Genomic DNA, 288,358 nt, shown 5'->3' on the forward strand with positions numbered 1-288,358 from the left:
TAATAAATTTTATTTGTAATGTTTATTTGTATAAAACTTTTTTACAAATTTTATTTTATTTATAAATTTTATAATATTTTATTAAATATTTTATTTATTTATTCATGAGAGAGAGAGAGAGAGAGGCAGAGACACAGGCAGAGGGAGAAGCAGGCTCCATGCAGAGAGCCTGACATGGGACTCCATCCTGGGTCTCCAGGATCAGGCCCTGGGCCGAAGGTGGCGTTAAACCACTGAGCCACTTGGGCTGCCCTCCATGTCATGTTCTAATAAAAATAGCTCATAGCATTTTATGGCTGAGTGGTGTTTAGTTGTATGCATTTACCACAATTTATTCATCCCATTCAACTGCCAATGCACATTTTCGTTGTTGGTATTTCTTTGCTATTGCATGTAAAGATGCCATGAACATTTGTGTATATGCTTTGTTTGGAAATAAGCTTTTATTTCTTTTGGGTAAATACTTGAGAGTGGATACCTTCTTCACATGTAGATGTGTGTTTAACTTGAAAAAGTTGTTAAACTTATTTTCCAAAGTAGTTGTACCACTTTCCATCCATAGCAGCAGTATATGAACATTCCAGTTGCTTCACATCCTTGCCAACACTTGACATGGTCAGTTTAAAAAAAATTAGATATTTTAATAGATGTATCTTGTTATCTCATTGTGTTTTTAATCTCCATGTCTCTAATGAACAGTAGTGTTGAGAATCTATTTATACTATCTGTATACCTTATTTGGTGAAAGGTCTGTTTAAATACCTTTTTAAAAAAGATTTATTTATTCATGAGAGACACACAGAGAAAGAGGCAGAGGGAGAAGCAGGCTCTATGCAGGGAGCCCCATGTGGGACTCAATCCCAGGTCTCCAGGATCATGCCCTGGGCCCAAGGCAGGTGCTAAACTGCTGAGCCACCAGGGGTCCCTAAATACTTTGTATTTTAATTGGGTTATTTATATTCTTATCATTGAGTTTTTAGAGTTGTTAATATGTGGAGACCAATCCTTTATGTGGTTTGCAAATATTTTCTTCTAGTCTGTGGCATGTCTTTTCATTCTATCAAGAGGATCTTTCAAAGAATAGACGTTTTAAATTTTGATAATTTGTTCTATGTATTGTACATTTGTTCTATGTATTGTACATTTGGTATCATATATTAATAAGCTATTGTCTAACTTAAAGTCACAAAAGCTTTATCCTACATGTTTTTCTAACAGATTTATAGTTTTATGTTTTATATTTAGGTCTGTGATCCATTTTGAGTTAATTTTTTGTGTATGATGCAAAAATAAGATTTAAAGTTTATTCCTTTTTTTGCATATGGATATCCAGTTGTTCCTGTACCCTTTGGTAAAAGACTGTCCTTTCTTTACTAAATTGTTTTTTCAGCTTTGTCAAAAATCAATTGACTATATTTGTGTGTGCATCTATTTCTGGACTCTATTTGTTCCTTGATCTATTTGTCTATCTTTTGAAAAAATTTTTTATTTCCTTTTTTTTTCATAGAAAGAGAGAGTGGACTGGGGAGGGAGAAGTAGAGAGAGAGAGAGAGAATCTTAAGCAGGCTCCATATCCAGCATGGAGCCCAACATGGGGTTCCATCTCTCGACCCTGAGTTTGTGATCTGGACTAAAATCAAGGGTCCCGTGCCCAACCAGCTGAGCCTTCCCGGTGCCCATGATCTATTTGTTTATCTTAGTGTCAATATAATACTATCTTGATTATTGCAGCTTTAAATAAGATCTGCAGTCTGGTAGTGTAAGTCTTCTAATTTCGTACTTCTTTCACAGAATAGTTTTGTTTATTCTAAATCTTTTGGTTGTCATGACTCTTCATGATCCTTATACAAACTTATTGACTATCTGTATTTTCTCCTCTAATATGCATCCCATTTTCTGATAATTCAAGTTTACATGTGTGAGATCTGTTTATGACTTATTATTATTCCATTAGCCTATTTATTTAGCAATGCACCAAGTCAGTTTTAGTTACCATAGCTTTATAATAAGTTTTATTTTCAAGTAGAATGGGTCTATGTATCATGTTCATCTTATTCAAAAGTGAATTGGCTATTTTTGGCCCATTTCTCTGTCATATAACTTTTAGAATCATATTGTCAAGTAACTAAAAAACCCCCAAACACTGGTAATTTTTAGAAAGGTATTAATTCTTCAGATCAATTTAGTGATATCTACCATCTTTATCATACTGAGTCTTCTGAATCATTTAGTATATCTTTCCATTAATTTAGATATTTCCTGCATTTCAATAAAGATTTATTTATTTTTTTCTCTAATGGGCTGGCTTTTTTTTTGGTTATATTTATTCCAAGGTGCTTGATATCTTTGTTGAAATTAGTAAGATCTTTTCCCAATTTTAATTTTTCAACTTATACACAGTAAATTTTAATTTTTTTGGTGCATAGTTACATGAATTTTAACATATGCATAGATTCGTATAACCATCACCACAATCATGATACAAAATTATATCCCTCACCTAAAAGCTTCCTTCATGCTGCCGTTTATAGTCAAACTATTCTTGTATTCCTGAGTCCTAATTGGTCTTCCTCCCCTATAATTTTGCCTTTCCTAGAATGTCATATAAATGCAATTATAGTATGTAACCTTTTGAGACTGGCTCTTTTCACCAGCATAATGCATTTGAGGTATATCTGTGTCATTGTCTGTGTCAATAGTGTGTTCCTTTTTATTACTAAGAATTAGTTCATTGTATAGATGTACCACAGTTTGTTTATGCCTTCATTCCTTGAGAGATATAACCTCCAAATGCCCTAAGCATTTGCGTACAGGTTTTAATCTAAACATAAGTTTTTATTTCATTAGTATATATATATATATATATATATATATATATATATATATATGTAGAAGTGAGATTGTTGGGTCACAATGTGTGTATTACTTTATAAGAAGTTGCCTAACTGTAGTATTTTGTATTCCCAGCTGCAGTGCATGAGTTTCAGGTGCTTCACATTCTCATCAACACATGGTATGGTCAATTTTTTAAAAATTAGCCAATACATAAGTGGTGAATAATATCTTTTTAAAACTATATTTTCTATAGTAGCTGGTGCATATGAATAGAATTCAATTTTTAAATTGTTTATTTATTTATTTTATTTTTTTAAAGGGAGTGATGTGTTACTTTTTAAAAGATTTTATTTATTTATTCATGGGAGACACAGAGAAAGAGAGACAGGTAGAGACACAGGCAGAGACAGGTAGAGAAGCAGGCTCCATGCAAGGAGCCCGATGTGGGACTGGATCCCAGGACCCTAGGATCATGCCCTGGGCCAAAGGCAGGCGCTAAACTGTTGAGTCATCCAGGGATCCCCATAATTTTTTTTTAATTTAAGAAATTTCTTAAGGATTTTATTCATTTATTTTAGAGAGAGAGAGCAGAGAAGAGGGAGAGAGGAAGAGAGAGAGAGAATCTCAAGCAGACTCCACCCTGAGCATGGAGTCTGATGTGGAGCTCAGTCTCACAACTGTGAGATCATGACCTAAGAAGAAACCAAGAGTTGGATGCTTACCTGATTGAGCTACGCAGTTGCTCCTTATAATTTTTTAAGATTCTTCAAAAGATTTTATGTTGTTAAAAACCTTTAAAGTATAGCATATATACCAAATATGTATGTATTATGACAACTTCATGAATTAAATACATCCAGTAATCAGCAACTACTGATCAAGAAAAGAACATTACAAGAAAAAGAACATTATAAGAAACAGAATCCTCTTCTATGCCCCCTTCCATTTTTTGCCATCCTTCTGAACCAGATTCTGACTTCTAATAGTGTAGATTAATTTTGCCTTTTTGTACATCATGTAAACGGAATCTCACCATATGTGATCTTGAGCCCTCTGGTATGTTTTCTTACCCTTTTTGGAACATCAAACAGAAGGAAACAACCCAGGAGAGTGAAAACATTATGACAGATCACAATTGATAGCATATTCATTGAAAACATTTATTAGTAGTAATTGAGTACACACACTGTTTGCATATTATACACGTTCATTAGGATAATGACAGATGGGGCAGCCCGGGTGGCTCAGCGGTTTAGTGCTGCCTTCAGCCCAGGGCGTGATCCTGGAGATCCAGGATCAGTCCCACATCAGACTCCCTGCATGGAGCCTGCTTCTCCCTCTGCTTGTGTTTCTGCCTCTCTTTCTCTCTCTCTGTGTGAGTGTCTCTCATGAATAAATAATAAAATCTTTAAAAAAAAAGATAATGATAGATGTATTACTGAAATGCCAAGAAAGAAAGCAGATTATTTGGACTCAGTATTGCTAAGGTTTTCTTTTTTATCTTAATTCCTTCAATCATGATTTTATTTTCACAGTTATGAACAGTGACCATGGTTTATGTTTCATAGTTTATTTGGTTGATTGTGTGCTTTTTACATGCTTTTCCCAGTAGAAAAGTTTTTCCACTTTTGGAAATGGTGGAATGGAGATGCATAACCTCTGTCATCACCAACTGAATTTTCATTACTTCTGTCATTCATGGTCTCCAATCATCAGCAGAGGAGTCATTACCCACCATGGAGGTGGTAAAGAGAGATTAGGCAGCTCTTCAATTATCTTGTAGAGTTTTCCCTCAAGGGACTACAATCATTCTCGTTCTTTCATATCACTATGGTCCTTTGCCATAATGTCAGAAGCGCATGTTTGCTGTTGCATAGTCAGTTTGTCACATGTTTTTACTTAATCTAAATTAGATAGATCTTAGGAACTTATCTTATTAAGTACATACAAACTTATCAGTCTACATAGATATCTAAAACCTTACTGTCTATTGTTTTCTTCAGGAATTGTTGATAAGAGGTCACAGCTTTAGCTGACTTCTACTATCTTTAGTAGTTCACATTTATGTACCCCACACACATACACAAGCATATCTTTAATACTTAAAGGCATATCTAGCTTACCATTCACATAATTTTCTTCCTTCACTTATTCCATATTTTATGATAGCCTTGGTCAGAGCAACTGGTAATTACATTTTAAGAAACCAATACTCATATTTTTAACAGCTGAATCTGCCAATGGTTTCTTTGTGGGATTGGGGTAATTATACAGCATTCATTTCTATATATCTTGACACAAAACACAAAATATTGATATATCAGAATGACTTATTTATTTTATTTTTATTATTTTTTAAAGATTTTATTTTTAGTAATCTCTACACACTACATGGGGGCTAGAACCTACAATCACGAGACCAAGAATCACATGTGCTACCAACTGAGCCATCCAGGCACCCCATCAGAATTACTTTTAAATCCCAGAAATCAGACCATGTAATTTAAACACTAGAGAAAATATTATAAAGGTAGAGGAGCTAGGGGTTATGTACATAATTCTCTATGTACATATAGGGGGCAGGGATTAATTTTAACCTTCAAAATACTTCACAAAAAAAGTGTTTCTAAGAAGACATGACATTCTGCACTAATAGAATCATTACCACCTGCTAGGTTAGCCAGCGATGGAGGCTTTCCCCTCTGGATCAGGAGAAATGTTGAAATCTGTACCAGCAGGATTGCAAAGTGCTTCAACAAGTGGGGTCTGAGCCACATGGCCTGGGTTTGAATCCCATCTACACTGCTTGACCACTGGCTTTGTGGTCACTGGGCTTTTGTTTTTTCATTTATGAAATTGGAGTAGTAATGGTACCTATCTCATGGGGATACTGGAAAGATTAAAAGTGTTTACATACATGAAGTGTTAGAAAAGTTCTTGGTTCAATAAATATCATTATTATTGAATAAATGAACTAAAATATAAAATGAGCATAAAGCAAATCATCTTCTGGATCTCATTTTTGCTATTAACCTGATAATTCACAGTGTTTTACAACTAAAAAGGGCTTCAGGAATTATCTATTCCAACCATCTCAGTTAAACATAGGAAAGTAAAATTGAGGAAGGCAAAATCATTTGTGCTAAATCGTCTAGCTCACTAGTAATAAGCTAGGATGTTATCAAATTCTCTTAGTCTGTATTGTGTAAGGGGAATCGAATAGTCTAATTATAACTAGGCTTAAAATAAAAATACAAATTAAAGTAGGAAGTCAGGGGTGCCTGGGTGGGTCAATTGGTTAAGCATCTGCCTTCAGCTCAGGTCATGATCCTGAGATCCTGGGATTGAGTCCTGCATTGGGTTCCCTGCTCAGCGGGGAGCCTGCTTCTCCTTCTCCCTCTGCCTACTGCTCCCCGTGCTTATGCTCTCTCTCTCTCTCTGTCAAATCAATCAACCAATCAATCAATCTATCTATCTATCTTAAAAAAAAGTAGGAGGTCAAAGCCTGAAGGGTAATTCATGTTCCATTACATAGAACTTTCTCTGTTTCCTGTTTTCTCTATTACTCAGGGCATCATATTTGTTATGCATTTTGGTGTTTGGGGTGCTTTGAAATATTTAGTTTCTTCTTGTATAATTTTAATTTTTTATTAATACTGTTAGTGCTCAGAAGAATAGGTATCAAAGCCTATTTAAGGGAACTCTGTGTTTCTTAGGTCATCTGAGATACCATCTAAATAGTTCCTCAGGTTCTTTTTCTTCTTTCAGCAAAGATACATGCTAGCCAAAGACATTCTGATCAGATAAGTCCATAGGGCACAAAGTGAACTGAAATATTTTATCTAATGTGATCAAAGTAGACAAGCTGGCTGTTTTAGACTTCAAAATATGAATTCATTTGTGCCCATTGAACTTATGGCTAAACTATTGATAGCATATCTTTAATCTTGTTCTAAGAACGTTACCATCAAAGGCGAAGCAGCAGTTCTCAAAAATGACCAAGAAAGAGAAAGAGAAAAAAAACAAGAAATGGTGTGCTGCATTGTCTTCTGAAAAAAGTCTTGATTGTGTGTGTGTGTGTGTATGAGAGAGAAAGAGAGAAAGAGAGAGAGACCAAGTCCCATTTTCTGGAAAAATAAATGAAGTGCTAAAAATTCAATAAACGTTTATTACTAGTTTAAGTGTCGACCCTTTGCTAGGCATTCACCATATAGCAGTGACTAAGACAACATGTCACATAGCCAGTAAGTTCAAGACAAGATTCCGCTCAGCTCAGCTAACTCTATCATGATCTCTCTTAATGACTACTTCTTAAAAATCTTATTTACACAAAACCGTATTTACTGTTTTCTTATTAATAGTGAGTGAAAAAAAATGTGTCATTGCTTCCATACCAACGTTTGGCATAAAAGTAATAAGCATTAGTATGTTGAAGTTGCATCTTCAGTTCAACAAAACATCTCAATGAATTCTTTTTTTTAATTAAAGATTTTATTTATTTATTCATGAGAGACACAAAGAGAGGGGCGGAGACATAGGCAGAGGGAGAAGCAGGCTCCTTGCAGGGAGCCCAGTGTGGGATTCCATCCCAGGACCCCCAGATCACGCCCTGAGCTGAAGGCAGATGCTCAACTACTGAGCCACCCAGGTGCCCCTATTTCAGTGAAATTCTAAAACAATGTTAACATGTGAATTTTTCTAGTATGTTGTTCTTTGGTTGTGTTTCAGTTCCCATACTATCTTTCTGATGGGCAACTCAATATACTTATTTTTCATTTTTACAGTATTAGGTAAATCTTTCTTAGCACTTATTGGGGAAGTACTTAGCCATTCTTAACCCCAGCTGGGTCAGCTGCTTCCTATTGGAGAAGGTAGAACCAACTGCTTAAGAATATGGTGCTGCCCTGTTCACAACCAGTTGTACAATAGAAATACTAGACACTGTTTTCTTCCCTGTGTGTGAAGTAGCAAATCATTGATTATGTGACTTGTTATGTATTTTTATAAGCACTAAAGAATTGAACATTCCCTCCTTTACAAAAAAATTAAAAGTATGTGCTGTGATGCAGCCCTAGGTCCAACTCCTAATTCTGGCATTTAGCTGTCTCATCTTTGACAAATGACTTAATTTATGTGATGCTTTGAGTTTTTTCATCTGTAGAAGATTACATATACATAAAAGAAGATATCATTTACCTCAGATTATTATTTGCCTTATATGTAAAGACTATACTATAAAGTACTGTTTATCTCAAGCCTGTCATTAGATCTCATTCTTCAGTGTCACATAGTGTTTCAGTTAAAATGAAAGGGTTAAGCCTGGAGGTTTCTAGCTCTAACGTTGCAGGATTTGTGGCCTCAGAGACCATAAGGCTTTTCTCTGGTGGCATCTACAGGGTATTCCACTCTTTTAGGACTTTTTATGACTTCGATTGGAATTTCCTGAATAGTGCTACCGAGCAGCAATCTTCCTGGCTGGATTAGGACTGTCATTCTTCCACTTTTAAACATGGTCTTCACATTGCAGTTAATGAAAATAAAAACCCTCTGAGATTAAGTATAAAATATCGTTTCCCTAAGATAATTATCAAGGTAGTCATAGTTCTGATTACTAACCACTCACTCAGTACTCTTCCTGGCACACTGTATTACTTCTTTATAAAAAGGTCTAGTGAGAACAAGCCATTGCTTTAGTACACTAGAAACATTTATGGGAGAGGCTCCCATAAATCTCTTTAGTGAGTAACAATGGGATCATAAAACTCAGGGATTTGGAACTCACTTTGGTTCTCATCTTCTTTCCAGACCTTTGTGATTTAGAAAGTCCATATGTTAAAATCTCAGAGAGGCTGATTCAGAGAGACCTCTTTTAATTTGGAGGCTGCTAGTGACCTCTTATTTATTTGTTTCCTCTTATTTTTTTTCCAAACTAAGATTTTTTTCACAGGACTTGGTATAATTTTTCCAGCTTTTCTGGTATAAACCATCTGTGGTCATTTTGCAGAGTCTCTTTAGGTCATGGGAAAGTTCTGTCTTTCCTGCATAGCACATATATGAGTCCTGCTCACCACAGCGACTTTTTAGGAGCAGATAGTTGCATTTGTCCCTAAGGAATTTGATGTAGTTGCAATGCCAAACTTGTTGCCAATCTATATTTGTGAAAAAATTTGAGTGCTCCTACTTTTAAATAACTCATTCGTCAGTTCTGAAGGTGAGCTTTGCCCCTTTCTTGAAGAGTCAATTATAGGATCTCTGTTAGAAAATGAAAGTTCTCAAATGCTGTGTTTGATATGCTAGTAGGATATTTATGATGGTTTTCTAGATGCCTTACAGCTTTAAAATAACCATTGAAAGGATGGAGAATATGAAATATATTGTCACAGCTAGTCCTGACTGTCCCTTTTCAAGTATGAATCACTTATCTTTTCTCATTAGACAAATTCCTGTCTTCTTCTGAGACCCACCTCATGTACTTCCTTACCTTTCTACTGCCCAGTGCCTCCGAATTTCAGAAGACAAATTATTCCCTATTTTGATATTTGAATATATCCTGTCATACATATTTAATTTTACCCTGAAATATGTATTTGAGTTTTCTTTTACGTATGAGCTGTATGGAGTGAAACTATATGTTCCTTGAAGACACAGACTATCTCCAAGAATTCTAGTAAAGTCCAAACATCATATGCCTGGTGGCCACAGATACATGTTACTTCAGCTAATAATTTTTTTAAATGGCGATACATACCCCTTGTGGATATTCTGGGCAATACTGAGATAACAAATCTGAAGTAGTCAAAAAAATTGCAAGAAAGGTATTCTATTTCTCCTGGGATCTTTTCCTTTGAAAACTTGTGTGTGTGCGCACATGTGTGAACAAATTCTGATCATATTTTATACGGTTTTGATGCTTGTTTTTTTAAAATAACCCATCATGATATTTTTGCTATGAAATCTTATTCAAATGCACCATTTGTCAGCCATCATTTACTCAACTATTTACTTACTGTTGGACATTTAGATTGTTTTTGTTTTGATTTTATTTTAAAAAAATATTTTGATAAATATCTGTGTCTTTCTTCCAGGAAACTTACTAACTTATAATTCCAATAATCTATCATAATGCCCTTTCACTTTTTGCAGCTGTCAGTATTTTTGTAGAGTATATTTTAATTTTAGAGACAAATTTTTATTACTTTGAAATACATTCTTTGGGCAACCCGGGTGGCTCAGCGGTATAGTACTGCCTTCAGCTCAGGGTGTGATCCTGGAGACCCGGGATCGAGTCGCATGTTGGGCTCCCTGCATGGAGTCTGCTTCTCCCTCTGCCTGTGTCTCTGCCTCTCTCTTTCTCTCTGTGTGTCTCATGAGTAAATAAAAATAAAATCTTAAAAAAAAATGAAGTATATTCTTTGCTTATCAGAGACATTATCTATTTCCTATATTTGATAGGCATTCAAATGTTTTCTTTTGTGCACTGTCCATTTGTGATTCTTTCTCAATTTTATATGTGATGTGTTACTCTTAGGTTCATAAGAACTCATTATATATTAAGAACAGCATGTCCATATTTGTTGGATTCATATTTATTTTTCCATTTTAGTGTTTACCTTTCTTTTTTAAAGATTTTATTTATTCATGAGACACACAGAGAGAGAGGCAGAGACATAGGCAGAGGGAGAAGCAGGCTTCCTGCATGGAACCTGATGCAAGACTTAATCCCAGGACCCCGGGTCATGCCCCGAGCAGAAGGCAGATGCTCAACCACTGAGCCACCCAGCTGTTCCTAGTGTTTGCCTTTTAATTCTTGGTAGTTTTTGCAAAAAAATTGAATTTAACAATTTTTCTTTGTTTTTCCATATAAAGCATTGAAAGTATTTATTTATATTTTTTCCACACAGATTTTCTGCCTTGAAGTTTTAATGTTTAACTTTATAATATACTTAGAATTACTCATTTTTTTTCACTCAAATAGTTGATCAGTTTCCCAGAATCATTTATTGAATATTTTTTCCTACTTATTATACTTATTATATTTTCTTATATACTGTATATTTTAATGTATATTATGTATTTTCTTTTTTTAAAAAAGATTTTATTTATTTATTCATGAGAGACACAGAGAGCGAGAGGCAGAGACACAGGCAGAGGGAGAAGCAGGCTCCATGCAGGAGCCTGATGCGGGACTCGATCCAGGATCACGCCCTGGGCTGAAGGCAGGCGCCCAACCACTGAGCCACCCAGGTGTCCCTATTATGTATTTCCTTACTGATCACATATGTGTCATATGCCAGTTTCTTATAACTGTGTATTTTGGAGCTCTTTATTCTGTTTCATTGATCTGTTCTTTCTTGTTCTAGCTCCACAGTGTTGATTATTATAGCTTTATACTAAAGTTTAACATCTGGTAATAATTCCTCGTGTTACTATCTCCTTTTTTTTTTAGAGGGGAAGAAGAGAGAGAGGAGAGGGGCAGAGGCAGAGAGAGAATTCCAAGCAAGCTCCACACTCAGTGCACAGCCTGATTTGAGGCTCAATTTCACAACCCTGAGATTATGACTTGAGTCAAAAATCAAGAGTTGGACACTTAATTAATTGAGCCACCCAGGCATCCCCCTCATTTTACTATTTTTATCTTTATAAATACAATGTTTTTTCTTGCCTGTTTGTTCTTACAGAAATTTAAAATTATTTGTCAAGTTAAAAGTATTCGGGATTTTTAAAAAAAGATTTTATTTATTTATTCATGAGAGATACAGACAGAAAGGCAGAGACATAGGCAAAAGGAAAAGCAGGCTCCCTGCGGGGACCTTGATGTGGGACTTGATTCCAGGACCCCTGGATCTTGTCCTGAGCCAAGGCAGATGCTTAACCACTGAGCCACCCAGGCGTCCTATTTGGGATTTTTTGCATAGAATTGCACAAGGCCTTATTATTTGAGATACACCCACAAAAAACATTATAACATTTGGTATGTTCTTTCTTTCAAGTCAGACTAACACTCCTTTCTTGTTGGAAGAGAATTAACTGCCAGGCTGCCCCGTAGTCCAAGTGTGCAAGAAGTAGTGTTAACTTGTGGTAACTTATGTCTGCAAAGAACATTTTATGATGAGACTCTGAAGCAGCTCTCACAACTACTTTACATATCTGCTACTTTTCCTTAGAACACAAACATGAATTTTCTCTCAGCAATACATCTCCAGAAGAAATTTTAATCCAGAGACTTTTTGACACACAAGGGTTTCCTATCAAGCTTAGGTTTATTAAAGTATTGAGGTAAATACCTTGAACAACTTTCACATTTGAATGAAGTTTAAAAATTTGCCCCTGGAAAATTGCCCTAAAATCTGGTTGTGACACCATAATATAAACAACAAAAAATAGTTTGCACTCATCTAAACCTTCTTATCTGTCTATTGTTTTTGGGTTTCATTCAGTTTTTCGTTGTCTCAAATGCATGTGTCCTTGTTTCTGGTGGGAATTCTTGCTAAGTGATATGTGTCTTTCTCTTCCTTTGGGATTTGAACTATCCCAGAACCATCTTTTCTCTTTTTTTTTCCCATAAATTCTGCTCCTTGGATGACGGTGTCTGTGTTTGGTTTCACAAACATCTGAGTAAAATGTGTTTATTTTCCTTTAGAAATATGCATTGTACACTGTGTGTACTTTTGCTTTTAGGAAAGTACAAGGTGATAATTCAAGGCCTAGATAGACAGAGAAATTTTATGTTAAGAGTAAAGGCAAGAAGAGTGGTCTTATTTTCCAAAGCTTTCTGTGCTGAACAGCATCTTGAGATGAGAAAGACATTTATTTAGTTAGTTTGGATAATTTTATCTGTTTAGTTACTTGGCTTTTGATCAACAATTTTGAAGCAAAGACTGCCCATCATCATGGAGGAGGATTTTTCTTAATTCTTACTTTATGTTATCAGAACAACAATAATCTGGTAGCAAATAAAAGATCTCTAACTAGTGGTGGCAGCAGAGTGGTGCTTGGGGGGTGTGCAGTGCAGAAGCATTTAGTGTTTTGAAAATTTCCTGCATTTTCTATGACAATTAGGAAAATAAGAAATGTTGACATCTTTCTAGAACAACTGCTGTTAGGTATACCAGGAGGATGCTTTTAAAGACATAAGTTAGAACACATGAAAGATCAAATAACTTCAGGAAAGGACTTTTTACTTTAGTTTCAGGACAAGCTATAAAATCGAAAATTTTGTGAGAGAGAAAAACAAAACTTTGAGTAAATTATAGGCACTGGTACTTTAGTCTGAACATGTGTTTAGAAGCAATCACCACCATCAAACAGTGACCACGGACACATGCAGTAAGATGGATTGCTGAGAATCATATGCTTTTCTCTACTATTTGAGAGTTTCATGGCAGTGGGGCTCTGATGGTATTTGGAGCAATCTGCCACGAAAACATCTCTAGAAGGATCCATGCAGATTCCCAGGTGTTATGCGTGTGCCTTGCCTGAGCCCATGCACATCTTTTGTGGTTTGTGAGACTGGAAGTAATGACCATTTTCTTTATTTAGAGGGAAACATTTTTTTTAAAGGGTTGCTATTGTAAATATTTAATTTTTAAAAAGATTCATTTATTTTAGTGGAGTGGGGTAGCAGGAGGGACAGAGGAACAGGGAGAGACAGTGCCAAGCAGACTCTGCACTGAGTGAGGAGACTGACTCGGGGCTCAATCTCACCACCCCAAGATCATGACCTGAGCTGAAACCAAAGAGTCAGATGCTTAACAGACTGAGCCACCTGGGCACCCCTGGAAATATTTAATTCTAATTTTACCTTATTTTAAATCATTAAAGATAGATTAGGTTATTATCCAATTTGATTGCGATTCAATTCAATTTTTGATTTTTAAGAAAATGCAATTCAAAGATGCCAAACAGTAATAATAATGCTCCTTACCACAAAACATGCAGAGAATTGATTTTATATTTTTATAAAGAAACTCTACCAATGACCATGAGCTGGATTTTCCTTTTTTCAACAATATACTTCTGTGGCAGAAACTGCTGAAATTCTTACCCAAACATGGACAATTACCTCTTGAATGATGAACAATATTGTCATTTGGTATCGGTCAACCCATGGGCAGAGTATCACAGAAACAGAAACAGTTACACAAAGAGATATAGATTTATATAACATTCCATATTTATTTAAAAATGTTAATTGACCATCTACTAAAATTAAATATTGAACATTAAACAGAAAAATCTTTGCCAACGAGGAATTTACATTCTAGAGGGTGAATTTAGGAAAGAAACGGGTACTGTAGAGTGCAGATGTTGAGAGATTATCAATCAATGACCAAATATGGCCCACCACCTATTTGTGTAAATGTTGTTTTATTAAATGTCCCTCCCTTTGCATGTTAGCTATGGCTACTTTAGCACTACAATGGCAGAGATAAGTAGTTGTGACAGAGACTTTCAGCTCCCATAGCCTAAAATATTCACTATCTGGCCCTTCACATAAAAATTTAGTTGACTTCTGCTATAATGTGTTGGTGGTAACAAGTGATTTTATTTTCTTTATTTAAGATTTATTTATTTATTTTAGAGAAGGGGGATGGGAAGGGGCAGAGAGAGAGAGAATCACAAACAGACTCCCTACTGAGCATGGAGCCTGACATGGGGCTGGATCCCACCACCCTGAGATCATGACCTGAGCTGAAACCAAGAGTTGGACTCTGAACCAACTGTACCACTCAGGTTCCCTGGCAATACGTGATTTTAAAAGGTAGGGTGAGTTTTTGTAGAGTGAGCAAGGAAGTGCTTTCTGAGAAGGTAACATATGAATAAACTTGAAGAAGGTAAGGGAGAAAGCCCTGCAGATTTGACAGAAAAGAATCCAGAGGAAGAGAACAGAAAGAACAAATGAACAGGAGTGCGCTGATCATGTTTGAGTAACTGCAAGCTCACTTGGAATGCTATTTGCAACAGCCCGCCCAGGTGAGTGACAATGGTGGCTTGGACCAGGGTAGTGTGGTAAAGGCCGGAATAATTACTTGGACTTAAGACACATATTTAGAGTTGCCAACAGGATTTGCTGACAGACTGGATATGATGAGAGAAAGACAGTCACAAGTGACTCTAAGGTTTTTGTTCCAAGTGAGTGAAAGAAATAAGGTGTAATTTACTGAGATGGGATCCACTAGAGAAATAGCAGGTTGTGTTGGAAGGAATAAAAAATGAGTTATCAATTTTTTTCCTTTCCTTTTCCTTTCTTTCCTTTCCTTTTTGTTCCTCTCCTCTCCTCACCTCTGTCTCTTCCCCCTCCCCCCTTCATTTCCATTCCCTTCCCATCCCTTCCCTTTTCTTTGTTTTCTTTCCTTCCCTCATCTCTCCCTTCTTTCTTTGTTTCTGTCTTTTCAGACCTTTTATTTTTAGGTCAACAAATCAGAAATAGAGGTTTTCAAAAACAAAAGAAAGAAAAGAAACTTCTTTCAATAAACAGTGTGAAGACATTGGAAGCAGTTCCTAGGAGCAGCAGGTGATGATGAACTCATATCTCACTCTATGGCTTCTAATCAGCTTCAAGACACATTACCTGCCTCCTCTTTCTTCTCTTTCCTTTCAACCTAAAGCATCTCTTTCTTCTGCCCCTTCTCTTTGTGAGTCCAGGTCCAGCAAGATAGGACACATACCCACAGCTGCTAAGGGTCTGTTTTTGAACACACAAATTTTGAGATGGTGGTTAGTGTCCAAGTGATCATGTCTAGTAGGGAGGTCAATGTCTGAGATGAGTTCAGAGAGGTAGTCCAGGTTGAAGAAAAATATTGGGGAATCATTTGCGCATAGAGATCACAAGTCATGAGACTGATTGAGATGCCCTGAGAGTAAGTGTAAAAGGGGGAAAAAAAAAGATGTAAAAATCCAAAGATTCCCAAGTTTCGTGTTTAGGGTGATGAGAAAGAATTGATAAAGAGACTGAGAAGATGCAACTCGACAGGTAGGAGGGAGCTAAAACAATGTGGCGTCCTAGGAGCAAAGTGAAGAATTTGATTGAAGGTGCAAGGAGTGATGGAAGATTGAAGACAGAAGGAGTGATGGATGCATTGTCTCAAAGGCTGCTGAGATCAAGATGAGGAATTGACCTTCTCATTTGGAAGTGTGGGAGTGATGTAAGACCATGTAAAAAGTTGTTTCAATATAGGGTAGTATTCAGTATGGCTCAGTTGGAGTGGGCTCAAGAGAAAAAGAGGATATCCAGGGAAATGATGTGTCTGTGGAGCAAATGGGGAGAGACAGTTGAAATGTTATGAAATAGTTATGAGAGGGAGTTAAGGAGTCAAGAGAGGATTATTTTTCTTTAACCAGGAAGTATTCTAGTATGTTTGCATATTAATGGAAAGGATCTCTAAAAATGAATGTAGCCTGAATGAGATCTTTAAGCAAGAGCAGTAGAATTCAGTGTGTAAGTGGAAGAAGTGGCCTAACACAAGGGAACAGAAGGTTCAGCCTTGTCTGAATGAAGCTAGAAGACAAGTGATGACCTCTTTCCTCTCTCTCATTTCCAGAAACACATTTTATAATCCTTCTCCAAAGCAAGGGAGGGAAGATCAAGTACAGAAGCATCCATAAAAGATGACATGATAGGTTTTGTTGTAGACCGAAGTGGACGTTCTCTTGTAATCTGATTCATACTTTTCAACAGAATAAGAATCTAGGTCATCAATTCAGAGTGAAGAGTTAGGAAAATGGTAAGTGAATGAATTAGGGAAATGAGTAGAATTGCCTGGCAGCACTAAGGGCCTACTTGAAGTTAATGATCATTGTTTTAAAGTGAGACCAGTCAGCATGGTTGAATGCTTTCCTGCCGTCATCCCCCACCCCCGCCCCCAGCCCCCAGCTCTGTTCTCCTTTGGTGCATATGAAAACTAGATATAGGGTGGTGTTCAACCAGATCTGGAGTTTTGCCACAGGACTTCTATGGAGAGAAAAAAGGGTGAGATAGAGTGTGGAAGGGAGTAATAATACTTAAATTCTAGAATTTAAGCTGGATAGGAAGGAAGCGAGAATATGAGATGGGTAGGGGATAGTGAAGAGGTAGTAGAAAAATTGGCGGTCCAAAGACAGGTGCAAACAAAGTTGAGTACCTAATTGTTGGACTCAAGGGGAAAAGTAAATGATCTTAAAAGATAGGATGTGGTGACTGGAGAGAGGTGCACTTGAAATTGAATTTGGGGAACGGTGCAGTGATCGGTAAAGCATATAGAGGGTATGACTGTGCCAGGGTGAGCTAGGCAGAGTTAAGGACAATCACAATTCAAAGGAGGCAAGAATCTGAAAGGACAAAATAATGGAGGGATTATATCTGGATAGGAAAACCACCAAGAATTATGGCAAAAGTCCTTTTGGACTGGCCATTGCTAATATCTTCAAGGAAGAAGGGAAGGGTTCTGGAGATCCACAAATAACTGGAATGAAGAGGGAATAAAATTGTCCAATGGCATGACCTGAGATTTTCAGGGATCAGCCCAAGAAAAGACTAAAAAATGCATAGAATGAGGTTCCCAAATTTTGCTGCATATTAGAATCACCTGGGGAGCCTTAGGACACCTGGATTCCTACATCATAGCCCATACTAATTAAATCAGAATGTCTGGGGATAGGAATACCATGAGCATGTCTTTCCAGATTCCTAGGTGATTTTGATGTCAGCCAAGTTTGGTGACCATTGCTAGAGTGGACCCTATATTATATCATTTGGTGAGAATCAAAGTAGGACAAATTGATCTTGGCTGAAAGGCAGATTTTTTCTGAAAATATCTCTATGTAAATGGAGAGCAGGAAATGAAAACAGCTTCAAGAACAATAACAAAAACAGCTGTTGGAAATCAGCCTGAAATGGTGAGGTTATTACGATAAGAAAGTTGACAGTTTGAGAATTGGAGGGGGTGCTTTCATTTAGATAATTAGCTTTAATATCCATGTGGCCATGTGCCATGTACTTAACTTCCAACTCAGCCCCCTCATTTGTACAGTGGAATCAAAAAATATACCTTTCAACTATTGACAGAACATGAATATCCTAGCAGAATTCCCTTATTAAATTCCTCCATTGAGAACATTTTTGTGTCTTCTCCATAAATGCTTGTGTAATATTTCTTTGTTACAGAAAATTTTGTGTACTTTTTAAGGTGTATATATAATTTATATGTTACATATAATTTGTAATCCATGTGTATGTGTGTATGTATGTATCTATCTATCAAGTAAGATCACAAGACCAAAAGCACTATGCCCAGTGTGTGCAAGAATTTTGCCTGCATGAAGCCAGGTTCAGTTCTCTGTAAGTCATTGTATGATAAAATATGAGTGTATCAAGCTCCTCATCTTCTCTTGCTTTGAGGAAGGATTGTAAGTTGCGTTTCTGGAAATGAGAGGGAGGAAAGAGGTCATCACTTATCTTCTAGCTTCACTCAGATAAAGCTGTACTGTCAATGGTTAAAATCACAGTGTAGAGTGAGTCAGGTATGGGACTACATTTTGGTTATATTACTTTTTACTTAACCTCTCTGAATATTCTTTTAGGGCTGTTGAGATAATGCTCATGCCAATTGCATAAATTAGTAACTGGCCTGTAGTGAAGGTGAGTATATGTTTAATAAATGATTACTATCACTATTTAAAATTTTTAGCCACTTTAATCAAGGCCATTTACTCAATGTTACTATTAGAATAATACAATGTGTGAAAAATACAAAAATTCCTGATGTTAGAAAAATTGGCATTGTGTGGGTTTTGACAATTTTCCAGACACTTTGTTTACACAGAAGATCAAGATTGCAAGGACAGGTATCTAATTTCCTCTGATACAGAGGCTGGCAGGAAGTTGAAAAGAATTGACCAGATGGATTTCTCCATAAGGGCTTGACATTACTTAAGACATGAACACCACCAGGATAGACACCTATCTAGGGAAATGGGGGGAGGGGTATTTTTGTTTTTTGTTTTGTTTTGTGAGCAATGACCTATTGTCCCTTATTACAATTTGCTGAATGTGATCTTTGCTCAAGTTAATCACAGAGAGCCAATTTTGCAGGGTTCCAACATCAACCTTCCAGTGGTGAAGAGCCAATGGCAACATACTGCAATACTCGCAGGAAATCTACTGCTTTATGGGTGAAACTGGCTCTCCAAAAGAATCTTTAATAGCATGGTGTTGTTTCATATGAAGCTATTAAACTGTCTACATGAGAACGAGACCTTCACTCCAAAGGTCTCTCTGGTCCCTTTCACTTTGATTTTTCTGGCTCTTATAAACATGTATAAATTCAGTTTGAAATTTTCAAATCTTGTAAAAAGCCCAGAAAAATTCAGATCAGTTAACAAAAACCCAGTTAAGCAGTCTCTTGGCACAAAACTCTAATACTTAACACATTTCTCTGGGCCATAAATTAAACAGGGCCTCATGGGCGTTTAAATAGCTTGGGGGGGTGTGTGGGTGGTGGTCTTTGACAAAAGGAGCCAAATAAGTGATATACTGATCTAAAAAAAGATATGATTTAATGTCTTCTTTTATTTTCTTCTTCAATTACCCAAACCTTGTATTCCACAAAATTACTTGATATGTTCCAATAGTAGCAGCTTTTGGTAGATCAGAAAGTGATAATGCTTGACTACAAAGGTCTTGTTCTGTTGAGTATATAAGTCACAAAGAGCAAAAAGGGGTTCTTTTTTTCTCTGCAGCTAACTGAGAGCTGGTAGGAGCTTCCAACATGGCTTTGAAAGGCAAACTTGGCAACTCTGGTCTCCACTTTAATCAGAGAGTATGAATCTTTTAAATCTTGTATTAAAGAGTCATGCAGAGAGTAGAAATTTAAGTAAATTTTTTGTCTCTATTTTTAAGAGCTAAAAACTTATATCCACATATCCAAGTCCTCTCGTTTCTAACTAACTTGTTAATGGTGTGATATTTGGCAAACTACCTTAACTCTTGAGTATGTTAGCCTTTCTGGCTAACCATAATGGTGGAATGAAATAATGTGGATAAAATACCTACAAATTAATAGTTGCTCAATAAATGTTTACTCCTCTTCACTAAGGTGGGCTTTATGGGATTTACCATGACTAGGAAAGTACAGGCACCTTCTAGAATCAGTTTGCTCTGTTTATATAACATATGGTCTCTGCATCTCATTTCTCTTCTCAAAAAGCTAAAATGAAGTTAGGAAGCTGAGATCTTGTCTTACTGTCGATGGGCTTTCCCTCTATATTCCTACTCATTTAATGGTGGGAATCTTTTCTAATCCATTATGTGTGTTGTAGGTTGATGTGCCTGAGAAATAAACTCTAAGATGGAGATCAGCATGCAGGAGGGCTTTTCCAGAGTGCTGTTAGGGTCAAGGCTTGTAAAAGAGAAGGTGAGGAAGCAAGACTGGGTAAAGGAAAAAGTCAAGCTTTTAGGGAGGCTCAGCAAAAGACTCAGCCAACATAATGGGAAGTTCTGAAGGAGATGTCACAGCTTCCCTGAGTGGAGATTTGGCATAGTTCAAAACAAGAGGACCAAGGTTGATTGGCTAGAGGATGACCTTCTGTAGATTTAAATCATAAAAGAAGGGAAGCAATACAGAGATACTTGGTGAAGCACTTTGATCATAAGATTTTAAGGCATGGATCTGGGTATTATAGACCAAGTAAGGTACAGAGAAGGTGGTATAGGCAGTTTTGTTCACTCTACATACACGACATGAAGTAGGAAGTGCTGGAGGTTGAGATTTGGAGAAGGGGTTGTTTCAATAATGACATAAAATAATTAAATTAGCTGGGGTTGGGGTAATAATAGTGAACGAAACAGAAGTTATAGGCAGGAATAATTTAAAGCACAGTCGAATTTTTTTTACTTGGAAAATTATGTATACAAGGCTTCAATTCATTTGTTATATTCAGTTAGAATATCATTATGAAGATTGAGTTTTGAAGACATGTATTCTTTTTTCCCTAATGACACCAGGATAAAAAACTGCAGATTTGGAAAGAGCTCTAGAGATTATTTATTTCAGCTCTTCCATTTTACAAGTGAGAATAGCAAGGTACAACAAAATTAACGACTCGTGCATTGCAGTAGTGGAGTAGTACAAGTGAGGGGCTCTGATTCCCAGGAGACTTTCTTATCTACAATTCCAGACTGTGGTACTACATTTATAAAAGGATATTAAAAAATCAAATGGATAAAAATATTTCATACTAACTAATGCCATTATAATATATACTGGAGCTCCACTCTGGGTTCCAATCAGAACCATCTGATGGGCTTTTAAAAATATATAGATTTCAAAGTATATATTTTTAAGTTCTACAACTGGTTTTGTCCCTGCAAAGAAAGGTTTAAAATATAAATATCCTAACAAAACAAAAAGCAAAAGTAATAAATCAAAGATATTGCACCCACAGGAAAAATTGTATTATGCATGTGAAAACCAAGTGGAATATGTTTTATATGTATATTTGTGCATTCTCTGAAATCCTTTGCTTGCATGAAGTTATTGGCAGCAATTCTGGCTCTACCAAAGCATTTTACAGACAGATACAGATTGGCTCAGTGCTCTCTGCACTGTGTCTTTAGGAGATGAGGGACAGTGAAAATTTTATAACTCCAGCAATGTAAAATATCATACTTAGGAAATATTTAAAATAGCATATTTATGCAAAAATACCACCTACCGAGAACAACCCAGTTGTTGGTGAATATTTAAAGATATGTAAGGTTTTCCAATATTTTTATGTTTGGCAGTTATATGAATCATGTCCCAGTGGTAGACAGATGGTACACTCAGATCAGAATCATTTGAGGATGGTTTAAAAATGGGCCCATTGACATGGGTGTGGGCAGGGTGTGGAGGAACCACAGAGTAAAGTGCAGCCAGCCAAGCTAGGGTCAGCAGAATTACTACTATTCTTTATCTCAAAGGATTGAGTGGGAAGATGTTACTAGAATGGGGAAGAGCATAGAGGAGGCCATCTTGAAAGGAGTAGTGACCTCAGGTCAAGGAACACAGTCAGTTCAAGGTGACCCCACAGGGAAGGAGGTAGCAGGGGAATAGGTACTCTAAACTCACTGTCTTCTCTGCTTCCAGTCTCCTGTTGCAGCTCTAGGCTAGACAAACCCAGTGAGAAGTCAGAGTGCAAGGGAGTAGAGGTGATGGAGAGTGGATTTGGCAGGCAAAGGGAAGGTCTCCAGCACAAGGGGGGGAAGCCAAGGCCTTGGAAAGGTTAGTATCTATTGATGACATCATTATTTTGTTCAACACACATGTACTGAGTATTTACTATGTGCTGGGCACTGTTACATGTCATTGGGACACAAAGGTTAATAACACCCTGGAATAAAAAAGCTCGTAGGTTTGATGGAGAGAATCGCAAATCAATGTAAGAGTACAAATTACATGTAAGTGGAAGGTCAGAGTCTCAAAGTGGAAGAATTGCAGCAACTCCTTTTGAAAGGATATTTTCCTCCAAAGATTCCTTAAAGACAACAGGAAATCCACTGCCAGGAAGAACCTTGAATCTCATGGGTGATCTGAGAGAAAAAACAATTATCAGGATATTACATCAAGGCCCGAGAGCAAGGAGTGAAGTTGATAAAAGTACAATTAAAGAAGTTCTGAAACAATATGGATATTCTTCTAAGTGTGTATGGGGTGGTGGTGCACTTGTACAGGGGGTGACAGGATAGGACAGGAGCAGACAAGTATTTACAAGAAACTTAGATTCTGTGTCAAATAGAACTAATGGAGAACTAATTTAGGGAGATTCCTTATGTAGTTCAGACACCAATGGGCCCTTCCCTGTCCCCCTTGTGCGCGTGTGTGTGGTTTGTTTTTTTTTTTAAGATTTACTTATTTATTTGAGAGAGAGAGAGAGAGCTTGACGATGAGTGGGGGAAGGGGCAGAGGGAGAGAATCTCCAGCAGACTCCCCGCTGAGCTTGGAGCCAGATGCTGGGCTCTATGTCAGGATCCATGGGATCACAGCCTGAGCCAAAACCAAAAGCCAGTTGCTTCAACGACTGAGTCACCCAGGCACCACCCCTGACCCTTCTGTTTGATTGCACGATGTCTCTTTTCCTCCTGTGTTAAACTGTACCCAGAACTCAATGCCTTCACCAGTTTCTATACACACAGAGGATTTTGCAGGATAATTATGAAAAGCACCCCACAGGGATCCCTGGGTGGCGCAGTGGTTTGGCGCCTGCCTTTGGCCCAGGGCGCGATCCTGGAGACCCGGGATGGAATCCCACGTCGGGCTCCCGGTGCATGGAGACTGCTTCTCCCTCTGCCTGTGTCTCTGCCTCTCTCTCTCTCTCTCTCTCTCTCTCTCTCTGTGACTATCATAAATAAATAAAAATTAAAAAAAAGAAAAGCACCCCACAATTGAACATCATGCTTGCCTTCTTTTCCCTTCTCTCTCCTTCATTTCTTGTCTTTCTTCTTCCAGATGCTTCCCAGGCACTTCGATTATTTCCTTCTATCATTATTAATCTAGTAAAAAGCAGTAGTTCCCAGACTTTAGCATTATCACAGTCACCTAGAGGGCTTGTTTAAACAGAGATTTCTGGGATTTGAGAATTTTGATTTCTACCAAGTCCCAGGTAATGCTGCTGATATGGGGACCAAACTTTGGGTACCATGGCTTTAAGTTATAACACCACACATTTCTGACACCATTTTATTTATTTTTTTTAAGATTTATTTATTTATTTATTTATTTATTTATTTATTTATGAGAGACACACAGAGAGAGGCAGAGACATAGGCAGAGGGAGAAGCAGGCTCCATGCAGGAAGCCCGATATGGGACTTGATTCTGGGACTCCAGAATCACAACCTGAGCCAAAGACAGACGCTCAACCATTGAGCCACCCAGGCATCCCTCTGACAACCATTTTAATCTTCAGATGATTTCATGTCTCTATTGATGTCACAAGGACAGGCATACATTGATGGTTTCAGAAAGACAGCCCTGGTAACTTTGGGAAACAATGTCTCTTTTCACTAAAATGAACGGAGTCTTCTACCCTTGCTATCCTAAAAATACCACATTAGATTATGGTTCTTTAGTTGGGACTTCCATAAAAGCCAAATTAGAACACATTTCTTGATTTGGTTAGTTACATGAGAATCAAGGGCAGATAGAGATAGGCTGGAGATCATCATGTGATTTATTTATTTATTTATTTTTTAGATTTTATTTATTTATTTGAGAAAGAGAGCACGAGAGAGCACAAGCAGGGGGAGGGGCCGCGGGAGAGGGAGGGCAGACTCTCTGGTCAGAGCTGGGAGCCCAATACTGGGGGCTCGATCCCAGGATCCCAGGATCATGACCTGAGCTGAAGGCAGATGCTTAACCAACTGAGCCACCCAGGTGTCCCCATCATATGATTTTAACATTAGTTTGTCACTTGATAATACCAATATTCGATATAACTCTTGAGTATTCTGTTATTGTTAAACACAGACCACTTGAAAGTAAGTGGTGAGCATAGAAAGAGAGCAAAATCATGTCTCAGTGTTCAAGTTACCCTTTGATTGACTGTATTTTATGTAACAAGGATTTATCAGTTCCCGGTATATGCAGGGTGCTTCCCTGTCCTGGAAGGAATATGAAATTGAGTGGAGGAAACAAGCATATACACAGAAAACAAAAGAGAATGAACAAATGATAGAAAGGAAACACATTGCATTACATAAAATAAGGAAATGGCTGACCTCAAAGTAACTAGCTGGGCCTCGATTCTGTAACTTGTGAACATTTAAATCCTTGCTTGATGGTTAAGTGTTTGGGCTACAAGAATAGACTATTGCCCCAGGAAGAAGCTGGGCTTCAGGGGCCTATGTCAGCTACCAGTGTCTCTCTACAGATAATGCAGGACTTGGGCAACAGTAGTGTAAATAAATAAGGATTTATTTCTTTTTCATAACAAGTTGTCTGGGAATAGGTAGTCTGACGTGGGTTCAGGAGTTCAATTTCATTGCCAAGATTTGTTTTGTTTTGTTTTGTTTTGTTTTGGAGTTTCCCCCATGGCTTTAAAGTAGAAGCTGCACGTTCCACTATCCTCTCATTCACATTTGAGGCAGGAAGAAAGGAGGAAGGAAGATTCGGGTCAAGCTTGTCCCTTGTTTCCTTCTGGGAAAGGTTAGAAACACAAGCTTTCCCAGAACCGCCCCACAAAATTGAATTTACATATCATGGGCCATGCGTCATGTGGCTGCAAAGAAAGATGAAAAAATATTTCACTAGGTATATCCCAAACCAAACAAACAAAACCAGGCTTCCATTATGAGAGGAAAGCGAGACAAATAATAATGTCTATCCCTGGGAGGTTTCTTGGGAAGTTGTGTGTAAGGGTCAGGCTGATACTAGCTGCCCCCTGCTTGATCCTGCTCTCCTATCAGGATTAACACTTTGGGATGTGGAGAATATAGTTAATATCTCCAGCTCTAGCATCCTATAGCTCTATGGTTTAATCCCAGGTTAGACACTAATAGGCTGTGTGACCTTGGGCAAGTTACTTGCCTTATCTGAGTTTAAATTGTCATAGCTGTAAAATAGGAAGACTAATATTAGTACTTTTCTTCCCCAGGGTATCGGTGATTTTAAATAGCACCCTTCCTTTAGAGCCTGGCACATAGTGAGTGCTCAGTTATTAGAGACTTAAGAGTTTTAGTTGCTACGATCTGTCTTAGAGAAGTGAAGCATGAATGTCTCCAGGATGGCTGCAAGAAAGGATCATGGTAGGATGCAAGAATAAATGATAGGCTAACCCATAGCTCATTACAGTCTCTCAAATTATTATAGTTGTAATATATAAACAAATTCTTTCCAGTCTACTTTTAGCCTGACACTGTTCACACTACTAAATTTTACAGACTTGAGTGTTTATGTGAGCCAATGAAAATGAACTGTAACTCAGGATATGTAACTAGAAGAAGTTTAGTACACCATTGCAACGTGCACGCAGTTAAGCTGTTGGATTTTTCTGAGAATTGTGCTCTCTTCCTTGTGAAATACAGAAGGTGAGTTTTTAGGTTGTCATAAACAACTTGCTCTTCCTGATTCAATTCACTGACCTGACTATAGAATCTGCTTTCTATTTTTGCTCGGTATTATGAAAAAAAAAAGTGCTGCATTTATCCCAGTAGTATAGAAGACTGCTTTATGCCAACTACCATGATAAAATAGCATTGCCATTTGTGTGGACTCTGTAGAACGGTCACGTGGAGTGAGTAAACAGGGTGAGGTCCCTGTGGCTGGGATTGGAACTAAGGACTGACAGGAATGCAGTGCGTCACAGCCCCGGCCCTCAGAGCTGCTGGGATGTGACCAGTCCCGGAGTTCTTCGTGAGGGGAAGAGTGTGGTCCTGAAGAGGATGAAGTTAAAGCCATGCCGAGTGGGCAGGACAAGCCTGATGGTTCAGGGCATCCATCCTAGGTAAATGGCACAGTGGCACCAGGTGCTACCCAGTCACGTAAGCCCCACAGCAGAGGCATCTGCTCCTCTGTTGCAGGTCCACACTGCCAGAAGGAAAAACAAATGGCTCTCCTTCCTGTGTCACCTCCTTAAACTCATCTGCATCAGTCCAACCCACTTTTGCTTTTTTGTTGAATCCATATTGTTGAACCCTCGCAGTGTGCCAGACTCTGCTCTAGGCAATTTGAACTCAATGTTTCCTCTTTCTAGAATTCCTGCTCTTCAGCTATCCACATGCCTTGCTACTCTAAATCTTTCCCTCTTCAAGTCTTTTATTCCAATATACATTCGCAGGGAGGCCTTCCGTGGGCCTAGATCTTTAAAATCGGATTCCTCCCTTTTCCCTTCTCGATTTTATATTTCATGGCACATGCAAAGGTGCTAGGAGATTTGCTTATTTGTGTTGTTTGTTTTTTTGGGGGGGGGGGAGTGGTTCTCTGAATAGAAGGTAAGAATCAAAAAGGTTTTTGTTTGCCCTATTTGTTTAAAATCGGTTCTGCTATTGTGGCATCCCATTGCCTAGAACAAGGCTTGCCATGTAGTAAATTCCCAATAAGTACTTGTCAAATGAGATAATGAAATACACTCAGGACAAATCCTTTGGCAATCAGTGTTAAGCGGTCTGTGCAGATATTATTTTGTGCATTTCAACTGTGTATGCTCTACTTCGACCCTGGTCTCCTTTTTAAAGATTTTATTTATTCATGAGAGACACACACAGAGAGGCAGAGACATACAGAGAAAAGCAGGCTCCTTGCAGGGTGCCCACTGTGGGACCCGATCCCCAGATCCGGGATCATGCTGAGCTGAGGGCAGATGCTCAGCCGCTGAGCCAACCAGGTGTCCCTTGACCCTGGTGTTGATACTGGGTACTTTGATGGATAGAACCAGGTAAGCAGCATCTTTTATAGAAGATGATCTTAACGGGATTTTATTCTAATGGTGTGTATATGTCCATGCTACATCCTCTGGACATACAGATGGGCCTTGTTAATTCCTGCAGTTTCCAACACAAGTGAGATTTTGTTAATTGGCTTCCACAACTCCTTTTCAAAGCATTAGCCTTTACCCTTATTTCTTATTTCTACTCTCCACTGTTGGAAGGATCTGAAGTTCACCTTATCTCATAGCAGGGGCAGATCCACAACGAAGCTAATGAAGTTTAAGTTTCTGTGATTCTCAGCAAAGGAAGCAGTCAACAAAACTAAAAGACAACTCAAAGTATGGGAGAAGATATTTGTAAATGTCTTATCAAACAAAGGGCTAGTATCCAAAATCTATAAAGAACTTAACAAACTCAATACCCAAAGAATAATCCAATCAAGAAATGGGCAGAAGACATGAACACACATTTCTTTGAAGAAGACATATGAATCGCCAACAGACACATGAGAAAATGCTCAACATCACTTGGCATCAGGGAAATAAAAATCAAATCTACAATGAGCTAGCACCTCACACCAGTCAGAATGGCTTAAACTAACAAGATGGGAAACAACGAATGTTGGTGAGGATGCAGAGAAAGGGGAACCCTCTGACACGGTTGGTGGGAATGCAAGTGGGTAGCTACCCTGGAAAACAGTATGAATGTTCCTCAAAAAGTTGAAAATAGACCTCCCCTATGACCTAGCAATTGCACTATTAGGGATTTACCCCAAAGATACAAATGTTGTGATCTGAAGGGGCACCTGCACCCCAATGTTTATAGCAGCAATGTCCACAATAGCCCAACTATGGAAAGAGCCCAGATGTCCATCAACAGATGAATGGATAAAGAAGATGTGGTATATAAACAATGGAATACTACCCAACGATCAAAAAATGAAGTCTTGCCATTTGCAATGACATAGATGGAACTAGGGAGTATTATCACAAAGATAGAAAGGTAGTGATCTGAAGGGGCACCTGCACCTCAGTTTTTATAGTGACAATGTCCATAATAGTCAAACTATTGAAAGAGCCCAGATGTCCATCAACAGAAGAATGGATAAAAAAAGATGTGGTATATATACACAATGGAGTATTACTCACCCATCAAAAAATGAAATCTTGCCATTTGCAATGACATGGATGGAACTAGAGGGTATTACACTAAGTGAAATAAGTCAATCGGAGAAAGACAGCTATCATATAGCTTCACTTATATGTGGAATTTAAGAAACAAAACAGCAGATCATAGGGGAAGGGAGGGAAAAGTAAGACAAAATCAGACAGGAAAACAAATCAACTATAAGAGACTCTTAATCGTAGGAAACAAACTGAAGGTTGCTGGAGGGGCGGGGGTGAGGAGATAGGGTAACTGGGTGATGTACATTAAGGAGGGCATGTGATGTAATGAGCAATGGGTATTGTATAAGACTGATGGGGACTCCTGGGTGGCTCAGTGGTTGAGTGTCTGCCTTCGGCTCAGGGCATGAACCTGGAGTCCCACATTGGGTTCCCCACAGGAACCCACTGCCTATACCTCTGCATCTTTCTCTGTGTCTCTCATAAATAAATAAAATCTTTAAAAAAAGAAGACTGATGAATCACTGACCTCTACATCTGAAATTAGTAGTACACTATATGTTAATTAATTGAATTACATTAAAAAAATAAATAAAATGGGGAGAACAAAAAAAGTAAGTTTCTGTGATCCTTATGTACATGGATCCCATCTACATGGAAGTACTTAACTGTGTGTTAAACATATATTTATGTATTATATTATGGTAATATATATAATAATTATATATATCATCTTAAAGAGAACCTCAAACTGTATAAGCTTCAAGACCCACAAAATTTATATCCATTCCCATTTAATAGTCATGCCCTTTTTATTGAGGGACTTGTAAATGAAATAATTACCTCTCATGGGGTTCCCTCTAATTCTCATGCTTTATTTCCTCCCAAACATAAAACAAATGCCTTAATTTCCTTGGGGTTTCATTGTAGGCAATTTAAAAACATATCTGTCAGCTCTATTTTTCATTACATTTTTCTAGCATGATTAACTTGGACAATGTGGAATCTCCATGATTATTATATTATTTAAATAAATATGGCATTAGATAATAAGACTCACTGTTATTGTATACTGAAGATCTCCTATTTTTGCATTTTGCATGTATTAACTGATTTAATTCTCATGAGAACTGGGCATTACCCCCATTTAACAGAGGAGGAGACAAAGATCCAGAGATATTTTATGTTGGTCAAAGCCTAAATACCACCCGATTTCCACAGTAGGGTAAAGAGAGAAAGAACATTTGTGAACTGTATGTGAGTGTAGGTTTCTAATCACAAAGCTATTTGCCAAGCTTTTAACATCCTTTGGAAAACTAACAAGAAAAATATTTGAGGATTTTGGTTTTCTGGTTTCTTGAGCTGGGGTGACATTTATATCCATATGATTGCATATACAAGTTTACTCTAAAAGGAAAAAGACAAGGAAAAATTAATCTTACTGGCTCACTGTTCCTGTGCATCAGACAAAGCCAGTGCTCATGAAGGCAAAAAGGAATGGAAAGTGGAAATTAGTAAATTTATGCACACAAAGAATTATGCTTAAGAATTATGCTGAGCATAATTTGCTTTTCATAATATCATGCGATAAAATGTTCTATAAATACTACTGCTAAAAGTATGCATTCCCATGATTGTTAAATGTCAAAAATCTGCTTTCCAAATCAGGCAGGTGGCTAATTCTGGGATTTGACTAATAATATGCATTGACAATCTTTATGATGATTATTTCTGATATCTCTTAGTTTTTTATTGCTTTGAAAGTAAATCGTTAAAATTCACACTTGTCAAATGTATACCATTTTCTTAGCTGTTGTGATTTATGATTTGGCTGTTTGTGTGTCTGGCCTAAAGTGTGAGTTCAATGACTGGGATCCTATTCTCTGGATGCCTTGCCTAATGCTAAGCATAATGTTGGCTCTCAGTAATAATAAATTATTTCAGTCATAACCCTTCACATTCTTGTCTAGACAGTCTTCCATGTGGTGTGCTTGTTCTTATTTCCATATTTTCATCAATAATAGTCAAATGAATTTTGAGATTTATATGCAGATTTTTAAAAATCACAGCTTATCAAAATAACCAAGTGTGAACCATTCTGGTTTATCATATTATATAACAAGGAACATTTTAGAAAAACTCTTTAATTTGGAGGGTTTCAAGAGTCATTTTTGTATCAAGTAGGTTTTAACAAATAAAGTATTTATGATATAGACATCTGGGGATAAGTAGTTGCTATCTTTCCCTATTGATTCTGTTTAATGATTAATGCCTTGGTCACCTCCACATAATGAAACTTCTGTTGTTTAAACAAGAGTTGAGTTTCATTAAAGGTCAGGTCAATTAGCTTTTTTTAAAAAAAGATTTTATTTATTTATTTAGAGAGAGTGAATGGGGGGAGGGGCTGAAGGAGAGGGAGAGAGAGAATCTCAACCAGATTTGAGAGAGAGAATGCATACTCATGAGCAGGAGGTGGGGTGCAAGGGGAGAGGGAGCAGACTCCCCGTTGAGCAGGGAGATAGACCCAGGCTTATTCCAGGGCTCTAAGATCATGACCTCATTGGAAATCAAGAATCAGACATCCAACCCACTGAGCCACCCAGGCACCCTCAGGCCCATTAATTTTATGTAGTCTTTGGAATTCAGAATTATTGATTCATATTTCTAAAGGCATAAAGCTCTGCTCCTAATAGCTTCTTTATTCTTCCTATATGGTGAAGTATATTTAAGAACAGTGAACTATAAAGATATCATTCATTAAAACACAACTATAATTTATATTTGTGACTGTCAAACCAGACGTGTCAACTTTAAAAATAACTTTAGGGGATACCTGGGTGGCTCAGCGGTTAAGCGCCTGCCTTCAGCCCAGAGCATGATCCTGGAGTCCTGGGATCGAGTCCCGCGTTGGGCTCCCTGCTTGGAGCCTGCTTCTCCCTCTGCCTGTGTCTCTGCCTCTCTCTCTCTCTGTGTCTCTCATGAATAAATAAAGTTTTTAAAATAAATTAAAAAAATAAAAATGACTTTAAAAATAACATATAGGGGATCCGTGGGTGGCTCAGGGGTTTGACGCCTGCCTTTGGCCCAGGGCCTGATCCTGGAGTCCCGGGATCGAGTCCCACGTTGGGCTCCCTGCATGGAGCCTGCTTATCCCTCTGCCTGCATCTCTGCCTCTCTCTCTCTCTCTCTCTCTATCTTTCTATGTCTATCATAAATAAAAACATAAATAAAAATCAAAAAAATAAAAAATAAAAATAACATATAGCGTATGTTGCCAAACACTTAAAGATCCAGAAAATATCCCAGAAGAAACCAAAATGTTTGTGATGCTCCATGCTCATTTGGCTCTGGAAGCTAATTCCTTTAATGCGCTTAGTAAATTATCCTCCTATTTGAACATGAAAGTCTTGACTTGAACTTCAGCAGAGGGCAAAAAAGATAAACAGCCAAGATAGGTCATGTGAGGATAGTAAACTTGGCTAAATACTCTCTCCTCTTCTGGAGTCTGATCAATATCTGTAGGTGAAAATAACTCTTATTAGGTCATTAAAATGTTTATGAGCTAGTTTCAAGTTTTCTGTTTTCCCAATTCCTGGCATTGTAAATGTTCAGTAATTATTTAATAGTGTTTTTTTTAAATCCTATACGGATTTACAAAAAAAAAAAAAAGACTTATTTGGGCACCACATAAACCCTGGAACTTTCATGATCTTTATCTTCACATGCATATAAACAAATATTGATCCCATACCACAGTCATTTAAAGACTATTGAATTTCAGTCATACGTTTGGCTTGCTGGTTTCCTCCCACATTCCTTTCTTGATGCCAAAAACCCCACTTGGCTCCAGGAATTCCAAATTATTCCAGCAACTTCTTAAGATTGATAAATATTATACTCAAAAACTATAAAGGCTAAGAGGGAGAATAATTAATAAATTACAACTCATTATTAAGAGTGCTATATGAGTAAAAGCTATTAGTTACAGGGAGTTATGTTTTTTTAACTTAACATTTTAAAGACTGATTATTGCATAAAATAAAGGAATTTTGGGGATTTTTAGCTTCTAGTGAATAAAAGAAGTTAGACTTATCACTAAAATAAAACACTTGAGATCATAATTTCTAGAGCATGTCTATATATTACCACATTTGTTCTTACAACAATCCCATGAAGTGATATGATTTCAATTCTACACATAGTGTATATAGATAGATGATATTTTTTAAAGAATGTTTATTGTTTTATTTATTTTTTAAAGATTTATTTATTTATTTTAGGGAAAGAGTGTGCAAGTGAGGGAGGGGCAGAGAGAAGAAAGAGAGAATCTCAAGCAGGCTCCCTACTGAGCCCAGAGCCTATTGATAGGAGCTTAAATCCCAGGACCCTGAGATTATGACCTGAGCTGAAATCAAGAGTCAGATGCTTAACAGACTGAGCCACCCAGGCACTCCTAGAAGTATGTTTACATTTTGCAAATTCATCCTTGGAAATTTGGGTAATTAATTCTCTGGCTGAATTTGTAAGGGATTCCACAGTCTGGTTTTATTGATTTTTAGACCTTTTCAGCCATTCTCTCTTCAGATATTGCTTTTGACCATTGCTGTTCTCTTTCTCCTCTTTCTGGGATTCCAAATACAAGTATTGTTATTGTGAGACTCTCACTCTATCCTTTATGCCTTTAACCTTCTCTTTTAGGGTTTCCACTCATTTGCCTCTGGTTTCATTATGGATTTATGGTTGTTATCTTCTGATCTCCTTTTCAGTTCAGTAATTCTCTCCTCTTTCTTACCTGCTGCCATACTGTTCAATTGTGATACTGAGTTCTTCTAATCTGCTATTATATATGTCGATTTCCAATTCACTGCAAAAATGTTTAGTCTCACCATTTCCTTGAACCTAATGAGTACTTTTGTTTTAAAGTACTTCTCTAGTAACTCCAATACTAGAGCTTTTTGGGTCTACTTCAATTATCTGTTGCTCCTGGTTTATTCATGTCATCCTGTCTCCTTGTGTGTCATCATTTTATCTTCACCTGCTTAGAATTAGTGAATTCGTCCAGGAGAAAAGTAGCCTTAAATTCTAGCTCATCTTCCAAGCTTCCAATCCATCTTTTCATGGATTTCATCTCATAATTTTTTTTACTAACTTATTAGCTCTCTGATGCTTTTAAGCAGAATTTAAAAAAATATTTTGCCAATTTTTTATTGTCCTCAGAGAATAGTTTTAATTATTCAGTCTGTGATTACTCAGAAGCAGAATACTTGGGGATCCCTGGGTGGCTCAGTGGTTTAGCGCCGCCTTCAGCCCAGGGCCTGATCCTGGAGACCCTGGGATCCAGTCCCACATCAGGCTCCCTACATGGAGCCTGCTTCTCCCTCTGCCTGTGTCTCTGCTTCTCTCATTAATAAATAAATAAAAAATTTTTAAAAAGAAGCATAATACTTTAGTCATTTCTTTACATATGTTTGCCATATTTAATTTATAGGACAATTTGGGAAAGAATATGTTTTTTAATATACAGTTAGTCTTAGGTGCACAGATCAGTCTTACTTCAGAAAATATTTGTGAGTTGGCTATTTGAATTGAAATGCATTTTTTTCTATTAAAAACATATATGCTAATTAGGTTCTTAGGCCTAGTCATAAAAAAATCTATTTCCCCTACATCCTGGATTTGGTTCCCTAAAAAGCAGAGCTAATCCTGAGATTCTTTTGCAGGTTATTGAGGAAGTTCTCTCAGATGGAAAACCTATAAAAAACTGAGAAAATCAGGATTGGGCAGGGGTAAAGCTAAGCAAAGATCTTCAGCTAAAGCCTCACTTCACCAATTCCATGGAGAGCTCTAGACTTTAAAATGTGCCACAATATTGTGCCAAATTGAGGTAAGGGTCTGGGATTTTACACTCCTAAATTAGTCAGTTATTGGCCACAGGCTACCCCTAAAGAGGGAGGTTATAACTTTCCAGGTATTTCCATATAGCGTAGTTCCTGTCAGACCATGGCGATTCTGGGAGGAAGGTGTAGTGGTGAGCTCTTAGGAACCAGCTCACAACAGATGAAGGATGGATATCCTCTTCCAAAGATCTGGGCAGGATCAATAGCCATCTTCTACATCTCGTAAGCTACCTAAAGTATAAGGGAGTATTTTCAATGTTATGGAGTTTAATTTCTAAGAATAATAGTGTTTGAGAATATGCATTTAGATTTTTAATTTTGAATATCTGCCAGACTTTTCTCTCTCTGCTGGGGCTTGAGCAACTTTCTCCACACTTCCCAACTTCCAAACAAATAAATCAGGATTCTTTAACTACTAGCCATGATGGTGGCTCCAGTATCCTGGCACAGAGTGTCCTGGAAGGAAGATAATAGAAAGGTGAGAATCTTTATGGGGCCAGATAGCAATAAATTTTGGGTGCTAGTGAAGAGCTAGAGAATGAGAACTATTCTTAGACTTTCTAATTACTTAGTTACCTTCTGTTATTACACCCCCCCTCCCCCGCCCTCGATTGCCTTTTCTGCTTTTCTTACCTCTATCTGTTGCTTCCTCACATGACTTTTTTGGTATACTGCTTAATCTTTTGCTGAGATTCAGGCATTTGAAAAAACTTCCTCTCCTAGTTTTTGCATATTGTCTTCCTGAAGAAGACAGAAAGCCTGGTTAGGGGTTCCAGGATTTTTCAAACATTTTTTGAGCTCCTATTTCCCATGACATATGCATGTGGAACTGTGATCTAATGTGGCAGATATAAGCCTGTTTCCAGCAGCTTCCAAATTACACCACCAGTCCAGTCAGCATTTGGAGTCAGGATAGACAGAAATCAGTCTGTTAGGCAGACCCCAAACTACAGGACTTTGGATGCATGATCTACTCCTTTGTTTTGTCCAGATGGAAAAGCCCTGTTATGGGGAATTCCTTCCCAGTTGCCCTGCACTAGCATTTGGCCACATAGAGAGGAAGGTATGGGCTGCCATGCAAAACTTCTAAAATTACCTACTCATTTTCCTGGTATCCCTTCTTGGTTTTACATTGGCCTGGGTGCTGTACCTTCTCAATGGGTCTCTGGAGTTCTCACAGAATTATTGTCTGTATGTATTTGTTAACTCAGTTTCTCTGTGAAGGAAGGAGAGCCTGGCTCTTTCTCATCTGCCATTTTGCTGATGTCACTATGTCGGATTGTCTTTCATAACATGATTGATCACCCCAAATTCATTTGTTTCATAAATCCTTATTTTCATGAGTTAATTTTTCTTAAGCTTGAGTATACCACCATGAGAGTCATTGCCTCCTGTTCTTTGTGTCTCTCTGAGGAACCTACACCCATCCTAATAGTATTAACTTAGCATAGAATCTCCCCAGGGCTGTTATCTGCTCTCTTATATATTGTAAACTACAAGTGAAGCTGTTAGCCAATGTCTTCCATGTCAAGCTACACAGTCTAAGCATTTGGAGGAGCCTTTTCCGTGTTAAAGCCGTAACTACAAAATATGTCTTTAAAAACTGCTCAAGTGCAAACTCTTTTTTTATTGAGCTTTTGGTTTTTCAGAGTTATGAAACTTGAAATAAAGATGGTCTGTTGTCTTCTGCTATTCCTTTATAAGTGGATACAATCTTGGCTGATGCAGTAGATGCCTGGTTCAGTCTGTGCCAAAACTTATATGACATCTCAGCTATCGTATCAGTCATTGAATCATAAGGCATTCAATGCATTGCCAGACCCTGAAAGAATTTGGGTAGGTCACCAAAGAAGCTATTTTTTACATAAAATATTGCTTATTTATGCCTTAACATTAATAAACATTGAATGCTGTGAATATAGAACATGAAATAGGACAATACTTACTTTTGAAAATCTGTTTTAGCAAGAAAACTCCACCTGCTTGTCAGCTTACCCAATGTAGTTGGACAGGTGCTTACTTTTTGTATGGGTAAATCTCTCCATTTTAAAAATTATTATTAGAAGATGGGACTTATACTTATTCTTTCCCCACCTTATTATTCTAGACAGAGTGTCTTGAGCAAATTTTCCAAGAGAATTGAGCACTGGAAGATTCCTTTCCTATTTAGATCTGGGGTGTCTATTTGTTTGTTCAGAGTCTGTTTCTGGAATGTCTGAAGAGTGATTAGAGAGGCCAATCTAGGAATCTGGGCATGGAGCTTTAGGTGGTTGCCCTTTCATCCTCTATCCTCCCTTTTCTACTTCTGCCTAAAGGTGACACCAGCAGAAGCAGCAGGGCTGCCCTGGCATCCCTGACAGATTCTCTCTTGCCCAGGGTGTCATCTCTCAGCTGAGGCTGCTTTACAGGTGCCCACGCTGAGTGTCTAGGGTTTTTCACCAGGGTGCCGGTTCCCATGCTCCCAGACAAGATTCTGCAGTCTTTTTTTTTTTTTTTAACTAGGCTCCATGTCCAGGATGGAGCCCAACATGGGGCTCAAACTCATGACCCTAAGATCAAGAGTCGGACGTTTAACGGACTGAGCCATCGAGCATCCCCAAACTGTTGCACTCTTAATGTATCTCTGGTAAGCGTACTGGTCAGCATGAATTTTGCATAACCTCAGATGGCAGACAGGACTATTTTCCAGTTAGCAGTGGAAGATTTGCTCCAGAAAAGGAGTGATGATTATTTACAATGCATGAATTCAATAGCTTGGTGAGTGTGCCCCAGGTAAGACAGCTACCTAATCTAATTTTGTTTTCACTATTTTCTTATCTATCCTTCTCCCTGTTTTCTCATCTTGTCTTTCCTTTTCCCTTCCCCACTCTCCAGACACAGGATTTCTGGGGATGGTGAGATCATGGCCACATCCATATTTTTATAACTCTCCTCCAAAGTCTTTTGAGAAGATTAAGTCAGATGCTCCAAAATTATCCCTAGAAAGCTACAAAGCTCCTTTTCTGCAGCTTTCTTTCTTTCCTCAACTCAGAGTCTAAGAAAAAGCAAAAAAATTAACTGATCCAGAGATTTGTGTCAATGACTAAAATAGTATAAGATGTTTACCACCAAAGATGTATTTACAAATGAGAAAAGTGTGCAGGAGAAGCCTGCTTCTAACCAAAGGCTTGCATTGCAAATGCCTGCTTGGTTGTTAGTGTGCCGAGCAGGGAGACAAGAAGGATGTCCCAGAGGGATAAAAGGGTGCACATTTATAGAAGAGCAATCCATACTTGCCTTCTTCTCATCCCAGATGCCCACAATGTTGCAGTAGGTTTACCTCTCACGTTGTTTCACACTAGCCCAGGATCCATAGACTCACCTGAGCTTCCTTTTGCTCTAAGGGGGTTGTGACCTCGATCATCTGTGGTGCCCTGAAAGTAAAAGGGAAGGCAGTAATGTAGGTCAGGAGTTCCCAACTGAGATTTTAGACTGGTGGCAGGTGATGGGGAGGGGGGGGGGGGTGGGGGGAGAACGGGTTAAAATGTTTTGATCTTCCTACTTTTATTTTAAAAAATAAAATACATCTACTTCAGTGAATGATCTGATGCTAGCTGAGTATAGGCTGTCACTGTTGTCTTTCCAGAAATGTTCTAGAATAAGATTCCACAGTGTAAGAAGCTTCCCTTGGGCCTGAGATGAAAACAAGGTCATTTTCCCAGGGGAGTAACCCATCGAGCAAGCGTTTAAAATAAACAAACTGCCTGGCTCTGGCTTGAAATGAGCTGTAGTTATCAAGATTTATTGCAACTGACTTTGGACCTCATCCATATGCTGAATTAATACAAACTTCTTATTAACTAAAATGGAGTCTCCTTTTTGGCAGATGGATTAGAAAAGTTCCTTTTCCCAGATTCTGGAAGGTTCAATTGCCCTTCCACCCCCAACATGGGTCACCAAACATCGCAACAGGAGAAGCAAGTACTTTTGGTAAGCATTCTAATTAGTGGTCGGATTTCAATGCTCATAAAACAAAGTAGCACAATTCACTTATAATATGCAAAATTAGGACCATTTTTCAAGTAGGCTTAAAAAATAGCAATTCAGTTAAAATCATGTCATATATAAGGTGTACCTTAAATAGTTCAATCTATGTGATACATATCATTTTGATAACTATGGTGCAATTTTAGCATTTCTGCTTTTTCCCCCCACAACTATTTTATACCGTGGAAATGGCAGAATGAATACTGAAAGCCAGGCAAGTTGGTTTGACCCTTTCCTAAATGACTTGACCTTTAGGATGTTCATCTACAGAATGAAGAGAGTTGCCTTACATAACCTCAGAGTTTCCATTTAATCTTAACATTCAAAGAATCTAGAATTCCTCATTCTTCTCTGGAAAGTGAGAAAGAACTTAGCATTTCTAAGGATGCCTCTTGTGCCTGCCCTGCTAGCAGGCACTTAAATATAAGAATGCAAAAATAGAGAGTGATCCAGGCTCAGAGCATAGTGTCATTGTCTTATCTTAGGGGAACAAATAGACATAAGACAGAGAGAGAATGACTGGGGATGCAAAGCCTGAATTAAAACAATAGCAAAGTGACCACTTAAAAAAAAACTGGACTGGGATGCCTGGGTGGTTCAGTGGCTGAGTGTCTGCCTTTGACTCAGGTCGTGATCCTGGGATCCTGGGATCAAGTCCCACATAGGGCTCCCTGCAGGGAGCCTGCTTCTCCCTCTGTCTATGTCTCTGCCTCTCTCTCTCTCTCTCTCTCTCTGTCTCTCATGAATAAATAAATAAGTATTTTAAAAAATGTGAACTAAAGACAGAGTGTGGTAGGGTACAGATGAAATGGAACCAGTACTTAGACAGCTATAAGGGTCCTGGATTATAGGTTGATGACGTGGGCAAGGCCACAGGAAATGGCCACCTAAAGTTCTTCTGGGTCTTGCATGTGTAAGATGATGATTAGAGAGACTTTCTCTTTTCCCAGAATTGGCAACTGAGGCTCAACAGTGGGGTCACAGAGTGCTATGTACCCCCATGTCCTACTGAGTGATGGGAAGCCCTAAACCTCTTTACCTCCCACCCTGCCTCATAGACAAAAATGTCCGTGGCAAGTTGACTCTAAAATGGCCCCCAATGATCTCAGCCTCCTAACATTCACACCCTGTGACTGTCTTCTAACCAACAGAACATGGCAAAGGTGATGGAATGTCACTTTCATGATTTTGTTACTAAGGTTGTAATTTATGTTTTGCTGACTCTCTCCATAGCTTTATTGACTTGCATGCTTTGAGGAAGCACACAACCACATGACAAGGAACTGAGAGTGGCTACTGGCCAGCGATTAGCTAGCAATTGAGGCCCTCAATCCAGTAAGTCACAAGGATCTGAATACTACCCACAACCTTGTGAGCTCAGAAGAAAATCCCTTTCCAGTCAAGTGATTCACATGAGACTTGCTTGAGCCTAATTAGCAACCTGGAAGCAGAGAACCTAATGAAGCCATCCCTGGATTTCTGAGCCTCAGAAACTGTGAGATAATAAATGTATGTTGTTTTAAACTATTAAGTTAGACAACAATAGATCACTAATATGGAGACAGTGAAGGCATAGGACAAATGAAGAGTGGGAAACCCCTCACTGAAAGGGGTACTCTGTTATGCAGTTGTGAAGCTAAAATCACCCAAAGAAAAGTACACACACATCATGTTGATAGAGATCATGGCATTGGTGGAGGCCACTAGCAAAACATAGTGGCACCAGTTACATATTTTTCTACTATATCTCTTACTCCCTCTTGTCTCCCCAATATCCATGATGCCAAAAAGAAAAGAAGGAGGACATGCCCTAGTGATAGGCCATTTCTCCAAAGTAGGGGAGAGAATTAAAAGAGCAGACCACATCCACTCATTTATTTCAAGTCCCCTGGGCCACAAGCCATTCCAGTAACAGGAGAGTAAAAGTTATTCTTCTAATACACGATTGGAATTTTTAAGTAGACAAAATTTTGGAAGTCATACAAAAATTTATTACGAGATTTTCTACCCAACCAGAAAGGGAAGCTTGACGTGGTATACATAAGACAGTGTTTGGAGAAAATGTAATCTGTTTCTTGTATATACTCCCACCACATTTAGACTCCATGAAATGGGGAACCCTTTAGTACAGCCAAGAAGCCATCTGAAACTCTGAGGACTGGAAGAAAGGGGTTGTAGGCTCTGAACTGTGAAAAAACACTTCAACATTTGAGAAGCACCAAGATATCTTTGTCTACTAATATGGAACTAATTGACTTCTCATGGAAATTCCCAAGAGTTTGACAGCAGTTCGCCAATGCCTGTGTGTAGCTTCTGACGAACCTCCTGAGTCATATAGATCTGAGTCAAATCAGGATATTGAATCACCTTGAAATATGATTTGTAAATGACCATAAGGACTCAAAGAGATTTATTTTCTAACTTTCTCTGTCGCTTCAGTATTATTACTTATTCTCATCCTTTGGGGAGTTCTCCTATTTTAGGGCTTTGGTGACACATTTCCCAGGTTTTTCTCTTGCCTTTCTTATACTTCTCTATCTTCTTTACAGACTTTTCCCTCTTCCTATCTCTCTAAAGTTTGGCATATTTTTTTCCTGGCTCAAGTTAACATTTTCTCTCTTCTCTTCCCTGGCAGGAATATCCACTTCTGTGGTCTCATCTGAGTTGACTATGCAGATGTCTTCCAAATACACACACACACACACACACACACACACACACACACACACACACACGCTGCTCCTCACCCTGGATCCTCTGAATGATGAAAAAACCCCAACATAAATCATACTTACTCTTCTTTGATTCCTTGCCCCTTGTCTTCTCCTCAATAAATCAATTTCAAAAGTTCAGTTTTCCTCCCCCACAATGTCCTGTGTGTCTGACTCTTTTTATTCTCTTCCTACTCTCATTCTAGTTCAGACCCTTATTATCTGTTGTCTAGGCTACTGCAATTACTTTCACTCTTACCTTCCTGATTCTCTTTTCTCTGAACCATCCAATAAATTGTTAAGGACATGGTTTTCCTAAAGTATGAACCACAATCCTGTCCTTTGTTTAAAAAGCTCAGAGACTTTCTCTTTCCTTTAAAATGAATTTCATACTCCCCATCCTAGCACTCAAAGCCTTCTGTAATATAGCCCTACTCTACTTTCTGAATTCATCCTTCTTCCTCTCATTTATTTCTCTTATAACACTCCATCTTACCCCTTCTTACTGTTCCCTGGAAAGCCCCTTTATATACCACTTTGCTCACAGCCACCAGAATAAGCTTTATGTATGTATGCGTATGGGTATGGGTGTCTGTGTGAGATTGTGATAATCATTGACTAAATGTTTTCAATGCCTCCCCATTGCTTCTAGAGTATTGTGGAAGCCTTTTGTGTTCTGACTCTCCCAAAGCTCTTCCCCTCAGGCACATGGCTTTTGTTCTATCCTCTGAACAAGATCTGCCTCTGGCTTTTGTACTTCTTATTGGCTTCCCCTGGCAACTTCTTGTCCAGGCCTCAGTAGAAATTGAACTTTTTTTAGTGTCTTTCCTACATGGTCCCACCTAAAGGAGATTGCCCTTGCCCCACCCAATCAATTATATCACCCTGTATGTTTGTTTCATTATTTTTTTGGTTTGTTTTTAAACATTTATTTATTTTTTTAGAGAGATAGTATGAGCATGAGTAGGGGGAGGAGAAGAAGGAGAGAGATTCCTTGCTGAGCATAGAGCCCAGCATAGGGCTTGATCCCAGGACCTCAGATCATGACCTGAGCTGAAGCCAAGAGTCGGGTGCTTAACCCACTGAGCTACTTAGGTGCCCCTCCTTCATCCTGTTTTATATCCCACTGAAATTATCTTATGTCTTAAAAAATATACATATTCGTGTAATATTTTATAACACGAATATGTATATATACATTTTACCCTTTTTTGTTGCTTGTCCCCTTCACAACATTATAAACTCCGTGCAGTCAGGGATTTTGTCTCTCTTGCTCATGGCTGTGTTCCTTCCATGTTTAACACAATGTCATTCCTTGTTTAATAAATATATGTTAAATGAATTAATGAATCAATGTCACTTATTCTGAATTGATTATACTCCTTGCCATCTCTACCTGTTGAAATAGTGCCCATTATTGAGGACCTATTTTGAAGTCTTCCTCTCCTTTGATCTTGGTATCTCAATGTTATTCCCACCCTCAAATTTTTAGCCTTTTTTTTTTCACAACTTTTATGGCCCTTGTCAGGTTCTGATTGTTATTTTAAATCCATCATCTGATCATTAGACTACAATTTTCTTTAGCAATGACATTTTGTTATATTCATCTTTACATTTAATTATTGTGCCAAAACAATTATAGTTATATACATAGTTGATATCTTGAATTAAAAGGCAAGAAATACTAGAAGAAACAATGGTAAGGTTTCACAACTGATTTCATAGTCCTGTCGGTTTTATTTCTTATTTATTTATTTTAAATTTTATTTTATTTTATTTTGGATTTTATTTATTTATTCATGAGAGACCATAGAAAGAGAGAGAGGCAGAGACACAGGCAGAGGGAGAAGCAGGCTCCATGCAAGGAGCCCGATGTGGGACTGGATCCCGGGTCTCCAGGATCCTGCCCTGGGCTGAAGGCGACGCTAAACCGCTGAGCCACCCCGGCTGCCCTGATGAGTCTTAACCGCTTATAGTCTCTTGGTGGACTGACATTCTATACCTGTTTAATATTCTAATCTCCATGTTGCTACCTTGTAGTGTTATCAAATATATAAAAACTTCTCTGTCCAATTTATTTATTTATTTATTTATTTATTTATTTATTTATTTATTTGAGAGTGAACGGGGGAGGGGCCAGGGGAGAGAGAGCCGACTTCCCTCTGAGCAGGGAGCCCAACTCAGGTTCATCCCAGGACTCTGAGATCTTGACCTAAGCCAAAATCAAGGGTTGCCCACTGAACCAACTGAGCCACTCAGGCTCCCCTGCCAGTTTTTATTTCTGATTGCCACTGCAGATAAGCATTACCTTATCCCTGTGGTGATACTAATTTTGGAGCATGCTGATGACATGAAGAGATTGTCATTGGTTTTGTTTTGGGTTTGATAATTGTAGAGATTCTGTATCTTTTTAGATATGTAGTAAAATATTTAGAGATAAAAATATATGATGCTGAGAGTCATATACTCCCCCTACTCTTCAATGAGAGAAGGAAAGGAGGAACCCTAAGGAGGTAACAGAGGAAAAAAGATTGGTCATAAGTTGATCATTGTTGTGGTGGCTGATGGATATGGGGAGTTCATTATATTGTTCTCTCCACTTTTGTGTATGTTTGAAATTTTCTCTAATGAAAGGTTAAAGGAGTAAAGAGTCACATTTTCCCCCTAATGAAATACAATTGACTTCAGTGGTGATTCGCAAAAGGAAATCTGGGACAGAATAATTTTATTTTGAATAAGCACACAGCAAATATTTTATTCAAATACCAGAAAGCTTATTTAAATTTGATAAATTCAGTGTTAACTGAACACTTGTTCCTTGTTATATTTATGATATGTGCCATTCCAGCATTCCAGATTAAGCTCTCTATATGTGTTTCTCTGTACATTGCTTCTACAGTGATGCACATTTCCATGGCTACTGCAATGTCCTGGACAACCTTGTTTTAGTCTTGAAATCATCTCACTCTGTCTCCAGAATGCAGGATAACACCAATCAACTGCAAAGAGCAAAGATACACCAGAAATCCTCTCCGCCTAATGTAGTTCCACCTAAAATGGAAATATAGTTAAGTTGAATTATGTTCCTGGGTGATTGTTTAAAAAGATTTAATGTCTATGTCAAATTTAGGCCCCTTAGAGAATGCCAACATTGTAATCTGTCAAAAAGTGTATCAACATACATAATCTTTAAACATAAACTGTGATCAAATGTTAGGAAACTTCAAAAGGCATTGAATAAGCCTTTTAATCCTTGGATTAAAAAGATCTTCTTCTTTCTCTCTGTATCACTTGTGATGGCCCAAGTTATCTGCAGCCCAAAGCCCCAGTGGCTTCACTAGAAACCTCAGGTAGCAGATCCCTGGTAACTTACGGTCCCAGTTATTGTCTGCAGAGAAGCACACATCCACACAGCCCTGCACCATCCCCAGATCACTGTATCTTTTCTTCCCAGACCCAGCTCTCTCTGAACTTTGGCTATTTCCCCACCTTTGTTGTAAAACTACTTTTTAAGCTACTCTTTACCTTCTCTTGGGTGAATCTGGGTAATATGGCTCAGCTCCTGATTGGTTTTCCTGGCAACTCTTTTTCATCTTCTTTATGTTTTCCAGAGATTCCTCAGGGTTTTTTTTTTCCCCCACTGATGAAAATATTTCTTATTTATGGGACCGTAACAAATTACTTCTGATTTATTTTTTTTAATGTCTGTGACAAGACCAGCTAAAAGCATAGCTTATACTTTGAGCTAAAAACCCTACTCATACTCAATTTTTTAATGGTTCTCTCTAATCCTAAGCCACGTAACCTCTGCATTTGCCTATTACCTCTGATACAAAGGAGATTAATATGAAAAGAGTTCTGATAGACTCTCTTTTTATTTCCTTCTTTGGCTTTAAACGCTCAGGTCTAAGATATGTATTTTTGTGAAATTAGATACACAACTTGGGGAGGAAGAGGGATGTTAGATGCTGATGGCCTAGTAACCACTTCCAGTGTCTTTGGTAGAAGATGGAGCACACCTTCATCGTCTTCCTGTGCAGTCACAGTGGCGATTTTAGGAGCCTTGGGATGATCTAGAATAAATCCTGTGTTCTTCCCTTTTCATGGTTTCTTATTCCTTTTTCTGCTAGAGATTCTCTTTCTCTTCTGCCCTTTGGTTTATACTCCTCTGGGAACACCACTGGGCTATTCCTGCTGCTGCCAAAATAATAGTAATTATAATGATATGCTTAAGGTTCACTGCAGATGTTAACTGGGCTGAACACAGATTCTTTCTAAATCCTCAATATAACCCTATATGAAAATTATGCTGTAGAAAATAAACAATTGATATATTGTAATTATATATAATTGTATCTATGATATATATATACTATATGTAACTATATACCCTATATAACATATAAGACATATACATTATAAGTCTCATATGTTGTCATATGTATTCTATATGTTAAATATAATTATATATTAGGTATACATATAATCTATGTATTATATATGTAATATGTGTATAGTATGTGTGTGTGTGTATATATATATATATACGCACACAATAATATAGCAATAATATAATTAAACATAATCTGTTAGACTATAGGCACCTTGCAATGACTTGGTTATCATTTCCCACAATTTAATGCAGTGTCTGGCACAGAGTAGTTGGTAAATAAATAATAGTTAATGAATGATTGAATAATAGTTAATGAATAATAGTTAAATGAATGATTGTATTCAGGCTCCAGCATGAGCTGTAAATCTAATAGATTGTGAAACTAATAAAGATAAGTTGTTTTTCTTTTTTTAAGATTTATTTATCTTTTTGAGAAAGAATGAGAGAGCGTGAGAGCCAGCACAAGTGGAGGGGAGGGGCCGAGGTCAAAAATCTCAAACAGACTCCCTGCCTGTGGAGCCTGGCCTGGGGCTCCATCCAATGGATCACGACTAGAGCTGAAATCAAGAGGTGGCCGCTCAAATCAACTGAGACCCAGGGCACTTCAGATAAGTGCTTTTTTTTTTTTTTTAAAGATTTTATTTATTTATTCATGAGAGACACAGGGAGAGAGGCAGAGACACAGGCAGAGGGAGAAGAAGGCTCCATGCAGGGAACCCAATGTGGGACTTAATTCCGGGACTCCCACATCACTCCGTGGCTGAAGGCTCAACTGCTGAGCCACCCAGGTGTCCCTATAGGGTCTTTTTTTTTTTTTTTTCCTATAGGGTCTTTTGATAGTCAATTAATCTAAAAAAATTCAGTGCATTTACCACATAATGAGAAAAGTAGAATTCTATCCATACTGATTAGTTTTAAGAGATTTTTTTTTTTGTTTTACCTTTCATTCGTGTTCTCTTTAATGAATTTTGAGTGCTTAATTTTTAAAAAAATTTTATTGATTGAAACTGTGGGTATTAAAAAGTGCACAAGTTATGATGTACAACTCAGTGAATGACTTCCCAAGATTAATACACCTAATTAATTAGCACACAGTTCAAAAAACAAAACAGAACCCAGAAGCCCCATCATGCTGTCTTCCAGGCACTATCTTTTGCCCTTCAAAGGTAAATGACATCCTGACCTGTAAACACCACAGAGTTGTGTTGGCTGTTTTATCTCTTGTGATTTGCTCAACAGTGCGTTTATGACATAGCTATCAATGTGAGTAGTTGTAAATTATTTATTCTCATTGCGCTATAGCTATCATATAACTGTACTACAATTTATATATCCATCTTATTATAGATGAACATTTGGGTTGTTTCCAATTTGGGGCTCTGATAATGATACTAGAAACATTCTTACAGAAGCCTTTTAAGTCTATACCCAAAGTGGAGTTGCTGAATCATAGTTTGTCATATTTAGTTTTCAAAGATCCTATCAAACAGTCCTTTAAGGTGCTAATGACAAAATACCCTTCCACTAATAGCATATTCAAATTCTTCATCTTCTTCAATACTTGTGTTTTGTTTTAATATATATTTACTAGTTTTTATATAATAAAGGATATGACAAAGGATATAGACAAGCAGCTAGGGGAATGGATACATAGGATGAGGACCTAAGGATCCTGCACACAGGAGCTTCTGTCCCTGTGGAGTTGGGGTATACATCTCTCCCAGCAGTGGATGTGTTCATCAACTTGTAAACTCTCCAGCCCTGAGCCCCATTCTATTAGAATATTTTTGGAATGTCATATATCACTCATTTAAATACTTCATCCAGAAATAATTGACATAGATTATCGTCTACATTTAAGGCATATAGCATGATGGTTTGATTTACATATATTGTGACATAATTATCACAATAGGTTTAGCTAAACATCTTTTCATACAGATACAATGAAAAGAAGAAATTTTTCTTTGTGATGGGAACTCCTAGGATTTACTCTCTTAATAACTTTCCTGTATATCATACAGCAGTATTAACTACAGTCATTATGTTATACATGACATCTCTAATACTTATCCTAAAATTGGAAGTTTGTACCTTTTGACCACCTTCCTTCAATTTCCCCTTCCTCTGCCCCCCATCCCCACCTCTGGTAAGCACAAGTCTGATCTCTTTCTATAAATTTGTTTGTCTTTGGTCTTGGTTTTTTTTTTTTTAAGATTCCATATATAAAAAGAACATACAGTGTCTATCTTTCTCTGACTTTTTCACTTAGCATAATGCCTTCAAGGTCCATCTGTGTTGTCACAAATGGTAGCATTTTCTTTCTTATGGCTGAATACTGTTCTATGGACTACATATACCACAACTTCTTTATCCATTCCTCAATTGACATTTAGCCTTTGTCCATGTCTTGGCTATTGTAAATAATGCTCTCTGAACACAGAGGTGCAGAGATCTTTTTGAGTTAGTATTTTCATCATCTATGGATACATTTCCAGAAGTGGAATTCCTGGATCACATGGTAGTTCTATTTGAGGATCCTTCTTATGTCTTCCATAAATGTACCAATTTACAATCCTACTGACAGTGCACAAGGGTTCCCTTGCTCTATGTCTATTCCAGCACTTGTTATCTCTTGTCTTTTTGATGATGGCCATTCTAACAGGTATTTCATTGTGATTTTAATTTGTATTTCTGTAATGACTAGTGACGTTGAGCATCTTTTCATGTACCTGTTGATTTTTTGTATATCTTCTTTGGAGAAACATCTCTTCAGGTCTTTTGTTCAATTTTTTATTGGTTTACTTGTTTGTTTTTAATTAAGTTGAAATGGGTTCTTCATATATTTTGAATATAACCCTTTATCAGATATTCGATTTACATATATTTTGTAGGTTGTCTTCTCACTTTGTTGATAGTTTCTTTTCCTGTGCAAAGGCTTTTTAGTTTGATGTAGCCCTACTTGCTTATTTTTTATTTTGTTGCTTGTGGTTTATGTGTCATATCCAAAATAATCATTACAAAAACCCACGTCAAGGAACTTTGTTCCTATGTTCTATGAGTTTCATGATTTTAGGTCTTAAATTCAAGTCTTTAACATATTTTGCATTAATTTTTGTGTGTTATGTAAGATATGAGTCCAGTTTCATTCTTTTTCATGTGACTCTCCAATCATATCAGAATCATTTATTAAAGAGACTGTCCTTTCTCCATGGAGGATTTTTGCGTCCTTGTCAAATATTAGTTGACTGAGTTTATTATTGGGTTTACTTCTGGGTTCTTGATTCTGTTCTATTTGTCTGTTGTTAGGCCAGTATAATACTGTTTTGATGACTATAACTTTATAGTATAGCTTGAAATCAGGAAGTCTGATACCTCCTGCTTTGTTCTTTATTTTTTTTTTTCTTTTAGGATTTCTTTGGCTGTTCAGGATCTTTTGTGGTTCCATAGTAATTTTAGGACATTTTTTTCTACTTCTGTAAAAAATTCCATTGGAATCTTGATACAGAATGCATTGAATCTGTATATGATTTTCTGTAATATTGACATTTGAACAATATATTTTTAAAAGATGTTATTTATTTATTCATGAACCACAAAAAGAAGGAGGCAGAGACACAGGCAGAGGGAGAAACAGGCTCCCCAGAGGGAGCCTGATGCAGGACTTGATCCCAGAAGTTTGGGATCATGCCCTGAGCCAAAGGCAGAAGCAAACCAGGTATCCCAATATTAATTCTTCTGATCCATGAACACAGGATATCTTTTCCTTTATTTGTACTTCTTTGATTTTTTTCATCAATATCTTGTAGTTTTCAGCATAAATTCTCACTGCCTTAGTTAAGTTTGTTCCTAAGTATTTTGTTTCTTTTTTTTTTTTTTAAGATTTTATTTATTTATTCGAGAGAGAGAGAGAAAGGCAGAGACAGGCAGAGGGAGAAGCAAGCTCCATGTGAGGGGCCCAATGTGGGACTTGATCCCAGAACTCCAGGATCATGCCCTGGGCCGAAGGCAGGCGCCAAACCACTGAGCCTCCCAGGGATCCCTATTTTATTGTTTCTGATGCTATTGTAAATTGATTCAAGTTCTTTATTTCTTTTTCAGAAATTTTGTTGTTAGTGTATAGAAATGCCACTGATTTTTGTATGTTAATTTTGAATCCTACAACTTTACTGAATTCATGGCTACATCTAACAGGTTTTTTTGGGTTGAGATTTAAAATTTTTTATATATAAAGATTTTACTTATATGTAAAAATATTTTAAGATTTTCTGTATATAAAATCATTTCCCCTTCTAATAGTGACAATTTTACTTCTTTTCCAATTTTGATCCATTTTATTTCTTTTTCTTGCCTGATTGACCTAGGTCAATCCAGTACTATGTTGAGTAGGAATGGTAAGACTGGGTACCCTCATCTTGTCCCTGATCTTAGAAGAAAAGCTTTCATTTTTTCACTGTTGAGTATGGTGTTAGCTTTGGGCTTGTCACATATGGCCTTTATTATGTTGAGATATATTCCTTATATGCCTAATTTGTTGAGTTTTTATCATGAATGGATGTTGATTTTTTTCAAATGCTTTTTCTCTGTTTATTGAGATGGTCATATGATTCTTTTCTTTCATTCTATTAATTTGACATATCACATTGATTGATTTGTGTATGTTGAACCATTCTTGCATTCCAGTGGAAAAGTCCTACTTTATCATGGTGAATGATCTTTATAATGTGCTGCTGAATTCAGTTTGCTTATATTTTATTGATAACTTTAGAAAGGATATTGGCCTGTGGTTGTCTCTTCTAGTAATGTCCTTTTCTGTTTTTAGTATCAGGATAATTCTGGCCTTGGAAAATGAATTTGAGAGTGTTCACTCCTCTTTAATTCTCTGGAAAAGTTTGAGAAGGGGTGATGTTAATTTTTTTAGTATTTGCTAAAATTCAGTGAAACCATTTGGTCCTGGTTTTTTTTGTTGAGAGATTTTTGATTCTTGATTCGATCTCTTTACTAGCAATTTGTATTCATATTCTTTATTACTTCTCAATTTAGTCTTAATAAATGGTATATTTCTAAGACTTTTCCTATTACTTCCAGGTTCTTCAATTTGTTGGCATATAATTGTTCATAGTGGCTTCTTCTGATCCTTTGAATTTCTGTAGTATTAGTTGTAATGTCTTTTTTAAATTTATAATTTCTGTCCTTTCTCTTTTTCCTGGTTAGTCTGACTATGTGTTTGTCAATTTTGTTCATCATTTCAAAGAACCAACTCTTAGTTTGATTAATCTTTTCTATTGCTTTTCTACTCTCCATTTTTATTTATTTCACCTCTAGTTTTTATTATTTTTTTTCTTCTGCTTACTTTGGGCTCAATTTGTTCTTTTCCTAGTTCTGTAAGGGGTATAGTTAAGTTGTTTACATGGGATTTTCTTGCTTCTTAATGTAGTTGTTTATTGCTATGAACTTCTTTCTTATAACCGCTTTTGTTGTATCCCATAATCTCTGGTCTATGTGTTTCCATTTTCATTTGTCTTAAGAAATTTTTATTTATTTATTTTTTTAAGATTTATTTATTCATGAGAGACACACACACACACACAGAGGCAGAGACACAGGCAGAGGGGAACCTGATGCAAGACTCGATCCTGGATCCCATGAGAGACATTTGACTGCTCAGCCACCCAGGTGTCCTAAGAAATTTTTATTTCTTATTTAGTTTCTTATTTGATCCATTGGTTGTTTAGGGGAGTGTTGTTTAATTTCCATGTGTGTGTAAATTTTCCAGTGATCCTCTTGTTATTTCTATTTTCATGCTACTGTGAACAGAAAAGGTAGTTGATATAATTTTAATCTTCTTAAATTTGCTAAGACTTGTTTTTGGGGCCTGTTATACAGCCTATTCTAGAAAATTTTTGATGTATGCTTGAGAAGAATGTGTATTCTCCTGTGGTTGAACTGAATGTTCTGTATATGTCTTAGGTCATTGTGTCCAAATCTGCTGTTTCCTTATTAGTTCTCTTCCTGGATGATCTATCCATTGTTGAGAGTGGGCTATTAAAATTTCCAACTATTGGGGCTCCTGGGTAGTTCAGTCAGTTAAATGTTTGACTTTTGATTTTGGCCCAGGTCATGATATCAGGGTCATGGGATCAAGCCCTGTGTAGGGCTATGCACTGAGCATGGAGCCTGCTTGGGATTCTTTCTCTCCCTTTCCCAGTGTCCCCCCCCCCCAACTCTCTCTCTCTCTCAAATAAATAAATCTTTTTTAAAAAGTTTCTAACTATTATTGCATTATTGTGTATTTCTCCTTTTAGCTCTTGTTAGTTGTTGTTATGTATTTTATTTATTTGAGAGAGACAGAGATAGTGACAGAGAGCATGAGTAGGGAGGAGAGAGAGAAGCAAACTATCCTTTAAGCAGGGAGCCTGATGTGGGGCTTGATCCTGGGACCCTGGGATCATGACCTGAGCCGAAGGCAGACGCTCAACCCACTGAGCTACTCAGGTGCTCCTGCTTTATATATTATATATTAATATTATTTTATATATCTTAAACTTATATAAACAATGATAAGCACATGCATTTTTATAATTGTTATATCTTCTTGATGTTTTGACCCCTTTGTCATTGTATTATGACCATTTTTGTCTCTAACACTTACTTTTATCTTTTTCAGATTAATCGTTCTGGTGGTATGAAATGGTATTGCATTGTGGTTATCATTTGCATTGTTGGATACTATATATATATATATATAGTATATATTATATTATATATATATATAGGAATTTTGGATTCTTTCTTTTGTAATAGGCTTTTTCATTTTGTTTTCCAATTATCTGTATTTGGCTGTGTGTATTTTTCTTATTGATTTATAAGAGTTTTATGTAAATTATTTATGAGTTTTTTGTAGCATATGAGGATGGCAAATATTTTCTGCCATTCTGTGGATTGCAAGTCCATTTGATATAATTTTGCATGTATTGTTTAGGATAAAGACTAAGCTTGAGTATAGTAACAAAATATACAAACAAATTTTGAAAAACTAAAAAGAAAAAAACCACTAAAATAAAATATGTATTTCTTTCTTTCTCATGTAACCATGTAGGGGTAGATAGTCCAGGCTAGTGTGATTCTATTCCACAAAATCATTTAGTGTCACAAACTTTTTCCATATTTTTGCTTCTTCGGTTTTGTCATTATTAGCCTGGTGAAGGCTGGGGTCTACCACATATGTGCCTGCCCATGGGAAGAAAAATGAAGATGGAGAAATATAAGCTCAGGATTTTAAAAATCAAGAACAGAAAGAGGTCCATTTGGTTTCTGTCCATGGGCTGTTGACCCTAGATTAAGCACGTGGCCACAACTAACTGTAACAGTCTGGAGAAGGTAGTATCACAGTTGAACAACTCTGTTACTGTGAAAGAAAGGACTGTGGTAAGTAGTTTGGGAAAAACAGACTTTTAATCTAATGAGGAAAGGTGAATATGATATCAAAACATTATATAATACCAATTATTATGAAATAATGAATATACAGAGGTACACATGATGGAATGGAACAAGTGAAGTAGATGGAAGATTTGAAAAGGCTTTGTAAAAGCTATAGTTTTGGTAGACAGAAAAAGCACAAATTTCTACCTCAGAGATTTGCAGTTTGTGTGAGAGACTGAATGAAGCATTCAGTGAACTTGAAGCAATCTAAGGTGTTGAGGACAGAGGGCAGGGGCAGGATTGAGGAGGAAGGCTGGGAGATGAGGCTGGAAACATGTGTTGGAATCAGACCACAGAGAGCCTTGAATATCATGCTTAAAGAATGTGGGCTTTTTTTCAAGAGTCTGTGATAAATAATTGAAGCCCCTTTTTCAAAAAAAATCTATTTTAACTTCGCTTTTACAGATAACTATTTTATCCTCCACTGTTTCAATATTTATTCAATACAAACCAAAGTAATCCCATAGTACGGAGAGATCCAGCCTTAATATTTTTGTTTTCTCAAGTGATTAAAGTAAACATTGTGCAAAGTAATAGTTTCATTTAAATGACCCCAGAGAGTATTAGAGTCAGGGGAAGGGTGTCATACAATACTGCCAAGAAAATCTTCATGAGAACTCGGACAACAATAAAAAAAAAGAGTACTAATGAAGATGTGAATGATCTGGCATGAAATTAGGCTCTAATGTGATATTTTGATCTGAAATTAAAGACTGATTAAGATTTTCATGAACTTAAACGTGAATAGTGCAGCAAGTTATCAAGGGGTGTAATTAGAGTCACTTCCTTCCTAGGTCTGTGGGGAAATTCCCATCACCATTGATGAGAATTGTGCATAAAGATCATGGGAAGAGCATGGCCCTTGGGTTTCCTCTTAAACAGCCTGTAGGATTTGTTATGGTTATTTTAATGTACTGGTCCTCAGAGACACTAATTTCAGTTCTGCCTCTACCTTCAACATCCTGAAAATGACAAAAGCTGGGAGTGGGAACCCCAAGAGATGTAGATATCTTTTCATTCTTTCTTCTTTATCTATAATTAAATCATTTTCAAAGAGGAAACTTCTTGCTCCTTAAATGCCAAATTATTAAACAATAACAACAAAAATGATTCCTATCAATGGAGGGGAAAGAATACTCCCCCATTTGACTACATGGCTAACAACTTCTCTGGGAGTTAGATTTTGGGAACTGAGGTCATTTCTTTAAGTCACTGCTGGTTCTGAGATACTTATGTGCCAAAACACTTGGCCAGGGTATTTAGAAATGTCTGTGGTCTGGGAAACAGGATTTTTACTCACAAAAAGTCTTGAGCCAAGTGACAAATGATGAGGAATTGTAGAAGAAAACTGTGATATTGGGATAAGGTAAAACGGGGAAAAATAATTTTTCAGGATGAACAGTGTTCTAGTTTCTTCCCTCACTCTCAGCAAAGCTATCTGTGCAACAGATCTGGATCTTCCATTGTCTTCCCTTGCCTGCTCAGTAACTAGGCGTAGGTCTCAATTTTTGATTTTGAGATCGACGTGTCTATTCTGTAATTCTGGTAATCAGTCAGTGTTTCTTTCCTCATACTTTCCGTCTCAGATTACTTTAGAGCAGAATCAGCACCTACCTTGTCTATAAATTTTTGGTTCTTCTAAAAAAAAAAAAAAGAAACACATCTAGTTATTTTTGCCAGATGGTAAATACCAGACATTCACTATATATTACTGGATGAATAAATAAATGATAGACATGTAAAACCAGAAATATCTTCTGTATGTAAAATGTTTCCTTTTACACATTATAGTATTTTGCACGTTATGGTATTTGATAATATGCGAGTGGCAGGAATCAAAGAATCAGGAAAAGTCACTGGGAGTGGGGAAATGTAAGGTCTCTGCTGTAGATTTAAGAGATCAGATTTACATTGCAAAGATCTTTTGTCTCTGTCCTACAGAAGAAATGTAATGCATTGAATTAGTCGTTTGCTAAGAATGTAATCTTTTAAAATTACTTATTTATTTATTTGAGAGGAAGAGTGCGAGTGGGGAGATGGAGACTCCCCACTGAGCAGGGAGCCAAACATGGGGCTCAATCCCAGGACTCTGGGATCATGACCTGAGCTGAAGGCAGACACTTAACTGACTGAGTTACCCATGCACCCTATTAAGAATGTAATTAATTTCAAGACAGTATTTCATTTCAAGCTTTTGTTCTGGGCAAATGAATTAAACTCTTTTAAGCCTTTCATAGTGTTAATTCACTTACTCCTTATAACAACTTAGGAAGTAGATACTATAATCATTCTGATTTTATGCATGGGGAAAGTGAGGCAAAGGAAATTAATTTGTCAAGACCTCACAGATAATAAGTATTGGAGTTTAAACCAAGAGACTTTGGCTGCAGAGTCTGTTTCCTCAACCATAATACTATATTGTCTCATGTGATGGTACTCTAGTCACTAAATAATGATAGCAGAGACCCAGGAGGCTTTTTGGGGAAAATGTTCCATGTAGAAGCAAACCCATGATATGAAAGTATGTATGGCTCCTTTCCAAAGAGCAACAAAGCCTGTGTGGTATAAAGTGGAAATGGTTGAGGACACAAGTGATAATAATGAAATATAGTGGCTTATGAACCATGGGAAAGATTTTGGTCCTTATTTTTAGAAAAACAGAAAACCATAGGAGGGTGTTAAGTGGAAGTGTGATGTAGCATTATTTAAAAGAATATTGTCAGGGTACCGGGGTGGCTTAGTTGGTTAAGAATCAGCCTTCAGGGGGATCCCTGAGTGGCGCAGCGGTTTGGCGCCTGCCTTTGGCCCAGGGCGCGATCCTGGAGACTCAGGATCCAACCCCACGTCGGGCTCCCGGTGCATGGAGCCTGCTCCTCCCTCTGCCTGTGTCTCTGCCTCTCTCTCTCTCTCTGTGTGACTATCATGAATAAATAAAAGAAAAAAAAAAAAAGAATCAGCCTTCAGCTCAGGTCATGATCTCAGGGTCCTGAGGAATCAAGCCCCTCATCTGGATCCCTGCTCAGCTGGAAGTCTGGTTCTCTCTCTGCTCCCTGCCCCTGCTTCATACTCTCTCTTTTTCTCAAATAAATAAATAGAATCTTACAAAAAATAGAAACTTAAAAAAATATTGCATGTATGAAGACTAGGGTGGAAGCAGACTCTAAATATTTAATATAATACTTAAATTCAATACATAAATCAAAATAACACACACAGAATCTTCTTGTTTCCTAAAACTAAATTAAAAGGTTCCTGAAAATTTTTGGCCAGCGAAATGTATTTTAGCAAAAATAGGTTTTCAAATCATTGTAATACTCTAAAACATTTGTATTTTAAGGAATTATTGATGTGATCTTCTCTTCAATGTGGCTGACACCAGCTAAATGATGTCCCTGCCTAAGCCATGACTTGACATAGGCGGCTCCATCAAACGCATTGATTGACTTCCTCATTGACTTGATGGTCATTAGGTTGTTGGTGCCTAGCATTCAGTTGCAGCTGGAAGGGGGCTGAGGGACTTGGTCATGCTTCATATCTAGATTTGCCCCTGGGTGCAAGGGCATTCTGTATCAGACTCGGAAATCCTGTATTTTAATCCCACTGACCATGCCCCAGCATTACCTGCCCTGCAGCCTCTGTCCATCCCATTGACATTGACTTGTCAGTGGGCAGCAGGCAGGCATTATACATATCCTTATTGTTGGAGTGGAAGCTGCCTTCTGGCTCTGCTCAGCTGTCCTGGAGTGAGAGTGGGGGACCTGCATCTGTGTCAGAACTGCTAGGAAGTCTGATATCCCTCCCTGAAGCCTCTGTTGAGCTAAGTCTTATTGAAGATAGATTTTTTTTTGCATCCTATTAAAAAAATGTTGTAATATTCTGAAAATTGGTGTAGGTACTTCCATACACACTGGGTAATGAGTACCCAGCTTGGACTCTGGGGAAGTGGTAGAGGTAGAGAGAATTGGTCATACTCTGGATATAGTTTGACAGCAGACCTAATAGATTTTTGTGGAAAGATGGCATGTGAGATATAGAAGAGAGGTGTCAAGTATGACTCCAAGGTTTTGGCTTGATTGGAAGAAAGATGGGGGGTAGAGGGTAGGTTTTGTTAGTGGAAATGGAGTATTTGGTTTAGGCAGGTTTTAAATGCATATTGGGTATCTAGGTGGAGCTTCAAGTACCTGCTTGATACATGAGTCTGGAGTTCAAAGGAGTGGTTAGAACTGTTCAGAAATGATTAACTTAGTAACCCAAGAAACAATTTCCATTCATCTGGTTAGAATCATGAGTCATTTGTTTAAGATAAGATTTGAATATATTAATGATTACCTGCCTATTTCAAATGTTCATAAATGAACTAAAATGAATACAACCCCCCAAACCTGTGTAAAAGGCCATATAAGAGCTCAGTTTTCTGATGTTCAACTATGTGAAACAGAAGAATAAACCCAGTCTCTCAACTTAGTGCTTCTTTTTGCGTCATCCCTTCTTTGAAGAAAGAAGAGCTAAGGATGATTAAATCAAGTTTTGATAGAAAAATCTCAGTTTAGCAAGTGCTATCATGCTAAAGCTATATATGCCAGGCCTGAATTCTGGAAGAGCATATAGCTTTAAGATAGGAGGTTGGAGATTTAAAGAAAAACGGTTATGTGATTTCCATGATACATCAGGCTCAGATAGAAGAGCTAGGAAAACATTTCAAACCTTGGAAGGAAATACAATCAAAATGAAAAAAATGTAGTTCCCTTGGAATAACCAATTTCAAGGACAGGAATGTCTGAGAGGTGTTATCACTGTATATCTCTTTCACATGCCTCTAAAATTTTTTTTTTTCTTTTCTTGAGCTTTGAATAGGGATGATTTCGTGAAAGAGAAATCACAAAACTACAGTGAGTACGAAGAAAATATTTTAATAAAATACTCAATACAGTATTTCCCTGTAGGGGCTTTTGAGAAGTGAGAAGCCAAAGGAAATAATTGTCATTTTTGGGAATCCAGTCCTAAGTGAGACAGGAATGTTCTTAGCCTTTCTCCAAAGCTCTTTGCCCAGTTCCGCCAACAGGCTGCCATTAGGAGGACGAGGAAACCTGCAAAGGTCACTGTGAAGAAGTAAGTGACTGAACACAATCTGTTTAGAAGCAGCCAGAGATAAGCAGTTTTTACCTTGGGCTTCTTACCAGATGTAGTATCTGGAAAAAAAGAGAGGGCTACATACTGGCTGATACAAAAGGTGTTAACAGCACACTTTTAGGGTTCCCCCTCATCCTACCTGCATTCCTAGAGGGACCAATGGAAACAGAGAGATCTGTGGTTTCAACCACTAAGCATTTCACACAGAGTCATTCCTTGGCCAGCTTTTGTACTCAAGGTCTATTCCTATTACTGTAATCCTTGGGTTTCAAATTGAGAGAAACAAGAGCATACTATTTCCTATACACAATAGAAGCATATCACTGCAAATACTGCACGTATGAAACAAGTGTCAGCCATGAATCCTCCATGTTGTGTGTTACTGTTTATTGACACAGAAAGTGCTGTTGCTTGAATATGAGCATCTGGTGATAGAAGGATAAATTACTGTGTTCCCGCTCTAGTACAGTCTGGCAGTGCTTTGCATAAACCACCAGGTTTGTCTTGCTGTCATGATTCTGATGTGTTCTGATTTCCTTCTGGAGTCATAAATTGCACCTTTGGCACCATGAGGGATGAGTTGTTCCTTCGGATGGAGTTGTTTCTCCTCATAGAATTGTTTCTCCTCATGGAATTGCGCTTCCTCAGAGAATTTTGATGGGACAGCTCACTCTTCTGGAGGGTCTGAATCAGGATGGAAGGCTTCTCGTCCAGCTCTCGGGCACTGCACCTGGGAGCAGCTACTTTCACAGTGTTGCCAAATTTAGAGTAATCCACAGAATACACTCCTTCCTCCTCAGTTACAATAGACACAAAGCGATGGCCCCATTGGATCTCTTCAGCGATATAGGAGGTTCTCGCTTGTGTGGTGATGCCGGTAGTTTCGACCACTCCTTCCAGAATCACTATGACCTCTAGGTCTTGGTTGGCGAGGTCAGTTGCTGAGATGTCGTACAAGGGGCTGCGCTTGTCAATCACATGGCAGATGATCAGAGGGGCCACCAGAAAAATGTTGTTACTCTCAATTGGGTTATCAACAGGAATGTCCAGCTGGTGAATGGGCACCACCTCCCCTTCGGGGGTAGTTGTCTTCTTGACCACCTGGATGCGCACTGAGGCACTGATGATCATGCTCTTCCTTAGGTCCCCCACACGGAACATGAAGCACAGTTTGCCATTTCGGACAGCAATCACAGCATGGCGGCTGAAAATCAAGGTCTCTGCCCTTCTGTGAGCCTGAGCTGTTTTCATGAAAATGCAGCCCAACATGACTGCATTGATTATCAAACCCACAATGTTCTGGAGAATCAAAACTGTGATGGCCAGAGGACATTCCTCTGTCATCATTCTCCCTCCAAATCCGATGGTCACTTGAACTTCGATGGAGAAGAGAAAAGCAGAGGTGAATGATCTGCAAGGAAGGACATCAAAAAATTGTGCCATCAGATCAAATTTTGAACAATGAAATAACATGCCAAGCTGAATTTTCCATTTTCTCCCTCCAAAGGCTATTAAATGCTTTTGGAGAGACTTGGCCACTTAACTTGTCAAATGTCTGATTCTAAACACAAGCACTTTCTCTCTCTCTCTCTCTCTCTCTCATTGGAATGCGTCTACTTCCAGACTTCTGGGATACGGTTCTATTGTTTTCTATGTCATGTAACGATGGACCTACTTATAGGAAAGCATTAAAATAATAAGTTAAAATAATAAACCCATACTTGTATTTACAGACATATTTTGTGAAATACTTTCACAAAGGCATAGTTTACTTGGTGAAACTTCCTACCAGGTAGATACTTATTATTCATTGCATATCTGAGTGTAAGTGACTGGAGTCATATGGGAAGGTCCTGAATAATAAGTGAACTTTTTATTATTTACAACCCTGAAAGTCATATTCATTGGCTAACACTTATTGTGTATCTTATACAAAGAAAGCATAGTGCTAAAAGGTGGTATAAAACACACCATGTAAAAGTACTAGTATTTTTCATAAAAAAGAATGTTTTGCCATTTGGAAAGAAAACTTTTGTTTTCTTGTATCATTTTGTTCTAGAATTCTCGAGAATAACTTGGGATATTAAAGGAAAAAATTGAGGCAGAGACTAGTAAGTGACTGTCTCAAGATCAAATAATTAATGAGAACTTGAATCTTCTCAGTTCTGGCTTGGTGCTCTGAAAGAGGGAAAGGGAAAGAGAGTAAGTGTCAGTATTTTCTTGGGAAGCTTTTTCAAATTGCACATCTCTTCCATATTTCAATGCAAACACTGATTTGGTAGGTCCAAGGTCGACCTAGGTAAGACTTACCTGGAAAAGCTCTCAGGTAAGTCTGATTTATCCTTTTGCTTAAGATGCACAACATTTGGTTATTCTTAAGATTAATGTATTCACTTAACTACATATCCTATACTGTTGTGACTTCTTAACAAAAACAGGGTTAGTTCTGTGTTTGCCCCCAGTGCCAATTTCAAACTTCTTTAATTTTACAGAAAGTTAACTACATACAGGCTATCTGTGTTACCTATCCATGTCCTTTTGTGCAACACAGTGAGGGGGAAGCAGAAATAATTCTTTTGATTAGCCTTTAAGTGGAATGTGAAAATTTATTTTTTAAGCCCTTTTGTTGCCAAAAAGATTCATGGAAAACCACAATAACTGCTTTTTGCACTAGCTACACAGATGTCGTATGATCCAAAAACTCGGCGAAGAATAAGCATGGACCCCAGAGGAAAGGCTTGGACCCAACGCTGCTTTCTAATAACATCTATATACTTCATGGGGCAGCCTGACGATGAATATCCCCAAATGTCTCGCTTTAACCAATTGAGGGATTAGTCATGTGTCATATTTTACATATTGTTTATTTTATGAACAATTTTAATTCTAAACATTATATAGTGCAAGACCCAGCCTTTTATGGACACCTATCATGCTAAACACCCTTAAAAGATGAAAGTGTGCAGTTGTTCATTTGTTCTGCTACAGAGGGAGTTAAGCTGAATAAGAAGAAAAATGCTGGTTTATTTTCTGACTCATGTTGGAAAGTCATTCACATGAAAGGGAAAGTAAGCCACTCTAAAATGAGAATGATAAAATTTATTTGGACATACTGGTGAGTAACCATCACAATAAGTTGTTTTTAATTTCAATGAAATGCTGGGACACTGAACTTCTGAAAGGAAATATAAAGAATGAGAACATTATTAGGCATCTTTTATATCCCCTTTGAGAGAGAATAGAGATTTACTGTTTCTATATTTTTGGTGAAAAAGATTGTATTATGTACAGCTGGTTATGAGTAAGCTGCATGCTGAGATTAAACTATAAATAGTACCATAATATTGAAATATAATTAGTAGGATTTTAACCTTAAAATATGTCAAGTAACTTTTTTTTTTTTAGGTAAGAAGTGCAATTAAAAATTGTCATTCTGATAAAATCAGCTCTGTCTCATTGTATTTGCGACACCATTTCTCACAATAAACTGATTGTTCCCACCAGCATCGGGGGAATGAACCTGCTTCGGAACACATCTTGGTGGAAAATAAGAGCTAGCACTAAAACAGCTTTGAACAACCAGTGTACTCCGTAAATTCTTTCAAAAAAAAAAAAAAAGCATTGAAAGGATGTCACTTTTGATGATACATCTTTAACAAACTGCCTGGTGACTTCTTTTTCACAGGAAAAGCCAATATACTTGTCTTATAATTAAAATCCATCATTTGTTTTCGAGGCTTATCATTTTTGTTTATCTCTTTTTATGACTGTCTACTGCATGTTTATTAAAAATTTATCTCGATATGAAAGTGACTTACCAACATCCATGCCCATAAATTTCTTAAAGAGAAATATTACAAATAATGATATTTGACCCTACAGATGCCTGTTACAGTGTTTTAATTGTTTCCTTTGGATCTGCTATGCTGGTGATCACCCACATTTTTCATCTTTATTTTCTTTGTGACAAAAGTCTATGAAAAGTTCAAGACAAGAAAATAATATCTACTTGTTGACAAAGGATCAATCCAATATATTTTTCTCTCCTCAAAATCCAAGCTGAAATCAGTGACGTGTGATTTCTGCACACAAATGCTACATCCCTCCCTGATATGTTGGCACTGCTGTCACTTAGGAAATGTGCAAGGACGGACAAGGTCACGGGCTGGGCTTCTGCTTCTTGCAGTGGTATGCTAAGTTCAGAAGATTTCAGGGTCAATAAAGATCTCATTCTTTACAGTTGCCTGGCAGATTGGTGCTTGTTCAAGTTGTTTTGCTTTGTATACTATGTAGATTTGGAATATTACTCAGAAAATGTCTTGGCAAAGTTTCCAGTATTATTACCATTGTTTCGCTTCAGAGTGAATATTTTTGCAATTGATATAAATGATTTCTTTCTGTCTTCCAACAAAACAAAAGACAGATCATCCCAACTAAGTGTTCTTAGGCCATGTGAAAATATGAGGAGAATTGCTGAAATCAAATTCATTTTACTTACTTTTGAAACACAATCTAAGAGAAAGAGCCAACATTAGGCTACCTGAGGATTATCTTGTCCCTATTCTATTAAAGCTTGTAAAGAAAACTCCAACATTTAGTCAATTCTCTATAATCTCTTCCAGGCAAAACTTGGCGCAATTTCCATTAAAAACTACTTTTTTCTAGTTCTGCGTCTCAATATAACTTTTAATTTTGGAATCCAATGCAAGCAGCCAGATATTTAAGATAATCTTGATAAAGAAGGGCTTACTTATATCTACTTATTTCATTTTTTAGTGGATCTTGAATCTCGGATACCTCTCCACCAGTGTTTTCCCATTTCCCTTACAATTTCTGAAAATGTCATGAGTAGGAGAAGTCAGGGAAAAATATTACTCGCATTTGCACAGTATTTTTTGTCGATCAAGAGATATTTCCTTGAGGATGGGGGAACGACGGACATCAGCTTTTTCATACTGAAAACTGAATGTGTGCTTTTTCTGAGTAAGGCACTCTGTGGACTCCTTTGAACCACAACCATTCTTTAAATAACCAATACAGTATTTTTAAAGCTAACCGGAGGGATCAAAGCTGGCGTTTTCAGAGTCTCCTCATCCATAAGGCTGCATTTAAAAAGATTCTTAATGCGTTAGATTAGGGGTTTTCCCACTCCTTTGTGCCTGAAGGCACTAAAGCAAATGCTTTATTTCACTTTCAACAAATTAACCGTGATAGGAGAGAAAGGCAGTTTAATTCTTTTCTCTATACTGTTGTCAATCCCTGCCTCATCCCACTGCATTCTTACCTGACATTAGTCACACAAACAGTGGACTCCAAACCACTCTTCTCCATTCCACTTTTCTCCATGTAGGCGTAGATGTCCCCGTGGGCAAAGGCCACCAGCCACCACATGATGGCGAAGAGCAGCCAGCTGCAGAGGAACGACATGGTAAAGATGACCAGCGTGTGGCGCCACTTCAGGTCCACCAAGGTGGTGAAGATGTCCTGCAGGAATCGTCCTTGCTCACGGATGTTCTTGTGCGCCAGGTTGCATGCCCCGCTCTTGGCGATGAAGCGGGCTTTGGGGAGGCGGTCCCGGACGCGCGGCTTGCGCAGGTTCTCCGCCGCGATGCGCGCCAGCACATACTCCTCGGGGATGATGCTCTTTCTGGCCAACATCGTCCTGTCACCATAGCCAGCCTATTCACCTGTCTCTGACCTGCCTCTCCTTCCCTCGGGGCGTCCTCCTGCACAAGGGAAACGACGTTTTACAACTTTCTCCTCCCCCACGTCCTCCCCTCTCCACTTCTTGCATTCGGGGACATGTCTATACGTCCCAGGTGCCATGCAAAGCTAAGGTGTGCTTTTAGTGATCCCAACACGAATCTAGTTTTGTGCTTGAGTTCTGGGACCGCGGAGAAATTATTTGGTCTGGATCGGAACTGTTTCAATTTTCCTTATCGTTCTCAACACATATGGGCACAGCCTTAGACAAAACCGGGAGGCTTCCTGCAAACAGAGGGCTCAACGATAATTCTGAGATTAGCCGCGTCTGTAGATCAGGGCAAGGATACAAACACGCGGCGTCTATGATGAAAGTGAAAGCCAGCTGGGCATCACGATCCAGTTGTTACCTAGACGTTATAGCAGTATTAAAAGTAGAGAGAGGAAATTCTTCCTCCGTTATTTTTAGAAGGAGGCAAGGAAAAGGCCGTGGCCTCTTGCGCAGTATAAATAACGTGTTTAGTGCAATTTGACAGAATAATAATGAGCGGTGTGCTACGTAACTTGAAAATGAGGAAGTATCTAAGGTTTTAAAGAAGTTCGGATTGCATTTAAAAAAGAAAAAAAAAATCCCATCGGAATTCATAACATAAATGGAAAACTTTACAGCGAAGGGACCAAACGTAGAAGCTGCAGGAAAAACCCGGACGGCTGCAGACAGAGTGAAGAGAGCGTGCCCCGAAAAGCGCATCCAACACCGTCAACCTCTGCTGTGTTTGGCATTTTAAGTCATTTGCGGGGATGCGAACAGCCTCCCCCCTCCCCGGGAGGAGCGCTGGACTTACAGACTCCGGGCCGCGGGCGCGGCGGCTGCGCCTCCCTCCACCCGCCGGCCGACCGCGGGCGGCTCCCGCGCTCTCCCATCCCCGCGCGCGGGTGCAGGGACCGCGAACGCCGCAGGCACGGATCCGGGGGCCGCGCGTCCTAGGGAGAAGAGTTAAAATAATAAAAGGTGCAATTGAATCTGAACGCGGGAGGGCTCGAGGAAGGGGGATGGGTGTGGATCTTCCCCTCCCCCTGCCCGGCTCTGCTCCCCCGGCCGTGGCTCCGGGCGCAGGAGGGGCTGGGGGGAGAGGACCTTGGGGGTGATGCTCCACAAACCAGCCTCCCAGTTCCGGCTTTGACGCGCGCCAGACCTCGGAGGCCGCGGGAGCCGGCGAGGTGGAGGCGGGAGGGGCGGGGGGAGGCGCATCCCGCCGAGGTGGGGAGCCGGCCCGAGGGAGGGGCAGAGGGAGGGCGCGGGGGGCGGGACCCGGGGAGCCGCTCTGCCCCAGTAGCCGCGACCCCCGGCCGCCAGCTTGCCCCCTCGCCTTTAAAAGGCTCCCCGCTCCGAGGAGAGCACTTGCGAGGCCAAGTTCACTGACGTAAAGGGAATTTATTATTATTATTATTTTTGATTCTTATTTTGTAATCTGGGTAGATAAGTGGGCCACTTCAGAGCGAATAAAACCGGATGTAGAGATCAGAAAGACAGTTTTCCGAGGTGTGCAAGCTGTGGGCACACATTCACATCACACTGAATTTGCATCTAGCGGGGATGATGCAGGTGGAAGAGGTTTGGAACCCACTACGGTCAAGCGTTTTTCACCGGCCAAAGCTGGTTCTCAGGGAATCAAACGCGCGCGCGTGCACACACACACACACACACGCACACACACACATACACAATAACCCCTCTGCCTGCCCCCCCCAGAAGAAAAACATCAGTTGAGGTCTCCCCCAATGAAAAAGTTTACCCCCCAAAAAAGGGATCGCTGTCAACACTTGAGAACCCAAATGGCTGTTCTTCAGTACTTGGTTACTTTCTGAAATGTTGCGGCTTCTTGATCTCGTCTAGATGGTCTCAAGGATAAAACAGAGCAGTTGCGCACAAGATTATATAGTAAATATCTTTCTATAGCTTTTGGAATAGGAGCCAGCAAAGACAAATGTACTTTCTCCCACAGGTCAGGCCTCCTGATTTGGCACTTGTGTTAATGGAAACTTTAATTCTTGGAAATTTCACGTATTTTCCAAGACTCAGGGCAGAAAGCGTATGGAGCATAAACAGTGTGCTCATTTAATTACCAAAAGACCTAAAATTAGTCTTTAATAAAGGCAATGAAGAGCTTTTTCCCATTGTGGGTAAGTCTGCTTAACCCCTTTCAGCCCGGGGTTGCTAGTCCATTAGTGGCAGCTCTCATCTCTCCCGATGTTAATTTTTACAGTAATTTATGTAGCAGATTTACTATACGTGTGTTAATCCCCTCATTGTTGTATTTTACAATGGAGTTTGGTGTACAACGTATTCCCTATTATTTTAACTCAGAGAACATTCACCAAGCACTTTCTCACCCTTTTCTGAAGGGTTTGGGGTTTTTTTAGGCTTGTGTGTATAAAATCACACCGCGATCAGTTGCTGTTCTGAAGAGGCAGACAGATATAGTAAGAGAAACAAGACTCCAATACAAGCAAGGATGTGATTAGAATGAGAAAAGGAAATACAACCATTGCCATAGGAATTCAGATGAGAGATATTAAGACATAGACAATTTAGGAAAGCTTCATGGATTAATTGACATCTGACCCAGGCTTCAGACCAGATATATTTGGGGTGCAAAAAAGCACAGAAAGGAGATTCTGCAGAGAGGAATCATCAGGAACAAAATTGTAGAGTGACTGACAAGAGTAGACCACGTTTTACTAACAGAACTAAATAAATTAGCATCGATGAAGTGAGATCAACAAGATAGCAGGATTGGACGCTTGAGTCCGAGGTTGCCTGGGGAGCCTCTGTCACCACTCTTCTCAACAATATGGGTTTTTCATGTACTTGTCCCTTATGAGACTGAAGGCTGCTGGAGGACAGGGCTGGGGCTTCTCTATCTTGTGTCCTAAGCCTCTGGCCTATCACAGCTTAAATGACAGAGGTATTGAAAAACTACTTTGGAATCCATGCACAGAAAAGATAAGGCTGCATACCACATCAGGGATTTGAAAATAAATGCATAGATGGCCTTAAATGCTCAACAAAGGAGTCGGGACAGTTTTCAGTAGGTAGGGATAAGCCATGGAAAGATTTTTGATTAGAAAACAACCCAGTGAATCTGATTTAGTAGAATTGATCAGGAAGCAGGGGCTATGATGACTTTGGGAGTTGCATTTCTGAGTAGAGTCCCTTGAGCTCCAAAACTGTGATTGGCAGAAAGGGATACTGGAAACTATTATATCAATTAGAGAAGGAATGAGGTCTGGGCCTAATAAGCAAATATATACAAAAGGAATGTTATACAAAATCAGTAGTGAGAGAGGGAAAAATCAGAGCTGACTGTGGTATTTACTGTGGTGACAGAGAAATAACAATTGACCCTTGAACAACATGGGTTTCAACTGCGCCGGTCCACTTCTAGGAGGAGTCTTTTTGATAAATACAGTATAGTCCTGTAAATGTATTTTCTCTTCCTTGTGATTTTCATAATAATGTTTTCTTTTCTCTAGTTTACCATATTGTAAGAGTACAGTATGTAATGCATATAACATATGTGTCAGTGGACTCGTTTATGTTATCCATGAGGCTTCCAGTCAAAGTTAAGTGATTAGTAAGTATTTTTTTTTGGGGGGGCGGATAGTCAAAAGTTATACACGAATTTTCAACTGCATGTGGGGTCGGCACTCCTAATCCTCAAGTCATTCAAGGGTTAATGGTATTTATTATTGATTGATATCTAGCTTCTCTCCCTTTTGATCTTCTTCTCATATTATGGCCCGAGTATGAACGTCTAAATTTCCCTTGAGAAATTTGTTAAGGAAAGCAATTAATTTTTTAAGACCACGTTTACTACTTAAGGCTTATTTTATTGGACTACTTATTTAATCACTATTTTGCTGCCATCCACTAAAAGTTACACGTATTTTCTTGACTGTTCCATAATTTTCCTCTTTCTTCTTTCGAGAGTGAAGACCAATTTGTGCACCCCTCTTGAGGAGGTCAGTAATAAGTTTAGAACAAAGCTAGCTTTTAAAATCTTATGATTTTCTTGACTTTAAGATGAAGAATTCTGTTAGAATCTGTTCATGTTGCGTACCAGAGAAATTTATGCAACTGGGAAGCAATTCAAGGATATCTGTCCACTTTTAAGTAAACATCTGTTAGGTTCCTTTTGGACCCTATAGGCATTTTATTTGTGAATAAAGAAGATTCTACAATTCCTATTCTCCTAGAAACAAAGTTTGTCAGGTGCCTTCAAACAAGTGGAGGAAGTATTAGGGTGATGTTTTGCCCAGTTGTCTGCTGCTTTAATTATCAAATACCAATCAGTGAAGTTCTTGAAAGTACTCTCCAGATAAAGGGTTAAGTCCTTGCATTTAATGACCTTGCCTTTGATTAGACTTGTGAATTTCGAACTCTTGGACTTGATGAGCCGTATTAGATGTAAGAATTTGGAAAGTCTTCAAAATGACAATGGAAACGATTCATGTTAGGAGCCCAAATAATGGTTGGTCTATTTGCTTGGTATGCTGCTTTATTGGTGTCCTCATATAAACCACTTTGGAACATATTGCTTGGGAATCAGCTTAATAAAACTGTTACATAAACTAGTAATCAAAACAGCATGTTATAAACTCACTTTTTTTGAGTTATCATGAAATGGAAATGACAATATAACTCTTCTTGCTTATCTGTTCCAGTGAGTTTAGAGAACATTTCTTTTTGATACATAATTCTATTTATATACAAAAAAACCTCACTGTCCATGAAATTAGGTCACCCCATTTCTTTAAGGGTATCCATCAGCACCATTCGTGGAAAAGAATCTATTCAGTTTGCATGCTCAACTCCTTGAACCTATGCCATCTCACAGGTGTGGATCAGCAGGTCAGGAAGGGAAGCATTAATAACAATCGCTACCTTTTCATACACACCTAGGTGAACAAAACAAAGCCCCTGCACCGAGGCATTCTGAGGGAGGAAGCTGTTAGCAAACAAGTAAACTGAGTAACACATTATGTAGTTATCAATGGTGTCAAGAGTTAGAAGGAGAATAAAGCAGCGTGGTAAGTATTGAAAGTAACTGGAGCCAGAAATTGGCCATTTTACATACAGTTCAGAAAAATCCTCTTTAAGAAGGTGGGATTTGAACAAAGGATTAATCAGGTAATCAACAGGGCTTCAGGAAGCTCAAGAACAAGTATAAAGGAAATGATTTGGTGTGTTCAACGAACAGGAACAAGATCAATATATTGAATGGAGAAGAGAAAAAGCAGACAAGTTGGGAAAAGTGACGAGGGTACTCACTGATCCATTCATCTCTGCATTTACCCAAAGAATATAGATAGAGAGAATCTGCCTATACTAGGCTTTGAAAAACATTGACCTAATCCTTGATACAGCTATGCTGGGTTGTTTCCATCCTTCTATATATGAGTCTGTTAAAGTACAGCTAAATGAATTAGCCAAAATCAAATACTTAGTAGATGAAATGTTACAACAAACTCAAAACATCTGATCCCAAATCCTGTGCTTTTCTCCCTGGACAGCATCTCAAAGGGATGGTTGTTATTCCATCATTCAGCTACATGAGAAACACCTGGTAACATGATTTTATGCCCCTCCAGATTTTATTGAGCAAGGATAGAATAAGATATAAAATCCTTGACCTCAAAGTGAAAATATCTTTAAATGAGAAGGTTTAAATACTTCTAATAAAATAAAGCCCACTTAAAAGCTCCCCTGGAGATTCTCTTGCCCACTCAGGTATAAGAAACTCATAGAATTGTCATGAGGACAAGGTGCCACAGTCCCTCTAAAGTGCTCAGGAGACTGACTGGCCTGTAGTAAGTACTTAATAAATGTTGGTTCTTTTTATTATTACTTAAAGTCAATTTAAATAACACAGTGTGTTACTAGCTTCAGAGGTAGAATTCAGTGGTTCATCAGTTGTCGGTTCTTATTAATATAGTGGGCTGGTTTCGGTTGGGTGATGGTCAAAAATAACTCAGAGCTGGGTTTGGAGGTGGGAAGGGAGAAGGTACAAACCCACAGATTCCTTTGACTCTTAGTTAACTATCTTTCCTAACCTCAGACTAAGAAGAAATGACAATACCATTTTCATTTTATAGACTTGAGGATTATTTTTGAGACCTCACTCACCTTCAGATTGCTAACTATCCAAACACTTGCACTGGTATCTCTTCAACTTTTGAATTTAATCAAGACACGGAGGGCTGAAAAGAAGCCAGCCAAGACCCCGGTAATACAATAAGGACCCAGGAAGTCAACCTGGCTGTTTTACTATAATAGCGTCTCCGAGGGCAAAGTGGTTCCTTCAATCAAGTAGAAAGTATCTGTGGCAATTATTTTCGGCCGGCAGGGCAAAAAATGCTGGTACTAAATAAAGCTGGTGAGGTCTCTTCCAAGAGAGGATGAGGAAGAGTGGCTGGAACTGTTCGTTTTTCTAGGCCTTGAAATTATGCTTTTATATTCTTGTGCCAAAGAAAGACAAGTTCACATGAGCCTGGGATCTGTCTTGCCATAGGAATTCTTCACAAGTTTTTCTGAAGCTCTTAGTGAAAGAGCAATTCCCAACAATGTCCTGATCTATTGCTAAGCTTTCACGTCACAATGTTTTGAAAAATCAGTGACTCATATGGTGCTTGGAAAGAGAAATCTGACATTTTCCAGAACTCCCTGTAGGGTGATTCCTTCTTGCCACCTTTAAAAATGCCAGTTGCAGAAGGGATTATAGAGGTTGAAAGTTTTAAAGTGATATTTAGACTCCATGATCAGTTGCCAGGATTTTCTTCCCCCGCTATTAAGTGACCTGGATTTTCCTTTAGGTAAAAATTATCAGTGCCAGAAAAGCTTTCACAAAGTCATTTTTTCTAAACAGGTTCATATTAGAATTAAATATTTGATATTTGTTACTAATTTAAAATGCCAAATTACCTCACTTATTGTTAGAATAAATAGGGTAATAATATGATCTTTCTGTAAACCTACAGAAGTTTATTATGCAGTTGGGTCAATCATTTTTTTTTTTTAAATTGAGGAAATGGGGAAGATGTATGAAATATGCTTAACCCTTTGTTTAAGTTCACAGAGTTTGGAGTCTGAAAGATGTGGGATCGGTTGCCAGTTCTGCCCCTTATCTTAGTTGGTGGCTTTGAGCGACATACTTCATCACTCTGAGCCTGTTTCCTCTTCTGTAAAACGGACACATTAACATCTACCTCTCAGAGTTGTATAGATTAAATGACGTGGGTATGTAAAGGATGTAGCACAGGCCAATGCACTTAAAACATAGTATCTTCTTTAAAAATTAGAACTTTGCTACAACCTCCTGAATTAGTATTTAATTAACTTATCACTTACTATTTCAATATTTTCCTTTCCTGCATTTGTAAATATTTTCGGGCCAGTAGTCCATAATGATGGTGATAGCAGGCATGCTTTTCTCCTTAGTGATTTTGAGAAAATGCTTCCAGAATATGTAATTTACATAGTTATCATTTTAACGTAGTGTGCTCTTTCTACTTTTCTAGGTTTTTTAAAATTAATAATGGATGGTGAATTACGTAAAATACTTTTAGCATATATCAAAGTTATCTTTTTGTTGCTTCTTTGGCCAAATAATATGGTAAATTAAAGCACTGGATTAAAAAAAAACATTGAATTATTTTTACATTCCTGAGATAGATTGTATGTGGTCATGGTGAATTATTATTTTAATATAAGGCTGAATTTTAAAAAATATTTTATTTATTTATTCATGAGAGACACACAAAGAGAGAGAGAGAGAGGAGAGAGAGAGAGAGAAAGAGAGAGAGAGAGGCAGAGACGCAGGCAGAGGGAGAAGCAAGCTCCTTGCAGGGAGCCCGACATGGGACTCGATCCCAGGTCTCCAGGATCAGGCCCCAGGCTGAAGGCGGCGCTAAACCGCAGAGCCCCCCGGGCTGCCCTGAATTGCTTTTATTTAGGATTTTTGCATCAATATTTATTAGTTAGATTGGTCTGTATTAGTCTGTCTGTGTTCTCTCTGCCTGGTTTTGGATGAAGGTTATGAATCTTTTAAATTTTAATTATATATTTATTTTTTAAAAAGATTTGAGGGATAAAGAGAGATAGCTAAAGCAAGCATGCGGTGGGGGTGAGGGGATGGGAGATGCAGAGGGAGAGAGAATCCTCAAGCAGACTCCCTGCTGAGTGTAGAGTCCTGGGCTCCATTCAAGGACCCTGAGATCATGACCTGAGCCAAAATCTAGAGCCAACAGTTTAACTGATTGAGCCACCCAGGTGTCCCCCCTCCTTCCTTTTTTTTTTTTTTTTAAGAGAAAACCAGTATGCAGGGCCGGAGCAGGGTTGGGGGGGTGGGGTGCAGTACAGGAGCAGAGGGAGAGGGAGACAGAGAATCTTAAGCAGGATCCACATCAGTGTGGAGCCCAGTGTGGGGCTCCATCCTATGATCCTGAAATCCTGACCTGAGCTGAAATCAGGAGTCAGAGGCTAAACCAACTGACCCACCCAGGCACCCCAGGTTATGAATCTTTATAAAAAGAATTGATGCAGATTCTTTCTCTATGGATTTGAATAGTTTAAATAAGATACCGATTAGCTCCTCCTCGAAAACGCAATAATTTTGAAATCATCTGAGTCTGAAATTTTTTTAGGAGTAGTTCTTGGCTCTTTGGGTTTTGTTTTTTTTTCCCCCCTGACACCTCTGTTTCAGACCTTTTAATGCTGTCCTTCATATCTTCTCATTATGCTTCCTATTTTCTATCAGCTTTTTCTGTACTGCTGGGTACATTCTAGATGTTTCCAATGGAAAGAAGTGTCTGATCATCTAAGCTTAATTGATGTTTTAACTTGTCCATTAAGTTTTTAATTTTAATGTTTTTTTTTTACCTTACTAGTTCTATTTGTTTGTTCTAAAGTAATCTACTTTTCCTCACCTTTTAAAAACCTCTACACAGCCACATGACTGGCACGTGGATCACAGTTATGTGGTCATAAAATATGACTATCACCCTAGATTTCCTCCTGCCCCTTTGCAGACTGTAGCTGCGCCCTCCCAGAGCTAACTCTATAAGGACTTGTTTCATCATCCATTCATTTTATTTGTCGATGAATTGTGTGTGTATGGGCTCCTATAGTAGGTACTCTTCAGTACCTGACTTCCTGTACTCCACATATTTGTGAGATTTGGCTACGTTGTTTTATAGGTATTTCATTGGGTGAAGAAACCACCAAATGGTAGTTATTTATCCATTCTCTTGCTGATAGGCATTTGGGCTCTTTTGGGGGCTTTTTGGCTATTATGAATAAAGCTGCTATGAACATTGCTGTACAAGTCTTTTTGTGGACATAAACACTCATTTCCCTTGGATACATGCTTAGGAGGGAAACTGTTGAGTACTGGTATAGGCACATATTTAGCCTTAGAGAAACTGCCTATTTTCCATATGGGTTGTGCCTTTTTCATTCCCTTCAGTGATATATGGGAGTTCCAGTTTCACCAGAGCTTGCTATGGTCAATCTTTGTAGTTTTATTTATCATCAGTCTTTATAGTTTCAGCTATTTTTATTTGCATTCCTGGTAAGGAATGATGTTGAGCACATTTTTACACCCTTATTGGCAAACAGACATATTTTTAAACCTCTTATAGATTGTTTTAATGTTTCTAGTTCTTGTACTAATCTTCCTATTTGTTGTGTCTTTTGTTTCTCATCATGGTGGTTCATTTTCTCATGTGGTTCTAATTTTGAATGTGAATTAATTTTGTTGTTTTTTTTTTCTCCTTTCCAGGAGACCTAGGTTATACCCTAACAGACTGATTTTGCATTTGCCCTTTCTAGAACCCCAAGGATTTCAATATTTTAAAGCCATTTTTATATAATATCTCAGCTTGAATATATCATCTCACCATTGTAACATTGGAATCATGTCAATTTTTAGGAGAGGAAAAAGCTTATTCTGTGACTTAAGAAATAATCCCATATAATACTATTAAGATGTGGTATATGTAGTGGATTCTCAATATCAATATTTCATGTCAGAATGTGCTTTTCAAATAATAAAATCCTTTCATCACCATTTAATTAGAGAATCACAAAAACTCAATGAAGCTGACAGAGTAGTTATCATGCCTTTTTGTTTTCCTTTTTGCAAATGAGGAAATGGAAATTCAGGTGTTAAATGATTAATCCAAGGCTACACATCCAATATGTGATAGAGCCAAGACTAGAACTTCTAATTCCTGGTCCAGTTCCTTTTTCAAAATATTCTCCACAGGCATAATTATTCTTTATTATATATCATAGATAGTGTAAATCAGTTATTTCCAAGAGAACTTAATGGATTCATGAATTGAATCATCAGTCTAGCATAGCACATGGTCAGGCATATGGGCCTTCAGTTCAGACTGCCTGAATCTCTGCTCCACGAAACCTTGGGCAAATTAGCCAATCTGAATCCCAATTATAAAATGGTGATAATGTTCACCTCATAGAATTTTTGTCAAGATTAAATGAGATTATACTTATAAGGCTCATATCATATCTCCTCAATATGTGTTAGTTAGTTGTAATTATTCTTTCATCAAATTTTTTAATGAGACAGTTTATACAATATGCCTTCTACTGGTATCTCAATTGATTTCACATTGTTCTTCTCTTCTTTCCCCCAGGGGTTTTGCTTCTCTCATGTTGTTTGATACAAGATGGTACTAGACATTACAGAGATTATATGATATTTAAATCATAAGTCATTATGTCATCTCTCTGCTTTACTGGCACACATAGCTAAGCTTTATTAAAATATTGTTTAAGCCAAGAATTTCTCATGAAATATTAGGCTTGCTAATTTTTTCCCTAAGTTTTTTGGCCAAAAGCCTAGATGCCTTGTGTTTCCAATATAATATTTTACTGAATTTAATATATGCTAGAAGTTCAGACAAATGGGAACAAAGAAAAGAAACTTTTTTTTTTCAGGTGAAATCTTGTACCCCAAATCGCAGCCTTTTGCCACTTCTCTTTTCCATTCTGCCAATGACACAGCAAATTCAGTGCCTTGGCCAAGTGCTTGGCACATGTAAGTGTCTGAGAGTGACAGGTTCTTGGGAGAAACTGGTGCCTTTATCTGAAGTATGCCTGTAATTGTCCTATGTGTTAGGGATCCTAAAATGGGTGAGAGAGTGCAATTCTAGATGGGTGTTGCTGCTTGTTTTGAACGGGTGGTTGTGAGAGTGTCTTGTAGGCTGTGAGTTATGCAGTCATTCCCACAGGGAAATAAAACTTGGGCTTACAAGTCAATATTTGGAGGTGACTACTTATGGCAGAAGATTTTGATTTGTTTTCTTGTTTAAAAGAAAATTACATCCTTCTTTGGACTTTCCCTCTCTCTGGAGCAAAGTTAGGGTATGGGACCGTGTAAAGAATGTCCAAAGGGTTTAGTCAACCAGCTCACTCTAATGCTCATGTGATAGAAGAATGGTTCTCCCTCCCTTCTTCTTTTTTTTTTTTTTCCAAAGGAAAATAATCAGTAGCCAGCTTGGTATCATCACTCTTTTTCTGAAACTACTGGTTGTGATTTTGGTTTGTATTCTTGCTTTCATGTCACTCTCCAGGCTATGTTAAGTTTTCCACAGCATAGGATATTGCTTCCAATTGGCATATACTATCAGGCCACAGCTTTTTAGGCCAGAGGTCAATCCCTGACCCAAAGTGAAGTAGTGAAAAGTTGTTCAGTCATGCATAAGATACAAAGATGAGCTGCACAAAGTAGATTCTTTGTTTAATACCTTGAAATGGACAATCTGAGAAGTGGAGATAGTTGTGGGCCCTGGTGCTAGAAAATTTCACATGATATAGGAGTGATTGATAAATGTCACATGCAAGGCAGATGGAAGGATAGAATGGCACAGAAGGGTAAAAGGAAGCTCAGAAGCTTGAGACAGAAAGATGGAATGGAGGAGTGGACTGCCCTACTCAGTTTAGACCTGGCCCAGCCACATTTGTCCTCAGACCGGATAATTCTGCTTTCCCTAGATTCCAAGGCAGATGTGTCCTTTCAATAGCACCCCCATATCCACACTCCAATCCCCTGAGGGGTTAAGTGCCATCTCTGGAGACAGATCAGTGATATGGAGGTAATTAATATAAATTCTAATCTCAGTTCTTTCCCTATAAAAGAAGTACAATAAAGATGGTTATTTCAAAAGATATCATACTATTTTTAATACACTAGTAAGCTCTGTACTATCTTGATGGATAATCTCCTCAAATCACACCTGATTTACTCAAAGGTGAACACATCGAAGATATTCATAGAATTATTAATCAAGATGAAAAACCCAAATTCATTTTCCGATGGCTTCCCTTAGTAAGGAGACAACCACCTTTCTTTCACAGATATGCAGCCCGGGTTCATTACCTTTATGACAACCATTATCCTCTTCTTGTTGAACTAAAAAGAGCCTGCTCACTATAACCCAGCAATATGTTACCACGGTTATCTTAAAAAAATAATAGAAAAAATCCTTTGATTCTCTTATTACTGGAAACACATTCTATGATCTATCTAGAAGTGAAATGTCTTCCTAAAGTGGCATTAGAGCTAGAAGATACACTTATAATTATGATTATAAGAATTTCTCTTTATGCCATCCATTGTAGGCATCTGTATTTGACTTAACTATGCATTGTATTAATATGTGATGAAAAGATTCATGTAGGTTTATTCTTCTATAAGACAACAAGATAAAATGTGAACAGATATGTGCATGTAGGGGGGTGGCATGCACAGGTTGTGAGGTGTTGGAGGATACATTGTAACCTGTGAAAGATGGTTAACAGTACACTTTAAGGGATTTAAACAGTGGAGAATTCTGTTTATGTCTACATTCGAAGGCATGATGAACATGTAGGGTATCTGAACGAGATTAATTTTTTTTAATTCGCTCTACTTAACTAGTGTTGGAACAAAACCCCAACTACTGTGAGTCAAAGAGCAAATACCTAGATATGGAAGAGCTGGTCTAAATCCACTTGACTCTGATAATATTAAAGGTCAATAGTCTTTCACTTAACAATTACTGATAATGTGTATAAATAGTGCATATTGTAGCTCTAAAAGAAAAATGGGAATGAAGTGGCATTAAGCAGTATTGTGCTGTTGTTATTTATGAACACATTACTTATTTTATGCAGTGGGCAGATTAAATGATAAAAATAATAGAAAAAGAAGCTCTTTGTCTCTAGTATGAAGTGTATAATTGCAGATGATGTGTGATGGTTAGTGGCACGAAGGTCACAGAGGGCATTCTTCTTAGAGCCAATTAACTGGCAGGTAAGACTTTCTTGATCAATTTAGAAAGAGGGCATTGGTCACCATAGTGTGAATGGCTAAGGGCAATTTGTTACTACCCATAGAAAAAGATATTATTTATTTAAAAAAGATTTTATTTATTTGAGAAAGAGGGAAGGAGAGCATAAGCTGAGGGAGGGGCAGAGGGAGAGGAAGAGGAACATGCAGACTCCAAGCGGACCAGGGAGCCCGACATAAGGCTCGATCTCACAACCCGGGGTGAAATCAGAAGTCAGACGGTTGAACCACCCAGGCACCTCAAAGAGAAAAAAGTCCTATGTAGTAGATATACAGAATGAATATATTGACCTTCACATATCAGTGATGATGACAACACCTGTAGAAAAAAAGATGAAGGTGGAAAGGGGAATAACTATGACAGATAACTTACCTGCTTTCCATATTGTGAGGCATCAATAATGAAGCCTACCCAAAGTTCTCACACTTATGGACCGTGAACATTTGGAAATATGACTCTAAATTCAGCAAAATAATGTACAGATGATTCAATAGCAAATTCAGATGTGGGGGAAAAAGACTTTGCATCTTTGTGAAGACATTTTCCCCTTAGATTCTACATTGCTGATTAAATAAAAGAAAATAGCATTCAGAACCCCAGTTGATATCTTCTCAGGTAAAGATTCTTCTCAGGTAAGATTCAGTTCATTTAACTCAACGTTTCCTTCATGATGGAACTAAGGGGTTCACTCAGTGACACCAAGAGGCTCATTTCGGTCATCTGGAAGACGGTAATGTCAGGAAAGAGAGGGAGCATGTGAAAATCACCTTCATCTTCTCTGGCTCCATGTGATCATAACAAAAGAGACTATGTGATGACTGAGGTAAACAAGTGATTCCCAAACTTGGCTAGTTATGACTCCTATCTGGAGAAATTTGCTAGAAATACATATACAAGCCCCTTCATTGGAAAGTTTGAGTGGGGTGAACCTTACTAGTGCTGGAGAAAAACCGTTGGGAATGATGTGTAGTTGCTCAAGAAAAAAATAAACCTGAGTTCCAGAACACATCCTTTTGACTACTATTACTTATGCTAAAATGAAAAGACTGTATTTTTTATTCTTTCGCTTTTTAAATTTAAATTCAATTAATTAAAATGTAATTTATTATTCGTTTTAGAAGTAGAGGTCAGTGATTCATCAGTTTTATATAATACCCAGTGCTCATTTTATTATGTGCCCTTCTTAATGTCCATCACCCAGTTACCCCATCCCCCAATCCCTCATCCTGTGTCCCCTCCAGTGACCCTTAGTTTGCTTCCTTTTTTTTTTTTTCTTAGTTTGCTTCCTGGTTAAGAGTCTCCTATGGTTTGTCTCCCTCTCTGATTTCATCTTGTTTTATTTTTTCCTCTCTTCCCCTATGATCCTCTGTTTTGTTTCTTAAATTCCACATGAGTTAAATCATATAATTCTCTTTCTCTGATTGACTTATTTCACTTAGCATAATACCCTCTAGTTCCATCCAAGTAATTGTAAATGGTTAAGATTTCATTTCTTTTGATGCCTGAGTAGTATTCCACTGAGTATATATATCTTCCTTATCTGTTCATCTGCCAATGGACATCTGGGCACTTTCCACAGCTGGGCTATTGTGGACATTGCTGCTGTAAACATGGGGGTGCCCCTTCGTATTACTACCTACAGTACCTACCTACTGTCTTTGGGGTAAATCCCTAGTAGTGCAATTGCTGAGTTGTAGGGTAGCTCAGTTTTCAGCTTCTTGAGGAACCTTCATACTGTTTTCTAGAGTGGCCACACCAGCTTGCATTCCCACCAACAGTGTCAGAGGGTTCCCCTTTCTTTGCATCCTCGCCAACATTCGTTGTTTCCTGTCTTGTTAATTTTAGCCATTCTGGCTGGTGTGAGGTGCTAGCTCATTGTAGTTTTGAGCTGCATTTCCCTGATGCCCAGTGATGTTGAACATTTTTTCATGTGTCTGTTGGCGATTTGTAGGTCTTCTTTGAAGAAATGTGTGTTCATGTTTTCTGCCCATTTCTTGATTGGATTATTTGTTCTTTGGCTGTTGAGTTTGCTAAGTTCTCTATAGATTTTGGACCCTAGCCCTTTATCTGATAAGACATTTGCAAATATCTTCTCCCATTCTGTCAGTTGTCTTTTGGTTTTGTTAACTGTTTTGTTTGCTATTCAAAAACTTTTTATTTTGACGAAGTCCCAATAGTTCATTTTTGCCTTTGTTTCCCTTGCCTTTGGAGACCTGTCTAGTAATAAGCTGCTGTGGCTGAGGTCACAAATGTTGCTGCCTGTCTTTTCCTTTAGGATTTTGATGGATTCCATCTCCCATTTATGCCTTTCATCCATTTTGAGTCTATTTTTTGTGTGTCATGTGAGGAAAGGGTCCAGTTTCATTCTTCTGCATGTGGCTGTCCAATTTTCTCAACCCCATTTGTTGAAAATATTGTCTTTTTTACCATTGAGTATTCTTTCCTGCATTGTCAAAGATCAGTTGACCATAGAGTTGAGGGTGTATTTTCGGAATCTCTATTCTGTTCCATTATTTTTGTGCTCATACCGTACTGTTTTGATGCTTACAGGTTTGTAATAGAGCTTGAAGTCCAGAGTTGTGATGCCACCAGTTTTGGTGGTCTTTTTCAACATTCTTTTGGCTACTCAGGGTCTTTTCTGGTTCCATACAAATTCTAGGATTATTTATTCCAGCTGTGTGAAATAAATTGATGGTATTTTGATAGGGATTGCACTGAATGTACAGATTGCTCTAGACAGCATAGACATTTTAACAACACTTGTTCTTCCAATCCATGAGCATGGAACGTTTTTCCATTTCTTTGTGTCTTCTTCAATCACTTTCATGAGTGCTCTATAGTTTTCTGAGATCAGATCTGTTGCCTCTTTGATTAGGTTTACTCCAAGGTATCTTATGGTTTTGGGTGCAATTGTAAATGGGATCAACTCCTTAATTTCTCCTCTGTCTCATGTTTGTGTATAGAAACGCACCTGATTTCTGTGCATTGGTTTTATATCCTGCCGCTTTGCTGAATTCTTGTGTGAGTTCTAGCCATTTTGGGGTGGAGTCTTTTGGGTTTTCCACAGAGTATCATGTCATCTGCCAAGAGTGAGAGTTTGACTTCTTCTATGCCAATTTGGGTGCCTTTTCTTTCTTTTTGTTGTCTGATGACTGAGGCTAGGATTGCTAGTACTCTGTTGAACAACTGGTGAGAGTGGACATCCCTGGTGTGCTCCTGACCTTAGGAGAAAAGCTCTCATTTTTTCCTCATTGAGAATGATATTCATGGTCAGAATTTCATAAATGGCTTTTATCATATTGAAGTGTGTTCTCTCTATCTGTGAGGGATTTTTATCAAGAAAGGATAATGTACTTTGTCAAATGCTTTTTCTGCATCTGTTGAGAGGATCATATGGTCCTTGTTCTTCCTTTTATTAATGTAGTGTATCACATTGATTGATCTGCAGATGTTGAACCAACCTTGTAGCCCAGGAAAAAATTACATTTGGTTGTGATGAATACTCCTCTTAATGTACTGTTGGATCCTATTGGCTAGTGTCTTAGGGAGAATTTTTCCATCCATGTTCATCAGGGATATTGGTTTGTAATTCTCCTTTTTGGTGGGGTTGCATTTAACTGTAGATAATAGGTCAATAAGGGAATTGTCACAGAACTCCAAAGAATGCAGTACAGAATAAGTGATGAAAGATACATTGGAAGATAACTATAAAAATTGATCAGTAAACCTTAGGGAAAAGTCCGGACATCCAGCTATTTAATTAAAGATGTTATAAAATTTATTGATATAGCTGTTTCACTTAATGGAAACTTCCACATAGAATCTATATATAAAAGTAATGAAGTGCATGACAAGTGGCAAATACGAAATAAAATTGTCAAAGTAGGGTATTATCTCAGCAGTTGGTGTTGATTTACATCTATTGATTATCTTGGCTGACACCCAATATTATTATAAGTGAAAGAATAATAACCCTATTTAATCAAGCAAAGAGAAAGAGTAATTTATTATGTAATATCAAACCAGTATATTTTCACAGTAGAATAAACACAATCCGGGAAGTGAAGAAAATAACTCATTGTTTTAGGCACATGGCTAGTAGCGAGACTAATCAATGGATCAATCAACTATATTTATTAGGGCCTACTATGGGCTAGACACTTCTATTAAATGCAGAGGACATAAAGACAAACAGACATGGTCCCAGATCTCAAATATCAGTTATGTGATCTCAAATACCAGTCTTTTGGTATCTAATCTAGAGCTAAGCTGATTTTTAAGTAGCTCGTGAGTAGTAGCACAAAAACAGATGATGCACAATCCTTTAAGAGAAATTTTTTAAAAAATCTCTCAGTGATATTAGTAACCTTGTTATTTTTCAAATAAATCTTTATGCATTTTAACAAATATTAAGGAATTAAAATTTATAAAATTGATTTTGGTTAATTAAATGTCAAATCTGTGAGTGTAAAATTTGATTTGGTTAAGGCTCATCTTTTATAGATATGTACCTATTTAAAAGTAAAAAGTTATCTTGAGATGAGTCATCTCTATATTCAACAGATCATATATATAGCATATTAAATAATTTTAAAAAGTCATTCTTGACTTTATTCAATCAGCTTAGTTTTGTTAACACTGAAGTGGCTAAAAGATATGAGGGAACTAGTGATCACCTGGGTATCAAAATGATAAATGTGATTCTGTTTAGTGTAATTAGCTATGCTTCTCTTGACATTGCCTGTATAGTGGTATAATTTACAAGTATTGTGAGAGGTTACTTTTATGGATAAATCCCCATTTCTCTGTGATAATGACATGTAAGTTGATAACCAGCTTTATGTAAATGCAGCCTTACAAAATACTTCCATGACAGAAACATGCTTAGGAGATTGGTAGAATATTTAGAAAATATTTTCAGGATTGACTTAATAGTTACTGATTCTGTTTTGCTTAGCTTTCAGGAAACATTAGGAGGATTTTTCTTAATGAAGTTTTATATATACAACAAAGGGTAACAATTCAAGCTAAGTGACACAGAACATGTTTGTCCATCCTTATGAAACCTATTTAGGTAAACATCAGAATTCTATATTTAGGTGAAGGTCCAATCATGTATGCCAGATAAACAAGTATTACAGATTTCCCAAGAGTGAGTACACAATACAATAAACTGAACACAAGAACTATAGGGAGGAAGCATAAATTCTCTTTTTTATCAAACATAATTCTTTAAAATCTAACAATGTCTGCAGGTCCCCATATGAAAATCCATGATATTTATACTAGTAGGGCACAGAATTGTAGTAGAAAGCTTTGGCTGCTTAGCATGACAGTGCAGGTAACTTTTAGTATTTTAAAATTTATTAATTTATATTTATGCAAAACATATAACTAATGTTCCATCCACATTTGATTCACTCTTAACATCTGCATTAAAAATTATAACATTAAAAATCAATAACATTTTGATTCACTTTTTACATGTGCATTAAAATTAGAGCAGTACCAAATGGATACACATGTGACACCACTGGGCATTTATGTAAAAAAAAAGTATACTCTTCCACTTTGAAATAGACACTTTTATATATATATATTTAAATAGGCAAATGAGACCACTTGCCTATGCTCCTGAATCTTGAATAATGTGGAATTTTAGGGCTCAGGATCATAACTATATCCAGCTATGAATAGAGAGCTTTAGCTGGCCTGCTACTGAAGGACTGAATGTATTTACACTTTGAAGTTTAGTCTGGAAAAAACACATTATTCCCGATTCCCTTACTAGAGAGGGAAAAATGGAACCTTGAGTATAATTTTTCAAACATCCAAACTCTTTTCCATGATCTTTCTGGTTAAGGCTTTGGCTTTACAAAGCTACCATAAATGACTTCTTGGTAACAGAAACAATTTAGATGAGGAAAAGAGACTGGTAAAGGCAGCATCAGTATTCTAACGGTAATGAACCATTATTCTCCTCCAATAGATAATAGATTTAAGCGTTTTGTTTTCTCAGTGATTAGAGAATGTGTCCTCTTAATCCTCTTCCAATAACATCTGGGGACGCCGACAAAAAGGAAAACATGTTCTTACATATAAGAGTATAACCATACTGAATACTCATGGTGACATCTATGCCTGAGAGATATTTACCAGACTTAAAATTATGAGAAATTATAGCTGTTGACTTACCACTTAAAGTAGCTTACATATCTTAAGACAGCCTGCTATTCTTAAAGGTAAAGTGGCTTAATCATTAGAAAATCATCAGTAATGAACATATGAAGCAGTAAAATCTTGGAAAACAAAATAAAAAAGAAATATCAACATAGGAAATACAATATTCATTGGTAAAGTGACACTGTAAATAAAACAAAAATTTTACACAAAAGTGTAAAAATTAAGATGCCACTTTCTGAAGGTCAAGCTGATGATCCATCAGGTAGGTTATAACTGCATTATTTTAAATCCCTGTATTGTTTAAAGACATCCCTTCACATGTCTGCACGAACAAAAGAAGCAAAAACTCCATCTTCCCTAGCCAAGAGGCTTTCTGGAGTGTCATATTCTAAAATATTTCCTCGCTTCATCACAATAACCAGGTCTGCCGTCAGAATAGTGTGAACCCGATGCTGTGAGTGAAAAAAAATACACATATTACAAATTTCAGGGCTTGAACCAAAGCAATGGAATATGCATATCTCACCAATTATTTATCTTGGGGTACTAGGGGGTACTAGAAGCACAGCCTCTTTTTCTGTCTTATTTAAAACACCATTATTTACATACTTTTAAATACTGGTGAGTGTGTGTGACTGGGTCTTGGATGGGCTGTGTTAAATTCAGTGTAGCTAATATAGTAGTTTCAACACATTCATGGAAGTGTAAGGAGGCTAATTTTGTTTGTCAAATAATTAAATGATAAGAACCATTGTGAACCAGTTGCGTTATAGTTTAGACTAAAATCATCTCTTGTGTAGAGTCAACTCATTTGTGGGCTAACACACAATTTGAAGAGCCCTGGAAGATGGTTCAATTCTGGAAACACAATATGGGAAAGTCCATTCTGGCATGCAGTATTAGAATGGATTATCCAGGACTTTACACATGCTGCCTCTTAGTCTTTCGAGATCATTGCCACACACTTGTCCTCTCTTTTCACCTAGTACCCTTTGGAGAGAAGCTTTGGGATTAGTAATTAATAATAATAAAAGCTAGCACTTACTGAGTTTAAACTATACATTAAGTGCTTCACACACATACTTGTTAATCATCAAAACATTCCTCAAATATGAGTGTTTTCAATGTGTGAGATCATTGTGGCTCATAGAGATAAAGCAAAATCAAGAGATCACATAGATAATAAAAGCAGCAAAACCAGCATCAAAATCAGACTTATTGACTTCAAAGCATGAGACATTTCTGCCTTGCAAATTGTTTCATAGGGAGTATCTGCTATCTTTGAGGACTTTTTCACCAGCTATTTTTAGCGTTATGACTTAGAACATAGGCTTTGAGGTTAGACTGGGCTTGTTTTTTGCTTTCCCCACCTGTTTGGCTGTACAATCCTGATCAACAAACATAACTTTTATATGCCTCAAGTTCCACATGTATAAAATGATGGTAATAACAGTACCTGCCTCACAGAATGGCGGTGAGGATCAAATGAGATAATCCATTAAAAAAATTCAGCAGCTTGTCTGACACATACAAGCACATACTAAATGTCAGCTACTATTATTTTTTATTTTTACAATTTATAAGGGAAAAATCTGTGCCATGGGTCTTTTTACTTCTCTTGGTAAGATAGGTGCTATGCAGTAGAAATATGTGAACCACAAATGTGAGACACATGTATTTTAAAATTTGTTAAAAGACACATTTTTCAAGGCACAAATAAACAGGTGAAATCTAGAAATCTATGTGAAGTTGTATGTAATCCAGTTGATTTTTTTTGAAGGAAGCTCCATATTTTATGTGGGGCTTGAACTCATGACCCTGAGGATCAAGAGTCACATGTTCTAACAACTGAGCCAGCCAGGCATCCCATGAACTCCATTTTAATAATATATTTTAATCCAATATATTAAAAACATTTCATTGGATAACCAATATAAAAACTATTAATGGTATCTTTTACATGTTTCTATTAGGACTAAGTCTTTGAAGGCCAGTGTGTATTTCACACTTACAACATGTCTTAATCTGGACTACCCATATTTCAAGTGCTCAGTAGCCACATGTGGTTCTGGGTTACCATACTGAACCTGGACTATGCAGGTCAAAACATGAGCATGCTGATGCCAAACCCAGAAATATCATCTGCTTATCAGATACACAGTTTTCCAAAATGCCTTCTCCTAACAACTCTGAGTCCAACCTAAAGCCATCCCCAGGGCAAAGACCTATCTTCTGCCCTGGGCCCTTAAATGGGGTAGTCTCAATGCTTATGCTTTCAGAGAAGCAGAAAGTCATGGTTTGGACAACTAGAGGAGAAAAGAAAGATAGATAGGGAGGATAATCAAGATGCCAAATCAGAACATGTACCACTATTTCCAACATCCATAGACAAACCTATCATTCACTGAATATTGGTAATGAGAATATATATTTAGGAATTACTAAAATTTGCAGGATACTGTTTATTTATCTTTGAGAGAAGGCCAGAGTCACTAGTATACCCATGCATTTAGAAAAAAAATAAACTTAAGGTTAATGAACTGGGTATTTTCCTTCCAAAAAAGATTAAGCCTTCAAAAACCATATCACAGATGCTAAAAAAAGAATTTGGCTCTAAATACATAAATAGAATGATATAAACATTGCCTTATTATGCTAAAATAATGGTTATTCAAGAAATAAAAATAAAAACATGGAAAAATCTTGGCCAATAGAAATAAATATATGTGATGATCATTTCATTAATCCAAATTCTTTTTTGCTTGAGAAAGTATGGTGTCAATTATAAGAGCAATGATGCAATTTTCAAAATACTCTAGAGAAATTAATCTAATCAAGAGTGGTGAATAAATCACTTCCATAAATAAATGCCGTGCGCTATTTTGGTGCATGAAGGCTTCTTACTTTTAGAAGCCAGAGAAAGTTATCTTTTGAAATTCTTTCACAATTTTCAGTTGTAGTTAACAAAATTAACATAACAACTTTAAGCAGGGAAGAAAAATTAGTTACTGTTTAACAGAACTAAGAATCATTCTACTAGAGTTCTACCACAGGTTGCTGGTGTTTTCTCTGTGCAAAGCCTGGGAAGAGGAGTTGGTCCCATGGTAATTCATCCTACCTATGGCCTTCTGTGTTCCAATGGGGAGGTATCTTAGTGGCCACCTCCTCATTAGTGGTCTTGAAATGAAGAATGAGTGAAAGATACAGAAGTCTATAGAAAAGTATTCAGTCAATGTAGGCAGACTAGAAAGAGAACCTAATTTTTTGATTAAAGATACAAATAATGCTCAAATCATCTTCCAGGTATAAACTAAATGGGGCCAAAAAAAAAAAAAAACCTAAATGGGGCCAGTCAACAATACCATGCTTCATGCAGAAGAGAGAAAACTAGTCTTTTGAGTAGGCAAGGGTCTGCTTCCCTCCTTTTACTTGCTCGTTTAAGGACAACAGGAACTTCTCCTCCCCCCGCTGCCCCTACCAAATATCTCCCTACCTTCTCCAGTGAGAAAATTCTGGAAATTTTAGAGAACTGTTTTTCAAGATAGCCAATTCTCTCATCTATTAAACCATTCACACTCTAGTATGAATGACTCAATCAGGTAACTCTCCTCCAGGAGAGAGTTCATTGGGAAAGTAAGAGAAAAGTGGCTTTTTCTTTCCTTAGGCCTAGTGTATGGATATGGAAGGTGGGCCCTGATGGGAGTCATTTTCTGCCACTTTAAACAAGTGCACTTCAAGGAGTGCTCTTTCTCCATGCATCATTCACTAAAATGGAAGCATCAGCAAACACTCCATACATAGCTTCTTAGTATTCAACAGTTAGGCCTAAATAATTCTGTAAGTTAAAAACTGCGATCTTCAGGGCAGGTAAGGAACATGCACAGTATTTTTAAGGACACTTACAACCTATTCCCGAGGAATAGTGAAATTGGTCCTTAGGACAGAGGTAAATCTGATTCTCTTGCATTTACATATTAGAAAATTATACGTGTGCCTCATTCAGTATCGAACATAACTGAAGCAGGTGGTTGAGCCGATTGATGTGAGAATGCTCTGTAGGTAGTTCCCTCACCACACACCATCCCCACTTTAATCACTGTGTTAGCCCTGCCTGACTGAGGGGATTCCCCCTAAGATAACTACCAGAGAATGGGATAGTTGGCAGAGTAGCTGATGACGGTCTACTTGTTGGTCATCACCAAAGTGGAAAAGAGGCCATTCTTGTGGGCGAGCAAGTTTGGAACAGTGTCACACTCCACTAAAATACCCTCAGAGAAGACTAAAACAAGACCTGCATCCAAAATAGAAGAGACACGGTGCTGGAGAGAAAAGAGAAATGGAAAGACAAGAATCAGCAAGAGGGAAAATGTCCAGGTGATTCATTTAAAAAAGTTCTTGTGAAACATTAAGCCTAACTGTGAGCAAGAATCCATCTATCTGCAAAGAGGAAGAAGAAAATCATGGCCTACTTTAAGTCAGCTATTACAAATACAAAGATTTGGGCAATTCTTCAATTTGATTGGTGCTCGGAGATAGCATCTGCCTCAGCTGTGATTTATCTCATAAAGCCTTCCTTTTTTAGATAGTTAAGTGAATAGAAACCGAAATTCAGTGTAAGCAGTAGCAGAACTGGCAGTCCTGTTGAAGAATTTTGCTTCTGAAACTGCTCATCAGATGATTAGATTATTGAAACGCGAATTATCCTATATGAACTACCATCTGTATCTAGTGAAAAAACACAGGCATTCCTGCTGGAATCCTTAGAGCTAGGATAACCCATCATTGTAAATTAGGAGAGCTAGTTTGGGGATAGTTTGGGGAAAAAAACAGTTTGGGGGAAGAAAAGATAATATAAAGGCTTTCAGAGCATAGCTGTGTTGTTTTGTACAGATAAAGAAGCACTGGCAGGGAAATATAGAATTCAACATATGGATATCTGAATTGCTCCAAAATAAAGATTATTTAATCTTGGAAGAAAAACCAAAGAGGAATAAATCAGCCCCATCTCCAATACTTACAGCTATTGTAACAACGGTGCGGTCTGCAAAAGCCGTCATTACCACTTTCTGCAAAATGTTTTCCTGCCAAAAAATAAATAAATTAAGTCTGAATTTTCTCTGGACTCCATTCTCTCGCCATACTATTTTGTCCTTGAGAGTAAAGTACCCCATCCCCAGGCCCAATCCCTTCAGAGAACTCCCAGTTCCTGCCTTCTGTGTAGGTGCAATAGGGAGTAGTCCCTGAAGCAAGCTTCTGCTGGGTTCTGTACACATCTTCAAAAGGCAAATAAAACTCAGTGATCAATTCATAATGACTGATAGATTTGGTACCAGGGAACTAAAAGGGGAAAATGAAATTAAATGGGCATGGAAATGCTCACTTGAGTTATGTCACAAATAGTAATGAATAAAACCCTAAGATGGTGTTAACTTTTGGGTCAGAAAAGGAAAAAAATAAGATACATGCTCCAACTTTGGATTTTGACTCATAAAAGAACCATCCAGGCAAAAACCATTTTTATTTCCACCACAAAATGTTACCATTATATTTTGAAAGATTTTCTCTCTCTCCTAGAGAAAAACTTGATTCCTAAGTCTGAATTCCTGTCAAATGGCCCATTGCCAATTAATTCATTCTCCCTTTCTCTCTCATCTCTACTGAGGCTATATTATAATAAGCCCAATATTCTAAGTCCTTAGCAATTAATACTAATTTTGATGTAGTTATGCTTATTTAGTGAATTGGCTTAATTAGAAACTATTTTATTGCTTTAAATTCTGTTAACTTTGAGAAGGATATATAGCTTTATATATAACTGATTAGTTTTAATAAAAAGAAATGATGTCAAATTAGCATCTCCATATATAATAGGCTGTTAATACACAAACTGTTTCACCTTTTTTGGATATTTTTTTACCCAATGTAGAGTGTTCAGCAAGAGTATCATGTTTGTGGATTTTTAAAAATTTTTATCCTTTCTGATGCCAAACTTTTAATATCAAGTTAACTTGTATAAGAACAACATTGATTGCTAGTGCATACAGTTTGTGGTTTAATGTGACATTTTCTCCACTCAATCACAGCCTTCTAGACAGATCCTTCTTGGCATATTTAACAGTTTTAAATAACTTCCTTCAAAAGACAGTTTCTGGCTTGCTACCATGAACACACTGAGAAGATCATTATTAATTCTAGTGAATCCTTCTTCTTCAAATTGCTTTAGAAAATAATGATTGATTTTTGGTTAGGAATTTCTATTAAATAGAGATTTAAATACTTCATTTTATAACTTCCATGGCATAAGCCTTGAACATTTGAATACAGTACAGTACTCTCATCAACTGAGCAGTGGAATTTGATTGTTTTAAGCATTTATTAAAAAGTGATGGCAAATTAATTTTATGTACTGGCAGTAGGAACTCCTTTAAAGCTGTCATGTTTCCTTTATTGTGATTCTGAATGTGCTACCATCAGTTGATTAAAGAGATAAATGAGAAGATACTCAAAACAACGGTACTGAGGACTTTGCACCCAATGGAGAGAAAATAAGTTGTAATTTTCATGTGCATTTCTCTAACTCTTCAATTTAAAAAGTGCAGATAATGCACTCACCGTGGCCATGTCAATGGAAGCTGTTGCTTCATCCATGATGAGAATGCTGCTCTTGCGGACAAAAGCTCTAGCAAGGCAAAACAGCTGTCTCTGTCCAACACTGAAGTTCTCCCCACCTTCAGTGACAATTGCATCTACATCAGAGAGAGAAGCAAGATTTCATTAAAATGGTACTAACATTTTCCTTGAGCAAAGTAGGGAAAAGTAGGAATGTCCTATAAGAGCGTGCTGGATGTCACTGTACTGCTGCAGAGATTTCATATTAGAAATGTGAAGAGGAATTTTACTTTGGAAAAATGAAGATGATCCTGAGCCATCCTAATTTTGACAAAAGGTTGTAAATTACCTCCTTATAGTAGGATATAAAATACTGGTAAGCATTTTGAAGACTGGAAAACCTCAGAGGTTTCTCAGATCAGAAATGACATTCTTGACTCCCATATTCGTTCTCTTTTCATCATATACTATCCCACTGAACTGTAAGCTCCACGTGGTTAAGGACCGGGTTTGTTTTTGTTCATCAGTGTATCCTCAGCACTTGGTATCTGACATAACAGCTGAATAAAACATTGTTGTATAGATAAATGAATGTCACATCCTCAGTGTCATCTTCACTTTTTGGGGGGCGGGGATTCCATCCACATTTCATAAACTGTCCTACTGTGAGTTTAAGATAAATTCTGTTTCCAAAACACCCTTTTATTAGAATTCAAGCAGTTTGTAGTAGGGTCCTGGGGATAAATTTCTATTGATTATATTCTCACTGCATTGAATTCTTAATGATTTTTTAATGGTTGGGTGCTATGCCTTTATTTTCCAATTTTTCATTTACATAATAAATAAGGAGGGTGCAAGAAATGATGAATGTTCTTCACCAGAGTTGGCCTGAACCAGATCTTTTTTTCTTTTTTCTTTTTTCTAGATTTTATTTATTTATCCACGAGAGACGCAGAGAGAGAGGCAGAGACACAGGCAGAGGGAGAAGCAGGCTCCATGCAGGGAGCCCGATGCGGAACTCGATCCCGGAACCCCAGGATCACGCCCTGGGCGTGAAGGCAGGCTCTATCTAAACCGCTGAGCCACCCAGGGATCCCCAGATATTTTTTCTTAAATATTTTATTTATTTATTCATGAGAGACGCAAAGAGAGGGGCAGATACACAGGCAGAGGGAGAAGCAGGCTCCCTTCTGGGAGCCCGATGTAGGACTCTATCTCAGGATCTCGGAATCACGACCTGAGCCAAAGGCAGATACTCAACCAGTGAGCCACCCAGGTGTCCCTGAACCAGATCTTTATCAAACAGTTGATGTAATCTTTATGTAGAGAATGAGCATAAACAACATTCAATTACATAGTGTAAGTAAAATCATCTGTTGCGTACGCTGTACCATAACCCTTGAACACGGTGCTCATAATTCAAAACAGGTTCATATGTCTTTTGTGTTGAGTGAAGAGGACTAAAAAGTCATAATTGCCTGTATTCCCAATTACTAAAGATCTAAACACCACAGGAGAAGGGTCGGTATGCATTATCATTCTCAAGTAGACTTGCTGGGCTTTCCATGCAAGACATCAAAATTATAATGGGAAAGTTCATCCAGATCCCTGGAATTTCTCCCACAGTCTGACACTGGCAAGGTTAATAAAGCTATCCTTTAAGACATGGTATCTCATTTCTGTTTGTGGGATGCCTTTCCCTTAGGACTTAATTAAAATCACAAAAGGTATTGTTTCTGAGCAGGCCCTCCTTCCCAAATAAACTTGGTACTATTTTGTGAGCTGTTTTTTTTTTTTTAATACCAAAACAACACAATCAATATGGCAACTACATATTATGTATTAAAATTAGAATATCAGCCAACTCTTATCTTTCTGACTGCTTTCTTAAATGAGTTCAGATTTTAAGAAAGCAAAAGCCCAAAATTAGGGATATTCATCATTTTTATGAATTAAAGCCTGCATTGTATACTTTTTGTTGTTTTCTTAATCATGTTCTTTCATTATTCATGTTGTTATTTTATTCTGTCACGAGTTATTTGCCAGAAATTGTCTCTCTCTGGGACTAAATTTATATCAATGATTGTTTGAGTATGTTTTATCCCTTTCAAGGGTAGCTAAAAGTGAGATTGCAGCAAGGTCATAGAACATAATATCTTCACAAAATTATGTCACATAAATATAAGGAATAGGTAGGTCCTCCTGTCAACAAAGAAAATGGCTGCCAATGTGGAGAAACTGCCTACTCCTACATGGTATTGATTACTCTGAACCTAGCAGCCTCTTCAATCCTCTTACGCACTTACTGGGGGCCAGGGGTCATGTAGATCACATGAGTAGAATGACCACAAGGAAATATTCTGATTCAAATGACTGTATTACTGGAGCACCTGGGTGGCTCAGTCGGTTAACGACTGACTCCTGATTTCAGCTCAGGTCATGATCTTAGGATCTTGAGATTATGCTCTGCACTCAGTGTGGAGCCCATTTGAGATTCTATCTCTCCTTCTGCCCCTCTTCCCCCTTACTTGCATTCTCACGGGAATGTGCACTCACTCTCTCTAAAAAAAAATAAAACAGGGATCCCTGGGTGGCGCAGCGGTTTGGCGCCTGCCTTTGGCCCAGGGCGTGATCCTGGAGACCCGGGATCGAATCCCACGTCAGGCTCCCGGTGCATGGAGCCTGCTTCTCCCTCTGCCTGTGTCTCTGCCTCTCTCTCTCTCTCTCTCTGTGACTATCATAAATAAATAAAAATTAAAAAAAAAAATAAAACAAATTTACCTGTACCACTAAAGATGAAAAGACTAAAGAGTTAAATGTACTAACTGGGATATTATGGAATGTTCATATAGAACAGAATTTGTTTGAAGTTTCATTCAATGCAAAATCATTAGATTTTGAAGTGTCCTAATGATCTTTTGAAGATTATTTTAAATATAAGGGAATTTAACATGCATTATGTGATTCTAGCATAAAATATAGACAGAGATATATAGAATTAATTGCATATGTAAAAATAAATGTATTGTCTAGAAAATATACCTAGACCTCCAGGTAGGGATTTGACCATATTCTTCAGCTGAGCAATTTCTAGAGCTTCCCAGAGTCTGTCGTCAGTGCATTTACACTCTGGATCTAAATTAAATCTGTAGGGGAAAAAAATAAGTTGTTTAGTCAATAAATAAAAATAAAGGAATTTTTACATATGTTTGCTTATTGGTGTTCTTTCCTTAAAATATAAGTCATATTTATTTTGATTATTGCTATATCCCTTGTACCTAGAACAGTGCTCAGGACAGAGCAGGCATTCAGTTCATGTTGAGTGAATAAATGAATGACCTTAATGTTATGAAAAATTTTTTCTGATATATAATTAGTAAGATTATATGCAAGATATGACATAATAAAATTCATTATGTGGATTTATTCACTTTCATATTACATTATATGTAACCTGAATAGTATCTAGCAAAGTGTTTTACAGAACCGACGGGAACATGTAATGGGAACATGTAATGTTATCTTAGAAGAACCATGCTGCACCAACCACAATACTGGTCTTCATAATAAATCTAATCAGACATATAAATTCACTATGGCATTGCTAAATAACTGGATACATCTGCAACTTTTAATTAAAGTGGTTTTACAGCTGAATATTGAGTGATCTTACATCTATTTTCTCTTCAAGACAAAAGGAAGTGGGAGTACTTCTTTGTAATTAAGGTAGAGGAGGGGAGCAAGAGAGAACAAAGGATTGATACAGTGAGAGACATGACCTGGTGGATAATGCCATAGTGGACTTTGGAGTCAAACTTTATTTAGAGTTGTGGTTCTACCACTTACTAAGTGTATAAACTTGGACAAGTTAGAGCTGCTCTTAGGTTCAAAATTCTCATCTGTAAAATGAGGATAATAATATGTACACTAGAGCAGTGCTTTGAGGACTTATATTTAAAGCAATATATTTAAATATAGAGACAATATATTTAAAGCACTTAGCAGATAGTAGATACCAGATACCGCCATTCTTTTTTTTTCTTTCTGTGGGAAATCATAAACTAGATATGGAGAAGATTGTAGCAGCTTCTTAAAAGCAATTTTGGCTGAAAGAAAAATTGTGAGAGATGAGGGAATCAAGGGATTAACCGAACTCAGTATCTGCTGAGCCCAAGCCAGAAGCATAAGTGATAGGCAGGATATCTGTAGGACAGAACACCTTAGAAATGTCTGCCAAGAATCACTGCCCCAAGTACAGAGGAAAAAGTAACTTTTGTGGAGTCAAACTGAAAGAGCAGAGCTCCTGGAAAAACATAAAGGACTGGCTTCTGTAGGTTATTTTAGCAACTCTAGGGTTTCCCAAACCAAATTGTTGGCCAGAATATTTCATTTTATCATCCTGATAATGTCATTCACACCCACCTGAAAAATTGTTCTGAGTAAAACCCTTCTAAGAGCCAAAAGGTAAACCCTGAGACATATGGGTTTCTGTTGAATACATCACCCACCTAATAGAGCCACTGAATAGTATTGGATCTTGCAAAATGATGGAAAGTCTAGAACGTAGTGTGTGCAGTGGTAGTTTTGAAATGTCGATTCCATCAATGACGATCTTTCCTGTTAAACAGAAACAAAAAATTACAGGCATGTAGTAAAATCAAAAGTAAAATAATATTCGTTTACAAATTGAAAGTACTTTCCTACTTCAGGGTTGCAACTCAGAAGATGAAGCTTTCCATTTAGGTTACAAACATCATTATGTATCTCTCAGAAAAATATACATTTTGGTGATATTGTCTCTTTCTTATATATTTTCTCTTAAATAGATTCTTAGTTCTTATTCAGTTTCCATGGTTCATACAAACCAAAAGTACTTTTTCTCTTTAACAGGTCCTCTTCCTTCCAACATTTCCTAGTTCCCTGCTTTATTTTCCTTCGCAAGATATTCTATATGCCTTTACCTATCTTTTGTTATTGTCTCTCTCTCCCAACTAGAATAAAAACTCCTTGAAGACAGTGACTTTTGTCTAAATTATTCACTTTTACTGATTGAACAGTACAGCGTATTGCAAATAAGAAATGAAATTCTATGACATAGATACCAACTTTTAATGAATTTCTCCACAGTGTATTTAGACTTATTAGAAACTTGCGCAATCTTGATGTCTTTCCCTCAAGTTGATACGTTATTTTATCATACCATTTTGTGCAAAGATAGTACTGGCATATGAAATGAGCCAGGCGAAGACTGCCAAGTGGAGTCTCTTTTCCAGCTAGATTTAGATGCAAGAGGAGGCAAGGTGATCGGCTCAAATTTTCATTCAGGAATAACACACATTATCTATTAAAACCTGAATAGCTTAATGCTAAACAAGACAATCAGTCATTGATAGTCACATGGGGCCTGACATCACATTTCTGGATTCATGAGGAAATGGCTAATCTGATACATTCGGTTATAACTATAGATATGTGTTTTTTTTTTTAATGAAAAGTGTCAATCAATTGCCTTTGGATCATGTAACTGACTTGTAATGCAGATCCACTGAAAGTCTGTAAAGCATCTGTGTATTACTACTAGCCGTGGAAGAGCAAGCTGCTAACTCAGCGCCTGATGCCTACTCTGCTCCTGAATCTAAACCCCAAAGAGACTGCAATTACCGTAGATCATCTCTGTTGTTCATAAACTGACCTCTTCATCTCGCAGAGCTGTTGTATAGATTAAATTAAATAATACAAACTGTCAAGTACAATAAAAATGTGAGGTACAATAATCATCGCAATCATTTCAGACAATAATATGAAGCACTTTCTTGAGCTAATGATCAGGCATATTGCTGGAGCCCCTTTTACTCAAGATGGTTTATGTGCTGGCCTATTTATAGTCCACTTGATAGACTAAATAATGCGTCATATTTCTTCTACAGCAAGGATTAAATTATTTCCATGTATCATATTATTAATAATTTTGTGGATGAGTAAATATTTTTGTATACTGTCAACATGTGCTTGGCACTTTGCAGGTTACCACCCCACAAAATGTTCAACATCATTAAACCATGTTATTAAGATGACGGTAAGAGTCATGCACCTAAATTAATAATGCAGATCACTTACCTCCTTGCGTTTTTTTCCTTTGATGGAAATGGATGTTTTTAGTTTGAGCAAAACAAGACAGACTTCCTTTCTCTCCCTTCCCCTTGAAATGCCACCTTCATCTACTGTTATTCAAAACGGATGGCTTTGTTTTCATTTTATCAGTTTGTTAGAATTCTTTAACAACAGTCTCTAGGGGATCCTGGGTGGCTCAGTGCGGCAGCCCAGGGCTTGATCCCGGAGTCCGGGATCGAGTCCGGGATCGAGACCCACGTCGGGCTCCCTGCATGGAGCTTGCTTCTCCCTCTGCCTGTGTCTCTGCCTCTGTGTGTGTGTGTATCTCTCATGAATAAATAAATAAAACCTTTAACAACAACAAGAAAAAAAAAACAATCTCTAGAGGGGAGTTTGGAGCTAATAATTTTTTTTTAATTTTATTTATTTACTCATGAGAGACACACACACACACAGAGGCAGAGACACAGGCAGAGGGAGAAGCAGGCTCCATGCAGGACTCAATCCCCAGGACTCCAGGATCACACCCAGAGCCAAAGGCAGGCGCTAAACCGCCGAGTCACCCAGGGATCCCCTAGAGCTAATAATTTTATTAGCAATTCTATGTTGATTCTTCTAGACTATTTATCTGGGACACCTGCCTCAATCCATGGGTTGTAGTACACAAAGTCCTTATAAATATTTGCTTTTTATTCTGCGGGATTAGGTAAATTGATGTTGCATTTTTTTAAAAGATTTTATTTATTTATTTGACAGAAAGTGAGAGAGCACAACCAGAGGGAGCAGAAGAGGCAGAGGGAGAAGCAGGCTCCCCATTGAGCAGGGAGTCAGATGCGGGCTCCATCCCATTACTCTGGGCTCATGACCTGGGCAGAAGGCAGGTGCTTAACTGATTGAGCCACCCACACGCTCCAGATGTTGCATTTTTTCTTTCTTTCCTTTTTTTTTTAAGATTTTATTTATTTATTCACGAGAGACACACAGAGAGAGAGAGAGAGAGAGAGAGGCAGAGACACAGGCAAAGGGAGAAGCTCCCCTACAGGGAGCCTGATGCGGAACTCAATCCTGGAATCCTGGATCATGCCCTGAGCCAAAAGCAGATGCTCAACCACTGCCCCAGATGTTGCATTTTTTTTTAACGAAAAGCACCATATAGCCAATGAAAAAAATTTAGTGACTTACCATCAAATATATCAACCATTCTGAAGAAAGCCAGAGATAATGATGACTTCCCACTGCCAGTACGACCGCATATGCCCACCTATAAATAAATGTCACCCAGAGAGAAAAGGACTCAGAAAAAAGACATAAAATGTTCAAAAATTTTTTTAATTTAGACAGATACCATGGTGAGACTGCACCTCTATTTAAATAATTATAATAAATCCTCATTCTTTTCTTAGGTCTCCTTTCTGTATCATCATTAAGATAAAAACAGAGTCCTCACCAAATGTTTAATGATTTCATTCTAACTCTTTTTTATGTGGTTGTGTTGTTTTCCCTTAATGGCTTAATTTTTGCATTTAGTATATAGTGAGCCTAATAAATATTTGATTTTATCTTAGAAGTGATGATTTTATAACAAAAAGACTGACTCCAATTTTTATGCACATTTTCTCTTTTTCAAGTAGCTTAAAAAATCATTTTGGGACTAAAACTAGGACAAATGCTAAAGTTCTGAAGGGGATGTCTGATATGGCTATGAGCCAGAAGCCAGAAATTTGGAAAAATACACATATAGTTGATTTCCTTGATCTTTATGGGAGACTAATGAATAGCAATACATCTTAGAGAACATGTATTTTATCCTCCTCTTTTCTCTCTCTTTTCTCTTTTATGTAGATAATTTGACCTCTAAAGTATAGGGAGTATTATGCGAGCCCAGTGAGATTGTACTTGGCTTAATGTCTCAGAGCTTAGGTAGTGACCCAATGGCTCCATCCACTGATTTGTATGAAACAAATGGCAGTGAATTCCATACCTTTTGCCCAGGTTTGATGTAAGCCTTGACGTGTTTAAGAACAGGTTTCAGATTATTTTCATATCTGACACACAGGTCATGAATCTTGATCTCTCCTTCCTGTGGCCAATGTTCTGGAACTTGAGAAGGGTCTAAGGGGTGAGGGTGGAGTAAGGCAAGTCAGAGAGAAAAGGAGAGAGGGAGAGAAAGAGAGAGGAAGACAGAGGGAGAAAGAGGGAGGGGAGAGAGAGAGGGAAAGGAGAGGGAAAGAAAAGAGAGGGAGAGAAAAAGGGAGAGAGGGAGGGAGAAGGATGGAGAGGGAAGGAAGGAAAAAGAGGCAGGAAGAAACATACAAATACTTACATACATTTATACATACAAACATATACATTTTTATAAATTTAAAGTAATACTGAACCAAATTCTGCATCTTTTTAAAATTAAAATTACATTCAGAATAAAGGCCTATTGATTATGAACTTTCAAAACAGTTTTTTTTGTGTGTGTTTGTGTGTTTTTGAAGAATGAACTATCATGTCTTTTCTGCATTCCATCACTTGATTCTATTTTTTTCACTTGATTCTATTGAAGATAGTTCATCTCTGAATTGATTCATTTGTTCAATCAGTCAGTCAGTCATCAAACGTTTGATCAAAGACGTGAGAGGTGTTGTGCAAGATGTTGGAATATGGAGATGAAAGACATGCCTCAAAGTGTTCCTTTTGTCCTGGGAGAAGCATCAGGATCTACAATACTGCATAGTACATGGTGGAGTCCAACCCAAGGTGCTCTGGGAGCATAGATGGTGGTAACCTGAGTGTTCCAGGAAGGTTTCAAGAGAAGATGGTGCCTGAGATGAGTCTCAAAGGATAAGGGATGGGGAGATTGGTTTCAAAAGTATATGGAGAAAATAAAGATAGAAAGAAACCATAGCATGTTGGTATGGCCCAGAGTAAAAGGCGTGTGGACAGATGATGAAAGAGGAAACCAGGTAGGTTGACAAGGATCGACTAATAAAGAGTCTAATAATCTTAGCTAACTTATCTGGATTTTGTCCTTGAAGACCTGGATAGCTACTGAAGGATTTAGGCAAAATAATGTATTTTAAGCATGAAATTTGAATTTAAGAAAGATCATTCTGTCTTCAGTATTGAATTTCCTGCCAATCTTATCTTTTTTTTAAAAGATTTTTTTAACTTATTCATGAGAGACACGGAGAGAGAGAGAGAGAGAGAGAGGCAGAGACATAGGCAGAGGGAGAAGCAGGCTCCATGCAGGGAGCCCAATGTGGGACTCGTGATCCCAGGATTCTGGGATCATGCCCTGAGCTGAAGGCAAACGCTCAACCACTGAGCCACCCAGGCGTTCCCCTGCCAATCTTATTTTAAGCAAAGCTAAGAATCTCAGTGAGTAAGATCCAAGTTTATTGATAGCTAATTTAATATGATCTTGAGAAAGAAGGACACAATAGTTCATAGTATAGGTTGGTAATGAGTGTAATAAAGTCCAAATACTTTAAATTTTTTAAAAAAAATATTACTAAATAATAGCTACTTGGAGTCTGGTTGTATCACAAACTTTTCAGGCCTAAATGGTCATATCGTTTCAGGTGTAACTCATAAATCAAAGTCAAGATGAGAAGAGATTCTCTGGATATTAAAGTGGAAAACAAAAGCAAAAATAACAATATGTCTGACACACAACTATTATTTGTATAAAACAAATATTTCAGTGAAACAATATAATATTCAGAACAATACCCATAGTGCCTTCATAGTTCTCCGACTCCATGGTCAAGAAACTGTTCACTTTCTTCACTGCCCCCATCTGGACCTCCAGGTCAGCCAAGTTCCTCACAACCCAATTCAAATAATTGGTTATCTGTGTCAGGTGACAAAGAAAAAATTAACACATTTTAAATGAAGTAACGATCTTTGTAATCACTGGAAATTTTAGGATAGGATGACTTGGACACTTAGTGTACATCATATGGTACAATTCATAAGTGCTGCAAGATACTAGAGACCAGGGAGAGTGTCATGGGCTCAAGCGGGCAAAGGAGGTGCCCACTCTTCTTCAAGGGTCCTCACATATCAGTGTTTTTAAACTGTCCTCTGATTTCCCCGTACAAGTTGTATGTACCTCTGTTTGCATCTATCTTGTTTATATTTGTATTCATTTTAGTGTCCCCAAATAGGTTGTGAACAACTTAGGACAGGGATCTCAGCCTTGGGAGTGTGCTCCCTGTTGTTTTTGAGGAGTTTCTAAAAATCAATTTGCATTATCAGAACTGAATCCTTGCTAAAATGCAGCCCTAAAATGCAGCCAATTGGCTTTGGGCCCCCATCTCCTATTATTTGCAAGATGTCATGTAGTTATGAGTGTTAATCTGTTCCTTTTATATCCATGAATAAGAGTTGATGATGATAACTATAGTACCTTCACCACTACATGAAAAGAAATGTTTTCTTCCATACCTACCGTAAGTGCGTACAGAAGACCCAAACCCACCAATCCAGAATTGGAAGAGCCACTGATGGATGCAATAGATGCAGTGAGGACAATGCAAGCTCCCAGATAATCCTAGAAATGAGCAAGAAAAAATGTTAAAGGATTTTCCTTGAGTTTTTTTTTTAAGAGTTTATTTATTCATGAGAGAGAGAGAGGCAGAGACACAGGCAGAGGGAGAAGTAGCCTCCCTGTAGGGAGCCTGATGTGGAACTCAATCCCAGGACCCCAGGATCATGACCTGAGCCAAAGGCAGGCACTCAACCACTGAGCCACCCAGGCTCCCCAATTTTACTTGAGTTCTTAAACAAAAGAGCCCAATCAATTTAGAGAGGTGATCACTGAAACAGTACGTTACTTCTTGTGTGTCCTCTTAAGTTTCTGAGGAAGACTACCTAAGATATGGGTGAATGCCAACTCACCATATTAGGGCTGGAGTGGGGGTAATTCAGTGATATAATGCTCTCATTATACTAACACAGAAATGGATTCAGGGAAGTTAAATAACTTGCCAGAAATTCAGCTGCAATTTGTGGCCCAACCAGTGTCAGAAGTAGGATTTCTTTTTCTCCTCCCCTCCCCTGTGCCCTCCTTCCTATCACAATAGGTTGCCAGACAAGTAATTATTTAGGAACTTGATTTACTACCTTAAATTTCCTGTATGCTTATGTGTGGGTTGTGATCTAGCTCCCTTATGTGATATAGTAAGGGCTCTGCAAAAATTTGCATCTGGTTAACTTGTTGAGATTCATATCTAAACTGTCAAATATCTGGGCTCAGAGTCTGGGACATTAAATCTCCAGATTCCATATAAATAAGAATAAGGGTTACATGTGCTCATAAATGGGAAATGTGGGCCTCTCTTAGAGCATGTGAATTGTCTATGGCTCAGTGATAAACTCTTTTGTGAAATTTCAAAAAATCACTGAGGGCCAGTCTTTAACTCAAATAAGAAACAGGGCACATCTGTCTATCTTTATTTTTTAAAAGATTTTATTTATTTTAGAGAGAAAGAAAGAGCACAGGGATGGGGTTGGAAGTAGGGGTGCTGGAGGAGCAGAGGGAGAGACAGAGAATCTTAAGCAAGCTCCATGCCCAGTGCAGAGCCCAACACAGGGTTTGATCTCATGAACCTGAGATCATAACCTGAGCTGAAATCAAAAGTCAGATGCTTAACCCACTGAGCCACCCAGAGGTGCCCCACGTATGTCCATTTTCCAATACTACTTCCTTCTCCATTTCCTGGCACTCTTAGCCATTATTATGTCTTATCATTTGAAAAAGAAATCTTAAAAACTTTTCATGCTGCTAAGTCCTATGTCCAAGAAACTGCAGGCATTTCAGGCATTAGTACTTCTAGAACTCTTTCAAGTCTCATCTCATGTGTGATCTTTCTAGCTAGATATGTCTCTGATCTCTCAAAAAAAAAAAACAACTAATAATTAGGTGATAAGACTTTAATGATGTAACAGAGTGTTTAACATACTGGAGTTAACAAATGAAGTTACTCAAATCAGCTCACATGTGTGCATTCCTGCCTCTTTTTAAAACAGCTCCAAAGACTGACTCTGGAGGAGCAATCAATAATCCCAACCTTGAATTCAGAGATCTGGGCTCAGATGCTGACTTTGCCAATTGCCAGACAAATAACTTAAATCCCTTTGAAACTCAGTTTCTTTGGAATATAGAAATGATACCTAATTCAAAGACTCCAAAAGACTAAAACAAAAATAATAATAAATACCCATTATGTTTTACCACCTCTGTGTATCAGGATGTCTTTTTTCCTCTGGATGATTTTCAAATGTTTGAAGCAAGCTTAAAAGTTTATGGGCATTGTAAAACATCAAAGGTTAAAAGAGACACTAAAATTTAATTCCATAATGATTTCCATGATCTTTACAAAGAATAAAGAAAGAAATTATGCAGAGTTACTTTCTTGAGGCAGTAAGTTCCTAAGAGGTAGTAAATACTCCTTGGATTGCTTCTTCCAATGGGATCATGTGTTAACAACTTGTCACAACCCAATTAGGCAGTTATTTTTCTTTTTCACTTTATTTGAAGCAACTACATGGATGCATAATCTAACCAGTTTGGGCCACTCTTAACATCTGACAAATGCCAACATGCTCCCAAAATACTTCTAAAATATTTATAGCAATATGAATTTTTCCTTCCAGCCCTCTGTGTAAAGTTAATACTTCTGAAGTTACACTGTATATTTATAGTTTCTATATCTTTTTAAAAAGACTCATAGGAAGTTTCTGTGATGAGTCTGAGAGAGTAAGTTTGTGTTAGAGGATACTTTGAACAAGGCCCTCTTCTGAGCTTGATATAAAGAAATACCCCATTCAGCCTCTGAGAAATTTCTGTGGGTAATGTACACATTAAGGAATTTCTATTCTCCACTTCCTCCCAGCTGATCTTAACTGGGAAGAAGAGCCTGATTCATTCATTATATATATATATATATATATATATATATATATATATACACACACACACACACATATAATATGTATAATTATACATATATTTTATTTAAATTCCATTTAGCTAACATATAATGTAATATTAGTTTCAGGAGAATTTAGTGATCCATCACTTACATATAACACCCAGTGCTCCTCACAAGTACCCTCCTTAATGCCCATCAACCATTTAGCCCATCCCCCCACCTTCTCCCCTCCATCAACCTTCAGTTTGTTCTCTATAGTTAAGAGTCTATTTAATGGTTTGCCTCTCTCTCTCTTTTTCTTTTTTATCCCCCCGCATTCATCTGTTCCATTTCTTAAATTCTATGTATGAGTAAAATCATATGATATTTATTTTTCTCTGACTGACTCATTTACCTTGGCATAATACATTCTAACTCCATCCACATCATTGCAAATGGCAAGATTTCATTCTTTTTTATGGCTGAGTAATATTCCACTCTGCGTGTGCGTGCGTGCGTGTGTGTGTGTGTGTGTGTGTGTGTATACCACTTCTTTGTCTCTTCATCAGTCGATGGACATTTGGGCTCTTTCTACAATTTGGCTATCGTAGATAATGCTGCCATAAACATTGGTGTGCATGTGTCCCTTCAAATCAGTATTTTTGTATTCTTTGGATAAATACCAGGTAGTGCAAATGCTGAATTATGAGCTAGTTCTATTTTTAACTTTATGAGGAACCTCACAAAGATTTCCCTTCCTCCACTCCTCACCAACACCTGTTGTTTCCTGCATTGTTAATCTTAGCCATTCTGACAGGTCTGAGGTAATATCTCACTACAGTTTTGATTTGTATTTCCCTGATGATGAGTGATATTAAGCATCTTTTCACGTGTCTTTAGCCATCTGGATGTCTTCTTTGGACAAATTTCTATTCATATCTTCTACCCATTTCTTAACTAGATTATTTTTTAGGGTGTTGTGTTTGATAGGTTCTTTTAAGATATCGTTTACTAACCCTTTATCTGATACGTCATTTGCAAATACCTTCTCCCATTCTGAAGACTGTCTTTTAGTTTTGTTGATTATTTTCTTCGCTGTGCAGAAGCTTTTTATCTCGATGGAGTCCCAATAGTTCATTTGTGCTTTTGTTTCCCTTGCCTCCAGAAACTTAGTGTCTAGTAAGAAATTGCTATGCCTGAGATCAAAGAGGTTGCTGCCTGGGTTCTCCTCTAGGAGTTTGATGGTTTCCTCTCTTACATTCAGGTCTTTCATCTATTTTGAATTTATGTTTGTGTATGATGTAAAGAAAGTGGTCCAGTTTCATTCTTCTGAATGCTGCTGTCCAGTTTTCCCAAGGCCATTTGTTGAAAAGACTATTTTCCATTGGATGTTGTTTCTTGCTTTGTCAAAGATTAAATGACCATATAGCTGTGGGCCCATTTTCTGGACTTTCTCTCCTGTTCCACCAATCTATGTTTTTGTTTTTGTGCCAGTACCTTACTGCCTTGATCACTACAGCTCTGTAACATAACTTGAAGTCCAGAATTGTGATGCCTCCAACTTGCTTTTCTTTTTCAAAATTGCATACATTCTTTTAAAAGGATAACAAAATAATCACTGAGCTTCAACAAATGGAAATTAGAGTGTTGGCCTAATATAAATATTATAAAGGAAATGCAAAACATTATGCACTCAAGTCTGTCTCTCTCTCCTCTTTCTCTTTCTCTCAAACCTCCCACCCACTAAATTGACTATGGAATCTTTACATTTTATATCAAGGCCTGGATTCACTCATTATATAGAACTAAATGGTAGATACAGTTAGATGATAATTTAAATTATTTTCTATTGAATTAAAGTGGTAATTCTGGCAATAGATAGATAGCCTTATCCTGCCATAAAGCCAGCAGGAGAAGTTAAAACAGATGAAGGGAGGGAAGGGAGGAGGCTGATCAGTAAATGTGAGCTAATATATATTTTCTGGCTCTCTTTCACATGGCTAATGTTTTTAAAACTACTTGTAAGGTTCCCAGTATGATTGAAACTATTATTTTAATTATTAGTCCAGTATATAAAATATGTCAAAATTTATATATAAATATAATGTATATATTTTTACTTAACTTCAAATTAGTTAATATACAGTGCAGCACTGGTTTCAGGAGAATAGAGTGATTCATCACCACATACAATACTCAATGCTCATCCCTACAAGTGCCCTCCTTAATGTCCACCACCCACTTCATCCATCCCCCCACCACCCACCTCACCTCCAGCAACTCTCGTTTTGTTCTCTATATTTGAGTCGCTTATGGTTTGCCTCCCTGTTTTTATCTTGTTTTATTTTTGTTTCATTTTTTATTAACAATAATGTATAAAGGTAATGTTTTTGACATCTCAGCAATAAGGTATAGTTTCCTATAGTATATATATACATATATATATATATATATGTTATTATGTATATAACATTTTCAGGGGATGAACCCATTTTCAAAATCTACTAAATTCAAATAGATATGAGAGCTTAAAAGCCAGTATGTCTGCAGTTTAATAGCTATAACAAAGTTATTTTGTTGTAAAAATATTCATCATTCTAGTTATACCAACTAGATATTTTCAGCTCACTCCTGGATTATTACCACTACTCAAAAATCTTTTTTCTAAAAAAACAAAAATGAAACCAAAACCAAAACCTTTTTTGCAAGAATCTGGAAAGTTTTGGAGGCATTTGATCAGAATTTTACCTTGATTACCGTAAGAAAGGAAGCTCCTTTGTGCACTATATTTATCCGGAAAACTCATAGCAAAATCGCTAAATTCCATTAACTTCCTTCAAATTGTACAAGAGTATAGACAGGTGAAATTGTCAGATAGCAAGAGCTTGTGTTAGCCTCCTACTTTTCCACTTCCTTTACCACTCCACAGAAGTTTAATGAATTACAAAGTGATTCTACAGTTACATCTTCTTTCTCTGCAAACATGAACGACAAAATGGTTTCAAGGCAATAAATTAAGAAAGGAGATGCAGCCGGTCTGAAGAACTTAGGTCTGAAGAACTTACACGAGGAGAGCAAATACTTAGGGGCCACTAGCAGCATTGATCTACCGCTGAGTCCCCCACACATCCTCACCAATCAGTTCAGCAGAAAAAACACCTGTGGTCAAAATGATACAATGGACTGAGGGATTCAGGTTAGGAAGCAGAAGCTATGGAGCATATGGGAACTGCCAGTTCTGAAAGGAGGCCCCACCACAGAACATTCTATCTGTATAGGGAGAAATTAGAACTTCTATCGAGTTTGTGAATTCCACACCCTCCTCCAGGGAAAAGCTTTTGATTTCCAAGTCAAAAGAAAGGCCTTTTCTCAGATTTCTAGTGATTCGATGCTGTGGATCCATCTATCAGACAACAGTGAAAACTGTAATTTCCTATAGAATAGACTGGCAAATAGTTAACAGCAACACAATCCTTTTCCATATATAGCCCTCAGAAGTACCAGTCATTGGTACCACTGAGGATCTGCGAAAATATATCAGGGCCTCCAAATGACAAGATAGGTGCATGCCTGCCTGTGGTGGAGGAAAGAACACACAAGAAAGCTCCGTGCTGTTTCCTAAAATCGATGCTCATGCATGCTCATCCTGAAGACCATTTTCACTTCAGCCTGTTGATTCTAAAGACTTTCTTTTTTCTTTTTTGGCTTCCTGATGTGACTTTTCTTTTATCCTTTCACCACACAGCAAGACAAAGCCTTGGAAAGAGAGCCTTTAGATACAGTTACACAATTTTCGCAAATGGAAACACCGATGCCAAAGAACTGGAACTGTTTAGTGCAGAGGGCTGAAGAGCAAATGCCGTGCTGAACAAAAGAACATAAGCAGCATTCAAAGGTTAGGCTGTAGTGACACGTTGCACATGATTGTGGCCCACTTCACTTGGCACCCAGAGGAGAAACACTCCCCCCTCTGCCAAAGCAACCTGGGTGGTCACAGTCTAGCTCCTCAACCACCAGCCAAATTATTTTATTCTTTTATTCTCTTGTCCCTTTTTTGATGTGAGTGTACGGTGATCTTTATTTTTTCCTAATTCAGAATGAATATGAAGTGAATATGGTGTGCAGGGCTATATCTTCTATAGGGAAAGCTGTTTGCTCACAGAAATGAAGTAACTTGTGATTGTCTTAGCTCTTGCTTAACTTGATCGGGAAAAGAAACAGGAGCCATGTATTTAAAATAAATCAGGGGATAAACAAAAATTGGATAGGGCTCATGGATCTTCCAGAATCCAGTTGAAAGTGTTTTCCCCTGGTTTCTCTTCCTTTCTTCTCCTTGAGATTTTCTGTCCAGGGAATTCAGTGTCATTGCTTCCGAAAGCTCGAACTGAGAATCAAGAGGGAAGGAAGTGAAAAATTGCCACAGAAAACTGTGATAAGTTTTCTCCTCTTTCAATTCACGAAGGTGATGAGTCCATGAATTAGAGTTGGTGAAATCCCCAGATCTGCATCAGGAAATTTTTCTTGCTTCTTCTGATTTATGCCCAATGCCTCAACCTTCCTTGTACCATTTCAGTTGTGTTTCTGCTCTGGGAACTCCAAGGACACTTGCTATAAACAGATATTTTTGCTAATTTACTGAGTAACATGACAAAGAATGGAGAAAGGAGGGGTTGTGTTGATATTGTGGGTAAGTAAGATCAGTGCAGAATCACTGGGCCAAATAGAAATTTTCATTACTTATTCTTCTAATGACTTACTAGGTAGAGTATCTCCAATTGTGGGGGTCAGAAAAGAGTTCACACCCTACTCTCCAAGGTCCTGTATCTCAACATTCGTGTTTCTGGCACAAGATCCATTTATTTCACACTGCAATTTTGTCTCCAGTGATGTGGACATGCCCGCAGGAGCACAGTAGTAATGAGGTCATTCATATGTGTACGATTGAGAGAACGGTTACTTCCTAATTGGAGTTATCTAGTTAGCTTATTCAATACTCCTACTGTAACACATGTGCTTGAATTACAGCATTTATATTCAAATAAATATTCTGATATTCACATATTCTAAATCATATCCTGGTTCTAATGAACACTCTCGATGTACTTAGAAGAGAGAGTGAATCTGACTAGTTTTAAATGGGATCACTGTGTGTGTGTGTGTGTGTGTGTGTGTGTGTGTGTGTGTGTGTATGCACACCTACAGAAACTTATTGACACATATGGTTAGGTAAAGGAGACAAATCATACACCAAAGACTTTGGACCTTGATTTCTGTCAGCAGAAATACCTGGAATTTTGCAATAAATCAACAAGTTCCTTACCAAAACTTACCTTTACTCATCAGAAATAGAAGCAAAAGATTCTTTTTTTTAAAAAAATGGTTTTTAAGGGAGAGCTCTGGTAATGAGACTAGATGGGAAATCTTGGCAGGATCAGAATACATAGAAAACAAAGACAAGACACACTAGCAAATGAATTATCAAGTAACAGAAGGGATGGAACACTGCGTTTCGTGGTTCAAACATCAGTATTTAAAAAAAAAAAAACATCAGTATTTTCCTTACATTTCTAGAGCTGGAACTAGAACTCTTTTACACTCAGGTTGGTCTGCTGCCTTTTCACATGGGGGTTAGAGTAATGAGCTGTGAGTCAAACTAAAGGAAGCCATTCTCAATCTGGCCACTCTCTCTAGTTTTTCCTGACCTCCCCTTTCTTGGCAGTCTGACGGCTCTAATATCTTGTCTTTTGGCTATGAGAGCAGAACATATGGTTTGCTTGAGGATTTCTGTTAAACACTTGTCCATTAACCTGACAGTAGGAGCTGCTAAAGAGCAGAAACAGGAGTCAAGTCAGACATTCACCTCAAGTCCAAAGCAAACACACTCACCCCCTAAAAAACATGCTCAATCTCCAACCTAAGAAAAATCAAATAACAAAGATAACTACTGACATTTTCTCTTATGATCTGGGGACATTCTTTCATTAAGCTGTTTCATGATTAATTCTGTTATTCAGATACGATTGGGTATTTTTTCTTCCTTAAAGAAAACAAATTTAAAAAACAAATAGAAGCTTAAAACAAGGAACTAGGGTCTGAATAGGATTGAGGAATAATGTCTTGGTTTTGTTGTAAATCCTAAGCAACACTTCATCTGCCTTTATGCTATCTATAGGTAATTCAGGAGACCCTTTTCCCTGTTCCCCATAGCTTGGAAGGAATTTCTCATCAACAATCAATGGTTCTCTCTAAAATTTGTAAAATATAATTGTATTATGTCACTGAGTAATTTCTACATTATAACTAATATAGTAGAAGAGAATCTCTGTAAAATCAGTGGGAAATCATGACAACTTAAGCTCAAAGGGGGTCCAAGAATCCATATCAACCTGTATCCATCCATCAACAACTCAGATTATAACTTGGGATCCTTCATTTCTGCCTCATCAAATTCCTTTTACTATCTATCTTCTCTGGTCTGTTGAGTTTTGAAAGTCTGAATATAGTAGGATGCTTAATTAGTAGACATGATGTCCTTATAATAGTACAGATAAACTTCCTTTTCTTTTTGACAAATGGATAGACAATTATTTTTAAAAAATTACAGACAACTCATCATTACCACCAAAGTAGCTTATTTATAGTGTGGTTTATGCAGACCAGTCTGCAAATTACATTTCCTTCCTTTCTGGAACTTGTGTTCCATCCATCTCCTGGTCCATACTCCAGCTGGCTAGCTTATGAACCACTTACCACAGCAGGTGCTGTTTCCATTCACTTATTTATTCATCCATTCATTCAAAAGACATTTGTTGAATGCACTTGTTAGTCAGTTAACTAGGGGATTTATATTATTATTTTTCATCCTAATATCCCCATGTAGTATATATTCTTATTTCTATTTCACAGATGAGGAATGGACTCAAATTAATTAACTTGCTAGATCAAGTCTGTATGATGCCAAAGCATGTGCCTGTCCTCCTCTATCTTTAGGGACCGAAGAAGGCAAGAGGTGATTAACTGCAGCTTTTTACGTTTTGTGCTAACATGATCCTCCACTGGCTTAAAACATAGAAAGTCACCATCTCTTCCAGGCCTGTCCTGCTCAGTGAAGGAAACAAGTACACATCTGTTCACTTGTCAAATTTGCTCTTTTGAAAAAAAATTGAAGTTATACAAACATTTGCCATTCCATTAACTTATGTAATCTAGAGACTAATGAACACAAAATGAATTTTTGCTTTTTGGGCTATTTGTCTTGCCATTAACTAAAACATTATGACAAATTTCATCTGTAACATAAACAACCTGAGCTATTTTAATGTCCGGAAAAAATGAAGTTAGTGTGAATCTCAGTACAAGACTAATTTTTACAACTGTCTCCCTCTTTGCATCAACCCCCTTTTTTGTTTGGTTTCCATTTCGAAATCATGAAATGAACGTACCGTTCTGACCTCTAGCCATCTGTTGGCTGCTGAAAGAAATAAGTAGGCAATGTTGTTTGTGTCCGTCAGTTCCAGCATACGTTGCTTAAATCTGGTTTCATGCCTGTAGAAAACAAAAATATTACCATGTTAGCCACACAACAGGGGAAATAATAAGAAACAGTCACACTTACTACTACACTATTTACTCAACACAGTGACACACACAGATGGGATGGAATGAATAGGAAATGGACTCCTACTTCAAAATAAAGCCCAGCTACTACTGCTTTGGTGCACGCTTACTGGAGAGGGTGTGGTCCGGTGTTTCATCCTTTCTCAGACCCCTGCTATGAATAGGAAGCTTTCGGATGACAAATCCTATTAAAGATCACTTCATAAATTTCCACATAATTTTGTAGCCACAAAAACAAGGCATGGCCTATGTTGCAAGGGCTTACAAAAAGTAGAGTAAGTTGTCCAGAAATGCAATATGCTCTGCCTACTTTTTATTGCACTTTTTACTTTACCAAATAACACAGTTAGAGGTGGGTGGGAGGTACTGGATGGGGACCAGGGAAGACAGGAAACTATGCATGTGAAACAGGCAAATATATACTTTTAAATTTCTTCTTCTGCCTGGTGTTTCTAGGAACCAAAGAAGGAAAGTGAATGGAAAGAAGTAGAGGATGATAGTCCTTTGAGGTGGCGGATGTTCTTGTTAGATGAGATATCTTATCCTCAAGGTTCTAAAATATTTGTAAGGATGGTCATTGCGCGAAAGGAACTCTCAAGTCTATGGTACTTATAGGGTTTTTATAACAAAAACAGTTTAGATATTGATCCCTGACCAATTTCAGTTCATTCTTGGAAATCAAAATCGTCAGACCAAATTCTGTGTAATCCATGTTATAAATGAAACTTCTAATAAAAATCTTGTCCATTTGAACATGTGAGTTGCTTTCCCATAGAACGCATGCTACACAGTGATAAATCTTTCTAAATAGCAAAAATAGTCTTTTTCATTTTTCAGTTATTTTCCCTGAATAAGAGAAACAATGGAAAGCTGGATAATATAATCAAAATAACTGGTTTGAAGGTTGGAAGAAATGCCACGTCAAAATGTGGTCTATTCATTCTCTGTGGCTGTGACTTTTTTTTAAAAAAGATTTTATTTTTTATTCATGAGAGACACAGAGAGAGGCAGACATAGGCAGAGGGAGAAGCAGATTCCTCAAGGGATCCTGATATTGGGACTCGATCCCCAAACTGGGATCATGCCTTAAGCCAAAGGGAGACACTCAACTGCTGAGCCACCCAGGCATCCCAGCTGTGACTATTCTTATATGGACCACTTGTCTACACATTATGTTCATAAGGAATAGCCAAGTTTCATTTGACAGCCCAGCAAGGATCCCTGTTTGATAAAAGACTGCCTCAAGTTTCCTCAAATCTTCAAATCAATTTGCAAAACTTTATATTAAACCATAACTATGTCAAATGAAATGAAGAAGTTCTGGGTGGGGCGTTCACTTGGCCCACGAAGCCATCCATACAGGCCAATATAAAGCAGATACTTGATGTCTGTCCAATTGATCTGATCATTCCAATATGCCAAACTAGATAAATCAGATAACTGAGTCAGACAACAACATCTGATCTTCAATAATCAAAGGATCTGGCAATCAGAGCCAAATAATTACCTCATTTTGAGTTATGAGTTTGCAGCCTTGACCTAAATGCCATGTACAGGAGGACCTGCACTAAAGAGCAACTCACTAGAGTGGGGCAGGGCACTCCTGGCAACATGGCCACCTTGTTCTGTGACGACCCTTTTAGAGATGGGACAAGTGAATAATGAAAAGGTAGGCTGGCTCACAGGATTACAGGATTTACAGAAATCATGGATATGAACTGCAAAGAGATATATCCAAGTAAGGACCACTCTTTCTGTATTTGCAGTGTTAGGGAGATTTTCATCTGTTCATTCAGAAACATTTAGCAATCAACTCTATGTGAGACATCAGAATATATATGTACAAACAAGACATATCCCCTTCCCTTTGAGGAGCCCACTCTTTAGTGAAGGAGGTAAGCATGGTATTAACAAGCAAGGACTTTGCAAAACAGAAGCTGGATATAATGGCCCTATGCGCAAAATGCTACTTGACTATAAAAGATGGGAGTGATTTGCACTGACCAGAGGGTCACGATGACGGGAATGAGTGGAGGATGGAGAGAGAAGGAGGATTAAGCAAAGTTTCACAGAGGACTGGGAGGATGATCTGAGTGAGATTTTAAAGGATGAGCTGAGTTCGTCCGGTGAAGAGGGGACAGAGCACCGGAGCAGTAGGAACATGAGCAAAGGCACAGAAATGAGTAAACTCATTGTGTTCAGGGGCTCAAGACAGGGTTCTCTCCCTAGAGGACAGTGGTAATGGGAAGATTGGAGGTGGGGCTCACTGGATTGAAGCCACTGGGCTACATTTGAGATAAACATCAAACACTTTAATCTGACAAAGTGCTTTGTCCCGAGCTCTTCTTGCTCTTCATTTAGTTTTGGGATATTGTTTCAGATACACTCTTAAAGAGTTTGTAAATGGAACTGGCAACAGTCTGAAGCAGCAGCGAGAGGGGAGGGGTGGAAATGCAGTGAACATTCTTTCTGTGTGTTTCTATTTGGCAAGAAACCTTCTGTTTTCCTAATGGAAACTTTGACACACTCAGTCTGTATCTTTTCATCCATATCCAGCTCATCTTCTGAACATTCTTAGACCTTTATTCTGTTGGACCAAAAGAAAAAAAATAGGAAAGGTCACTGAAATCTCAGTCTAATTTAACTGTGATACTTTCATGGTAAACTACTTGAGGGAGTTCACGGCTGCATGTGAGTACAACACGAACCCTGAATGCAGGGGAGGAAAAGCAGCCTAATCAGTAAATACTAACTTTCCAAAAGAGCTGAAGACTCTGGGGACTCTGGGTAGCCTGGAAGAAAGGAAGAAATGGATAGAAAAGAACATGTTTGATTTTTGACCAAGAGCACCAAATGTAAAGACTCTAGAATTTTATTTATAGCAACAGGACTATCCCCACGTTTTAAAAACTCCTTTAGTTTAAAAATGCTCATATTTGTGGTACTTAATATTTACTTTAGAAATGACACCTGGAAGATGTATGTCTGGATAAATATGATATAAATACTTCTACATAAAAGTTGGGTTGTTTTGTTTCTTCCAATCATAATTCAAGCCTTGAAGCAGTTTACCACATAGTATTTTGTTCTTTTTACAACTACTTAGACTTTTCCTCATGTAAAATTAGGAATAATCATGTTAATTTCTGTTCATGTGTCTAGCAAAGAAGGTAAATGAAAAGCCTAAACCTTGACTTTGGTCAAGTTCCTCTGTCATTCTAAACTGTTATTTCCTTTGAGTTCATTTACCTGATTCTAGTCCTCATCACTCTTAGAAAATAATCTCACCTTGTTCAGGGAGAAAACAGAGCAGAGACTATTATATATTGAAACTATCAACTTCCTGCTGTTCCATCAACCAGCTTGCCTGAATCCAGCCACCTCTTGCCCCTACCTGCTACGTTATCCTATCTACTTTTTGTGGTATTTATCTGGGATGGAAGGCCATGTCTTTGTAGTCTTTCAATACCCACATCAAGACCAGTACCTAGCATATGTTCAATACTCAAATAGATTAACTTGAAAGGACTTATTCAGTGAAAAATGTGATCTTTAATATGATGAACTTATGAGTACCACTGGTCATTGCTGGCTTCTATCAGGATACAAATTTGGTCTTAATATTAATGTTTGATGTCAATAAATAGCCTTACCATCTCTAATAAAAGGCTCTCTGATGGGAAAATACAGCACTGCAGAAAGTGTGAGTCTTCATGATGAAGTCTATGTAGATTTTTTTTTGTCTATGTAGATTTATGTAGAAATTCTGTGATACATATTGTGGATGGTTGTGTCTCTATATTCTACTTTTTGACTTAAGTTGATATATATAATAATATAAATATTTCTTAGGTCAGAAAAATCTCTAATTGAAATCACAACATATTTGCAGTTAGAGCTCCAAAAAGACATAATTTTTAAGACGTCAATTTCCAAGATTAAATGAAATATTCAATGGTGCCACCTTCTATTCTGAGTTTATTTGAACAGGAAAAATAAGGGCAGATAATTTTCTGAGTGGTAAGTAAACACTCTTGATAAAAAAAATCTTGGGTTCTTATTGATTACCAGTAATAACTGAAGAGCATGGATTAAAACTAAAATAACTTTGGCTTAGTAGTATTTATCTTATTATTAATATTAATATATTTTAACTTATTGGGTGCTTCTTTGCTAATCACTGTGGTTAGTGCTTTCCATACATTTGTCAATTAGCCTAATGATCCTAAGAACCAAAGTTGATTTCCCCATTTCACAAATAAGGAAACTGAGGCTAGGGAATTGACAAGCTTGGTCTTCATTACACAGTTAGTATATTCCCAATATGGTGTTTCAATCTTCTTTATTCTTGTTAAAATTTTAGAGGATTAGACTAACTCTGAATATTTATTGCCATATTTTTCTTTCTTTTAATTTAGAACACTGGCATGCACATACAGTGGGCATCCAAAGAATGGTAGCCATTATCAGTTATTTGCAGATAGATATTCGTTGATGATGTAATTGCCTAATCAGCAAAATGAAAATATGTTTGCTCACCTAAATGCCCGAATGGTGGTGAGCCCTTCAGCTGTTTCTGAGAAGTGGCAAAGCAGAGGGAGCTGGGTACTATCATCAAGTTCCTGGAGATCCCTAGAACAGAGAGAAGTACAAAATTAACATGTGCATTCAGGCTCAGAGGCTACTATGTTCAAACTAAATTAGGATTTTTATTTGTCATTGCAAGTAATTTCTTCTAGAACCCAGTTAACAAAAACTTTAACAGTTTATGACCTAAAAAGGAAGAGAAAGATGAGTACATAATGAATTTTGATTCAGGCCAAATATACACTGTGATATAAAAAAAATTACTTGCTTTGTATAACAACTATAGTTAACTGCTATTGGGACACAGAGGAACGGATGATTAACTCATACCTAGGAGATGGGTAACACTTTTTTTTGAGCAGGTGGAATTTAAGACAAATCTTAAGCTTTGAGGAAAGCTTCAAAAACAAACAAAACAGACAAAAAAAAATGCATTCCAGCTATGGGAATTCCATTCCATTCCAGCAAACACAGTGGACTAAAGAACCTGGCAGGTTCAATCTGGCTGGTGCCCAGAATCCTTTGCAAGTGCTGACGTGGGGAAAGGTTGTATAATGGAGAGGTGGGACTAGCTGGCAGAGGATTCTGAGTGGCCTGGACAAAATCACTAGAAATAAAATGATCAAGCTGTGCTTAAACAACATGACTTGGGAGACTGTAAAGGATGAAAAATAATAAGTGAGTTAGGGTACTCTACATCAGAGACTTTTTAAAAGTTCTCAATTACTGTGATGCTAGTGAGATTTAAAATGGGAAGAATGAACTATTGGGACTTCATCAAGATAAAAAGCTTTTGTATAGTAAAGGAAACAGTCAAGAAAACCAAAAGACAGTTAACAGAATGGGAGAAGATATTTGCAAATGTCTTATCAGATAAAGGGCTAGTATCCAAATTCTATAGAGAACTTAGCAAACTCAACACCCAAAGAACAAATGAACACACATTTCTCCAAAGAAGACATATAAATCGCCAACAGACACATGAAAATATGCTCAACATTACTGGGCATCAGGGAAATACAACTCAAAACTACAATGAGCTAGCACCTCACACCAGCCAGAATGGCTAAAATTAACAAGACAGGAAATGACAGATATTGGCAAGGATGCAGAGAAAGGGAAACCCTCTGACACTGTTAATGGAAATGCAAGCTGGTGTGGCCACTCTAGAAAACAGTATGAAGGTTCCTCAAAAAGTTGAAAATTGAGCTGCCCAATAGCCCAGCAATTGTACTACTAGGGATTTACCCCAAAGATACAAAGGTAGTGATCCTAAGGGGCACCTGCACCCCAGTGTTTACAGCAGCAATGTCCACAATAGCCCAACTATGGAAAGACCCCAGATGTTCATCAACAGATGAATGGAGAAGAAAGATATATACACAATGGAATACTACTCAGGCATCAAAAGAAAGGAAATCTTGCCATTTACAATTACGTGGATGGAACTAGAGGGTATTATGCTAAGTGAAATAAGTCAATCAGAGAAAGACAATTATCAAATGACCTCACTCATCTGTAGAATTTGAGAAAGAAACAAAAGAGAGGATCATAGGGGAAGGGAGGGAAAAATAAAACAAGATGAAATCAGAGGGAGACAAACAAACTGTAAGAGACTCTTAATCACAGGAAACAAAGTGAAGGTCGCTGGATGGGAGGTAGGTGGGGAATGGGGAAACTGGGTGATGGTCATTAAGGAGGGCGTGTGATGTAATGAGCACTGGGTGTTACATAAGACTGATGAATCACTGACCTCTACCTCTGAAACCAACAATACACTATATATTAATTTAATTTAAAAAAATCATTACCACCACCAGCAGCATAATTTCACATTGCCTGAATGAAATGTTTCACAAATAAAACCAATTTGAAATAAATAAATAAATAAATAAATAAATAAATAAATAAATAAATAATACTGACTGAGGAAGGACTGTGAGACAGTCTTCTAGATGTAGGCTTCTAAACTGCAATGATCAATGAATTGTAGCAGAGTAAGAGAGAAGAGGCAAACATGACTTGGCCGTTTCTAGCTCAGCAGATTTGACAAATAACAGTATTATTTACCAGTGTGGGGAACACACTAAAAAAGAATTTGAAGAAAAAGACAATGAGGGCAGCCTGGGTGGCTCAGTGGTTTAGTGCCTTCAGCCTGGGTGTGATCCTGGAGACCCGGGATCGAGTCCCACGTCGGGCTCCCTGCATGGAGCCTGCTTCTCCCTCTGCCTGTGTCTCTGCCTCCCTCTCTCTCTCTCTCTCTTTGTGTCTCTCATGAATAAATAAAATCTTTTAAAAAAACAAAAAAAAAACTATTAAAAAAGGACAATGAAACGGCCACGAGTTTGAATCTTTGCCTTCACGCATCATGGAACTTTTATATATATATATATTTATATATATATCATGAATGTTTGGTGGACAAATATCTGAATCTTTTCATAAAGATGCACACTACTCATGGAAACCTTTCTTTAATCCACGTAAGCTAGCATTTCTAGAAGATAGGCTAAGAGTTATAAGTATATGTTTCAAAACATCTCTCTTTTTTCTTTTCAATATTTTTTTTCTCTGCCATTTTTTAGGTTTTTGGAGTTGAGGATTTCGAGTAGCAGCATCATCATTCATCTTCCAGAGTCAACTGGATATACTGTTCCATAATCTTCAACAATTAACGTGGGCCATTCTGGGCTGCCTGGGCAGTCCCACAAATAAATGAAAATCTCTTCTGAGTTTCTACAATGGATTTAGCCACTTTAGAAACTACAGATGAGGGGACAGAAAGAAGAGGGGAGGAGGAAAACGAATATGAAGGAATGTGAGTAGTTTGTTACTTTTAAACATAAAACTAAGTGGCTATTTATAAATTTTATGCAAGTTACAGGTGGTCACTTCATTTGAGGTTTGTAATGAAGGGAAAAAATTAGGAAGGAGAAACTTTGTTTATAGGACTATATTTTGTGAAACCAAAAAGGTGAGGGTACGGCTTGACCTTATATTTTTGTAAGTAGGAAACATTTCCTTACAGAGCTAACCACACATTAGAGCTTTGATTTCAGATATTCCAAATTCCATGACATTTCCTGTCTCCCACTTTAATTCCTTTTGGTGTTTACAAAACACTCTGTTAGGTTGCCTGAGCTTTTCAACATGAGTGAGTCCTACAGAGCAGAGCCTCAACACCTAGAAAGGTTTTTTTTTTTTTCTGTGAAATTTGATGTCATGTGGTCATAACTGCTAACTTTCAAAGAATTTCAGATAAGACTGGTAATCCATTTCCAATGTTGATTCTTTAAAAGTGGTCATCTCCTCCACTGGGTGCCTGGGTGGCATAGTTGGTTTAAGAGTCTGACTCTTGGTTTTGGCTCAGGCCAATCTCAGAGTAATCTATTTGAGATTCTCTTTCCTTTTGCCCCTTCTTCTTGTGTGCTCACTCTCTCTAAAATAAATAAATCTTTTAAAATAATGATCAACTGGAGAAAGTCCAAAATGGAGAGGAGTAGGAGACCTTAGTTTCATCTGGTCTCAGGAATTCAGCTAGATAGGTATTAAATCATTCTGAACACCTCAGAACTCAACCAGAAATCTAAGAAAAGAATAGCTGCAACTCTACAAATAGGAAAGCGATCACTTTAAGCAAGATAGGAGGTGCAGAGAAGTGAATCTGAGATGATATTGGGAAGATAAACCATGGTGGGGAGGGAGCCACCATCAGTGGGCTACTGGAAAGGGATATAACAGCAGAACCCAAAATTAGAACTTTTAGAAGTCTGCTCTGGTGAGGTATGTCCCTGACTGAAAGGTGCTCAGATGACTAAGCAGGCGTGGAACCCTAGGTGGGACATTGTGGCCTAAATGATCCCCGGGGTCACAGGAAGGCTGAGGGTGCCTGAGTGCAGCAGAGTTCCCAGGCATCGGAGCAGGAAACCTGCTGCAATCAGAGAGTCCAGGAGTAGGCGCTCAGCTCCTCAGCCCCTGAGAGCTGTGCTGCAGCCTTCAGGGAACAAAACCCATCTAGAGCAATCTGGAACAGAATACTTAGCCTGGCCCCTTGGCAAGGGTGGTACAATGCCACCCAGGGCAAAGACACCTGAAAATCAGTACAACAGGCTCCTCCCCCAGAAAATCCGTAAGAACATCTGGCTAAGACTAAGTTTACCTATCAGACAGAACTGCAAAACTCCAGCACTAAGGGAAAAGGCATATAGAATTCATGAATTTTATTCCCATGATTCTTTAGTCTTTCAATTTTAATTTTTCTTTATTTTTTAAACCAATTTCTTATTTTATCAACTTTTTAAAAATCTTGCTTAATTTTCACTTTTACAGTTACATTCTATCCTTCAATTGTATTTAGTCTTATTTTTGTATATATGTAAGTTTCTCTTTCTTTACAACTTGGGAATGCAGTTTCTTCTAACAAACAGACCAAAATACACCCAGAATCTAGCCTATGGCTCTGTTCTCTTCACCTGTTTGATCATATTCACTTTTTTCTTTTGTTTTTTTTTTCTCTTTTGTTAAAGTCTTTTAAAATTTTCATCCTTACAGTTACAGCCTATTCTTTCAATGTATTTAATTTTATTTTTGTATATATATATTTTTCTTTACAATTTTGATGTATGGTCTCTTCTAGCTGACCAAAATATACTCAGAATACAGTGTATTGCTCTGTTCTGTTCACCTGTCTGCTTATATTCCTTATTTTTTCTTTTAATTTACATTTTTACAGTTGCATTCTATCCTTTCATTAAATTTAATTTTTTTTGTACACAAATAAGTTTTTCTTTTGTTACAATTTTCTTATTTTATTTTATTTTTTTAAATTTATGGTAGTCACACACAGAAAGAGAGAGGAGAGGCAGAGACACAGGCAGAGGGAGAAGCAGGCTCCATGCACCGGGAGCCCGACGTGGGACTCGATCCCGGGTCTCCAGGATCGCGCCCTGGGCCAAAGGCAGGCGCCAAACTGCTGCGCCACCCAGGGATCCCTGTTACAATTTTCTAACAAATGGATAAAAATACACGCAGGATCCAGTGCATTGCTCTATTTGTTCACTTGTCTTATTATATTCTTTAAAAAAAATTCTTTTTTCAGTTTTGAGTCTCTTCTAATTTGTTTAGTGTATATTTCTCTGGGGTCATTGTTGCCATTTTAGTATTTTGTTATCTCATTCATCTATTCTCCTCTGTATAGAATGACAAGACAGAAAAACTCACCTCAACAAAGAGAACAGGAGGCAGAACTGACTGTCAGGGATCTAATCACTATGGACATAAGTAAGATGTTGGAACTAGAGTTCAGAATAATAATTATAAAGATACTAGTGGGGCTTAGAAAAAGAAGACACCAGAGAATCCCCTTCTATATAAATAAAAGACCTAAAATCTAATCAAGTTGAAATAAAAAAGGCTATTAATGATATGCAATAAAAAATGGAGGCTATATCTTCTAGGCTAAATGAGGCAAAAGAGAGAATTAGTGATACAGTAGATAAAATGGTGGAGAATAAAGAAGCTAAGTAAAAGAGAGAAAAACAACTACTGGATCACAAGGGGAGAATATGAGACATAAGTCATAAAATTAAGTCAAACAGCATCAGAGTAATTGGGATCTCAGAAGAAGAGGAAAGAGAGAGAGGGGCAGAAGGTATATTGGAGCACACTATAAGGATAACTTCCCTAATCTGGGGAAGGAAACAGGCCTCCAAGTCCACAAGGCACAGAGAACTCTCCTCAAAATCAATAAGAATAGGTCAATACCTTGATATATTAAAGTGAACCTTGCAAATCTCAGAGACAAAGAGAAAATCCTGAAGGCAATGCAGGATAGGAGGTCCATAACATTACACAATAGAAACATTACACTGGCAGCAGACTTATCCACAGAGACTTGGCAGGCCACAAAGGACTGCCATGATATATTCAGGGTGCTAAATGAGAAAAACATGCAGCCAAAAGTACTTTATCCAGCTAGGATGTCATTCAAAATAGAAAGAGAGATAAAAAGCTTCCAGGACAAAGAGAAACTAAAAGAATTTATGATAACCAAACCAGCCCTACAATAAATACTAAAAGGGATCCTTCAAGGGAAGAGAGAGCCAAAGAAGCAGAGACCAGCAAGGAACAGAGACAATATATAGACACAGTGACTTTACAAGTAGTACAAAAGCACTAAATTCGTATCTTTCAATAGTTACTCTGAATGTAAATGGGCTAAATTCCCCAATCAAAAGACACAGGGTATTAGACTGGATAAAAAGAGCAAGACCCATCAATTTGTTGTCTGCAAGAGACTCATTTTAGACCCAAAGACACCTTCAGATTTAAAGAGGGGATGGAAAAACATTTAATCATGCTAATGGGCATCAAAAGACATCTAGAGTGACAATCTTTATATCAGACAAATTAGATTTTGAAACAAAGACCGTAATAAGAGATGAGGAAGGACATTATCATAATTAAAGGATCTATCCAACAAGAAGATCTAACAATGGCAAATATTTATGCCCCTAACATGGGAGCAGCTTATATAAGCCAATAAATAACAATTAAAGAAACATCAATAATAGTACAATAATAGGAGACCTTAGTAACCCACTCACTGAAATGGACAGATCGTTTAAGCAGAAGATCAACAAGGAAACAGGGATTTGAATGACACATTCGACTAGATGGACTTCACAGCTATATTCTGAAGAATCCATCCTACAGCAACAAAATACACATTATTCTCGAGTGGATCTGGCACTTCTCCAGAATAGACCACAGACTGTGTTACAAATCAGGCTCAATCAATACCAAAAGACTGGGATCATTCCTTGCATATTTTCGGACCACAATGCTTTGAAACTGGAACTCAATCACAAGAGGAAACTTGGAAAGAACTCAAATACATGGAGGCTAAAGAGCATCCTACTAAAGAATGAATGGAAAAAAAATAAATAAATAAATAAATAAAGAATGAATGGGTCAACCAGGAAATTAAAGAAGAATTTAAAATTCATGGAAACAAATGAAAGTGGAAACACAACTGTTCGAACCTTTGAGATGCAGCAATGGTGGTCCTAAGAAGGAAGTATAGTACACTACAAGCCTTTCTCAAAAAATGAGGAAGGTCTCAAATAACACAACCTAACCTTACACCTAAAGGAGCTGGGGAAAGAAAGCAAATAAAGCCTAAACCCAGCAGGAGAAGAGAAATAATAAAGATTAGAGCAAAAATCAATAAAATAGAAACCAAAAAGAATAGAACAGATCAACCAAACTAAGAGCTGGTTCTTTGAAAGAATTAATAAGATTGATAAACCCCTGGACACACTTATAAAACAGAAAAGAGAAAGGACCCAAATAACTAAAATCATGAATGAAAGAGAAGAGATCACAACCAACACCAAAGAAAGACAAACAATTATAAGAACATATTATGAGCAACTATATGTCAGCAAATTAGGCAATCTGGAAGAAATATATGCATTCCTGGAAACTTATAAACTATCAGAACTGAAAGAGGAAAAAATAGAAAACCTAAACAGACCCATAACCAGCAAAGAAATTGAAGCAGTAATCAAAAATCTCCCAAAAAACAAGAGTCCAGGACTAGATGCCTTCCCTGGGGGAATTCTACCAATTGTTTAAAGAAGAATTAATACCTATTCTTCTGAAGCTGTTTCAAAAAATAGAAATGGAAGGAAAACTTCCAAACTCGTTCTGTGAGGCCAGCATGACCTTGACAGAGAAAGATCCTACTAAAAATGTGAATTACAAACCAATATCCCTGATGAACATGGATGGAAAAATTCTCCCTAAGACACTAGCCAATAGGATCCAACAGTACATAAGAGGATTATTCATCACAAACAAATGTAATTTTTTCCTGGGCTGCAAGGGTGGTTCAACATCCGCAGATCAATCAGTGTGATACACTACATTAATAAAAGGAAGAACAAGGACCATATGATCCTCTCAACAGACGCAGAAAAAGCATTTGACAAAGTACAGCATCCTTTCTTGATTAAAATTCATCACAGTGTAGGGATAGAGGGAACATACCTCAATATCATAAAAGCCGTCTATGAAAAGCCCACAGTGAATATCATTCTCAACGGGGAAAAACTAAGAGCTTTTCCCCTAAGGTCAGAAACACAGCAGGGATGTCCACTCTTACCACTGTTGTTCAACATAGTACTAGCAGTCCTAGTCTCAGCCATCAGACAACAAAAAGAAAGAAAAGGCACCCAAATTGGCATAGAAGAAGTCAAACTCTCACTCTTGGCAGATGACATGATACTCTGTGGAAAACCCAAAAGACTCCACCCTAAAATGGCTAGAACTCACACAAGAATTCAGCAAAGCGGCAGGATATAAAACCAATGCACAGAAATCAGGTGTGTTTCTATACACAAACATGAGACAGAGGAGAAATTAAGGAGTTGATCCCATTTACAATTGCACCCAAAACCATAAGATACCTTGGAATAAACCTAATCAAAGAGGCAACAGATCTGATCTCAGAAAACTACAGAGCACTCATGAAAGTGATTGAAGAAGACACAAAGAAATGGAAAAACGTTCCATGCTCATGGATTGGAAGAACAAGTGTTGTTAAAATGTCTATGCTGTCTAGAGCAATCTGTACATTCAGTGCAATCCCTATCAAAATACCATCAATTTATTTCACACAGCTGGAATAAATAATCCTAGAATTTGTATGGAACCAGAAAAGACCCTGAGTAGCCAAAAGAATGTTGAAAAAGACAACCAAAACTGGTGGCATCACAATTCTGGACTTCAAGCTCTATTACAAACCTGTAAGCATCAAAACAGTATGGTACAAGCACAAAAACACATAGATCAATGGAACAGAATAGAGATTCTGAAAATGTACCCTCAACTCTACGGTCAACTGATCTTTGACAAAGCAGGAAAGAATACCCAATGGTAAAAAAGACGATATTTTCAACAAATGGGGTTGAGAAAATTGGACAGCCACATGCAGAAGCCACATGCAGAAAATTCGACAGCCACATGCAGAAGAATGACACTGGACCCTTTCTTCACACGACACACAAAAATAGACTCAAAATGGATGAAAGACATAAATGGGAGATAGAATCCATCAAAATCCTAGAGGAAAACACAGGAAGCAATGTTTGTGACCTCAGCCACAGCACTAGATATGTCTCCAAAGGCAAACATGAACTATTGGGACTTCATCAAGATAAAAAAGCTTTTGTATGGTAAAGGAAACAGTCAACAAAACCAAAAGACAGTTAACAGAATGGGAGAAGATATTTGCAAATGTCTTATCAGATAAAGGGCTAGTATCCAAATTCTATAGAGAACTTAGCAAACTCAACACCCAAAGAACAAATGAACACACATTTCTCCAAAAAAGACATACAAATCGCCAACAGACACATGAAAAAATGCTCAACATCACTGGGCATCAGGGAAATGCAACTCAAAACTACAATGAGCTAGCACCTCACACCAGCCAGAATGGCTAAAATTAACAAGACAGGAAACGACAGATGTTGGCAAGGATGCAGAGAAAGGGAAACCCTCTGACACTAATGGAAATGCAAGCTGGTGTGGCCACTCTGGAAAACAGTATGAAGGTTCCTCAAAAAGTTGAAAATTGAGCTGCCCGATAGCCCAGCAATTGTACTACCAGGGATTTACCCCAAAGATACAAAGGTAGTGATCCTAAGGGGCACCTGCACCCCAGTGTTTACAGCAGCAATGTCCACAATAGCCCAACTATGGAAAGACCCCAGATGTTCATCAACAGATGAATGGAGAAGAAAGATATATACACAATGGAATACTACTCAGGCATCAAAAGAAAGGAAATCTTGCCATTTACAATTACGTGGATGGAACTAGAGGGTATTATGCTAAGTGAAATAAGTCAATCAGAGAAAGAATTATCATATGACCTCACTCATCTGTAGAATTTGAGAAAGAAACAAAAGAGAGGATCATAGGGGAAGGGAGGGAAAAATAAAACAAGATGAAATCAGAGGGAGACAAACCAACTGTAAGAGACTCTTAATCATAGGAAACAAAGTGAAGGTCGCTGGATGGGAGGTAGGTGGGGAATGGGGAAACTGGGTGATGGTCATTAAGAAGGGCATGTGATGTAATGAGCACTGGGTGTTATATATGACTGATGAATCACTGACCCCTACCCCTGGAACAAAGAATACATTATGTGTTAATTATTTTATCTATTTTTTTTAAGATTTTATTTATTCGTGAGAGACAGAGAGAGAGGGGGGCAAAGACATAGGCAGAGAGAGAAGCAGGCTCCATGCAAGAAGTCCGATGTGGGACTCAATCCCGGGACTACAGGATCACGCCCTGAGCCGAAAGCAGACGCTCATCCCCTGACCACCCAGGCATCCCTAATTATTTTAATTTAAATAAAATTGGTAAAAATGGAAAAAATGACCATCTCCTCCATATTTTAGTTGCTAACAATGGTTATGACAGATTATTCTTAAAATGAACAGAATTCATAAGTACATTTATTGATTGATTGATTGACTGATTTGCAATTCCAATTTTTAACAAACTAGGAATGTTTGCCTGGCCTTTGCATTGAATTTTTATTACAAAGGGGCAAAAAATAGGCCTAAATGAGTATGCGACCAATGTAAGACACGACTGTAATATTTAGTGGTAAGAACATAAGGAGAGGTTTGGAACCAGCAGAAATGAACTGAACTTCTTGCCCCTCTAGCAAGCAGCATCAGCAATAGTACCAAAAGGAATGAAAGTGAACTCATGACTAATTTTTCCCTTTTGATCTGAATTCGCTACAAGAAAAGTGGATGAGGCTTGGAATGAGAAAACACTCTAGATTTAATACAGATCTCTAACATTGATGGATGCTAATTCAGAATCCCAAGGGAGAAACAACCATGTTTTTTCAATTAAAAAATGTGATATGATATATTGAGAGGTTCCCAACCATAATCTTGGCTTTTCTTGTTACTGTCCTCAATTTTTCAGCATCTTTCTTGCACTCAAGTCCTATTAAATATTATCATTTTACTGAATTAACTCACTATCTACCTTCTTATTCCAGCACCTAATCCACAAAAAAAAAAAAAAAAAAAAAAGGATTACTTTATCTCTGTTTTATTTTCCCCAGAGAGAAAGTTTCTTGAGAATTATTTCTTGTCAGGTGGATGTCTTCATCGGCCACATGACTTACACAATTCTTTGCAACACAGTAATTGCTTACTGAGTGTTTGTTGCAATAAAGTGATTATCACAATGATAGAAAATTCACTGTACTATTTATAGCAAGCCTTCAAAGCTAAACTGGTACTACATTTCAGTTAACTGGTTCATTTTAGCAAATGATAAATCTTATATTAATAGAAGAGTCTAAGCTTCAAGGCTGCTTTTATTTATCTTTGGCTGGGTACTGAAGTACGTGCTAAATGATCTAATCTGAAAAGTTTAAATCTCTTGGAGTTACGGCTCTTCTATCAGACATTCGAGATTATCTACTTTTCTAGTCATCACTCTGACATCACTTTAACCTTTTTAAATTCTAGACTTTTACATAATGTATTTTAGCATTTTACAATATGTTACCTTTTTTCCCCTACCTGTGGAATAGAACAATACGAAATCACTTACCCTTTAGAACTGAGTTTGCTTTTACAAGTTTTCTGTCACTATTATGTTCAGAAAAAGGATCATAGAATGAAAAATTTAACATAGTTTGTGGGCACAAAACTCAACAGGAAAATCCACATGTTAATATATGCCCATGGCTATGTAAGGCATAGACAACCACTTATAGAAACAATTTTAATAGACCTCCAAATGAAACATAGTGTAGGTTTTATCATGGTAAAAATAGGTTGCATTTCCATACCAAATCTTGAAAAACACGACAGCAAATCTAGATCACAGTAAATCAAACATACAGGCTTTTGAAAATGAATAGAACTTTGTTTTACTTACTTAGAGGCCACTCGGAAGTATTTCTGGATAAAATAAAAGGCGACCCCAAGAGGCACAAGAGCAACCAGGAACACAGGAGTAGCATATGAAATCATGCCAATGGCAGACAGGCAGAGCAGTGTTGAGCGAGTTAGAGATTCCAAAGTTGGAGGGATATGCTATTAAGAAGGTAGTTTGAAAGGAAAATGTTTTAGTCCAAAGAAAATATTGGTTACAATGCAATAAAATATTCATTTATATTAATGTTAAGTTACATAATTAGTTACAAAAGTAGTATGTCAACATCTCGTTATAAGCAAGTCTTCATTCCTTTAACTTCACTCCCTTCCCATAGGTCAGTATATTTACCCATCTATCTACCTATCCATCTACTTATCATCAGTCAGTCTACCCATCCATTTATCTTGGGTATTTTATGTAAATGACACTATACTATAAATCTCATGTGTCCATGTGTTCTTATTTTACTTTACTGAGCAAGACAGACTATAAAGCTTCCCATGATACCATAGACATCTCTCTCTCTCTCTCTCTCTTGAATGGCTGCATACTATTAACATAGTTAGTTATTCCTCTTCTGTAAGATATTTACATTAATTTTCTGTATTTTGCTTTCTCCTATCCCTTGCATATTTTTGATTGGATTATTTACTGCCTAATCAATTTTTAGGTGCTCTTTATAGATTATAGATGTTTTCCTCTTGCTTTACATGTGTTGCCAGCTTTTCTTCCAGTTAATCTATTATGTTTTAAATCTGGCTTTGATGCTTTTAGCTTGAGAGAAGTTTAAAATTTTATATAGTCATTTCCGTTGGCCTTTTTCCTTATTCAGAGTTTTGTGTCTTACTTAATTCCCACCCAGAAATTTTAAAACTACTTTCCCACATTTTATTTTATAGTCTTATGTTTTATATGGCTATCTTTATTCCATATGTATTTGCTTTGTATTTTATGGATAGCTAATTGTCCCAACATTCTTTATTGAAAAAATAATCCTTTTCTTACTGATTCCAGATACCACACTTACCCTGTGTTAAATCTCTCCATATGCTGGTGTTTCTGAGTTCTCCAGTTTGTTCTTTTGATCTACTTATTTTCTGTGATCACCAGAGTATTTCATCTTTATAGTGCTTTCTGGGTATCTGATAGGGAAACTCTCTCTTTATGTAGGAATTTTAGGATTTCCAGTATTGTTGGATCTCTTCACTTCTTATTAGGTTTCTTTCTGTTTTTGTTATTATGAATAGAATTCATTTCTCACTTAATTTTTTAATTGGTGTAGAAAAAGTTACTGAATTTTGTATCATACACCTTATGCAGACACTCTTATGAACTTCCTTTTGTTTTCTTCTTGTACTACTTGTCTTGGACTCTCTAGGTGGCTATCATATCATCTTCCAAATAAGGGCTGATCCGTCTCTTCTTTTCCCATGTGTATTCCTTATGAAGTGTTTTGGATGCAGTGTGACCAACACCAATGAAAATATTCAGTATACTTTTTAGTCAGCTGCATGCATCAAGCATTCTTTTCCTAAGCTGAGGGTAATTTAAGTATTCTAAAGGCAACTATGAAAAGTCAGAAAAGACCAGTTCTGGATTTGAAGGATTCTTTTGTCAGTTATCCTGAGGGGTCTGTTCTTGGAGTGATCTATTTTAAGAGTTTGAGGACTTTAACTTCAGGACAAAATTCTAGAGGGATAAGGATCTAAAACTAAACTGGGCATCCCTAGAATAGTCTCTAAAATATCACACCATTTAAAGCTTTTCTCATGGAAGAGCCAATCTAATTGAAGTAAAGGACATCTAAGACAGCCTGGCATTCTATCCTTTGCTTCTGGGAGACATTCTGCAACAATAGTAAACTGTTAAGAATATTGCATGAATGGAGATACAACATTGATCAAAATGATTCCCTTTATAATAAAAAATTAAATGTTAGTTCTTTGCTTTTTCCCTTTATTTTAAGCTGATTTTCAGGGATCCCTGGGTGGCTCAGCGGCTGAGCATCTGCCTTCGGCCCAGGGTGTGATCCTGGAATCCTGGGATCAAGTCCCACGTCAGGCTCCCTGCACGGAGCCTGCTTCTTCCTCTGCCTTTGTCTCTACCTTTCTCTCTCTGTGTGTCTCTCATGAATAAATAAAATCTTTTAAAAAACAACAAAAAAAAGCTGATTCTCGAAGTATCCTCTTCTACATGTATAAATTATTTCAAATTAAAGTTTTCCTTTAAGTTTTTTTTTAAGATTTTATTTATTTATTCATGAGAGACACACACAGAGAGAGAGAGGCAAAGACACAGGCAGAGGGAGAAGCAGGCTCCATGCAGGGAGCCTGACGTGGGACTCAATCCTGGGTCTCCAGGATCAGGCCCTGGGCCGAAGGTGGTGCTAAACCGCTGAGCCACCTGGGCTGCCCTGCCCTTTCCTTTAAGTTTTTATTCTAGAAATCCATATGTATATAATATTGATAAGTGTGCATATAGGCTCCAATTGAAATTTTAGAAATCCTCTATTGTTAATAGGGATCATAGTTTATCTTAAATGTTACTTAGGTTCTACCAAAAAAAATGTTTTTGAGCTTGGAAGTAACTCAGGCACTCACCTGATCAATGATATTTGTATCAGCTGAGAAGCGATTGAGAATCAATCCCAGGGGGGTGGTATCAAAGAATCTAGGCAATAAACAGATTGGAATGAAACTATCAGGACCCTGAGCACTGCTAATGAACATCTTGGACTCAGGAAAATGAGATGGTTCCTATGCATTTGCTCAAAGGCCAAATACATTCTCTAATGCTTCATAATTCACTTAAATTTAAAGATGCATGTTTTTATGATTTTCTGTGTGAGAGGGTAAGAAATAATTACATTTTTACCTTATTGGTCCAAGAATTATCTTATTGAGGAGATTTTGGTGAAGGTTTTTGGCAGCTGTGAGACCCATCCATTCTACAGTGAGTGATGTGACAAGGCAGAGGAAAATACCTGCTCCACAAAGTATGCTAAATCCAGCCACATAGTAGGTCTAAAAAGCAACAGCACCAAAAAAAAAAAAACCCACAAATGAAATTATCAGTTTTTTCTCATTAGAACACTAAATATCAAAGTCAGACAATATTTTTCAACTTCATTATCTTGCATCAATTTAGACAGTTGAAGGAGTACAGTTTTCCTTCACTCTTTTCCAAGGTTTGTGTAAGGGCAAATGAAACAGTAGAGTCTGTTTTCAGGTTTGAAATATTTTTGGCTCTCTACACTGTAGAGTTCATCATTCCTATCCTTAATCTCAGAATGACCAACTAATACATTGGCATCCGTAGTTAAAATCAATACTATCAAAACAAAAACAATAAAAGTCCCGTGTATATGTTACACACACACACACACACACACACACACACACACACACACATTGTGCATATACCTTGAATCCAAATCAAAACATTATCTTTAAGAGTTTCTTATAATAAGCTTTAAAACACAAAAGCGATCACATAGATTCCATTTTGACAGGTTATTCTATTTCAGGTCCTGTTCTAATTAACTTACTGAATCATTACAAAAATCCTATGACATTTGGGCTATTAATATCAAACTGAATAAATGGGTATAACTGTTAATACCAATATTTATTTTCTTGATGATTTAAAAACAGAATTCACTATACCTGATCAGCTTTTCCAGTATTGTTTATACTGTACTCTGAAGTCCATGTGGCTAGCCAGTAGTCTATAGCCACGATGACTGAATGTTTCAAAAGCTTAGAGAAAATCATCAGGAAGAGCAAGAAAAATCCTCCAGAAGTAAGGTATCTCCAGCAGGTTTTCCATGGCATTTTAGTTCTGAGCCTCATGACAGTGGACATATTATCATCCTCATCTTCCTCCTCTTCTTCCTCTGCATGTAAAATATTAGTTTAACCTTCACTCAGTAAACAGGTAGATAAAATTTGTATCATTTCACAAAAAAACATATAAAAATCTCCCTCAGATTTATAGAAATACAAGTGCTGGTCTTAGATATTTTAAATGCTTCTAGCAGAGAAAAAACCTCATTTAAAAAGCTGGTGAAAATGAATGAATGAGCAAAATGATAAACAACATCTATATCTGAATGAGATAATTTGCCAATTTATTACACATCAAATTGACAGGAAGTGTAGACTAGAAGTTTATGAAGTTATTGAAAGAACTGTGTTGCCAATAAAACCACAGGCCTGGCCTTTAAACACATAAGGTTTTGAACTCTAAATTTCTGAATTTGTAAAACTTCACCAGAAGGGAACAGACTTGAAATCTGTGGATAGTCTAAAAGGTTATAATCAATGCTCTCAATGGTCCATTTTAGATGTGGTCATGCAGGAACAAAGTAAGAAGAAACCTTCTAGAGAGGAAAGGTGGAGGACAGATGACAATAGGGAGTTCCTTTCTCATGTTTAAGCCATCTGGAAAGTCCAAGATGGCTATCCTAAGAACATACTCCATTATGAAGACAGGGAATTTCGGCACCTCCTCACTGGCAAGATCTGATTATTTGTGTGGTCTGGTGATTGATGTGCATATCCCATCCTTTCCTATTCCAAAGACCATTTTCATTGCAGTTATCCTTTTAGATATTCCATTACTGTATACTGAGAGGTTGTGAGCAGGAAAGATAGATAGCTTTGGTTTACAGGTTATCAGACCACAGAGATCTAAATATGGATACTACGGGAAGGCTGAGCATCACCAAACATCCCTAATATTTTGAGCTGGATCCAGTAAATGAACAGGTCTCAGATAATGTGTCCTTTGGTAAGAGTCGATTAAATATGTGAGGACAGGATTAGAAATCTGCATAATGAAAGTGCCAGACACTTACAGACTACTTACTACCTGTCTCCCCAACATCCATTTTCTGTTTCCATATTAGCTGAAATTTCAACTTGCCAATGGCTGCTCAGCTAAAGACAAGATTCGTTCCTTTCCCAGTACATAATCTGTCCATGAAATGAACTGACCAATGGTAAGGAGTAGGAACAATATATGCAACTACTTCCCCTCTTCCCTTCCTGGTGGCTGGAACAGACATACTGACCAGGACCAGAAATAGCAACCTAGTGAGAAATACGTAGCATATTGGGCTCTTTAATATGCATTACCTCATTTTATTCTGTAAGAAAGTAGTACTATCTAATTTTATGCCTGAGAGAATGGATTAACACAACAAGCCTAGGATAGAGTGTCCAGCTGTATACTCACCACTGGAACACTGGATAGAGTAACTGGGCATGACTCCACTTTTAGAGTGTCTTAGAAGTAACCGGCTTAAAATTCTAGAGGCTGATGTCTGTTTACAGCACCAGACTTTCTTTAAAAATATTTTTAAATCTAAGGAATGGAAGTGCAAAATCCATTCATTTGTCTGTTCATTCATTCATTCTCTCAATGAGTATTTGTTGAAATACTGAATAGTTATCAGCTGGAATATAAAGGTATCACATTTTGGTGTTCTTTGGCTTGAAATTACAATTTCCTCTCTTTCTTAATTGGCTTGTAGAAATGCAGTCTTCAGCAAAAACTGTATAGCAAACATGAAGTATAGTGCATTTACCCTATGGACTTAAATGGGATTTAGCTTACAAAGTTCTTGGCAACAAATATCAATTATTTCATCTCATTCCTCGATTTTCCAGGAAATCTTTTTTTCTCTACCTTATTAGATCCAGAAAACTGAAACATAACAAATGGCTTTCATCGAATTCTCTTATTCTTCATTGCTATATTGGCATGAAAACTCCATGAGGATTTACTGAATGATTCAAGTATAAATATTTCAAACCAGTATTTCCTTCATATTTCCCATTTATTGTTTATTTCTGAAGGAGTGACATTTTATTAATAACTTGCTTTGGTCATTCTACTAGACCTTTCCAATTTATATGAATATTTACAAACAGGGCCTTTTCTTTTCAGCCCTATCTCACACAGCACTAAGACACACTCAGAAACCACTCACGATGTCTTTTGATGGATTGCACACACCTTTCCTTTGCTCCTATTCTTTTCATTTGCATTATTTGCACTATTATGTATTTTGCTTAGCTCTTTTCCCCCTGCAAAGTGGCTTCTTATTCTTCACGGGTACACTCATGCATCAGTTGCCAAGGTAAAACAGTCACACTTGAATGTTTCAGATATAAGAAAAAGATATACCTTCATCTTCATCCTCCATTTGGGCTTTGGCCTCTCTTGAATACATGGCTCTTCGGAGGGTTTTCCTCTCTAGAGTTGTTTGGTCAGCTTCCATATCCTACAGTAAATACCGTATTCATTCATTCATTCATTCAAGGAGCTCACAGCTGCAGGAAGGTTTTTGACTTACCAATCAGTGACCCACACATACCAATCGTTAGTTATCTTTGCCAATCTTGGGCTGTTTGCTCTCTCTAGAGATCCACAACTCCTGTCATAGGAGTAGTTGTGAGGCAATGTCTGAGGTTTGTAGGGTTTCAGAGCTCAGAGATGTTGCCAATAAGAAGCCAGGAAAAGTACCAACTATACAATAGAACTGACCCCAGGAGCAGGGACACCTCCTCCAGCCTTAAGGCATAATTCCATCACTGCTATTTGTTTTATCTTTACCTCATTTTCAGTTACTCCCTGCAATTCTCTAAAGATTTATTCATGTTAATAAGTATCTTCCTTTAAAAATGCTTGCAGTTCTAGACTGGTTAAAACACTGTCACTCACCCCCTCTTATTATAAATTATTAAATCAGAGTGAGTTTCTTTAGGTTCTCACTAAGGCTGGCTGCATAAAAGAAATGGACTTCAATAGGCACTGAAGTAAGCAAATGAAAAGGGTAGTTAGGTGCGAGCAGTTTAGGAGAAAGCCCTGGGCGGGGAGGGATATGCAGAAGGAGAAGGAAAACATTCCCCAAACAAACTTGGTGAATTTTTCAGGGTTGCTTCAGATTTGTTCTGTGCTCAAGACAGGGAGAAGCATTTCATTTTCTCCACTCCTCTGCTTCCAACACTCTTGTCCCCTGGGCTTCAGAACTGGAGTGGTAATACCAGTTTTGATACACTGTGGGTTAAATCAGCTGCTGCAGGACAGTTTGGGAAACTAACCATAGCTTTGTGTCTATGAGGAAATGCATTCTGAGTTCCAAACGACTGACACACAAACTTTTGGAATCTATGGTAAATTGAGGGCTTTCTGTATTCTCTCTCTCTCTCTCTCTCTCTCTCTCACACACACACACACACACACACACACAATCACAGTTTGGCCATTACATCAATAAACAAACAAACCCTTAGTGATCAGTCTCTAGGTAGTGATTGTTGTTGTTTTTGTTTTGGCCTTATACAACATGTGTGATTTAGGAGACTTGCTAGAAGCTCTATTGCTTCCAGATTCTTGGTTAAAAAAGAATAAAAGCTAAAATGTCTCCTGAATAGCATTTTTTCAGAGACAATTTCATATCAGCTTTTAATTTGCCTAATGATATGAAAACTAGTGCTGCTACATGGGATTAAACACAAAATTAAAAATTATTCGATTCTTTGTGTCTAGTGTAATAAAATGAAATGACCCCGCACATTGGAAAACAGCGTATTTGGTTCTTGTTCAACTCTCCCTGCTACGTGAGCAAAAGATTGAACATCTTAGATACTTAAAAAAAATCTGTATTCATTTTCCTTATAAGTAAATGCTCATATTAGGTTCATTACAGGTTAAATATTTTAAATTACATTGATATTTGGCTTAAGTAAATGTGATTTTAATTTCGTTTCTCTTGTAAATATTTCTTGGATGCCTGTTACCGATTGGATCAAGGTGAGGGCTGGAGGCTGGGGGAGGAGACACCAGATAATACTAGATTATTTTGCTTATAACAATATGAAGATAATGGTGCCATCCAAGATAGAATTTTTTTATAATATTTAAATTAGCTCAAAGTGTTATCTCTTCCTTATTGTAGTTTTCACTGCTATCCTTGTAACATATTCTTTGGTTGGCCCCTTAACCCTTAAACTGACAGTTGTGTCTAAAGCCCAGTGATAGGATATTTTGTTTTGCTGTCCTTCTGTGCTTGCTTGGTCTGCTCTGGTTGTAGGTCAGCCTTTCTCAACTTGGCACTATTGACATTTTGGCCAGATAACTTTGTTGTTGTCAGAGATGCACTGTAGGATGTTTAGTAACATCCCTGTCTTCTACCCAGGAGACACTAGTGGCACCTGCCCTCTGCCCTCCCCCCAGCTGTGACAACCAAAAATGTCTCTAAATGTTGCCAAATGTCCCCTAGAAAGCAAACTGGACCCTGGTTGAGAACCAGTGCTCTTGGCAAACACGGGATCCTGCCACATAACAAAGTAAACAAGAAACTGATTCTCCCCTAGTGTGATTCTCCCTGCCTTCAGATGAATTTCTGGTACCTGCCCTTCCCAAGGTGGCAGTAAATCTCCTTCCTTCCCCAGGTGAGGATTCTGGACAGGTGCATGGTTCATTCTGGTTTCTACTGGCCACTGTTCAACCTCACAACTGCATTCACTCTGTCCACACCCTAACTTGCTCCATATCTCTGCCAGCTGATTTATAATCTGGTAATGTGTCTTTAATTATAGAGCTATGCTATCTCAAGTGATCACTTCATTTCTAAATACAACTTAATGGACTTTCTTCCTGGCTTAACAGTCAGTATTACTATAAAATCAAGCCAACAACTCTCTCTCTCTCTTTTTTTTTTCCAGATCTTCTTTCCAAAGTAAACCATAAGTGGCCCTACTCCTTAAGCTTACGTCATATTCTTTTGTCCCTGGCATCTAGGTCCCTGTAAAAAAACCAACACAACCACAAGTTGTTCTTTCATTGCACTCAGTCTGGTTTCCAATTCTGTTATCACCTCACTCAATGTTATATTTACATCACACATAACATTATACTGGAATTACACTGAATACAGACCTTGGTTTAAGTCCAATGAGTACCACTTAGTATATGTACTATGCAACTTAGAAGTAACATAACCTCTCTGGGCTTCAATTTTCTCATCTGCAAAAGTGAGACCCTATTTTCTTTACTTATTTTCTTTATTTTATTTGCTTTTTTTCCTAGGGGCTTGTAAATGAGCTTAAATTAAATGAGTAAAAAAGCCTTTGTGGACTTTAAAAACTATATCAATGTAAAAATTAGTTATTATCTCCTGATCATCTTCCTTCACTCCCCAGCCCTATTCCAGGCATGCATAACAACTTCAATCACAGCTCACAGCTCTTCCTTCTTTCAAAATCATCTTAGATTTTATTTTTCCCATGACTCTCCATTTGCAGGTGGTGAGTGATAATATCCTCACATTACAGATGAAGAAAAGATACACAGAAGAAAAATAAGATAAAATAATGATATACCATACTTCAGCAGTTTAAGTTTTAAATACACATATAATTATAATATGGTTCAAACCCAAATAAAAATCTTCTAAAAACCCGAGAGCACTTCATCCAAAAGATATCATTAGAATTTTATAGTTTCAAAGTAGCCTATTTGTTAATGATATATAAATATACAATTACTTTGGGTTTCAAATGAGGACCATTATATCATCAAATAATAAATGGTAGTACTCCTTTAAAGAAATTTTTAATAATTATATGGTATATTCATAACTCTTTTAAAATAGACTCTGAACTCTTCTAGACTATGAGCAATTACCTTTTCTAATTCTTGATCTTGCCGATTCATAAGTGTTTTCCAGTGTTCATAAAGCTCAACATCTTTGGTTTGGATGTCCTTCAAAGTTCCTTCTCTTAGTACACTTCCATCTTTCATGGCTATGATCTAAGGAAAGCACATATTAGCAGAACTATGATAAAAAGCCTTAACTGACCAAATGAATTACTTTTATCTCAGAGAGCATTTCTTAATGTCCTTATTTATATGACTATAATATTAAACTTAATGAAATTTCTTTTAAACTCTTACCCAGTCAGCATGTGTTAGATACTGTAATTTGTGAGTCACAAGAACAAGTGTTCTTTTGTCATCTTGCAGAAATTTCAAAATCCCTTCTTGCATTAAGTGATCACTCAAGTGAATGTCCAGGGCTGAGAATGGATCATCCTACAACCAGTAAAATGGAGAGAAGAGGAAACAATTTCTATATTCTTGATATAATTAAATTTTTCTAGAAACTAAAAACATAAGTAACTAAGAGTAAATTATCCCTAACATCCAATTTGTTAAAAACCAGACTCTGCAGGGACACCTGGGTGGCTCAGTGATTGAGCGTCTACTTTCAGCTCAGGGTGTGGTCCCGGGATGGAGTCTCACATTGGGATCCCCTCAAGGAGCCTGCTTTTCCTTCTGCCTATATCTCTGCCTCTCTCTGTGTGTCTCTCATGAACAAATAAATAATTAAAAAAACAGACTCTGTATATGTTTAAATTGTTGAGAAAAGGTAGAAAATTAAAAGTGAAGCTTTTATTTTTCTCTTTCACTTTAAAATTATTTAAAAAGTAATAACAATATCCCAAGTGGTTTGGATTATTATACAGAACATTCAAGCTCAAAAAACAACACCTCTTGACAACCTTTAACAATAGACCAAAGAAAGAATAAAAAATAATTCCAGTAGTTGAAACTTAGATAATATAAACAGACAGACTCCAGGCCAAGATGGCAACATAGGAGGCTCCTAAATTTCCCTCCCCCATGGGTGCTCTGCCTATGCAGCTATACACAGAGCAATTCTCTCTGAGACAAATCCAGAAACTAGTTGAGTGACTTCTACACATTGAGAAACTAAGAAAATACCCCATCTAAAAGATAGGAAAGGGTGAGATGCACTCTTACCACAAACCTCACCCTCTGTACAACACCATACAATTGGAGGGAATCCTAACTCCCATCTTCTCTCTGAGGAGTGAAGGATTGGGACCATACATCTAGTGCCCCAACTTTTATGACTGCTACCTAAGGGACAAGCCCCCCAAATCGCTTCGCTTTGAAAGCCAGTGGGGCTTACATTGGTAAGTCCCACAGAAATATAAGAAACAAAAAAGCAGCTGTTAACAGGCATATGCATGAATAAAGTGAGAATTTTAACATAATATATAATATTAACATCAATATTAATATTATTAATACTATAATAATAGTAATTTAAGGCATAAAATATTAAAAAGTACCAAACAGAAATCATAGAGCTAAGAATAGAATAGTTGAACTGACAATTTCAATAGAGGACTTCAACAAATAGCTAGATCAGGAAGAATAAAGGATCAGAGAATTGAAAGACAGGACAGTGAAATTAATCCAGTCAGAAGAACAAAAAGAAAAAAGAATGAAAAAGACTGAAGGTATCTTAACAGACTCATAGGACACAATTGAGAGGAGCAATATATTCATTATACGGGTCCCAGAAGGAGAAGTGAAAGAAAGGGGCAAAAAGCTTATTCAAAGAAATAATGGCTGGAAATTTCCCCTACACCTGGGGAAAGAAACATACATCCAGTTCCAGAAAACCCCAAAAGTACCAAAAAAAAAAAAATGACGAACTGAAAGACAGCCAAACTAGGCACATTAAAATTGAATTGTCAAAAGTTAGACAAAAAAAGAATCTTAAAAACAACAAGAGAAAAACAACTTGCTACTTATAAGGAAATCCCCATAAGTATATAAGATTTTTCAGCAGAAACTTTGCAGGCCAGAAGATAAGCTATACTTCTATGAGATACATAGGTTTTAAACCAAAGACTGTAACAAGAAACAAAGTTCATTTTATAGTGAGGAGATCAATTTATCAAAAGATCACAAAAAATTTAAATGTGTACCCGGCATCGTATTTACATATTTACATCATATTTACATATTTATATTTAAATATGTAAAGCAAATGTTGATAGATCCGAAGGGAAAAATAGACAGCAACACAATAATAATAGGACTTCAATACTCTACCTTCAACAATGGACAGATCATTTAGACAGAAATAAAATAAAATACAGAAAATACCAGCATTACCCTGATACTAAAAGCAAAGATGTTAGAAAAGTACAGACCAATATCCTTGATGAATGTAGATGTAAAAATCCTCAACAAAACATTAACAAACCGAATTCAACAGTACATTAAAAAGAATACACATCATGATTAAGTGGGATTTATTCCTGGGATACAAGGATGGTTCATCATATGCAAATCAATCAATGTGATCAATGTGATCAATCACATTAACAAAATGAGGAATTAAATGAGGAATTAAAATCATAAATCATCTCAAAAGGTGTAGAAAACACACTTGACAAAAATCAACATCCTTTCATGATAAAAACTTCAAAAATTTGGATATAGAAGATATGCATCACAACATAACGAAAGCCACATATGACAACCCCACAACTAAAGTCATTTTCAATGGTGAGCAGTTGAAAACTTTTCTAGTAAGATCAGGAAGGAGACAAAGATATCCACTCTCACCACTTTTATGCAGCACAGTACTAGAAGTCTTAGCCAGAACAAAGAGGCAAGTAAAAGAAATAAAAGTCATTTAAACCAAAAAAGGAAGAAGTAAAACCTCTGTTTGCAGATGAAAAATATTACATGTACAAATCCACCAAAAACTGTTAGAATAAGTGAATTATAGGATATAAAGTTGATACATGAAAATCATTTGCATTTCTGTACACTAAGAATGAACTATAGAAGGGAAATTAAGAAAACGATACCATTTACAATTACTCAAAAAGATTAAAGTACCTAAAATGAATTTAATCAAGGAGGTGAATATCTTTACACTGAGGAAATTGGTGAAAAAATTAAAGAGGAACAGATGGAAAGATATTCTTGTGTTCATAAACTGTAAGAATCAATATTGTTAATATGTCCAACTATCTAAAGTTATCTATAGATTCAGTGTAATCCTTAGCAAAATTCCAGTAGTATTTTTCACAGAATAGAAAAAAAAAATCCTTGGGCAGCCCGGGTGGCTCAGCAGTTTAGCGCTGCCTTTGGCCCAGAGCCTGATTCTGGAGACCCAGGATCGAATCCTGCGTCAGGATCCCTACATGGGGCCTGCTTCTCCCTCTGCCTGTGTTTATGCCTCTCTCTGTCTCTCTCTCTCTGTATCTCATGAGTAAATAAATAATATCTTCTAAGAAAAGAAAAAAATCCTAAAATTTGTATGGAATTACAAAAGACCCCAAATAGAAAAAAAAAAAAAATCCTGAGAAACAACAAAGCTGAAGACATCACATTTCTTGATTATAAACTATATTACAAAGCTATAGTAATCAAAACAGTATGATATTGGCATAAAAACTGACACACAAATTAATGGAACAGAACAGAAAGCCCAGAAATAAATCCGTGCATATATAGTCAATTCATTTTTGACAGAGGAGCCAAGAATATACCATGACAAAAGGACAGTTTCTTCAATAAGTTGTGTTGGGAAAATCATAAGCAAAGATTTGAATGAAACTGGCCTACCACCTTAACACCATACACAGAAATCAACTCAAAATGGATGAAGGACTTAAAGCAAAATCTGAAACCATAACAGAAAAAACATAAGTAGTAACCACTCTGACATTGGTCTTGGCAATGATTTTTTTGGATTTGACATCAAAAGCAAAGGCAAAAAAAGCAAAAATAAACAAGTGGGATTACATCAAACTAAAAAGCTCTGCAGTGCAACTATAGAATGAAGTAAAATATTTGAAACTACATATCCATAAGGAGTTAATATTACAAACATACAAAGAGGGCAGCCCGGGTGGCTCAGCGGTTTAGCGCTGTCTTCGAACCAGGGCGTGATCCTGGAGACCCGGGATCGAGTCCCACGTCAGGCTCCTGGCATGGAGCCTGCTTCTCCCTCTGCCTGTGTCTCTGCCTCTCTCTCTCTGTGTCTCTCATGAATAAATAAATTTATAAAAAAAAAAAACAAAGAAGTTTTACAATTCAATAGCTAAAAAGCCCAAATGACCCAATTTAAAAATGAGCAAAGAACCTAAACAGACAATTTCCAAAGCCATAAAAATGACCAACAGGTACATGTTCAACATCACTAGTCATTAGGAAAGATCAAATCAAAACCACAATGAAGTAGCCCCTCATACCTCTTAGAGAGTCTATTAATAAAAATACAAGCTAGTGAGGATGTGAAACAAAAGGGAACATTTGTATACTTCTGATGGGAATGTAAACTTATGTAGCCACTATGGAGAACAGTGTAGGTCCCTCAAAAAATTAAAACTAGAACTACAATATCATCCCACTTCTTCATATATATCCAAAGGAAATGAAATCCATTATCTCAAAGAAATACTCCCATGTTCACTACAGCATTATACACAATAGCCAAAGTATGGGAACAACATATGTTTCCATCAAAGATGGATGAATAGATAAAAAAAAATGTGCTTCTCTTGCTCTTTCTTTCTCTCTCACATACAGACACACTCGAGTATTATTCAGCCATGAGAAAGAATACTCTGACATTTGCAATAACATGTATGCACTTGTAGGACATTACGCTATGTGAAGTAAGACAAAGAAAGATAAATACTGCATGCTATCACTTCTATGTGGAATCTAAATTTAAAAAGCCAAACTCTAGAAACACAGAATAGAATGATAGTTGACAGGGTCGGGGGGCAATAGGGAGAAGTTGGTAAAAGAATACAAACTTTCAGTTATGAGATGAATAAGGTCTAAGGATCTAAGGTATAACATGGTGACTACAGTAGGTAATAGTGTATTATAAAACTAGAATTTGCTAAGAGAGCAGAATTCATGTGTTTTCATTCCCCTCAAAAATGTAAATATGTGAGGTAATGGATGTATTAATTAACTCAAGGCTGGGAATCCTCTTATATGTATATATTTATCAAATTATCATGTACATTTCAAATATATTTTCTTTGTCAAATATACTTCAATTAAAAAAAGAAATTTAAGGGGGAATCTAACTCTAGCCAAGTTAACTACCTTTGGTAGAACAAATCAACAATCATCATAGGAAAATATAAGTATTTAGAGGCTCTACAATATATTACCTACAATATTCGGGATACAGAAAAAAATTAACAAATACATAAAGTAATGGGAAAGTCTGGGCCATAGTCAAGAGAAAAAGCAGTCAGTAGAAACTATGACTCAAGATGACTCAGATATAAGAATTAATAGCCTTTTAAACAGTTATTGTAGATATACTCAAGGACTTGAAAATATATTTTTCAAGGTAAAGAGGCATAAAAATATTAGATTAAATGAGATAATATAAATAAAGTACTTAGTATAGTACCAGATAAATAATAGACACTAAATAAATAACAGCTATTATTATATTATCAGTATTAACAGTAGTAACTGCAAAAATACCATACCTACCACTGAACTGGCAACAACTGTCTTGGGAAGAAAGGAAATTTTTATGTACGAAGTGATTAAGACATTTAGAAAATAATTTAGCAAATTGTATTAATTGAAAAAAATTTAAAAATACAAAAATTATATTAATTGGTGATGATATTCCTGTTCATTATTTCAACACATATTTTATTTTTATATACACATCATAGTAGATGCTTGATGGTTTGGAATCCTGAGAAGAAAACTAGAAACTACTAAAGAAAACTGGAATGTTTCCAGAAAACAATGAATTAAAAAAGCAATTGACATGCAGAGAGGATGGTGAACAGATACATAATCACCAATTAGAATTATTATAACACAACATCATAATGGGAATGAGAGAAACTCAGGAGCAAAGAAGTAGAAGATAGTAGGGGTTTCTGGTAGAGAATTGGGAAGAGTGGAACAGTGAAAAAGGAATTCATAAGTGTTTCCTTCATCATACCTAGTTCTTTGTTGTTTCACCATACATGCAATATGAAACAAATTTTTACTTTGTCTTATGGGATCAAAAACAAAGTCTACTCATTCTACTACACTTAGGTTACGTAATTGACATATTTATAAATTATAACTGGGTGAAGAATTTCTAAACAATTGAGTAAGCACAATCACAGTGTATATACAGATAAATTGCATTGGCTAATTATCTGGACATTGAAAAATAAAAGCAATTTTTATTGAGACATTAATATCTCAAAGTTAGAATAAATGCATCTATGTGGTCATTATGCTAGTGATACAATTAACTCAATAATTTCACAAAAGTCTCCATCACTCTGCCTGCATCAACAGAACCTATAAGCAAGATGGTTTTATTAAAGTATTTAGAAGAAGCCTTATGAAAAATAAATATAGCAAGGCATTTAGAATAGTTAAAGCGTGATTTAAAATTACAATAGCTTTAATAAAACCAGTCTACCGATTTCCTAGTGATGAATAAAGAAGCAATATAATTAATATCTTCAAACAGCTTTTATGGGAATAAATTTAACAACAGAGACATGTCTACTGTAATCTCATTTATTTAAATCATGCATCATTTTGGACAATGTAATATTATCATTATACACACACATATATACACATACATATCTTTTTTTTTTTTAATTTTTATTTAATTTATGATAGGCACACAGTGAGAGAGAGAGAAGCAGAGACATAGGCAGAGGGAGAAGCAGGCTCCATGCACCGGGAGCACGACATGGGATTCGATCCCGGGTCTCCAGGATCGCGCCCCGGGCCAAAGGCAGGCGCCAAACCGCTGCGCCACCCAGGGATCCCCACATACATATCTTAATGTGCATGTATATATACTTTAAACATGATAATTAAACAAAATAGGCTTAATGACATAATTATCTTGATTGTCCTGAAATTCTTTTGGATGACATTAGGAGATATTTTAAAATCTTTCAGAACCTCTGGAGCATCTTAATGAACATTAATTATTTCTGAAATGTTCCAAGAGGAAGTATTTATAGGACACTGAATTACCTTTCTACTACCATCCAGTGAGTTTCTTTTTTTTGAATGATCATGGATATCAGCCTCTACTTGTCATTTAGCTTCTTTTTATAACAAGAAGAAACTCCTATTTGAATTTTCTAATTGTTAGATTTTGGATGAGTAATAGAGAGACCAACTGCCAATACATGGAATTTCTTTCAACAGAGAAGTTATAATGGAATTTAAGAATTCTTTAAAAGGGAGAGTTCAGGTATCAATAGAAAGTGATGTGGGATAAAGCAATGTTTCCACAGAAGTGGAAAAATATCACCAGTATTAGGGTTATACTAACAAAGGTTTTTCTCTCTCTCCATTTCCAATAAAGCAGCAAGATATAATGACCAAAGCTACTAGCAGATCACTGATTTTCAAAATTCAGGTATTATGTAGAGGTAACCTGATTGTTTCTGAAATAATTCACTGCCTCTGATTCAAAAAAAACCCTAAGAATCCCTTGTGATACAGACAAAACTATTCCAAATAATTCTGAAAATTTTTCACACAGAAATAGGACACGAATTGGAAATGGGTTTTTGATCATTCAGTTTGGTTTTCTAGAAAAGCCTGATCTTTAAATTTGTCAGATAGTAAGGCATAATGGAAAGTCCATAGTCTCTAAATTAAGCGGCTCAAATTTTAGTCATGACTCTACCTCTCTGATGCTGAATAGTTTTTCAAACTCAGTTATTTCATTTGCAAAATGGGGATAATAAAGCGACTTGTCAGCACATAAAATTACTACAAAGATCAAATAAAACCGTGTTCTAAAAGTCTCTGTAAAGTGTTTTAGAAGTGTTATATTATTATTTTCTTATAAATAAAGTCATGGTAGATTAATATTTTGCTAATCCCTTTTAAGCATCACAGTGAGAGGTTAGTGACTTCCAGGAATCTCTTAATAAGGAAGAGTGCAGTGGCTAAGAATACAGACTATGAAATTGGGCCATCTGGGTTTGTATGCTTGCTTCCCTATTACTATCTGTGTTACTTTGGATACATTATCCTCCAAAGCCTCAGTATCTTCATCCATAAATAGCAGTAATAATAAAATAATAATAATAATAATAATAATAATGCAAAACTTAACAGGATCGTTCTGAGAATTAAGTGAACTATGTGTATAAATCATGCCTATCATAAAATCATAAAATCTTTGATCCCAAAGACTATCATAAAATTAGAATCATGCCTATCATAAAAAGCTTTTATGAATGGCTGGTATTGGGGTGCCTGGTGGCTCAGTTGGTTAAGTGTCTGCCTTTGGCTTAGGTCATGATCCCGCTGGGTCCAGCATTGTCCTCCCTGCTCAGTGGGGAGTCTGCTTCTCCTCCTGCCCCTCCCTCTGCTTATGCTCTCTCTCTCTCTCTCAAATAAATTAAAAAAAAACTTGAATAAAAAAAAAGGATGTTTGCTATCATTTATATGCCATAGCTTCATTATGGAGCCTTTTGGTGTTATAATCAAATGTAATCTTTTTTTTTCCTTTTTAAAATAAATTTATTTTTTATTGGTGTTCAATTTACCAACATACAGAATAATACCCAGTGCTAGGGATCCCTGGGTGGCGCAGCGGTTTGGCGCCTGCCTTTGGTCCAGGGCGCGATCCTGGAGACCCAGGATCGAATCCCACATCAGGCTCCCGGTGCATGGAGCCTGCTTCTCCCTCCGCCTGTGTCTCTGCCCCTCTCTCTCTCTCTGTAACTATCATAAAAAAAAAAAAAAATTAAAAATACCCAGTGCTCATCCCATCAAGTGCCCCCCTCAGTGCCCGTCACCCATTCACCCCCACCCCCCGCCCTCCTCCCCTTCCACCACCCCTAGTTCGTTTCCCAGAGTTAGGAGTCTTTATATTTTGTCTCCCTTTTATACAACTTAATAAATATCTAGGTTTAATGGTTTGGGAATCATTCATTCTTTAAGATTCAGTTTGTATATGAACATTTTGGGGAGATACTTCTTTTAAAGAAAGCAAGTCAAAAGACCAATTCAATGAATAAACAATTCTTCATTTTCAAGAGCATATTATTTATTTTTATATACATACAGTTCTAACTATAATATATTCTTCCTATATTCAGTGAATATGTGTAAGTAGTATATGCTTTGCATGGATATACTTTTGGAAATAACTTATAAATATATTCACTGGTACACACAGCACATTTTTAGATGACATAAGGCTTCAAAAATAACTAATATACTTGATACATTATTAAGATGTTTCCATTTGGCTTTGATATTGTATAAAAGCTGATGTGATAAAGCTTAATTAAAACAAAACGTAACACCCAAGTAATTATTTGTGCAAGATCCTTAAAAATTGGAGTAATGTTCTTTTCTCCTTTGTTTGCCTTACCCAGCACAGAAGATAGCACTGAGGATATTCACTATATATTAATGGATGGAAAAGTAGGGGGGAAGGAAGGAAAAGGAAAGAGAGAGATGGAGAAAGGGGAAGAGGAAGGTAGGAAGGAAAGAACGTAAGGGGGGAGAGGCAAAAGGAAGGGGAAAATAGGACATTATAGGTAGTGATTTGACAGTATTATATATTTTAGAGAATCTTAGCTGATCAGAAAAACAATACTCAACAGACATGCTGTCCTATCCCAGATTTTGCCACTCACTCACTAGTCATTAGTCCTTGGGTAAAGCACTCTATACATACGTTTCTTCATCTAACATAAGGATACCATCTACCCTCACAGCACACTCATAAGAATCAATTGGGGTAATATTGTGGTTCAGAGTGCTTTGTTAATTTGAAACAATGGATGGAAGTGTAAGATATCATCATTTTGAGATAACTATTAAAACACATCAAAAGTATTTTTTTGCTGCTAAAATATTCAATTTCAGGTTGCAGTGAAGTACGTATAATATTTAGATCATAAGATTCAATAATTTCAAGGTTATCTGAGCTGATCAGAATGCATCCAGGACACACTTTTTCAAAGGGACTCTGATGTACACTATTACATCCAAGACTAAGAAAAGTTATAGAAATTATATTTTGTGGAAGAATTAAAATATTAAGCTTATTTGGCTTAGAGAAAAGTAAATCAAGGGAAGTTGTGGAAATAATGTTAATGTTGAATATAGCTGCATAAAGGAAATATATGCTGCTGTAGAAGCAGAAGGAAACCCAATTAATGAAAAATCCACAGAAGCAAATTGTAATCACATAATAACTTTCCAATAAGAGCTATCCATGGGAAGCAGAATAATGGCTCCCAAAGCTGTCCAAGTCCTAATTTCCAGAACCTGTAAATATGTTACCACCTTACATAGTAAATGGGACTTTATACATATGATTAAGATTAAAGACCTTGAGATTGGAAAATTATTCTGGATAATCTAGATAGTTCCAAGCTAATTACATGAATCCTTAAGAGCAGAGAACTTTCCCAGCTGTGAAGAGAGGAAGATGTGACTAGTAAAAATGGTCAGATAGAAAGTTGCTGGCTTTGAGGATGAAAGAAGGCAGCCATGAGCCAAAGATTGTGTGCTGCCTCTAGAAGTTGGAAAAGGCAAGGAAATGAACTTCCCCTCAAGCCTCCAGAAGAGAACACAGCCCTACTGACATGGATTTTTCACTCTACGAGATCCACTTTGGACTTCTAACCTTCAGAACCTTCACATTGTACATATTATTTAAATCACCAATTATGGTAATTTGTTATGGGAGCAATAAGAAACTTATACACTTAAAAAAAAAAAGAAATTTATACACTAACCAACAAGGAAAAGAGCACTTTGAAGTTAAGCAGTTTGTCTTTTTTTTTTTTTTTAATTTATGATAGTCACAGAGAGAGAGAGAGAGAGAGAGAGGCAGAGACACAGGCAGAGGGAGAAGCAGGCTCCATGCACCGGGAGCCTGACATGGGATTCGATCCCGGGTCTCCAGGATCGCGCCCTGGGCCAAAGGCAGGCACTAAACCGCTGCGCCACCCAGGGATCCCAAGCAGTTTGTCTTCAGAGAGAGTCATCAAAAAGATGTTAGAGGTGATGTAAAAATAATCCTATAATGAATGGATGAAAATCTACAATAAGTTAACCCTATGACTTCTTTGAATTCTATGACTCTACAATTGAAATAAGTAAGGGTTATTGAATTGAAAGCAATGAACGGAATGAACAGGGATGGAATACTAAACCCAGAGAACCTTGGTGTCTTTCAGATTTCTTCAGGTGGTTCAGCCATTAACTGATCCCAAAATTCAGTTGTGGGTCTATCCACTATGAAAGGGATTTACAACTACATAAGTGACTGTTAGATCCTGCTATGGTTTTAATGGTGTATTTTCCTGGAAAATTTTGGGGACAAGTATTCTTAGGGAGATTAACCTCAAGTGAATTTCCAGTATGTCCAAATTCTACTCCTATCCCCAGGAATAGATCCGAATTTAGTGGGAAACTCCAAAATCAACCTACTTTTTGAAGAGTTTCTAGATATTAGAGTGAATACTCTAAAGAAAGTCTAGAAACTAGATTCATAAATGAGAAGGCAGAGGAAAGATGCATTTACATAGTCTGCTAGTCTCTAATATACATACTTTTAAGTTAAGTTATTTTGGCTATCTCCTGCTGGAAGATCCAACTTGGAGCAAAATTCATAATCAACATAATCCTCAAATTCTGTTTGTGGATACATAGGAAGAACAAAGTTTTTTGTTTGTTTGTTTGTTTGTTTTTTCCCAGGATATGAGAATCATCCATGGAGCTTCTTTACAACTCAGATTCTAGACTCTGGTCTTATAAATTTGGTAGGTTGAGGGTGGTACCAAAATTTCTATAGTTTTAAAAGGTTCACAGTCAAAGCTTATGCACAGCCTGAATTGCACACCATTGGAATACAGTACTATGCTTACTTACTCCTACATCCACCAGGAGTACATTTTTTAGTCCTTCTTTCTTTATCAGCAAATAGAAAAAAGAATATATATGATCCTGTCCAGTTGATCCAACACCATACAGACTTTTTTGTTAATGAATCTCATGGTTATAAAACTCATATATGCAACATTTTAGGGCACCTAAGTCTTTTGGACACCAATCCAGATACCCCAACTCTCAACTGTATATATGATTCTCTGGTTTGTACCATGGGATTTTGTTTCCTTTATATTCCTAATGATTTCAGAAGTTAAACTGTCTTTCCTTCAGTTACTTGACTTGTCTCTTTAAAGGCTCATTTGCCCAGAGGGAAAAATGAGGTAGAAATAAAGGTCATATTCTCACCAAAAAGACAATGTTGGTATTTTGATAGAGAGCTCGTGCCACACAGATTCTTTGCCTCTGACCCCCACTCAGGTTGATGCCCTAGAGGAGAAATAGTTGTAAACATCCACTCTTTCCAATAGTAAATAATCTACTGGTTAAAAATTCTCTTTAAAATATGAACTTTTTTAAAAAAAATCTTAAATTAATGGTAATTTATTTTTTTAATTTATTTTTTGTTTAAATTCAATTAGCTAACGTATAGCATATCGTTAATTTCAGATATAGTGTTCAATAATTTATCAGTTGCATGTAACACTCAGTGCTCATCAAATCAAGTGCCCTCCTGAATGTCCATCAATTACCCCAATCCCCTACCCACCTTCCTTCCAGCAACCTTCAGTTTGTTTCCTGTAGTTAAGAGTCTCTTTTGGTTTTTCTCCTGCTCTGATGACTTCCCATCCAGTTTTTCCTCCTTTTCCCTATGATCCTCTGTGCTGTTTCTTATATTCCACATATGAGTGAAATCATATGAAAACTGTCTTTCTCAGATTTACTCATTTCACTCAGCAATTAAATTGTGATAACATTGGTAAGATAAAATGAAACTGTCTAGTGGTCAATACTTCACAATTATAATACTGAGATAAGTTTTGATTGGTAACACTAATCCTTTTTTTATTCTGAGAGACAGTTCTGCTGTACAAAGGCATAATAACCAAACATGTGGCGAGTACTAAACACTGAAAATAACTCCAAAATTTTTACCAGTTTTGTGAATTATGTCTGTAGTTTATTTAACATATACCTCTTAAATTTGATATTACCAATTATGTTCAACAAAATTATATAGCAAAATACTTTTATATAATTGAGTACTAATTACAAACATTTTAAAACTATATGGAGTGTGTAGTATGTGCTAGGCTTGTGTAAATGCCTTTAAATCCCTTAATTCTTTTATTCCTTATAGCAGTTTATCCAACACCAATGATATAGGTATCATTCCCTTTACAGACAAGGAAACTAAAGCTCAGAGAAGTTAAGTCCATGCTCTTAAGTATATACTGTGCTGCAATCAAGAATAGCCATTAAGAACACAGACTACAGAGTTAGACAAATCCTAGCTGTATCAATAACTGGGCAAGTTCTTCAACCTTTCTCAACTTAGTTTCCTCAGTTGCAATATGCAGATAATGATGACACCTATATTTAAAAAATTGCTGTAAAAATAGATAATGCATAAAATTTTTTCCCAGTACTTAAAATCTATAATGGTCAAAATATTTTAGGCAAAATTGTTATAAAGGTTATATACAGGCATGAATATATTTTAGCTGCTCAGAATAGTAAACATCACCATAAAATATGTTTTCACAAAGAAAAAAATAAGGACACTTTAACAATAAGTAGATGTTGACAAGAGTGGAAGAAGTTGGAAGCAATCTCAGTTTCAACTCCAAGTAGATAAAAATACATTTGATCAAAGGCAGGAACTGCTTTATATTCCTTAAGAACTCTCTAGTAGCTAGCACAATGTTACATATAAGGTGGTCACCCAACAAACACTTAAGAGTGGTTTAAAGTTCCTATGCTCCCGTTTCTGGAACCCATCGCTAGGACCATGCACAGCCCCTAAGCTCTCAGATTTCATTATGCTCCATTAAAGGTTAAAGACACTCAGGAAACTTTTCTAGATTTTTATTTATTGTTTAATTAAACTATATACATAGCTCACCCTCTCTCCAATTTCAGTTTGGTCTCCAAAAGGTAGTAAGTCAATATCTGGTTGAAGAGAACAGGCATCTGTAACAGCTTTGTACCTTTGGGAGAAATTATTTTGAATTTTTAGATCACTATTAATATACTGCTCATAAATTAAGCCCCAAGTTCAATATCTTGGAAGCCGAAATACATTTACTGATCAATTTAATACATACTAGCCTCTACAGTAGGTTTGTGGATACAAAGATAATTAGATATTGATTCCCACTCTTATAAAACTACTAAATGGAGCAGAAGACTGATACAGAAGTATATTATAAAATGGATCTCCTTAAGTGTTACAGCAGAGGTAACAAATGCTCCTAGGATACATAGAAAGAAATGGCTGACCACTGAGAAATTAGTGATGACTCTGCAAAGGAGATGACACGTAAGCTGTATCCAGAGGATAAGCTATAATTTGCTGGGAAGAAAATGAGGGAAAGAAAGCTTCAGGAATTGCATGAAGGTGTAAAGGTCATGGTGGATCTCAGGGACAACAGAAGGCTCACTAGAGCTGAAACACTGGTTGTGGGTGGGTGTCTGTGGGTGGGTGTCTGTGCATGCTGAAGGGGGGATATGGAAGGTGTTGAGGATTGACAATACTCAAATAGATCTAAGGCTGGGACTGGAAATGATAAATTGGAGGTATAGGGAAGCATGGGGATAGGGAATGCTGGGGAAAATATCCATAGTTTCATTTTCTCAATCACCTAGTCTTAAAATATTCAAAAGTCATTCTTGAGTAATCCCTCTGCTTCTTCTTGCTCTTATTTTTCCATTCTTATCCTAGAATGTTTTTTTGTCAACCTTTTCTTTTTTTCTATTTCTATTTCTTCTTTTCTATTTCTGCCCTTCCAAGCATGGCAATGGACATTGCATGCCTAGACCATTATTTCAACAAACATCTAAAATGTCTCCTTGCTCTGAATTGAGAATCATCCTGTATGTATCTGCCATTACAGTTCCAGATTCCACATCACATTTCCTTTGTTATTTCTCTTTCTAAAACTTTCTGTGCTTCCCCAGAATGCACTAAATTCTATCCAATTGGTGTTTAAGGCACTCCACTACATCATCTCAGCTTTTATTTATAATCTAGTTCATCACTGTCAATACACATAAATCCTTTTTTGACTGTTTTGTTCCCCAGTTCCCATGGGAACGATCCCATGTAACTCAGGTTTTTCCTCCCATACTTCCTTCCCCTCCTCATGCCTCTCCTCTGACCTAACTCTCCTTAACTTTCAAGTCTTGGGTTAGGGTTTTAAGACCCAGCTTTGAAAGAATGGCTTCAGGAAAGGGTCATTCCTTTGTACATGACTATCACCAGGGTGTTATTTATTTATTTATTTATTTATTTATTTATTTATTTAAATTCAATTAATTAACATATGGTATATTACTAGTTTCAGAGGTAGAGTTTAGTGATTCATCAGTTGTATATAACACCCAGTGCTCATTACATCAAGTGCCCTCCTTAATGCCCATCGCCCAGCTACCCTATGACCCCACTCCCTCCCCTCCAGCAACCCTCAGTTTGTTTCCTAGAGTTGAGAGTCTTTTATGGCTTGTCTACTCTGGTGGTATTTAAAGATGGTTGAAAGATGGCCAATTCTGGCTATTCTCAGTAACTAGAGCTCTCAGATCCCACATTCTTCCTCTTCTTTCCACAGATCACTTTCCTTCTGCTCCTTGGATTTTCCTTCTACTCACCAACAACCTCAGTAACCCTCTGCATGCCCCCCCCCAATTCCATTTTGGCTTTTAGTTTTGGTGTCCACGTTGTTCTCAATAAATGTATAGGATGGGCTGACATAAGGATTAGAAATAGTTGCTCATTTTAGATCTAAATTTTATACATTCCAAATTACCTCTGCTTGTTGAAAGGACTTCCAAAGGTAATATTTTCTTCTACTGTAGCATTTAATAGCCAAGGCTTTTGAGCTGCATAAGCCACAGAATATCTGTTCCTACTGGAAAATGGAAAAGAAAAACAAAATACCAAAATCATACAATGGTGTTGTGTTGTATGTGTATTTTAGTAAAACTGAGGAAAATAAAAGTTGATAAACAGAAATGGAAAGCTTCTAAAAAAGAACATTTTAATAACCACCAACCTTATTATTTGTTGGTTAAGTATTTCACCTAAATTAAAAGGATTAGAATTTAATCAAAATGTTTCCCAATGTGCAATTTGATTTTGCTATGCTAAAGAAGTGTTTAAATAAACTGAACATTTATTTTCTAAAATGACTATAATTTTAAAATAATTAAAAGATTAATAGCAACACATTCTCTTTTATAGACACATATATTTTACTTCATATTAAAAGTATTTTATATAATTATTAATTTATATGCAGACCTTAGAAATAGACATGAATTGGTACTGTGTCTGTGACTTAATCACATTAACATACTTTAAGGTAATAATTATTTCAAAATAGAATAATATATTGAGGAGTCCATTACAATACTGAAATAACTATACATTTAAAAACTACATATTTCAAACCATATTGAAACCATTTATTTTTTAGGAATTATAACCTCTTCCTTCTCCCCATTTTTTTTTTTTTTGGCTTTCAAATTCTACCAGATGTCTATACATCAGACTTTAATTTGCAATAACCAGGAAAATGGATGTGAGCTGAAGATAAAGAAGATGATGGGATTGGGGTAGCAAAGGAGTCAGTTTAAAAGTCACACTTCCAAAAAAAAAAAAAAAGTCACACTTCCGCTGTTAGTTCATGATCTGTAAGTACTAATTAAGGTTAAAAGATAGTAAGGTTAAGAAAAAGGATAATTAGAAATGCTCAGTGATCATCCTGAAACATTATGTCTTAGAAGTTTAAAAGACATGATAATACACAATATGCTAGTAGCCTCTTAAATAACATATGTGCAGCAAAACAGTGGTTCCCAACTTTTGACATGCCTACTTCCCCTCCTCCGTGGTCTTCCCATCTCTAGCTCATGGAAAGACCCCATCACTGTTTAACTTATAAATAATATACATATTCTTGCATTTTTATTCTATGAAATCCCAAAACCAATTGGCTAAGAACAGTTTGAGTTTCAACTCAAACAGCCTATAAATGTTGGGAACCACTGCTATTAGAAATATGTTGTACATTTTAATAAATAAATTCGTACATCATCAGAATGAATAAAATGACCAGGAGTAAGAGATTGAGTATTAAGTAAAGTCTGAGGAAGAAAGTTATTCTTATTAAATGCAGATTAAAATAGAAATAATACCTTCTGGTTGCTTCAAAAGAAGGCTCAGATTCATTTACACTGCAAGTATGGCAAACAATGTTCATTAATTATGAAATATAAATATAGAATGAATGTGTGCATACATCAAGTAAGAAATAAAATAAACATTGAACACATTAAATAGCTATATTTCCCAAATGGTTTTTGATATTAATTTCAAAGACAAACTAGACAGATAATAATTTTCTTTTATGACTTTATCAGCTAGGAAAGAATTACTTAGTAAGCTTCCAAAAGACAGATAGCACTGTTCTATTTACATACAAAATCTAGGTTCATACAGTGACCTGGGTTCTACCCCAACTCTGTTCCAACGAGCTGTATCAGTTTAGGTAATCTTCCTAGAATAGTTTCCTAGTCTGTATAAGGATTTGGTACCTCCAAGGTCTCCCTACCTTTAAAATTCAAATTAAATCGATTTAAATTCCTAATTAACTACCCTACAACATGAAAGGAAGAACCTATTAGGGGCTCTAAACTTAAAAAGTTTAGACACAGCCTGGCCTTTAAGGACTTGGTGAAAAAGACAGACATGTACAAAAGGTCAAACTGCAACATTTGGGAGTAATTAATTATTGTTTGATCTGATTTATGTATAAACAGATGTTTGTCTAAAAACATTTAGGTATATCTATGTTATGGGAAAAAAAATCTGTAGACTTATTCATTTACTGTTCTGAATTTTTATAATGTAGTTGAATTCCATCATTCTGAAAGACCTAAATTCAAAAACCACACACAAAATTAAAGTCCAGTGGAACTCCAAAAAATAGACCCAATTTGGTTTTGGAAAGCATCATATACTTTTATGGAGAAAATATACCTAAGTATGCTGCCTGGTGATATTCAGCTTTGAGCTATTAATGATACAATTTTCAGCATGCACATTGCTAATGACATCTTGATATGGTTAATGGCAGCAGGAAAAAACAATCTCGGACTAAAAATTCCCTCTCAATAATGATTATTCCCTGACTTAGGTTGCTCACAAAAAAATAATGAAATATACAATTTCCCAAGTGATAGTTCCATAAATATGCTTTAGATATCAAGAAATTTGAATTTTTAATAGTAAAAAGCCAATGAATAACCTCAATGGTTTTAGTTAATTTGAGGAAAATGGAAAACAGAAGAAGAGAAGCAGGAATATGGCAGAAATTGGATTAATTTGCCTACTGGCCATCCAGCTGGAAGTGCGAATTAGATGTGTGGAAATGCTCATCAAACATTTGAAGATGTCAGCCCAAACTGGACACCATCAATTTTTTTCAATTACTATTGGTTAGATTCCAACTATATTTATCCAATATCAATTTTAAAGTATTTATTGATTACCTCCCTCAGTAAAGAACACCCAATCCATGTTTGGCAAGCCAGTGTACACAGCAGACTTGCTGCCAGAGGAGTAAGTAAGAGTGGTCGAGATGAAGTAAAGATGAAGAGCATTTCAAGACTGTGTAAAACACATACTGGATGGCCCTGAGTTATGGTAGCCTTACGAGAACTGATGTAAATTCGGCATGGCTAAAATGTGGGTGTAAATGGCAAATGAAGAAAGGTATGTAGTGAACTTAAAAAACATGCACAGCAAAAAAAAAAAAAAAATGCACAGCCAGATAGTGAAAGGGTTCATAAACCATTTTTACGTAGTTTGAACTTGTCTTCAGAACTACATAAAAACAGTGAAAAGGTTTAAATGAGACAGAGAGAGAGGTTCAGTTTAGAAATACACTCGCAGAATGTAACAAAAGAATTGGAGGGAGCAAGACTAGACTGAGAGACCACAGTGGTTGTGGAGATCTGAAGGCAGTGCTTTGAATTCAGGTAACAGTGAATAATGAAGAGAAGTGGATACCTTCAGAGATACCTAGAATTGTGTGATGGACAAGATGGGAGGGGATGGAGGAGAAGAAGAAGTTGTGGATGGAGAACACAGATGAGGAAGTGCCTATGTTAGGGGAAGATAGCAAATTCAACAGCAGACACATTCAGTTTGAGGTGCCCAAGGGATATCTGAATGATTGGAGAATTTGAAACTCACGAAAGAAATCTGGTAAATAAATGAAGACTTTGTGGTGATTTTCCCTCCTGATATATGCCTTAGATACCAAGGGCTTTGGAATCCATACTTTATTAGTGAAAAGTCAATAAATGACCTCATAATACAACACAGGTAAAAACCAGACAGACCTAAAGTCATAAAAAGCTATCTGATTGCCTGGCGAGTAAATACAGAGACAGAGAAGAAGCGGACAGAGTCAGAACCTGGAAAACATCACTATTTAATGAACGGCTAAGGAAGATAAATCTACAAAAAAGTACCACGAGAAGCAGACAAGTGTACTGAGGTCAACTCAACTGTGAGTGGAAACTAAGCAAGGTGATCTTTTGAAAGAAAAAAGTATGAACAACAATGTCAAGTGGCCAGGATATTAAGTAACATAATGATCAAAAAGTACCCAATGAATTTAAAAACTAGGATGTCACTGATGTGACTTAATAAGAATAGTTTCAGTAGAGTGGCAGAGGTAAAAATCAGGGTACAGTGAGCTACGGCAAGAGGAGAATAAGAGGAATTGGAAAGAATGAGTGAAGTTTTTTTTTTTTTTTTTAATCTACAGAAGTAAGAGGCGAGAGTAGTAGCTGGAAGGGGCTCTGGGTTTAGATTAGAAAGATAGAGACAAGAGAGAGACACAGAGAGAGAGACAGAGAGACAGAGATGGGAGAGCGATGTTTTTCCACAAATAAATAATAGAAAAGAGCCAGGGGCTGGACTAGATGTAAAGCAGATAAAGAGAAAAAGACAACATGCTTTGGATATAGGGTACCTCAGTCTATTAAGGAGACCATCCACTTAAACAGAATGCAGAGGGACGAGAAGAGAAGCACATTTCAAACTACCTGGGAGAAGAAGAGGCGGCTTTGTCAAAGAGATGATCTCTAAGTTGACACTGGAAAAAAAGTGAAGCTAACAATCCGAAGAAGGGCATTACAGAGGAAGTGGTTGCATTTGAGAAATACCTGCAGTTCAGTTACTGGAGCACAATAGTAAGGGTCAGGCTATGGCAGGATACACACTTAAAAAGTTAGACAGGGACCAGATCATGGAAGTTCCTGGTATAATATACAAAGGTCTTTGGAAAATTTCTTGTATGCTTTGGCCAGTCAATTAAAAAAATTATCAGCAAGAGGTAATTAGATTTTCATGTCATAACAGTAGGAAGAAAGGTGAGGGAGTTATGACAGTGAGTAGTTCTGTTCACACATGGAATTCTTCTGAACTAGGCAAATTAAAAGAGGTGTAGAAATGTTAAGGACAGACATAAGAAAAGTGATTGGTTGGATTGTATGGGCAATGGAGAGAGAAGAATCTAAGTTGAACCTCTGAGCTCTGACCTGGGCACACACCAACTGATTTCAGTAGATAGGGACACACCCTTGCCAAGACACAGAGAAGTAGGTATTGGAGACATGAGGGATGTAAGCTCAGTTTGAATGTGTTCAATATGCAGCTTATATAGGACTTTTTGGAGGAGCTATGAGGTCTTCAGAAGAAAGATCTTGGCCAAAAATGTACATTGGTGTTTTTCTTTTTTTTTCTTTTAAATTTTTTTTTTAATTTTATTTATTTATGATAGGCACACAGTGAGAGAGAGAGAAGCAGAGACATAGGCAGAGGGAGAAGCGGGCTCCATGCACCGGGAGCCCGACGTGGGATTCGATCCCGGGTCTCCAGGATCGCGCCCCGGGCCAAAGGCAGGCGCCAAACCGCTGCGCCACCCAGGGATCCCTGGTGTTTTTCTAATAGAGAAGAACTGAAGTCAAAGGTATAAATTAAGGGCCATGTAAAGGAAGAGGATCTCAGAGCAGACCTCAGAAAGACTGAAGGAGAATCCTTCCCCACCTTCTAGCTCCACTTATATTGCAGCTCCTTACTTTTTTGACTCAATTTTGGTTTATCCTTAAAATATAAATTCAAGTATCATTCATTTATGCATTGCCCTAAAAAAGTCTTGTTGACCCCCACAGACTCAACCCAGTTAGGTTACCTATTATTTGTTCTTATAAAGCCCTGTACTTCTTCTTCCTGGCATTTATAAAAACTTAACCAAAGAATTACTTGTGAAAATATTTTCTTACTGCTTTGTGTCCTTCCCTGCTAAGCAGTAAGCTTCATGATAACAGAGCCTGACTTCTTTTGCTCAGTTATTTTCCCCCAGCAACTGACACAGTGATTTGCATGTCAAAGATATACTAGTACTAGAGTCAGAAAGATAAAGTAGATAGGGTTCCATTTGTAGGTAGACATCTTCATGAACAAATTAAAAAAAAACCGATTCTCATTTCCCATGAGTATTGTTTTTTTTTTTTTAATTTTTTATTTATTTATGATAGTCACAGATTGAGAGAGAGAGGCAGAGACACAGGCAGAGGGAGAAGCAGACTCCATGCACCGGGAGCCCGACGTGGGATTCGATCCCGGGTCTCCAGGATCGCGCCCTGGGCCAAAGGCAGGCGCCAAACCACTGCGCCACCCAGGGATCCCTCCCGTGAGTATTGTTATAGTCTTTAACTTCTAGAGACCACCTCCACAACCTTCTCACAGAAATACGTTTAATAAAATTCAATTGTGGAGGACTATTTTTCTCTTCCAAAATAAACAGAATTGTCTCTGCCTTCTAACATCATATCTTATTTGATTACATAAAATCACCAGGTCCGTGTCCAGACCCATCCTCCACCATTCGCTGTGGCAGTGAACAGCAATGGAAAACAAGAGAAAACAAAAAGGTCAGATGGAAAATCCTCTTCTGGAAAAGGGCATAAGATTTCCCTTCTGCATGCAGAATTTGTGTGTGTTTTCCTTCAAGAGTAAAAATTATACTTGGTAGCTCACAACTTTAAGTATACAATGGGAAAGAGTGACTTTTGCAAGCTAAAATTTAGAATAATGGGAGCTAGATGTGGACACAAACATACTGTATTATATCTAACCCAGGAAAACTGACTCAATGCGTTATTATTCCTTCAGGCAGGGTCACATCGAAAGGAACTTCTCAGTGCACCTGTCTTAGAATATCTGAACCACTGTTACAAAACTGATTATACCAAGACATTAGAAGATATGGGGTCCAATAGGAGGATGGTTGATGGCCTGGGTAAAAGGGAAAGAAAAAGAAAGGGAAAACAAAAATAAATGATGTCTATGTTTTGCATGATTACCACAGTTTATTACACATTCTAGACTCTCTCACTGGAACCACCCACTAGATAGAGCAGTTTGGTTCTGTCTCCTTAGATGTCAGTAGGAACTATTGTTTATCAAGACAATGATAAAGGACAAATTCACTCAGGCAGAACATTTTCTTTCTCTCTCCTCTCCTCTCCTCTCCTCTCCTCTCCTCTCCTCTCCTCTCCTCTCCTCTCCTCTCCTCTCCTCTCCTCTCCTCTCCTCTTCCTTTCCTTTCTTTTCTTTTCTTTTTTTCTTTTCTTTAAGATGTATTTCTTTATTTTAGAGAGGAGGGGAGGGGCAGAGGGCTACAGACTCTTGAAGCAGACTCCACACTGAGCACAGAGCTGGATACAAGGCTGGATCCCACAACTCTGAGATCATCACTTGAGTCAAAACCAAGAGTCAGATGCTTAACCAACTGTTAACACCCAGGCACCCCAAAACATTTGCTTTTCAACAAAATTGAACACACCCAGATGCAGGAGTAAAAACCCTGGCATTCTGACAATTTTGGATAATTTTTTAGTCCTTTCCTCACCTTTCTCTTTTGGGACTACAACATGGCACACTAGGTCAAAGGTAACAATTTCCAAAAAAACATCTATAGAAGTCTTTGTGTACCTAGTTCTACCCATGTAGATGTGTCCTGGACGAGCAGCAGTACCTTCTTTCCCACCTAAAGTAAATATGTATTGCTCTAATAGGGCAAAGTACTTTATTGGACTTCACTCATGCCAGTCTATAAAGACATATTTAAAAATAAAATCCGCGCAACCAGGAATACATGCAGTGGGGAAATAATGACAGCAAGGCACTTGATGCCTTATGCTAACATTTAGTTTATTGGGGTGTTGTGGGTTTTTTTGAGCTTCTGAATATATCAAACAATTCAGTCTGCTGAAGTAATGTACTTCTTAGCATTGGGACATCATCAACCTATCAATATTGATCATTTCTAAGTTAGCTTTTCTCTAATAACATTTCTATGCCTTTCCTTATTGGATTAGGCACAACAGCCTCTCATGGAATGAAGAGTAATTACAAATAACTCTTTAAAAGAAGGTCAGTATTTTCTGAATATTTCTGATCTAAAAATATATTTTATCAGATATTAAAGATACCATGGTAGAAAATTCAGTAATCCTTGTAGTTAAAAGAAAAAAGAATTTGTGTTAGCTTATTCAATCTCTTAGAGGCTTAGTTTTAAGTTGTGTCTCTAAGCCTACACAAACATTATTTGAAGAAAATCTCAGTCCTTTTGCCATTAAGAAATGGGATTATTGTCTATGAAGGCAAGTGTTCATACAAAGATTATTTTTAAATTATGAGGATTTTATTAATCCTTAGAATTATCTTAAATCCTTTCTTATACCTTCTTCTTATTGGCTCCATTTCTAAGATACAATCTTTATTAGCTTTTCTTGTTAGGGTTCATTAAAAATATTTCTTTTTTTTAAAAAAAACTTTATTTATTCATGAGAGACACACAGAGAGAGGCAGAGACACAGGCAGAGGGAGAAGCAGGCTCCATGCAGGATGCCCGACACAGGACTCTATCCCAGGACTCTGGGATCATGCCCTGAGCCAAAGGCAGATGCTCAACTACTGAGCTACCCAGGTGTGCCGTAACAAAGATTTCTTAACCTCTGTTGAGTATGTGTATGTTTTTATCTCTAGTTTCATCTTTGCCTAGTTTTCATGAAGCTCAGAGTGGAATCTGTGCTCTACATTTTATAAATATGAAGGACCCCAGTGTTTGCATTGCTACCTAGTCATTTCTCAGATTATTTAAATCTTATTTTTTATGGATAGCTTTACCTTTATTTTTCAAGCTCTGTTATACTATGCTATTTTAAAGTATTTATTTATTTATGAGACAGACAAAGAGAGAGAGCAAATGGGAAGAGGGAGATGGACAAGCAGACTCCCCACTGATCATGGAGCCTGATGCGGAGCTCATACCAGGTCAAGATAATGACCTGAACCAAAATCAAGAGTCAGATGCCCAACCAACTGAGCCACCCAGGTGCCCCATACTCTGGTATTTTAAGTAAAATAATTCACTATCTTTATGAAATGAGATAGGATATCTTGTTCAAGAATACAAAAAATATGAATACTAGATTATGTAAAATACCTTACTATGTCTCATATCATTTATCTATCCACTAACAAAATAATAAAGATTATTAATGATAAGATTGGAGGTCAATCTGGCTCAAGTGGAATCTTAAATAATGCTAGAGAAGACTAGATTAGAAGAATATCCCAGAGGTCTGAAAATAAAATCTCAAGTTTCTCCTGCCATTGTTTCCCATTCTTCCTCTCTGTTTTAATGACAGTGAAACAAAAGTAAAAATAAAATCCAAACAACTTGATTATGGTCATACATGTCACAAAGTATAATTTAATCAAGTAAATCTGTTTTTCAAAACCCTGAGTGATCCAAGATGGAAGGAGATAGTGGCAGGGCAGATGCTTGGCACCTGACCTTTGTGATCAGTAAGAACTTGTCATGAAGCCAACTGCAGGTAGCAATTATTAACCAAGCTCTCTTCTGGATATTTACTAGACAGTTTTATGACTACGTTCTTTTAGGTTGGCCCACCAGGAATAAAATGTGCACTCAAAAATTCTCAGTTTTCTTCTTTCACCCATGATACCAAATATAGGATTTTCCAATTCGAATTTCACATCCACATATTTCCTTCTCTTAATTGGAGTTTAACATCGAAACTATTCTAAAAATGCCCTTAAATAGTCTTTATTCATTCTTGAGACATAACTGTCCATATAAACAGCAGAGTAAGCAACAGTAGAGCTCATAATGGTAGGTACAAAATATTAGCAAACATCTATAGATCTAGAGCAAGATTTCCTAACCTCTGCACAAATGACATTTGGGGCCAGTGATTCCTTGTTGTGTGTGGTGGGGAGAGTCTTGTGCATTGCAGGATGTTTAGCAACATTCCTAGCCTCTACCAATCAGATCATAAGCAGCCTATTTTCCCAGCGTGACAACCAAAAATATCTTCCCTGGGAGCAAAACCACACATGGTTTGGAACCACCGGTCTACAATCTAATTCTTAGATAAGCTGTAGCAAATTTCTTCACATACTGTTTATGGGGAATCTACTAAGTAGGTCCTAAATAAACAGGATTAACTCTTTATTGCACAATTATATAATATTCTAAGTCACTTTATTACTGCAATGTCCTTTGAAGACCACAAGCCAATCATTCAAATATTCAGAAGAAGCCCCATGCTAGATATCTCTTTTTTCATGCTTTATGGTGACAGCGACATACTACTCTGACCTACCCATATCCCTCTTAATAGATACTTCTAGTGTCTACTTTAAATTAGGTGTGAAAAGAAATGAGTTATTTCTCAGCCCCCTGTGAAGATTTTGGAAAAAATTATTTGGTATTTCTTTGCTGAGCACTGAACCATTACAGTTGTTTGCATTTAAGCTTTCTGAATATGTCAGTTTTCCATAACTTCTTTTAATACAGGATGAACTTGTAAATTATTTCTTTGAATGTTACTCATTTAACTTTGAAATTTTATCTTTACAATACTGATCATACTAGTTTATACTATTTTAAACATCTGTGAGAAACTGTTTTGTAATTTTAAATTTATGACATTTAAGGTTTCCACTAAAAAGCTGTACCAATTTCAGAGGGGATCCTCAGATTCCTAATCTAGGAATCTATTGTTCTAATTTTTTCCCCTGGAAGATCATCAGATGTATGACAGAGCAATAGAAACCAATTAAAAATATACATACTTGCTCCAGTAAACTTTGCCTTCTAGTGTCTGCATCTCCCCAAGGATAGCAAGGAGAAGAGAAGACTTCCCACATCCCACCTGGCCTACAATCATGGTAAGTTGACCTAGAGAAATTAAACAAAGAATAATAGCAGGAGCACATGGAATCTTACTTTACTTTAGTAAGATAAAACCAAAATATATTTAGAAAGGCTGATGTTTCAAAATCAATGGCCCACATTCGGTCTCTAACAATAACGTATATATTTGGTATAACTTCTTTCTCTGATACGCAAGTTTTTTTGAGAAAGGAGAGAAAAATTAAAAGATACAGGTCTTTCTTTACTGTTTCCAACTATGAAAATATCTGACATTAATGAAAAGAACAATGAAAAACTTGCCAACATAATCTCAATTAGTTTTAATTTTATTACTCAAGTCATTCAGGAGAAGAAGGCAGTTTTGACTAAAATTGATAATTGGGATTAAAGGGATTTGAGCTGGTATTAAGACATCTTCTCCAGTTTCTTACCTTTATATGCATTTAAATAGAAAAATCCCAACCTATTGGCTATCAGGCCAGATCAAAAATGTATTTTTATTCAATTATCTAGACATCTCAAATAAAAATTATTGGGAATTTGAGCCTTAAATATCTTGAAAAATTTAGTTGTCTTCAGGAATAGAAAATAAATTTTATATAATTTTTAAATCCTTTCTCAAGCAAAACAAAAAATCAACTACCCCATTATTTAAAAGGACAAATCAGCAAAAGAACTGATAATAGCTTATTTGGACAGTAAATAGCTAGTCCAAATGTCTAAGCACTCTGTAGCAAAAGGCAAGTCTTAGCATTTCCAATCATTTCTTACAAAGATACGGTGGCTTGTGAGCTGCATGGTGCAAGTAAACAACTAAAAATAACATTTATAATGTTTAAAAAGTATTTTTAAAACTAAGATCAATTATCTTGGAAATCAATGGATTTAATAATTAACAATTTAAAAAACGAGTAACAAATAACTCTTACCTGTTGGAATTCGAATATCTATATTGGATAATGTAGCTAAACCACTGCCCCATGAAAAGTAACCATTTGTGACCTAGATAAGAAGAACATATAAATTAAGTTATAAAATTATGCCTATAGTTGGTGTTAGAAGAATAATTCCAATTAAAATACATTTTCTCTTTAGAACACTGAAAGACGTTCAGTTCAAGGTAGAACACACAGTGGTGAAATTCTAATTTAGAGTTGTAGCTATTGAGAGGTGTAAATAAAGAAAAAAGAGTGTAAGTGAAAAGAGGTTCTTGGAATTAGTAATATTATAAAAAGGCTAAAAATTATAATTTTCTCTGAAAATTTGGGATTACTAGACCATTTTCATGTGAGCATTCTTAAAAAGCAATCATCCCAAATATTTTTCAAACTAACCCCAACTTTGATTACTTTCTCACTGCTGGACAATTCCCAGAATCCCGGTGATGCTAGGTATAGCACAAAAATAATGACAAATTATCCCAAAAAAATGACTGTTACCAATGAGGAAGGTTTTGTAATAAAGGAGTTCCCTGAACTGTGTGGATTTATCTCTATTCAGTGAAGTTAAAAGAAAGAATAAAAAGAAAGATAGGAATAACAGAAAGGAGATAACATATCTTGGTAGGATAAACCTCAACAACCAACAACAAATCTCAACAAAGATTCCAAGACTTGCAGTCATCCAGCAATCTATTTACCAGGCATGAAGTGGACTTGATAGTTTTAATAGTTACAAAAATGGGAAATGAAAGAGGTACAACAGAACTAAAGGATAAAAGTTGCTTGAAAAGATCAGGCTGCAATTTTCCATGTGGGTTTTCTCTAGCTTGTAAGACGTAAGACATTAAGTAATATCCATCATATGGATGTACATGAAATTAGCCCTGGAAGGAGGGTGGCATGGAAGGGTTGCATTACTGATTGAGTTACAAATATTTGCTGAGCACCCACTTTGTGTGAGGTGCTGTGTTCGTATTGATGTAGACTACAAAGAAGGTATAACATCTCCTCCTTCTTGCTTGGAAGTTGCAACCATCTGAGTAAATAAACCAGAAGCAAGTACAATACAAGACAGTACAGGATAACTAACAAATAGAAAGGACATTCAGACAGTAAGTGTAACAGAAAGAAAACCATCATGGTTCAAAAAGAAAACCTTTCATGTCTGAGATGGAGTTTAAAATTTTTTTGGAAGAGGAGGTCTTTAGCTAGTTTTGGAAGTTATACTGAATTTCAGTAAAGGCATTTGGGGCATAAAGAACTAGAGTACAAACAGGCACAAGATCAGAGAACTATGAAATATGTTGTGGGAAATAATGAATAGAGCTGGCTGGGTCAGAGGTTTAAGATACTGTGGCTAACTGACAAATGATGCACCGAGAAAGTAAACAGCCTGAGGATCTCTGTTTCTCTGAGGCTCCAAGAGCTGCAAATATAATGAGATTTGGAAGTAGGCCAGCATGGAACTGAGAAAGGCCCTCCCCAACAATCTTGTGTTTTCAGCGAACTGGGAGCAGAGCTTATCTGCACAGAGAGGAAGCCAAAGGGGACCTGGAAGGAGGTGAGAAGACAGTGTTGACAGCTGACAAGCTGTGGGAGGCTGAAGAAACTAATGCTGATGGGAGGTATATAAAGGGTCACCAGGAACTACGAAGGGGCAGCAGGGCAGGGAGACCATAAATGTGTGGCTCAGCTAACCAGTACCTTGTGTCACTTCCTCTACAGTGCTAACAGCCTGTTCTAGAAGTGTCAAAGGCATGAGGTTGGACTGCTTACGGAAGGTGTTGACGGACCGAAGGAAAAGGAAGGGGCTCAAGTTGCTGGACATCTCCATAAGGTTAAAAAGCAATGTTCGCGGGCAGCCCGGGTGGCTCAGTGGTTTAGTGCCGCCTTCAGCCCAGGGCGTGATCCTGGAGACCCGGGATCGAGTCCCATGTCAAGCTCCCTGCATGGAGTCTGCTTCTCCCTCTGCCTGTGTTTCTGCCTTTCTCTCTCTGTGTGTGTCTCTCATGCATAAATAAATTTTAAAAAATGTAAAGCAATGTTAGCAAAGCTGAGGCCCAAGAAAGCTGGAGCTAAGGCTTTGGGGTCAGTGACTGACCTACATGGTAGTGTTTAAGATTTTGGAGGAGCAGCAGTGTCAGGTGGTGCCAGGTGTGACACAGGCCAGGGTGTAGAAGTGGAGTGAGAGCAGAGTAAGAAGTTTCTGGGCTGGGATACTAGAGAGCTGTGCACTTGGAAGTTTAAACCACATCTGTGCATGGCAACAAGTAAGCTAGAGAGATGGACAGAGAAATGGGCGCCCAAAATCTTCAGCAATGGTGCAGAGTGATCGTGAGGTCCTTTGACAAAAGATGTGAGAAAGGTCGACAAAGCCAAAACCTCACAGGGCACGACAGTGGAAAAGATATGGTCTGAGAGCGGCAGGGAGAAGCCAGAAGAGTGCAGTGTCCCTACAGAGAAATAAAAGAGGGAATAATCTCCACTCAAGGGGGATGATAGAAGAGGGTTAAAGTTAATCTCTCCTGCTGCAGTCTGCACTTCCACTCTCTCCTGCCTTTTACAAAACAATCTCATGTCTCCTCCAGGGTTAAAATCCTAGGCTTTCCTAACTAGTTGTTTGACCTTGGAAAATCAGTTAACATACAATTCTTTGCAAAGATTCATAAAAGACTGAGTACAAAAATGATCCTCATGGCATGGTCTGTGATAGAGGGATGATGGAGGCAAAGCCAGCATCCATCTCTAGGGGATAAGGAAAATGCAGTGATGCATACTACAGAATACAATAATGTTGTAAGAAAGAGCAAACCATCCTAAAAACATTTCAGGAGACTGAGAGCACGTAGATGCTTATTACCTAATTTGTAAGAATATGAGTATGCTTAGGCACATATCTTGAACACATTAGAGCTGGTACTATAATGGTGGGGGAGGAGGTGGTGGGGAGCGGCACAGGAGTGAGGATTGGGGATAGGAGGAAAGAATGTATTAAAAGTAAAGGAAGGAAATGGACAGATGCAAGTTAACCTACTGCATGATCCATTTATATAAAATATCCAGAACAGATAAATCCATAAAGACAGAAAGCAGATCAGTGGTTGCCAGAGGCAAGGCAGAAGGGTAAATGGGGAGTGACTGCTTTATGGGTATGGGATTTCCTTTTGGGGCAATGAAAATATTTTGGAATGGGAGAGAGGCAGTGGTTGCACAATATTGTGAATGTACTAAATGCCACTGAATTGTTCACTTTAAAATAGTGAATTTTATGCTATGTCAATTTTACCCCAGTTAAATAATTTTTGAAAATTTAGAGGAAGGACATTATACAGACCATTGTCCATTTCCTCCTGCTGAAAGTAAGCAAAAAAAAAAAAAAAAAGTAAAAATGCTGAATAAAATGTAGTTTGTAAAGAAGTTCATTAAAGCAAGGAGTAAGGAAATACCAGGTCCAAATATAAAGAAAAAGACAAATTCAAAGCTGTAAGCCCTGAAGTACCTAAGCCTCTTTCTCACAAAGGGGATAAGAATAGCTAAGATATTTTAGGAAAAAAAAAAAAACCAATAACATACAAAAACTTGTCCTAAAACATATTAATGCTTATTAGAAAGTTATAATGGTCATAACAATGGGATTTGGGACACAGAAACAGAAAAATAAATAAAGGCCAGCAATCAGTTCAGACATATAAAGATCCCTGATGTGTTTATAAAGTTACACTGAATGCCAGAGGGGACGGTAATTTGGTATGTGGGATGAGGACAACCGAATGTCACATAAAAAATTAAATCAGAACTTACTGACTCACAACTAAATGTAATAAAATTACTACCACTAAATTTACTACTGCTAAATATCAACCGAAACTATTTGTTACTGATTTCTCTGCTACATCATATCCTTACTTTGTACCAGACACAAAAATGGATCACAGTTCGATTCAAGAACTAAAAGTGAAAGATGTAGCTTCAGAGATTTTAGGAGCTGATATAAATCATCTTCATGACCTCTGGTAGGAAAAGTTTTCTTAAAGGAGACAAAAAAAGCATCAGCCATAAGGAAAAGTTGTATAAACCAGACTACCCTAAATTAACAACTTCTGATAAGATAGAGCCAAGCTGTAAATGGAAGAAGAGTTCTGTAACATATAACTGCCCAAACAGTTAAAGTATAAAGTATAAAGAAGTAGCACCCACAGTTTTTTAAAGGGGGAGGGAACAAATAAGCTGGCAAGTCACAAACGGGGAGACCAAAACCCACATGGCCAAGGTATACATGAAAAGATCCACAACCTCATTAGGAATCAGAAAAGTGCAAATAAAAACCACAAAATACAATTGCACCTCCTCACATTATACACTTTGGCAAAATACTGGAAGCACTGGCGAAAATGTGGAGCAACTGGAACTCTCAACCACTGTTGGTGGAAGAGTAAACTGGCACAACTGCTTTGGGAAACAGTTCTCCATGAACTGGGAAAGTTGATGCACAGACCCTGTGACTTGGCAATTATTCACAATAACCCCAGATTGAAAACTAATCAAAAGCCCATCAAGAGTAGACCAGACAAAGAAATTTCGGCACATTCATACATTGAAATGCTACACAGCAATGAGAATGAAGGCAGTGTGGCTTCAAGTGACAATCTGGAATGAACTATACATACATAATGAGCAAAAGAAGCAAAATGCACACACACAGACGCACATATTTAAACTTCAAACAACTCAAATATGTTTTAAGGGAAGAAAGCATAGCAGGGGTCAAGAGGAAATGATGACTATAAAAGTCAGGGTGGCAACTGGTTCTTGGAGAGATATGAGAGAGAACAGAAAATATGTGTGTTGGGAAGGCCTTCAGAAGGAACTAGTGAAAAAAAAAAGGAACCAGTGGTTTTTTTTTTTTTTCTTGCTGGTTGCACAGGGGTTCACTTTTTCATTAAGTGAATATACATTTTACGTACTTCTCTGGAGGCATGTTCTATTTCACAATAAAAAGAAAGATTTAAAAAAGACAAATGAGTTATTACCAACTTGAAAATTTCCACCACAAATAAAAACTTAAAAGCTTGATGGTGGGCGTGACACTGTAGTGCCCATTGCTAAGCAGTTTTGTGGGGTTTTTTGTGTTTTGTTTTGTTTTTTTGTGTTTTTTTTTTGGCGGAGTTTTTTTTTTGGTACATGAAAGGTCAACTTTAGAAAAACAAATGATAGCTCCATTTTTTTTACATTCAAAATAAAAACAAATTTAGTAAGGCACATGGAAAAGATGTATTTTTAGACTCACTATATTGAATAGAAAATGTCAATAAAGAAACTGATCCTGTTTCTTTAGTCATGCATATATTACTTATTACCTGGGCATAAAAATAAGAAGCACAGAGGGCCCTTCCTAGTCTTTTGTTTCGTACTTTGTCATAGCCTAGTCCTCACACCCTACCCACACATTGTTAGGTAACTACTAGAACTATTTTTTTTCAATGATGCCCAGGTCTCTCTCTCTCTTTGTCCACCCACTCCGTCTCTCTCTATATAGATTTTTTTCTTTTCATTCACAGGTGACATATATTAGCTTTGAAATAACCATACTAAAATGGCATCCCCACCACAAGCTGGGCAAACCACAGCTCAGAGAGGCAAAGTAATTTGCCCAAAAGTCACATATCAAATCGATGGTAGAGGTTGGGCTAGCATTTGCTTATCCCATCCAATAACACAACATTTGTTCCAAATGCTAAGTGCCTATCATAAGACAAGAATTGTGTCAAGCAGTACAGACAGGGATTTAAATGTAGCCCTCGGCAATATTCTACTCTGAGAGATGAGGCTCCCTCACTCTTCGACGGGTCTAGGCAGCACAGGGAGTTGGACAAGCCCAGCAGGCAACACACTTTTCTAAAAGGGCTAATTTCCAGGACTCTGGCCGCACCAATGTCCAAAAGCCCTTGACTGCTCAAGGCATCTGTTCCTGCATAGCACTGACCCCTCTTTGGACCCACGATCAATCGTCAGCTGGTTATCCCCTGGTGGCCTGTTCTACCTAAGCACACTTGCCTTGGGAGAGCACAAAAAGCTGTTTGAAATGAGATCAAAGGCACTCCTGGGAAGCGAGGGGAACGCATGCAACACTGGCCTAAGCATCCCTTGGTCAAAGACAACTACTACCTAATTTATTTCCTTAAAACCTGGATTTATAATATCAGTGTTCTCTATAAATCAATCTGCTGGGTAGAGGAACATAAGAGTATGAACGGAAATACGCTGGAGACTAGCTGCTAACGCAGATTCAGAAGAAAGTCTCATACTCCAGTTATTAAAGTAGAGCTGCTGGAGCAAGAAACGTGGTCGGGAGGCCACGCAGAACTGGCAATTAAACTCATCGGAACACTTCTGGAAATGCTATGAGGACTGGTGAACACTGTAAGGAAACTCTAAAGACTCAGTTTTAGGACACTTTACAGAACTTTACCATAAAAGAGTAACATAAATGTTTCTATTCAGGCAACAATCCAGGAAGTAAAATAACCTTTATTGCAATGTCCTCTGTCTCTATGGGACGTAGACGCCGTGTTGATTGCTCATAGCTGTCCAGGTGATATCTTCCAGGCTGCTTCCTGTTTATAGTTTTCGGCTGCTGCATTCCAAATGGAAAAAAACACAAGTTGAAACTTTATATTTAAAAAAAAAAAAAAAAGGACATTTTACTGAACATTAACTCATATTGCTACTTCTCCTTTTGAATTCCAAGAAAAAGAAAGAAGTAAAGTGAATGTGATATTTTAATTCTTTCAATGGCCTCTCCAAAAAAAAAAAAAAGGCAAACAATAACAAAAAGCATTAAGCTATCGTTTTAAACCTAATTCACAAGGTTTTTCATAAAAATGAAAATACGAAGATGTGATACTTGCAACAGATGGAATTTAAAGTGCGAGTCCCAAACTAGGTTTTGGATACTCCTTCTCCAGCTCTACAGATAAATACACCCAGGCAGTAAAATACTGCATGTGTCAAAAGGCAAGCAGACTGACTCAGGTGAAACTAGAATCTACTTGTGAGGCCATCTGGGCTTGTAAATGCTCCAACAGTACATTTTTGATCACTCTTTGAATCATGAGGATTTTGAGTCTCATACACTCATAATTCACATCGAGCTACATACACATCACCCAAGCATCCACTGTGGAGCGAAAAAAAAAGCATAATGATCTCAGATTTTTTTGGCTCAAATATGTTTGTATATTGTTTCATAAGTATATAAACATTATATAATGCTGATGTAAGTATAATAGAATGATCCAGTCTTTCTCAAATGTTATAGCATTGTTCCTGGTCAAAGGACTAAAGCATTTATTATAAAGAGGATGCCAGCTGAGGTTAGACAGTTTTCCCATCTTAAAAGGAACTTAGGTTAGGTCAAAGAATAGAAATTTGTTATTATCTAAATTTAACTTCAATGTCATGTAGATAGAGACAAATGACTAAAGAGAAGGTAGAAAATTCAGCTCTGGAAACCTCTAACTTAGAAAAACTTATAAGCTCAAAATTTGTGCCAGGAGTCTAGTGAACACGTATATCAACAAAAATAATTATCTATCTTACTAAATACCTTAAAAGTTTTATGAAGGCTAAATAATAATATACTTTAAAACTGTTAAATTACCTATAAAAGCAAAGTATTCTAGAATTGTGAAACTTTCTTTTTTGGCCTAGAATTGCAGGTTTAGCTTTTTGAAAAATCCACTGAATTCTACTATGGGAATTAGAGATGTCCTCAAATAATGGGCAATTTAATCCAAACAAGATACTGGCTCTTCCAATTTCCATCAACTGTCATATCAACAGAACATCAAATGATCAAGTAGTACATTGCTAGGCTACGTGCAAATAAATAGAGATTAAAAAGGTACTGAGAAAAACTAACAGTGCTTTTGTCACGTAGAAAATACCAAATTCATTCTAACTTAAAAAAAAATAGAGAGATTGTTCTTGAAATTTTATTTTAGTTCTGTTATTCTTTTCACAATCTTACAGATGACCCCGGAAGTATGTTGCGTGAGATGTAAAAAGCCAGTATCTTTCTCAGGAGACAGGTCTATGCCTTTACGTAAATCGACTTCTTCTAGAGTCTTTAGTTCTATAGTAGTATTGCCCCAGAGGTCCAAAAGGAATGACGTCATGTTCTTCACAAAACTAAGGAGAGGGTGGGAGGAGGAGATGTGTTGACAGAGATTTGAGTCGGAGTTCCACAGATGTAATTTGAAGAGACTTTGGCTCTAGAATGTCACTAATTCTCCATGGAGATTCTACAGCCAAAACCACTTAACTCTAAGCTTTTACAGAATACATAGCATCTTAAGCTCTCAAGAAGAAGTTTCCATTAGTGTTATTTTCAAACACACAGCTTTTTTCACTCCATTTTAAAAAGTTTGTCGTTTGTGGTTTGGCCCATCAGCAGTGATGAATGACCCTGAAAGACATCAGAAGTCCAGTCTGGTTTCAATAACCCTGAAGATATTGAATACATTTGAAGGGGATTCTTTTTTCCTTCCAAAAACCTTTTCTCAGTTCAATTTTTCATCTATCCCTCATCTCATACAAAAAGTTCTTTAGATTTCCCTAACTCCATAAACTTGACCTCCTACATCCTCATTCTTGAGGTCATCCACTCTGCTCATCCCCACATCTCTGAAAGATGATCTAATAAGTTCTTTGGTAATCTCCTATAATCCAAAGGATGACAACAGTGGTTCTAATCAACTTGACTTTCCTGCTGCCTCAAAGTGTAGACACTCTATAATGTGTTCCTGTCTTGCTGTCTATGTCCACACAATAGCAAACAAGCATTCTGAGGCATGGTTACCCCAGTGTAAACAGGACTAGGTGGTAGTTCATTCTCAGACAAAATCACACTTGCTCAATAAAACAACATAACAGAGAGTAAAGTAAAACTCCAGAAAAGCAGTAGAAGACAGCAAGTCTAAATATAGATGAGTGCTCATCTCAACTATTTTTAGCAGTTTTAAACATGATGTAAAGAAAAATTTAATATAGATTGACTTTCTGGTAAAAAGACTTTCCAAGCCTCAATTAATTCCAGCCAGAAGATTGCATGTGTAATTTTGTTTGGTTACAAAAATAGTAAATATATTCATATTTTTGTCTAATAGTAACATGAATAACTAATATCAATTTTAACATGACTCATTTTAGAATAACATCTTTCTATTTTATTGTTATGAAATGTACATATTAATTTTAAAGACTTTCTTCAGAATTTTTCAGACACATCTTTCAAGAAAGTGATGTGAACCAGTCTCATCGATTTAAATATCTAATGGCTAATGACTCTTACAATTTACATCTCCAATGCTGACTTCTCTTAGATGTCAATGAATATCTCAAAATTATCATGTGCAGATATTCCCCTTGATCCCACCTCAACACCAATCTACTCACTTCTCAGCCTCCCTATCCATCCTATCAGCAGGTCTTTATCAACTCAATCTTTAAAAAAAATACGCTGAATTTGATCACTTTCTCACAATGTCCACTGCAACTGCCACAAAAAAAAACCTAATTCTAACCATCATCATTTCTTGCCTATGTTATTGTAATAATTTTCTTACAGATCTATCTGTTCTACTCTTGTTCCCATTGATTACTGGCAACCCAGTAGCCAAAGTGATCTTTTAAATCACTGATACATATTTTAAATCACTGATCTTTTATTTTTTCAAAAGATTTTATTCATCCATTTGAGAGAGACAGAAAGAATAGAGGACAGAGAGAGCACGAGCAGGGCGGGGAGGGGTAAAGAGAGAGGGAGAAGCAGACTTCCCACTAAGCAGGAAGCCCAACTCGAGGTTCAATCCCAGGCCCCAGGATCACAACCTGAGGCAAAGGCAGAGGCTCAACCGACTGAGCCACCCATATGCCCCAATCACTTATCTTTTAAGACCTTTATATATATACATATATATACACACACACACATACATACATATATATCAGGGTTTAAATCCCTCCTATGGTTTTCTATTGCATGTGAATACAATCCAGACCCTCCATCCTTGTTCTTATCTTATCTCTCCATTTCTCACCAGGCTTCAACCAAAGTGTCTCTCTGTTCCTTGAACACACCAAATTCATTCCCACCTCAAAGTCTTTGCATCAACTGGCTCTCTGCCTGAAATGTTTTCTTCCCCAGATCTTTGCTAAATATACCAAGCAAGTATGTGCTCTTCATTCAGGTCTCAGCCCAAATGACAGCTCTTCAGAAGGGGCCTTTCTGGGAAATGATCACCTGGCTTCCAGCATCTCAGTCACTCTCTCAGACCCCATTTTATTTTCTTCCCAAAGTTAAATTATCTCACTTTTTAAACTTTTTTATCATCTGACGTCTTCCTTTAAGAAAGCTAACTGTGACAAAAGGAGCTTATTTTCCTTCTTTATAGCTATGTCTCTAAGGTACAGGGTAGCCAGTAAGTCTAGAAACATAGGCAAATATATGGTACATGTCATATTACACATAATATAAGACAAAGTAATATTGAACATGTTTCCAGGCTGTATGTAGATACTGAGTAAATATTATGTAATGGATGAATAAACTGGTTCAGGAGTTAACAAGACTCGGTTTTTAATTCTGGCTCTGCTGCTTACTAATTTTGACTTTATTCAAGCCACACAATACAGAAACTCAATGTTCAGTTGGAAAATAAAAATAAGGTAATACTAAGTGAGTCAAAAGATGTAATGCTTTAAAAGCACTTTTTAAACTAAAAAGTATAATATAGCTAAAAAGTATTGAAAGAATATGATGTGGGAATTATTAAGCTTTTATTTAGTAGTATTTTTTTTTATTTAGTAGTATTTTTATATAAAGTTTGGGGAAGACAATCTTTTAATTATTTTTTCAATTGAACATGTGCTCAAAGAATTGGGATAATTCTTTGATGATTTCTAATGACAAGCCTTATACATTTGTTGATAAATTTTAGACTATTGAAGTTTGTTGTAGAAACAGGTGGCAATTTTTCTTGACATAGGTTAAAAGTAAAGCTTATAATTTCTTTTAATGGCCCTCATATAAAATCATCCAATTTTGGGACTGTTGTCTAGTCACAGCTTCAATAATAAGAAAAAGCACTTACCACTCCAGTGTGTTTCTTACAGGACTCAAAAGGAAGAGAACCTTCACCAGTTCGCCAGCTATCCTCACCAATCTCATCACTCAAGAGAAACTCATTTAACTTTTGTACACTGCAAAAACCAGCCAAACAAACACAAAAAAGGGGTTAAAAATAAAACCACCAACAATGAAGCTCTACCAAAATAAACAAGCATTTCCCTCACTCATTACCATGTTGAGCAAGCCACCTCCGAGTGGCCTTCCTTTCTGAAGACCAACTGGGAATTCAGCTTCAGTTCGGAGTAACAAGCATCCTAACTAAATTGCCCAAAAATGATGGGCTCCCAGGACCTGGGACTTTCAGTTCTAAAAGTAGAAAGGTCTCATGAAAACCAGAAACAATTTGTCACCCTTTGAATGCAGCCAAATTTTTTTTGCACTTTTTTTTTTTTTAACAGATATGTTTCTTGTCAAAGACAGAGTTGAGGAACTTAAAACAGAATGGTCTAAAATAATAATGCCAATTATTCTAATTTTACAAACAAGGGGAAACAAGTTATAGAGAACCTAATAGCCTGCTTAAAATCATTTAGCATATAGAGGCTCCTGGGTGGTTCAGTGGTTGAGTGTCTGCCTTTGGCTCAAGGCGTGATCCTGGACTCCTGGGATGGAGTCCTGCTAGGGAGCCTGCTTTTAAACCCTCTGCCTATGTTTCTGCCTCTCTCTGTGTCTCTCATGAATAAATAAATAAAATCTCTCTCTAAAAAAAAAAGAAAAGTCAAACTTAAAAAAAAAAAGCATTTAGCATATAACACAGATCTGGGGCCCATGACCATTCTGTTATCTTGCTTAAGCACTATACACTACACATATTTTCTGAACCTAGAAAGAAGACAGGCCTCTGCTCAGTGTTGGCCAAGGACCAATAGCATCAGCATCACTAAGAGCTTACCAGAGACAATCAGGCCCCACCCAGAAGCTACTAAATCAAAATACTGATTTTCACAAGATCCAGAAATGCTTCATAAGCACATCACAGTTTGAGAAGCCCGGCTCTAGAACAGTGGTTTACAAACATTCTTTATTATGGTCTCCTTGGGCAGGGTATAAGACTCCTTGTTCTAACTACGCCTCCCCTTCTTACTTTTTCAAGCTAGTGTTACAGAATCAGGAGCAAAGAGAAAGAACCAAAGAAACAACAACATGATTTGAAAACATGCTCCTATAAATAAAATAATATGCTAAAGAAAGTTCTGCGAAGTTTGAAGAAGTTGAAGTTAAAAGAAATGCTCCTTTTAGTGTGCTAGGATGCTGAAAGTGAACAAACTAATTTGGCATATGCAGTATCAACCACAGGGGAAATATTGCCTTTGGTAGGAAACTGAAAAATTAAGATTTGAAACAAAAAAATTATTATATTTTTTCACTTGATCTTGCAGTCAAGTTAAGTGCTTCCAAATAGGTCTGCAAAGCTTGTTGTCTCTGTGTGTATATGTATGTGGCAGACTAATAAAATAGAGAAAAGTAAATTTAACTGTCTTTTGCCTACCATCTTTAAGGCCGATGGCCTCACATGCCATAGAAACTGCTTCTTTTCACTGGAAACATAAAGGTGAATAAATTCTTCACGGCATTATTATACATAATGCTAATAAGCCAGGCACAATAAAATAAAATAAACGCTTACAAATAGTGTCTGATTCTACCTATATGAGGTACCTAGAATAGTCAAATTCGTAAAAATTTGAAAGTCATTGGTGGTTTCCAGGGGCTGGGAGAAGAGGCAAATATTGTTACTGTTTAATGAAAACAGATTCTAATTTGGGGAGATGAAGAAGTTCCAGAATGGATTGTGGTGATGGCTGCAAAGCAATGTGTACGTACTTAAAGTGACCGAACTATACACATAAAATGGTTTAAATGGTAAATTTTATGTTATGTATATTTTACTATTTAAAAAAGAATTTCAGATACCTCAACAACAACAAAAAGATGAGCTTCAGTTTGTGTACTCTTTTTGAGTCTTGGTCAGCAAATATTGGCCATATGAATTGGAAAGCCAGTATTAGAAATGCCTTATGAAATGCCAGTTTATTTCTCTTAAATGACAGTTATCTCTTCTTCGCTTTGTAAATTGAGGTATAATTGACATGTATTTGTTTCAGGTGTACAACATAATGATTCAATATTTGTATAAATTGCAATCTGATTGGCACAATAAGTCTAGTTAACATTGTCGTCATACATAGTTACAGTTTTTTTCTTGTGTTAAGAATGTATAAGATCTACCTCAAAAGTAGTAGTAAAAGATCTTCTTTACCTTTATAGATTTTAGTTGTCATTCTGTTCTTATTATTTTGAAGAGTGGATTTTAAGGAGCACAGCTTTGCCGTTCCAAAAAATACCTTTTAAACAATCTCATACTAGGTCTTTGCACACAAAGGGAAGTCCAGGGGTCAGACTCATTTGCCTTTGTAACTCTATGTCTAGCTGCTCCTGGCACATATTACTCAATGAATGTTTGCTGAATAAATCAAAGAAGGAATAAACCAATGACTCAGACATTTAAGTAAAGTCAGTTGATTCAATTCTCCATTTCACTTTTCTAGTACACACACAAATCTTACTGAAGCTTTTATGGAATTAATGAGTCCCATTCTTACTAAGCATCAGGAAGTAACGGTCTCTGAGTGTAACTGGGGCATAGAGAGAACTTTCTTTCCTCTCTATAACATTCCACTCTGGAACTCTCTAATTACAAGAAATATTGGAGGACCCTAAGATGAAGACTTCTCTGAACCTCCTCCTCCTTTCCCCTCCCCTGCCCTCATCATTCTAGGCTTTCTGACTGAGGGTCCCTGGAACTGCTATCTTGTCATTTTTGATACCTCCATTACATTTTGATACTCTCCCATTACACAATGAATTCCTTAAGAGCAAAGATTTTCATCTTCAGAATCTAGCCCAATGCCAAAAATACAACATAGTAATTTCTCAAGGAATGTCTGGTGAATGAATAAATGGGTAATACAAAAAGCATTTCCTATGCATATGAGGTCCTTTCAGAAATCACTGAGGCAAAGCAATTATGGAAAATGCATGAATCCTGACCAAGGGTGAAGTAATTTCTACCATGCTGCCAGGGTTATATATTTAAAATCCAAATCTGTTTATGCAGCATTCCTCTCCTTAAAATAACAAATGGCACCCCTTTGCCTCCGGCACCCTTAGCATCATTTCCAGACTGCTCAGGATTTTACTCTCTAGCTTCATCCTCTTCCACTTTCCACATCAGAACCTGTCACCAATTACACTCAACTACGTTGAGTCCCCTAAAAATACCAAGATCTCTCACCTACTTACTCATCCCCCCCCCCACCGAAAACATTGCTCTCTCAGCTTGAACATGTTTTCCCTTTTTCTTCAACTGAGTCCTACCATTTCTTAAGATCTTATGAAGGAGCCACTAAGTCTTTTAAATCTTCACTGACCAGACTGTCTGCCTTCTCACTCGGTGAACTTCAGTGACCCTCATAGATGGGCCCTGGCATTCTGTGTAGAGCTTAAATAGCATAACACACCATATTGTACTTAGTTTCCCTTCCTGGTCTCGCCAACTAGATTGTAGGTTCCCTGCATACTTCACTCTATCTTTCATCTCTGCAATTCCTAATACCTAGTAATGTACTTAAAGTATTAACAAGTGCATGCAGACCCACCGAAGATATCTCTCTGAAGCACAGAAGGTAGATTAATAAAATGGAGGTACAATAATAAAATGGATATTGGTAAAGTACCTAAAACATTTAGGCAATGTGCTAGGCACTGTTCTATACTATCTCATTTAATTGTCTCAATCGCCATAAGCAGGAACTACTGTGCTCACTTAAGTGAAGAACCCAAGCTACAGAGACACAAAATGAAGTGCTTGAGGTTGAACAATGAGTACTCTGTGGCAGTACTAGGTTTGACAGCAGGTGCATTGAATACCAACTCCTAAGCCTGCCTCCACCATACTTCTAGGTCAGTATTTTACCAATTTCTCATGTGTTTAAATAATTCATACCAGTATTTAAGGTTTTAGCTACACACGTTATTTTTTCACCTTTCAAGTTTCATTTTGGGTATTTAGATAAGGTTTGAGTACCTTGGACAGGTGCTATTACATTAATCAGGAATAAGTGACTTTGTTGCTGGCAATTATGTTCTTTTCTTGTAGGAACTATAACATCTTTGTAATCAGGGACCAGGCTGAAGTATGCATGCTCTATGATAAATATCAGTAACAATTTATTTGATCAAAGGTAACTGTAGTGGACTAGCCAAGCATACATTCCTTTGGGAGGTACATGAGAAAAGGATACAAAGTTATTTTCCAATAAAGCAAGGGATTGGTTTTACACATTTTTCTCTTGGCAAGTAATATCTTTGGACATAGATATTGTATTATACATCAAATCCCAGCAACCTTAGCTGAAATTATTTATAAAGGACACAGCATATCAAATTATATTCTCCTCCAGAAAAGCAAAAATGCATAAATTATTTCCTTCCAAATAAAGCAAAGTGGAAAAGGGGGGCAAGCATCCCCCCAAAATCACTCTTTTTCAAGAATTTTAATATTTTACAAACTAGTGACTTTTCCTGCTTTTCCTCATTTCGTGACTCTGCTTTTGCAAGTGTAGACTGGAATACAATACCATAAAGTGTCCAGAAAACTCAACCAGAGTAGGGTGTGAGGTTGTAAAGAGAAAACCTGAATTGTATCTGCCCCCTTCTTCTATGTTATTACTTTTTCATGAGGTTCTGCCCATTGTGCACCCTGAAGACCACTTTGGCTAGCAAACTAAACGTTTTTAAAAGAACGTAGAGAATTTTCACATAGGAAAGAATTTTACACAGCACGGAATTTTACTACAGTAGAGGAGTTTGTAAGTTCTTCCAGGTATGTATAACATAGGTTTGGGAATATGTTGCACCGCCTTCTAACCCACCAAATCTCTGATGCATTGGAGAGTGAGGCAAAGAATTTATACTTCCACAGTCCTGAAGAAAAGGTTTCAAAATCAGCTCACCAAAGTCTCCGATTATAAACAGGCTGCTCAGCTCATCATGGGCCAATTGGCATCAAAGACTGGTCACGGGTTCCCAGGCACAGAAAAGAATGCCAAACCCAGTCAATACTGGGAAAAAGCTCATTTGGGTTCCCAGAACCAGCACACAGTGGGAGAAAGGCCTGGCTCCTCTGTTGCATCTCTGTAGGACCCACAAATCAACTACTGAGACTCATTTTAGAGAAGTAAGTTTTTATAAGCTAATTGTATTAGGCATATGGCTTGGGAAATCTGGAACTGAGCCCTGAAAACAGACTGGTCTTTATCAAACTGGCAAACGCCTTTCCCTGGGACATAAGGAAGAAGGAGTGCTATGCATAAATATACAGTGAATATTGCCCACTCTCAATTTTACCGGCATTTACTGCAGCAGGAGTGTATACTATGGAGTGGGAGGGCACTCCTAGGTTTTTTGGTGTTTTTTTTTTCTGTTTTCTCCCCCCCAAATAAACTCTTTAAGTCCTTTTGATGCTTGGTAACCTCCTGATTTAAGAGAAGTTACCTGTTATAACTTAACAACTTTTTTTATCCCCACTTGTGGTACAAAGTCAAATTCCAATTAAAAATGAAACCATGGAAGGGACAGCTATTAAATGGAGAAAATGAAACTAAGGACCAAAATAGCAGACTTTGGCCATTCATCAATTTTATTGTTTGAAATAGCTTCCCCTCCAGAGCACTGCCTAATTTGGAAATGGTGCTACGAAAATCAGTCAGTGTTCTGTACAACTGTTTCAGAGGCAAAACGGCACTGAAATAATTTTGTGATACTATTGTGACCCATCAGAACTTCAGTTTATAATAAGACAATGCATGTGCATCTTACTGTCATCTGGGTTTGAACCATCATTAAACAAACATAAATTACTCTCCCGAACTGAAGATTCTGGTATTTTAACTGCCAAATACTAGCTTTCTTTGTAATATGTCACCATTGGGAAAATTGTCTCATTTTAAAAGACTTTACAAGAAAAAAAATCAATTAGTTTAAAAAAAAAAAAGCCTTTACAAGAAATGGGAAATACTGCTATCAGTGGCAATGCCAGGCTTCATATACTTAAGGCCTCTGTTTTCCAATTTTCCTTAGTATTGTTAACATCTTGACATTTCTTTCAAAGGCCAAGTGTGATAATGACTGTTTATGAAACGAAAATGCTGAGATCTTATGAAGTTTATCAGATCTTCTACCATAAGCAAAATACTACTTGAAGACTTCCTTGTTTATAACAAAGTATCAGACACAGTAGACTGTGGTGTGTACAGCATTATACAATATAGTATAACCAAGTTTGGTAGCCTACTTATTTATATAGCACAAGAAAAATGGTGGGAAAATGGTCATTATTATATATCTATTTTTATTGTTGTGCATTGTAGGAAACTGTAAGTTTGAGACAAAGTATACACTGGTTAAAAAAAATGAGAGAAGCATATTTAAAATGAGCAAAGTGTGGAGGGGTTTTGCAAAGCCTTTCCAATTAGAAGAAACCATGAGACTTAGGTTTTTTCCAGATTAAATTAAAATTAAAACAGTGAATATTTGTTGATGGGAACACTGTCCATCACTGTAACTGCAAATATAAATGGACACAATTTTACTGGAAGATATTATGGCCATTTTCACTTTAAAGATCTTAAAAATGGCAGTGCCTGTTGGCTCAGTCAGTTAAGTGTCCAACTTTTGGTTTTGGCTCAGGTTGTGATCTTGCCATCATGGGATTAAGCTCTGCATATGGCTCTGTGCTCAGTGCAGAGTCTGCTTCAGATTCTCTCTCCCTCTCCCTCCTGCTTACTTTCTCTCTCTCTCAAATAAATAAGAAATTTTTAAACATATTACAAATGTCTACACTTTTTGACCTACCACTCATGAAAAGCAACACAGCAATATTCATTAAGGACCTTAAAAATGTGCATACTGTTCACACCATTGAACACCAAAACCCCCCAAATAATCTAATTACAAATGGGAAGAAGACATGAATAGACATTTCACCAAAGATGACCTACAGATGGCTAACAGACACATGAAAAGATGCTCAACATCACTCACCATCAAGGAAATGCAAATCAAAACTATAATGCAATATCACCTCACACTATCAAAATGGCTAAAATAAAAAACACAAGAAACAACAAGCATTGGCAAGGAAGTGGAGAAAAAGGAATCTTTATACATGGCTAGTGGGAATGCAATCTGATGTAGCAACTGTGGAAGACAGTATGAAGGTTCCCCCCAAAAATTAAAAATAGAACTACCCTACAATCCAGTAATACCACTACTGGGCATTTATGCATAGAATGCAAAAACACTTATTCAAAAGGATATATGAGCCCCTATGTTTATTGCAGCATTATTTACAATAACAAAATGATGGAAACAGCCCAAGTATTCGACAATAGATGAATGGATTAAAAAGATGTGCCATATATATGTATATACATATATAAACATATATACATATACACACAATAGAGTAGTACTCAGTCATAGAAAAGAATGAAATCTTGCCATCTGCAACAACATGGTTGGAGCTAGAGAATATAATGCTAAGTGAAATAAGTCAGTCAGAGAAAGATGAATCCTATATAATTTCATTCATATGTGGAATTTGAGAAACAAAACAAATGAACAAAGGGAAAAAAAGAGACAAACCAAGAGACAGACTCTTAAATATAGAGAACAAGGGGCAAGACGGCAGAAGGGTAGGGGTCCTCAACTCACCTGGTTCCACCAACTTACCTAGATAACTTTCAAAACATACTGAACACCTATGAATTTGAACTGAGATTTAAAGAGAAAACAGCTGGAATGCTACAGAGAGAAAAGTTTTCACTTCTAACAAGGTAGGAAGGTGAAAAAAAAAAAAAAGAATAAAGTGGGGGAGGGGAACCATGAGAAGCCAGGCTAAAGCAGAGTCAAGAAAGCCTCTGCGGCAAGAAAACCCAGCCTTGGAGAAGCAGGAACTTTAAAAATCTGTGCTGGAGTTTTCCCTGATGGAAAAATGCTTAGCAGGGAAATTGGGCAGAATCACAGGAGAGGCAGTGAAGCCTCAAGATTCCTGGGGTCACTATAGGAGAAGGGGCGCCTGGGGGAAAGCTTATCACAAACTGTGCTAAAGAGCTGGAGCACCACAGCCCTCCAGGGCATTTGGGAGAAGCCAGTTGGTTAGGCGGGCCAGCTCCTTTTGGGAAAGGTAGTTCCTGGGATCACGGGTCCAGCAGCACAGGGCCCCAGATTCCAGGGTGCCCAAGTGGACAAAGCTGGTGATCCTGTGTTCCCCCTGGGACAGGCGGAAGAGGGGAGCACACAGGAAAGCAAGAACACACCTGTAGCTGGGTGCCCCACAAGCTGTGCAGATCAGTGCACCCATGTCTGCCCCCAGGAGCATCTAGGCTGACTGGGAGACTGCAGTTAGTTACTGCAGGGAGCTGACTCCAAAGCTGGAAATCTGGCTGCCACGATTGTTGTTTTTCCTCTTTGTTTCATCTTGTGCTGGGAGAGGCAGGGCTGCCAGAGAACAAAGGCTTCACAGGATAAAAAGCTCACACTGAGCCCAGCACCTGGCAGGGGGTGCGGTATCTCTCCCAGGTACACACACCTGAGAATCAGCACAGCAGGCCTCTCCCCCAGAAGACCAGCTGGAAGAACAAGGGAAGAGCAAGTTTACTGACCAAGCAGTACTGGAAAGCTCCAGGACTGAGGGAAAATAGTATATAGAACCAGAGGCTCCTTTTTTTCTCCCCCATTATGACTTGTTTTTATAAGACACTAAAAACTTCCAATGCTTTTTCTTTTTTCCCACCTTAACTACAATATTTTACCAGCTCCTCATTTTTAAGTTTTTTCCTTTTTGACTCATATTTCTACAATTACATGTCTTAGATATATTTTTCACTTCTGGATTCCCTTCAGTGTATTTCATTTAATTTTGGTAGATATACGAGATATGGATTTTGTTTTTTGTTTTTGTCTTCTTCTGCCTCGTTTTGTTTTACAATGGTGGAAGTTATACCTTCTGAAACATGACCAACATACACCCAGAACCAAGTGGAACACCATGTTGGTTCATTCTGGAAGATGATATTCTCTCTTCCTTCCCATTCTGCTCCCCTTTTTTTTATCTTGTTTATGTTCTGGTGGTCAATGTTGGGGCTTTCTAGAAGTATTACTGGTTTATATAAATTTGGGATTGAGCATCTTATAACATAAGGAACAAAATACTCTCAGAAACAAGAGGATCACCCTCTAGGATCCCTCAGGTAGACTGTATTTTCTCTCCACTATCCCTTCCTCACCACCATCATCCCCCCCCTTTTTTTCTCTTTTTCCTCTTTACTTTCTTTCATTTTTCTTTTTTCTTCTTCTTTGCTTTTAGTTTTTGGCTTTTTATTTTGTTTTAAAATTTGTTTTTCACTTTAGTGGTCCTTTTATTTTGTTCTGTTCTTCTTTTTCTTTTATTTTCTGGTCTCTGACCTCTTTGGAACTATCTACAGTGTATTTTACTCAGGTCGTGGTTGATATTTTTGACTCAGCCCGCTTATACGGCCACTCTGCACTGGACAAAATGACTACAAGGAAGAATTCACCACAAAAGAAAGAACTGGAAACAGTACTCTCTGCCACAGAGTTACAGAATTTGGATTTCAATACAATGTCGAAATTCAATTCAGAGGTACAATTATAAAGCTACTAGTGGCTCTGGAAAAAAAAAGCATAAAAGACTCCAGAGACTTTGTTACTGCAGAATTGAGATCTAATCAGGCCAAAATTAAAAATATATTAAATGAGATGCAATCCAAACTGGATGTTCTAACTGCTAAGGTTAATGAGGTGGAAGAGAGAGTGAGTGACAGAGAAGACAACTTGATGGTAAGGAAGGAAGCTGAGGGAAAAAGAGGAAAACAATTAACAGTCCATGAGGAAAGGCTCAGGGAAATAAATCAGCTTGAAAAGGAAGAATATACATCTAATTGGGATTCCAGAAGAGGCTGAGAGAGACAGAGGACCACAAAATATATTTGAACAAATCATAGCTGAGAACTCCCCAAATCTGGGTAAGGAAACAGGCATTCAGATCCAAGAGATAGAGAAGACACCCCAAAAAATCAATAAAAACCATTAAATACCTTGACATTTAAGTGAAACTTGCAAATTTCAAAGATAAAGAGAAAATTCTTAAAGCAGCACTAGACAAGAGATTCTTAACTTATATGGGGAGAAATATCAGATTAACAGCAGAACTCTCCGCAGAGACCTGGCAGGTCAGAAAGGGCTGGCAGGATATATACAGGGTACTAAATGAGAAGAACAGGCAGCCAAGAATACTTTATCCAGCAAGGCTCTCATTCAGAATAGGAGAGATAAAGAGCTTCTAGGATAGGCAGAAACTGAAAGAATATGTGACCACCAAACAAGCTCTGCAAAAAATATGAAGGGGGACCCTGTAAAAGAAAGAGGGAACCCAAAGAAACAATCCACAAAAACAGGGACTGAGTAGGTAATATGATGACAATATATTCATCTCTTTCTATTGTTACTCTGAACATGAGTGGGCTAAATGAATCCATCAAAAGACAGAAGGCATCGGACTGGATAAAAAAGCAAGACTCATCTATATGCTGTTGAAAAGAGACTCATTTTAGACCTAAGGACACCTCCAGCTTAAAAATGAAGGGATGGAGAACCATTTACCATTCAAATGGTCCTTAAAAGAAAGCTGGGGTAGCAATACTCATATAAGATAAATTAAAGTTTATACCAAAGACTACAGTAAGAGATAAAGAGGGACACTATATCATACTTAAAGGGTCTATCCAACAAAAGACCTAAAAATCATGAATATTTATGCCCCTAATGTGGGAGCTGCAAAGCATATCAATCAATTAATAACCAAAGAGATATTTAGATAATACACTAATAATAGGAGACTTCAACACGGCACTTTCAGCAAACGACAGATTTTCTAAGCACAACATCTCCAAAGAAACAGGAGCTTTAAATGATACACTGGACCAGATGGATCTCACAGATATATACAGAACTTTGCATCTGAACACAACTGAATACACATTCTTCTCAGGTGCATATGGAACTTTCTCCAGAATAGACTACATACTGGGTCACAAATCAGGACAATACCAAAAGATTGGGATTGTTCCCTGCATATTTTCAGATCACAATGCTTTGAAACTAGAACTCAATCACAAGAAAAAATTTGGAAGAAACTCAAACACATGAGGGTTAAATAGCATTCAACTAACAGATGAGTGAGTCAACCAGGAAATTAGAGAAGAATTAAAAAGATTCATGGAAACTAATGAAAATGAAGATAGAACCATTCAAAATCTCTGGGATACAGCAAAAATGGTCCTAAGAGAGAAATACATCACAATACAAGCCTCCTTCAAAAACACTGGAAAAAACTCGAATACACAAGCTAACTTCGCACCTAAAGGAACTGGAGAAAGAATGACAAGTAAAACCTACACCAAGAAGAAGAGAGATAATAAAGATTTGAGTACAAGTCAATGAAATAGAGACTAGAAGAACTGTAGAACAGATCAACAAAATCAGTAGTTGATTCTTTGAAAGAATTAATAAGATAGATAAATCCCTAGCCAGCGTTATTAAAAAGAAAAGGGAAAAGACTCTAATAAAATCACAAATGAAAGAGGAGGGATCACAACCAATACCAAGGAAATACAAACGATTTTAAAAACGTATTATGAACAGCTATATGCCAACAAATTAGGCAATCTAGAAGAAATGGATGCATTTCTGGAAAACCACAGATTACCAAAGCTATAACAAGAAGAAACAGAAAGCCTGAACAGGCCAATAACCAGGGAGGAAATTGAAGCAGTCATCAAAAACCTCCTAAGACACAAAAGTCCAGGACCAGATGGCTTCTCAAGGGAATTCTATCAAATGTTTAAAGAAGAAATAATACCTATTCTACTAAAGCTGTTTCAATGGATAGAAAGGGTGGGAATTCTTTCAAAGTAGTTTTATGAGGCTAGCATTACCTTGATTCCAAAACCAGGGAAAGACCCCACCAAAAAAGAGAATTATAGACCAATATCCCTGATGAACACAGATGCAAAAATTCTCAACAAGGTACTAGCCAATAGGATCCAACAATACATTAAGAAGATTATTCACCATGACCAAGTGGGATTTATCCCCACCTCCCACCCCCCGGGAAGTAAGTGGTTCAACACTTGTAAAACAATCAGCGGGATGGATCATATCAACAAGAGAAAAGACAAGAACCATATGATCCTCTCAATAGATGCAGAGACAACATTTGACAAAATATAGCATCCATTCCTGATCAAAACTCTTCAAAGTGTAGGGATAGAAGGAACATTCCTCAGCATCTTAAAAGCCATGTATGAAAAGCCCACAGCAAATATCATTCTCAATAGGGAAACACTGGGAGCCTTTCCCCTAAGATCAGGAACATGACAGGGATGTCCACTCTCACCACTGCTATTCAACATAGTACTAGAAGTCCTAGCCTCAGCAATCAGGCAACAAAAAGAAATAAAAGGCATTCAAATTGGCAAAGAAGTCAAACTCTCCCTCTTCGCAGGTAAGATGATACTATATATAGAAAACCCAAAAGACTCCACCCCAAGATTGCTAGAACTCATACAGCAATTCGGCAATGTGGCAGGATACAAAATCAATGCCCAAAAATCAGTGGCATTTCTATACACTAACAATGAGACTGAAGAAAGAGAAATTAAGGAATAAATCCCACTTACAATTGCATCCAAAACCATAAGATACCCAGGAATAAACCTAACCAAAGAGGTAAAGGATCTATACCCTAAAAACTACAGAGCACCTCTGAAAGAAATTGAGGAAGACACAAAGAGATGGAAAAACGTTCCATGCTCACAGATCGGAAGAATTAATATTGTGAAAATGGCTATGTTACCCAGGGCAATCTACATGTTCAATGCAATCTTTATCAAAATGCCATGGACTTTCTTCACAGAGTTGGAACAAATCATCTTAAGATTTGTATGGAATCAGAAAAGACCCTGAATAGCCAGGGGAATACTGAAAAAGAAAACCAGAGCCGGGGCATCACAATGCCAGATTTCAAGCTGTATTACAAAGCCATGTTCATCAAGACAGTATGATACTGGCACAAAACCAGACACATAGATCAATAACAGAATAGAAAACCCAGAAATGGGCCCTCAACTCTATGGTTAACTAATATTGTACAAAGCAGGAAAGAACATCCACCGGAAAAAGGAGAGTCTCTTCAATAAATAGTGTTGGGAAAATTGGACATCCACATGCAGAAGAATGAAACTAGACCATTCTCTTACACCAGATACAAAGATAAACTCAAAATGGATGAAAGATCTAAATGTGAGACAAGAATCTATCAAAATCCTAGAGGAGAACACAGGCAACACCCTTTTTGAACTTGGCCACAATAACTTCTTGCAAGATACATCCATGAGGGCAAGAGAAACAAAAGCAAAAATGGATTATTGGGACTTCATCAGGATAAAAAGCTTCATCATGATAAAAAGCTTCTGCACAGCAAAAGAAACAGTCAACAAAACTAAAATACAACCTACAGAATTGGAGAAGATATTTGCAAACGACCTATCAGATAAAGGGCTAGTATCCAAGATCTGTAAAGAACTTATTAAACTCAACACCCAAGAAACAAACAATCCAATCATGAAATGGGCAGATAAAATGGACAGAAATTTCACCATAGAAGACATATAGAAGGCCAACAAGCACATGAGAAAATGCTCCACATCACTTGCCATCAGGGAAACACAAATCAAAACCACAATGAGAGACCACCTCACACCAGTGAGAATGTGAAAATTAATAAGACAGGAAACAACAAATGGGAGAGGATGTGGTGAAGGGGGAACCCTCTTGCACTGTTGATGGGAATGCAAACCGGTGCAGCCACTCTGGAAAACTGTATGGAGGCTCCTCAAAAAGTTAAAAATAGGGCAGCCTGGGTGGCTCAGTGGTTTAGCACCGCCTTCGGCCCAGGGCCTGATCCTGGAGCCCTGGGATTGAGTCCCATATCAGGCTCCCTGCATGGAGCCTGCTTCTCCCTCTGCCTGTGTCTGTGCCTCTGTGTGTATGTGTGTGTCTCTCATGAATAAGTAAATAAAATCTCTTTTAAAAAAAGTTAAAAATAGAGCCACCCTACGACCCAGCAATTGCACTACTAGGTTATTTACCCCAAAGATACAGATGTCGTGAAAGACCGAGACACCTACACCACAATGTTCATAGCAGCAAAGTCCACAATAGCCAATTGTGGAATGAGCCACGATGTCATTTGACAGATGAATAAAGAAGATATTATACACACACACACACAATGGAATATTACTCAGCCATCAGAAAGGACGAATACCCACCATTTGCTTCCACATGGATGGAACTGGAGGGTATTATGCTGAGTGAAGAAAGTGAATCGGAGAAGGATAATCATCCTATGGTTTCACTCATATGAGGAATATAAGACATAATGAAAGGTATTATAAGGGAAAGGAGGGGAACTGAGTGGGAAAAATTAGAAAGGGAGACAAACCATAAAAGACTCCTAACTCAAAAAAAAAAAAAAAAAGACTCCTAACTCTGGGAAACAAAGGGTTGCAGAAGGGGAGGTGGGTGGGGAATGGCATAACTGTGTGACGGGCACTGAGGGGGGCACTTGATGGGATGAGCACTGGGTGTTATACTATATGTTGTAAATCGAACTTCAATAAAACAAATGAAAAAAAAAACTATAGAAAACTAACTGATGGTTACCAGAAGGGCGGTGGATGCGGGGATGGGTGAAATAGGTGAAGGGGGTTAAGAGTACAATTATCTTGATGAGCACTAAGCAATACATGGAAGCATTGAGTCACTATATTGTACACCTGAAACTAACATAACACTGTATGTTAACTATACTGGAGTTTAAAATTAAAAAATTAATAAAATTTTTAAAAATACAGATACTGTTAGAAGTATCCTATCCCTACTTCTAGAAATCTGTGTTAAGAAAATAATCAGAGAAAAGTTTAAATATAGAAAAAGATGTTGATTTCAATGTTACTTATGTTAGGTAGAAAGCAGAAACACTCTAAAGCCCAATAAGGAGGTAATCAGCAAATAAGTTAGAGAACAGTACTTTGAAATAATGGACTATAGCATATCCAATAAATATCATGATCTTAATGAGGGGAAAAATAAACAATATGTGAAATAAGAAGTCAAAAGCTACATAAACTTGGGCAGCCCGGGTTGCTCAGCGGTTTAGCATCGCCTTCAGCCCAGGGCCTGATCCTGGAGACCCGGGATCGAGTCCCAAGTTAGACTCCCTGCATGGAGCCTGCTTCTCCCTCTGCCTGTGTCTCTGCCTCTCTGTGTGTGTGTGTGTGTGTGTGTGTGTGTCATGAATAAATAAATAAAATCTTTTTAAAAAAAGCTATATAAATTCAAATTTTTATTTCAGAATAATTATTTTCATTTGAAAACAATTGTAGGGAGGCCAGGTGCTCCCAGTGGTGACAAACAAGTGTTGTCTTTTAAAATTAATGAATTAATTAATTAATTCATTAATTAATTAAAAACAATTGTAAAAGCCTGAAAAGTAGCATATTCAAATTTTAACATGGTTATCTCTGGGCAGTGATTTGAATGTTCTTTTTTATACTTTTTCAAATTGACTACCACGAGCATATATTCATTTCTATAATCAAGCAAAGAATTTCAGACATTCCAGGGCATACCTTATGATGGCTTTGACTGCAAATCTGACCACTGTAGAAAGCAGGAACAGCGGCGTGACCAGGATATGAAAGAGAGACAGGGAAGCAAAGGCCTCTGCAGGTTTTAGATTGTTCCCACTAGCATAGGCATGGGTCACGAATGTCTGTGCAAAGAGAGAAGTTCTTTAGAGAAAGCTGGAGAAACTTTCACAAATGCTTACATTCAATTTTATAAACCTAACATATTCTGCTACACCAATCCTGACTCTAAGAACAATTACTTCATCCAAATTACATCCCTAACAAAATACTTGTCATTGGCAGAGTACTTAATGGTTTACATGGCATCCCCGCAGTAAACTTGTGAGAAGAGCAGAACAGATTCTATTTAGATTAGGAAATCGATTTCTGTCAAATTACTGAGTAGGGGAGGGTAACAGAGAAGTGAACCTAGAATTCTTAACAACCAGGTGGGTCCTTTTCAACCAATACTAAATTTTCTAAGAGAAAAAGAAGGTATTCCATTGTTTTAGGGTCCCTATTATGGATCTTTACTAAATTTGCCAACATTAGTGTTCAATGTAGAGTTATTTATGTTTCTAAATGTAGTCCTAGTTTGTCATTTTAGTTTGAAATGTAATGTAATTTTCTGGTTGTTGATTTACCACTATCTTGATACAAGAATGTCTGGGAAACAGGTCATGAAGATTACAACAGTTAGTCCCCAACTACTATTAATTTTGCACCCCAGGGCACACTTGGCAATGTCTGGGGAGCGCTAACAGGATCCAATAGGAAGAAGCCAGGGATGCTGCTACACATCCTCGTGCAGAGGAATGGCCCTCCTAACACAGAATTATCTAGGCCAAAAAGTCTATGGTGTCACCTTTGAGAAACCTGGATTAGAATGATTACAATGGGGATTGCAAGAGAAAACTGGCAGAGGTAAAGTAATATATATTACCAACCACACGTTCTTATCATAAATCATTTCTAAACACTGACTTAGTTCCATTTCTAAAAGCAAGAGAAAGTTTCTTACAGCAAGAACAGCTGCTATGGGAATTGCTGCGTTCATGAAGACTGTGGAAAGAAATCAAATACATTAGGTTCATTGAACTGTGAAACATTTTAAGTAACTTTAGTTAATCATCTATTATTACTTTAATAATAGTCTCTGTCTTCCCTTGAAGACAGAGAGGAACAAGTGCATTAAATAACATTTTGTCTGGAGTCCACAAACATTGCCCAGTTGGTATTTCCTTGTTCACAGTCTTATGAGTTCCTCCATATTAATCTGAATCAGAAAATATTTTTTCTTTTTTTTAAACAGATTTTTTAAAAAGATTTTATTTATTTATTTGAGAGAGAGAGAGAGAAAGAGAGAACACAAACAGGGTGAGGGGCAGAAGGAGAAGCAAGGAAAACATTTAGAGGTCACAGTAAAATTAAAAAGCGAAGTTCATGATTTGCAGTTAAATTTTTCGTAAACCATAGAATTCTAGGGACTGAGGAGTAAACGACTAAGTGAATTGGTAACAGAGTGGAAGCTGGAACCTTGTTTACTTGACATGCAGGAGAGAATCCATCCAAAAATCATCATCAGTCTTCATGATTTATTCTCATGAATTACCCTGACCATTATGTGCAGAATCAGATTGTGCCTTTGCAGGTCCAGGTATGGCTTGGTTATCAAATCCGAATTCTTATACAATACTGGGAATCCGAACACTGCCTTGAGCTTCCTAACAACACAGATGAGGAGCTATGTTTCCGCTGCCACCTCTTTTCTGTGGCTATTGTCACTCCATTCTTTAAGTGTATTTCTTTCTTTTCCCCTCATCATTATTTATACTTAATTTTATAATCAACGACTTTGAATAGGTAATCTCCCCTTGATGAAGAGGAACAAGAGCAACTGCTATTTGACTGAAAACCATTTATATAGCAATCTGCACCAAGTATTATAGCGGGTACTCTTCCTAATCCCATTATAAAGATGCGAACAAGAAGCTTCGGTTCACACAGCTGGGATTCAAACCAATGTAGTCAGGCCTCTCGGACTGCTCACCACCACCTTGCTCTGCACTAACACACCACAATAACTGAGATACAATAAGAATACTTTCCATACATTCTCATATTTAATGACCACAACTATTCTACACAATAATGAGGAAGCAGCTTATGAAGGGTGAGTAGCATGCAAGATTCCAAACTAAGAGGTGATAGAGCTTGGATTCAAACCCAGAACTTTCTGGTCTCAAAGCTGTATGTTCTTTTCACTTCTCCATATAAAATTCTATCAAAGTGAAGACAAAAAAAATATGATACTGTCTTTTTGCCTCTTACCAGTGGATTAAATCCATAAATAGTACATGACGATTTGGCAATGGAAGCTAGGAAATTACAGAATTTCTCTTCCCCCCGCCCCCACCCAGATATTATCTCAACTGGCAAGAACACTGATTCATAAATGTAAAGATGGATCTTCAATTCTACTAGTAAGTGTCCTGTTTAACTTTGTTTTACAATATTTTCAGATTATCACTGATTGAGCACTTTTATGTTTCAGATACTTTTCTAAACACTTTGCACACATTATCTTATTTAATTCCCCAAGATACTCTTAATACTTCCCAGCTTCCTGATGAGAAAACGGAGACTCCCCCCAAATACTGACCAAGGCTCGAGAGCTGACAAGTTACTGAGGCAGGACTTCATTTCAGGTCAGCTTGCCCTCTAAGCCTCAACAGTAACCACTCTGTTATTGTTATAAATGTTGATTTTTTTCTTTCATTATTTTTATCTTCTTGTGGTGCTCTACAAATACCATTTATAAGATGCATATGTTTATTTTATATATATATGTGTATATATATATATATATATATATGATTCATTTATTTGTTTGTTTGTTTGTTTTTAGGTAGGCTCCATGCCCAGTGTGGAGCCCAGTTCAGGACTTGAACTCAGGATCCTGAGATCAAGAGCTGAGCTGAGATCAAGGGTCAGATGCTTAACCAACTGAGCCATCCAGGCACTTCTATTTATAGAATACTTTTAACAGTTACTAAACAGTGTCACATTCACTGCCTCATTTGATTCTCACAATACACCTGTGGTAATGATTTATTATTATTACACCAATTTTAGATGAGGAAACTGACAGAGGTTAGTGAGCACTAGACCATTTGCCAGGTGCTTTATATGAGATAATGAGTTCTGAAGCATTTGACATAGTGGATAGAATAGAATCAACAATTTTATCAGCATTTGTATCATTTATTATTTTAATCTTCCCTATAGTCCTACATGGTAGACATTATTATCACCTCATGTTACAGACTAAGATATGGAGGTTTGGAGGATATAAATGACTTGGTCAAGGCCACAGTGCCAAGAAGAGGCAGAGCTGGGATTAATAGCCAGCTCTATGCAACTCCCATAGTTCATGCTCTGAATCACCAAGAACACTGTACTTAATCAGATCATAAGTCTTACAAGTGGTCCAACTGGAATTTTACACAATTGACTCAAGAATTCCTGCTGACCATCATAAATACATGACTCTGTATTTTTACCATCATGATTTCTTGTTTTTCTCCCCCATTATGGCCTCCTCTGTTTTCTCTCTTTTTATATCCGACTTTCAAAAACCAACTAAATCTCACGTCTGGAGGCAGACAAACTGGATTAACAATCCATTTCTGTGATTTATTAAGTGAATGATTTAAGGGAAATTCAAGTTCCTTAAGCTCTCTCCACCTCAGTCTTTTAATATCTAAAATGGAATTAATAGTAGAATCTAAATCATTGGATGTTGGGAGGGTTAAATGAGATGGTATGTGTAAAGCCACTTATGGCAATAACTGGCTGAGTATCTCAATATATCTTTATTGTCATTATTTCTGGATGCACCCATCCTTCTTATGAGTATTTTAGTCCACTGCACAGAGAAATATGCATTCCTCCATCAGGGTCCCAGCTTAGAGTACTACTATATAAACAAATGGATACCAATCTTTCCATCTTCTAGCATTTGGATACCATATTAGCAGTGGTGCCAAGATGGAAGATAAATCTTCCTCCCATTTCATTTCTAATGCATCAGGCCTTAGGACTAGAATAAATGAGCTATACAAACCAAATACTTTCTCCAAATCTATTTTACAAAAGAAGTATTTTATAATCTCTAAGAACTAAGGTAGTTTAGAATTCGAGAGGAAACAATATATAAACCTCCAAAATTTTAGTTTGTTCAAAGTCTTGGGAACAATAAAGATAAGTAAAACTGACACACAAACCAAATCAAATGTTAGTGGGAGTAGTTTGGCTAAGTTTGTAAGAATTGTACTAACATAAACTTAATTATTCTTGAGAGTACTCAGTGTCACTCTGAGGGGGAAAAACAGTTTTTAAAACAATTACTTTATAAAATTATAGCTGAAGATAAAAGTGCTCCGTATTTAAAAGTTCTCGAAACTTCTTTCACTTGGAATTATTGACATTTCTTCTCAATTTTCAAAATTAGCATTTTAAGCATAATCTTCAAGAAAATGTAATATTATAAACTCCCAGATAGATAACTATCTAAGACAACTACAGATTATTTTGGAAGATCTTTGAGGATAAGAACTCAATAGTAATATGGCTAAATCAACTTAACAAATTTTTACTGAAAACCCACTATTCATCCCAATGGTAACTGATGTGACAGTCTCAATTACAGGTACTATGCTCATCTCCATCCCCATTTTACAGATGAAGAAACCAAGGATTTCAGATGCAAAGTAACATGACAAAAGTACACATCTTTTTTTTTTTCTTCAAAAGCACACATTTTATAAGGAAACAAATTCAGGTTTACCTGACTCTAAGCCTATGCCAACCCTGCACTTTAATTTAAATTTAAACATAGGCTCATGTGGGTAATGGCTATTGGATAACACCTCACCTATGTAGAAAGTAAATGGGCTTCCTAGGATAAGTAGAATGTCTCAGGGGGCACAACCTAAACTGAACAGGCCACATCACATGTTTTTTGGTGGTCCTTAGAGCAATGGCAACTTACTGGAGAGTGATGTATAAAGTGCAAAGGTTTTGAGACTGGATAGTTCTTTCATTCTTGTTTCTTCTACACTTTTGCAAAAGATGTGCTCCCAGGCATACAACTTTAGAAGTTTGATGCCTTTCAATATTTCATTTGTTTTCTTCAGTCTCTCAGTAGAATAATCCTATAAAACAAAGAATTTTTTAAAAATTTTTTTGCATATTTCTCTGTGCAGAATTTGTATGCACGCCACATACAAGTGAATCAAAGAGGCTGGACTATATATATAAATGTATATACATATATACATATATCACACAGGAATGAAACAGATCTTGATTTCTGCCTGGCTCTGCCACTGGTTGTGGCTGTGAGATCCCGTGGAAGGAAGGAGGCAAACTTTCTGTGTTTTCTCCTTCCAACTCTAAAATGAAGAGTTGAATGAAATGGCCTCAGATCTCTTTCCACCTAAAAATTCTTACGCTTCTGTCACTTTGGGTTAAATAAAAGCAGTTTCTTAAAGTTTCACATGATTTCCTTGAATAATGTCTACAGACTGTATATATAGACATTTAGGGAAATGATACAGAAACTTCCAGTGGCTCCTTCTAACATCTAACTCATTTTATTCTCTCCTCAGCACTATCACTCACACTTAGAAGAGAGAACAATGAATGTAAAAAAAAAAGTTAGTTTGCTTATTATTTGGGAATGTGAGGGTTGTGTATGTTCCCACTGTATGTGTTCACATTGCATCTTCATAATACACTTACTGAAACCAAGGCTATTACCTTTAACTTCAAAAGATTTCTACATACTTCTTCATAAGCTCTGGTCTAAGACCTAAATTAGATGTACTAATTGCTAAGAATTTGGATCAACTGAAAAGAGATTTTACTCAACTGTTGCAACTTCCACTACTACCAAGTGTAAGAATTATCAGTAAGGTACATTATGACCCATAAACTATCAAAAGGAGCAGCACAACTGGCCAAAAGACAGGTAGGAGGAAGCAAAAATAGCAAATGGCTCAGTTTTTGTTCATCTTTTGGTCTCTACAGGGTCTTGAGTGCCTACCAGATGATTGTTACATGAGTCAATGAATACTGTATGACGAGCTAAATGAGAGACAGATGTCTGAGGATTGTCATGTCTCCACTCTGTGGCCCTCTTCCTCACCTCTCTATTCACGTCCTGAAGTAAAGATAGGGAGATGGTTCAGACAGAAATAATGAGTAACCTCACCGGGAGCAGCAGAAAAACAAGTGATAAAAACCACCTGCACATGCAACTTGCTTTTCACAGAAGAAACCAACTTGGGAAATAATTCTGTCAGGGGCAGCATCCCTACATGTCACGCCTGATTTACAGACAGCCTTGCTCATATTTAATCAAAGTGTATTTCCAAACATGCTGCCAACAATTTTATTATTTGTCAATATTTCCTTAAAAGAAGCTAATTCTTGGGTCCAATAAAATGATTTCATGGCACACTGAAGCCAGAAAGGATCAATAATTGGGCTTTTCCTTGTTTGCCAAGTGGACCATAAACATAGCCAGAGCAGCTGCCACTGAAATATTTCTGTGTAATTTCATAGATCATCACATGGTTTGAGTCAATTTTAGGGAAATTTAACTTCAGAAGCAGCAAACCCGATGCTTTATTTGTTCTTTGATATATTTATCCTATGTCAATAATTAGCATCCAATGCACTCAAAACACACTTAGGTGTATTCTCTAGACAAGTGATCTACAAGAAGATCCAACGTCTCATCCCTCATGGCACTTAAAAACATTAGGATTTGTGACTCTGGTGTTTTGAGTCTAAGATCATCAAGTCATTCATTTGAAGTCCACTTTTAAAAAGTGTTTTTGCAACACAGAAAATACACATTTGCTACCTAAGAGTTGAAAGGAAATATGATAATTTCCAAGTGATTCTGAGTGGCATGTATTAATTTCCTATTATTTTAAAAATAAAAAAGCTTACTAGATTTTCCTAATCAAGCTTCCAAAGGATGTTAACTTACAAGAGTGCTTTTCTGAGCCTCTGCCAACTTTGTAGCGATGAAGTACTGAATTGGCGCGAGGAGCACAATGACAGCTGCGCCAACCAATGCGCTCGATCCAAGTAAATTATACAGCAGAATCACTCCCATTATGATCTATAAAGGAAAACATATGGAAAAGGGAAAATGAATAGGAGTGTGGGGACGACTGCATGAAAGGAAATATGGTGAAAATGTAGTAGTTCTTAATTATTAATTAATAAGTATATTTATTTGGAAGTCAACTCAACTAAGAACTGTTGGATTTTACTATGTTTTATTTGAGGAATGCTAAGTAGTAGGAATTTATTTTTAGTCTGATGATCTGTACAACTGGTGTCAAACCAATTTACTGCATGATGCTTCAGACTGGTCCCCTGATGCTTCTGACCTTCTAACATAGTCTTCACATTTACAAAAGGACAGGAAATTTTTCTTGACAATGTTATCACCCGCTTGACAATGTTAACTGACATTCCATATTGTCATGGAATTGTACTAGCTCTTCCAGGCAGGAAGGATAGAAAGCAGGAGGCAGCATCATAATGTAAGTGAGCACTGGATGGTTGTTTGTAGGTTAAATGCATAATCTGAGCTCCTCACATCCTCAATGTCCCAGAAGTCACTTGATGACAAGAGGCTAAGCTTCATTAAAATTGTGAAGAAGCTAAAGTTGGTGGTATTTCATACCTCACTTTCTTTTTTAAATTTATTTCCCAAAACCTAGAGCTGAATCATGTAAACCAACCATCTCTGGTTTGTCACTTTCTTCTTCTTCCTTTAAAAACTTAAAAGATTTGACCCTGCAATCTTCTTTCCCCACTTTTTTCCTCCAGTAGCTCAGTTTATCATGGCTAAAAATGACAACTAATTAACTACACACATGCAGTAAAAGCATTTAACCCTTGTGTGTATGCCAATGATAACAACTAACAGTGGCCTTTTAGAGGCAAGTGCACATATTTACTGCCTAACCAATTAGGCTTTTTAGGGATTCCAATTAAAATGAAAGCTTCTTTAACGACACTCATGATACAGTCAACCAGAAGCAGCCTGGGATTTTTGGTGCATTTTAAATTATATCATGTAAGCAGCCTTGACCTGTATATAAGTACATATTGATAAAATGAAACCAAGCATATTTTAAGTTTTACTTTGTGTCATGCACTGTGCATGATATACACTTTTATTTGACTTGGATTTCCATTTAAAACTAAAAAGACAAATTTTCAAACTACTATATCTTATTTACTATTGTATGCATTTCAATACACTTGGTACACAGGGACATAGGTGATCAAGTGGATTTAGTAAGATCTACATTTTAAACTCTACAGGATGCAAAACTTGAGATAACTAAAAATATTCAGCATCACATAGAGAAAAGGGCTGAAAATACTTCTTTTGTGATTTTACCCAATTAGGGGGGAAAACCCACATCTTTTCTAAAATATTATTTTCCATAAAAAATAGCGAAACTGCCCTCCAGCTTGTTAGTGTTCCTATCACCTAATAAAGTGTGACATTTTAGAATACGTCAGCTATTGAAATTATGGGATGGAATACAAAAATTGCTCTACTTCAGAAATGCCATAAGAGAGTCTGTCAAAATGAAAGGGGGCAAGTCTTGGCTCTGTGACTTGCCTGAATTTGGTCAATAATGATAAAAACTAACAACTACTGAATGCCCGTGAAATGCTAGGCACTACACTGAATGTGCTACACATATTAACTTATTTAGTCCTGCCAATTCCAACACTTCTACAAGGCAGATACTATTATCACTCTCATTTTAAAGTTAAGGAAGCTGATGCTTTGAGGATTTAAACACATTTGCAAACTTGTGCCCAAGATTGCAAATCTGAGAAAACCACCAAAGAGCCGACACCAATGCAAACACATGAGGGTTTATTTACAAGCTCGAGCTTGGGTCCAAGTATACCCGACACAGCGAAGCAGGGACTTGTTAACTAGTTAACTAATGCCACCGCCCATGGATCTAACCCAGGCACCCTGTTCTGGGGGGACCGCCCAGGAGCCTACTGGGAAGTGGACTTCACTGAGGGAAAACCTGGAAAATTCAGATACCGGTATTTACTAGTGTTTATAGATACTTTTTCAGGATGAACAGAGGCATTTCCCACCAAACATGAAACAGCACAGATCATGACCAAGAAACTGCTGGAAGACATCTTACCAAGGTATGGTTTTCCTGTTAGAATTGGATCAGACAACAGACCAGGATTCATCTCTAAGGTAAAACAGGGAGTGGCACTAGTATTTGGGGCAGATTGGAAATTACATTGTGCATATAGGCCCCAAAGCTCAGGACAGGTAGAGAAGATAAACAGAACATTAAAGGAGACTTTAACTAAATTAGCCCTGGAGACTGGCAGGGACTGGGTGATTCTCCTCCCCTTTGCCCTATATAGGGTGAGGAACTTCCCATATAAGATGGGACTTACCCTCTACAAAATCATGTTCAGTCTTCCTCCATCTATTATCCCCAATTTAAAACCTGAGGTGCTTGCTGAATTTGATGATAACCAATTTCTTTTCTCCCTCCAAATGTTACAAAGAGCCCATGAACAGGTATGGCCTAAGCTGAAAGCCCTCTACAAAACCGGGCCACCCCTGACCCCCATCGATATCGACCAGGTGACGGGGTGGGTCCGGAGATACCAATACCAGACACTTCAACCTCGCTGGAAGGGACCCTACATCGTGATCCTGACCACTCCCACCACTCTCAAGGTCGAAGGGATTACTCCCTGGGTCCACTACACCCATGTCCAGCCAGCTGACCCACACGCCATTCTCAAGGACTTTGTTCCAGAATGGAAAGGCCAACCAGACAAGGACAATCCCCTAAAGCTAAGTCTGCATCGTTCTCATGTACTCCGCTAAATTAGTTGCTTTTGTCAAACACAGAGTCAATGCAGTTCAGGTCATGGTACTCAGACAGCAATACCAACCAGTGGACCTTGTTACTGAGACCAGCCTGGACCCATGATTGGATCCTTCCTTAGGTTCCTCTGAGAGGGGGAAAAGTGGAGGCCGAGAAAATTAAGGCCATTCCACCTCAAGTTTAGCGTTAGCACAAGTATAGCCATCTCAGGCCCCTGTGAATAAGAGCTGAAATTTACAGGAAAAACTGCAGAACACTCTTGACAGAGAGTCCCATATCAGAATGAAAACAGAGCTCAGAACGCCCTTGACAGAGACAGAAAGTCCCATATTGGAATGAAAACAGAGCTTAAGAAATTCCTCCACCCCTTCTGAAAATTCCCTAGACCAGCCCATAAAAACCCAGCTGTAACCCCCTTCAGGGTCCAAGTCCCTGCTCCACTGTGTCGGGTATACTTGGACCCAAGCTTGAGCTTGTAAATAACCCCTCGTGTGTTTGCATCAGTGTCGGCTCCTTGGTGGTTTTCTAGGATTCGCAATCTGGGGCACAACACAAACCAATAGAGCAAATACTTGAACCTAAGAGGTAGAATTCCAAACCCCTTTCTTAACCTATATCAGAGTATTTCTGAGTCTCAGCTTTCTCTTCTTTAAAAAGGGTACAATAACCTAGCATATTCAAAAAGTTTACCCTTTATTGAGCTAAATATCTCATACTCCTTTTGTTTTGTTTCCTCTGCAAATGAGAATATTTTATATATTGATTTACCTGAACAGGCATTGCCCATAGATTGGGACACAGGAACAAGAACCACATAAGTTGATTGGTTTCAATGGCAACCAAGTTATTAATCTGTCCCAGGGTCATCTCTCCCATGGATAAATTAGATGTAGACAGCCTAAGGATTTTATTGTATATCATGGCCTGCAAAACAAACAAACAAAAAAGTACCTGAAGCTCTAAAATTAATCAACACTCTATGCACTTTTATTGAAAAGATGACATTTTAAATTTTTCTGGAGAAAAAAGAAAAAAAAAACAGAATACCATCTTCTTAAGTCAACCACTATCTTCATTTTAGCATAGTTACTTTCAGTCCTCAACTACATACAAATTTAATTTTCTGGTGATACAATCAAAATGAATATTCAATTTTAAACATAACCTCTAGAACAAACTGAAACAAAGATAAATAATGTAAATTCTCAAAAGTTTTCTTTCTTTTTTTTTTAAGTAGGCTACACACCCAGTGTGGAGCTCAACCCAAGGTTTGAACACACATCCCTTATATCAAGATTTGAGCTGAGATGCAGAGTCAGAAGCTTAACCGACTGAGCCACCCAGGTACCCCAAAAGTTTTCTAATTACTACAAAAGCTTTTAAAAATTCAGTGGGTTTACTAATTAGCTCTGTTTATTTTATTAAGTAGCTTCTAGAAGTGTTGAAGTACGAAAGTAAAAACAGAATGAAAAACAAAATTGACTCCACTATCCTCCTCTCATTGGATGGCATATTGCATTTTCAAAAAACAAAGATCATTCAAAGCTTTTACATACCAGCAGAGCTCCACGGAGGTTAATGCCAGTCTCTATGGTTACATAGTAGGAAGCCTGTAAAAATGTCCTTTGCAGGATAAGGGCCAGGAAAAGAAGAACTGCTAGTACATAAGCATTTTCAAGAAATTCCTTTGATGAAAGGGTTTCTGAAATCTTGTCCCAAAAGAAAAAGACATAAATTAAACCTGGTCTTTTCAATATGCCAGGTGTACAGTTCACATTTATTAAATGATATATGATTTTTAAATATAAAAACTCAATGTCTTTATAATACAGCAGTGGAATGAGCCACAGCAAGGCAATTTTGGCTTTTCTTCATTATGTCCACAGATACAAATTCAAACTAGTTTAATGCATAAAATCCCAAACTGATCATTTAGATTGCTGGAAATGCCTGATTAGGGAAAAAAGGTACATTTTAATTTTTAAAAATTTGAGTATATTTTCTGCAAAGATAAATTGAGAAGTAGTAACTGAAGATTAAAGTTAATTTAGACTGTAATTTAGAAGTAGAAACCACATTGATGGTCAGCAAGACCAATGAAACAAAAATACAATTTCTATAGCTTTACAAATTTAAAATAATTCTACATAATTGACTTACTCTAATTCTCATGTATCTTAATTTATATTAACAAAATAAATTATAAATTATAAAATATGTAATGTGGCTATTAATTTCACCCACGCTGACACTTCCAGTAACAAAACATAACTTATGAAATCATTTCAGCAGGAATATGAGTGAAGTCATCATAGGGAAATACAAAACTGATTGCTTTTTGTTTGTACCAATAGTATGTGGTATCTTGGTTAGAAGTGAGGGAAAAGTAACACTTAAATAAGTACATTGTGTCAATCTGGACAATCTCCATTTTTAAGGTTTAGATCCATTAAATTCTATTTCAGGTCCCTTCCTCTTCTTTCATGGGGATACACAAAAATGTGTAAGTTCTGCTCCTTCTCAGAAAAGCGTGTGGTTAATATGTGAAAGGGAGAGGGATGACAGAAAAATTCTATGTGGAATTAGTGGAATATAATCAGGCTAGTAGGGACAAAACATCACAAAAATGCATTCAATGGTGAAAATATCTGGTTCACTTCAATAATAATTGAGCACCAATATGTGCAAGTGACTGAGCTATACATTGTGAACACAGATATGAACAGTTCATAGTTCTTCTGTTGAAAGAGATTACCACCTAGAAAGATAAGCATGGCCATAAATAACATGCTTCATTATAAGGAACATTTATAGCTAGTGCCAAGGTGAAATAAACAACATGTTGGAGAGTACAAAGGAGAGTCAAGTTCCAGCCAGAACAATCAGAAAAGCTTCACTGAGGAGGTGGCATTTAATGTAGGCCTTGAGAATGCATGAAATTGTAATAGGTGAGGAAAAAAGGATAGGAAATCAGATTGAGAGAATAGAAAAGGGAAACTGATGCTTCTAGATTAGAGTTTCTATCTGTGAACCTAAGGAAATCAGCTCTTAGAAACTAGGAGGTTCATGATAAGACTTGAGACTTTCTTAATAACAGCAAATAGAAGTATATATATAATATATATATCTTTCAAAAGCATGCACTTTATTCTAAGATACCTCCTTGACAAGAAGGGATCATGGGTTAGCATATAGACAAAAGCATTACATTCTAAACAAGCCCAAACTTTAGCTTAAATGTCATCTATTTAATCTCCATTAGACATACTCTAGAAAAGAGCTTGAAGTTCTTTAAAAAGGAAATGACAGCTAGCTGTAGCTAGATGAAATGGAACTGAAATGGCACGACTTCTGCCTGAAAGCAGTGGTTACAGAGAGGGACAGCTGGGATCTGAAAAGGTACACTCAGCCAGTGCAGCAAGAGCAATTAAAAGACCTGTATCTGGAACTTGGCTATCTCTTTCTAGCTGTGCCTCTCTGTGGCAGAGGTCTGTGTAACCTGAGCCTCAGAATCAGAATATATATATATTCTGAGAAGGAATATTTCATATATATATATGAAACAAAGTGATGGCTTTTATCATACAAGAAAAGAAAAATTTACATGTTACAAGTCACATTGCTAATGTAATTGGTCACAGGCCTCTAAAAAAAAAAGTGACTCAGCCAACCCTCATGTACTTATGCATGAAGATTCTTTGAAGGGTTGCTAAAAAGATCAAAGAAAATCAATGTGAAATTTCTGAGCCTGGCTTCTGGTGCATAGTAATTATTAAATATTTATAAGCTCTGAATCTGAGAAATAATTTTGTTGAACAGATCCATTCAATGAATACATAAACACATGATTTTCTCTACAAGGAAAATTATTGTTTTCTTTGCTTTCAAATGCATTCAATTCTCTGTAAATAAGCCTGTTTGAACTCTTCAAAGAACCACATTTAATAGTTACATTAAATGTAACGATTACATGAAATCTGCCAATAATGTATTTCCTTTCAAAAACAACCACAAACTTACTCCTGTTGTGTTATTTGTCCCATTCTGGGTTTCATTCACACGCTGAACTATTCCAGAAATACAGAGAGGTCCGGCAAAACCCAGTAAGTCTGCAAGATAACGGAATGTGCTACTAAGTAGAATTGGTCGCCCAAAAGCTCTATACATTGCTAGCCAGATAGATGGAGTCCGGTTTGGATGATCTGCTACTTTTTTCTGAAAGAAGAAAAACAAATGAACCAAAATAAAACTACTAGCACAGCAATTAATCTCAGCAACTATGGCAATTATTCTGATATTTCTGATGATATTTTAAGTTTCTAAGTGTTAAGTATAGTATGCATAAACTATATCCTTGCATTCTATGCAAAGAGTAGCTACTAAATGTCTTTTAATAGGATAAAATGAGGAGTAAATAGGCCAGATTTTCAAACACTTTGCATTATTTTTAGCTGCCAAAGGATAACCCAAAATTCTTAAGATCAAATTAAAATTAATTTTAATTATTTTTAATTTGGAAAATGTGTATACGTCATTAATATTACCAAATACCATTGGATGGAAAAGATAGTAAAGTACAAAATTCAAGGTTATAGTCATATGTGAAAGACTAGTCAAGATTTCTGGAGTTACTAGATCATAAGATATTTACTACGAGCTAAATAAAACAGATAACCCCAACTTCAAATTGTTTCTCTTCCAAGTATTTCCCATCTCCAATAATAGTAGTCAGCACTTTTTAAAGTTGTGTTAAACTTATGTTTTCTAGTTATTTGATAAAGAAATGCAAAAATGAAGAACGGCATATGCACTTAAGCCAACTCATGCTTTCACACATCTGTAGTTGTTTTTTGAAAGGATTTTAAGACCTGAACAAATAATCATAATTAAGTCTAGAGAGGTGGATAAAGTTTTTCATTGTGGCAAAGAAGCCAACTCAATGGAATAAAATTTGTGTTTCATATTTGATTCCCTATTAGATGAATAATTTGATTATTTCAAAAAGTTTATTAATACAAGATATTAATGCACTAAGTTCAAGCTGAATTGTGTTATAAAGAGTACTCAGAGCACTTGAACTATGTTTAGGCTATATTGCTAATCTTTACTTTAGCAAAGATGTTTTAAATATATTATGCAATACTTTTCCCAGAGGTGAAACCAAAGAGATGACTCAGGTTCATTTGCAGTAACATTTCCTGCAATATTAATTTCATAACACACATTATTTTGACACAAAACAGAGCTCATTTTCATCATTTACCATAAATGCATTGTTGTCTTGATTTAGAACAGACAAAAACTCTGATTCACCATACCCTACACTTTTCCAAAGTTGTTAATACTAATAATTTCAATTACAATATATGTAGATGACTGCCATATAAATTACATCTACCACTGTGGATAGCACATATGACTATACAGAATGATAACAAGATAAATTCAAAATATCCAAAGACTCTCATATTTAAGAGTTTTAAGATCAATTATAAATGCTCAAAATACCAGAAGAAATCAATTTTGGCAGACATATAGGATGATATATGATATATGATACATAGCTTTATGTAATTCAGTTTCTCAAGTTTGGAATACAGACTCCAAATTTTCGTCAATAACTAATTTAAGGATTTTAGTTTCTTAAATGTGGTTATTAGTGATATGATCTATTTTACTTTTATATAACAAAATTATTGAAAAGATACTTGAAAAAAACAATTCCATGAGTTGTTAACATTATATGGTAACAAGGATTAGATATACATGACCATTGAGTTTAATTTTTACTTTCTAGTAGGTTCCAGAAAAAAATTAGTGTTCCCCCTATCCCTCCTCATGTATGAATTGGGCAATTAACACAATATAACTTTATTTCATTGGCTCTTCTGATACATGCACAGTGGAACAATTCAGATGACTCAAAATTACTGGGAAAGTCATACAAAGAAAATCTGCTCTTCCTTAACCAAAGATATTTAAGCTTACTGTCTTTATATTTAATCGAACCATTTTCTACAACTATGGACATGAAAAACTGATACTAAATTACCTTTTGCTCTTCATATGCATCTTTCAGGCAAACATAATTTGTTACTGCCCTCATTGCTATTGGTAATTTTCCAATTGCTTTCAGATCAATAGGCTTTTTATGAGCAGATATGATAAGTGTGTTCATCCACCAGTATGTTGCTTTTGACAATAAATTCACAAATGGCTGAAGAAATCTCACACCCAGATCCTGGAGGTCTTCAGGAGGCTTTACTTTCTGAGGATTCATGAAGAATACATATCTCTGTGGCAAGAAAAATTCCACAGAATAATAATTAACCCAATTCTTTTTCCACATATTAAAATAAAATTTTAATTTTTTCTACATTTTCATTTCAGGAGGACAGAATGTTTATTTTACATTTCTCTTAAATTTTTATTTTATTATATTCAAAAAAATTTTTGAAATATTTCCCTTCAGTTGTGTCTATGTTAAATAGTAAATGCCAGAATTTCATGTTTAATCCACATAGGGACAATTCTAAAAAACAGATTATGTCTTTAAAAGATAGTTATTACTAGGAACCAGTCTTTCATGGTATCCTGTGATAGGGTCAACTAAATAAAGATTTTTACATTATTTAGATTTTTTAAATGTGTTGACACTATTATTGAGTCACTCCCTGATAATTTGTGGTTTGGCTAATGTTCACTAACTGTTCTCCACTATTCCTTGCAGCTTGTAACTTGCCATTAAGAGCAAACAAAGTGCTCTATTAGAAAATTAATACTGAAAAATCATTCACAAATATGTCATACAACATAACAGCATTATGTGATGCAAAACACAACAGGTTTATAATCACAGACCAGGCACGAGTCTTGACCATGTGACTCTGGATATAGCCAGTTATCTCTGTAGAAGTTTCTTCATAAGTGAAAGGAGCAAAGGTATTATCTTCTTTTCATTTTGAAATTTCTAGGAACACAGTAGTTTGCCTAATATAGATAGGTATGCTTGGTACAAATCATAGATGATGGAATTTCCTGATAAAAACAATTACATCTATAATATGAACTGAGCATAATATTTGGCACATAACAATCAGTCAATATTTACAGATTAATAAATAGATTCTAGGGTTATATCAAGATTTCTGGAACACTAATGGCCTGAAACTTAGTGATTAGTTCAACTTTTATACACATAGATGATATATATTTGCTCATCCTCTTGAATACTGATTTCTAGTTGACTAAAATCTTGAATTATTGGGGTTTTGAATTCTATTAATTAAATAAAAATGATTAGATACCTACTCTGACCCGAATTACATTGATCTCCACAGCCATGAGGAGTCCATTCAAGATGACCATCATGCCAGTAATGCAGAAACGCAAGTCTGATACTCCCCAACCGGACTGCCAGTACTTGACCAATTTTATGGTTTTTGTAATAAAGGCCATTACCCAATACAGAAATAGGGCTGGAAAAATAAAAAGGAAAAGGAAAAAGATGCAATCTTTTCCTTATATTTCTTCTAACTTCACTGAAATTTCAACATAAATATAATGCTTTTTAAAAACAAAGTTAATTTTAAATATTTTATTTCCACATTATTTTATTTTTTAAGAAAACAACATATATGCTTCATGCACTTTTGGAGTTTTAAACTGAAGATGTGGTAATAACTTTAAAATGCTAGTGCTTCCACTCTGTAATAGATCGACAGATGTAAAAAGACATCTAAATAGGAATAACCTACACTCCAGGACTCATATGTAATTCTGTAGACTCTGTCTCCTGGTATTTTTCTTTAAGAAGCCCCGATTATTTAAAAAATAAAAGAAGAAGAAGAAGAAGAAGAAGAAGAAGAAGAAGAAGAAGAAGAAGAAGTCGTGATTATATTACATGAAGAATTCACAAGTTATCTGCATCACCTATCCAATGGGTTAGTGTGCTGCAGCTTCCAGGGATATGTCTAATGGTATTACCCTGGAATTATTATGGAGTGCATATTAGCTATAGAATGGGGTTTCTGCTATACAGATCAGCATTCACGTAGTAAGTAACTCTTCTCACCCAAATGGTTTAAAATACTACATGACTCCACAAAGTGAAGAACAATGATCCTACAGAATAAAGCCAGACCTTAAGTAGTGGGATGAGAAAGGTAAGCATCTATACCATTTCATAACTACAGTCAGCGTTTTACAGGAGGTATGAGAAAGGCACTTTCCTAGAAATCAAAGGTCCAATATACTTCAAACTTTAAATAAAGGTAGTACAAATGAATATGGGATGAGAAAGAAGAAACCTGGAACATATATCAGACAATCCATTGGACAAGACATCACAGTTACTGAAGTTTAAAGGTGGTCACAGCTTCCTTAGTGAAAAAGAACTGAACATTGACATATAAGCTCATCATCTATCTTATTCTAGCATAAAACAGGAAATGTCAGAATAGATTTAGAGGGGGAAAAAAGACCAAACTACATGCAACTACATGCTACCTAAAGAGATTTGTCTTGGAGTGCCTGGGTGGCTTAGCTGGTAAGCATCTGACTATTGATTTTGGCTCACATCGTGATCTCTGGGTCCTGTGACTGAACCCCGCGTCAGGCGCTTTGCTCAGCACAGAGTCTGCTTGGGATTCTCTCTCTCTCCCTTTCCCCTCTGCTCCTCATCCTGCTCACATTCTCTCTCTCTCTCTCTCTCTCTCTCAAGTAAATAAATAAAATCTTTAAAAAAAAAAGAGATTTGTCTCAAATATAAAAAAACAGATTGAAAGTTAGTAGATGGAGAAAGATATACAATGAAAACAGTAAAAACAAGAAATCTAGAGTGGCTATATTAGTATAAGATAAAATAGACTTCAAAACAAAGAGTTTTATCATCAAAAATACTAATCCAAAGGGACACACTGAGCCCGATGTTTATAGTAGCATTATCTACAGCAGCCAAATTATGGAAACAACCCAAGTGTCCACCAACTGATGAATGGATAAAGAATATGTGGTATGTATATGTATATATATTCAATTATGTATTATATATCATATATAATGGAATATATTATATATTATATTATATTATGATATTATGATATTACAATTTTATATTATAACATATTATTATATTATACATATAATAATATATATATAATGGACTATTAGTTACAAAAAAGAATGAAATCTTGCCATTTGCAATGACATGGACAGAGCTAGAGAGTATTATGCTACGTGAAATAGGTCAGTCAGAGAAAGACAAATACCATATGATTTCATTCATACGTGGAATTTAAGAAACAAAACAAATGAGCAAAGGGAAAAGGGAGAGGGAGAGAGCGGGGAGGGGAGAGAGAGAGAGAGAGAGAGAGAGAGAGTGAAACCAAGAAAAAGACTTTTAACTACAGAGAACAAACTGACAGTTACCAGAGGGGAGGAGGGTGATGGAGATTAAGGAGTGTGCTTGTGATGAGTACCAGGTATGGATATAAGCGTTGAATCACTAAATTGTGCACTTGAAATTAATATTACACTGCATGTTAACCAACGGGAATTCAAATAAAAACTTGAAAAAAATGACAGAGTATTATCAGAAACTTTGAAAACTTTTAATAATGACAGAAAGTCAATTTTTTACAGACATAACAATTTAAAAAATACACATGTACCTAATAAATATTTAGAAGATCTGAATGCTATCAACCACTTTGAACTGTTTGATATTTATAAGGCCATATAATATTTAATACTATAAGAATACATCCAAACACCTTCAAAATATATACTCTTGTTAAGTGCACATGGTCCTGGCATAGGCTATATCCTTAGAAAACAAGAAAAAATAAATTTAAAATAACAGAAATCACATGAAGTATGTTCTCTGTTCACAACAAAAGTAAATTAAAAATCAACAACAGTAAGTTTATTGATTTTCTATTGCTGCTAAACAAATTAGCAGCAATAGAAGGTTTAGCAGCTTCTACCAACACACGTTTATTATCTCACAGTTTCCATAAGGCAAGAGTCTGGGTGTGGGTCACTTAGGTTCTCTGCTTCAGGGTCTCACCAGGCTTCAAGTTCAACTGATTTGGTGTCTTCATCTTTGTCATACTCTATTGGCTAGAAACAAGTCCCATGTCCCATTCACATTCAAGAGTAGAGGATTATACAGGGTGTGAACACCAGGGACAGAGACTGTGAAAGTAAACTTTGAGACTTTCCATACAATTAGATATCTAGAAGTCTCCAAATATTTGGAAGTTAAATAACACAGTTCTAATTAACCTCATGTTAAAAAAGATATCACTAGGGAAATTAGAAAGTATTTGAACTAAATTATAATAAAAATACTATATGTTAAAAATTTACGGATTGCAACTAAAACAATACTTAAAAGAAATTTTATGGTTTTAAATATCTATTTTAGGAAAAAAGATCCAAAATCAATTATTCAAGTTTCTATCTTAAAAGTGAGGGTAGGGATCCCTGGGTGGCGCAGCGGTTTGGCGCCTGCCTTTGGCCCAGGGCGCGATCCTGGAGACCCAGGATCGAATCCCACGTCGGGCTCCCGGTGCATGGAGCCTGCTTCTCCCTCTGCCTGTCTCTGTGTGTGTGTGTGTGTGTGTGTGTGTGTGTGTGTGTGTAACTATCATAAATAAATAAAAATTAAAAAATAAAATAAAATAAAACTCCAGGCCTAGATGACTTTACTGATAAATTCAACATTTAAGGAAGAAATAATATTAGTCATACACAATGTCTTTCAGAAAACAGAGAGATAGAGAACACTTTCCAACTCATTTTAAGAAGCCGGTATAAGCCAGCATATGACAACCTGACAAAGATATTATAAGAAGGGACGTCTGGGTGGCTCAGTGGTTGAGCATCTGCCTCCAGCTCAGGGTGTGTCCCAGAAACCTGGGATAAGTCCCATATCAGGTTCCCTGCAGGGAGCCTGCTTCTCCCTCTGCCTACGTCTCTGTCTCCGTGTGTGTGTGTCTCTCATGACTAAATAAATAAAATCTTTAAAAATATATATATAAGAAAATAACATACCAATATCCTTCACAACACAGATCTAAAAAAGATTTAGCAAACAAAATCTAACAATATATAGCATGGATAATATATAATGATCACGTGTAACATAGCCCAGGAATTCATGGTTACTTTATCATTTGAAAAATCAATCAATTAATTTAGCACATTAATGAAAATATAGCTGTCCTAGTGGATGCAGAAAAAAACCTTTAATAGAATTCAACATCTATTCATGATTTTAAAAACACAAAACACACAAAAAAAATTATTTTAAATTAAAAAAAAAACTCTGAGAAAGCTTTGAATAGAAGAAAATTTACTTACCTGATAAAAGATATCTATGAAAAGCCTATAATTAACTTTATAATTAATTATGAAATATTGACTGTTTCCCCTAAAATCAGGCATTAGACAAAGATTTCACTCTCCCCATATCTATTCTGCATTTTACTGGAGCCCTAGTTATTTGCAATATGGTGGAAAAAAAGCATAAAGGTTAAAAAATAAATATAACTGTCTTTATTTTCAGATATGTTTGTATATATAGAAAAATCCCACGAAATATACAAAGCAATAATTAGAAGTAATAAGTAAATTTCCAAGGTTTTAAAATATAAGGTCAATAGGCAAAATCAACTGTATTTTATATATATATGACAGAAGCAGCTGGAAAATGAAATTCAAAATACAAGTCTATTTATAATAGCCATGGGAAAACAAAAAAAAACTAGTAATAAATTTAACAAGACATAGAAGACCTCTACACTGAAAATATAAAACATTGCTTGGGGAAATGAAAGAATATAAAAAAGATGAAGAACAAACAGTGGAATTCAATAGTATTAAGAGGTCAATTCTCCTCCAAATTGTTCTAGATATTCAGTGCAATCCCTATCATAATCCTACTAGATTTTTTTGGTAGAAATTAACAACCTGATTCTAACTATATATTGTTCTAGATATTCAGTGCAATCCCTATCATAATCCTACTAGATTTTTTTGGTAGAAATTAACAACCTGATTCTAACTATATACAACAAAAGAACTAGAATATCGAAGGCAATTTTGGTAGAAAAGCAAAGAAAACAAGTTGTGTGGGTACACTATATGATTTCAAGAACTCCAAAGCAATAGTAATCAGAACAGAATGGTAATCTCATAAAACTCACAAATAGTTCAACGGAATAGAAACTGTAGAAATAGATCATACTTAAATGGTAATTTGATTCAAATATTTTACAAAGGTCCTAAAGCAATCTAATAAGAAATGTAAAGTTTATTCCGCAAATGGTGCTGAAACACATGGACATCCATTCGGGAAAAAGCCTTGGCACTAACCTTACATCATATACGCAATTAATTTTAAACAGGTCACAGTCCTAAAAATAAAAACTAAAACTATAAAGTTGCTAAAAAAAAAAACAGGAAAATATGAGGGAAACATATTTTGAGAAGAGGCAAAACTTCTTAAGGCACAGAAAACAATAATTATACATGAAAAATGATAAATTACGCTACATCAAAATTAAACTCTTCTGCTCACCAAAAGACCTTGTTAATGAAGGTAAATATATTATTCATGTAATGAATATTACATGTAATGAAGGTAAATATATCATTCATGTAAATGAATATGCATGCCCTTGACTGGAAGGAAAATATTCCCAAAGCATATATCTGATGCCATACTAGTATCTACCATATACAAAAAAGTACTCCTGCAACCGAATAATGAATATACAACCCAATAAAAAATGGGCAAAGGATATAATATAGCCACTTTACAAAGATAACAAATGGCTAAATAAACTTATCAAAAAGTGTTCAACATCATCAGTCAGGGAAATGCAAATTAAAACCACAATGAATTATCAGTACACACTCACCAGCATGGCTAAATTAGAAAGATCAAATCATCAAATGCTGGTGAGCATGTGGAAAAACTGGAGCTCCCAGCACATTATTAGTGAGTATGTAAATTAAATCACTTTGGGAATGTAAAGCAAACCACTTTGGGAAAAGATTTTGTGGGTTCTTAAACAAAACATTAACATTTACCTACATACCTTATGATCCAGCAATTCCACTTCTACATATTTTACTCAAGGCAAACAAAAAACATATATCCACAGAAAGACCCGCACATGAATGTTTATACCAGCTTTCTCTTCATAATAACCAAAACCTGGAAACAGTCCAGGTACTCATTGTCAAGAGAATGGGAAACTGTGGGATCTTTATACAGTGGAATAATACCCAACAATTAGAAGAGCAAAATACTGATCTATACTGCATTATGGATGAGCCTCCCAAAAAATCATGCGGAGAGAAAGAAGTGTTACACAAAAGAATTTATACTGTATGATTCAATTTATGTGAAGTTCTAGAACAGGCAAATCTTAACTATGGTGAGGAAAAAATCAGATTAGATTTTTGCCTTCTGTGGAGATGAAAATGAGGGTTGACACAAGAAAACTTTCATGGGTGATGGTACTGTTCTATGAAATGATAGGGTTATACAGGTGTGTACATTGAGCAAATTAAGATTTCTGTACTTCAGCATGTAGATTTTTAAAAATAGTTTATTTAAATTCAATTTGCCAACAGCATGTAAATTTTATCTCACAAAAAGAACTGTAGAAAAATTTAACTCCGATTAATTATATGCATGCTGAAATAATTAGGAGGTGAAGCATATTAATGTCTAAAATTTACTTTAAGATGTATCAAAAAATAAGACAGCCCGATGGACAGATAGAAGGATGGAAAGATGCAGAAATGTGATCAAATAGAATAAAATGTAAATTGAAGAATCTAAATATTACCCAGCCAGACTCTGATCATGTCTCCTTCAAAATATTATCAAAATGCACATTTCCCTTCCTTTTTCACCCTACAACTCTTGTATCTTATTCATCATCAGTTTTTCAGAAACTTAAATGTCTAACATATTGGATTCCTGATGGTATATATTTTTTTGCCGTTGCCTGCTAAAAATTTCACTCTTTTTTCTTGGCATCTTCAGAAAAAGATTTTTGTGATAACATCTGCCTGCCTTTCATGTTGTACTAAACAGCTATTAAGATAATTCAGACTTTGATAAGCCTTTTAAATTAATATTTAACCCAGACTACTTGTTTGTACTGGATTGCCTTTGCCCAATCATATAATGCAGTGCAACAAAGAATTAAATAATCAGTATTTTCCACTAATTCATTTGAAATTTCAATGTCTTCTGGATGAGCAAATAAAATATTTGTGTGGTTTAATTATTACTTTTCCAAATTTCTGTATCAGTAATCAACGTCACTCTCATCATTTAACAATCAAGTGAGTTGGGGATTTACCCCAAAGATACAGATGCAATGAAACGCCGGGACACCTGCACCCGATGTTTATAGCAGCAATGTCCACAATAGCCAAATTGTGGAAAGAGCCTTGGTGTCCATCAAAAGATGAATGGATAAAGAAGATGTGGTCTATGTATACAATGGAATATTACTCAGCCATTAGAAACGACAAATACCCACCATTTGCTTCAACGTGGATGGAACTGGAGGGTATTATGCTGAGGGAAGTAAGTCAATCAGAGAAGGACAAACATTATATGGTCTCATTCATAATAGTGAAAGGGAATATAAGGGAAGGGAGAAGAAATGTGTGGGAAATATCAGAAAGGGAGACAGAACATAAAGACTCCTGACTCTGGGAAATGAACTAGGGGTGGTGGAAGGGGAGGACGGCGGGGGGTGGGGGTGAATGGGTGACGGGCACTGAGGGGGACACTTGACGGGATGAGCACTGGGTGTTATTCTGTATGTTGGTAAATTGAACACCAATAAAAAATAAATTTATTTAAAAAAACAATCAAGTGAACTCTCTGAACCTTGTAAAATTGTAAGCTGTTCATTCATACAAACAACACCACTCTACCTGCAATTTTAGGATATTTACAGGCCCTTGAACCCCAGCCATGATTCATTTTCTACACCTTCATTTTAGCTTTCTTTATGAAGGTATACACCAAGGAATGCAAGGATTGGTCAGAGTTTTAAATATAACTAACTGGGATAAGCGACATTATTTAAGCATAAGGCAAAAATAAAGTTAGAACATTTGAGATAGCCTCTTATTGGCAAGAGAGGCTGAAAAAGGAAAGGTTAGGCATGAAGCAAATGTGAGGGGTTGTGCTTTGAAGACAACTGCTTCTCAGGACAGTACAGTTTCCAGCATGCTGTGAAGCATACTCTGCTGCATGAGTCCCCTGAAACGTTGGCAGCAAAGCTATGAAGAATCTGACATTGCCACCCCATCAGTGAAAAGCTGGGGACTTCAAAAAATGCCTCAGGATCCCAAGCCAAAGGCAGAAACACATGGAGCTAAGGCTCCACAGAACAGGGTAAGGGCTCGATTTTAAAGAAAACAACACCCTCTGCCAGCCAGAGGGCCAGCACATCCTCCACAGTCCTCCTGCCACACACCGATACATCATAAGGGGCATTTAGTGGAGAACAGATATCCTGGGGGAAGAGAGTGCTCACAGCCCAGAGCACTCAATTTATCTTCATCTCTCCATTCACCAGAAGAAGAATTAACTATTGCAGTTTTCCCATGCTTCCCAGTCCCAACCCCCAGGGACAAGGTTTACTAGGAGGAGAAAGAAAAACACTTCTGGGGAAGGAGGAGACATTTGATCATACTTACCTAAAAGTAATTTAGGAAAATTTGATGTTTCAATATTATGATAATATACTATTGATGTTGTAGTGGCAACAAATCCCATCACAGCTGGCATGAAGAGGTGGAGATGCCGCGACTCTCGCCGTCTATGGAGAGCGGTAGAGAGTATCAGTGTCTAGAGCTGGTAGGTCCAGATAGTTTCTCATTTTGTTTCTAATTTGTTTTAAAACTTTCTATCAGTAATAAGATATTTAAAATACAGAATGCAGTAATAGTTGCTAACATGCAAAGGAAGACTACGTTGGGATACATGATTCTGCCAAAAGGATTTATCTCAACACAGAGGAGTAAGCACCACAGCTAAACAAGATCTTAAATACTCACAAGAGCACACATGTAACTACTCCTATACTGCTAAAATAACACCTAAAGCAAGTAAAAACAACCAAATGGATGAGTGAACTCTAATGTATATGAAAAGTACATTTATTAGTTTCATAGTTTTCCTAAATTTTATGGCCCTAAGTGATTTCTCCATTGGCACTGATTCATTCAATACACGTGTTTTTGCAGTGTCCAGGCACTATTAGATGTTGGGATGCAAAAGTGAACACAAGATACAGCATCTGTGGTCACAAAGCCAATTGGGATAGCAATAGGAAATAGGAAATTATCACTCAGGGGAAGGGACTGTGGGTGCATGCGGGGCCAGTGTCTGAGAAGAGAAGGTTTTGTGAAGGAGCCAATTTCTTTTATTTATTTACTTACTTACTCATTAGAGACACAGAGAGAGAGAGGCAGAGACATAGGCAGAGGGAGAAGCAGACTCCTCGTAGGAAGCTCAGTGGGGGACTAGATCCCAGGACTCCGGGATCATGACCTGAGCCAAAGGCAGACGCTCAACCACTGAGCCACCCAGGTGCCCCAGGAACCGACTTCTGAAGTGAGGCCCCAAGAATGAAGAACTGCTGCTCAGAAGAGGAAGGTGGAAAACTGTTCCAAGCAGAGGATCCAGACATGTTTCCGGGTAGCACAAGCAACTGAGTATGATTGAAAAGAGACTAGATTTCACTCTGAGGGCAACAGAGAGCTTCACGTGAGTTGGAAATATGACAGAACCAGATTTACATAGTAGATAACCCTCAACTCCATTTACATTAATAATGTCACCTAACAAAACATTTAAATTTTCTCAAATTACTTAAATACATTCATACATAAATGGTATAGAATATAACTAGTTTGGGGTCCCTGGGTGGTTCAGTTGGTTAAGTGTCTGCCTTAAGTTCAGGTCATGATCCCAGGGTCCTAGGATCAGGCTCCCTGCTCAGTGGGGAATCTGCTTCTCCCTGTTCCTCTGCCTGCTGCTGCCCCTGCTTGAGCTCTTGCTCTCTCTGTGTATCAAATGAATAAATACAATCTTTTAAAAAAAGGAAAGTAACTAGTTTGCGAGTGGGGAAAAGAGGAGCATTTGGAAAAGACACTTCACAAGAGGTATGGTTGATAGTGGAAACTGAAATATGAAAGGGAATTCATGAGTCAGCAACATGGTAAAAGAGCACTTTAAAAAAAGAGAATAATATGTGTAAATACATAGAAGCACAAAACTGTGTAATATGTTCAAAATTCCAAGTAGTTTAATAGTCCCAAATGGAAAGTTTGAGATAGGATATATGGTGAAAGGCTCTGTATGTCATGGTAAGGAGCTGGAATCTAATCTTACTTTAATAGGTAAGTGGTATGGTCAGATTTTGGGGGTCTTTAGGCAAATCAGTCTGGTAATAGCATGGATGATGGAGTTGATAGGTAGTGTGTGCCTCTGAGGAGAGGAAAGAGACAGAAGGAAGAAAAGCAGTTGGCCAACTATGAGTATAGGCCAGGCAGGAGATGACAGACCCTGAATTAAGCTTTGGCAGCAGAAACATAGACAAAATATAACATCTGGAAAATATTCATTGTTAAAATGGACAGGACTTTAATAGTGCTAGGGTCTTAGGGTGATAGTTAATGATAGAGAATAATTCCCAAGGGGCCTGGGTGGATGTTGGGTAACCATATAAGACATTAAGAGGACAAGCAGATTGGAAAAAGAAAGCTAGTAAGTTCCAGCAAGGCCACGCGAACCATGAAGGTGTCTGTTAAGTATGCAAAGGGAGTTGTCTAATAAGCCAACTGCATGTAGAGATTTGGAACATGACCAGTGATATACTTGGAATGTTAATATGGACATGGGAATGAAAATGTGTAAGTACCACGATAGCATAAAAGCTGGTCTTAAAAGGACCCACTTGCCCCCCAAAAAACAGTTCAAAATAGTCAAAAAGAAAAAGCAGGAAATAAATATTTCATCAGTATGGAAATTAAGAAATCCTTCCAATATTATTTTACTATTAAGACAAGGAAAGAATTTAAAAATCACTGAGTTAATATTCAGGACATTTAAAAACAAACATACTACCTATCAAGGTTTATAAACAAACGTGGTCAAAACCAAACCCAGAAGAAAGTTTATAACCTTACACACGTTCAAAGAAAACATTATAAAAAATAAATTATGTGGTCAATTCAAGAAGTTAGAAAAAGAATGACAAAACATTCTTCATCAAGGAAGACAATAAATAAGGAAGACAATATAGTAGATGAAAAAAGCAACGGCTACAATAAGGTTTTATATTTATTGCGGAATTTCTTTGTTAGGGATTCAATGTGTCTTTTAACCATGCTAACCTTTTTATTGGAATTGCTATTATACTGTTAATTGTCTACTTACAAAGCTGCACAAGTTTTGAGTGGTGTCTCAACCCTATTCTTTCCCTTAAGCTCTGTTATTTTTAGAGTATGACTTGCAGACTTCAAGGTTCTGGTAGAAGCACACACATCCCATTATAGCAGAAAATCTTTACTCAGAAAGTAAAGAAGAAAACCAAAATGCATTCATCATGGAGGACAAAGATATTTTCAAAAAAGACAAAATAATAAAAATAAAAGCTTAAATGAAAACACAATAATAGTGAAGACTTTAATAAACATTTTTAGAATTTGATGAATTAAATAGTATAAAAATAGGGGGCACCTGGTGGCTCAGTCCGTTAAGCATATGCCTCTGACTCAGGTCATGATTCTGAAGTCCTGGGATCCAGCCCTGAGTTGGGCTCCCTGTTCAGCGGGGAGTCTGCTTCTCCCTTTCCCTCTGCCCCTCTCTCCCTCTCATGTTCTCTCTCTCTCAAGTAAATAAATAAAATATTTTTTAAAATAGTATAAAAATAATCACACACAGGACTTGAGTAATCTAAGAAAATTTTGTCTCCAACAAAGAAAATACATTATTTTCTAATTCTCATTAAAAATGTATAAAGTAAAAAAAAAGTAAAAGAAAATGTATAAAGTAATCAAATATTTAACTATAATGGAAATGTTACAAAGTCCCAAAAGATATTTGTTTAACAAATTACATGCTCTACTAATAAATCAATCATATTAGGCTAAAAAGCAACTAAAAATAATTCCTAGACCTAGGCGAGTATCTAAATCAGAACCATAAACTAGTTGGATAGAAATAAAAAAGAGGACATTTCTTACAAAAATATGTGCAAAACAGATAAGGATGTTTTGAAAGAAAAATGAATAGCTTTAATATTTGTATTATTAAAAAAATCAAATGGTCAATTAGGAAAATCTTTGCATTATTTCACTAATTATAATGAGCATCTGTTACATTTTAAGTAAAGAATAGTTCATAATATTTTGTTACAGAAAAAGAAGTAAGGAAATAATGATCAGCAACGTCCAATGTACTGGGTATGATAAGGAAGAAAAGTGTACATAAAGGTGTCTTTGATGTTCACTGGCATTCTTGTGCAAGCAGTTTCCAGAACAAAATAAGGCAAGCAAGAAAGCAAACTAAATTTTGGAGTGCAGGAATCACTGGAAAATGATTTTTGAGAAGCTTGAATAAAAAGGTTAAGAGGAAGCAGTCCACAGCTAAAGAATCAAGACTGCATTTCTGCTTGATTTCAGGATGGCCCTTTCAAATCACTACTGCCATAACACAAGTTTCTGCCATAAGCATGTGTCTTCACCATTGTTAACACAGCCTCTAACTCTCTAACTGAATTTCTACACTAATCACAAGGCTGGAAAAAAGGAGGCATCCTTGCCTACATGGTGTCAAGTTTTTAGGAAACATTGGACTGCTCTATCTTCCACTTTATACATACACACAGAAACACAGAGAGTCAGCCAATATGTTAAAAAATGAAGACTAAAATTGGTTATGCTAATACAATAGGATACAAATACACTGACAGGTTTTAAACAATAATCAGTAAGATAATAGTCAAGTAAGTGTCCAAATGCTTGAAGGCATGCAGTATCTTCAGAGTCTTTGATTTTTCCTTTTATCAGAAACTAAGACATGCACATCCATGCAAAGAACTGTCGTAAAACATTACAAAATAGTTGGCTCTGTAACAAAAGCTGAGAAGTTTCATTCCTTGTTAATTGCGATAGAAAAACATAAACAGATGTCAGGGAAGGTCCTTATTAGATAAAAGGAAAATGATTTTTGAGCTTTCTTTTTAAAAACTTTTTTTTTTAGAAATTTTATTTACTTTTTCATGAAAGACACAAAGAAAGAGGCAGAGACATAGGCAGAGGGAGAACCAGGCTCCCTGCAGGGGACCTGATGTCAGACTCAATCCCAGGACCCAGGATCACGCCCTAAGCCAAAGGCTGATGCTCAACCACTGAGCTACCCAGGCACCCCTCTTTTTAAAAACCTTTAAGAACTTTCATATCTCAATTCTTTAATTAATGGTGTACCATTTAGCAAAATTTCATAATCAAAATTCTCCTATTTGATGTGGCTTATCAAAATTTTTCCTGTTTTTTGTTAGTATGTGATAAAAATATTTTCCTCACATTATGTTCCAGTTTATAAGGAGAATTCATTATATTCTAACTGCCTAATGCAAACTTCCTTTATAAGAATGGCAAAATTCCTTCAAAAATATGGGTTTTATGACAAATCTTGATTTTTAAAATAGTTTTGTGTTTTGCTTCAATTTGTGGCTATATCCCCAATGGTTCTCACACTTCTTTAATGCCCATTCATCTATCTCTGCTTCTTTATTTAAAAACGGAAATATCTGAGGACTGGTTATATATTTATATGTAAATATATAGCTATTAGAGCTTTATGTCAATATAGACAATCTATGTACACTTATATTGATAGACAAGGTAAACATCAAAGTGTTTAAAAGGAGAGAACTTTCTTTAAGAGCTACATAGATGAATGAACAAATAGCACATGAATAAGTACGAGTCACAGAGACCTGAATTTTTGTTATCAGAGAAATTATGTAGCAACACAAGAATACAGACAAAACACATTATTATCAAATGCAGCAGTCCCCCTTTTATCTGTGGGGGATATGTTCCAAGACCTCAGTGGATGCCTGAAATCACAGATATAGTGGTGAGTCCTATCTATACCACGTTCTTACACATACATACCTATGATAAAGATTAATGTATAGAGTAGGCATTGTAAGAGATTGACAATTAATAATTATAAAATAGAATAATTATAACAATATACTGTTGTAAAAGTTATGTGAATGTGGTCTCCCTCTCTCTCAAGATATTTATTATACTGTATTCACCTTTCTTCTTGTGATGATTTCTAGATGATATGATATCTGCATGATGAGATGAAGGGAGGTGAATGGCATAAGCATTGTGATGCAGTGTTAGTCTACTACTGACCTTCTGACTACCCATCATCAGAAAGAGGATCATCTACTCCCAGACATCAGTTGATCGTGGGTAAATGAAATCACAGATTAGCAGGACTGCTACTAAATGTGTGACAAATGCTGTTCCTAATAAATTATAACTAAAAAGTTAAGCCTGACTTGGTATGCTCTTCACTACCATCCACATCAATATACCCACTAGTATAATGTAATCATTATAACTATGTCGAATCACTTACGAATCAGAAACAATGCCTTCTGCTATTTCACAAACATGCACAAATAGAAGAGCAAATGTAAGAATCCATCTCAGGTTATGTCCAGGAAAATGAAGCCATGTGTTGTGATGAATTTGTACCTTTGAGCTTTGACTTCCCCACCCTGGAAAAAAAAGAGAGAGAGAAGAAATAAAAGGATTAATTATAATCATGGAACTAATTCACACTGTAATATCATTTGGGGGATGAGAAATTCCTGAAACAGGATCGAAAGGTGCTTTCTACGGTAGCAATGAAAATCCCAGTCTATTTTCATTGTGTTAAAAAAGTAACAATTCAATTTCAATGAATTTTTACAAGACTGCCTAGGTTAACACACTGACATTTGTTGCACTGCTCAAGAACATCACCAATTCTAGGTGACAACATAATTTTTTCATGCTGATCACAGCTCTTACTGACAGATCCCTGATTCATTTAAGAGGAAATTAAATGATGTTAGTAAAAGCAATTTGGTGTCTAAAATCTTTCAAAACGGGATCTGTGGGGGGGGGGGCTAACAAAAAAAACATATTTTGTAATGAAATGTAGAACTCATCAGTTGAGTCAACCCAATCATATGCATGAGAAAAATTAGAACTTATGACGAGGCCAACACTATTCAATAGTGGTAATGATATTTTCTCAAAGAAATTTTTTTTTTTTTTGTAGAGAAGCCTCACATACTTCAAGAACGAATCTGGGTTTGTGCTGGAAATATCACAGGAAGGAATTTCTGTAAGGACTGATGGGACCCTGAAGCATTTTTTGAAAAGAAAATTGATTCATGTCTCAGTTGTTCCAGAATGAATTTCATTGTGGAAAGAATAGCTACGTTTAACCTATTGTACTAGAATTTATGCTGTAAACTCTTTCAGGCAAACTTTCCTTATACCTGATACTTCTTTGAGATTAATCACAATCTCGCTAATTTAAGTAGCCAATGTTATAGATAACAGTCTGCATTTTTCTCCACCATCCCCCTTTGCAATGTTCACACCAATTCCACTTGTTTCAAATACCTTTTTGCCAGCCTGTGTTCGATGCTAGTGATACAAACAGACTATCACAGTAATTGCCCTCAAGAAGTTAGATGAATGTCAAAATGAATTATTAACTGTCAAACTGCAATAAAAAAGTATGGTCTCCTTTTGGCCAAAGGGCATTGTTAATATCCTACAAATAATATCAACCACATAAACAACAACTCATGTTTCTATACATGGCCACTCTGGTTATACAGACGTTATATTTAATGTCTATATATTTAAAATGAAAAACTATGTGCTAAGAGTTTCATTGGCCTCTGCATGATATGATATATCATATAACAGAAAATTTTTGACCACTGTTATAATGCCAGGTACATAGCAGTCTCTCAATTAATATTTGTTACATGAAGAAATAAAAGCATACAAATTATTTTTAAACCTTTCAGGGCACCTCGGTGGCTCAGACCATTAAGCGTCTGACTTCAGCTTGGGTCATGATCCCAGGGTCCTGGAATCGAGTCCCACATTAGGCTCTCTGCTCAGGAGGGAGTCTACTTCTCTCTGTACCCCTCCTCCCTATTTATGCTCTCTCTCTCTCACTCACTCACTCTTTTTCTCTCTCTCAAATAATTTTTAAAAACTTCAAACCTTCTTTCAAAGCAGATCATTAAAATATGCTAGTTTTCTTAAGAAAATTAATCTGATAGCTTTCTCATTCACTTTTATGAGCAAATTTATTTTTATAAGCAAAATTAAACACCAAATTCAGATAATGGTTACTTTTTTTGAAGAGATAGTAACAGGATATTGGAAGAGTAACAGGCTCAGGAAATAGCACACAGAGGGATTCACTCATATTCTTACCATTAGATTCCTTAAGATGAGTGGTGATAGGCTCAATAGATGTTTAGATTAGTCTGTCATTTTCACATGTGAAATGTATTTTTTAAATTTTTTAAAGATTTTATTTATTTGAGAGAGAAAGCATGCACACATGAACAAGAGGAGGAGCAGAGGGAGAGGAAGAAGCAGACTCCCTTGCTGAGCAGGGAGCCTGAGAAGGTACTCTATTCCAGGACCCTGAGATTGTGACTTGAGCCAAAGGCAGTTGTTTAACCGACTGAGCCACCCAGGCACTTCTATTTTTAAAAATTTTCTAAGTTAAGAGGTCTATTTTGACTGTTTTAGGGAAGCTAATAAGTTATATATCAATGATCTAAATAACTGGATTTGTAAACTGTAAAACAATAAGGAAAATTGTATTTTTTTAACTCTTTTCCAAATAGTTTGCATAAGTATTCTTTCAAACTGGAATGTACCCTTACTACTCTTACTTCTACTCGCACACTCTGTGTCCTCAGCTCCCCCAAAATGTCACTTTCCGTGCAATCTTTCCCACTGGCCCGAAGAATTAGTTGTTCTAGCAAGTTAATGCCCAAGATGTACCTGCAAATGAGCTTACAATGCGGGATAGTCATTTTTGTCTTGAGTTTGATACGTCTGTTTCACTGGACAGTTCCAGTGAATATCCCAGGCAATACTGTTTTACTCATTTTTCATTCTCTTCACCAACACAAAGCAATCTCAACAAAGACTTTAGTCTATCCCACGTAACTCTCTTTCCCTCTTTCCAAAAAACTGCTGCTACTTGAAGTCCACTTCTAAGAAGACATATGACTTCTATTTTATCTACAGAATGTCATATGACGAGAACGTAAATAATTGAGAAGCACAGAAAACTGGCTTGTTCTTTTGTCACAGATTTACCTATCAGTTTTCATGTAATTGGTGAAAGAACAAGAATATTATTTCTTAAGAAATAATAAGAATATTAAAGGAACTATTCTTTTAATAAGAATATTAAAAGAAATATTAGGTGAGGATATATAGGAGAATAGATTACTTACCAATAAACAGTATTGGAAAAGTAATAAACAACAGGAAGACATGAGGGACCAGGTTGAGGGCATCCACGAAGCAGGGATTTTGTAACACACCCTTATAGATATCATATGAAGAAATGTTGTTACCACAGAATGAAAGGCTCATTTCTTCTTATATGACTTACTCTAAAAGGAAGAGAAAAAAGAAAGAGCCTCTCATTAAATTCCCTTTCATAAAATCATAGCCCTAAGAAGGAGGTGTTATTATAAAATTAACCCCTTTTGTTTCTGCAATTGAGGAAATGGGAAACTGTATGCCAAAGTCATTTGAGAGTTTCTTATAAAGCCCTTATACATTCTATAAATCACTTCCTTTCAATCTTTTTCTTTTCGGAGAAAAACATCTTATTTTAATTTGGAAAATATATAATTATTAATATCTACCAATGATGGTACCTTAAAGAAGTGTGTGTGTGACTCAAATTATTTCACAGAACAAAAATGGTGATATATCAAGAAAAAGAAAGAATAAGTGAAACCACTAACTGATACCACAAAATAGTGTAATATCAAATCCTTGCTCATCTTTTCTCACTGAAAATGCATTAGTAAACAGCTTAAACTGGACAAAATTTACCACCACTTTTCATTAACTATACAAAGGAATACTAATATACGAAACCAATGTGGCAGCAAAGAGAAGTCAGCCCTTCTCTGAAGAATATTAAAATCAAGTGCTTGAGAAAAATAACTCAATTAATGAAATCACGTCCCACAATCAGAGAACTTCCTTACACGAAATGTACTCTAATCAAGTTTCGAAGCAAAAAAAAAAAAAAAAGTTTTTTAACTGGAAACCAATATTAATAGTAGAGGAGAAGTAGACAAATTTAGAGAGGAAACTGAGGACAAGGTATCCCAGGGTTTTGCTAGCCATTGTTGTGACTTGGGCTTCTACTCAATGAAGTGGACTCTTTGAGGGATGATTTGATCAGAGGAATGACACACTGCTACTCACATTTTAAATGAATTCCTCCTGTTGCTGCACCAAAACAGGTGATACAGGAGCAAGGATCTGCTCCATCAAAATACCACTGTGAAATTCTGAAGAGTTTTAAGCCTTCTAAAAATTCTTTTATAATTCCTCCTATTTATTTACCACCTCCCAAATTCTGGGCACTTTGTCTTTAGGACAACCATGCAATGTTAGTTATTTGTGTTTTACAGAAGAGCCTCAGTAACTTGCCAACCAGTAGAGTAGCAGTGATCTACACGCATGTGTCTGACTTAAACTGTTTCTCCCACTGCATCATGCAGCCTCCAACCTATTTTTAAATAACATCTCATCTATTCTCATTAAAAGAAGTAGCAGGTTAAGATTTTTAACCTCATTGGACTTTGTTTCTTTTCCACATTTATGTCACACTGGATTGTGAATTGGATTATTGAAGGTTGGCAAAGGTATAAATAAGTAAAGTAGTACCTTTTCTCTCTTCCCTTTCATTGAGAAATGATTTAGCAATGGTCATGAACAATATTGTTCCCTAGGAAGAAACCAAAGAGTGTTACACAGAAAAGATTGGCAACAGTAGGTATGCTACCGGAGAGACCAAATTTCAAGCAAAAGTTTTATAAAGCATTCTATGAATAGAACAACTAGTTAAAAAGCCTGTGTTTACAGTATATAAATTCTTATTTGGAATTCCTTTCACATATTGTTTCTGGTAAGCCCTTTTGTTGGACATCATTGATATAATCTCTAGTTGAGACCTTTTCTAATTTAAAAAATTATATTAAGGAAACTCAAGATGAGGGTATATGCTTGGCAAATTCTTAGCAGCTATTAAGCCTCCCAGCCTCATAAAATAATTTTAAAAGGCTTGAGATTTTTAAAATAACAGTAAAGTGGAATTTTGTATTATATACTGTAGCTACAGTGATAGATCTTAACTAAACCTATAGTGGTAATCATTTTACAATACTAAATTAAACCATCATGCTGTATACCTTAACCTTGTACAGAAATGTCCATCAGGAAAACAAATGGGGGGGTGAACCCCAGAAACTGAAAAATAGCAGCTAGTAATGAAATTTCGAAGACTATTTCTTTTCTTTTACTTTTTTAGACTATCTCTTTTATTAAGAAGAAATGACAAAAAGAAACTTGAGTCCACACTTATTGAAAGACATGTGTAAACTGTTTCCTAGAATGGACCAGAAAATAATTTTTACTTTTGCCAGTTTTATAATTTTATCCGAAATTATAATATTTCAATTGGCCACATTTATAAATACTGATATTTAATCACTGTCATTGAGCCAAATACTAAAGTAATATCTGAATTTGTAAAACATATACTTCATTAGCTATAATAAGCATTGCCTACCTGGTATATTTAAGCAATCCTCAAACCTACCAATCAAGTAAATGTTGGATAAACGCATATAGTGGTGGAAAGAAAATAGCAGAGAACTACAGCAACCTGAGAAAGTCAAAGAACATTTCTAGCCATGTACCTGATATCTGGGATTCTAGGCCATTCGTTAACTCTAAAAATACTTGTTGATGCTGACCATGTGCTAGGCACTAGGAATCCAAGAATGTACATGACAAATAGTAGCTGTGGTCTTAGGCTGCATAAATCGGACTACACTAATCCCAATAGTTTTGGTATAATGTAAAGGTTATGATCTACTAGACAGGGAAATATACAATGATATAATCACACTAAGGTATACACTTCAGATTAATAAAGTGAAAGCTTCAGAATTTCTTCCTTCTACCACTATCTCTAACATATGCCCTGGGGCTCCCAACCTATTCACTACCTCTCACCACCTCTCTCCTTCTATTTTTGTCTCTGTCTCCCCGACCTCCATCCTTTTCCCTCTGACCCTTAGCTTCTTTCTCCAACATCCAGTACACATGTGGCACATTCTAACAGCCCATCTTACAACAGTGGGCAAAAAGAGGGAAGGAGTGAACTTGTAGACATGTTGATGGTTATCATGTTAACGAAAGGCATTTTATTTAATCAGGACCTTGAATTAATTTTTAAATCTCCTGTTGTCATTCAGGGTTTCCCTCTCTGAACTATGATTAAGTTAGGGACGTTCTGGGAACAGTACAGATTACTGCTCTTGCTGGCTAAACTCTGTCACGTCACTCTGTCATGTGACACCCCTGCCTCTTCTGGAGCTGTCTAGTTCAACTAAGCACTGACAGAGGCCCTGAGTATCCAGGAAGACGGAGGAGAGAGAAAAGGGGCCAGATGGGAAGACATGACACTTTTCTCCCCACAAGCAAAAAGCTACTGAAAGATGTTCAAGTGTTTATAACAGCAGACAGGGTTGAAGAACTTGACTGAATTAAACTTAAAGACAAATGTCAAAAGCGAAACTCTGATTATAGGGATGGTCTGCAAAGCAGAAAACACAGAAGGAAAATACTCCTTGATGACCAGACCTATGATTTCATGGCAAGAATTGCATCCTCAGTATTCTCACTCTTTGAAATGCATGATGTGAAGTTCCACACCCTTAGGCATTATAAAATTTAGATTTAGTTGATGACTAAAGTTAAAAACGAACACTCTTTCCTGCTCATCCAGAAGAAAGTGTCAGTTCTAACAGAGTAGCTACCTCAGAGAACTTTAACATGCTGGAAGCACCTGAAGAAAACATGCTAAAAGCAATAAAAAAAAAAGAAAAAAAGAAAAAACCTTTCATGCTTCCAGACAAAGTAACTCACTCTTTAGTTATTTGCAGATTAACTATATGTGAGAGGGAAACATGACATTGTAAAGAATTTAGGGCATTAGCATGATCTAGGGCATTTTCAGGAATCGGTCACTTAAGAAACAAATGGAGTAACTTCTTTGAAATCTTTCATTCAGCCTATGACTCCCAAAATATGAAACAAAAGATGTCTGTCTACCTGTCTGTCTGTTTGTCTGTCTCTCTCTCTGAATGACAGATCCAAGTAGGAAAGTCACTAGCAAAACTGACCACTGACTTCTGATTTAGCGCCTGATCTCAAAGCACCGGTTGAAGTTCTATCGCACACTAAAGGAAAAGGCCCTCAACAGATAAGATTCAGACACGACAGTGGGATGTTGTTTTTAATCGTAAATTGAACAAACAAGCAAAAAATAAATACCTTGGGCGGTCGTATGATGCTGCTTCACACCCCTACTCGTGCACTTGCACTACCTTCAAAACACCGGCTTACTACACTGTCTTAAGTGTCAATTTCCAGCTCAGACGCAGAACTCCTAAAAAGTCAAGAGTCACAAAAATCAAGCAGATAGAAAACGACTTCGTGAACAATACAGGAGCCCGTTTAAGAGGAAAAAAAAAAAATCAGTAATTTCACTCCTTGCACGATCCCCGGCAGGTTTTAAAAGCAAGAGCCGGCTGAGTTCCGTTAAGCAAAGCTGGAAACCTGATCCCACGCCCTCCCTTCTGGGGCTGGGGCCCCGGAGCCTTCATCCTAGAAATAGCGACCCCGGAGGCAGCGCTGCGAGACTGCGCGGGCGCCTCTTGGTTACCGAAATGCACACTTTACGGGAACTCTCAGTGATGCTTAAATCCTATTTAGGTTAAAAAATAAAAATTAAAAAAAAAAGAAGACGGACTCACTTACTCCGAAGGCAGTTTTCCTCCCCTAGCCGAAGCACGCAGGGCGCCGGAGCGGATTATTTTTAGGGTGGTGGGAGATCAGCTGCTGCCTCCTATCGGGTTTCTAAATTGCACAAGCTGCTGTGAGCCGGGGCGGACCCGAGAACTCCGAGGCAGGAAACTGGGCACCAGCCCCGAGCGCCGCAGCGCCTGGGACTGGGACTGGGACCCTCCCCACCCCCGCTCGGCCCCGCGCTCCGTCCTGGGGCGCGCGATGCGAAGCTTTTGCAAACCCGAGGGAACACGCGTCCCCCAAACTTCATCCCACACCGAAACTTGCAGTGTACATAGTGCTGCTCTGGAGTCAGGCTTTCAGACGTCAAGACACGCAAGGTACCCACTCACTTGCACTTGTAAAAAACTCCCCCCCCCCAGGTTCTATAGGCGCCCTTTTACCAACCACAAAAGGAAGCGGATCTGGGGAGGTCGTCGCCCCCCCGCACCCCAACAAGCGGACCTGGGAGATGTATAGGGCCGCCTCCAGGCAAGCACCCCAGCAGCCCGGGAACCTCGGGGGCTCCCCGGCCGGCGGCCGCGCTTGCCCTCGCTCCCCGAGAGTGGGGCTCCGGCCCGCACCCCACCCGCGCTCGCTCCCCACCGGAGAGAATCCACTCTCAAGGGCATAACGTGTCTAAAGTACACTCACCCCAGCCCCCAAGCCGTGAGTTTTGTCCCCGGGCAGCCCTTTCTTAAGTGAACACTCGACTTTCTCAGGGGCCGGGCGCGCTCCCTTGCAGTGGTCCTGGCGCTCAGCATCTGTCCCGGCGGCTCCAGGAAGGTGGGCAGGCGGGCTGCGGCCCCGGGTGCGCGCGACCGCCAGGGCGCCCTCCCGGAGCGTGGCCTGCGCCCCGGGGCCCCGCGGCCTCCCGGCCTCCGCGCCCTGGGGGGGCTGAGCCGACCCCCGCCCCGCCCCGCGCGCCCCGCCCCGCGCGCCCCGGGGATTTCCCGCGGGAAGGGCGCTGCGGCGACCGAAGCCGGGACCCGCGGCCGCTAGAGGCCGGCGGGGCCCGCGGGGCGACGGCTGGGAGGGTCCCGAAGCCTCCCGTCCCGCGGCGCTTCAAGGCTTGCCAGCGGCACCCTGGAGCTGTTTGGCACGACGCAGGCGCACACAGAAAGCGGGCTTCGAGAACCGGGATCGGGTCCCGGGGTGGAACCCGGGGAGCCCGGGGATCCCCCCGAGGGGGTCCTGGGCTCCCCCGCGGGGCCGCGGAGAGACACCTGGAAGCAGGGGGTGCAGGCAATCCCCAGACGGACACCTGAGTGTAGCTACAGAAAATCAGGTTGACTTTAGCATTAAAAAAAATAATAATAATAATAATTAATAATAATAGGGGATCCCGGGGTGGCCCAGCGGTTTAGCGCCTGCCTTTGGCCCAGGGCGGGATCCTGGAGTCCCTGGATCGAGTCCCGCGTTGGGCTCCGCGTTGGGCTCCCCGCATGGAGCCTGCTTCTCCCTCCTCCACTCTGACTCTCTCTGTCTATCATAAATAAATAAATAAAATCTTAAAAAAATAAAAAGTTAACATTACAAAATATATATATATATTATTTAGCTGATTTTTTTTTATATTTTTTTTTTATTTTATTTATTTATGACAGTCACAGAGAGAGAGAGAGAGGCAGAGACACAGGCAGAGGGAGAAGCAGGCTCCATGCACCGGGAGCCCGACGTGGGATTCGATCCTGGGTCTCCAGGATCACGCCCTGGGCCAAAGGCAGGCGCCAAACCGCTGCGCCACCCAGGGATCCCTATTTAGCTGATTTTTATAGTGATTAAAAGTCATGCTTACTGTAGAAACTTTGGAAATTATTGAAAAGTATGAGGGAGACCAGTGGGCCTCCACACTTACAGAACTGGAAACATTTCGTTATGTTTTAACGGTAGTAAAAAAAGCAAGGATGCAAGAGCTAACCGGCTATCAAGCTCTGCTACCTCACTTAGCTCAAACACTTGGGCAAATTACTCCATCTCTCCATGTACTAATTTCCTCACCTGTTCAGTGGGAAAAATAATAATAATATGATGATGATGATGATAGATAGATAGATAGATAGATAGATAGATAGATATGGCTTCATAGTCTTGATGTGAGGGTTAATGAAATAATCCTTTAAAATGCTGAATGCCTGCCCTTTCTGTAAAAGCTAATATGTATGCCATCATTACTATTTTTTCTATATATATTTAATACTGTTGGCAATCACAAAATAACTTGTCTCCTCACAGTATTTTTCTTTTATTTATGATAGTCACAGAGAGAGAGAGGGGCAGAGACACAGGCAGAGGGAGAAGTAGGCTCCATGCACCGGGAGCCTGACGTGGGATTCGATCCCGGGTCTCCAGAATCGCGCCCTGGGCCAAAGGCAGGCGCCAAACCGCTGCGCCACCCAGGGATCCCCTCCTCACTGTATCTTTTAAAAACATTTATCTTCTGATGGGATTTTAAGATCTTTATAGAAATCATTTAATTGGCTACACAATGGATTGTGTGGCCATCATCATCTAAAATCCATTTTTCTACTGTTGGATCTATAGCTGCTGATTTTTCACTACCATATTTAATCCTATGATGAACTTTAAAAATAAAGTTTCTTCTTTCTTTGCAGCAGATAACTTACTTAAGGTACATTTTCTGAAAAATAAGTACAGGGTCAAAAGTAGTATCTTTAGGGCTGTGGATATAGAATGCAAAATTACTTCTCTAAAAAGTTTCTGTTAACTTCTCCCAAACTGAATGAGATGACCTATTACACTTACACCCAAACCAGCATTGAATATTCATATTTATTTTTTAAAAATCCTATAATTTGACAGATAACAAGCAATCCTTTGTTATTCGTATTATGTTTTCAAATGTTCATTTATCTTTTTTGTGAATATTTTGTCCATATCTGCATCCACCTAATGGGTCTTAATGAAGTTTCTTATAGTTTGCATGAACTTTTAATAAGAGGATATGAATCTTTACATATACATGACAAATATTTTTCTAGTTTGTCATTTAATAAAATGACAGTGGTGCTGCTTTTACAAAAAAATAAAAATAAAAACATCCTATAAAGATTTATTAGACCCCACATAGTGCTAGATCTTCTTAGGTCACAGAGGTTAGTGATGAGTCAGACCTCTAGGGTCTCTGCCCTCTTAGTGCTTTCTTCCAAAAGAAAATTTACTTAGGCAAATTTGGTGTCTTTGACTAGAGCATTGTATTCTAACGCTTTGGTTAATAAATACTAACCTTTATGTGTATTTGTTTATAGGGTTTTTGATTTTTTATTCTGTTCTAGAATTTATTTTGGCATATGCTATGGGATGAGAAGTTAATATTTTGTTACACCAACACCATGTACTGAATAATCTTTTTCTTCTGCCCTCATGTGTCATACAATCTATGTGGTATACTTATTATTTTATAATAAGATTTGTTTCTGGACTACCTATTCTGTTTAATGGATTTTTTTTTTTTTAAGAGGAGAGAGAGGAAGAGAGAGTAGGGGGGAAGTGAAGGGAGGGGGCAGAGAGAGAGGAAGAGAGAATCTTACGCAGGGTTTATGCTCAGTGCAGAGCCCAATGTGGGGTCCACCTCATGGTCCATCTCAGGACCCTGAGATCATGACCTGAGCTAAAATCAAGAGTTGGATGCTGAACCAACTGAGCTTTTCAGGCACCCCATTTAATGGATCTTTTGTACAGTTTTTTTTTTTTTACTATATTACTATAATCAGTTAAATTTGATTATTATAGCTTTAAAGTATATTTTAACTCTAGGAAGGCTAGTCTCCTTTTTTACTCTTTTCAAAATTTTCTTAGCTATTCTCTGTTGGGCATTTTATTGGCATCTCATTAAATTTAGAAGTAATTTACAAAGAAGTAATATTTTTAGTGTTCTTTCTGCCCTGAAACATGGTTTCCCATTTACTTAAGCCTTCTTTTTATCTTACTATCAAATTTATATAGGTCTGTACATTTCTTGTTGTGATCGATCATACAAATTCTATATTTTTGTTTTCGTATTTTGTACTACTGTTAAGAATATACTAGATATTTACATTTTCTGATTATGTATTTACCTTATATATAGCCATTTTCCTAAGCTTTCTCAACAATTTCAAAATTGTTTTACCATGTTACCCTGACTGTCCAAAAAATATAATTTTATCTGCAAATAGTGTTACATTTATATTATGGAGTGCATGTTTGTGTTCCCCTCAAACCTCACATGTTAAAACTAACCACAAGTGCAATGGTAGGGCCTTTGGGAGGTAATTATAGTTAGATGAGGTCATGATGGGATTAGTGTCCTTATATGAAGGGAAAGAGACTAGAGTTTGCTCTCTCTGTTCTCTGCAGTGAGGACAGGGAGAAGATAGATATCTGTAAACCAGACAGAGGCCCTCAACAACATCCAAATTCATTGGTACCTTGATGTTAGACTTCCCAGCCTCCAGAACTGTGACAGATAAATGCTTGTTGTTAAAGCCACTCAGTCAACAAATTACTGCCCAGATAATTTGTTACAGCAAACCAAACTAAGACAACTTACTTCCAGCTTGCAAATACTTCTAGCTTATTTGTATTCTAACTTTATCAACTCCAAATCCAGAATGATATTAAATAATAAAAGAAGTCAACATCATTGTTTTCATTAGAAATAGGTACATTATATTTTTAAATCATACTTTACGTATGATTTTCATAAAATAAAAACAATCCACTATACATGTAACCTTTTAAATATTTTGATATAACCATGACCTCTAAAAGATAATAGGATATTTGTATCTCCCCAGGAAGTTCTCTTGTGCCTATGACCAATCTCACCATCACTCACCTACAGTAATCACTGATCTGAGGTCTATCACTACAGATTCACTTTGCCTATTCAAAAATGTCATATAAATGTCATACAATATATATTCTCTTGTGTCTGACTTTTTTGGTTAATCATAATATTTTTGAGATTTATCCATGTTGGATGTATGTATATATATTGGATTATATATATATATATTTGGGTTATTTCCAGTTTTTGATAATGATGTATAAATCTTCAATGAAAGTTTTATAAATATGATTTTCATACCTGTAACAAGTGTTGAATTTGCTGGGTCATATGGTAATTACATATATAACTTTACAGAAATTGCCAAAATGTTCTCCAAAGAAATTGAAACCTTCATGCCTTTCAGAAAAGTAAGAGAGTTTCAGTTCTTCCACTGTCTTGCCAGTACTTAATTTTAATTCTTCTACTGGGTACGGACAGGTTCCTTATTGTGGTTTCAATTTGTCTCTCTCTTGTGACTAATGATTTGGGGCATATATCTTCATGGGCCTGTTGATTCACACATCTTTATGTGGTGGACATAATTCTAAAATAGCTTTGATGACCTTTGCTCCTGGTGTTACACTCATGATTATGTTATGTTACTTGGCAAGAGGGATTTTGCAGATGTAATTAGGGTCAATAATCAGTTGACTTTAAAGTAGACAGATAATACAGGAGACTCTAATTTAATCACCTGAGCTCTTTAAAGCAGAAAGTTTTCTCAGGCTAGTGGTAGAAGAGATCTGAAGAATGAGAAGGATTGGTGTGAGGGAGCTTCTCTTTGGTCAGGTAAAATAACCATAAGTCAAGAACCTGAGAGTGGCCTCTAGAAAATGAGCACAGTCTCCCTGCCAACAAACAGCAAGAAAACAGGGATTTCATTTCTACAACCATGAGAAACTAAATTCTGCCAAACAGCCTGAATGAGCTCAGAAGTGAATTCCTCCTGAGTCTCCAAATAAGTGCCCAGTTAGGCCAACATTTTTATCTGGCTTGAGAGAACCAAAGCAAAGCTCCCTGTTAAGCCCACCTGTACTTCTGCTCTATAGAAATATGAGACAATAAATAGGTATTGTTATAAGCCTCTTACATTTGTAGAAATATGTTATGCCACATAGAAAACCAGTGCACTTCTTTTATGAAGAGTCTGTTCAAACTTTTAATTAGATTGTTTAACTTCTTATTGAATTGTAACTTTTCACCTACAGATCTGCCTTAGCTTACACTGGAATTATGGCCTGATAAGCCCGTTTTAAACTGGAAATATCATAAGTCAAAAATGTATTTATTACGCCTAACCTACCAAGCATCATAGCCAGCCTACCCTGCCTTAAACATGATCGGAACCCTTACGTTAGCCTACAACTCGGCAAGTCATCTAGCACAAAAACCCCTTTTATAATACAGTGTTGAATATCTTATGTAATTTATTGAATATTGTACTGAAAGCGAAAAACAGAATGGTTGGATGGGTACAGAATGGTTGTAACTGGATTGGTTGTTTATGTTCGTGGTTTATGGCTGACTGGGAACTATGCCTTGTTCCCAATGCCCAGCATCCCAAGAGAGTATCATACAGCATATTGCTAACCCAGGAGATCAAAATTTAAAATTCAAAGTTCAGTTTCTACTGAATGCATATCCCTTTTGCACCATCATAAAATTAAAAAATCACAAGTCAAAGCATTGTAAGTCAGGGACTACCTGTATATTCTAAATACGTCATTTGTCAGCTATATGTGTCAATATGTTTTGGCTTACCTTTGCATTTTCTTAATGGTAGTTTTAAAATGTTTTAATTTTGATCAAGTCTAGTTATCAATTTTTATTTATTTAATAGTGCTTTGACTTTCTTCTCTAAGAAATCTTTATCTACTTTAAAATTATAAATATTTTCTCTTACATCTTCTAGAAATACAAAATAGAGTTAGCTTTTGTGTTTGGGTCTATGGTCTATTTGGGGTTTCTTTTTGTTTATGGTTTGAGATAGAAGTTGAAGTTCCTTTTTTTTATGTATAAAGTAAGTTGCTAAAAAAAAGTAGTTCTTTTCTTCCACTGAATTACTTTGTCATCTTTGTCTAAAATCATTTGAACAAATAGACATTTCCTCTCAGACTTTCTGTTCTGTTCCATTGCCCCATATGTGTATCCTTTTGCCATTACTACTCTGTTTTATACTGTAGCTTTATAAAACATCTTGAAATCAGGCATGGTAATTTCTCTAAATTTGTTCTTCATTTTCAAGTTTGATTATTTTTGTTTATTTTTTTAATTTTTGTTTATTTTTATTTTTCTTTCTATATGAATTTTAAAATTAGCTTGAAAATTTCTATAAAATTCTGATGAGAATTTGATTTTAGTTGTGTTGAACCTATAGATAAGTTTGGAGAGAATTTGTGTCTTAACAACAGTGAGTCATCACTTGCCATTAGGGAAATACAAATCAAAACCACAATGAGATACCACCTCACACCAGGGAGAATGGGGAAAATTAACAAGGCAGGAAACAACAAATTTTGGAGAGGATGCGGAGAAAAGGGAACCCTCTTACACTGTTGGTGGGAATGTGAACTGGTGCAGCCACTCTGGAAAACTGTGTGGAGGTTCCTCAAAGAGTTAAAAATAGACCTGCCCTACGACCCAGCAATTGCACTGTTGGGGATTTACCCCAAAGATTCAGATGCAATGAAACACCCGGACACCTGCACCCCGATGTTTCTAGCAGCAATGTCCACAACAGCCAAAATGTGGAAGGAGCCTCGGTGTCCATCGAAAGATGAATGGATAAAGAAGATGTGTTTTATGTATACAATGGAATATTACTCAGCCATTAGAAACAACAAATACCCACCATTTGCTTCAACGTGGATGGAACTGGAGGGTATTATGCTGAGTGAAGTAAGTCAATCGGAGAAGGACAAACAGTGTATGTTCTCATTCATTTGGGGAATATAAACAATAGTGAAAGGGAATATAAGGGAAGGGAGAAGAAATGTGTGGGAAATATCAGGAAGGAAGACAGAACATAAAGACTCCTAACTCTGGGAAATGAACTAGGGGTGGTGGAAGGGGAAGAGGGCGGGGGGTGGGGGTGAATGGGTGACGGGCGCTGAGGGGGACACTTGACGGGATGAGCACTGGGTGTTATTCTGTATGTTGGTAAATTGAACACCAATAAAAATTAATTTATTAAAAAAAAAAAAAACAACAGTGAGTCTCTCAACCCAGGAACACAATATATCTATTTATCTAAGTCTTCTTCTACTTCTCAGACATAATTTTAGCTTTACAGTATATGTCTTGCACATGGTTCATTGAATCTACTCCAAAATTTTATTTTATCATTTTACTGCTATTCTAAATGACATTATTTAAGAGCATCAGGGTGGTGCAGTTGATTGGGCTTCCAACTCTTGGTGTCAGCTCAGGTCATGATCTCAGGGTCCTGAGATCAAGCCCTGCATCAGGCTCTGCACTCAGCAAACAGTCTGCTTGTCCCTCTCCCTCTGCTCCTACCCCTGCATTCTTTCACACTCTCTCTCTTGCTCTCTCAAATAAATAAATATTTTAAAAATTAAAAAATAAATGACATTATTTAAATATCATGTTTCATTGTTCATTACTAGAATATAGAAATGACTTTGTATCCTGCAACATTGCTAAATTCACTTATGAATTCTAGTGTTTCTGTAGATTCCTCAAATTTTTCTACATTCATGATCATGTCATCTACTGATAAAGTTTAGCCTTTTTCCCATCAGTTTCCTGTTTCTTTTTTCTTAACTTATTGCACCAGTTCCTGTATGATGTTGAATAGAAATAATGAGAATGGATATATTCGGCTTGTTCTTAATCTGAAAAAGGATTCAATTTTTCACTATTTTAAGTATGATGTTACCTGCAAGTTTTCTATAGATCCTCTTTATTAGGTCAGGGATATTTCCTGCTATTCACAATTTCTTGAAGGAGTTTAATCATGAATAGATGTTGAAGTTTGTCAGGTGTTTCTTGTGTATTGTTCTGATCATATGCTTTTCCCCCTTTATTCTGTTAATACACCAAAATGAATTGATTTTTGAGTATTAAACCAACCTTGCATTCCAGTGATAAATTCTTCCTGGTTATGATATAATTTCCTTTTTATATATTACTTTTTCAAAAATATTTTATTTATTTATTCATGAAAAATACAGAGAGAGAGGCAGAGACACAGGTAGAGGGAAAGGTAGGCTCCCTCACTAAGCCACCCAGTGTCCCTACTTTTTTATATATTCCTGAATTCAATGCACTGATATCTTACTTAGAAATTTTACATATATTTCAATGAGGGACATTAGTCTATGGTTTTCCTTTCTTTGATTTTGCTTTTTGAGTCTTGGGGGAGTTTTATTTGTCTGTTTTGGCAATATTTTGATATCAAGATTTTACTGGTCTCATAAAATGAATTTTGAAGTATTTCCTTCCATTTTCTGAAAGGATTTTGTAAGATCATTACTTGTTTCTCAAATTTTTGATAGATTTAAAGTAAAAGCCACATTAGCCTGGAGTTTTCCTTGTAGAATGACTTTTATTTAAGAACTTAATTTCTTTACTAGATATGGTGGTACTCAGATATTCTATTGTGTCAGTTTACACAATAGAATAGTTGTTCATAATATTTCCTTAGTATCTTCTTGATGCCAATAGGATCTTTACTGATATCCTCTCTATTCATTCCTAATAATGGTCTTTTACATTTTCTCTCTTATTTCTCATTGATCAGTTTAGCCAGATATTTGTCTATTTTATTTAGTTTAAAAATAATTTTGGTGACATTGACTTTGTATTTTCTAATTTTCTTGAAACCTCTTCTTTGACTCATTAGTTGTTTAGATATGTCTTAGTTGGGGGCAGCCTGGGTGGCTCAGTGGTTTAGTGCCACCTTCGGCCCAGGGTGTGATCCTGGAGACCTGGGATCGAGTCCCACGTTGAGCTCCCTGCATGAAGCCTGCTTCTCCCTCTGCCTGTGTCTCTGACTCTCTCTCTCTCTCTCTCTTTCTCTCTCTCTCTCAAGAATAAATAAATAAAATCTTTAAAGAAAAAAAATAAATGTCTTAGTTGCTTGGGCACCTGGGTGGCTCAGTTGATTAAGTGTCTGCCTTATGCTCAGGTCACAGTCCTTGGGGTTGTGCCAGCATTAGGCTCCCTGTTTTGTGGGGGGCCTGCTTCTCTCCCTCTGTCTGCCTGCTGCCTGCCCCTGCTTGTACTCTCTCCCTGTCTCTCTATATATCAAATAAAAAAATAAAATCTAAAAAAAAAGAAAAGAAAAGAAATGTACTAATTGCCAAGCATATGGAGGTTATTCAGACTTTTTAAAGTAAGGTTTAGTTAGGTAAAATTTAAATACAGTAAAATGTAACCTTTTTTGGCTTACAGTTCTATGAGTTTTGACAATATGTATACTGCCATGTGACTAGCGGCAGCCCAGATATAGAATCTTTCCATCACTAGCTGGAGATGGGGACAGAGAAGACTCAAAAAGTCTTCCAAGAAGTATGTGTGGACTAATAGAAGCTGATAAAATCTTTTTTTAAGAAAGATGTATTTATTTATTTTAGAGAGAGAGACAGAGAGCAGGTGGAGGGGTGGGGGAGAGAGAGAATCTCCAGAAGACTCCCCACTGAACAGGGAACCTGACATGGAGCTTGATCTCAAGATCCTGAGATCATAAGCTGAGCTGAAATTAAGAGCCAGACTCTTAACCGGCTGAAGCACCCAGGCACCCCAGAAGCTAATAAAATCTTGCATGCTTGAATTCTAAGTAACTTAATGTAGCATAAACAAAAATACAGTGACCTGGAAGTATTGCTAGAAACTGGTTCATGATTGGGATATATTTCAAAGTAAACAGTATGGAGCTTCTTCCCAGGTTTTCTAAGTAAGCATAAGATGCTAGGATCCATGTGTGTATATACATATATATATACACATATATATACCCACACACACACATACATAAATATATATATGTATGTATGTGTATATATATATAATGTATATATTATTTATGATTTCATTTTTAAGTAATCTCTACACCCAATATGGGGCTCAAAGTCACAATGCCAAGATCAACAGTTGCACATGCCACCAACTGAGCCAGCCAGGTGCTCCCGATAATCCTTGCTTTTAAAAGATTTCTCTGTAGGCATTTTTTTTTTTTTTAAAGCTGAGAGAGGATTTATTTAACTACGTGCCCAAGAGTCTGGCCCCTAAACTTAAATATCCAGCACGGAGCCTTGGCCCTCCCGGCCGTGGGTGGGTGCAAGAATGGGTATGCCCTGGTCTAGAGCAGTGGAACCCAGGGACCAAAGGTGGGATGCCCCTGAGCCAGCAGCTGCCATAGCAGCAAAAGGTGAAAAGATGGGAACCAAGCACTCATCCCAATCCCAGAGACGTCAAGGGGAGTGCCAGATGCTTTGGGCCCCACCACCAGACTGAAGGTTGGCCAAGCTGGGGTGCACACATGTGGGAGTAGTGGAGGTCCAGCGTGATGGGCAAAGGCTGTGGCCCAGGTGCCTGCCCCAGTGTTAGCTAACCAGAGTCAGAAAAGAGGTGGTTGGCAGTTTTGCCTCTGAGGGGCTCTGATACATTGGTGGGGATGAGCATGGACACAGGGATGGAAAACAGGAGGATTTTACAGTCCAGCTGATGGATGGTCAGGACCTATCCCAGTCACAATGGGACAAGGAACAGAATATTCTCACAAAGTTTAACTGTACCTGGAAGTTTCTTAATTGCTAAATACTGCAGGCCTTTTTTTTTTTTTTAATTTTTTATGTTTTTTACCTTTTTCCTGTTTGGCTTCACTAAGTCTTTTTTTTTTTTGGAAAGCTTTAGTTTTAATACATTTAATACATCAAACTCTTCTTCCTCTTAATAATTTGCCTTTCCTTGGTCTCCTTCAATGACTCTTCGTTCATTGCTTACTTCTTAAATGTGGGTTCCACTCTTAGCTCCCATTGCTTATCACTTTCTATGCTCCCCAGGAGAGATCTTAGCTTTAGCTCATGGCTTTAACTAATATGGTTGTAGCAGTTAAAAATATAGTCCCTGAAAGTTTTGTCACCTGCTGGGTAACCTCAGGCAAAGATAACCTACTTCTCTGAAACTCAATTTCTTTGGCAGAAAATGGGCATGATAATGTCATTTCTAGCACTGCAGATTATTGGGATGATTTCATGAGATATGTACTGAGCAAAATGTAGGCAATGTAGAAGGCATTCAACAAATTCTATTAGTCTTTCAAGTTTGACTTCTCTAAATAGATTCCTACAGGCACCTTGGTGAATACTATACGTCCAGCATCTTTGTCCTAGTAATTTGCCCTCTCTTGGTCTACCTGGTTACTGTAGGAGTTGCAATGTTAAGAGACCCCAGCCTCCTAACCACAGCTCATTTGACATGTAATCACTATGTGGCCAATACGAGACCAATCAGCATCTTTCCCAAATATTTTGAAGTAGAACTGAAAAGAAAAAGAAAAAAGAGCTCAATTTTTCCCTGGGTGACTGACTCTGATATAAATAGAGAAAGAAGGGGAAAAGATCTTCACAGACCAAAGACTAGAAACAGAAAAGAGTCTGGACAGCATTTGGGTCACTTAATCTAAGTCAACAGCATATCTTTTTTCAGATTCCTTAAATTGTCCCACGGTCCCTGTGAATTCTTCATTTTGTGTAAGCTAACTAGAGGGGGATTCTGCTGTCTGTGATGGGAGGAAAAAAAGTCCTAACAATGCACCTCAAACTCCCTCTGTCTATAATTGAACTTACTGTTCCCACCACCCACATTCCTCTGATTTCTTATCTCTGCCCACACTACCACTTGCCCTATACTCTTAAAACTTGGACACTCCTGAATTAGCTTTCCAATACACATACTCTATTGATCATGAATGTCTATCAGACTTACCTTGTAAGTTACCTATCACTTCTCTCTTCTCCACTCCTATCCCACTGGGACAACCTTAATTCATGCTTTTGTTGTCTCTCCCTAAGACTATTATGACACTTCCAAACTGGTGTTTCTGTGGCTAAACTACCTTCCTCCATTTACCTTCCACGATTTGCATACTTTTCTTTGTAGACACAGATCCAATCCTCTGCTCCTTCTCCATCCCTCAGAGTGCAGTCTGCCAATGACTTGCACCAGAATCTGCTCATGTTTCTTAAAAATGAAGATTCCTGGGCCCAACTTTGCCCAGACCTGCTGAATCAGGAGAAAGAGACCTTCAACAAGAAATCAATATGTTTTTACAAGCATCATAAGTGATTATTTGCACTATACATTTTTAAGAAAGAAGGACCTGCTCAATTAAAGCCCAATGCTTTAGTTTTCACTCTAATAATTTTTCCAGTTACATTTTCAATATCATCCAAACACCTCATGGTCTAGGAACACAACGTACCCACTATCCACAAATAAATCATTTTTTAATGTCTTCTGAATTTTTGCCCATGCTTTTGCTCTACTTGTCTTAAATTCTCTTCTCTTCTTTGTCCAGCTATTGAACATGACTTATTAATTATAGTCTTTATGCTCCATGATTGCTAGTATATCTGGTATGCTGATATCTTTTATTGAGCTACATTCACATTATACTTATGTGTCTCTCCTCCCATGAGATTCTGAAATTTTTGTAAGTTTGAACTGTGTCTTCTTCAGCCCTGCAGCTTCAATATCTATTGTATTATCCAGCAAACAACAATGAATATGTGTTGAATGAAATCTGAATTTTTTTTACTCTTCATTGTACTAGATGCTACTATAGAACAAGTGCAGTGGAAGAGAATAGAATGTAAAAGTATGTCCCTGAGGGACAACAAGGAACTGCCTTGCTGGGCCCAATAGCCTATAAATCTTAGAGTCCAAGACTCCTCTAGATTGGAGGGTTCCTCATTCTAGGTGGGTCATAGTGACCATCAAAGTTCAGGTACATGTCTATAAATAATCAAAGAGGCATCAGGAAGCAGGAGCATCTACTTTCTTACTAGGATTCTTATCTAGAGCATATCCATGGCACTGTCTTTTCATTGACTTGGTAGTGAAGCTCAGTAATATTAACCTCATAGCATTGGGTTTTTTGGTTTGGAGACGAAAATCTAAATATACTGCTTATGTCTTGTTGCAAATTCAACATTGACTTGGTGAAACAAACAAAAATTATGTAAATGATATCAAGTATTAAAAATAACATAGATAGAGGGCAGCCCCGGTGGCCCAGCGGTTTAGTGCCACCTTCAGCCTGGGGTGTGATCCTAGAGACCCTGGATCGAGTCCCACATCAGGCTCCCTGCATGGAGCCTGCTTCTCCCTCTGCCTGTGTCTCTGCCTCTCTCTCTGTGTGTCTGTCATGAAAAAATAAATAAAATTTAAAAAAAATAATTAAAATAAAAATAATGTAGATAGAGAATGAGACAGGACTTCAAGTCTTTATAACATAAAAGGAACTAGGCTGGCTCCAACATTGTTCAAATGTAGTGAAGACAGACCTGCTAATAAATCTAAGTCTCTCCACAATTAGTGATTCATACTTTTGCCATTAGTTAAATACTTAAGGAAACAATACATTTTTATTTACTCAAACTGAAAACAGTAAAACTATTTTTGCTTCTAACACATAATAAAAATAAATAAATTTAGGTCTTGTTAATTTGAATATTATAACAATTTTAATTGTATTATTTACATTTGGAGTAAATTTAAATAGCTCATCAGATTAATATTATAAATATCTCAAGGATATTAATTACATATTTTAAAAGAAATCTATTAATATCTGATATGCTAGTTATATGCATTTCCTGTATAATCCTTTAAATAGACAACCAGAGATGTTATACTAAATTAATTCATATTAATACTCATGTCATTGCTTTCCCTTTGTGAATTCTGTAATTTTTTTTTATTAAAACTGACCTCTTTAATATGTTTAAATGTTTAAGAATTTAGTAGGCAGAATTCTAGAAGTAATTTCTCATTGATGTTGTATGGTATGTCTGATTAAATCTTAGGGAGCATATTTAAATATGTCTAATCGGAATACTTTTCTGGATTAATCTAGGTAGTCATAAAACTCCAGATGTGTATTTTGTGTACATGTGCCTATCTATTCCATATATATTCCATGGAGTTTCCAAAGTCAAATAAATGGTGTTTTAAAACTATTGGTATTCTTCAGTATACCTTACAAGGCATTCTTTTTCAGGGTACAGGGTGCAAAAGTGTAAAAAGATGTTTCTCCAGCCCTTTCTGACTTTGTACTTGAACTCATAACAAAGAGAAATCATTTTTGAATACCATCAGTATTCAAAGGCCACAAGCAAAGAGGGTTCTTTGGGCCAGGAACTGAATCTAGTTTCAACGAATACAATACCTATCTCCTAAAGGCTACCAATCTTTCACAAGTAAGGCAGCCCACGGGCACAGTAGTAATGCTAGATTGCTGCGTTTGCTCAATGAAGCACTTCAGGGCATGTTGCTCTTACAAGTCTACAGCTTTCTACACTTACCTCGCCAGCCCTTCCCAAGAGTCACCCTAAGCACTTGAGAAGTGTAAACGTGTGTTCCTTCATGGCAGTTTAACCCAAAGGAATCTAAGTCAACATCAAAATTTCTTGTTGTCTTATGTTTCAACTGAAAAATGAACGTGAATTTTGCACTTCACCTTATGAAGCCAATACTACTACCAAATCCATGTTTTTTTAAAGATTTTATTTATTTATTCATGAGAAACACAGAAAGGCAGAGACACAGGCAGAGGGAGATGCAGGACTTGATCCCAGGACCACGGGATCACAACCTGAGCCAAAGGCAGACACTACACCACTGAGCCACCCAACCACAAGCCACCCAACCACGAGCCACCCAAGTGTTCCTCTTTCTTTTTTAAAAAAATATTTTATTTATTTATTTATTTATTTGAGATAGAGTGCATGAGCACGAGTGGGGGAAGAGCAGAGGAAGAGGGACAAGCAGACTCCCCATTAAGCAGGAAGCCAGACATGGAGCTTGATCTCAGGCTTCTGGGATCATGGCCTGAGCCAAAGGCAGATGCTTAACCAAATAACCCAGCCACATAGCCCCCAAATCCATTTTCTATATGAGTATTTTCCAACATCTGATATTCTGACTGAATGCAGTAAATACTTGTTGAATGACCAAATAATATATGCAAGTTAATTTCAATGAAAAAAAGTGTATCTTCCCAAAACTTGAAGTAAAATCAATATACTAGGACTATGTTCCATGATTACTCTGTTGTATCAAGAGTCCAATGCACATATTCCAGTTTGAGAAACATGATAGTGGCTTCACAACTGATTGTTTACCAGGACAACTTCAGAAATATTTTTACATGCAGATAATGATGCTGAGTCATAGTGTCAAATACAGATATGGTCTAAGGTAATCACAGTTTTTTTAAATTTCCTCATTCAGTTAGCCATGGGCTAATGAAATTACCACGTTCGACAGTCAAACCCAAACTGTCTGTCGCATAAGAGGTTAGGGCCTCTCTTCTTTCAGATTGTGTCAGCTTGCTCTTTGTCCAGACTGTGAAGTAGAAAGCTGAAGCAGTCATCCTCATAACTTAGGTGATAACAAAGTATTGGGGAATAGCACAGTTACAAAGGTGATTTGGCTAGAGAAGGAGCCAGAACAGGAAAGTGGAAAACCTTCTTATCTTATCATTATGAGCCTTCTTGGAACGCACTTCTCTATTCGTGAAAAGCAACAATCATGAGAGACAATTTGAGCCATTTCCATGTGCCAGGCACTTGGCTAAGCATCTTACTTAATCTCACTATTATTCTTTCAGGTAAGTATTTGATGATCCTTTTATGTTGGTAAAGAAACTAATGGAAAAAATAATAATTGCATTTCTTACCACTGTCACCATCAACCAGGTGAACACTGCACAGTAGAGATAAGTAAACAAGCAATTGCAATATGTTTGCTTCACAATTACACTAGGGTTAGACATAGTTTTGGAGAACAGTGGAGAAAACTCAGAACATCAATATTAGTCAGGAAACATTTTTCATCTCTTCAGGTCTTCAGTAAAATCTAAACTTGCTCTTCTGAAAAAAATTATATATCATTCGAACCCTGTACACAAATAAAAATTGAAATTATCCATAGTATATTAGTATATCATATTAGTACAATATAGTATACTTCTCTTTCCCTGTGTCTCTTTCCCTCCTCCTCAACCTAGCCTCACCTACAATTCTCTATTTAATTGCACTGGTAACTTAGATTTAAAGCCTTGGAGTAATCATGAATTCACTGCCCACTTTCTTTTATTCGTCCTTCTCCATCCCCACAGTCATTAAATCATTTATGTTACACTTAGCAATGACTAAGCGATGACTTCCATCCACCTTTTTCCTTTCTCTCTGCTTCCTGTCTCTCTTAGAGTCCCATTAGTTATTGTATCAACCTCTTAATTGGTTTCTCTCCACTTAAACCATTCTATTCACACAGAATATATTCATCTTCTTCAAATTCATCTCCAAAGACATCACTACCACACTCACGCATCTTCCATGAATCTTCTGTCATATAAGGTCCTTATAAAGTTTGCCTCATCCTCACTGACCCCTTAGATTTCAACCAAACTGTGCTACTTATAACTCTGGTACACCTGCTCTGCTAACTATAAACCATCTCAATACCCTTGCTTTTGCTCATCCAGTTGCCCAAATGAACTCTTAAATGCTTTTCCCTCCCTGAATCCTGTCCTGCTTCAATACCCTCCCCAAATAGTCATCACCCAACTGTGGATCTCGTAGTGTTTTTGCCACATGGAAGATCCAAAACTGATTGCTACAGCCATTTCTTTCTGTAATTGCAGTCATAGCGCTCCCCTTCAGGGTGGCATTTGCATTGATTCCCCCATGTGGCCCACACTCCAGTTCCAGCCAGCCACTGCCTCCCTAAATCAAGGTAACCTAGACGTCAACAGTCTCAGTGGCTGCTATTCCTTCTCTTCACCCATCAAGTACAAAACATAGATTACCCAGAGGACAAAAAAAAAGGTCAGTGAACTCTAGTCAAGCAAGTAGTCTTCGATTTTTAAAATCATGCCTTTGCTCCCACTACTTCATAGCAACCTACACAGACACCTGGGTATTTTTCTACCTTAAGTCTTTTGAAAATGAGAGCAGAGATTCATGTGGAGATAATTGCAGAAGTTAAGAGCAATAAGCTGTGTTCTTGGAGAGACTTCAGTGAGAATACTTGTAGGTGTGAGCCAAATAGATTTTGAGTCAAGTATTTTGTTTTTAAAGCAATGAATTTTGTTTCAAATCATGCTATAGTTATGTGAGTCAAGGAGGAGAAACCAGAGAGCAGTGTCTCTGAGGATGGTTTATAGGAGTGAAGGATACTCATAAGGTTATACAAAACAAAAAGCATAAGTAAGATCTAGATTTCCATTACTATGCATCCTATAAATCTGGAAGCACAGACTCATACACTTGCATTTGATGCAGAATATTTGATAGCTCTTATTGAGGATGTGAATACAGATAAACTTCCTTAGGAAATGCTATAAAAGGATATAAGGTTAGAGTCAAAATTTAAAAAAAAATCAACAACATATGATGTTGTTCCTGGAACAGCAGATCACAGAGGCTAATCTGGGAAACAGATCCTGAGGGCATTTAATAAACTGAGATAAGCCCTATTACATTGGCCCAGTCACGTAATAACAATTGTTTGTTTATCCTCTTGCAAACGTGAGCCTTTTGAAGAGTGCATTTCCTTTTTTAATGATTCATTTGGGAAAAGGAGGTATATGTCTGAAGCCAGAGAAAGTACAATTCTTAGTCATTGGTGAAAATGGAGTCCTGAAAACCGACAGCTTGATGTTCTTGCTTCCACCAGCCCCACCCAGCACTTGTTTCTTGTAACAAAGGGTATTAAGACTTAGATTGTCCTTCCAACAAATATTTATTGAGTGTCTACTATGTGTCTGGTTATACATGGTTGGAGAAAGTAACACTATAAAATAGACATACCTCCTGTCTTTCTAGAACTCTACGTCTAGCAAGGAAGGAAACTATTAAATAAATAAGAAACACTTTTTAAAATAAAATTGTGGTGGTTGCTTGGGTGCCTCAGTGTTTGAGCATTTGCCTTTGGCTCAGGTTGTGTTCCTGAGGTCCTGGGATCGAGTCCTGCATCGGGCTCCCCCCGTAGGGAGCCTGTTTCTCCTTCTGCCTATGTCTCTGCCTCTCTCTCTGTGTCTCTCATGAATAAGTAAATAAAATCTTAAGAAAATAAAATAAAATTGTGGTATTGCAAGGGGAAAGTACACAGTGTGCTATTGCCAGACCACACCTCATCCAGGAAGTTTCCCTATGGAAATGACATTTAAGCTGTAGCTTGGAGGGTAAGAAAGAGTAAGCCAGGTGAAAGATAAAGAGAAGTTAGGGAAGACAAGAGAATGTGTGCAAAGGCCCTGCAGTAGAAGGGGCTGTATGCCTTTGAAGCACCAATATGGCACTGGCTGAATGATTTTTAATATACTTCTAAGAATCGACTTAATGGTTTGAGTGATAGAAATATCCTCATTTCTCATATTATATATGTATGTATGTATATATATATATATATCTTTGCAAAAGCAATATACCCATGAGCAAATTACTATCACTGCAAACCTTCAGCATTATGATTTTTCTTTCGTACATTTTGTTAATTTATTTACTATATTAACTAAGGTTATGATAGCTGCTCTGTCAAAGAGACCCCAAAATCTTCTTCCTTATTTATATGATAGTTCAAACCTTATGTTCCTGAGGAATAGATGGCTTTCCTCTATGTGGTGACTCCAGATCTCAGTTTCTTCCAACTGCTTGCTGTGCTGTCCCCTAGGATAATGGTTTCCAAGCTTTGCTGCACATTAGAATTACCTGAGAGCTTTTCTGAATCCTGATGCCAAGGTTGTACCCCATATAAATTATTTTTTGATATTTTATTTAAATTAAATTTACCAACATATATTATAACACCCAATGTTCATCCCATCACATGCCCTCCTCAATGCCCATCACCCAGTCACCCTAACTCCTCACCCCCCCTCCCCTTCTGCAACCCTTTGTTTGTTTCCCAGAATTAGGAGTCTGTCATGGTTTGTCTTTCTCTCTAGTTTTTCCCCATATAAATCAAATCAGAACATCTGAAGGGCAAGGCATTCAACTAGTGATGGAAAAAGAAAGCATGGAAAAGGCACCCATGCTCCCTAAAAGTGTCATGTCAGAAGTGATACATATTCTGTTGGTTAAAGCAAGGCACACAGTCATGCATTAACATAAATAAGGATGGGAAAAACAATCTCGCTATGTGCTGAGAAAGCAACAGTCCATAGTCTTTGTTACAGAATGGGTATAAAAATACCTCATTGTAGAGGCTGCTTTTAGGCAACAGGCTTGAGAAATGGAAACTTGAGCAAGGCTTAAGGGCCCACAGGGACCACCAAGCTGAATGCAAACAGGCTTATTAAGTGACCCACCTCAAAATAGCCATAGGCCCTAATGACCAATTATAGCCAGGCATAGTTCCTAAGGTCAGCAAAAAAGGAAAATCCAAATGTCCCCATACTCTCTGCCCGGTAACTGTGGCCCTTCACCACCACCTCCTCACAGTCTCTCCTTTGCTGTCCTGCCAATGCTCCCTTGAGTTCATTCAATAAACTTCTATCTCTTCTGTTCTGCCATGGGTGAATTTCACCACCCATGCTGCCAGTTCCCACCAAATTGGGACCCCTGACATTCGGTGCCCCCCCCCATCTGATCTGAGTACCCCACACTCAAGTGTTGCTATTGCATTAAGTCCCATGTTTTAAATTACGGTCGAATTTGATTTTCATCCCCCGCTCCCACATATCTGAAGTCATTTCAAGTACTTTTGGGTTTTTTTTTTTCTGGGTTTGGCATCTAGAAAATCATAAGTGAATATTTGCTGAGTTTTATTGTATTCATTGATTTTTAAGTAGATACGCAAAAATCTTTAGTGATGATCTCATGAGATATGAACCCATTTATTTCCTATCGGAAATGAATTCTGAAGTCAGAGTCATTGGTTTTGATAGAGGACAAGCTCTCATGGCCTACATTTCTCTGTGCAAGCTACACATGTATATTTACTATTTTTCAAAATTTTATTTGTAGTTAGCTCTCAAAATAGAAGTTTGGGCTGCGGCCAACAGATTTCAGATACCAAAATAAGGAAGAACACCCTGCAGGACTTGCAAAAACTAGCTGCCCAAAACCAGTTAGATAATTCTTAAAGGCTCCTTGCCCACAGGAGTCAGGAGTTAGCACATAGAAGGTGATTTCTAAAGGGGACTTTGAGAAAGGTCTTTTAAAAGAGCCCCCCTAAAGAGAGTCAGAAGCTTCCTCCTAACCCTAAGTCAAGGGAGAGAGGATTTAAAGAGACCAGTTGATGAATTTAACATGTGCCTCCTGTGTTTTGAGGGATAAAGTGAACGGAATCTGCATCATCCCCTGTAATTCTAAAAGGGGAAAGGCTGAAGAGAGAGGTAAAGTTTGAAACATTGTAGAACTACACTCCTATCAGTTATGCTTGCTCGGCTGTGATTTGTGACTGCTCTCAATTCTCTTGGCTTCCCAGAAAGTGGGGGAGGACCGTCCCACGTGTATCTGGAGTCTCTGGGCTTTGTTGTATTTAGATCTCAAACAAGACTTCCATTTTAACATTCTATTACACATTGTCTCTGTCTCCTTAGTACCATATAAACAGGATTTTGAAAAGTCCAAAAGGAACAGTTCAGCTTTTGGGGTATTTTTATATAAGATTAAAATAAGATAAAGTGAAAGCCCTTGGCAAACTGCAAAATACCATAAAATGATTAAGATGTTAGTATTATTTAGTGCCTATTTATTATAAATACTTGCTACACTAAAAAGATCCCTTATCAAAATATAATTTAGGGATATATAACCATACTTAAAGCAAGTTCAGCTTGTTTGGGTCCTTTCTGTATTTAGTATCTAGTCAAGACTTCGTGGGTTTAAACTTGGCTAGGAAAGTGAAAAGAAGAAAAAATTAAAACTAACTTAAAACATTTTCCATAACTTCCCTTCTCTTTCCATCCTTCTCCCAATATTTTTGTTTCTATGGAAAAACACAAGGGAAATATTTTAAGTAGTTATTTTTTTTTTTAAAAAAAAAAAAGGAAGTTAAATGCAGTGAAACTTCTCTTTCAAAATACAATAAATAACACAATGGACATAATTCTTATCCAAACACTGAACTAATAATTGTAAAAACCAAGAGCTAATATCTCTTGCCATAGGAAAATGATAATAGAACTTAGTTAATGGATAGGAAAATATACCAAACTTTGAGGAAGAAAAGACTTACTTCAAGAGAGGCAAAAGATAAGATATTATTAAAACCAGAAATTCTGAGGAGAAAGGTGGAAAGCAAGCAAATTATATTTATATTTTTTTAAAGATTTTATTTATTTGAAAGAGAGAAAGCACAGGACAGGGGAGGAGCAGAGGGAAGGGGAGAAGGAGAGGTAGGCTCCTCGCTGAGCAGGGAGCCCAACTTGGGGCTCATCCAAGAACAGCGGGATCATGACCTGAGCCCAAGGCAGGTCATGGGCTCATGACCTTAACTGACTGGGCCACCCAGGCGCCCCAACAAGCAAATTTTACAGTGCAGGATTTCTTTTTAATAGCAAGAAGAAAAAATAACGTTCCATCCATTTTATACATGTTAGTGGTAAATTCTTATAAAAGAAAACAAAAATTTAACATAAATATAACTAAATCCACGCTGTCCACAATGAGCATGAAATGAGATCTCTATCTTTGGAACTGTTAGAAAGATGCCTAATTGTTTTGCACATCAGTTATATTCATTCATGTTTCCATCCAATGTAGGATCTGCTTCCAGCTAAGTCCCAGGCTGGAAGGATGAAAGAAAGAGGAGCTATAGAAACTAACAACTTGATTGAATTCATATTGCTATGTATAAGGCAAAGGTGAGATTCAAACCCAAAACAAGTCTGAATCCAAAATCGGGTCTCTTGTAACAGTACCAATTTAACTGTCTGTATAAGGAAAAATTAAGAATGAAGGCGCTCAAACAGAAGGCTTTTTTTTTGAACAGAAGGATTTTTTGTGTGTGTGCTGCACAGAATATCCTAACATAGAGCTATGTGGAATGAGGACAGTGTGGGATACCCTTCTTTTTGGACTCTCTAGAAAGCAAATACCAAGATGAGTTAGGAGTGATTGGAAAATATAACAACTTGAAAGAAAAGGGAAAGAAGTAGGATTGGACAAGGGGAGCTGTCAGACCATGCCACACACCTGACAAAAGCTCTGCCCACCTGGTGGGAATTGGGACTCGTCTGAGCCAAGCCAAGCCCTTGTAGCCCCTTGTAGCACCACTTTGCTCGGTCAGCTCAGTCACTGGCTGGAGAGCACCCTGAGAAGAACTTGACCTCTGCTGGAGAGCTGAGGCAGATGCTAGGAAAGCCAATTGCGGACACTATCAGCTCCCACCCTCCTCTCCTGGTGGCTGGGTAGCAGGAGGGGATCCTGCTGCACACCTCAGCGTCTGCCACAGATACACAGAAGATGATCAGAGTTTGGACGATTCAGAAAGAGAAGGCAGAATGGAGATCATTCTTCTGACCGTACATATGTCACCTATGTTTTCTGAGTCATTATAACTTGAATTTAAGAACAAGATGAAAGGGGCGCCTGCGTGGCTCAGTTGTTTAAGCCTCTGCCTTTGGCTCAGGTCATGATCCCAGAGTCCTGACATGGAGCCCACATCAGGCTCCTTGCTCAGCAGGGAGCCTGCTTCTCCCTCTCCTCTGCCTGCCCCTCTCCCTGTTTGTGCTCTCTGTCAAGTAAATAAATAAAATCTTTTAAAAAAGAATAAGAACAAGACGACAAAAGAACTGTTTTTTTAAAAAAGCTATCTATACCACCTCACACCAGTGACAATGGTGGAAATTACCAAGACAGGAAACCACAAATGTTGGAGAGGATGTGGAGAAAGGGGAACCCTCTTGCACTGTTGGTGGGAATGTGAACTGGTGCAGCCACTCTGGAAAACTGTGTGGAGGTTCCTCAAAGAGTTACAAATAGACCTGCCCTACGACCCAGCAATAGCACTGCTGGGGATTTACCCCAAAGATACAGATGCAGTGAAACACCGGGACACCTGCACCCCGATGTTTCTAGCACCAATGTCCACAATAGCCAAACTGTGGAAGGAGCCTCGGTGTCCATCGAAAGATGAATGGATAAAGAAGATGTGGTCTATGTATACAATGGAATATTACTCAGCCATTAGAAACGACAAATACCCACCATTTGCTTCGATGTAGAGGGACCTGGAGGGTATTATGCTGGGGGAAGTAAGTCAGTTGGAGAAGGACAAACATTATATGGTCTCATTCATTTGGGGAATATAAAAAATAGTGAAAGGGAATAAAGGGAAAGGAGAGAAAATGAGTGAGAAAAATCAGAAAGGTTGACAAAACATGAGAAACTCCTAACTCTGGGAAATGAACAAGGGGTAGTGGAAGGGGAGGTGGGTGGGGGCATTGGGGTGACTGGGTGATGGGCACTGAAGGGGGCACTTGGTGGGATAAGCACTAGATGTTATGCTATATTTGGCAAATTGAACTCCAATAAAAAAAATTTAAAAAAAATAAAAAATAAATAAAAATTTAAAAAAAAATAAAAAGCTATCTATAATCTTACTCCTCAAGAAATATAACCTCCAGAACTTTCCACATAAATTTAAGAGTATCCAGTGGGCATCTCACATGAATCTTAATGGTATCTGTTCACAACCTGGGGGAAACCTACTGTTTTTCTTATATTCTGGTCCAGATCACTGAGATAATGTATCTAACTGTGCCAAAGTTAAAAATAGCAGCTATGCTACTGTTACCCATCGACAGTATCACTGTCTGGACACTCCCAAAGGAAGTACCACTGGTGATGCCATGTAGCCCAAGACTTGATATCTAGTCAGGGGTTCCACTCCAGAGAATAAAAGGTGTTGAAACCAGTATTTTATTATTATCCACACCATCAATGCAGCTAATATTCTGTCCCTCTGTCTCCAATGCCACCATCTCCAGAAGACTCAATGTCTCATGAAGGCTGTAGAGCAACAGCTTTTTGAGATATTACAGGTTTTTTCCCTTGCTCTCAGGCTGAGGATGACTGGGCTGATTGATAATCTAAGTAACTAATGTAAATCTAACCCCTTCTAACAATAATATATTGGACTTGACCAAACTTCTATACTTCTACTTTCTTTTACCTGAGGAGTTTTTCTTGGTAGGAAAACAGACTCTTGCGTGTTGCCCACTCCCAGTCTTCCAGACTTAGTAGATATTTTTATATCCAAGAATGCAGGCTGAGATAACTGCTATATTTGCTTAAGAGTTTTCTCTAGTTCTTAGGCAATAGGAAGCCAATATTAGAAAGGAACAGAATAGCTGATAATTTTTACAGCATGATCTCTGTAAGAAACAATATAATTATCATCTACAGTGTAAACATAGTTTTTCTCAACAAATCTTTTTCCTGTCTTTATAAAAAGTTAAAGACGGCACCTGGGTGGCTGTCGGCCAAGTGTCTACCTTTGGATCAAGTCGCACATGTACGTCAGGCTCCCTGCTCAGCGAGGAGTCTTCTCCCTCTCCCTCTACCCCTCCCCCCACTCATGCTCTCTCTCAAATAAATAAAATCTTTAAAAAAGAGAGAGGGTTAAAAAATTCTTCCTAACAGAATAGCAGACCCCATATGACCATAATCACTACAAGTCTGTTGGCCAAATTGGGCAGATTGACACTCCTCATAGTCTTAAATCTTCTATTTGATTTTTCCATGCGTTACACTGATACCAACCTAGAATGTTTTCAGTCCAGCTATTCGCATTTAAGGAAGTCAAGATAATGCTTAATACTTTGGAACTAAGCTTGAAGTTCAGTATCAGTCCTACAATCTACATTTGAACCATTTGTTAAAAGTTTTCCTTTCTGGAAGCCTAAATGCTTCTTGTACACCTTTACTTGGATTGCTACTGTTTAAGTATTGCTACCTTGTAAGTAATACTGCAATATTGTGTCAGTAGTTTTGGGAAAGTACTGAAGAAAACCATCAGAGTTCAAGACATTAAGCTCATTTCTTGTCATACACTCAGCATATGAAGATTTTTCAGTTTCCTTGGGATAAAAGGAAAACTAAGGAAAGTAGCATTTTGGTTGTTTCTCCAGCTATGTCAGAAACCTCGTATTATTTTCTAGGAAAAATACTGTAAAAGAGAGAATTTCCTACCAATTCTTTTTAAGCTACAGAAATAAAATACATCTGCAGGCCATAGAGCACACAACTGTGTTTACCACCTCTTCTGGTTATAGTGGTGACATGTCCTTCCTGTTTATCCTTCTTGAGGATATCAAGTTTTCCACACTTTCGCTTCTGGAACTCTTTGATCTCACAGCTTTCTCGGTATCCTCTCTTCAATTTTTTTCCATCACTGATCTTAACAATTAAAGACAACTTAGGACCCCTACTGGGAGGACCTAAGACTACTGGGGTCCAAACCAAGACGGGAAGGACAAGAATCTTACTTACAGTTTGAATTTGAAGTTCTTCCTACACAAAACTCATCTGCAAGAGAGAAAAGATAGAAGGTGAAGATGCATGTTGATTAAGCAAAAAAAAAGAAAAAAAGAAAAAAGAAAAAATTTAGGAAAAAAATGAAAGAAGAGTAAGACCCTTTACAAACACAGCCCTAAATCTCTAAGCAGACTAGCGTGCAAACATGTATGCAGCCCTCAGAAGTGATAGGGGAGATGTGGAAGGCTAATTAGACCAGCTAATACCTGGATTGGATTTTAATGCCTGCATAGAGCACAATTAAGGTTTAAAATTGAAACCTTGCTGAAAAGTCTTTCCTGGAGAAGCTATGCCCTTAACATAGAGAATCTGGGAAGGAAAAAAGTGGCTCAGCAGCCAGGCAGCTGACATGCCAGCTTGTCTTGGCTTCCACTTTGGGAGAAAACAAGTCTTAAATGAGAAATCAGTTCCTTTGGCCTGTACTTTTCAGAATAGAAACCCACATGGTATCAGAGAATCCTCAAACTGAGAAGCAAACATAAATATTGGCTCTCAGCCAATTACATTCTTAAGTGCTCAGCAGAATCAAATATAAAATCTTCCTGCAGAAACATCCTAGTGGATAATATCAATGTCTGTGCTTCAGATCCCCTGGACCCATTTTTACTGTCTCTTGAGACAGAGACTCCCTCTTAGGTGCTTTCCTATCCAGCACCCTGGAGACTCTTGCCCGCCAAGACACACTCCCATCCATTTTTTTAAAAAGATTTTTTATTTTATTTATTCATGAGAGACACACAGAGAGAGAAAGAAAGAGAGAGGCAAAGACACAGGCAGAGGGAGAAGCAGGCTCCATGCAAGGAGCCTGACATGAGATTCGATCCTGGGTCTCCAGGACCAGGACCTGGGCTGAAGGCAGGCGCTAAACTGCTGAGCTACCTGAGCTGCCCCCAACCATTTTCCTAGCTTTCTAGTCTCAGTTGCAACAACTCTGTGGCATCACTTACACTCCAGAATCAGCCTGAGATCATTTTCTGTGGGGCTTTGTCTGAAATCACAACCTTGTTCCAATTTTTCCTCTTCTCTTTTTTTCCTCCAGTCCTTGTCAGTTTGCCTGGAATACTCCCTTAATAAGCATTGCCACTGAACCCTCATGTCAAGTGTCTGATTCTAAGGAATGCGACCCAACATACTCCCATGGGATTCTCTCAGGCAAATAAACAAGCACCTCTAAAAACAAACTAAATTTTCTAGAAAAAAAATACAAAATACAAGGGAAAAAAATCCATCTGAGACAGAATCTTCAGAAACAACAACAGAAGTATTTAGCAGTACTAAGGATTTAGCATAATAGAGAAACCATTTGACAGAATATATAAATTATCCAAGATACAGATAAAGAGAACTAAAAATGGAAAGTATGACAGAGAGTTGAAGAGAGACAGGGAAACAATGAGAAGGTTAGCCATAAGTCTAATAATAATTCCCAAGAAGAGAATAAAAAGAACATGGAGAGGAAACATCTAAAGTAATAATGTCTGAGCCACTTACAGGAGTCATGAAAGAGAGGATACAACACAATTCCTATAGAGGACAAAAAAAAAAAAACAAAGAGGGGTAAATTCATCTGAAAGAGACGCTGCACAACACAAAAGCAGAGAGAACATCTTAAAAGCAACCAGGTAGGAAAGGCAGATTAGCCATGAAGAAACAATAACTGGGCTAACCAGGAATAACAATAGTTAGACTACCAGGACAGCAAGAAAAGAGTCCAGAAGACAACAAAATATTATCTTCAAAGTGGAAAATGACTGTCAATATAAACTAAACCAAACTAACATATCACTAATGATGGTGAAAATAAAACCATTTTCAGAGAGTGACTGTGATGGGTGCCTGGCTGGCTCAGTTTATAGAGACTCTTGACCTCAAGGTTGTGAGTTTGAACCCCACCTTGGGTGTAAAGATTATGTAAAAAACAACAACAACAACAACACAACCTTCAGACAATGGGAGATTTTATAATTTAATTAATAGATTTTCACTAAAGAAAGTGACTGACCCTAGGAGAAAGGTCTGAGATGCACAAAACAATGCAGAACAGAAAAAGGAAGTAGGTAACAGGATATGGGTTCAACTAAATTGGCATAGAGTTTGAAAGCTACCATCCCCAAAACAAAACTTCTCACTTTGGGAAGGTGAGGGCTTAGAAGCAAGATGAATTTCAGAAACAATAATATGTGAGTAGAGTTCAGAGGAGATTAAAGTCAATGCATTCTACCAATTTATATAATCAGAGAGAAGAGTAAAATACTGGTCATCTTTACACTTTCTCTGCCATATATGAACACTGTGAATTTATCTACTTAAGGGATAGAAAGTGAATATATTTTTGCCATACAATAATAAAAGGAGAATATAAGGAAATTTTGAAAAACCAAGATTTATCCAATAGGAGAGAAAGAAGGACACAAAGTGAAATGTGGGAAATAGAAAGAAATGGTAGTAACAGCTAATATGGCCATATCACTATCAGATGAAATAGAGATTTGAGTGGGACAAAAGCATTGTTATATTTTTAAAGGGTTGTATAAAAGAAGCAATTCATTAAAAATACATATCTCTTTTGAACCTGTACATGCACCTAACAACATATATGTATCACGATTATATGAAAAACAAAAACTGACAAAATTACCAGGAGGTGACAAGCTTACAAATGTGATCGTAAACATTAGAACTGCTCTTTCAGTAAATGATGGGATAAAGAGATGGAAATTTACTGAAAACATAGGTGATTTGAACAACACAATTAACATGCATGATTAATATACATATAGTGAGACTTGCACATAATAATCACCAAAAAAATTATTTTGAAGCACACATGGAACATTTATAAAATTTGACCTCATATTAGGCTACAAAGTGAATCTCTCCTGTGACCCATGTCTATATTGGCCCATGTTTTCTGACCATAACAAAATTAAAAATAAGATAACAACAGCCCATATATACGGGAATTTAAAAACACAACTTCTTAATAATTAAATTGTCAAAGAAAAAAATCCAAATTGAGTTAGAAGAGGTTATGTGTTATAAAAAAACATTGCTTATCAAAACTTATAGAATAAAGTTAAAGCAATACTTAGATAAATTTTATAGTGTTATACTCATGTATTAGTTAAACTAGTAAAATTTGTAAAAAAAAAAAAATGAGTAAACTAAGCATCAAAAAAAAGAATAAACCCAAAGTAAATAGAATAAAGGGAATAATAAAGAAAGGAGCAGAAAACAATGACAAAGTGAAAAAATATGCCTAATAGGGTGGATCAAGAAATTAAAAAAACATGATGATAATATATCATGGAAGTATGTGCAAGTTTCCACCTGCCTTCAATGGCTTCCTACTGTACCCTAGACCAGAATCTACAAAGTCCTGTCTTCCTGTCTGACCCTACTTCCTACTGCTCTTCCTTTGGCTCCTTGGCCTACTTTGTGCTCCTCAAACATGCCAAACTCCTTCCTCTTGTAAGACCTTTGCACTTGCTCTTTCCTCTGCCTGGAACAGTCTGCCCTTGCATTCCAAAAGTATGCATTCACAGTTGTATCAAAAAAAAAAAAAATGTTGAGATCAGTTATATTCCCGGCACTGTCCTAGGCCCTGGATATGAAAGTCTCTGCTACTATCGAGTGTATGTCCTAGCAGTTTTATCATTTAGAAGGTCTTCTTCTTTCTGACCTAAAATGTCACTGCTATTCATTTTTTTTATCTTCCTATTTATCTGTCTCTTCCCACTAGCATGCTACTTCTTTGAGATGAGGGACCTTGTTAATCTATGCTCAGCACTGTACTCCAAGAGCATGGAATGATGCCTAAAAAAATTACATGTTCAGGAAATATTTGTTGAAGGGATGAAGATTAAAATGAATGCAAGTGAATGTTGAAAGAATGAATTCATGGAAGGTGTTTCAGAAGAGAAAAGGGTTACAGTTATATTTGAGGAAAACAAAAGAAGCTGCCTACAGCAGAAGCGTGTGTGTGTGTGTGTGTCTACAAACAGAAAAAAGTCCCTGTATAAAGGCAAGAGAATGAATATCATGACTGAAGAATAAGAGGTTAGATGGGCAGACAGGGACCAGATCTGAAGTCTGTGTGCTGAACAAAGGAATTAACATTTAGTCCAACAAAAAGCTGTGTGTATGATGGCCATTTATTTCAACACAAGGTAGGAATTTATGTTCCCAAAATCCATGTTTTGAGCTTTGATTTAAAAAGTAAAGAATAGGGGCCGGGCAAGATGGCAGAGGAATAGGGTCCCCAAGTCACCTGGCCCACCAATTTACCTGGATAACTTTCAAAACATCCTGAAAACCTACGAATTTGACCTGAGATTTAAAGAGAACAGCTGGAACACTACAGAGAGAAGGGTTTTTGCTTCTAACAAGGAAGGAAGGCGGAAAAAAAAAAGAATCCAGTGGGGGAGGGGTCCCATGAGGAGCCGGGCTAAGGCAGGGGCAGGGGCGGGGGTGGGGGGAGTCTCCAGGACAGGAAAGCCCAGGCCGGGAGAAGCAGGAGCTTCACCAATCTTCCTGGACTGAAAGGCGCTCAGCAGGGAATCTGGCAGAACCACAGGAGAGGCCGTGGAGCCTCCAGTCTCCTGGGGTCACTAATAGGGAAGTGCACCCCGGGGAGAGCGCACCACAGACTGTGGGCCCAGCACGGTAAAAGGCTGGAGCGCAGCCGGCGGGGCCTGGGGAGAAGCCGGTAGGTCAGGCCGGGGCTCCGTGGAGGGGGCTGTGCCCTGCTGCCTTCAGGAGCTGCAGCCCAGGGAGCGGGATTCCAGCAGCGCAGGCCCTGGAGCCCAGGGCGCTGGGGGACACAGCCCAGGATCCTGCGCTCCCCCCGGAACAGGCAGAAGCAGGGAGAGCCCAGGATACTCCTGTCACCGGGCACCCCCAAGCAGTGCAGGTCAGTGGCCCCGGCCCCTGTAGCATCTAGGCCAGTGGAGACTGGGAGACTGTGGTAGTTACTGCTGGAGATGACTCCAGGGCTGGAGAGCTGGCCGCTGCCAGTGTGGCTGTTCCTCCTTGTGTCACCCTGTGCCTGGGACAGAGCAGGCCGCCAGAGAACAGGGGCCTCACAGGATAAACAGCTCCCACTGAGCTGTGCACCTGGCAGGAGGTGAGGCAATGCCCCCAGGTGCACACACCTGAGAATCAGCACAGCAGGCCCCTCATCCCAGAAGACCAGCTGGAAGGACAGGGGTAGAGCAAGTTCTAGACCCAGCAGCACTGGAAAACTCCAGGGGAAGTCGAGGGATTTACAGTATATAGAACCAGAGGGTACCCCTCCTTGTTTTTGTTTTTGTTTTGTTTTGTTTTCCTTTTTCTTCCTTTTTTCTAGTACAACTCGTTTTTAGCCACTCTGCACTGAGCAAAAAGACTAGAAAGAAGAACTCAACACAAAAGAAAGAAACAGAAACAGTTCTCTCTGACACAGAGTTACAGAATTTGGATTACGATTCGATGTCAGAAAGCCAATTCAGAAGCACTATTATAAAGCTACTGGAGGCTCTGGATAAAAGCATAAAGGATTCAAGAGACTGCATGACTGCAGAATTTAGATCTAATCAGGCCGAAATTAAAAATCAATTAAATGAGATGCAATCCAAACTGGAGGTCCAAACAACAAGGGTTAATGAGGTAGAAGAAAGAGTGAGTGACATAGAAGACAAGTTCATGGCAAGGAAGGAAGCTGAGGAAAAAAAGAGAAAAACAATGAAAAGACCATGAGTAAAGGTTAAGGGAAATAAATGACAGCCTCAGAAGGAAAGCTCTACTTTTAATTAGGGTTCCAGAGGGCACCAAAAGGGACAGAGGAGCAGAAAGCATATTTGAACAAAGCATAGCTGAGAACTCTCCCTAATTTCCTGGAGGGAAACAGCCATTCAGATCCAGGAGATAGAGAGATCCCCCCTAAAATCAATAAAAACCATTCAACACTTCACATCTAATAGTGAAACTTGCAAATTCCAAAGATAAAGAGAAGATCCTTAAAGTCGCAAGAGATGAAATCCCTAAACTTTATGGGGAGAAGTATTAGGGTAACAGCAGACCTCTCCACAGAGACCTGGCAGGCCAGAAAGGGCTGGCAGGATATAGTCAGGGTCCTAAAAGAGAAGAACATGCAGCCAAGAATACTCTATCCAGCAAGGCTCTCATTCAGAATGGAAGGAGAGATAAAGAGCTTCCAAGATAGGCAGAAACTGAAAGAATATGTGACCACCAAACCACATCTGCAAGAAATGTTAAGGGGAACTCTGTAAAAGAAAGAGGAAGCCCAAAGAAATAATCCACAAAAACAAGGACTGAATAGGTATTGTGATGATACTAAATTCATATCTTTCAATAGTAACTCTGAATTTGAATGGGCTTAATGATCCCATCAAAAGATGCAGGGTTTCAGACTGGATAAAAGCAAGACCCATCTATTTGCTGTCTACAAGAGACTCATTTTAGACCTCAGGACACCTCCAGCCTAAAAATGAAAGGTTGGAGAACCATTTATCATTCAAATGGTCCTCAAAAGAAAGCTGGGGTAGCCATCCTCATATCAGATAAATTAAAGTTTACCCCAAAGACTGTAGTGAGAGATGAAGAGGAACACTATATCATACTTAAAGGATCTATCCAACAAGAGGACCTAACAATCATAAATATTTATGCCCCTAATGCGGGAGCTGCCCAGCATATCAATCAATTGATAACCAAAGTAAAGACATACTTAGATAATAAGACACTAATACTGGGAGATTTCAACCCAGCGCTTTCTTTAAAGGATATACTGGACCAGATGGATTTCACAGATATTTACAGAGTTTTACATCCAAATGCAACAGAATACACATTCTTCTCAAGTGCACATGGAACTTTCTCCAGAATAGACCACATTCTGGGTCACAAATCAGGTCTCAACCAATACCAAAAGATTGGGATTGTCCCCTGCATATTTACAGACCATAATGCTTTAAAGTTGAACTCAATCACAAGCAGAAATTTGGAAGAAACTCAAACACATGGAGGTTAAGGACCATCCTGCTAAAAGATAAAAGAGTCAACAAGGAAATTAGAGAAGAATTAAAAAGATTCATAGGAATTAAGGAGAACGAAGATACAACTGTTCAAAATCTTTGGGATACAGCAAAAGCAGTCCTGAGAGGGAAATACATCACAATACAAGCATCCCTCAAAAAATCGGAAAAAAACTCAAATACACAAGCTAACCTTGCACCTAAATGAATTGGAGAAAGAACAGCAAATAAAACCTACACACACACACACACACACAAAACGAACCCTACACCAAGGGCAGCCCTGCTAGCCCAGCGGTCTAGTGCCAACTTCAGCCTGGGGTGTGATCCTGGAAGCCTGGGATTGAGTCCCACATTTGGCTCCCTGCGTGGAGCCTGCTTCTCCCTCTGCCTGTGTCTCTACCTCTCTCTCTCTTTCTGTGTCTGTCATGAATAAATAAATAAAATATTTTTTTTAAAAAAATAGCTACACCAAGCCAAAGAAGAGAGTTGATAAAGATTCGAGCAGAACTCAATGAAATAGAGACTAAAAGAACTGTAGAACAGATAAACAAAACCAGAAGTTGGTTCTTTGAAAGAATTAATAAGATAGATAAGTCATTAGCCAGCCTTATTAAAAACAAAAGAGAAAAGACTCTAATTAATAAAATCACAAATGAAAAAGGAGAGATCACAACAAATACCAAGGAAATACAAACGATTTTAAAAACATATTATGAGCAGCTATACGCCAATAAATTAGGCAATCTAGAAGAAATGGACGCATTTCTAGAAAACCACAAACTACCAAAACTGGAACAGGAAGAAATAGAAAACCTGAACAGGCCAATAACCAGGGAGGAAATTGAAGCAGTCATCAAAAACCTCCCAAGACACAAAAGTCCAGGCCACCTGGCTTCCCAGGGGAATTCTATCAAACGTTTAAAGAAGAAAAAAATACCTATTCTACTAAACCTGTTCCAAAATATAGAAAGGAATGGAATACTTCCAAACTTGTTCTATGAGGCCAGCATCACCTTAATTCCAAAACCAGATGAAGACCCCACCAAAGAGAATGATAGACCAATATCCCTGATGAACACAGATGCAAAAATTCTCAACAAGATACTAGTCAATAGGATCCAACAATACATTAAGAAGATTATTCATCATGAACAAGTGGGATTTATCCCTGGGATGCAAAGCTGGTTCAACACTCATAAAGCAATCAACATCATAGATCATATCAACAAGAGACAAAACAAGAACCATATGATCCTCTCAATAGATGCAGAGAAAGCATTTGACAAATTACAGGATCCATTCCTGATCAAAACTCTTCAGAGTGTAGGGATAGAGGGAACATTCCTCAACATCTTAAAAGCCATCTATGAAAAGCCCACAGCAAATATCATTCTCAATGGGGAAGCACTGGGAGCCTTTCCCCTAAGATCAGGAACAAGACAAGGATGTCCACTCTCACCACTGCTATTCAACATAGTCAGCAATCAGACAACTAAAAGAAATAAAAGGCATTCAAATTGGCAAAAAGGAAGTCAAACTCTCCCTCTTTGCAGATGACATGATACTGTACATAGAAAATCCAAAAGACTCCACCCCAAGATTGCTAGAACTCATACAGCTATTCGGCAGTGTGGCAGGATACAAAATCAATGCCCAGACATCAGTGGCATTTCTATACCCTAACAATGAAACTGAATAAAGAGAAATTAAGGAGTCAATCCCATTTACAATTGCACCCAAAAGCATAAGATACCTAGGAATAAACCTAACCAAAGAGGTAAAGGATCTATACCCTAAAAACCATAGAGCACTTCCGAAAGAAATTGAGGAAGACACAAAGAGATGGAAAAAATATTCCATGCTCATGGATTGGAAGAATTAATATTGTGAAAATGTCAATGCTCCCCAGGGCAATTTACACATTTATGCAATCCCTATCAAAATACCTTGAACTTTCTTCAGAGAGTTGGAACAAATTATCTTAAGATTTGTATGGAATCAGAAAAGATCCCAAATAGCCAGGGGAATACAGAGCCGGGGGCATCACAATGCCGAATTTCAGGTTGTACTACAAAACTGTGATCATTAAGATAGTGTGGTCCTGGCACAAAAACAGACATATAGATCAATGGAACAGAATAGAGAACCCAGAAATGAGCTCTCAACTCTATGGTCAACTAATATTTGACAAAGTAGGAAAGACTATCCAATGGAAAAAGGACAGTCTCTTCAATAAATGGTGCTGAGAAAATTTGACAGCTACGTGCAGAAGAATGAAACTAGACCACTCTCTTACACCACACACAAAGATAAACTCAAAATGGATGAAAGATCTAAATGTGAGACAAGAATCTATCAAAATCCTAGAGGCAACACCCTTTTTGAACTTGGCCACAGCAACTTCATGCAAGATACATCCATGAAGGCAAGGGAAACAAAAGCAAAATGAACTATTGGGACTTCATCAAGATAAAAAGCTTCTGCACAGCAAAATAAACAGTCAACAAAACTAAAACACAACCTACAGAATGGGAGAGGATATTTGCAAATGACGTATCAGATAAAGGGCTAGTATCCAAGATCTGTAAAGAACTTATTAAACTCAATACCCAAGAAACAAACAATCCAATCATGAAATGGGCAAAAGACATGAAGAGAAATCTCACAGAGGAAGACATGGACATGGCCAACATGCACATGAGAAAATGCTCCACATCACTGGCCATCAGGGAAATACAAATCAAAACCACAATGAGATACCACCTCACACCAGTGAGAATGGGGAAAATTAACAAGACAGGAAACAACAAATTTTGGAGAGGATGTGGAGAAAGGGGAACCCTCTTGCACTATTGGTGGGAATGTGAACTGGTGCAGCCACTCTGGAAAACTGTGTGGAGGTTCCTCAAAGAGTTAGAAATGGATCTTCCCTACGACCCAGCAATTGCACTGCTGGGGATTTACCAAGACACCTGCACCCCAATGTCTATAGCAGCAGTGTCCACAATAGCCAAACTGTGGAAGGATCCTCAGTGTGTATCAAAGGATGAATGGATAAAGAAAATAAAGAAGCTGTGGTCTATATATACAATGGAATATTACTCAGCCATTAGAAACCATGAATACCCACCATTTGCTTCAACGTGGATGGAACTAGAGGGTATTATGCTGAGTGAAGTAAGTCAGTTGGAGAAGGACAAACATTATATGGTCTCATTCATTTGGGGAATATAAAAATTAGTGAAAGGGAATAAAGGGGAAAGGTGAGAAAATGAATGAGAAAAATCAGAAAGGTTGACAAAACATGAGAAACTCCTAACTCTGGGAAACGAACAAGGGGTAGTGGAAGGGGAGGTGGGCAGGGGGCTGGTTGACTGGGTGATGGGCACCGAGGGGGGCACTTGACGGGATGAGCACTTGGTGTTATGCTATATGTTGGCATATAAAATTCCAATTAAAAATATACAAAAATAAAAATATGTAAAAATTTTAAAAATAAAAAAATAAAAATGGGAAAGGAAAAATAAAAAAGTCAAGAATATTTTTATTTTGTTTGAATAAAACAATCAATTTCCATATAATTGTTTATTTTTATGTACTCAATTTTAACTGTAGACACTACATAATTGGCAAAAGGATATTTTATTAATAATTAACTTTGTATCATGCTTCATATAAGCATAAACCGTGTATAATTTATGTGTAAGTCGAGCATTGGAACTCAGTTATGTACAAAATTAGGATGTATTTTTCCCTAACTGGTGTCAGGTTTATGAGTCCACTGGTGCCTGGTGGTGAATTTGTCATCATCATCATTGCTACTGTATCTAACATGCAGTGAGTGTTTCTTATGTCGAAGACACTGTTCTAGTCCATTTGATTTTTTTAAAAAAATGTGTTACAGGGACAATTAATTGCTCTGAATCACGCAGCTAGTGAACAGAAGAGCCAGGATTCAAATGTGGTAGTTTGGCTCAAAGCCTGTAAACCACTACTCATGCTGATTCAGGCCTTCCTGATGCATTCAATCCTGCCCACTGAAATTTGTCCCTTAATCTTTTCATGAAAACATATTCTGTCCAGTTTTAAGTCTTCTCATGACATCCTTCTCCACCTTCCTGATTTTCTCTGCCCATCTCCTATCCATTCCTCTTCAGAAGTTTCTGCCACCAATGTCACCCTCTGGTCTGGCACTGGTCAAAGACAAAGTCACAGTCATGAGAGGAGGTCCCATCCACTATCAGATTTGGTGTGATGTCAGTTGATTCCGGAAATGTGGGAATCTCCATGTAGATGGCATCTGGGCTTTTCTTAGCCAACGTACCTCTCCCCCAAACCTTCACCAGTGGTGCATACACCCTCCTGGGTATACATCTGCTGAACAGCAATCTAAAGTGGCTCCTATCTTCCTGCTCAAATTTGGGTTCTCTCAGGCAGAATCTTGAACACTACCTCCCAGGCCCTCTAGGGGTGGGGCTATGGTGGCCCTCAAAGCCTCCTCTTCAGAGGCACCCTACGATACTCATGCCCTGCTAGTCTCCTGTTTCTGTGAACCCACTCACCAGGGGGCTTCCTGTCTTCAGACATCTCCAGATGAAAAACCAATGGCATTCTCCAATTTTTAGAACCCAAATTTCAGTATATGCAAGTCTAGTGCCTCCTCCAATTTAAGGATTAAGGGTTAGTTAAATGTTTCAGTAACTATTCTTGCAAGAAGATGACTATTTTTCGCTTTCCCCCCAGGATTTTGTGGGAACCCACCGCTTTTCAAACCCAACAGGAGGCTGTCCTATTGGGTTTAATAATTTAGGAGTAGGGAGCAAGGGACATTCTTTGTATTTAAGAGGTAAACTCAGTGTCTTTTTTCTCAGCTAGGAGTTTAACAAGTCCTACTCACCAGTCTCTAACACCAGGGGATTACTAGAAAAGCTCTGAGTTGGTACACCAAATTCTCATGTCCACATCAACACATTCATGTTATGAACCCACCAAAGACAGTGACATCAATACCACCTTATGCTGACAGTGAATCAGCATAAGGAATTAGAAGAACTTTATAGGGTATTAGTGACTCCTGATAGTAAACATATTCTATTTATATACTTAGCTCAAATAAGTAATAATTATTTTTCTCTTTTTTAAGGATTTTATTTATTTATTTGAGAGAAAGAGAGCACAAGCAGAGGGAGCAGCAGAAGGGGAGAGAAGCAGACTCCTCGCAGAACAGGGAGCCCACACAGGGGTTGATCCCAGGACCTAAGATCATGACCTAAGCCAAAGGCAGATGGTTAACTGACTGAGCCACCCAGGTGCCCCCAAACCAGCACTTTTAAAAGTCAAGAGCAGGGATACCTGGGTGGCTCAGTGGTTGGGCGACTGCCTTGGACTCAGGTGGTGATCCCAGAATCCGGGATCAAGTCCCACATCAGGCTCCCCTGGCGAAGAGCCTGCTTCTCCCTCTGTCTGTGTCTCTGCCTCTCTCTCTCTCTCTCTCTCTCATTCTGTGTCTCTCATGAATAAATAAAATCTTTGAAAATAAATAAATAATAAAATAAATAAATGTCAAGAGCAATACAAGCTGAGCTTTCTGTTTTGGTAATAAGATACATAGTTTACTTTTCAAGAATTCATTTTTCTCTCAAGTGTCAAATGCCAAATATTACAAGGGTTTCTCAGACATATGTGCTTTCATTGTTTGCATTCAATTTTAAAATAAAGTTAACCATGTCTTTCTATTATATTTTAATGAAGTCTTCATCTTCTAAAGCTATTTGTTAAGGCAAAAAATAAAATAAAGTTAACCATGTTTTGTATAGATTCTGATCATATTTATTAGAAAATATAGTGTGAAGAACAAATAATTATTAGCATAATGCTTGGCTTGTAGTGAGCCTATTTTCTAATTTGAAAATTAGTTGGCATTGATGATGGTTGGCATCATCAATCTCATTACCATCCTAGGGAAGCCTAAATGACAATATATATAAAGCATAAGGACAGACACCTCATATATGTTCACTATTTTTCTATCCTTAGTACAGCAATCTTTTTTTCCTCATAATTCTTTGTCTTTGATTCAAAATTTCTTTCTAAAATTTTTTTTTAATGGAGTGTCTGGGTGGCTCAATCTGTTAAGCATCTGACTCCTGATCTCAGCCCAGGTCTTGATCTCAGGGTCATGAGTTCAAGTCCCACACTGGGTTCCACAACCAGTTAAATAAATTTTTTAAAAAATTAAAAATTTCTTGATTTAAAAAAAATGTTCTTACCAGGACATAACATAGCATGTTCTCTGCATTATAAAATTATCCATATTCTAAAAGCCGTTTGTTTTCAGAGGTCTCCTTAGTAAAAGCAGGTCAGAATTGTATTGTTCTTGGCCAAAAACTGTTCTACCTACTTATCCTTGCCTTATTCCTGCTAATTAGCAGAAAGTGGCAGCAAAGTCTTTGAAAGTTATGTGTTTTAGTTTCCTAAAACTAAATGTTTAATGTACAAACTCAAAAAGTTCCAGTCTTGGAAAAACTCCTAAAAAGAGTTCAGTGGTCCAGAGCAGCATCCCCAGCTTCCACTGTGTGACCTCACTTAGAAAGTACTTTCTTGAAAGGTCATGGAAGTTGCTCACTATCACAGACTGTTAGAACATCCTACCACTTCTCAGCCATTCATTTCTGAAATTTTGTAATTTTGACTATTCCTGTAATGATCTGGAAGCTCAAATTTTCTCAGCTTTTCTTCTGCAGTGTCGCTCCCCCTAGCGTCCAGTCAAGAGACTGAATATTCGGGAGATTAAGCATTTTGCGAATTTAATGGAAAAGGTAACTGCATTATAGCATGGGCACAGTAAAAGTACTTTAGCGGCAAGTCAGGACTGGGGTCCTCATCATCACCACATATCCAGCAGCAAGTGCAGCATTGACACCTAACAAATGTCCTTTGAGCCAAACTGCCAAGAGAATACATAGCATGGGGGAAATAAATTAAAACTGGCTCTATCTTCAATTTCTAAATTTAAAATGTGCCTTGTATAGTGGCACCTAAATTTTTGGAAGCATCTTATCATAAGACAGCATTTCACTAGCTATGAAAACATTGAGTAATTAATTCTTTCCACTTTTTTCTCCACATTTTTTAAAGAATGAGGTACATGATTAAAATATACTTGGAAAGAACAACTTAGTAGCTTCCAACTTAGCAGTGAAAGGACTCTGATGGTTGGACCTTGTGTCTGTAGACTTTTGAGGAATTCATATACATGTCCCAGCCTAGAGCTACTGAGTGGTTGTGAATCTCATGATGCTTTAGGACTGGTGATAGCTTCTAGCAAAGCTTACTTTACCCAGAGACCTACTCAACAAGAGCTCTCCTGAGCTCTCTCAACAGTCTGCCATTTGTTTCCAGTCTTTACTTTTCAACTTTCCACCCCCAACTCCCCTAAATCTATGTGGCTTCATCCTCTGGTTGACCAAACTTCAGTCTTTGACTTGCAGGTTGATAGCTGAGATCACAACTCCCACTTCGGGTTTGGAGCAAGGACTTTCCATTTGAAGTAAAAGATATACAGTTGGCCAATGAACAACTCAACAACCCCCCTTAGGGGGGTAGGAGCGCTAACTACCCCCCTAAGTCAAAAATTAGTGTATAACTTTGACCCCCCCCAAAAAAAAACATAACCACTAGTAGCCTATTGTTGACTGGAAGCCTTACTGATAGCAAATACAGTTGATTAATACATATTTTGTATATGTCTTGCATGCTTCTTACATTGCATGCATTCTTACAGTAAAGTAAGCTAGAGAAAAGATAATGTTATTAAGAGAGTGTAAGGAAGAGAAAACACATTTACAGTACTGTAATGTGTTTATGCAAGAAAAGCCACATGCAAGTGGATCTACACAGTTCAAACCCATGTTGTTCAAAGGTCAACCTTATTTCTTGTGTTGAATAATACAACATTTCAAAAATATTACTGAGGTGCAAACATTTAGGAATGGCATACTTCTCTGTGTCTGGATATTATATAGACAGTTTACACTTCATCAAACATGCTTTCTGCAACTATCAAATTAAACAACCCCAGATAATTTTGTTGTACTAATGCTTCACTTCATATTTTAAATACAATTTTTTATGTAGTGCTAGAATAACAAGCTCCCACACTTTTTCAGGATGGAGGAGACTGCTTTGGAAGAGGTAATTTTCCTACTTGTAAGACACAACAGTAAAATATGGTGAATATGTGTATGAGAGAATCTGTTCCAATGCACAGTAGAAGGAATCTTCACCATCTTCAAGATCCCGCTCCAGAATGTGGGCTGGCTTCCCGTGGCTTCTGATTCTTAAAATAGTTTGGCATATAACCAAGAGAAGGAAAGTGTGTCAGTGTTGCATATAACAGAGACCCTATTAGAGAAGCTGAAAAGCACGAGTTTGTGCTCCTCTATGTTTAATGAAGATCAGAGAGCACAACCCAGACGTGAAACAGTGGCTCCATGGAGTCACGGGCACCCCAGAGCAGCACTGAGCTCTCCCATCCTTCATGCTCTCAAATGCATTACCTCTGCCTCCTAGGCAGCAGGAAGGAGAAATGGCAGAAAGGTCAAAGGGTGCACACCATCTGTCTTTTAAGAAAATTGTCTGGTAGTTGCACATTTCCACTTTCACATTATTGATGGTTCTGAATAAGATCAAGGTAGGAAGAAAGAGAATAGGTATCGGACTAAGCAACCAGCAGTCTCTGCAGCAGAAAGCGGTAATGGCACAGTGGTAAAAAGGTACCTCAAAATCCACAGATGGGTCATGGGAAAATATAGTAAAATAAGCACAGCAATAATCACATCTCTTTAGTGTAGAAGGGTGAACAATGAATCCCTTTCCATTACTCCTGTTAAAATATGCAAAGGATGTCACCCATGAATCAATGACAGCATGTTTTAATGACTAGGATCTGGTTCCTCCTTCCAAGAGGCAAAGTGTTTAATTAGAATGATGTGTCAGGAATTTTAAAAATCTGACAGTGCACATTTTTCTTTTTTATTCTCCTCTCCTCCCTCTTTGTTTTCTTTTTTCGCTTTCCCACCCATTTATACTTCCATCTGCATGTTAGAGTCATTTTTAAATTTAAAAGTAGGATTTCAAAATTGCACTTTCTTTTTTGAAATGGATTAATAACAAATCTTGGCTCATGACACACTCTTATTGTTTGTGCGTGATCTGCTTCTGTGCATTTAGTTAGCTTTAACTAATTTTTAACAATGAAGTTAGCCCTTGCAAACTATCACCCAAACAAAAGCTAGTACCCTGACCACAATCCATTCCCTCCTTAGATTTTTCCCACTCAAAGCCACCATTGCACTTCTAATTACATTTAGAGATATTTTTCAGCTTCAGTAAAATTCAATTTATTCAAATCTAATTTTATGTGCCCATGAACAAACCCTCAGTAGTTATCATATTATGCAGTTCTAAATGCTATTTATAGCAGCAGTTGCTAGTTGCCAACACTAATGTTCATTCTCCTTTTGTCCTTAAATAAAATAATATTAGTTTGATTCAAGGTGGCAAAGTCCTCAATTAAAAGACCACATTTCCTAGTCTCCCATCTCATGAGGTATGGCCAGTGGCTAATTTCTGGCCAGTGGGACATAATTAAGAGTTGTTAGATGACACCTCTGAAAATGTTTGTTAAAGTTGGGACATACAGCTAGGGTACATGCAACCACTTGACCTTCACTTTTCTGCTTTTGGGACTACAGATGTGATGGCTGGAGCCCCAGCAGCTATAGAACCATGGAATAAACTTGATGCTGGAAAAGCCATTCTCTAAGAGTGACAGAGCAGAAAGAGATAAGCCTAACAATTATAGAACCATAGCAGCTCTGGGCTGCCTATCTCTAGGCTTCTTTTTAGTGAAAGATAAAGAGACTCTTGGCTTATTGATGCAGCTTCTATTTTCAGTCTCTGTTACTAGCAGCAAAATGCATCTCATAACTGATACACTATTGTAAATGGAAGGCTATAAAGTTGTATTTTAATAGCTCGTAATTTATCCATAGGAAAATTCGTTTATTATTTAAAAACTAGACAAGCTCCATTGTTAGCAACAAAATGCAATACACAACTAATATACTGGTATGAATAGAACATCTTAAAGTTGTATTTTATAACTTCTGATTTTTAAATTTGGGAAACCAATGGCTTTGTTTCTTTGTAATGAAACTGGAGAACTTACTGAGCTTTTGTTGTTGTTCTAGTAGTTTCGCTGTTGAATCCTTGAACTTTTTTGAAGTTAGTCATCTTATCATTTGTAGATGAAAGAATGAGATCCTGACATATGGATGGGGTCATCTGAAATCCACGAATCCTCAGATTCCTCTGCCTTGTGAGCCTCAGAAGTAGCTTACTCCTCTAGTACTACTTCCTACACTAAGGGTCTGAACTGTCCCCTTCCTTGAAGATTATACAGAGGTCCTCCTGCAGCACAGTATGAGCTACAATCAGGATCTACCCCCACTTGCCCTTCCAGCTTCTAGAACAGCAATAACTCTGCCAGAATATATTGGCTTGATAATGGAGAAGGGGACTCTACCCCAAAGAGCTGTGGGATCCAGCCGACATGTACTAGCAGAATCTGGATGAATCCACATGGAGCTGAATTCTGAGAGTGGATTGAAAGGGGTGGCATAAACATTTGAATAAGAGAGAATACATCCCTGAGACACATGACTTAAAAGCCTGCCCAAGAGTGAAGGAGATGGTGCAAACATATAAGATGGCTCCTTAGAAGCATATGAAAAGCGATGGCCCACACTACATGAGGTAGAAATAGATTTAGAAGAATTTTCTTTTTTTCCTTTTTTTTAGGAGAATTTCTCATAGTACCATATAAAGAGAATGACTACCTATAAAAGTAAAACTTCCATGTAACTGGAGCAGTTGAAATTTGCCAAATTGGGATTATATAGTTATTTGCATGAATTTGGTTTTGTCTTTCCCGGTGGACTTAAAATTCCATGAGGCTGGAGAATATGTGTTTTGTTCAACACTGTATCTAGCAGAGATTAATAGGCTCCCAATAAATACCTGTCAAATAGACAAAAGAAGGAATGTAATTAAGGAAAATTGTATATCAAACAATAGACTAGAGAGAGAGAGAGAGAGACACTCAGTATCTTTGAGATTTTTTTTCTAGCTAATCTTTTTAATTTTTAATTACACAAAGAATTCTCTAGAATGTTAGTCAACATGTCAGGGCACTTACATGCAATACTTTTGCTAGACCAATTCTTCCTTTGCCTTTTGTGAAGCATACTTATTTGGGGTACAATACCGCACTGTGGTGTTTACAAGGAGCCACAAGCCTTCTGTGAATTTTGATCAAGCTGAGGAGAGCTCTTGTGTGTGGAGAACCCTTCTAAAAAGAACAGATGGACAAAGTTAGTTCTGTGGTACTTGCCCTCTATCAGGACTTCTCTTTGTGATGGAAATGAATAAAAATTTATATTATAGGTGGGGATGGGGATGCGAAATACCTACACTTTTAGCCCTTGAATGGCTGTAATAGCAAAGATAAGTGCTTTCCCCAGTTACATATAGTTTTGGGCGCCTAGGCTTATCCTGTACTAGAGCTCCTAAGGAAAAGTTTTTGTCTTTCCACATTGCCTATGACAATAAAGACCCATTAATGACGATAAAGACCAAATCCAAAAGGATCCTTTCATCTTGAGAATGTCTCCAGAAAGGGCAATAAGACAGAAAGAAGAGTCAGTGGAGTTTTGTCTCAAGAGAACCAAAGTGCTGCTACAGCTCGATTCTTCTCTGAAGTAAAGAACCTATTGTGAGTAGAGTATCGTTCTCACATTCCTACCCATAAAATAAGGTTTATATTAATTAATCAAAGTGGTTTTTTCTTGAATCCCAAGATTTCTCAAGTTATTGTTTTCCTTGATTCATGTGTTTCCATTACTTTCTCCATATGAAAAAATCATCATAGTTTTGTTACCGTGGGAATGTCTTGTTGCTTAAAACAGATGTTAATGACAATTTGATTAAAAGGAAACGTCACAAGAGTCAAAATGACTGTGGGAAAGAGTGTTAATACTCTTTGGGGTTAGAAAAATATAGCCATGTTATATTGGCACACTTGGAGGACCAATGTCAAAATTCGTCCTTTTGTTATTTGTCCATATAAAACAGGCTTGAGAGACAATTCAGAAGCTTTCTATGCTCAGAAACATTTCCTTGAATGATTGGTTTTGAAATTTTCCTGGGGACGGATAGTAAAAATATTCTCTGCAGTTATCCTGGACTATTCTCTTCCACTCCCATATATTCTACACTTGTTATACCAGATAGGCTGTACACTGGTGATAGTCTGGGGTGTGGAGAAAAGAAGGAGGAGAACCCAAGTGGGGCTGAATGAAATACTTGCTAAGGACCTAGATTCTACTTAGTCTTCTAAGATTCCCTTGACTATCCTACAACAGAAACTCTTATAACTAGTCTTATATCCTATATATAGGACTTCTTTGAGCTCATTTCTTTCACCTGAGCTCAGAGCCATGGAGTCTCTACTGAGGTCTTCTGAAGGGATGCAAGGATTTACACTCTTGGGAGATTTTGCTTGACCTACTTATGGATTCTTTCCTCACACCTTCTTCTCTTTCCTTAGCCAGCTTCTCACCAAGTTGGAGGTTATTAAGTGGTATTTCTTGGGGTCTTGTCAGTTCCCCTTCATGCTTCTCAGGTGAGGCTGCTGAGAAAGCAGCCCAGCCACCTGAGACTCTGGCTTCTATTATCAAAAATAAAATTTTTGAAATTTTGAAATGTATTCCCTAATCTTTTCTGTGATTGATTTGTTCTGGCGAATCCTCAGCTTTGCCTATCATTATCATTTTTGCCTATTCTGTCTTGTTGGGGTAGTAGGGGAGTGAGATTCGGGACCACTACATCACTATGCTATCTTAAAATGCAAATGTTCCCATTTCACTTTTCCTATGCAGGAAACCTCAATGGGGAATTCCAGCTTTGTGGGAGGGTTTAAATAGGGGAAACAGGAGAGAACCATAAGCAAGTGATAATTTGCCCACGCTATAGTTCCTCTTGAATAAGATGATAAATTGGGGTGTCTATCTACTTATTACGTCTTTGTCTTGTTCATTATTACTGCTTACATAGAAGGGAAGAGTAAGAGCAAATTTGAGTTTCAGAATGTTTAGAACTCTCTCTGTCAGTAACATATTTTGGTACATTTAGGTTAAATCTACATTGTGTAAACAAAGAAAAATAGTTATGAGCAATTATCAGTAGAATTTAGGCAATAAACAAACCATCTGCTAATTATCAGCCTTAGTTAGCTATTTCCTTTGACTATATTCATTGGAAAATTGTCTAACACACTCCTACATTTAGCTTGTCATGGATTTCCAAATAATTAGAGTCTGATTTGGATTTTATTTTATTTTTTAAAAGATTTTTTAAAATTTATTTATTCATGAGAGACACACAGAGAGAGAGAGAGAGGGGGAGACAGAGACACAGGCAGAGAGAGAAGCAGGCTCCATGCAGGGAGCCTGACGTGGGACTCGATCTCAAGTCTCCAGGCCCTGGACTGAAAGCGGCGCTAAACCGCTGAACCACTCGGGCTGCCCTGATTTGGATTTTAAAGGTCTGATGTTGCACACACACTCAGAGAGAGAGGGAGAGAGAGGGAGAAAAGGAAAGAAAGATTCTGGAACTACGAAGAAAAGTGAAACTATATAGTTCTTTTACTTCTTTAAAAGATAAATTCTATTCTAATTCCTTGCTTAATGATGCAAAATATAATACAAATAACTCAACCCACAGTTTTATGATAACCCATAAAACTATCAAATTAGGAAATTATTAGCATAATAAAAGCTTTGATTAATTTCTAAAAGATTTCTAAAAGTCCTTTTAGCATGTAGTTTTTTCTTTGCAGGTCAATGAAAGAATATAAAGGATTGACAGAAGAAAACACAAAGAATTACCACTACATTTTGGAGATCTACTAAAAAGAAGATTTTTACCTAATTCTTAGAGGCAAATTTAGTAAATTGAAATATCGTCTTAAGTATGGGCAAAATGCCACCCAAGCAGCTCCTGAAATGGTGGCCCAACACAGGAAAGGAGTTTGTAAGTTTAACCAACAGTTCAATCAATTGCTACTTTTTCTTTTTTAAAGATGCCAGGAGCCATTTGCAAAATAATCTGTATCAGCAAAAAGAACTGTTGTGATATATATAGGATCTATTTAGTGAAACCTCTAAATGTGTAGGTATTAATGACTTTTAAGATTATCCATTGTGCAAGTTGATGAAAGCACTGGCAAGCTTTAAAATTGTTACATAGAGTGCAGCGGCCCTTGAAAAATATTTAACATCCACCTAGTGACCTGTGGAAATCCTGTCTTATTTGGCCCACAAGTATTTATTAAGCACCTATTACACAGAATGAGCTTAAAGTTTAGTCTTTCCAGTGATACCTATAATTATTTCCTCCGTATGACTGTTTTGTTCTTATTCATCAACAAATAAATCATTCACTAAAAATATGTACATTTTTAGCACCTAATATCTTTTATCTTTCCCAACACACATGTCCAAACTTGGAAACTAAAAACATGAAACAATTCAGAAAAGTTATTGATCTAAATGATTGATGTACAATACACATATTACAGCTGACTTTATAAAATGGTTGTCTTCGGGCACATTCTTCTAAAAATAACAACTCAATTTTGAAGTAGATGGATGCTGAATCTCCTTCAGTAGATTGTCTTTTGGTTTTCATACAGTCAGTGATGGTAAATGTTAACAAATATTTTCTGTAAATTACATATCCTTCCTGAATTTTTTGATAACTGAATATTAAGTATTTAACTTTTCAGTGAAGGTAGACTTCTGTCTTTTGAAGCTCACAATTTCCTAAAGAGTTTACCGCATAATACTGAAGTGTTACAAAACAATAAAACAGGAACAAGCAAATTTCCACCCTATGATCAATGACAACCCTGTGGAGGAAAAGTGTTCAGACTGTACTCTGTGTGACTTAGGGGAGAACTGTCTGACCTACAGCTGCCTATGTGTATTTCATGTGAACCTAACTATATGATATCTTACACGCCACCCTACCTTGGCACCCTAACTGTGGCATTGTGGCTTCCAGCTTCTTGCAGTGCATGGCATGGCCCGTGGCATAACTGGCAGGTCCTTCAAGCAGTTGGCAAGGGCAGCAAGTTTGAACAATCCTCTACTGTCAAGAGTTTGTTGTCTTGAGATGCACCTTTAATCACCATACTTACTGCCATTCAGAGAGCAGTATGAGATATACTGCATGTGGGATGAGTCAGAAGAGAGATAGACTATTGCTGGATGTCTTTCAGACTTTTTAAAAAAGATTTTATTTATTGATTTGAGAGAGAGAGAGAGCAAGAGAGAGAGCAAGAGAGAGCAGGAGTAGGGGGGAGAGGGAGCAGGGAGACTGACATGGGGACCCATCCCAGGACCCTAGGATCATGACCTGAGCCAAAGGCAGATAGATGCTCAACTGACTGAGCCCCCCCAGGCACTCCATCTCTCAGACTTTTAATTACATGGTAAAAAGAATCTTTACTGCATGCAGGTTACACATGGCACCTGAATGCCTAATTCTCCCTACTGAAGCCCACAGGGAAGGGGGCTTTGGGCCCTGCCCTACTCTGCTTGGGAGTACCAGGTATCCCTGAGAGCTCACCCGGGCCGAGAGTGGATGACCCCTCTCCAAGAAGCCAACCTAAGTGCCCCTCCCCCATTTTCCCTACTGACCAGTTGATCCAGCTTTCCACACAGATGTTGCTGCCTATTGTGGTGCTTTCTTTCAGGTTAGGAGCTCTCAGCTGTCCCTGACTTCTCCCTCGCTGCTCTTTGAATTGCTCCTCCCTCAAGATGCTCTCCCCCTTCCCTCCAAAGGAGCCACAGAATCCTGAGAAGATGAATGTGCCCTAACCTACCCCCATGTGCCCAGGCCTTATGCATTCACTGACTGACTCAGCCCCCCACCCCTTCCCCAGGCTCCTGGGGGCCTTTCCTACCCCCATCAACATCAATAAAACCTCCTGTCTCCGGTGAAAAAAAAAATTTCTAGAAGCGAGAAATGAAGCTAGCTTTCACAGAAGCTAGAAATGAAAAGCGGTGCTCTCATAAACTGGTGCTGGATTACTTTAATGCAACTATCAATAATATTGCTTATTTAGAAAGCAAGAACTCTGAGACAAACGCTAAGCAGGCAGGAGACCTCATTGACCATTGGTATATACTGGGACTTTCTAGGAAAACCAGAAGAGATAGCTTTATCTCTTGTTTAGCACTGTTACCATGGAGTCTTCCAGGCCTTCTGATGCTGAACAATTGAAAACTATTTCATAAGCTGGGGCAAATACCTGTGTAATCCTTTGCTTCTTGGTCACAGATCTACTAGAGCCCAGATTATACCTCAGCACTCGGGATGGAAATATTCTTATGTGTATAAGAACCTTTGGTTGCAAAGGATAGAATTCAACTTGAGCCAGCTTGAGCAAAAATCACAACAAAATAGCAGCAACAACAGCAAATAGAAAGCCATGTAAGAGGCCTTACTGGAAAGCTGTTGGTGTAGCTTGCAGAATTAATGATGGGGAGCCAGGCATCAGGAACCAGGAGTCAGAGCAGCTTCAGAGTCCTCAGGGACTAGAATCAGGAATTCAGTGCCACCAGTTCTCTCTCAATTTCTCTCTCTCTCTCTATCATTTTTACATCTTTCTATATGTTGGGTTTATCTCCCCCAGTGTGAACCAGCATCTGTGGCTGGGGTCATTACCTGTGGCAGCTTGCACAATTCTCATCTCCCCCAGGTTCACCACCAAAGGAAAGAACCTCCTCTTAAATATCACAGGTATATCTTTAGAGATAAAGTACCCAGTTCTACTAAAAAAAAATGAATGTTACCATTCTCATTAAAATGATAATAAACATATGTTTTCTATCTTGGAATCACATAGATGTTTATAGCTTTAAAACCTTACAGGGACGGACACCTGGGTGGCTCAATTGTTGAGTGTCTGTCTTTGACTCAGGTCATGTTCCTGGAGTCCTGGGATCGAGCCCTGAATCAGGCTCCCTGTGGGGGGAGTCTGCTTCTCCCTCTGCTTGTGTCTCTGCTTCTCTCTCTGTGTGTCTCTCATGAATAAATAAATAAAATCTTAAAAAAAAAAAAAAAAGAAGAAGCTGTAAAATGAGAGAACAAATTGAAGAGCAACTAAATAGAGCCCTGGAAACAGAGTTCAGAGACTAAACTTATTTCCAGCTATTTCTCATCCCAACTTCTGTTTAAGAACAGAAAAGAAAGTAACTATTCAGGACAGGCAAAAAGCTGATTTGTTTTGATATTCTGTCTTTTTAAGGATTGTTTATATGTGTGGATTGTTTTTTTGTGTGTGTGTGTGTGGTTTTTTTTATAACTTTTATACTCTGTCCGTATGATTTTATCATTGTATTAAAAATTAATTCTTACCTCCACCTTTAGTAAACAGATATCTTCTTCACAGTGCAAAAGCAATTTATGTACTGGAAAAAGGATAAATAAGACTATTAAGGCATAACAAAAGAAAAAGCATGTGTTAGGCTTTGACGCAAATTGAATGAACATTATCTAACTCTATGTTGAAGCTTGATTTCCTGTTTCCCATTCAAATAGCACCACTAAAGTATCCCCTTTGTCTGTCTGTTCTATAGAGCATATATATTCTAGATACACAGTACTTTTAAATGTCTTGGCAGAAATTATGTCGACAAGAAAGCACTGGTTGATTTCCTAGAAAAGGAAGGATAAAAAAAAAAAAAAAACCACTGATTTCTCTTAACGTTTCAGCCTTTTCCAAATCATTTTTTTGTTTGAGGAAAGTATTTGATTTTGACAGTATATTGATATAACCCTGTTATTTCAAGTGGAATTAAAGCTTTGCTAAATTCAAAGCCACTCTGGAAAATGCAAAGATATTTTCATTCAGCAGTTAACATATAAAGCAAAAATGCTTTTTATTAACAAACTATATCTTATCATTGTGGTCACTGTTTTATACCTTGGCTCTGAATCCCAGTGCAATGATTAAATTGCTGAGTAACCTTGGGCAAGTCAGTTAATCTCAAATAATTTTCTTCTCTGAATAACAGAAATAACATCAGGTTTTTTAGAGAGCTGTTACCAAGAGTCAATAAGACGATATGTAGAAAGGCATTCAATATAGAACCTGGCATAAAGTATTATTCAGTAAATTGCTCTATCTGCTCTGTTGTAGGTTGGAAGTCTTTAGCTCACAAGATAGCTATTAAAATTTTATGTGAAGTCGAACGAATTCCCAGAGCATAAAAAGAATGAGATCCTCCTCAATCTCTGAGATATGAGAGCTGTGGGATCCTATGGGGTCTCTGATAATATAATGATTAAAATAACAACAATAATGACATTTATCAAAGAAGCAGAATGTTTCTCTAAACGCTTCCAATTTTATTCATACTCCAAATTTTTTTAGAAGTCATCATGATCTGAATTTCATAGGAATATAACAGAGTTGCTTAACAATACCAATTATCTCCCATAAATAGGTAAAATGCTTCTCTTTTTCAATTTGCTTCAGATAGTTCATTAGTCCAGCTAGTTCATTAGCTAAAATTGCTAATTCATTCCATTCCACAGGATAAATTGAAAGTGACCCACATCATCGTGTTGAAAGTGATTGTAAGGTGATTGATCATATCCATCTGCTCTCGGTATGATTCTTACTTTTGGTTTCTGAGGTACCATGTTTCAATTCTAGCCCATTTTTTCTGCTTTGACGGTTAAAGCTCATGGCAAGGACTGAATAACTCACCTTTGAATCTTCCACAACTAGCCTAGTTCCTAAACTATGAATCTTAACATGTAGCAGTTGATCTGAACTGCACTATGGTATATCTCAATAAACCTTACATAAATGCTTGTTATATGTAAGCATATCTCCTTATGCTTTCTCTTGTGACACCAGACCTTTGTGTTGGCACAGGCAAAGAAGGCATGAAGATAATCTAAGCCAAATACCACACAGGACGATCTTATCTCAACTTCTAGAGATTTGGGGTTTATCATGCTTTTCCTTCCCTTCTCCCACTTAATGGCATATAAGGACTTGAAGGGTTAAATTACATAGACTTAAATTGGTCCCTCAGCAGCCAGAGAATTGAATTGAATCTCTTATAAGCAAGGAAGCTGTTCATGTGGGAAGTGTCATTCCCATGGGATCTTTTGTACAACTGTTCAAATTTTAAACAATATATCTAGGGAAAAGAAAGAATGTGGGAAAAAATATAGTAAGTTTTTCTTGTGTGTTTGTATAATTTTGACTTTTGGGCCAAAAGGAGTAATATGTAATCAATGGTTTCGCATTTTTCTGCACTTGGTCCCAAGCCAAATTGAAAAATAGCTCCTCTCCCACTGAGGATCATCCCAAGGCTTTAGTGTCTCCTTCGTGTTGTGAGAACCACATCCCAGGATGTTTCCCTTGTTCTGAAACGGGGAGAGTGGACGTGCAGACCTGAACACTGTGGCCTGGTCATTAACACTCACCAGCTGTCTCAAGACATGAGATCCCAAAATAAAAGTGATGTGAAACATCCTCAGGCCTAAAGAGTCACTCTACTAACACCAGGGCATGAGAGAGGAAAGAACTTTCTGTGACTCTAAGCTATAGTTTAAGTGCCAGAAGAAGAACACTTTTCCTGATGGTGTGGCTCTAGAATGGGTGTGGAGAACATGCGTTTTGTGCTGTTACAAAACAGCACACAGTCTTGTAATTTGTGATTTGCCCTTGGGGTCATTATTAGCCAGAGTTGGGACCAGAAGAAGAATTTATTTCAGACAGAAGTATTTTATTCTATTATTCTTTTCTCATCCAAATTTAGATCAGGAGATAGGTTAATTTTTTAATGGGAATCAAAACAAAACCTAGATTGGCTGCTGTCAAGGTAACCAGGTTGACTGTATCCTTATCAGGATAATTTTTTTTTTCATAGATTGAACTGCTTTGTTCTTTGTAAAAGGACTAAAGGGTTCAATGAATAACATGACTTGAAATATCCATACCTCCACTTATCCAGATCCAGAGTACACACATAGAAATGTAATACCAGTGTTTCATTTTCATCTACCTTTTAGTTAATATCAAATAAAATCAGGACACCTTGATAGCTCAGTCACTTAAGCATCCAACTCTTGGTTTTGGCTCAGGTCATGATCTCCGGGTCATGGGATCAAGCTCCACATTGGGCTCCACACTCAACGCAGTCTGCTTGAGATTTCCTCTCCCTTCTCCTCTGCTCCTCCCCTGACATGTGCATGTGTGCTCTCTCCCTCTCTCTCTCTCTGAAATAAGTAAATCTTTTAAAAATCTTTAATTTAATAAATAAGTAAATAAAAATAAAAATAAAATAAAATTCATCTTGGAACTAGGTTAGAACTTGAGGTATGTCCAGAAGCTGAGGCACCTGTGGTCTATAAAATTTCAAGAATCACTGGATTATCTGATTTTTTTCATATACCTGGTCTTGGCATCATACATATTTAAACATATTTCTCCATTGAAAAAGGAGGGAGGTGGGGTAGTGAACATCACAAAAGACTGTGAGCTTAGGGATCAAAGCTGGGGTTGAACCCCAGCTGTGTTACCAGCTAATATGTGATTTTGGTCAAGTAATTTTATCTTCCTGAGAAGAAATCTCCAAGTCAGCAAAATTAAAACAACACATACTTCACAGAGTTGCAAAGAATAAATGATAATACATAAGTGAAAGTCTTATGGTGTCATATGTATGTTAGTGACCCATTTAATGTCATCTTTCCTTTCTAGGCAATCTAGATATTAAACATTCCTCAAATATTAGGCACCTACTTATTATATCTTAAGTGGTGCACATTATTTTTTTAACTAGACCATTGCCAACTTTTTTGGAATTTCTTTCTAATGAGTCTGCTCTTGGTTCAATCAGCTTGAGAAAAAAAAAAAAAAAAAACCTGTGATAACAGAGAGTCATCCTTCAAAATGAGTAAGAGTTGCTCCATGAAAACTAAGTGATATTTAGGGGTGCCTGGGTGGCTCAGTTAGCTAAGCACCCACCTTCAGCTCAGGCCATGATCCCAGAGTCCCGGGACCAAGACCCACGTCGGGCTCTTTGCTCAAGCAGGGAGTCTGCTTTACCTTCTCTCTCTGCCTCTCCCCCACATACACTCAGGTTTCTCTCTCTCTCTCTCTCAAATAAATAAAAACTTAAAAAAACAAAAACAAAAACAAAAGCAACTAAGTGATATTTAGAGACCTAAAATACAGGAAGACCCAAATTATGGTGTCCTGTCTTCCTCACCACACATTTGTTGTTCATTCATCATTTAACAAATATTTGTTGGTTACCCACAATATACTTGGTACCACTCTAGGCACTGATAGAGAAGTGATCCAAAAAGACAATAACCTCTGCTCATATGAAGCTTATATTTTAGTGCAGCAAATAAATAATGTAATAAATGTTATATCAAAGGTGACAGGAGCTTTGGGGAAAAAAAAACTTAATAGGATTTTGGAGCAGGGATAAAGTTTGGAATTGTAGACAGGACCCTCAATGTACTCCTTGGTATGAGGACTGAAGAAACCAAAGAGGTGAAAGACCAAGACATATAAATACTAAGAGGAGAGACTTTCAGGAAAACGGAATGGCAGTACATGGGCCTTGAGGTCTGATTGCACCTACCGTGTTTGAGGAAAAGCAAGGAAGCTAGTATGGCTGGAACAGAGTGACAGAGAGGAAGAGAAGTAAGAGAATAACTTAAGTATTGAGGGCCAGATTTTATCTGACCTTGCAGTTCATCGTCAGCACATTGATTCTATTCTTGATGAAATGAGGAGCCACTGCAGAGTTTTCAGAGGCAGAGTAACATAAGTTGACTTACATTTTGATAAGACCACTCTGGCTGCTCTCATGGTGAAAGTAAGGCAGTGAGAGCAGAGGCTGAAATCATCGATTGGAAGGCTATTGCAATGATTCAAGTGAGAGACAATAATTGATTGGACCAGCATGTTAATAGTGGGAGGGGTGAGAGATGGACTCAAGTTAGAGGACTCAACAGACTTCATGACAGGTTGGAAATAGAGGAGTAAGAAAACTTTCAGTGTTTTGGGCCTCATCAACTAAAAAGATACAGAGTTGCCATCAGCTGAGATAAATAATACCACAGCGTAGGAGTCTTGGAGATGGGAAGAAAATTTCAGCAGCTCTGAGATTTTTATTAGATATTAATAAAATTGGCAGATAAACAGTTGAATATATGTCTGGAATTCAGAGAGTAGGCCTATGCTAGAAATATAAATTTGAACAGTGTCACTACATAGAAGGTCCCTGTACTCAGATGGTACACCAAACCCAAAATAACACATCACATGATTTCTTGGTATTTAAGTATAACTCAATTAGCAATCACTACTCTTCTTCTGCATCTGACTATCCTCAAAACAATGCAGCAACTCCTTTTATACAATTGAATCTTTTGGACTCAACCTAAAATGTGGACATTTTAATTTTATTTAAAACAGCAAACCTGAGGGCCCCTGGATGGCTCAGCAGTTGAGCGTTTGCCTTTGGCTCAGGTTGTGATCCTGGGGATCTGGGATAGAGTCCTGCAGCGGGCTCCCCACAGGGAGCCTGCTTCTCCCTCTGCCTATGTCTCTGCCTCTTTCTGTGTGTCTCTCATGAAGAAATAAATAAAATCTTTACAAAAAAAATAAAAAACAGGGATCCCTGGGTGGCGCAGCGGTTTGGTGCCTGCCTTTGGCCCAGGGCGCGATCCTGGAGACCCGGGATCGAATCCCACGTCAGGCTCCCGGTGCATGGAGCCTGCTTCTCCCTCTGCCTGTGTCTCTGCCTCTCTCTCTCTCTCTCTCTCTGTGACTATCATAAAAAAAATAAAAATAAAATAAAATAAAAAACAGCAAACCTGGATGATATCAATAAGGAAGTGAATGTAGATAAGAAAAGAGAGTTAACCAATTTTGGGGCCCTCCAAAATTAAGTAAGAAAATGAGGATTAGTGGGTAAAGATAAGATAGAGAAGCATCAGCCAGTGGGGTAAAAAGAAACCAGGAGAACGTGGTGTCCTGAAAGCCAAGAAAAGAAAATGATTGCAGAAAAAAAGAATGATCAGAAGTGTGGGATGCTACTGACAAGTCAAACATAAGGAGGCCAAAGAATAAATATTGAACTTAGCAACATAAAGGTCATTGGCAACTTTTCAAAAACACCACAAAAAAAATCAGAGTGAAAGAAAAAAATCATATGTTAAGGGAGACCAACAAAATTCTGATTTTTGGCATTGAGACTTCTTTGATCTTTTTTTAAAGTTTCGAAATCTTTTGACTATGGGGTATGGATAGTCTATATGCACTGTGCATATATATATTCAGTATATGGAATATACTGTGGTCTGTGTTTTAGACATTCTAGCCCTGAAATGATTAACCCACCACAATTACTCCCCATGCTGAAATAAAATGTAGAAGTGTAGACTTTGTATTGGTAACATCATCTTTATCAATATAAAAACCCTTTAAAAAATAAATAAAAAATAAAATAAAAACCCTTTGTAATTACCACTAACAGTATTTCAAATAAAATTGAATAGAAATTCTGAATACATCAGAAATATATTTCTAGACCTCAAACAACAGTCCATTCTTTTTTGAACATTATGCACAAGAATTTCAAATATTAAATAATATCAATTACATGTTGGAGTTTATTAGAAATTAATTGGGCCTCTAATGAGTGTATACTTATACTGCCATCTACTGTTTAGTAATAAAATCATAATATACTGGAAAACTAGGATAGAGAAATAAAATAGAGGTGGTTTTATTATTATCAGTAATCTCTTCTTAGAAATCGGACATTCTGTGTAATAATACTAACTTGGAGAATACGTCCCATTATTTCAATGAGAAAAAATTAAAACTAACATGTTCCACATCAATCCAAAAGTCAATTTTATAAAATGTAACAAAGAAGTAT

At 37.3% G+C, this 288,358-nt stretch overlaps 2 protein-coding genes across 9 annotated transcripts; both read right to left on the reverse strand.

The window, feature by feature from the left end:
* Positions 1-57,743: 57,743 nt before the first annotated feature.
* KCNJ8 (potassium inwardly rectifying channel subfamily J member 8) lies at positions 57,744-64,842 on the reverse strand. Its single transcript, XM_041736800.1, has 3 exons — positions 64,528-64,842; positions 63,264-63,705; positions 57,744-59,390 (listed from the first exon to the last, which is right to left on the reverse strand). Exons 2-3 carry the CDS (start codon positions 63,635-63,637, stop codon positions 58,490-58,492), a joined length of 1,275 nt encoding a protein of 424 aa, XP_041592734.1. The 5' UTR covers positions 63,638-63,705; positions 64,528-64,842; the 3' UTR covers positions 57,744-58,489.
* A 16,236-nt stretch (positions 64,843-81,078) lies between these two features.
* On the reverse strand, positions 81,079-231,561 carry ABCC9 (ATP binding cassette subfamily C member 9). Of its 8 annotated transcripts, none has more exons than XM_041736004.1 (42): positions 231,286-231,559; positions 230,605-230,703; positions 230,119-230,233; positions 227,443-227,503; positions 225,984-226,145; positions 223,067-223,208; positions 217,093-217,214; positions 208,657-208,823; positions 207,398-207,640; positions 205,366-205,560; positions 202,902-203,054; positions 202,114-202,269; positions 198,420-198,554; positions 196,410-196,572; positions 192,378-192,418; positions 191,357-191,499; positions 175,480-175,588; positions 170,853-170,960; positions 164,315-164,387; positions 163,304-163,409; positions 154,255-154,293; positions 152,865-152,966; positions 150,965-151,049; positions 149,248-149,328; positions 137,068-137,205; positions 136,798-136,923; positions 133,294-133,390; positions 130,767-130,996; positions 129,976-130,124; positions 129,702-129,771; positions 127,102-127,259; positions 115,066-115,158; positions 110,352-110,454; positions 100,446-100,547; positions 99,725-99,845; positions 97,986-98,116; positions 97,187-97,265; positions 94,402-94,510; positions 92,936-93,039; positions 89,897-90,030; positions 88,303-88,365; positions 81,079-83,736 (listed from the first exon to the last, which is right to left on the reverse strand). In XM_041736004.1, exons 5-42 carry the CDS (start codon positions 226,123-226,125, stop codon positions 83,599-83,601), a joined length of 4,650 nt encoding a protein of 1,549 aa, XP_041591938.1. In that variant the 5' UTR covers positions 226,126-226,145; positions 227,443-227,503; positions 230,119-230,233; positions 230,605-230,703; positions 231,286-231,559; the 3' UTR covers positions 81,079-83,598. The 8 variants fall into 8 exon arrangements, with proteins under 8 accessions (XP_041591938.1, XP_041591937.1, XP_041591934.1 ...); XM_041736003.1 differs by having other exon boundaries at positions 230,601-230,703; XM_041736002.1 differs by lacking the exon at positions 230,605-230,703 and adding an exon at positions 87,428-87,603 and having other exon boundaries at positions 83,600-83,736; positions 231,286-231,560.
* Positions 231,562-288,358: the final 56,797 nt, after the last annotated feature.

This window comes from Vulpes lagopus, chromosome 21 (assembly GCF_018345385.1).
Source record: "Vulpes lagopus strain Blue_001 chromosome 21, ASM1834538v1, whole genome shotgun sequence".
Taxonomy (NCBI): domain Eukaryota; kingdom Metazoa; phylum Chordata; class Mammalia; order Carnivora; family Canidae; genus Vulpes; species Vulpes lagopus.

Excerpts from the sequence above, each read along its gene's own strand:
- KCNJ8 (XM_041736800.1), bottom strand. The coding sequence starts at position 63,637 with ATGTTGGCCAGAAAGAGCATCATCCCCGAGGAGTATGTGCTGGCGCGC. Across the intron at positions 59,391-63,263 it reads GTTTGTGTGACTAATGTCAG|ATCATTCACCTCTGCTTTTC; the intron begins GTAAGAATGCAG and ends CCTTCCTTGCAG.
- ABCC9 (XM_041736005.1), bottom strand. The coding sequence starts at position 226,125 with ATGAGCCTTTCATTCTGTGGTAACAACATTTCTTCATATGATATCTAT. Across the intron at positions 203,055-205,365 it reads GGACAAATAACACAACAGGA|ATTTCAGAAACCCTTTCATC; the intron begins GTAAGTTTGTGG and ends TTTTGGGACAAG. Across the intron at positions 137,206-149,247 it reads ATACCAACATTGTCTTTTTG|GATGATCCATTCTCAGCCCT; the intron begins GTGAGAATATGA and ends TACTGGTTGTAG.